The 288,358-nt window shown below is 33.5% G+C and overlaps 1 protein-coding gene across 1 annotated transcript; it reads left to right on the top strand.

The window, feature by feature from the left end:
• Positions 1-64,737: 64,737 nt before the first annotated feature.
• On the top strand, positions 64,738-260,264 carry LOC129218594 (tolloid-like protein 1). Its single transcript, XM_054852912.1, has 9 exons — positions 64,738-64,780; positions 95,059-95,125; positions 148,524-148,701; positions 177,010-177,200; positions 208,917-209,114; positions 212,415-212,568; positions 214,366-214,463; positions 218,080-218,235; positions 259,311-260,264. The coding sequence occupies exons 2-9, from the start codon at positions 95,059-95,061 to the stop codon at positions 259,583-259,585; spliced, it is 1,317 nt and encodes a 438-aa protein (XP_054708887.1). The 5' UTR covers positions 64,738-64,780; the 3' UTR covers positions 259,586-260,264.
• Positions 260,265-288,358: the final 28,094 nt, after the last annotated feature.

Genomic DNA, 288,358 nt, shown 5'->3' with positions numbered 1-288,358 from the left:
TTAAGAACGTATAAAAACCCGAAGTATCCATTTTGATGTTCCCCGAGTTAATTAGAACGACTTTTCTCGTGACGTCCGTATGTACGTATGTATATGCGTATGCATGTCGCATAACTCAAGAACGGTATGTCCTAGAAAGTTGAAATTTGGTACGTAGACTCCTAGTGGAGTCTAGTTGTGCGCCTCCCCTTTTGGTTGCATTCGGGTGTTTTTAAAGGGGTCTTTTGCCCCTTTTTGGGGGGAAATCATTGTTAAATTCGATGTAAAAAGTGGTGTTACAATTTGGCGGACACTTGGCGATACATTGCCAGTCGCCAAGTCGCCCATCGCCAGTCGCCGGTCGCCAAGTTTTGTGGCCAACTTGTCGACAAATTTGACGATTTTTTTTAAAAATCTGGTGTTAGTTTGGCCACTGTTGGTAATATTTAGAGAGTAAACTATTGAATCACATTAAAATTGCCAATAATGGGAAAATGACATTAAAATTGGAGTAAAAGGAAGTCATGTGATGCACACATCAGCTCGTTTTCTTTTTATATTCAAGGTCGAAAAGACTAGACATTCTAATTCAAATAGACCAGCAAAAGCAGAATGAAAATCTCGGACGTTTTCTTCCAGTCCACTGCTTATCATTTTGCGTGGTTAACATTTTAAAGAGTAAAAGTTTTGAATAGCAAAATTTGAAATATTTTATGTCATAACCTCCTCTAGAAAAACTACTTCTGACAATAGCGATATACCAGTTTTCTGTTGTGCCTGTAATGTCCTCTTCTAATTAATTTTAGTGAATTTTGTGCTTAATTAGCTTAAGAATTTGCTCATTCTCTTCCTAAATGTGAAAACATTAGTTACGTTTGTTCTTGATATTGTTAAGTTCTCTTATTTTTGTGTTGTTATATTTTTTTACATTTGCTCAAAAAATATTTCTAGGGAAATACCTTAGAAAAAGTACATAATTCACCGCTCATGCTGTTACTTTAACGCGCAGAGTTGAATAGAAAAAAAAATCAGCACTTTTGCAGATCATTTTCAATGACATTAACTGTGTTCCAGAACAATTTACACTTTCAACAACTTTGCACACTTGGAGAACAAAAAACACTTGAAAGTAAATATATGTTATAACAATAAATTTTAAATTGAAAAAGTATAAAAATGGGATGTTTTTAGCAATTCTAAGAAGTATAGTTTTTAAGAGGCAAAATTATAGATGTATGAGAATTACTTTAGCTTACTTATATTTTAGCTTATTTTGCCAAAAAAGAATTAATAAAAATATAGAGAATTTCTTTAAAAAAAATACGGAGAACATTGAGAAAATGAAACAAGATTAATAATTCGTAAAAACATCTTTCAATGAAAGCGAAAATAAATTAATCAGTTCTTTGAGTACTAAACAGTAAAGATAATTAGGGAAGGTGTTCTGCTTCTTCCTTTAAAAAAACTTTCTAGTGAATAGTCAAGTTCCTACAAAACTAATTTCTTCGAAATAACTTCGGTTAAAAACCTATTTCTAAAATAACATTTTGGTATTTAGACAATATTTTCGTTCAATTTTAAGCGTATAAAAAATTAATATTAGAACCTATGGGGAATATGCGAATATTTTACCAGTCCTAATATGAAAGATGGGCAGGTTTGATTCATAGAATTTAACTAAAGAGAATTTCTGACATAGCACATGTCCAAAAAAAAACAAAAAAAAAAGTTAACTTTATTGTTTGATAGCTAGTTTTTTTTTTGAAGAAATCAAATATTTTAAACAATGGAGCCCGTGAAGAAATTCAAAGATTAATGTTTAAAACAACAATAGGCCAAAAATTCCACAATTTTGCACTGTGGTCAAGAATCAAAATTAAGTTCTCCATGGTTTGAACGGTGGCAGACACGAGAATCAACGAGCATAGTAGATTTAAAGCACTTCCATTTACAAGGAAGCAGATATGAAAACGATTTTATTTTGCGTGCAAATTACTTATGAATTTAAATATGTTATTCGTATTCTTACTTTTTAAAATTAACTTATTTGGCAATTATTTGTGGTTACCGGTAACCATAACAGGTAATAGAGCAAAACTATTGCAACATCCATCCCTTCATTATATTTACAATAAGTTGCAATTCGCAAAAAAAAGTGTAAAAATTGATTTAAAATTTTTTATTCATTTATTTTACTAATTCAGGTTTTGCATTTTGCATTTGTGTTACAATTTAAATCTGTTTATATTTTCAGTTTAAAAAATGAAATGCATATCATCATCTTAAAAGTAATAAATTTGTTTTAGCACGAAATACATTTATCGTGTCTACAACTGATTATTTCATGCCTTACAAAAGAACCTCTTCATAATTTTTCGCCAAAGTAAAACGAGAGTAAAAGAGTGAAAATCTAACATTTTCTAAAATGGTATACGAAGAAGTAGGTTCGTTTAATTTTTATAGAAGTAGGTTTGTTTAATTTTGGTAGAAGTAATGATTCGCCTTATTACAATGAGAAGAATTTTCTAATGGGCTTTTCATTAAAATAATTGGGACCATGAGGAATGAATAATACTGCAAAAATATGTATTTCAAAGAGCTAGCCGGTATATTTCTAAAGATTTAATGCTGCACTATTTAATTACGAAAACCATTTCATGCTGTAAAATTACCGATTTTGCGAAATCTTATATTCGGATGCATGGGCCATTTTCATAAAGAGCAACTAATTCACCATACGTGCTTTGACTAAATTAACAATTCAAGCTGCTATTTTAATTTCAGAGCGGAAATTTTAATAGGAACTTCTCTTTAGACAAACAAAGAGAGCAAATATTCTAGATTGCAATCAACAACAGAATGGGGTTATCATAAATAGTTCATTTTCAAAATGGATTTTAAATTCAAGTACATTGTCTGCTATAGTAATTATTAATACCATACGACCCATTTAACTGGAAAATAATTGAATAATTCCATTTCGAGTTTTCTAATAATCAAGAAGTAGTAATATACGGCGATCATATGGTTATAGTTTGCGAAAACGAAAGAACGAAATGGTTATTCTTCTGCACACAAAATCAGCTAATCTCTGTTGTGCGAGTATATATATATATATATATATATATATATATATATCGATAGGGGCTCTCCCCAAATGATGTATGTTGCCACGCTTTAAAGGGGAAAGGGGGTTCGTCAAATTGTAACTAGAAGGAGGGATGTTAGAGTGGTTCAAAATTTTTTTTTCGAGCTGAAGTCCAGGACAGCCTTTATTTTTTTTAGACTTACTAATAGTATTACTAGTCGACCCGTGCGTAACTCCGCACTGAGCTTCGAATCGTTTCATGTAGCATTTCGCTCATTAAAAATTTCAAAAAAAAAAAAAGGGGGGATCATTATGAAGAAGAATCGGGGGGGAAAAAAACGATTTATAGTAAACGCAAAAAAAGAAGGCATGTAATTTGAAGACATCAGCAACAAAACCTCGTTAAATCCAACGTTGTGATAATGTGAACCTCGCTCACCTTTTGGCTGTACGTATTTTCAATGCAAACAAAAATATCATTAAAAGTGTGACTGAGTGACTCGTGAAAAAGAAGAACTGTGCCTGTGAAAAAACGGGTTTTGACAAATACAAGTCCGTCTATATGTGAGCAACTGATGGAAAAAAAGAAACATTAAAGACATATTTATTGGCACGGATTTGAACTGGCAACCAACCAAGCAGTTGTGCCTTCGTTTTCGAATGCTATTCATTAAAAAAATGTGTAATAAAAAAACAGCAAAAAAAGTTTTTTTGCCAAAAAAAAAAAAAAAAAAGACCATGCGTTTATGTTCTGTCATTAGCCAGCATGATACGGTTTTAAATTATTCGTAAAACATGGAATTTGATTAAGGAATCGGGAAGACCTCGCGTAGCAATTGAAACAAACATTCTAGAGAAATAATAAATTAGATTGAAAATAAGTGTTTTTATTTTTGAAAATTGATACGATTTCACATAGCAGACTGCTTTAACCATTACGGCTTGAATTCCAGCACATGTCTTTCTTTTAATCGAACATTTAAAATTCAAAACCAAAACCAGTTGAACTGGGTCCATTTTTTAAGTGTAATTTTTCGAACGTATACAAAATGCATCCCCCCCCCGCACTCGAAAGCAAAGGAGTAGAAAATGATTTCTTGCTAATGAAGTTGATAATAATTTTAATGTTTTACATCGTATTAGAATACATAGTTAAAAGTTTACTGGGTAAAACTCGTCATTTCAATTTGACGTAGTATTTTTTCATTTACGTTACATTACGCTACCTTAAAGGCCGGGTTTCAGGGCTTTGTGAAACGTAATACGATCTTTAATATTTTTGAAATAGTTTGATACTTGCTTTTATTTTTACTGCTCACGAGATATGATAGCTATTTTCGCGGTAAAAATACTTGGCGTTGTTTATCTCACGAAGCTCATAAATATAAGAAAAAAAAACTAAACACTAGTTTTTTCTACTTTAAAAAAGATTTTCCAAACGTAACCTGTTTCTTGTGTATTTATTTTTTTAATTTTTTCTTGTTTTTTAACTTAATAAACCATTTTATTTATGAGCTTTAATTCTTGAATGAAATAGTCGTTAAGTTACATAATACATACACTTAAGTAATTTATTTAGTCTCTAAGTTACATAAGTACCCATACTAATCATAATAAGTAATTACCATAACATATTATTGGTTCAGAAGACATGCCGAAAACGTATATACACTGGTGGACAATTGCTAGGGACGGATCACAATCGGCTATGTAGTGCTCCAAAAAGTAAGTGTAATTCGATGCCAAGTGCAATAAACTAATTCCAGAATACTAGAATATTAAAATGGCCATACTTTATTGTGCTCTGAAATCCAGAAAGAGCTGAAAAGTGTTCAAAGGACGAAACGGTCATTTTGTGCTGCATACGTAAAAATGAAAACATGTAACCGTCCCCGTATGGAAACGCCTCCAGGCGTTCCGTCGTAAGATATCAATATTGTAACGGATTCGGTGCGACTTCCACTTTCTTGAAATGAAGACACAGTTCTTGATAAAAACACAGGAAATTTATTTACACTATGTACAGGAAAGATCTTCAACAACTGCTAAATTATTCATCAGCAATTAAGCAATTATCACACAACACCGTAAACTCAACGTTTACACACGTATTTACTTCCAAATACGAAAACAACACAGCGAAATGCCTCGCTATCAACAGAGCAAAAATCTCCTCTGTTCGAAATATCAATCGAAACTAAACTGTTTATCCATCGCTAACGGCTTAAATACACCGAAAAGAATTTTCCACAACATTCTTACCTCTTCGCGAAATGCGTAGACCGTTATCAATGAAAAGAAAGAAAATAGGGGTCGTATACTTTAGCCGAATGAAAAAAGGGGTTGTATATTCATTACGGGAAACTATTTACAGTTTACCTTCCTACAATAATTACTATTTACAGAATTTGTAACATTGCCCCCTTCCTAAGGACTGCACGTCCCGGGCAGTACAATCCCCAGAAAGGGTGCCAAACTTCTATCACAAGTTTACAAATATACACATTAATTAATAACTAACAGATACAGAAAACACAATAATAACAAGAAATATTACTAAACATTAAAAGCAAAAATTATCTACAACTTTTATGTTATCAACCATGGTTGTTTACGTAATACTCATGAACTATGGCCATAGTATGGGGCTAACCGATCATAATGTACAACCCTAGGTTTTGCATTAGGTGATTTTTGGATCCTCACTACGACGTCATTCAGTCGGTTAACGACTTTGTAGGGTCCATCCCAATGCGACTGCAATTTGGGTGAAAGACCTTTCCGTCGGATGGGATTCCATAACCAAACCTTGTCGCCTTCGTTGAATTCATGTCCAGTAGACCTTGTGTCGTATCGGGTCTTCATCTTCTCCGCCGCGATGTTGATTCGCTCTCGTGCGAAGTTATGAACGTCTTCCAACCGGGCCTGGAGATCCTGGATGTACTCCTCAGGCGATGAAGGCGCATCCGGAGGACGACCGAAGACGAGATCACAAGGTAGCCGAAGCTCTCGTCCGAAGAGCATCTGAGATGGGGCATATCCGGTAGTCTCGTGGACAGCACTGCGGTAGGCCAGCAGGAACAAAGGTAGCTTCTTGTCCCAATCCTGTTGATTTCTGGATACCATAAGTGAGAGATTATTCAGGATTGTGCGGTTAAATCTCTCCACCATGCCGTCCGATTGTGGGTGTAGTGGTGTTGTCCTAGTTTTCTCAATTCCGAAAATTTGACATAGGCCCTTAAACACAGCAGAGATGAAATTCCTCCCTTGATCGGAATGAATCTGCAAAGGTGTTCCATATCTCGAGATCCAATGTTGGACTAGAGTCTCTGCTACGGTGGTAGCCTCTTGATCTGGAATGGGATATGCTTCCGGCCATTTGGTGAAGTAGTCGATGGAAACAAGAATGTATTTGTTCCCATCAGCAGTTCTTGGTAGAGGACCCAGGATGTCGATCCCAATTCGTTCGAAAGGAGCTCCAACGTTGTACAGATGTAGCTTCCCTCTGCTTCTCTTCTTCGGTCCTTTACGAGCAGCACAGGCGTCACAAGAATGGCACCACTTCTCCACGTCATCCTTCGCCTTGCTCCAGAAGAAGCGCTCCCGAACTTTATTGAGGGTTTTCAAGACACCAAAATGTCCTCCAGTCGCACTACTATGTATTTCTTTCAGAACATCTGGAATCCTTGATCGGGGAAGTAGTAACTGCCACCTAGATGTTTTGCCGTCGTCAGATTCCCATTTCCGGTGTAGCACGCCGTTCCGTAAATGGAGTGAGTTCCATAAAGCCCAATATCTTTTTGTTGCAGGACTGAAGATGGAAACGTCCTGCCAGCTAGGTCGCCGACTGTCACTTTCCATGAACTCCAAAATGGGTTTTATGTCGGGGTCTTCAAGTTGATCGTTTCGAACTTGGTCGTCACTCCATGGATCAGGTTCTGATGATATTGGAGTCACTGTCACCTGATAGGCGGTAGGGCTAGTCGTTCCATACTGTTTCTCGATTCGGGAACAATAGTGGCAGTTCTCAGGACAGGGTCTCCTTGATAAAGCGTCAGCATTACCGTGAGATAACCCTTTTCGATGCTTGATCTCCATGTCATATTCCTGGAGCCGCTGTATCCATCTGGCTATCTGGCCTTCCGGATTTTTGAAGTTCAAAAGCCAAGTTAATGAAGCATGATCTGTCCGAAGCAGAAATTTTCGGCCGTAGAGGTAATGATGGAAGTGTTCTACAGCTTTCACTATGGCCAATAACTCCTTTCTGGTGACGCAGTAATTTCGCTCCGACTTTGATAAGCATTTGCTCCAGTAAGCGATGACATGTTCATTTCCGTCAATTTCTTGGGATAAAACAGCTCCGATGCCCTCGTTGCTCGCATCAGTGTCTAGGATGAAGGATTTCTCAGGCTGAGGATAGGCGAGGATAGGCGTTGATGTTAAAGCCTCCTTCAGTCGTAGAAATGCATCTTCGCATTCTTTGGACCATTCAAACTTTTGCTTGCTCTCCGTCAGCTTATGCAAAGGTCGTGCAATGCTGGAAAAACCCTTCACAAACTTCCTGTAGTACGTGCAGAGCCCCAGGAAACTTCGCAACTGATGGATGTTTTCGGGACGACTCCAACTCCTGACCGCAGATACCTTCTCTGGATCGGTTTGTACACCCTCAGAAGAGATGATGTGACCAAGGTAGTTCACTTCCCGGCGGAACAAATTACATTTGGACGGGCTTAACTTCAGATTGGCTTCCTTAAGCTTTTGCAGTACCTTCCTAAGATTTGCCAGATGTTCTTCGAAGCTGCCTCCCACGATGATGATATCGTCTAAGTAGACCAGACAGGATTCGTAAGAAAGTCCTCTTAACACGGTCTCCATAAGACGCTCGAACGTAGCTGGTGCATTGCAAAGGCCGAAGGGCATCACTTTAAACTGCCATAAGCCTTGTCCAGTTGTAAACGCTGTCTTCTCCCGGTCATCAGGGTGTATCTCAACCTGCCAGTAGCCGCTCTTCAAGTCCAGGGTCGAAAACCACTTGTGTCCGGACAGAGTGTCCAAGGTGTCGTCTATCCGTGGAAGAGGGTAGCTGTCTTTCTTGGTGATTTCATTCAGCCGTCGGTAATCGACACAAAATCTGGTGGAGCCATCTTTCTTTCGGACCAAGACGATGGGAGAGGCCCAAGGACTGGATGACGGTTCAATTACATCATTCTCCTTCATCTCTTTCAGGAGGGTCTCAACCTCTTCCTTCTTGGCGAACGGTAGTCGTCTTGGATGCTGTTTAATAGGTGGGTGTTCTCCAGTGTAGATCCTATGCTGCGTTAGATTCGTACGGCCAACATCCTCCGATGTAGATGAAAACAGATTCTTAAAGTCATCCACCAATTGTTCCGCAGCAGTTCTTTGATCTTTCGATAAGGGTGCACTCCCAATTAACTTCGATGTCAAGGACTCAGAAGACACAGTTTCGGGGGAATTGATTCTTCTAATGATGCAGTTTACTGGAGTACAAGTTGCCAACACTTCACCTTTCCGGATATTCCTTGGCCTTTCACTCACGTTGGCGACTCTCACAGGAATTACATCCTTGGAAAGGTCCACAAGCGTAGATGCTACCAGCACTCCTTTTAGGTTATTGCTTAGGTTAGGGTATTCAATGAGTCCAAATCGAAAACTGTTGCTTTCTTCAAGGGAGCCAGGTATTAATGATTCTGACCTTGAGGGAATCGATAAATCTGTTTGGGCTATTATTTGATGAGCGGATTTGACATCACTTTCTGCAGGGAAAACGGCTATGTCTTCTCTCATCGAGTGCAGCTCATTAGTCTTGAAGTCGAGAGTGAAGTCATATTTCTTCAAAAAGTCCAATCCGAGAATGAAGGGGTCCGTGATATTAGCGACGAATGCCGTATGATGGTAGGTGGCATTCCCAAACACTATTTCCAAGTCCACTTTACCGTCAATCTCAATTTTGTCACCTGTCACAGTCTGGAGACTTACGCGTGGCGATGTCCACAGCAGTTTCAATCCAAATTCACGAGCCACATCTGTCCTAATGATTGTCACATTGGCTCCAGTGTCAACAATCAATCTGCAGGGGTTCCCATTTACATGTGCGTAAATGAAAAGTCCATCACTGCCACTACTAGAAGAGGAAATCTGCAGAGCTTTAGTGGTGGTGATTTCCTTCCCTCGCGTAGCTTGGCTAGCCGGACAACTCCTTCGCAGGTGTCCTTCACTACCGCATTTCCAGCACTTCTGCTCTTGTTTCTTTTGGGCTGTTATGCTGCTCAAATGTCTTGTCAAGTCACCGAGTTGTCTCTCAAGTTCAGCGAGGTGGGACGACCTGGAATCAGACTCATCAGCTTCCTGAGTCCGGATTAGATGGCGATCCACACGGGTTGCTTCTTGGGCGGCCTCGTATCTCATCGCATACACAACGGCAGAATTCAGGTCTTTGACATCCGCCATCCGTAGAGCTTTCTGGGTTTCCGGATCTCGAACCCCGTCGATGTAGTAGTTGAGTGCCAGGTTGTCTCGAACATCCGCAGGGCAGTCGTAAAAAGCAAGATGAGACAGTCTCTCGATGTCCGCCGCAAGCTCTTGCAGGGTTTCCCCAGTTTTCTGGAAACGGGACTTCAACTGGAGTCGGCTGAAATCTTTCTGGCACTTCTTACCGAAGCGAAGCTCTAACGCAGATGTGAGGGCGGCGAAATCCAGGCGCTGGCTGTCCGGAAGGGTCTGGAGAATGTCCGCTGCGTCACCTCTCAGGGATGCTGCAAGATGACAGGCCTTGGTAGCAGAGTCCCATCCGTTCGCTTCCGCCACTATCATGAATTGAGTTTTGTAAACCTGCCACGAAGTTTTCCCATCAAATGTGGCAAGTTTAATGGACGGTCGAGCAACCGATGTGGGAGCGCCAAACTGTACAGAGCTGCTTTCCGCGGTCGCCAATCTCCTTTCCACGCCCTTAAAGATCTCTTCTTTTAGTAGATGAAATCTTCTATCTTCATCTTCAAATTTATTTTCTACAGCATTGAATCGGCTTTCAACGGTATTAAATTTTTATTCAATAGCATCAACTCGATGCTCTATGTCATTAAATTTATTTTCCATCACAGTCTTTACCGAAATAAGGTCGTTTTTAATTTCTTCTTGGTTAGACGTTACGTCCTTTTTCAGCACCGTTAAATCGCTTTTTAACTGGTCTTGATTTGCCAACATACTTGCAGTCAGATCATTTTTTAATTGTTCTTGATTAGCCGCCATATCATTTTTTAATTGTTCTTGATTTGCAGTAAAACTTGCAGTCAAATCACTTTTTAATTGGTCTTGATTAGCCGCCAATTCATTTTTAACAGAGTTGATTGCATCAAGCAGTTGTTTTAATTGTTCATCCATTGCGCGAGTAATCACCATAAAATTAAAGTCCAAATTCAAAAAGTTTTTATGAAAAAATGTCCAAAGTCACACTTACTGCAAGAAAGTCCTGAAGTAGCCCCACGTTGGGCGCCAAATTGTAACGGATTCGGTGCGACTTCCACTTTCTTGAAATGAAGACACAGTTCTTGATAAAAACACAGGAAATTTATTTACACTATGTACAGGAAAGATCTTCAACAACTGCTAAATTATTCATCAGCAATTAAGCAATTATCACACAACACCGTAAACTCAACGTTTACACACGTATTTACTTCCAAATACGAAAACAACACAGCGAAATGCCTCGCTATCAACAGAGCAAAAATCTCCTCTGTTCGAAATATCAATCGAAACTAAACTGTTTATCCATCGCTAACGGCTTAAATACACCGAAAAGAATTTTCCACAACATTCTTACCTCTTCGCGAAATGCGTAGACCGTTATCAATGAAAAGAAAGAAAATAGGGGTCGTATACTTTAGCCGAATGAAAAAAGGGGTTGTATATTCATTACGGGAAACTATTTACAGGTTACGTTCCTACAATAATTACTATTTACAGAATTTGTAACAATATTGATTATCGCCAACAAGGAGAGCAATGCAAGCTTCTACACGTGGTTTACTGATTTGTACAATATCCAGCGGCTGTTGGGGAAATTTTTCCAATTTCTCTGTCAATCACGGATGAGAGTGAACTTTTTCATTTTAGGGTGTTGTCGACCAGCAGGACTGCTCTCCAACGCATTCCAAACATTTTCAATCGAAATCAGACCACGAGAATGTGCTGGCCATCTGATGGGTAGAATATTCTCGCTCTCTAGACACTTCTGGACAGCGGCTGTTCGATGACATGTTGCGCTGTCATCCATGAAAACGAATTTATCACCCACAAAACCACGAAACATGTAAACATGAGGTAGCAGAACAACTTCAATGTATTGCTGTCCAGCCGTAGTCTTTTTTGCAGCACATGAGTGACGTACGGCCATTGATTGTGACAGTCCACACCATGACATCACTAGTAGGATATTTGTCCTTTTCTTTTATGTTTTCGAGCCTGTATTCAGTACCACTCTCATTCCAGATCAGTTGTCGCTCACAATTAGACGACAGACTGAACCTGCTGTCATCTGAGAATAATATACAAGCTCAGTCGACTTCTCTCCAATTGTGATGCTGACGAAATTATTACAAACGGGCGAAACGCTGACTTGTAGACAATGGTGTGTACAAAACAAGCTGTCGGGTATGTAGGTCTTCTGCTTGCAAACGTCTGGCTACAGTTTTTCGGGATATTTGTCTTACTAGTAGTAGCAGGATACTGCTTTGCTACCTCAGTAGCTGTGTTGCGCCGATTCTTTTTTGTTTCTAGCACTATATACCAATCTTCTGCTGACGTTGTACTGCATGCACGACCTCCCCCGTGACATTTTTTACCCATTCCATTTGTTTGAAATGATTTCCAAATGTTCGAAACAACCCTGTGGATAATGTCGAAACCCCTGGTAACAACTGATACTTTTTGCCATTCTTCAATCTTGCCAACAACACGGCCACCCGCAAAATCATCTAAGGGATGTCGGGAAGACATGCCGAAAAATTCAAGTTCGTCAATTGATTCTTTCCCTTCAAACTCTGCCTTTGAACAACAATGGTCGTCATGCGCCATATCCTTTATATCGCTCATCAGCGCTATCACGTGACGAGCAGCGTCGTGAATATAAAATTTGCATGCGCACAACGCGTCTTACCGTATCCCATACTTATGCTAATTTCCATATTTCCTTGAATTCCATTTTGTGGTTCCTAACGCTGCTATTGCCATCCGTCCTTAGCAATTGTGCACCCGAGTATTAATAGGTTATACACAAGGGGAAAATGTTGGTGTAATTCTTGAAACAATGTAAGTTATAAGAATTCTATTGAGTAAATGCAGAATTATCTATTCTATCAAATTTTCTTTTCTTGTTTCCTTTTAAAAGCATTTTTGCAGCTAAATCAGAACAGTAAAAAAGTAAATGAATAAGAAATAAAAGACAAACATTGGTTAAACGCAAGAAATAAATTTCTGTTGCAAACAATGGCATCCATTTAGCATGTTTAATAATAATATTGGTAACAGTGGTTTTTCACTGATGTACTTTAAATTGAACTGTAAAAGTAAAAACAAAAAAAGGTGAGAAATAAATAACCCGTTGTGCAGAAAAGTAAAGTTAAAAAATAACTCTTTTTTGCACAAAACTTGCAGATTGCTGCATACACGCCGAAAAATATGTATGCAGTAATCTACAAGCTTTGTGCAATAAAAAGTTATTTTTAAGTTTTGTAAAAAAGGTATTTGGTAATGATAAACCATGACTTCCAGTATGGAAATGATGTTCTGTCGTTTTTGAATTATTTATTGTGCCACATTGTTAATAACAGAGCCCAAATGTTTATTTTTTTTAACTTTCAAAAATGTCCGATACTTTTTTGAGCAATGAAGTATTTTTTAAATTAAAAAAATAACAAATTAAATTAAGGTGTTTTATTTTTTAGGAAAGACCTTTGAATAGTATCAATTACCTTAAAATATTGCCGCTTATTCAGAAAGATTTATAAAAGTATGACAACAAAAGAAAGTATTATGATTAGTTTATTTAAAGTAAATATAAGTTTCATGCATTCTTACTTTTTCCGACTTAAATCATTTTATTTTTTAATAAATTTTCTAATAGTTTCAACCATGTTCAGTTTCAATATGTTTTGTTAGTTCTAATTAAAATTTACTGAATTTTATTAACAACGCAAATTAAGTCAAATTTAAAATACCTTCTTTATAAAAACTTGTTTTCTTACTGACTAGTGTGATCGTATTTTTCCGTTACAAATGAGGGTGACCCTTAAACTTATAAAATAATTTTGACAGACTTTGTCATCTGAATGAAAAGCTAAAATACTTTCATCTTGTGCAGTTTTTACTGGCTTCAAAAAGTATAAAAGTGAAAACACGCAGCTCTTAATTAATTAGCGCATTAGTAAATTTATAAAATTTTTGCCTTAAATCAACTTAAAAAATATTAGTACAATTCATAAGAACATAAAAATAACTATTTCCATGTTCTTCTTCTTTACTTTACTTAGAAGCATATCTCAGATGTGGACAATTCGCCATAAACACCCAACCATGTATACTTCAGATTTTACTATCATACATATCATTTCTCAAAGGTGTTTTTTGTGACAACGCCACAACTTCATCAATTATTCATCCAACTTCACATGCAAATCATCATTTTAACGATTTTTTCACTGTTTTCGGCAAAAAATAAACAAACAACCCACACTAGGTTAGTTTTTCGATAAAATGAGTTTGTCTTCGTTTTTATTAAGCATTGATTTATTGTATAACGCCCCACGAGAAAGACCGTATAGCTCTGTCACTTGGTTAGAGCGTCGCACAGTGGAGCGAAAACGACAAAAAGCGCTTATAAATGTTTTTTTTTCTTACATTAAACCAATTGAGGATTAAAATAAATTTGCACAGGCCTACCTCTTAGGCTATCAGAAGTGAAATTTTGAGCCCTTTGTCCACTACAAAGCTGAAGGGAGCCTTTAGAAAGTTGAAGAACCATGAAGGCGGGAATTCACAAAAATTGCTTTTAAGCAGTCTATAATTTTTTTTTTCTTATTAAAGGAGGATATATTTAATTTCTTTCGTGTCCAACGATATTAATAGGACGAAAAAAATGAGTAATCGGATTCCCAAACTGAAAATCGGTTTTGATCAGCACCGAAAACTTGGGAATTCAAGGTTTTTTTTTTTTTACACTCTACAAAAGTCTTCTTATGTCCTCTTAGAAATTAATATTAATTAGTCATAAATGGTCTGTAGAAAGACCCTGAAAAGGAATTAGCTGCGTAAACCAGCGAACTTTGGACCCTGAGCCCAAACAAATCGAACAACTCCATAATAACATACCTGTGTAAACAAACAAGTGAGAGAGATTTAAAAACATTTTAAAGCGCTTTTTGGCGTTTTCGCCCCACAGTGCGTCGTGTCAAAGCGTGAGGACCGTGGAATCGATCCTACCAGGGTTTGGTCGTTTTTGAATGGCTTTTTCTCTGGTTAATTTTGATCCAAATGTCCAAGAATATATTATCTAAACTCATTGCGTGATTCTGAACCATAGTTGTACTTCTGCATTGAAATCAGAAAGGAAAATATTTATTTTTACGTTTTTTTTTTTTTTTTTTTTTTTTTTTTTTGTACTTTCTTAATACTTTATGAAACTACAAAATAAGGCATCATTTCATTTTCCTGTGCATCACTATTGGTGAAAAATAAACAAACAATTCACATTGCAGCTGTTTTCTCTGAAAAAATCCAATTTGGGAATTACCACTGTCAAGTGTGAATGCTTCGCGTGGGTCAGCTAGTTACCGAAAAATAAAGGTGCACTTCTTTATTATGTTCGTCAGCATAAATACCAACAAGCTTGACGTTTTCAAGCCTACCATGAGCAATTCAAGGGTATAAGTTGCTCTTTATAAATAAGGACCTGAAAGTAAATTGGATATTCCAGGTATGAGGCTCTCGGAAGCAATGAGGTGCAAGTAACAAAACGAAAATTTGGAGAAAAATAGAGCAAATTATAGGCGAAACAATGATCTGTTTTGTGGCAAAGAAATGTTGGTGGCAACCCTGACAGTTGCTGTCATTTTGGATAATTTAGAAAGCTAAATGAACTACCAATAAAAGCTCCTAGAACGCTCAAATTATTAAAAACTAGGAAATCGCACTTCAAGGTATGACGGGTGAAAATTGCTTCTACATTTGAATGAAGCAATTGCTATTTTGATAGTATAAATTTTAACCTTAACTCCAGTGGATTGACCTTAAACTCCAGTAGATAGCGTTCGTTATTAATCACTTTTTCGTTTCTTCATTCTCCTAAAATGAGTCTTACCAGTAAAACAGTTAAGTTACCCAATCCGTTTCAGCCTTGTCAAAGTAAAGTATTTCCCTGCATGTCAAACATTTCTAAAAAATAGTATCAAACTATCATGTCGTGGTGCGAGTTTCATTGTTGGGGACGTCAGAAGCGTTACTCGGTCAGTGAATTCGCTATTATATATATATATATATATATATATATATATATATATATATATGTTTTGCATTTGACGGAGTGCGTCAATAGCGAGGAATGTGACATCCCAACAAAAAATAAAGGGTTTTTCATACTTCAAGTCAGTACTATTCGTTCTAAAGAGTTTACATAGTTATTTGAAAATAGACATATATGGCGGTTTTTATGCATTAAGTAAACTTGCAGTTTTTTTTTTGGAAAACAAGCAACAATGAACATTTTCGTTGAGCTTCAGCTTGAGACAAAAATTAGTAAAACAAAGAAACGAGTTAAAAATTATTGTGAAAGCATACGCTGTAGCGAGAGATATGAGCCCTATTAACTTCAACGAAAATGCAGCAAAAGGCAAAATGAGGATTTCAAGTGCGGTTCGATTAAAAAAATATCCGAACAGTGAAATGCTAAATGCGGCTATGAGAGGTTTATTTGCGTTAAATGGACACGTTTGCAACAAAAATCAAGTCTCCAAGTCAAATGGTTCTCGAGATATGAGCCCTATTACCTTCAACGAAAATGCAGCAAAAGGCAAAATGAGGATTTCAAGTGCGGTTCGATTAAAAAAATATCCGAACAGCGAAATGCTAAATGCGGCTATGAGAGGTTTATTTGCGTTAAATGGACACGTTTGCAACAAAAATCAAGTCTCCAAGTCAAATGGTTCTCGAGATATGAGCCCTATTACCTTCAACGAAAATGCAGCAAAAGGCAAAATAAGGATTTCAAGTGCGGTTCGATTAAAAAAATATCCGAATGGCGAAATACTAAATGCGGCTATGAGAGGTTTATTTGCGTTTAATGGACACGTTTGCAACAAAAATCAAGTCTCCAAGTCAAATGGTTCTCGAGATATGAGCCCTATTACCTTCAACGAAAATGCAGCAAAAGGCAAAATGAGGATTTCAAGTGCGGTTCGATTAAAAAAATATCCGAATGGCGAAATACTAAATGCGGCTATGAGAGGTTTATTTGCGTTAAATGGACACGTTTGCAACAAAAATCAAGTCTCCAAGTCAAATGGTTCTCGAGATATGAGCCCTATTACCTTCAACGAAAATGCAGCAAAAGGCAAAATGAGGTTTTCAAGTGCGGTTCGATTAAAAAAATATCCGAACGGCGAAATGCTAAATGCGGCTATGAGAGGTTTATTTGCGTTAAATGGACACGTTTGCAACAAAAATCAAGTCTCCAAGTCAAATGGTTCTCGAGATATGAGCCCTATTAACTTCAACGAAAATGCAGCAAAAGGCAAAATGAGGATTTCAAGTGCGGTTCGATTAAAAAAATATCCGAACGGCGAAATGCTAAATGCGGCTATGAGAGGTTTATTTGCGTTAAATGGACACGTTTGCAACAAAAATCAAGTCTCCAAGTCAAATGGTTCTCGAGATATGAGCCCTATTAACTTCAACGAAAATGCAGCAAAAGGCAAAATGAGGATTTCAAGTGCGGTTCGATTAAAAAAATATCCGAACGGCGAAATGCTAAATGCGGCTATGAGAGGTTTATTTGCGTTAAATGGACACGTTTGCAACAAAAATCAAGTCTCCAAGTCAAATGGTTCTCGAGATATGAGCCCTATTACCTTCAACGAAAATGCAGCAAAAGGCAAAATGAGGATTTCAAGTGCGGTTCGATTAAAAAAATATCCGAACGGCGAAATACTAAATGCGGCTATGAGAGGTTTATTTGCGTTAAATGGACACGTTTGCAACAAAAATCAAGTCTCCAAGTCAAATGGTTCTCGAGATATGAGCCCTATTAACTTCAACGAAAATGCAGCAAAAGGCAAAATGAGGATTTCAAGTGCGGTTCGATTAAAAAAATATCCGAACGGCGAAATGCTAAATGCGGCTATGAGAGGTTTATTTGCGTTAAATGGACACGTTTGCAACAAAAATCAAGTCTCCAAGTCAAATGGTTCTCGAGATATGAGCCCTATTAACTTCAACGAAAATGCAGCAAAAGGCAAAATGAGGATTTCAAGTGCGGTTCGATTAAAAAAATATCCGAACGGCGAAATGCTAAATGCGGCTATGAGAGGTTTATTTGCGTTAAATGGACACGTTTGCAACAAAAATCAAGTCTCCAAGTCAAATGGTTCTCGAGATATGAGCCCTATTACCTTCAACGAAAATGCAGCAAAAGGCAAAATGAGGATTTCAAGTGCGGTTCGATTAAAAAAATATCCGAACGGCGAAATGCTAAATGCGGCTATGAGAGGTTTATTTGCGTTAAATGGACACGTTTGCAACAAAAATCAAGTCTCCAAGTCAAATGGTTCTCGAGATATGAGCCCTATTAACTTCAACGAAAATGCAGCAAAAGGCAAAATGAGGATTTCAAGTGCGGTTCGATTAAAAAAATATCCGAACGGCGAAATGCTAAATGCGGCTATGAGAGGTTTATTTGCGTTAAATGGACACGTTTGCAACAAAAATCAAGTCTCCAAGTCAAATGGTTCTCGAGATATGAGCCCTATTACCTTCAACGAAAATGCAGCAAAAGGCAAAATGAGGATTTCAAGTGCGGTTCGATTAAAAAAATATCCGAACGGCGAAATACTAAATGCGGCTATGAGAGGTTTATTTGCGTTAAATGGACACGTTTGCAACAAAAATCAAGTCTCCAAGTCAAATGGTTCTCGAGATATGAGCCCTATTACCTTCAACGAAAATGCAGCAAAAGGCAAAATGAGGATTTCAAGTGCGGTTCGATTAAAAAAATATCCGAACGGCGAAATACTAAATGCGGCTATGAGAGGTTTATTTGCGTTAAATGGACACGTTTGCAACAAAAATCAAGTCTCCAAGTCAAATGGTTCTCGAGATATGAGCCCTATTACCTTCAACGAAAATGCAGCAAAAGGCAAAATGAGGATTTCAAGTGCGGTTCGATTAAAAAAATATCCGAACGGCGAAATGCTAAATGCGGCTATGAGAGGTTTATTTGCGTTAAATGGACACGTTTGCAACAAAAATCAAGTCTCCAAGTCAAATGGTTCTCGAGATATGAGCCCTATTAACTTCAACGAAAATGCAGCAAAAGGCAAAATGAGGATTTCAAGTGCGGTTCGATTAAAAAAATATCCGAACGGCGAAATGCTAAATGCGGCTATGAGAGGTTTATTTGCGTTAAATGGACACGTTTGCAACAAAAATCAAGTCTCCAAGTCAAATGGTTCTCGAGATATGAGCCCTATTAACTTCAACGAAAATGCAGCAAAAGGCAAAATGAGGATTTCAAGTGCGGTTCGATTAAAAAAATATCCGAACGGCGAAATGCTAAATGCGGCTATGAGAGGTTTATTTGCGTTAAATGGACACGTTTGCAACAAAAATCAAGTCTCCAAGTCAAATGGTTCTCGAGATATGAGCCCTATTACCTTCAACGAAAATGCAGCAAAAGGCAAAATGAGGATTTCAAGTGCGGTTCGATTAAAAAAATATCCGAACGGCGAAATACTAAATGCGGCTATGAGAGGTTTATTTGCGTTAAATGGACACGTTTGCAACAAAAATCAAGTCTCCAAGTCAAATGGTTCTCGAGATATGAGCCCTATTAACTTCAACGAAAATGCAGCAAAAGGCAAAATGAGGATTTCAAGTGCGGTTCGATTAAAAAAATATCCGAACGGCGAAATGCTAAATGCGGCTATGAGAGGTTTATTTGCGTTAAATGGACACGTTTGCAACAAAAATCAAGTCTCCAAGTCAAATGGTTCTCGAGATATGAGCCCTATTAACTTCAACGAAAATGCAGCAAAAGGCAAAATGAGGATTTCAAGTGCGGTTCGATTAAAAAAATATCCGAACGGCGAAATGCTAAATGCGGCTATGAGAGGTTTATTTGCGTTAAATGGACACGTTTGCAACAAAAATCAAGTCTCCAAGTCAAATGGTTCTCGAGATATGAGCCCTATTAACTTCAACGAAAATGCAGCAAAAGGCAAAATGAGGATTTCAAGTGCGGTTCGATTAAAAAAATATCCGAACAAGTGCGGCGAAATCCGAACAGCGCTAAATGCGGCTATGAGAGGTTTATTTGCGTTAAATGGACACGTTTGCAACAAAAATCAAGTCTCCAAGTCAAATGGTTCTCGAGATATGAGCCCTATTACCTTCAACGAAAATGCAGCAAAAGGCAAAATGAGGATTTCAAGTGCGGTTCGATTAAAAAAATATCCGAACGGCGAAATGCTAAATGCGGCTATGAGAGGTTTATTTGCGTTAAATGGACACGTTTGCAACAAAAATCAAGTCTCCAAGTCAAATGGTTCTCGAGATATGAGCCCTATTAACTTCAACGAAAATGCAGCAAAAGGCAAAATGAGGATTTCAAGTGCGGTTCGATTAAAAAAATATCCGAACGGCGAAATGCTAAATGCGGCTATGAGAGGTTTATTTGCGTTAAATGGACACGTTTGCAACAAAAATCAAGTCTCCAAGTCAAATGGTTCTCGAGATATGAGCCCTATTAAGGCTTCAACGAAAATGCAGCAAAAGGCAAAATGAGGATTTCAAGTGCGGTTCGATTAAAAAAATATCCGAACGGCGAAATGCTAAATGCGGCTATGAGAGGTTTATTTGCGTTAAATGGACACGTTTGCAACAAAAATCAAGTCTCCAAGTCAAATGGTTCTCGAGATATGAGCCCTATTACCTTCAACGAAAATGCAGCAAAAGGCAAAATGAGGATTTCAAGTGCGGTTCGATTAAAAAAATATCCGAACGGCGAAATACTAAATGCGGCTATGAGAGGTTTATTTGCGTTAAATGGACACGTTTGCAACAAAAATCAAGTCTCCAAGTCAAATGGTTCTCGAGATATGAGCCCTATTAACTTCAACGAAAATGCAGCAAAAGGCAAAATGAGGATTTCAAGTGCGGTTCGATTAAAAAAATATCCGAACGGCGAAATGCTAAATGCGGCTATGAGAGGTTTATTTGCGTTAAATGGACACGTTTGCAACAAAAATCAAGTCTCCAAGTCAAATGGTTCTCGAGATATGAGCCCTATTAACTTCAACGAAAATGCAGCAAAAGGCAAAATGAGGATTTCAAGTGCGGTTCGATTAAAAAAATATCCGAACGGCGAAATACTAAATGCGGCTATGAGAGGTTTATTTGCGTTAAATGGACACGTTTGCAACAAAAATCAAGTCTCCAAGTCAAATGGTTCTCGAGATATGAGCCCTATTAACTTCAACGAAAATGCAGCAAAAGGCAAAATGAGGATTTCAAGTGCGGTTCGATTAAAAAAATATCCGAACGGCGAAATGCTAAATGCGGCTATGAGAGGTTTATTTGCGTTAAATGGACACGTTTGCAACAAAAATCAAGTCTCCAAGTCAAATGGTTCTCGAGATATGAGCCCTATTACCTTCAACGAAAATGCAGCAAAAGGCAAAATGAGGATTTCAAGTGCGGTTCGATTAAAAAAATATCCGAACGGCGAAATACTAAATGCGGCTATGAGAGGTTTATTTGCGTTAAATGGACACGTTTGCAACAAAAATCAAGTCTCCAAGTCAAATGGTTCTCGAGATATGAGCCCTATTAACTTCAACGAAAATGCAGCAAAAGGCAAAATGAGGATTTCAAGTGCGGTTCGATTAAAAAAATATCCGAACGGCGAAATGCTAAATGCGGCTATGAGAGGTTTATTTGCGTTAAATGGACACGTTTGCAACAAAAATCAAGTCTCCAAGTCAAATGGTTCTCGAGATATGAGCCCTATTAACTTCAACGAAAATGCAGCAAAAGGCAAAATGAGGATTTCAAGTGCGGTTCGATTAAAAAAATATCCGAACGGCGAAATGCTAAATGCGGCTATGAGAGGTTTATTTGCGTTAAATGGACACGTTTGCAACAAAAATCAAGTCTCCAAGTCAAATGGTTCTCGAGATATGAGCCCTATTACCTTCAACGAAAATGCAGCAAAAGGCAAAATGAGGATTTCAAGTGCGGTTCGATTAAAAAAATATCCGAACGGCGAAATGCTAAATGCGGCTATGAGAGGTTTATTTGCGTTAAATGGACACGTTTGCAACAAAAATCAAGTCTCCAAGTCAAATGGTTCTCGAGATATGAGCCCTATTAACTTCAACGAAAATGCAGCAAAAGGCAAAATGAGGATTTCAAGTGCGGTTCGATTAAAAAAATATCCGAACGGCGAAATGCTAAATGCGGCTATGAGAGGTTTATTTGCGTTAAATGGACACGTTTGCAACAAAAATCAAGTCTCCAAGTCAAATGGTTCTCGAGATATGAGCCCTATTAACTTCAACGAAAATGCAGCAAAAGGCAAAATGAGGATTTCAAGTGCGGTTCGATTAAAAAAATATCCGAACGGCGAAATACTAAATGCGGCTATGAGAGGTTTATTTGCGTTAAATGGACACGTTTGCAACAAAAATCAAGTCTCCAAGTCAAATGGTTCTCGAGATATGAGCCCTATTAACTTCAACGAAAATGCAGCAAAAGGCAAAATGAGGATTTCAAGTGCGGTTCGATTAAAAAAATATCCGAACGGCGAAATGCTAAATGCGGCTATGAGAGGTTTATTTGCGTTAAATGGACACGTTTGCAACAAAAATCAAGTCTCCAAGTCAAATGGTTCTCGAGATATGAGCCCTATTAACTTCAACGAAAATGCAGCAAAAGGCAAAATGAGGATTTCAAGTGCGGTTCGATTAAAAAAATATCCGAACGGCGAAATGCTAAATGCGGCTATGAGAGGTTTATTTGCGTTAAATGGACACGTTTGCAACAAAAATCAAGTCTCCAAGTCAAATGGTTCTCGAGATATGAGCCCTATTAACCTTCAACGAAAATGCAGCAAAAGGCAAAATGAGGATTTCAAGTGCGGTTCGATTAAAAAAATATCCGAACGGCGAAATGCTAAATGCGGCTATGAGAGGTTTATTTGCGTTAAATGGACACGTTTGCAACAAAAATCAAGTCTCCAAGTCAAATGGTTCTCGAGATATGAGCCCTATTAACTTCAACGAAAATGCAGCAAAAGGCAAAATGAGGATTTCAAGTGCGGTTCGATTAAAAAAATATCCGAACGGCGAAATCGCGGCTATGAGAGGTTTATTTGCGTTAAATGGACACGTTTGCAACAAAAATCAAGTCTCCAAGTCAAATGGTTCTCGAGATATGAGCCCTATTAACTTCAACGAAAATGCAGCAAAAGGCAAAATGAGGATTTCAAGTGCGGTTCGATTAAAAAAATATCCGAACGGCGAAATGCTAAATGCGGCTATGAGAGGTTTATTTGCGTTAAATGGACACGTTTGCAACAAAAATCAAGTCTCCAAGTCAAATGGTTCTCGAGATATGAGCCCTATTAACTTCAACGAAAATGCAGCAAAAGGCAAAATGAGGATTTCAAGTGCGGTTCGATTAAAAAAATATCCGAACGGCGAAATGCTAAATGCGGCTATGAGAGGTTTATTTGCGTTAAATGGACACGTTTGCAACAAAAATCAAGTCTCCAAGTCAAATGGTTCTCGAGATATGAGCCCTATTACCTTCAACGAAAATGCAGCAAAAGGCAAAATGAGGATTTCAAGTGCGGTTCGATTAAAAAAATATCCGAACGGCGAAATGCTAAATGCGGCTATGAGAGGTTTATTTGCGTTAAATGGACACGTTTGCAACAAAAATCAAGTCTCCAAGTCAAATGGTTCTCGAGATATGAGCCCTATTAACTTCAACGAAAATGCAGCAAAAGGCAAAATGAGGATTTCAAGTGCGGTTCGATTAAAAAAATATCCGAACGGCGAAATGCTAAATGCGGCTATGAGAGGTTTATTTGCGTTAAATGGACACGTTTGCAACAAAAATCAAGTCTCCAAGTCAAATGGTTCTCGAGATATGAGCCCTATTAACTTCAACGAAAATGCAGCAAAAGGCAAAATGAGGATTTCAAGTGCGGTTCGATTAAAAAAATATCCGAATCCGAAGCGAAATGCTAAATGCGGCTATGAGAGGTTTATTTGCGTTAAATGGACACGTTTGCAACAAAAATCAAGTCTCCAAGTCAAATGGTTCTCGAGATATGAGCCCTATTAACTTCAACGAAAATGCAGCAAAAGGCAAAATGAGGATTTCAAGTGCGGTTCGATTAAAAAAATATCCGAACGGCGAAATGCTAAATGCGGCTATGAGAGGTTTATTTGCGTTAAATGGACACGTTTGCAACAAAAATCAAGTCTCCAAGTCAAATGGTTCTCGAGATATGAGCCCTATTACCTTCAACGAAAATGCAGCAAAAGGCAAAATGAGGATTTCAAGTGCGGTTCGATTAAAAAAATATCCGAACAAGTCTCCAAGTCAAATGGTTCTCGAAATCCGAACGGCGCTAAATGCGGCTATGAGAGGTTTATTTGCGTTAAATGGACACGTTTGCAACAAAAATCAAGTCTCCAAGTCAAATGGTTCTCGAGATATGAGCCCTATTAACTTCAACGAAAATGCAGCAAAAGGCAAAATGAGGATTTCAAGTGCGGTTCGATTAAAAAAATATCCGAACGGCGAAATGCTAAATGCGGCTATGAGAGGTTTATTTGCGTTAAATGGACACGTTTGCAACAAAAATCAAGTCTCCAAGTCAAATGGTTCTCGAGATATGAGCCCTATTAACTTCAACGAAAATGCAGCAAAAGGCAAAATGAGGATTTCAAGTGCGGTTCGATTAAAAAAATATCCGAACGGCGAAATACTAAATGCGGCTATGAGAGGTTTATTTGCGTTAAATGGACACGTTTGCAACAAAAATCAAGTCTCCAAGTCAAATGGTTCTCGAGATATGAGCCCTATTAACTTCAACGAAAATGCAGCAAAAGGCAAAATGAGGATTTCAAGTGCGGTTCGATTAAAAAAATATCCGAACGGCGAAATGCTAAATGCGGCTATGAGAGGTTTATTTGCGTTAAATGGACACGTTTGCAACAAAAATCAAGTCTCCAAGTCAAATGGTTCTCGAGATATGAGCCCTATTAACTTCAACGAAAATGCAGCAAAAGGCAAAATGAGGATTTCAAGTGCGGTTCGATTAAAAAAATATCCGAACGGCGAAATGCTAAATGCGGCTATGAGAGGTTTATTTGCGTTAAATGGACACGTTTGCAACAAAAATCAAGTCTCCAAGTCAAATGGTTCTCGAGATATGAGCCCTATTAACTTCAACGAAAATGCAGCAAAAGGCAAAATGAGGATTTCAAGTGCGGTTCGATTAAAAAAATATCCGAACGGCGAAATGCTAAATGCGGCTATGAGAGGTTTATTTGCGTTAAATGGACACGTTTGCAACAAAAATCAAGTCTCCAAGTCAAATGGTTCTCGAGATATGAGCCCTATTAACTTCAACGAAAATGCAGCAAAAGGCAAAATGAGGATTTCAAGTGCGGTTCGATTAAAAAAATATCCGAACGGCGAAATGCTAAATGCGGCTATGAGAGGTTTATTTGCGTTAAATGGACACGTTTGCAACAAAAATCAAGTCTCCAAGTCAAATGGTTCTCGAGATATGAGCCCTATTACCTTCAACGAAAATGCAGCAAAAGGCAAAATGAGGATTTCAAGTGCGGTTCGATTAAAAAAATATCCGAACGGCGAAATGCTAAATGCGGCTATGAGAGGTTTATTTGCGTTAAATGGACACGTTTGCAACAAAAATCAAGTCTCCAAGTCAAATGGTTCTCGAGATATGAGCCCTATTAACTTCAACGAAAATGCAGCAAAAGGCAAAATGAGGATTTCAAGTGCGGTTCGATTAAAAAAATATCCGAACGGCGAAATGCTAAATGCGGCTATGAGAGGTTTATTTGCGTTAAATGGACACGTTTGCAACAAAAATCAAGTCTCCAAGTCAAATGGTTCTCGAGATATGAGCCCTATTAACTTCAACGAAAATGCAGCAAAAGGCAAAATGAGGATTTCAAGTGCGGTTCGATTAAAAAAATATCCGAACGGCGAAATGCTAAATGCGGCTATGAGAGGTTTATTTGCGTTAAATGGACACGTTTGCAACAAAAATCAAGTTAAATCGATTTCAAGTTTCCAAGTCAAATGGTTCTCGAGATATGAGCCCTATTACCTTCAACGAAAATGCAGCAAAAGGCAAAATGAGGATTTCAAGTGCGGTTCGATTAAAAAAATATCCGAACAGCGAAATGCTAAATGCGGCTATGAGAGGTTTATTTGCGTTAAATGGACACGTTTGCAACAAAAATCAAGTCTCCAAGTCAAATGGTTCTCGAGATATGAGCCCTATTAACTTCAACGAAAATGCAGCAAAAGGCAAAATGAGGATTTCAAGTGCGGTTCGATTAAAAAAATATCCGAACAGCGAAATGCTAAATGCGGCTATGAGAGGTTTATTTGCGTTAAATGGACACGTTTGCAACAAAAATCAAGTCTCCAAGTCAAATGGTTCTCGAGATATGAGCCCTATTAACTTCAACGAAAATGCAGCAAAAGGCAAAATGAGGATTTCAAGTGCGGTTCGATTAAAAAAATATCCGAACGGCGAAATACTAATTTGCGTTAAATGCGGCTATGAGAGGTTTATTTGCGTTAAATGGACACGTTTGCAACAAAAATCAAGTCTCCAAGTCAAATGGTTCTCGAGATATGAGCCCTATTAACTTCAACGAAAATGCAGCAAAAGGCAAAATGAGGATTTCAAGTGCGGTTCGATTAAAAAAATATCCGAAACGGCGAAATGCTAAATGCGGCTATGAGAGGTTTATTTGCGTTAAATGGACACGTTTGCAACAAAAATCAAGTCTCCAAGTCAAATGGTTCTCGAGATATGAGCCCTATTAACTTCAACGAAAATGCAGCAAAAGGCAAAATGAGGATTTCAAGTGCGGTTCGATTAAAAAAATATCCGAACGGCGAAATGCTAAATGCGGCTATGAGAGGTTTATTTGCGTTAAATGGACACGTTTGCAACAAAAATCAAGTCTCCAAGTCAAATGGTTCTCGAGATATGAGCCCTATTACCTTCAACGAAAATGCAGCAAAAGGCAAAATGAGGATTTCAAGTGCGGTTCGATTAAAAAAATATCCGAACAGCGAAATGCTAAATGCGGCTATGAGAGGTTTATTTGCGTTAAATGGACACGTTTGCAACAAAAATCAAGTCTCCAAGTCAAATGGTTCTCGAGATATGAGCCCTATTACCTTCAACGAAAATGCAGCAAAAGGCAAAATGAGGATTTCAAGTGCGGTTCGATTAAAAAAATATCCGAACGGCGAAATGCTAAATGCGGCTATGAGAGGTTTATTTGCGTTAAATGGACACGTTTGCAACAAAAATCAAGTCTCCAAGTCAAATGGTTCTCGAGATATGAGCCCTATTAACTTCAACGAAAATGCAGCAAAAGGCAAAATGAGGATTTCAAGTGCGGTTCGATTAAAAAAATATCCGAACGGCGAAATGCTAAATGCGGCTATGAGAGGTTTATTTGCGTTAAATGGACACGTTTGCAACAAAAATCAAGTCTCCAAGTCAAATGGTTCTCGAGATATGAGCCCTATTATCTTCAACGAAAATGCAGCAAAAGGCAAAATGAGGATTTCAAGTGCGGTTCGATTAAAAAAATATCCGAACGGCGAAATGCTAAATGCGGCTATGAGAGGTTTATTTGCGTTAAATGGACACGTTTGCAACAAAAATCAAGTCTCCAAGTCAAATGGTTCTCGAGATATGAGCCCTATTAACTTCAACGAAAATGCAGCAAAAGGCAAAATGAGGATTTCAAGTGCGGTTCGATTAAAAAAATATCCGAACGTTAAATGGCGAAATCAAGCTAAATGCGGCTATGAGAGGTTTATTTGCGTTAAATGTTAAATGGACACGTTTGCAACAAAAATCAAGTCTCCAAGTCAAATGGTTCTCGAGATATGAGCCCTATTAACTTCAACGAAAATGCAGCAAAAGGCAAAATGAGGATTTCAAGTGCGGTTCGATTAAAAAAATATCCGAACGGCGAAATGCTAAATGCGGCTATGAGAGGTTTATTTGCGTTAAATGGACACGTTTGCAACAAAAATCAAGTCTCCAAGTCAAATGGTTCTCGAGATATGAGCCCTATTACCTTCAACGAAAATGCAGCAAAAGGCAAAATGAGGATTTCAAGTGCGGTTCGATTAAAAAAATATCCGAATAGCGAAATGCTAAATGCGGCTATGAGAGGTTTATTTGCGTTAAATGGACACGTTTGCAACAAAAATCAAGTCTCCAAGTCAAATGGTTCTCGAGATATGAGCCCTATTAACTTCAACGAAAATGCAGCAAAAGGCAAAATGAGGATTTCAAGTGCGGTTCGATTAAAAAAATATCCGAACAGCGAAATGCTAAATGCGGCTATGAGAGGTTTATTTGCGTTAAATGGACACGTTTGCAACAAAAATCAAGTCTCCAAGTCAAATGGTTCTCGAGATATGAGCCCTATTATCTTCAACGAAAATGCAGCAAAAGGCAAAATGAGGATTTCAAGTGCGGTTCGATTAAAAAAATATCCGAATGGCGAAATACTAATTGCGGCTATGAGAGGTTTATTTGCGTTAAATGGACACGTTTGCAACAAAAATCAAGTCTCCAAGTCAAATGGTTCTCGAGATATGAGCCCTATTACCTTCAACGAAAATGCAGCAAAAGGCAAAATGAGGATTTCAAGTGCGGTTCGATTAAAAAAATATCCGAATAGCGAAATGCTAAATGCGGCTATGAGAGGTTTATTTGCGTTAAATGGACACGTTTGCAACAAAAATCAAGTCTCCAAGTCAAATGGTTCTCGAGATATGAGCCCTATTAACTTCAACGAAAATGCAGCAAAAGGCAAAATGAGGATTTCAAGTGCGGTTCGATTAAAAAAATATCCGAACGGCGAAATGCTAAATGCGGCTATGAGAGGTTTATTTGCGTTAAATGGACACGTTTGCAACAAAAATCAAGTCTCCAAGTCAAATGGTTCTCGAGATATGAGCCCTATTATCTTCAACGAAAATGCAGCAAAAGGCAAAATAAGGATTTCAAGTGCGGTTCGATTAAAAAAATATCCGAACAGTGAAATGCTAAATGCGGCTATGAGAGGTTTATTTGCGTTAAATGGACACGTTTGCAACAAAAATCAAGTCTCCAAGTCAAATGGTTCTCGAGATATGAGCCCTATTAACTTCAACGAAAATGCAGCAAAAGGCAAAATGAGGATTTCAAGTGCGGTTCGATTAAAAAAATATCCGAACAGCGAAATGCTAAATGCGGCTATGAGAGGTTTATTTGCGTTAAATGAACACGTTTGCAACAAAAATCAAGTCTCCAAGTTAAATGGTTCTCGAGATATGAGCCCTATTAACTTCAACGAAAATGCAGCAAAAGGCAAAATGAGGATTTCAAGTGCGGTTCGATTAAAAAAATATCCGAACAGTGAAATGCTAAATGCAGCTATGAGAGGTTTATTTGCGTTAAATGGACACGTTTGCAACAAAAATCAAGTCTCCAAGTCAAATGGTTCTCGAGATATGAGCCCTATTATCTTCAACGAAAATGCAGCAAAAGGCAAAATAAGGATTTCAAGTGCGGTTCGATTAAAAAAATATCCGAACAGAGAAATGCTAAATGCGGCTATGAGAGGTTTATTTGCGTTAAATGAACACGTTTGCAGTAGTAAAAAAGCGTTAATTCTTTGTATTAGATTTGTTTCTTCTATAGCATTTGACAAACTAGGGTCTTGATTTTCGGTGATGAATAACAAAAATATGTCAATCAATGTTTTAAATACAATTTTCGAAATGTCCCTTATAACTTCAGAATTTAATTTTTATTTTTATAAGCACATTGCCATTTTGATTCCTTTTTTGTAGTATTTTCTTTATGTAGAGCTAGTTTCATGGTGCCTTATTATTTTTTAAATAAATCTGCACAAGTCTTAAAATAAAAAGCTGTCAGAATAGAGTATAATTTATATACTATTTTTTTATTGTACAATATATTTGCATTATTTAAACAAATTTTGTTCTTGAAAATCATTTTCAAATTAAATGTCATTTGCTGCATACATTGTTTTACCCTGCATTCTTTTCAAACGTTAATAAAAATACTTTTTCTTCCTTTATTATCGCATTGAGAACGATATTTGTATTTATGGGTACCTAAAAATTTTTAACAAGTACTTAGTCACTTTATAAGTCGGAGGGATTTAAGAAAAAAACCCCTCCTCTTATTAGGAGGGCACCAGGGAGCACCAGGATTAGCACTAACAACAACGAGTGCAGTATTTTTAAAGTGGCGGCAAAACAAAAAAACGTTTTTGTGTGTGTGTGTGTTGCAATGCGCGCGATGTTCATCTGTTCTTTCACTTTTTTGGAGGCACATTAATGAATTTATTTGTGTACTCGACTATCCCTCTACAAAGAGCATTAGAAGATCTCAAGAATAGCATCCAGCTACCAGACTAGCCGTAGTGATGATGGCCCAGGACATTACCAGAAATAAAGCGCACACACACACAAAAAATAAAACTTTTTTTGTTTTGTCGTCATTATAAAAACGCTGCTCGTGTTTACCACCTCATTAACACAACTCCAAATCTTGATGAGTTTGTGGTTATTCTTAGGCGAATCGCATATTCATGCGACAATCTGTTGCTTTTCTGTGATTTTTTAAAATGTCAAGGTTTTTTGGACACTCTATTATAATGTTTGCTGATTAATTAGAGAGACTACGTAACAAAATTTTTCATTTATCTGTCGTCAGAAAAAAAAGAAAGAAGGAAAAACAAAATAAAAAATTGGCGAAAATAAATATGAGTTGTAAGTAGTAAAAGTAAGAAAACAAAGCTAAATGAAAATAGCTAATTATCCAAAATATTATAAAACATAACAAATGGTTTATAAACATTTAATTTGATACATTCATGATACATTCAAAATATTCTAAATTGATAGTTCATTATAGTTAAAAAAAAATTTAAAAATAAAAAATTCATCCCATCAATTTCAATAGTACGTTCAAATATAAGTGTGTACATTACAATATTGGGAGAAAAATAATTTTTCACAAAACAATAAATAACTGCAGTCCTCGGCTGGAAATGACTGAGCTGGCGGTGTATTTCATGAATAAATAATTTGTTTTCTTAGAGCAAAAATACTATTTAAAAGATAATGAATTTTCTTATAAATATTTAAAAAAATAATCGTAATAGATTTTCTTCATTTACTACATAAAAAGTTAAATAATGTTAATAATACTACTTTACAAGTTTAATTTATGCATTGACTTATTGCCCAGAATCTCTACAGTCAATTACGCAACAAAGCTTAAAAAAACCAGACACCTTTTCACTCATTTACTGCAAGAAATGTGAATTGAGTGTTCTCTGAGAAATTTAAATTCCTTCTCATCGAGAATGGATTCAATCAATACCTTTACAAAACTTTTGCAACGAATTTTTCCATTAATACTAATGACACTCGCGTGATCTTATTGAAGAAATACTACTTTCTTTTGAGTTGTTTACTTGAAACAAATTCGGAAATTACTTGATTATCACGCAGCTTTGTCGTTAACGTTCTTTTGAGAGTGCCTCCATTTTCTTCTCGACGAAGAGTAATTCGGTTATGGAAAGCTATGGTAATGTTAACAGCTTTTCTTGAATTGAAGCTATTCGCTTTCGAAATCACTTCACGTTTTTAAAGCAAACGTGTTCTTTTCATTAAATTAATGAATAAGTATTTATTACAGTGTCCTTTCACGAAGACTATGGTTACGTTCAATGGGAATTTCGAGACTGCATTTTTATGTGAATTGATTGCAGGAAAAGGGCACCTTTTAGGGTTTGAATTTTTTATTTACTTATCTCACTTTGATTCGAGATCGAAGTTTTCTTCCGTTCAATTGAAATTTTAATCGCATTGTGATTTTACTTCCATTGATGGGTTTGTATTGTACATTGCCTGCAAAAAAATCTTTTGATGTGGTTCGCAATTAAAGATCTGACATGCATGCTTCTTGTCATGATTTTACTTGGCATGCTCACTAGTGATTTTTGCCGAATACCAAATATTCAACCACAACCTAGGCTGAATATTCGGTATCCTGCATACAAAGTAAAATCATGACAAGAAGTTTGCATGTCAAATTTTTAATTGCCAACCACGCGTAAAATTTTTTTTTTTTTTTTTTGCCGGCACTGTATTAACAACAATTTGTGTACGAGCAAAGGCAAGTTTTGTGGCAAGTGTAAAAATAAATCAAGAAATAATCCCTTTAAATTCTAAATTTATTGTTTCGTAATTTTAATTTCAATATTCTTAACGTATCTTTGTAACGTCTTTGTTTTCATTTTGCAGTATGTTTTTCGAAATCTAAACAATATTTTTTTTCAGAAATGCAAATTTTATTTACGAAAGATTTTTTTTTTTCTCACAAAAACCGCATTTTTATAATATAATTTTTTAAATATTGCTACACGAGAAAAATAATTGACGAAAAAATTAATAGCTAGTAAAATTAATTTAAATTTTAAATAAAAAGATACAGGAAGAACATTCTATAAAGAAAGCAAGAATAAAAGTGGGAAACAGATGATCCATAGAAACTTCAACACATTAGGCAAAATAGTAAATACGCATTTTATGACTTTTCTCAAGGGTGGGTGAAATGAGGTTTTGGAAGACATTGTATCTTATACAAATTAATTTAATGAAACTATAGAAATAAGTGAAGCAGAAGTTTAGTTGTTCTTTTTCTTGACAATATTTATCAGAAATTGAAGGGTCAATGTCCTTCCCTAATCTTCGTCAGACGTCTTGTTTGGTGGAAGGCAATAAAAAATGAATAAAATATAAGAAAATAATATAAATAACATATGTAATGTCTTTTAGTCGCAATTTTTCCTTATTTTTGCGAAAAGAAAAAGAATGAAATATATGAAAACAAACATTTATTTTACTTCATTCGCATTATTTTTTCCTTGCAAATTTTTGAATTTGTGTTTAATTAATTCTTGGGTGACGGGAAAAAGGGAATGTCATTTCTAGTTTCAGCGTTACAAATACAAAAATACCAGTGATTAAAACCCTAAAAATACAGCAATCGCAGCCATTATAATTAAAACGGTTACCCTCCCTCTCCCCTCCCCTTTTTTTTTTTTCAACAATCATTGAATAACCTATGATATTCAGCGCTAACCGGAAATAGTTTATTGTAAATCTCTGATGCAAAGTTGATATATTTCCCTCAAAGTTAGTTTGTATAGCAATAGTACAAATTTTACATTTTGATTTTATGCAACACTTTCATTTTACATGACAGTAAAATTTCTCTCAAGACAAAACATGCAAGGGACACTTGATTGTTAGGCACGGAGCCGATGTCTGACCATCAGCTTTATCTTAGGACAAGAAGCGTAATCCAATTTCGTCTGATTTCATGGCTTCCGTTTTATTCCTGAAGACGGAATGAGTGTCGTGGAAGCAAACGTGTCTTCTGAATTATAATCAAGTTTATTGGTTTTCTCGACTCGATGCCATTCCAAAGCCATTTATTCCTATATACAACATTTAGTTCCTTATTTTGATAGTTTTCTCTCGTAGCGAATCTAAGTACTTCCACTCATGAACTGTTTCATCAATATTTTCTAGCTTATCTCTCTCAGGTTTCTTCAGATTGCGATAAAGCTTTGATCGTGTCTTCAAACAGGTACAGGTTATATTGAATGTTTTGTTATTGTTAGAGGTACAGAAGACTTCAGTTGGCAGCATTCCAGTAAATGTGCTTAAATAGTTTAACTCAAAGTGAAAGTAAACTCAAAGACTCGTCAACAAAATAATGTATTTTAGTTAGACTTATTTCTCTCAAAGGCTTGTTATTTATTTTATCTAAGGTTATAAAAATTTGCAAAACGCTTTTGGTTGAATTTCTGCCTCATTAGCAGCAGAAGGATCGTTTTTTTTTTGATGAAATGAATTAAAATAATGCTTTCGCTTTACTTAATTTAACTAGCTTTAATTATGCAGTTATAGCATTGTGTTTATCAAGTGATATGTTGTGTTTTTTTACTGACAATTCAAATTAAAAAAGGTGTAGATTTTAAAAGCTTTTCCCTTGTCAGTGAATATAGGTTATATTTTTTGCTCTTAAACGAGAAATTATCAAAAAACGTCCTGAGATTTCTATTCATGAGTCACCATGGCAACATGCAAATAAATATTATTTTCCATGACACTGGGCTATTTTTTAAAAATGTATGTTATTAAAAATGTATGTGGTATACATTTGATGAATTTTAAAGCTTGGTAAGGGGTTAATGGCTATCAAATATAATTTTTCCTATTGAAGTTGTCTTTATTTGAAGATTGTAAAACCGAATACGAAGTCAGGGACACTTTTAAAATAGTTAATTGATAAATATTAAAAAGCCATGCATGGGAAGATTTTGCTTCAGAAATCAATGCGATAACAACCGCAAATTGTTAATCTCTGAAATTGTCAAAGAAGCAATGATTTGGTGTTAGTCTTGAGGTATGTTTTTGTCGGAATCTAGTTCTAATTTATTCCACATACATAAAACTATTAAATGATGGCGTAAATAGTTATGCATGATAAGATTTATGAAAAGTAGTTGAGTAGATTCTGAGTAATTTGATGGGACATAATTGAACAATATGGTCATTCAGAGATGCAAAGTTACAACACATTCCCGAATATCAACTAGTTTATAATATAATTCAACACGCATATATTTGACTAATTAATGACAGTACCTTTAATAAATTACCAATTAAAAAGCAATCTTGTTTAATACAGAAGCATGACAGAAAAACACAAATGTGAAGATGTGTTGAAAACGTTTGCAATGTTTTCAAAATAAAATTTGTGTATTATTTAAACAAAAGTTTTTTTTGCTGCTTTTTTTTTTTTTTTGAGCAATCACGAATTGCTTATCTTCTTCACTTGATTGTTGAATGACGTCCTTGTCCTTTGATTTTTGCCCCTTTGTGAGCACCACCGTTTCCATCTGCTAATCCTCTTTTCCTGGGTGGTCTCCCCCAGCAGCACTGTTCACCGGAATCTGCTCCTCCTGGGCTGTTGCGTCCATGGTCTACACACAAGCATGATTACACACGAACACACTCCTACACACACCTACACCACATGCCTACACCCAAACACACATGCCCTTACTAACACACGGGTCTGCACACACATACACACAAGCCTACACACACACCCTCGTAATTGCGAAAAGCATAATCTAAATTCAAAATGTCAAAAATTTTAATTTTCTTTTTTTTTTTGCTATGGCCAAGATTCTTATGTCTTAAAAACATGTAAAAAATTATTCTTATTTGGCAACTTTTCAATAATTTTGGAACTTCATCCATAAAGGGCTAAATCCGAATATTGCTAGGGTTTTAAAGTGACAATATTTATTATTTTTTCTTCCTTTCTAAACTTCATCCATGAATCACTTCATGGAAAACTGCTGTTTCTTATGATTCATACAATGGTGAGTATTTCTTACAGTATGTCTAATTTAATAATTACATGTTTATTTTTCTGCGGGTTTTCCTGCCAAGTAACGTAAAAACAAAAGGGTGGAAACAATATTAAGTTCCAAGATTGAAAATAATTGAATTATCGTATGAACATAACGTTGTGCATTTAATTTAAAGCTTTGACCTTTTCAGATTTCTAAACTCTTTTTAATTTGTTTCTAATTACTAAAAGAACTCATGATGGAAATTTTAAAGTTGATGAAAAAAGCTGAAGTAAAATCATTTTGTTTGATTTGCTTAAAAATATCTTGTTTTTGTTTAAATTAAAAACAAAAAAATAATATCTTTTCAGTCTAAAAAAGAAATACTTTATTTACACGATCTATTTTTTTTAAATCCCAGCATACATTCTTTTCTCTCTATGCAAGCAAGAAGGGAAAAGTGTAGGTTCAATTTAAAATTTTAGAAAAAGAAAAAAAAAAAAAAAAAAACTCATACATTTTACGGCTTCAAAAAGCACCACTTTTTTCTTCATGTATTGTAGCGCTATGAACTAATTTAGAATTATTTACTAATGTAAATGGCGTGGTTATTTTATAAATTATTTTCATTTTATATTTGTAAAAATTTCTCTTTGAGCTATGCACTGGCATATGCAGTATTTAAATTTAGGTTTTGATTGTTGAAGAATTTCTTGTTTTTACAATTAGTTTGCTTCTTATTTAAAAAGGATAGTGGAAAAAACTCAATAATTCTTTCATTCAAAATTTTTTTGCTTTTCATTCCAATGTATGCCTTTTATTTTTCTAAACAGGTGAAGTCAAGACATCAGTGAGTCATATTCATTATTTTACTAATTAATATTACTAACTTAATTGTTTCTTGTGTAAACATTTATTTATAATGTTTCTTGTTTTGAGAAAAGAAGGGTTTTTTCTCTGTATTAATATACTTTAAGCAGGACGGAACCTTGTGCAAAAGTAAAATTTAAAGCTTAAATAAGTTTGAAAAACAAGATTAACTGTGCTTTAAATACTAGTATATTTTAAAACACTAATAGTACAACCATATCTACTTTTATATGCCTCATAAAATAGTTTTCCTACCGGTTTTTAAGAACTACTAATTTTTTCCAAGAAAATCTTTTCGTAGCTATGCCCCGATGATAGTGTTCTCACGAAAATATAAGTGAAATAATGCATGTTTGTCACAAAAGAATGATTAGGTTTTTTTTTTTTAATTGAGACAGTGAGAAGCAAAGGGATACAAGTAGACATTTTCAAGTTTTGAGTAAAACGCGTTTAAATATAACTTCCTAGGTAAGCTTTCATTGGTTTTTTTTCTTCTAAATCATGCTGTACAGCAGCACCAACCAGGGCAACTAGAACATCTCTTGCATCAAGACAGAGGAAAGGTTCTCCTACTATTTGCACTGGTTATCTCGATTTTTTTTAATTTTACCACTTACATCCCTTTGCTTCTCACTGCCTCAATTTATATTTTCAAAATTATTAAACAAAAAGTGCGTGAAATAAAAGAAGAGTATACCAAGTATTTTTTTCCGGTTAAAACCGTTTAACTCCTGAGTCTTTTTTTCACGGCTAACATCTAATCTGTAATCTAGTAATCTCCACACGTTTTGTTGCCACCACTGTTAATGGTTCGCAATGCGGATTCGTAATGCTTCTCAAATGCATTTTGAAAAATCGTGTTATGTTTCTGGTGCCAGTGGCTGACTAACAAACACTGTCTTTAATGCAGAACGAACAGGATCACTGGTTAGATGTTTGTAGCTTGACGAAAGGTTCACACATTGAACACATGTTTGTTGTAACTGAAAAAAAAAATTGGTATGTTTTCCCTTAATTTCGTGCGACAATTATTTTGATATTGTGTATTAATTTCGAAAGTTAAAATTTCAAAAACCCGTTCATTATTTTGTCCTAACCTTGTATTCGAGTGTTACACTGCACATTTGACGGTGAATGGTTTATAACAAACAGCGTTATTCCTACTGAAATGTAAAATTTCATCAGTAGAAGATTATAGTCTTTGCATAAGGCCATCGGTTTTAAGTTTTTTTAAAATTAACGTCATTAGTTATTTTATGTATGTTTATTAGGGTGTCCCCTCCCCTAAAAAAAACAAGCAAAGGCTATTTATCCTTTCACGTCAAAACAATTGTGGAAGTCACAAGCAAAGGGATGTAAGTGGAAATTTTCAAGTTTTGAGTAAAACGCGTTTAAATATAACATCCTAGGTAGGCTTTCAGTAATTCTTTTTCTAAATCATGCTGTACAGCAGCGCCTACCAGGGCTATTAGCACTATCTCTTGCTCCAAGACAGAGGAGAGGTTCACCTACCATTTGTACTGGTTATCACCAAATTTTTAATTTTACCACTTACATCCCTTTGCTTCTCACTACCTCAATTGTAAAAAAAAAGTTTCAGATAAATTGAACAACGACAACCGGTTTCAGACTTGCGTTTGAAAGTCATGCACTATACTGAATCAAAAAAAAAAAAAAAAGGAAGTTCGAAATTTTGTGTTGATAAAACGTTGCCCCTACAGCCCATCATGTACCCCAAAAATATTTATCAAAATTCAAAAATAGTTGGGTGTCCAGCAGGAGGTTTAAAAATTTTAATTTTCTTCAAAAAAATATTTTTTTTCTACATATTTTTTTAATGTAAGATAAATTTTAAGATATTATCAAGCTGAAAAATATAAACAGTAAAGTAGGTAATTTGCGTTAAATATAAATTTTTGCTCTCCTGCAATATTCAAGTCTCTTACATAGCATTCAAACATGTGAATTTTTTCAAGTTTATGTTATTTTTTTCACTTTAGATATATTAGTCTTGTATTATTCATTTGCAAATGTTGATTCGAAAATATGTTCGCGAATAATTTTTTGACTTGATATTTTATTTAAATTTGCGTAATTTTTATAAGATAAATAGAAAAAATCAATTTTTTGAAAACAAAAACAGGCCTTTTACTGCTCACCTTATTATTATTATTATTATTTTTAATTTGATAAATATTTTTGTGGTAAATGTGGGGCTACAGAGCAACGTTTTATCAACATGAAATTTCGAACCACCAAATGATTATTTTTTTTTCGATTCGGTAAAGTACACAGTGCTGGTTCACATTTTCAGGCGCAAATTGGAATGAATTGCCGCTGTTCAATTTATATTAAAGTTCTTTTAAAATTGTTTAGAAAAAAAAACTTCACCCCAGTGAAAAGAATTCGTAGTTGGAAAAATGAGCCAGTCTTTGATCTTCCAATCCCTATTGATTGTGTTGTCTCGTTCCCAAAAAAGAAAAATTCTTTCACTGATAATAATAATTAAAAAAAAGAGCGTAAAGAGTCAACTACAAAAATAAATCAAGTAATTTAATCAATTATTAAATGATTAGGAGCGTTTTAAAGTTCATGTCCAGTGTACCGGACGCCAGGTCAGAAGGAATAATCATGGAAAATAAAGAAAATTCTTAGCTCTTCTGTACTTCTCTTCCTTGAAGTATAATGCATAGCAAAATTTAAGATACATATTTTATCCAATGTTATACAACACATAAAATTTGCATTAATTCTCATTAAATATGTTCTGTATAAATCTTGCTACAAAATCTCTGATATGCTGAATTTATAAAGCGTTCTCAATGAGAGAATTATCTCTAGAATAATAAGCTTCTTCCGTCCTTGCATTTAATAACTGAATTAAAGCGTGCACTTTCGGTTTGGTAACCTAAGATTAAGTGAAACGATACTTCTGTATCTAAAAGTTTAATAATAACTATACTAATGGCAGTGCCAGACATGATGTGTTAGTAGTCTCTTGGCTAGGAAATGCTGCAATATTTAATGAATAGAGAGTGAAATCCAACTTTTCAAAGTCTTCTAATTAAACGAGCTTCATGTATTCTTATGTTCTTTAACGATAATGACAGCTAGGACGAACTTAATCATCCTGATATCTACCTGCTTTTTTGTTTTGCATATTTCGTATATGCAAAAGTATATGCATGAGGGAGGGGGGCACGTGAAGAAATATTTTCGTTTCCTTGTTTTTCAAAAATATTATCAATTTTTGAGAACAAAAGTGTCTTCATTATTGAATGCTCTTTTCGTTTTGTCTTGAGATTTTTGACAAAAATTTTTCTTCCCCAACAAATTTTAAAAATGTCTCAAATTGTTGTTTACTTGTGACTTTACAGAGGGGCAAATGTGAACAAGCCGCGACCACATATGGTCGAGATTAAACACTGGAATATCATCGTATTTCAAAGAAATACTCTTTAATACGAAATAAATAAGCCTATACCAATTATATTGAACGCTTTGCAATTTATACTGGGCCCATTTAAATTGTACCGTCAAGTATCGATCAGAAAAAATATATTTTTTAAAAAACATAACACTGTTCGTTATCAAATTTAAAGTTCTGTAGCATGTTCTGATCTCTGGATAGACAAAAAACTGACTTATAAGAGTACTTAGCCCAAATAATATGCTATTATATAAAGATTATTCTTAGTATATAATGCTTTTAAGCTTCATACAGGGTATGATAATGTATTTGAAATGCTTTTAAACTTTTTTTTTAATCAAGTTAAAATATTTTGTATCTTTTTATTTCCTGTAGCTGTTCTAAAGCACTTAGATCTTGACTAACAATTTCATAGTAAAAAATAAAAAAAGTAAATAAAATAAATAAATAAGCTATAAATAAATAGTTAAAGAAATAGCAATAAACTCAGGAATTGACTACAGAAAAATAACAATTATAAATTTTTATATACTTTCTAAAACGGAAAGTATCCTACAATAAGTAATAAGGAAGCTTACGGTATCACAGTTTTTTACGCTAATCTCAAAATTTCGATGACACTTATTTTTTCTAATGGGGGCTGCACTTTAACGCTATTTAGCTTTTAGCAGACCTAGTGCGATCCCCCGATACGACATCCAGTCTTTCTTGTACCACCATTAAGGCTCAGGATGTCAATGGCATGGATAATTTGAACGCCCAGTTTCCACCAGATAGATGCACCTAGGCTCTTTTGATGGGAAATTGCTCTTGGCATTTAATTTAGCCGAGAGATATTCGAATTTAAACGAATACCCAAGGGATCTTTTACATGCCGCATAATCATACGATATGGGCGCTGATGATTTTCTGCATCTCGAAAATAAACCGACTGACCCCCCCCCCCCCTCCCCCAAATCAGAACCTGGGTTCACAGGCGTCGAAAGCCAGCGCCTAACCATCACGTCACCTGCCGGGCCATTTATATGTTTAAATATGGTTATTTCTTCTTCGCTATATTATAGCAACGTAAAGACGCTTTGGATTAGCGCTAGAGACCTGCCAGCTGAATTTTTTATACTAAATGTATGGAAACAAAATTGTGCAAAATACAAAGGTAATTCTGTGCGAGGTGGAACACATTTCTTCTGCGTGCTCTAAAACACATTCACGTTTATTTTTCTCCTACCGTTTCCGAGAAATCAGTAAAAATGTGAATTTTTAAGTGTCCCAATACTTTTGGATATATATATATATATATATATATATATATATATATTGGGGGAGGGTTGGAGAAAGAGTAATGGCAACTTTTTTGGAGCAATCACGATTGCTTATTGTTCTCATTTGAACGTTTTTGAGGTCCATGCCTTTTTCAGCTTGGACCAGAAGCCTCTGCAGCACCACCGCCCACCGTCCTCTATAGGCGGCGCGCCTACGAGCATACACACAGGTTTACGCACACACACAAGCCTACACACTTACACACACAACTATGCACACGTAACCGCCTAGGAGGATAGGCAGGCTTTGGGGGGGGGGGGGCAGGAGCTGTTTCTAGAAACAATAACTCCAATGAGTAGGGTCCTGTCTCAGTTCGTGATTGAGAAAAACATAATTTGATTTCAAAATTCAAATTATTATTATTATTATTTTTTTTTTGAAGCTACCAATCCAGTTAGAAAAAGTGACATAAACAGACGAAAGGATAAGGTGTTAACTACGAGTCTGGACAATGAATAGCACTGAAATATTGTAAAACACTAATTTATTAGGTAGTACACAGGGCAATATGTCCTTCATGGTGCAAAAGAATTACAACACAGTACACATAAAGTTGACGTCACCACCTTGGGCCTAAAGACCCTCAATGTGGGCCTAAGACCCCCTACTACTGTCATCACACGCTGCCAACGATGTGGGATGCACTGAATACCATCAGCCTCAGCATTTGACGCACCATGTGTGAATCTGGTCACCTGTTGGTGCACAGTATTAGCAGTGTCCTCTCGTGTTGCATACCGCCTTTCAAGCAATGTCCTCTCGTGCTGCAAACCGCCTTCCCAGTATTGGTTCCTTAATCTTAGGAATGAGATCAAAGTCACAGGGTGAAAGGTCGGGAGAGTACGATGGGTGAACTAATTCTTCACGTCTCCAGCGTCGAAGTATCTGCTGTACACACTCTGCTTTATGTGATCTTGCACACGACTCACCAACTATCTGATTTCACTGACCTCGTTGCGCTATTACCAGCTATCACTGAGCCAACTTTTGTCCTGCATAAGCACTTAGCCTGCAGAACTTCCACACGACACATATACGTTTGGTATCCGTTCACATATCTACAAGAAAAAAAAAGTTGCCATTACTTATGCCCCAACCCTCGTATGTAACTAAAAGAAAATACAACTAAGAATAAAAACGCTTTTGAGAGTTAAATAATATTAAAGCGATGATTTCGCTACACCCTTTTTCTTTTTTTTTAATACTCGCGTGTTAAGAAAAGGAAATGGTGTACCATAAAAAAGAAAAAAAAAACCACTTTTTTTGCATGTATGCATTATTTAATTCTGTTGACCCTACATGTATCAGTGTATTTTATTAAAACAACTTCCTAACAAAAGATAAATAACTAAAAAGTAGAAGCTCCGCGGAAATTCCTGTCCATTAAAATGCCTAAATTTAAAGGGGAAAAAAAGTATAATTTACGAGATAATTGTCTAGTTTATTTAAGTACTAAAAAAAGAACCTGTCAAGATATCATTCTATTCTAATGGAGCAGTAGTAAAGAATGCAGAGTGTTTCCTTCATCCTGGTTAGAAAAAAAAATCAATAGTTTGAGATTTTTAGTTTTAGCTTTCTTCTAAATTCATTACCTGAAATTTCCTGTCATTATTAATGCCTCATAATTAAAATAACGTATAAAATTAGCATTGATTTCTTATCTTAACTCGATAACTTGCCGTCTTTAAAACTGAATTTTCTATACTTTGAAACATAAGAAGGAAAGTTTTGCTCTGTTGAAAAAGATTTGCCTGGCATTTTGTCGTTGAAAACGCAATTTTTAATTTTTAAAATGTGTTTCATAATTAACTCATTTTATTTGTACCCAAAAATTTATTAAATGTTATTTTAATCACTTGATAAGGAGGCATTTTCATGCAGAATATCTTTATCGAACTGAAATTGTTTGTGTTTCTTGAGGAAGGATTTATATTTTTAAAATGTTACCTAATTTTCAAGGTCATGTCATACTCCGTGAGCTGATTGTTTGTTTGTTTCTGTTTGCAAATAAATATGCTGCAAAGATCTGAACTTATTTCGATAACTTCAACAACTTTAGAGGGAATAAATAAGTGACACTTGAAAGAAAAAAAAAGTACTTTCAAAGGGCTACAATCAGTAACGGTGATTGGAAATAGTTGGTGAATTTTTTATGTTCAAATTTTTTTCGCGAAAAATGTGTCGAAATTTTCACTATTGAAATTATGATGACATGTACTGAAACGTAATTATATTAATCACATATTTTTTATTTGCTTTAGTCACGACGCACATAGGAGTATTTGTATCAAAAAAAAAAAGGACAAAATTATTTGGTGCGATATTTTGTCACTTAATGCATTGAAACGTGAAACTCGATTAAAATAAGGTGTTTATTGAAGAAGAAAATATATTTCTTTGAAAATTGTTATCGTTTTTCTCTTTTGTACACTTATTGCAGTTAAACGATTGCTCATCTAGCATTTATTACTGCGTGCTTGCGTCTTGAGATCATCATATTTACTGCTTCTAGGGTAAACGACTTTGTTTCTAAAACTGCTTGGGTTTTCCGCCACTTCTTCAGTAGGGGTTAGAATTTCATAAGTGTCTGTGCATTATGCATCTGCCTCATTTTCACAATCCATTCGTGAAAATTATCGTAAAAAATGTAATCGGTGATGCTGCGAGGGCTTACTGCGGGTTACAGCAGCCTCCTCTGAAAACTTGCTTGAAAGGTAAACTTCAGCACCCCGCATAATGATAACCATACTCGTATCGGTCGACAAAATCTAACAGAGGAAGGAAGAGTATTTTGCAATTTTGTTTCCTTTACCATCAATAATAACAACTAGTAATAAAGGAACAAGTGAACTCTGCTTGATTTTTGCAACGTTTTCGGCAATGTTTAAATTTTTGTTTATGCTGTGTCTGCTGGTATCCATCATAGCCCTTGTTTTATATCAGCACCAAATTTTGCTTTTTTCCTTCTAAAGACGTTTCTACACCCTGTACTATATACATTTATACAGTCGCAACCAATCGTAGTCGAGCAGTACATGAAATTGAACTTCAGAAAAGGTATCTGTTACTCGTACTGAGTCTTCATCCAGGTAACATTCCTACTTAACTTTTATTGCAATGGAGCATCAAGGTGTAATTGCTTTTGTTATCATTCTAACTACTTCCCACTGCCTTCTAGGGAAGTCTCTGTCTGCAAAGATTACGAGAGGCCTCATAAGGTGTCTGTTTCACAGCAAGAGTTAGATTATTATAGAAGAAATAATAGTTTTTTCGAAGTTTGGTTGATCCGGTGGGTAAATAATTTAGTTCTTTTATTATTTAGGATTTATTTCTGTTTTTTTAATGCACTGGTTTATACCAACTACACTTGTCATCTCTTCAACAGGTACCTGATTTTGTAGTTCTTTAGTTTTACAATTTAGCTCTTGAAAGGACTTTGATGGTCTCTGCTAATTGTGCGGATTTGTCGACCAGTAATGGAATATCTTAGCCATTGTTCTTTATTTTTCAAGGAATGATCATCAATATAGCATTCAGATGCCTCTTGACACTTGAACTCGGTTTGAAAATACTTAAAAACACGACTCAATACATATGATCTGTCTATTTCCCTAATTCCTCAAGTGTTTCTTCCGAGAATGTAAACTTTTTATCTAGTATCATGGCTTTGAATTCTTTCATGATATAATATAATCCCATTCTGGTAAAAGACTTGACACTTTCAGAAGAAATTTAAATAAAAAATATCAAATAAAAACAAAAACCCCGACTGCGTAAAAACCAAAAAAACTAAAATGAAAAATGTGTCAGCCCAGTAGTTTAGAATGTTATTAAGTACTACTGAGTAACTACACCATTGAAATAGCTTTATAATCGTACACAGATAAGACAAATCATAAATTCAAAAGCCGAATGGAAGAATCAACAGTCGGGGCCCATTCAAACTCCTTGATTTAGAAAGGAATGCATTTAAAATTGCAATGTAGGGGCTTACTTTCCCTTACATTAATTAGGCACAGCTCTTCTCGATAGGACTGACTCCTGCCTCATTAGGCGTTATGTCAGATCGGTACCGAACGATTATACGAGGAGCATTCTGAAGAGTGTACACCTGGAAGACCTTCCTTGCTGCAAAAAGAGCTGGACTACATGTTGTGTGAAAAACTAAACTCAGTGACGCCACAGTCTATATGTGCCAAGGCCAACTGTTCCCGTTTTAGTGACTGAAGGCTCTGGGGTGCAAAGGCACATGTTCCAGTTAGGTGGTCGGTCGAACGCGGAATTGCCTCTCTTTAGTTCCCAAGCACGCTTGATGCTCATTTTATCAACTCACTGAAGGGATGAAAGGCGGAACCGATGTTCCCAGCCCAGAAATCGAGCCCAGGTATGTGGTGTGCAAGTTTACCCTAACCCCTGGGTTTCCACATGTTGTATACCAACTGAATAAATCTCCATATTAGTTCTTCTATTCTAATTGAACATTTCTTTTAAACAATTGTTTTTTCATGCCATGAAATGAACCAGTTTGTTGATGTCTTAACCTCATTGTTGATTGTGAGATGAAAATGCGCTAATTAGTAATTGAACATTGAAACTGTTACCCTATTCCTTAAGAGACCCTGAAATTAGACACTTACTACGTATCTAAGAAAAACACGAGTAAAAACCAGTGAGCATAGAAACTTTAAAAAACAACTTCAAAAGTCTTTTTAAAATCGTTTGCGACGTTAGAAGACTTAGACGCCAGTGAAAAGGAAAGCAGAGGCAACTTAGTGTATGGAAATAGTATTAAAAACTATACTTGATACAATGTACCATAGGGAAAAGATTTGACTCTAAGCATGAAAAAGAAACTGTGACTATACAGGACCTAGATTTTTTTCCTAGTGCTAACACAAGTGAAAACGCAAACTACAAAAATATTTAAATTTTACAGGGAAAAAATTGAATAGATTTGATAAAAAATAAATTATAACTGCATAACGTTACCATCAAAGAGTGTGATTTTGAATTTTTATACACATACAAAAACTTACTAAAAATTGGAAGAATATAACTTTGCGTTCTTATTTAACCCAACTTTACCCTAATTGCATTTTAAACATTATTTTAATTTCATTTTCTTTTTTATGCATGCATTTATTTTAATTGTTAAAATTTATTCTTCTTTTCAAGTTAAAGGGTTATATTTTATACGTTAAAGAAACTCACTTCACAAGTTTCTTACAAAGAAGTAAAGATCTTAAATATGTCTTCTATGAAATTCACGCTTAACAGTTATATTCCATCTACGCGTTTAAAAAATTAACTTCTTTCTAATTTCGAAAATTCTAACAATAACCTTAATAACATTTAGATAAAACAGACATTTTTTTTTTCATTTTAGTAATGCATTCCTTTCGCAAAAATTGTATCTTTTTTCCCAAGATCGTAATTCTTGAAATAGTTTCCTTGAAAAGTTCTTTCAGATTTTAAATACTTTCGCGAAACCTTCAAATTTTGGTAAAACAAAAATAAGCATTTCACAATTTCAGAATATAGTCATAAAAATTCAGATTTCTTCTTGACTAAGCTCGATTTTAAAACAGTTTCGCTTAGAGGAGGCTTAAAATGCATAATTTATAGTCTTGCTACCTTTTTATAGTTTGCAATAAAAGTTCCGTCGTTTTTCCTTTTCATTTATTACCTTTTAAATGGGCACAAAACTATTTTATACGAAGGACTAAGTTTGAAAATAAAGCTTTTAGTTATTCCTTTCGATTCAAAGCAAAGACATTAACATTATTGCCTCAAAAATAGTGATACAACAATCTACAGAAGAGTTGTTTTTATTAGGATGGTTTTCAGTCTATGTCCATGTCTAGAGACAGTAAAGTAAACCTTACTGATGTTATCTAATGTATACTACTTGTCTCAAAAATATAAGTGTAAATCACTGTTCTAGTTCAGTACTAATGAATCTTTAAAAGTTTGATTTTGAAATTTCTGCATCAATATGTAGAGTAAGACATGGTCTATATAGTTATACTGCCTAGTGCAGGTAAACGGCAGTATCTGCAGAAATGAGTTTTCGAGATATTTGAATGCATAATGCTTGATCGAAGTAATCCTTTTTCTGATTAAAGCAGATAATTTTAAATATATTGGATTTAAGCAATCATTTCTTGAAAATACAGATTTTCTAAAGGTAAAAAACTCATTAGAAGTAAGTCACACACAGTAACATGAGTAAAAGCCATGATATATAAAATTTTCTGTTATAAAACTTGCTTATGGAACAATTTTTCTCTTGAAGTCTAAACCATGTCAGTAATTATGTGTTTTGCAATTAATAATCTATTGATTCATATTTATTTATGACTGCAAATCGTCAGGAGCGCCCAAAGCTCAAATTTTTAAGAAGATTGAAATGATCAGTTTACCGAATAAAACTTCAAAGTTTACTGAATAACAAAATACGAACATTGTACTACTAATCGTTTTCTAAAACATCTGTGACTAGCAATAATTTAGTAGTTAACTAAAATTGTGTTTACAATAAATAACATAAATAATCAGAAAAAAAATTACCCGATATTCCAGATGTTTACTGCCAAAGTTTTAGAATAGGCTGTAAAATTCTGAATTATTGTAAAATTTCTGAATTTGTGAAACATATAACATTTACGCAATTTTTAAAAATTTACCTTTGAAAATTCCCCGATTTCTGCATTTTATCGATGTTCAAAACGTCCGTAATTAATTCTTCAGACCAATTTTATTTTCTAAATTCTTCCTTAATTTAAGACACAGCTGAATATTAATGATATTTTTTATCTTGAATCCAACACGGATGACTTAAAATTTTCGCGTTGAATCAGATCGGCAAAATTAGAAGTTTAAAAGTACTCAACTACACAATTACACATATAAGGAGAGTTGAAACTAATGCTAAATACATAATTATAAATGTCCAAATGGTAAAATCACATAGAAAAGAAAAACTAGCGAGTATTAAAGAAGCGGATGCAATCGGATTTCGAAATGAGTGAAAAATTGGGATTGGCGCGCAATAGCGTAAGAAATGGCCAAGATGTGTATTTTAAATCTAATCTGTAGAATTCGATAAATATACATGTTCTTGAACTCAAATCCATGACCAGTTGTCAATTTCCGTGATTTTTGAGCATTTTTTGCGAAAATCATGACTTTCCATGACCATTTTCGATCATAGCCGAAATCCATTACTTTCCATGACTTTTCAGGTGCGCGGATACCCTGCCTTTAGTAGTATTGAAAACTTATGCTAGCAATTTTCTATTTCCATTGATGTGCCTTGGTAAATTGTAGGAAAAACAATGTCCTAGAATTACATTGAATGGTGTGCTTATCCTACCATTTTATCATGAATGATTTTGAAGTGATAGTAATTATTCAATTTATACTTACCCAAGTTTATATGTATAATACTTATATAAGTATATACATTTTTTTAACTTTATTTCTTTACATTAGCCTGCAAAAAATACAAATACAAATTTTCTATTGAAAACGTTTTATTTGAACGTAAGTATTTATTTACTTTGAAGAAAGAAATGTACAGTAAAAATGTGATTAATATATTGGTACTTAATGTAACTATCATCCTGAATCAATTTTATTCATCAGTTATTTGAATTTAAAATAAGTAATCTGAATTCTAGGGAAAGGATATCAGATGGCCACTACTGAAAATTTCAGATTTTGGCGTGGCCACTAATGGATCAAATTTGAAATTTGGGAAAAAACGGATAAAAAATTGAAAAAATTGAAATTCTGGCATTTTTAGAAAATGTGACGATTAAGGAAGAGCTGGGCTATAATACGCTCATTGAGTTTTAAAATTGGAATTAATATTGTAGACCCACAGTTTAAAAAAGACACAAAATATGCTTAACTGTGGCCACTACTAGTGCGTTTACCTTACTACTAATCTACTGAATTTCATACCGATCTGAATTTCCGAAACCGTAAGGTCCCCTTGTTAGTGTAAGGCAACGGATGAAAAAAATGAACGAGCTTCTCAATAAATTTTTGAAAACGTATGCTTGAAAGATTAGTACTGAGATACGTTCTTTCTCTTCATTTTGGCCAGCAATATCTTTAAGAAATAACTGCTGATTAAACTTATCCTCTTGGGATCCTTGTGCCATCCTAGTGTTAAGACATCTCTAAATTTCAGTTACTTTAATAAAGTAGCTTTTGGTTTAAACATACCTAAAGTGGGCACAAAATTTTGCACAACGAGTTTTTAGTTATCTTGAAGTAGACCTGAAAATGCGAATTTTTAATTAATCGCCTGTGACCGGTTGTCAGTTTTAGTTTAGCAGCCGTTTAACACTAAATCCAAGCTTATGATTTTACGAAAACAAAACGGCAACACATTAAATGGTACGCTGTGGTAGAAAATATTGGCATATGAAACCTCCGTGTATAAAACCTTGCTGCAATCTCATTCACTTGCACACCCCTCACTCCCCCCCCCCCCCTTGTGAAGGTGGATTTAAAACTTTTCTACATGCCGTAAGATAGCGCTCGCTAGTTCTTGAGGGTTTATGAAATACTATATGAGAAATTCGGATCATTTTCTCATCACAAACAAAATGTGACAAAGCAGAAATGAATTGTTACGAATAAAATCAAAAACCGGGTAATTATCTACAGTCGGTTAGCTTTTCCAAAAAAAAAAGTGGCCAGTTCAGTATTTTATTTAGTCTAAATAAAATACTGAAAATAAGACGTTTGGTTGCCAGGTGGTGATTGGTGAGGGATTATTTTAAGTTCTATCTTGGGAGACTCTCTAGAAACAAAATAAAAAAAATATCAAACAATGAAATACATGTTTATTTTAAAAAAAGCATAGCTGCTTGTGCCAGGAAATTGTAACTCGTATTGTCACGTATTTTCAAATGGCGTGATTCCAAACTTTGCTTTTAAGAGCGAGCTGCACTTATGCTACCATCAGATCCAAAGCTGCCGAAACCTTGCTTTATGCAATATTTTAAGCTAAAAATGTTGGCTACTTGAATTCAGAATCACATGAAATCTATGCAAATATATAGTCAAATTGGAAATGGTAGAGTTAGAAGTATCTTCAAGATGAAGCACTTGAAGTTAAACTAACCTATCTTCAAATTTCTTCAGTTAGATTTCAGCAATATATTTTTACTTGTTGATCTTATTTACTCATGTTATAGTGAAAAATGTACCTAACGTTAAAATTAATTTCTTAATAAGCGTTTATTTATTTTTATAGTTTGAAGAGTCAGGTTAAAAAGATATGAACCTTTTGTAACTTTCATTTTCTAAAGCCGAAACCATTGGTTTTATAATCACTCACTACCAATTGCGTTCCATTACATTTATTTCTCTCATGCGAAGCTAGTGTTCTCATTAATTTTGATTTTAGACGAATTTTCCAATATCTTTGAGTTGATATGTCCTACATTAATTAAGAATCTTATCGGAATACATAATATAGTTATTCATTGCGCACTGTAAGAATTCATTCACGAAAGATTTTTAACATGCAAGTCTAACTTTTGCGCATTGATTCGACAAAGTAACGTGTAGGAGGTATAGGAATCAAATTTCACATTTTAATTAATTTGAATTTGCATTTTCTTAAATACTGTACACTTTGACATTTCAGGAATTATTTCCTTTCTTAAACAATGTCTACCATTACTTTACACTTTCCGTCAGAACGATATTATGGCACTTTGGGAATAGGAGAAATTGAAAGAGAAACTTGAGCAAATCAACAAAACTTTGAGAGTGTCTTTATACTAATAATAAAGCTGGATGTCCGGATACTTGCAAAGTGCCTAGACCGTTCTGCCGATTTTCATGAAATTTGGCACAAAATTAGTTGACAGCATGGGAATGTGCACCTCGAAGCAATTTTTCGAAAATTCGATTTTGTTCTTTTTTAATTCCAATTTCAAGCGAACATTGTATTTAATTCCTCTGCAGCAATACCGAGCAAATTACCATAACATGGACGACTAAATAACCATAACATGGACAAGCAAATTTACATAGCATATTGGCGAGAAATTCATCATCCCTTATTTGTAAATATATAGGCGAATCAATTGACCTTTAAATTTTCTACTACGGGCAAAGCCGTGCGGGTACCACTAGTTAAAAATATTCAACCACAAAACGTAAGCTGTCATTACCGAAGTACCACCTGGAATAAAGATATTTTTCTCAAAAGAAAGTTTTCGATTCTTCCACATCATTTCAATTTGATTGAAAGAGGCATAAAAACACCACTGGTCGTGAGTACATTGAGTATTTATACTTGAAATGGTTCTAGATGTTAGGATTTTGAAGCTTTGAACCAATTGCTTGATTTTAGGCAAAAATATTTATGCATCACCAGCGCTGAATTTTCCTTCCACTTGACTCTTGTACAAAAGAGTTTTCCGCTCTTATTTAATCTTATAATGTCTAAAATGTTTTACATTTTTCTTTTCTTTACAATATTTATTAAATGAAAATAAAATATCCAAACAATAAAATTCAGTAAAGGTTCATATCAGGTTCATTCAAGGAAAATGTTTGATGTAAGAAAAAAAAAACCCAAAAAGAGAAACTCAGGTACTACTTTCCAATACGTAATTCCATTATTTTTGTGATGAAAATATAAAAATATCTTTCGCTGATGCACTTAAATTAGGCAGCTTTATTCCTCCATCGTTGAAGATGAAAATCCTACTGTTAGTTTTCTAAAAGAAATTTTTGTCTCACCCACGAACTACTTCTATTAACTTCTTAATTTTAGTTCACCGAGTCTTTACCTCTAAAATTAAATTGCATTCATCTTTATCAGCGAGGAGCTGCTAAAAACATTAATAATACCCTCACAAATCATTAGTTATTTTTTTCGGTTAGCTTATAAAAAAAAAGAAAAACTACACCAGCGTTAAATCCATTATAGCTAAGACTTCATAAAGAATTCATTAATTACGCGCAATTCATTAATGTTTTTTTATTATTATGGTCAACATATTTTTTGCGCATTAAGGTACGTACTGGGAATGGTTAATAATTTAATTCATTTGATACATGAAATGTGATGGATTTGGTTTAATGCAACAATACACGAGTGTTTTTAGAGTTTTTTTTTTTTTAATCTGAAATAATATACGATGTAAACACTTGTTTTCAGAATGGTTTAATAAATGACAAAAACATATATAATTAATAATGGATTCTTTGTAATTAAGATGTTTTAGACATAAACGTAACACACAATAAGTATGAAAGATTTTATTTTTTCTGTATTTTAAATTCAAACTTGCTTTCATATGAAACACCAACTGCATCCTCGTATTTCGTGACTGCGTACGATTCCTTCTAGCAAATATACACTGGTGTGCAAAAATTAAGGACGAAGTCGAAAAATTAGCATATCAGCTGAACGAAGAGGCAGAGCGGACAGAAAGACCAATCAGGTGATTAAGTAAGGTGATGTACCGTAGGACATGCGCAGATATGCAGGCAGACGTAATGAGGGAGTGTATGAGTAGTATAAAGCATGTTGTCAGTGTAAGATCAGTATTTCTGGCAAAGAGATTGCACGCCGTACAGCAGTTAAAATCACACCGAGTTGCTGCCTCAGCGAGAAATGGCGAATAATCAATCTGTTAGACGACATCTGGATGCTTTTACCCGTGGTCGAATCATTGGGATGTTGGAAGAAAGCCGCAGTGTGACAAGTGTGGCTGCAGAGTTCGGAATTGCTCACAGCATCGCTTCACGACTTTGGAGACAATTTCAAACTACAGGAACAGCTATCAGTAGTGGTCGTCCACGAGGAACCACACCCGCAGATGACCGGTATATTGTCTTACAGGCCAGAAGAAACAGGCGGCAGACAGCGGGAGAAATCGCTAGACACACGACACAGGCGACTGGACGACCGATATCGCGTTTTACCGTGGCCAGAAGACTGCACGGTGGTGGTCTGTTTGCACGACGCCCTATACGGTGTGTACCTCTAACGCCTGCCCATCGGAGAAGGCGTTCTCTGTGGTGCCGGGAACACCGGAATTGGAGAGAGAATGAATGGGGACGAGTACTCTTTACAGATGGCAGCAGATTCAGTCTGAGTAGCGATTCTCATCACATACTCATCTGGAGAGAGCGGGGAAGCCTCAATCATCCTTCGAACATCATTGAAAGGGACAGGTATGGAGGTCGCGGTGTTCTCGTTTGAGGAGGCATCATGCTTGGTAGTCGTACAGACCTTCACATCTTCGACCCAGGTTCAGTCAACGGGACCCGTTATTGTAACGAGATTCTTCTTCCATATGTGCGTCTTTTTAGAGGCGCTATGGGTCCGCAGTTCCTTTTCATGGACGACAATGCACTATGTCATCGCACAGTAGCTTCCGAACAGCTCTTAGAGAGTGAGGATATTGAACGTATGGATTGGCCGGCACGATCTCCGGATCTCAATCCCATCGAGCATGTATGGGATTTTCTAGGCAGACGCTTGGCAGCTCGTACCTTACCACCAGTAACGATTCGGGAGCTTCGATTGGCGCTGCAAGACGAATGGGCAGCAATGCCTCAACAACTCATTGACACCCTCATTCTCAGCATGGGCAGACGCTGTGAAACCTGCCTAGCAGTCGGGGGAGATCATATTCCCTACTAAAGACCGGATGTTTCTTGCTGGACACCCATCACAGGGATGTTTCGGCCTTCAGTCGCATTGCGCTATATGCTACTTTTTCAATAAAGCTTCTTTTTATCCCTCTGATTTCTCTTTCAGTAAGTGTTGCTTACATTACACATGTCCTTACGTATTGGGGATCTTACGGTATTAAATGTGTTGATTTGGAAAGCTTTTGTACAAAGTTATATTGAAAAAACCGTCTCGTCCTTAATTTTTGCGCACTAGTGTATATGGTTACACTTTAGACAATTTGGTATATCTCTTTTCTAAGTGCAACAGAACAATAATTAATCTATAACTCCGAACAGTTTACCCTTATAATTTAAAACAGAAGCATTTTTTTTTTTTTTTTGTCGCTTTGTTGAAACTAACATTTCAAGTATTTTTTTTAAAGTAGTATTATAACACATATAATGACGATATTTTAAAACCATTTTTTTTGTACATTTATTAAATTATGCATACACATTTTAATTACTAAAACAGTTCAATTGTAGTAATAATGGTAACTAATGTAATAACTAGCAACACCAAAAGATGTTTCGAGATGCGTTTTTTGAATTATATATATATTAATAATACGTTTATTAAAGTAATTAAATGTTAATGGGATGTCTGTAACGCTAACACCCCAAGAATGCGTGAAATATTCGCTTCCACTGTATATATATTCTGTTATGATAACATATGAAACACATATTAACACTGATAGTGTATACTTCTGAAAACAAGGTTGTATCATTTTATTTTTGAAATAAAACTTTTTATGGCTTTGAAATTCTGATTTGCCAGCTTTTTGTATAACGGGAGTAATGTGGTTGCTTCGTGTGACGAAAAGCCGCACGTGCACTCTTCTCGCTTTCTTTCTTTTCCGTTGTCCGTGGTTGATTATACTACGCTCAAGCAGCATGGCGACCACTGAGTACAGTAATTGGTTATCAACAGAGCATTCATTGAAATACGTGTGTATAATCAACGCATTTAAAGTGTTGTTTAGTGTTCTCATTGCTTATAATCTATATTCTTTATTGTTGTTGTCGCGTGCCAGCTACGCTGGCAATTTTGGGTACGCTGCTTCACACTTACAGCTGTACCGTAATTTGGTGTGAAGTCCGATTTCCTCAGTACACACATGTCATAAGACCCGTTTATAGGGTATGCAACCATTCACAGCATAACAACACATTCACACATAACATAACACTCCAGGGTCCCCCGTACCTACCACTATGTGTGGTTTAAACGGTTGGATGGGGCCCTGGAGACAGCTGTGTTAATCGGTGAGTTGATACATTGTATATGTCGTACATAATGCATGCAATACATAAAATCATATTCCGACAGACAGGAATTTTGCTTACACAATTTTAAACTCACATAAAGATTAATAATAATAATAATAATAATAATAATAATAATAATAATAAAACATACACACACATATACAAACATACATATAGATATAGATATATATATATACACACATTACACAGGGTACACAGCTATACACCATTGAATAGTGGTAGCAAATCAACAAAGTGACACAAACAGACAATACACTCAGCTACATTCAGCAAAAACAAAGCCAACAATCATTAGATTGTACAATGTAATAGGAGACATGCAGAAGGACAGAATGTCTAAAGAGGCAACCATTAGATACTAAAGCTGTGGGTAAATAAAAATGCATGGGTAAAAGAAATTAGATTGAGCTCTGGTACAGGTAACCCTCGGTTGATAAAGAATGGAAGATTGCGTTAAGACGCGCGGTGCTATGCCGCAGTTTAAGTGCCTGCTTCAGGCGTTGTTGATGGGATGTGCCCGGGGGACAGCGGAGATGGTGGGCTTCTGTCAGTGGGCAGTCAAAGATGTAATGGAGGCTGTCCCCTATTTCTCCGCAAGAGCAGAGAGGAGAGTCGATAATGTTAAATCTATTCAAATATGAAGGAAATGGGCCGTGACCTGTTGAGAAAATGGTGTGGCAACGGTGTGAGACGCGCGGGTAGAGCTTGATTGTTGGTAGCATATCGTGCAATCCTCTGCTCGTCTCCGCGTTGTCCCATCGGTATTGCCAATCCATACGAAGCTGAGTCGTTAATAGCCTCTTGAGGTGTGACGCGGGGTATGGGACACTCGCGTCTTCCTGAAGTCCGGTAGTGTCTGCCGCTAATTTGGCAAGACGATCAGCTTCGTCATTCCCTCTGTTGTTTGAATGGCCTTTAACCCAAAAGATGTTAAAATTTTTAGTAGAGCTGAGTACCTGTTTTTGAATTGTTTGGACTAATTGATTTTTGCTAAAAGAATTTTTGAGGGCCAATAGAGATGATAGGCTGTCAGAGAAAATTTGGAACGGGTATTGAGGAAGGCTTTGCGTATAAGCAATTGCATTTTTGATGGCCAAGAGTTCTGCTTTGAAGACAGAGTTTCCCTCCCGAAGTCTCACCGAAGAGGAACTTGTAATTGTGTTACCCGAAAAGGAAACAAACGCGGAGCCCACACCAGTCATGGTTTTTGAACCATCTGTGTAGATTCTGCGGGGTAAAAGTTGGTTTGGATGGATCTCTTCAGTATGGATGAAGCTAGTGTCTACGAGTTGTTCGTAGGAGCATTTGAACCATTTTGGAGCGTCAGTTTCAAAGAGCGTACTTTGGAATTCGATTCCGTCAAGATGAATTGGTTTTTGTTTGATTAGAATGTTGAAGGACCACATATGTTGCCTTATTAGTAGTTCCAAAGGGGGGATCCCAGATAGTATGTAAAGGGCTTGATGTGAGGTTGTGGAATATGCACCTGTAAGAACAAGAAGGAAACGGCGTTGGATAGAATGGATTTTATTTACGAGACGTACTCCTAGATAATTGCCCCATGGGCCAGCTGCATGCATGAGGGAGGATTCGACCACCGCCTTGTAAAGTAGACGTCTTTGATGAAAACTGATGCCCCAATTACCCCCTGCTAATCTTTGAAATTTGCTAAGGAGTGTTACTGATTTAGTTTTTAGGTAGTCGAGGTGAGCCGTCCATTTTAGGCGATTGTCGAGTACCACCCCCAAATATTTTAAGTTATTTTTTCTGATGATGTGGAAGTCTCCCATTAGAAGAGTGGGGGCTCTTTTGAGATTCCTTGGGACTTTAAGGTGCATATATGCTGATTTGGAATTGGAAGCAGTCAGGCCATGCTCGAGCAGCCAGGTGTTGACTAGTGAAAGAGTGTCGCGCGCAAAGGTTTGCAGATCATGCGTGCGCCTTGTTGAAACGAGAATTGCAATGTCGTCCGCAAAGGCCTGCACGTGGGTGTGATCTGGCCATGGAATTCGAAGTAGTGAAGCCACGACGAGATTCCACAGTTCCGGTCCGCTACAGGAACCTTGCGGACAACCTTTTTTCTGTTGGATAGAGCATGAGCCTGTGCTTGTTTGAATGAAAATTTTTCTGTGAGAGAGGAAACTGCGATATATATTTAAAATGCCCTCATCGCAGTGGGAATCGGCGAGGTAATACATGATCTTATCCCATGGAAGATTGTCAAAAGCTGAAACAATGTCCAGGGAGATGAGCACCATTTGATGCCCTCTTGCAATTCCTTCCTCTATTTTTGCAAATAGTGCGGCCAAGGCATGATTAACGGAACGCCGCGGGACGAAGCCAAATTGGTTTGGGTGGTGGAGGTTGTTAAGGGAAAGGTGGCTTTGGGAGACGGAAAAGTAAGATTCTTTCAAAGATTTTTGAAAGCACTGGCAGAAGAATTATTGGCCTAAAGGAGGTAAAGAGGGAAGGATCCTTACCTGCTTTCAGGAAAAGTATCAATACTCCCTCTTTGAGAGGTTTTGGAAAAGTTCCTAGTGCTTGGCAGGCGTTGAAGTAGTCTTTAAGGAAATTGGGGAAGGTGCGATGAATAGCAGTCCATATAATGTAGTCCAGGCCATCTTTACCTGGTGCTTTCTTGCGAGGGAGGAGCTGAACTGCATGTTCAACCTCCTCCCTCGTAAAAGGAGTGTAGGTTGAGGGTGGGACAGGGGGATCGACTGGAGGATCTGGTTGGTCTTCTGGGTAAAAATGGTTCAGGATCTTCTGACAAAAAGAATCTTCGGTATCAGTAGTGGCGGATGATTGATGCATATAAGTTGGGGAGAAAGCTTTGCCGAAGCAGATTTTGTAGGGTTTGCCAAACACATTTTTGCTGTGTGTGCAGAAGGTTTTCCAGGAAGAGGTTTTAGCTTGGCGTATTGCTCGTTTGTATTTGGCTAGTGCTTTTTTGTAAGTGACTTTGAACTGATTCTCCAGTGAGGAACCCCTGTTGCGCTGGAGACGGCGTCTCGCAGCAGTGACACACTTTTTTAGAACAGTCAAACCTGTATGCCACCATTTTGCCGGTGAAGGTGTGGCGAAATTTTTCTTCTTGAAAGTTAGCTCTGCACAGTCCTGTATAGTGAGTGTGAGAGCTGTTGTGAATCGATCAAGATCATCAAATGTGGTCAGGGTTGGAAGTAGGGCAATTATTGGTGGCAGTTTAACTTTGAGCAGTTTTTCAAATGGTATAGTAGTATATAAAGTTTTATAGCGGATGAACCGTGAGGTTGAAAAAGAGCTGTCGATATTAATAAAAATATAATTATGATCACTTGCTGATATGATATTGCTGACATCCCAGCTAATGTTGCTGCAAATATTTTTGGAAAAGGTTAGGTCTGGCCAACCATGACCATGTGCTGTTTGAAAGGTGGGAGGGGAGTGGGGAGAGTTCAACATGTTTAAATTCAAAGTAGCGGCAAAATCAAGGACGGCCTCTCCCCTTGCCCCGTCTCTGGAATAACCGAAAGTTCTAGAAGGGGCGTTGAAGTCCCCTCCGATGAGGATGGGGATGAGATTTATTGAGTGAATGAAACTCGAAAGCTCGAGAAGAAGTTCTTCGATTGGTTCGGCCGGGGACGAGTATGCTGAAAGCAAAATGAAGGGGGAGGTGTCCATTGAGACCTTTACTGCCACAAAGTCATATGACTGGAAGGCACTTATAGTTTTAAGTTTATCTGTGGGTAGGAAAATTGCCGCACGACCACTGGTTGACAAGACTCGGCCCCAGGAGGAAGGGATATTGCAAATTTGTTTCTTGACCAAGTATGGTTCCTGAGCCAAGAATGCATGAATTTCTTGTTCTGGTAATAATTGTTGAAGTAAGGATGTAGGTGCAGCCGCTTTTTGAAGGTTTATCTGAACAATCTTCAGAGAGGGAGCGGAGACTGAGGTGAATGAATTTGGGGAAACTGTTGAAAATTGTTTTAGATTTAAGTGGTTGAAAGATGAAGAATTTGCCAATCTAGTGGATGAAAGGGAAATCTCAGAGTTTGCATTTTGATATGTTTTATTCATATTTCGTTTGGGATCTAACTTTGTTAACAATATTCAAATAAAAAGGGCACTTAGAGTCGTTTGCTGCGTGATCGGTAAAGTAGTTTGTGTGTTTGCTTACATTGGAATTGATGCAATTCGTGCAAAATGGTCGGGTTGCATTGCAAGGTTCATTGCCATGGTCCTCAGAGCAATAGCAGCAACTGCGTTGCTTGTTGCAGTCCGAGGCGACATGGCCAAAGCCCTGGCAGGCATAACATCGTCGAATTCCGAGGAATTCTCGGATGCTGATGACCCGCCAGGAAAGGCTTAGTTTGGGGGAGGACATAATAAAGTGGTAGGCGCTTGGGGAACACTGGAAAACCCAGTTATTAGTGCCGTTTTTCCCTGAAAGTTTAAAACACGGGGAGACCTCCTCATGTTCGGGAATGTCAAAATCGTTGTAGAGAATATCTTGTAGGACTGGGCCGTCAAAGTCAGGTGTGACACCGTAGAGGATTATTCTCGGTAATCTGAGTCTCGGTGCTCGCACGCTAATTTTGTCCTTTAGGACTGGGACTTCTGCGAGGTTCTCCTGTAGAGAGGAAAGATCATTTTGTGTTGGCAGGTCAATAGCCACTCCCCCTTTAGCCACGTACCTGACCTTTGAGACTTTGATACCGTCCTTCAATGGATCGAAGTTATTCTCCAAGAGCTTCCTGAGGTTTTTAGATGATGTGCAATTGGGGTCGGTGGGGTACACTAACATGGTGTGTACATTTCTTTTGGCTGCCGAAGCATAGGACGGGGGGTCATTAAAGGGGGGAGAGGCAGGATTTTTAACGGGTTGGAGAGGAGAAGGCGAAAGGATGGTGGGGGAATCAACTATTAGCTCTGTCTGTGTGCGAACTGTTGTATACGTGATCTCTGGTTGGTAACACTGGGAATTACTCTCAGTCAAATTGAGCTCAGGTTGTAAGTTTATGACATTATTTGCATCGTTGGGCAAAATTCCAGTGGGGGAAGAAGTTAATTGGTTCTGTTGGCTATCCTTAAGCTTAAATCGTAGTAGCGCAAGGGCAGATTTGACTTGCTCTCGTAGTCCAATCTTCAAGAAGATGTGACGGTTTCGATCCTTGCCCGAGATAATGGTGTCAAAGAAATCCAATATATCGTCTACTGAGTTTTCGTATGTTATGAAATTTATTGGGGGTTGGGTGGTCTTATGAAAATGGTCTTCAAAAGGACCAATGTAAATCTCACTAAAATCTGTGGAATTTGAAGATTGCAAGGAGAGTGAGGGTGTTGGTGGTGTACTGTTGGTGGGGGGTGGGGAGGTTGGGTGAGGAAGTTTACCCAAGGAGGTCATCTTAGAGTCCAGTTTCTGTAACACCCAATGAGGGGGAGAATGCCTTTGTACGACCTCGTGTGTATTTTCCATCGTATTTAAACGATAAGTATTTAACGAATATTTCGGATGCTCATCAATAAAAAGAGGAGTGACTTCAAAAAAAAAAAAAAATGTTGTCTTGAAATCTGAGCTGAATGAATGTCTACTTGATAGGATTCAATAAGCTTCTAATTTTGTATACTAATTGGACAAGACTATTTAAGCTAATAATTCCTGAGATTATGATTTAGCCCAAGGAAAAAAAAAAAAAAGAGTACTGAAATCTCTCTTAATTCTGAGTAAAATGAATATTTACATGACATTTCAACAGTTTTTGAATTTTTAAGACGCATAAAAATATAGCATAAAAAATTAATTATAATAATTTAATTAACAATGGAAATCCAGGCATAATGCATTTAAAATTTTTTAGCGTCGCTCTGCTTGAGGCACCTTAAATAAAAAAAAATTAAAAAAAAAAGGGGTAATTATAAGGAGTAAATGTTAAAATATAGATATATATGTATAATAAAACACATTGGTGAAAAGTAACTGTGCAAAATAAGTAAGATGTACGGAGATATACTTTGCAGTATACAGCGAATGTTAATTAAAATATATATATAAAAAAAAATTATATATATATAAAAAAATAATAATAATAAATTCCAAAAGTGAAAAATAATTACGTAAAACCAGTAAAATGTACATAGATAGTTGATAAATCACTATTAAAATGTTTATACGTACAGTTCCTTGGATGAAGAGCAGTAATTAGCCCACATGTGAGCGACAGTTCAGGTGATGATAGCAGGAATGACGAATGTGTAGCGGGGCAACTAGAGCACGTTCCCTAGTCAGCCGGAGAGGGAAAGTCCATAAAAGTCTGATATGGTGACTCTGAAGTGTGAGATGGATTAACACTCTGGGCACATTAGAATACACAATGTTCACTGAAAGTAAATGATGCACTGTGAGGATGATCCCTTGGATACGCAATGCAGAAATACTCTGCGGGTGGTCCTCTGGAAGGTGTTGGGTTCGCTGAGGCGTGAGCGTTCACTGTGGATGCTGGATGTTTACATTAAATGTTCCCCCTGGCATTCATCTCCTACGCTGTTGAGGGATCCCGCAGGAGCGGGGGTGCTTGCACGGCGGGGTCGAAGGTCGCACGGGGTGTTTCTAGCGCTGCAAAAACCGGGTAGTCTCAACGATAATTTAAGGTGTCCTTCTGTTTAGGCCCCTGGCGCTAGGGCAAAATAACCAGTATCCTCTTGGAGCTTGCAAAATAAGCTTTCCATTGACAGGTCGTCCGTGGTGGTGCGATGACAGGAAGTGGATCAAGGTTGCCCGCGATGTTTTCCAATTCTTTATTCAGTCAGACAATGTGCTAAAACAGGGCGGGGACATGTTCAAAGATGAAATTAACGGATTGCAAATGAATGGATGGTTCAAAATCCGTGTGCAGCTACTCTACGGGAAGGGTTCAACAAGATCTTTGAATTGGTATAAAATATGACTCTCTAGCTGCTATATTTCTGTAGCTATGGCAAATGGAATGCGGAGCGTGTGGAAGCACGTCTGATTCGGAGGAGGCCCGAGGCTGACTCAACACATTCACACAAATAAAGAACAAAAGAGAGAAAGTACATACATCCCCGAGCTGGGATTCGAACCCGGGACCTCTCCATCGCAGTCGGACTCCTCTGACCACTAGACAAGGCGGCCGGCATATTCTTTATTAAAATATACAATTTGTCGTGAACATGCTTGAAACGCCTTGGCCGAGACTCTATTCAGGTTCCGAAAGAAAACTCGGCACACTGTCTAAGGAAATTTGACGTGTTCGTTCGTACTTAGCGCACATGCATAAAAATGGTTTTGACAGCTTTGATAAATACTTCATCACCAGTTAATCTTTATTAAGTTTTTTATTCAAAATAATATGTTTTACGTATAGAATGTATATCAAGGAAGTACTCTGTTTCGAAACATTATTATGTTTCACAGTTTAATAACATATGCAACTGAGTAACATAATTCATGATATTTTCCAATGAATTTAGGAGCAAATGCTTATTTCAATTAGCTTCATTTTATGTTCTAAAGTTTAACATTTAATACGTAAATCAAACATACGATGCGGTAATTTTCGAAATGCTTTACAAATGACCGCTTGATTATTTAAATACATACAATATGTTATGACATCGGTTCGTGATGCTAAATTTGAAAATTTAATGCAACAACCATTCCTGGAAAATTTATTACTGATGCAAAATATTCAGAAATCATCAAATACCTTCATTTTCCTCTTCACTCAGATGATTAAATCGGAACTCGCCAATTCTTGTACCTAAATAAATCTGCTAATTTGTTTAAGACTAAAAGTTCATAAAATACTATATTTATGATCAATACTCTTAACTGTGAATATTTTATAGGTCCTTCAATGCATCTATGTTACAAGGGTATTTCTGAAACGTGTTATAGTACGTAACCGAATACTACAAATATAATTAAAACTGTTATACATGTAACTTTTAAACATTTCGTAAATGTACCCAAATGATCCCCCCAATGACTTTTTTAAATATGTTTTCCGTTTTTTTTTTTTTTTTTTTTTTTTAACTTGTTGCTTAACTTGTTCGATATTTTAAAATATTTGCATAGCTTCGAAACGATGTACCGTACAACAAGGTAACTTTGGGACTGGGTGGTTAATTTTGGGGCAGTGGGTAATTTTTAGTTTACTAGGTTCTCTGTGGGACACACTGCTTTGGTTCCGCCTGAAATCATTTCCGCTGAGTAGACCTGAATTGTGCAGCTACCTAACGGCAGTTGTCAGAACCCTAATCTACTGCACTCGTCGTGAAAGCAAAGTTATTCTTGCCATTTGTTTTTGAAAATTCTTGTTTTGGTTGAACTTTTGCTTATTCCTCAAGAACTGCGCTTACTAAATTACATTCAGGTGTGCATAACATTGAAAAATACCTCCTGAAGTGATTAATATCGAAGTAGTCATGTTATTATAAATTCTATGTTTTATAACCTTTACATTGCAAATTTTCATCGCTCTCGTAGTAACTTTAGGACTGAGAAATTTTGAACGTTAAATAACTGCAAGTACACAGTGATCTATTGTTTTTTTTTTTGATAAAAACTAAACTATACAAAGTGTTTAAATAATATTTGTTTCATTATCTGTTTGTTAAGTAACGTTTAAAAGCACAGTTCGAAATAATATCTGTGATCTTGAGTTTTACCAGTTAAGTAGAATGTATTGTTCTTATGACCTGCTAAATATAATATTTTAGGATTGATATAAACTCATTTCCTTTGTTGTTTCTAATGTAGATAATATACCTCTGTAATAATATTAGGGTAACATTTGTACAAAATCAAGTTTCCTACTGTTTTTAATGGGGATAAAGCACTGCCCCAATGTTACCCCAGTCAATGGGGTAAAATAGGGACAAATGACTTTTTTTTTCAATGAAATGCCATAGCAACTAGAGTTATTCATTTGCCATATCTTGTAAGAGGAATACTCAAATGACATATTATTGATTTTTTAAGTTTTTTTTTTTTTTTTTGCTTTTGAAAATAAAAATATGAATGAAGTAAAACTTCGAAAACTGTCCCAAAGTTACCCCATCTTACGGTACATTTTCCATTTTTAAAGCTATTTTTTCAATTACCATTTGCGTATATAGCTCAGCCACTTCAAGTCTTGACAATATAGCAGAAAGTAAGCATTTTCTAACTCTTAAAGTGCTTCGATTATTTTTTCATTAAACGAAACTGAACGAAAAGTATATTAATGCGATGGTTTTCCAACGTATGTATAAGACCATTGCACGGAAAACTTTCATTTTGTTCCTCACGTGTCACCTCACATATTTTATTAAAAATAATACTTTAAAATATTAATTAACAATTTATTTCTGCTTCACAAATGACAAACTTATGTGCTATTTCTTAAGCAAAAAACTTCGTCATTACCCTTTAAAATTATTACTTTTTAACGAAGTATATGAACCGTCACGTGTGGGACAAAAGGTTGACTTTTTGTTTGAATGGCCCTATACGTTTTATTATTGCTATCATTATTATTTTTCTTGGTGAAACCGAATCTTCAATTTTCAAATTAAAAAAAAATCCTTAAAAATTCCAAATCAAAATTTTTTCTTGGTAAAAGTACAGATTTAGATCAGGATCGTATACAAGCCAAGCCATATTAATAATTGAAAAAATTAACAAAAAAGACTAAACATTTTTGAAGTATACATTATGTATTTAATATACCTGGCTATTTTTATTTCATAATAATAAAATTAAATATACTTCAATGTTGCAAAAAATAAAATAAATAAATAAATAAAAACAATGAAGGATTTAATTGATCAGCAACGCAGTTGAATGAAATCTACCATATAAACACCGGAAATAAGACGGAAGCGCTACAACTCGAGAAGAGAAAATAAAAATACTTAGAATTTCATAAAATACGATACGTATTAATAATTTGTAAATTTCATTTTTAGGATTAAAAATTGTCTGAGCAAGACGAAAATTCAAAGGCCAAAAAATCGTTTTCAATAAAGGTAAGTAAAATACGCAAATACTGAAGAGCGCACAAATTTCTCAAATGTTTACCTGCACTCAGAAAAAAAAAATCAGCGTCATGTATTTTTCCCTAGTGATTACAAAAAAAAAAAAAAAAAGACAATCAAATATGTTTTCATACAATCTTTTAATTTAGTTTGGTGTTCGTAAAACACTTTTATTAGGTGCCTTGGGATGGGCCTATATGTGATTTTGGGTGATAGAGAGTGCTTTTAGTCTTATTAAGTCAGTTTGGTATGTTTCAACGATTCTACATTAGCAACCTCAGTCTACGTCCTCTGAATAAAAAAATGAATAGCGCTATTGCGAAGATTTGAAAATATTTAGTTATTTATTAAAGCTCTAAAAAATTCCTGAATAACGATTATGTATTCTAAATGTAGTTATTATTTTTAAAACAAAACGAGCAAATAACAACTTCATTAAAGTGCACAAAGCTTTCAGAACCATGGAAAATGAAACCTTAAGCAGTATGAGGAATTATTTTCGCATTTAAAACATTTATTTCATTTTATACGAGGATCAGTCAAAAAGTTAGTTGCACTGCTCAAGAAAAAAAAAAGGATTGAAATTTTACAATTACTTTATTGGTATCTTGAAGTTCCATTCAAAATCTACTTTTCAACGTAACTAACTCCGTTATTCAAGCCTTTGTCGAGGCGTGGTGCACGTTTTTCGATACCTTCTGCAAAGAAATCTCGTCCAATGTCCGATAACCATTGTTGGGTTGCAGCTTTCACTTCGTTATCCGAATGGTATCGTCACTTTGAAAGTTCTTGTTTCATGGGACCAAAAACATGGAAGTCAGGAGATGAAAGGTCTAGACGGCTAAAGAGGCTCATACGCACATACATACGTACATACAGACGTCATGAGAAAACTCGTTGTAATTAACTCGGGGATCGTCAAAATGGATATTTCGGGTGTCTGTACGTTCCTAGGCATATATCCACGTGTGGTCGGGTTGAAAAATTAACTCAACATTCATTCGGGGGTGAGCAAAATGGAAATTAAGGCCGATTTTTGAGTGAAATTTTTTTCGCGAATACAATACTTCCTTTTTTGTAAAAGGAAGTAAAAAAGGATTACTCTTCATTGCACATAAGTACATTCACGGATTTTTACTTTTTGTAAAGGTAGATTTCTTTACATAACTGCTGTCTTAAACTAAATGTCAGTTATTGCATTCAACGATGCAGAAAAGAATTCCACTTTTTACTTCTTTTTACAAAAGTATTGTATTCGCAAAAAAAATTTCACTCAAAAATCGACCTTAATTTTCATTTTGCTCACCCCCGAATGAGTGTTAAGTTTGTTTTTTTTCCACTCTACCACACGTGGATAAGTTCCTAAGAACGTATAGACACGCGAAATAACTATTTTGACGATTCCCGAAAAAAAAAAAAAAAAACAACGAGTTTTCTCGTGACGTCTGTATGTACGTATGTATGTCGCATAACTCAAGAACGGAATGTCCTAGAAAGTTGAAATTTGGTACGTAGACTCCTAGTGGGGTCTAGTTGTGCACCTTCCTTTATGGTTGCATTCGGATGAGCCAAAGGGGGGCTTTTGCCCCTTGGGGGGGGGAATCATTGTTAATTTCGATGTAAACTCAAGTAGTGTTATAATTCCGCGGACACTTGACGATATATTGCCAGTCTTTTGGTCGCCAAGTTTTGTCGCCAACTTAGCGACAAATTTGGCGATTTTTATTGATTTATTTTTTTTTTAAATCTAGTTTCAATTTGGCCACTGTTTGTGATATTTAGAGAGTAAACTATTGAATCACATTAAAACTGCCAGTAATGAGAAAATGACATTAAATTGGTGTTAACTGAAGAAATGCCGAAAAGAGAATTTTAATTTATAGAAGGTTTATCAAGGGAATTTATTATTTGCTTTATTTCATCTGTTGCCAAAAACAAATAACCAACTTATATTTTTCTAATTTACTTACATACTGTTATCCTCTCTTACATTACAAATTACGCAATCTATCAGAATATCTTCTTATTAGCAGTTTAAAAATGCCTGAAACATATTTTTCGTGCTTTTATTTTCAATGTTATAACGGAACGAAATACGAGTAACGTTCTCAGTTGTTTATAGTGAGTCAAAATTTTTGTCCCGTTCCTAATTTGCCTCAATAAAATTGTACTGCCGTGGGCAGGTAAACGGCAATGTCTCCAGAAATGAGTTTTCGATATATTTGAAGAAATGTGTAGGGAAATGTTGGAATTAAGACTCTTTTTTGTGCCTTTTTTTCATCGGAAACCAAATAAGCGAGCTTATACAATAAGTACAATAATAACTTACGTACGTACATAATAACGTACAATAAATGACAAAAATGCAAAAAAATGAAAAACGAAAAATGTGCAGTTACTGCCCTTTACCTGCCCACGGCGGTGCAGATGTATGAACAATTACCGGCAGAAATTTTTAGCCTGTTGCTAAATTAATAAAGAATATACCAAGTTAACAAGATATAATACGGTTGAAGGAGAACTGCCGTTTCAAACTATTAGCTTCTTAATTTGTTGTGCTTGACTTCTGAACTTTAAATCGAAAAAAAGTTAGTAACAATGGCCGAAATTAGGGTAAAACCATCAGCAGCTGACACTGCAATAATAGTTGTCACTTATAGAGAAAAAATCAATTCACTAGAGGAATAAGTCAATTGTACAAAAATTATAAACTATAAAGTAGGGGAAGCTGCTCTACCCACGGACAAAATTTACTTTTCAACTTTTGCTGGTCTCTGGGAATGGATAATTGATCGGAAAAATTTTCTGGCAGAATCTACAGCTTATCATCTAATTTGGCAATTTTTGTCAGGTGAAAATCTCAAAGCTTTCAACCTCAAATTTTTTTCTTAAAAACCATCTTTTTTGTCCGTGGGTGCAACACCCCATTTACCCCGCGGACAAGTGTCTTTGTACCCTTGGACATACTAAAAAATAATATATAAATCGGTCTGAGGAACTCAATTATACTCAATACATTTTCATAGCCATTTTATATTGAAATACTTCAAACATACATTGAAAATAACATTAAATAAAATATCCAACAGAAATTAAACTTTGAAAATTAATCGAAGGATTTTCCCCCTTTTCTTTTGATTTTTCTTAATTTTTAACTTCTGTGAACTCTTTAAAAAGTTTAGAGAATTAATGACGTTATGAACAATTAATATGTTTTAAACAAAAAAATAACTAGATTCATGAGATCATGACTCTCTATGTACTGACATAATAACCTCAATTTATATGCAAAATGAAACCTTTAACCAAAATTAACCTATTACAAAAAATTCAGTTTAGATTAAACAAACAAAAATCTAGAAAAGTCGACTTCAAATGAAAACAGGTGGGATTGACGGTCTGAAGATCCTACAACAGGTGGGGGTTACTTCAACACTATCTTCAAGCCCTACTTCAAATTCATCATTATTGTTAAAAGCAAATTTCGAACGTTGATGACAAGGCACCACTTTGAGGTACTTCATATCGTAAGAAGACTCACGTGTGACTCAAGGAGCCACTAGTGACCCACTAAAAATTGCTGTCCGTGGGTACACATGGTTGTGTGTCCTTGGGTACAAAGGTATGCCATTTTGGTTTTGCAAGGCAGTCACATCGACAGGACCACAGTTTTGCAACATTAAAAATCAGAAACGAAAAATTCAAGATGTAGGGAATCATGATACCTACAACGAAAATTAATAATACAATCCACGACGGAGTAAAAAAAAAAAAAAAGAAATTGCTCATGTTATTTTTTACTTACATCCTACTAAAACCGAAAAAATGTAATAGAATCTTTAATGTTCGTTTGATGGGGTTGAAACTTTCTGGGGTATTGGAGAGGGTTGTGACATACACGTTGAACCCCAATTAGGATCCCTCTCGATGTTACCCGGAATTTCCCGACTAACGTCCGTAGGTACGACCGTCCGTGGGTACAGCAGCTTCCCTTACTGTTTAAATTTGCAGTGCTTACCTTTCAGCTTAATCGTAGATGATCTTTGGCGCCTGTGTTTCTCGTGTTTATTTATATTTTTCTTCAAAGTGTCAGCTACTGGGGTTTTTACCTTAGAAATAATTTTCCACTCTTTTCGCTTTAAGTTTCCTTCGCGGTACTTGTTTGCTATCGGTCTCACGGAAGAATCCGTATTCCAAAACATTTTCTAGCCGTTTTTTTTTTTTTTTTTTGGATAAACAGAAACATAGTAATAAAGGTGCAAAAAGTAGTGAATAAAATATTCATTGTTTGTTCACATGTTTGAACCAATACTAAACTAACTGCTGCTATTTTTCTTTACACTCATAACTCAATTATTTTTTAAATACTTTTTTAGGTATTACAGTTGCTGAAACTTTATTGTGCACTGTTTAATATGGTATTGTGTTATCTATATTGTTAATGTTATTGTGTACCGACAGCAAAATATGTCTTTTCATAGGAAGGTTTTGCATCAATTTGTTTTATACTTACAGCTGCTATATTTGAGTGTTACTTTACGTTAGTTCTATTTTAACAATAAATAAGTTGCTATGGTGACAGTAATTTATAATAAATGAAATTTGCAGATTCTTGCTTATATCATAAAGGATGAGGGATATTCCATGAAATAATTACTTTTACTCCACCGCTCACCGTTGTTGTTAATTTAAAAATCATTCTCTACCTTACGTAAAGAATTCTAAAGGTCTTCCTTTTAGCTTTCTGAATGCTTACAAAGCAACTACGTGGTTTTTTATTTTTTTTGTTGGGGGGGGGGGAGAATTAAAATCAAACTAAATTATTGAAATCAACTCAAAACGGCTAATATGAATCATTTACTGCATTAAACAGCACAACCACATCGCTCAAATTTTATTTTTGTGTAAATTTTGAAAGATTTAGTTACCATTTTGCATATTTAGCATATAATGAATTAGATATGTTATTGCAGGCTGATACGTTGAGGAAATGGCATAGTTTATGTGATCAGAAATGCTCTGAATACGATATTCTAGTCGCTTCTCTTATGCCCGAATAGAGATTCGATTTAAGACATATTCAACTACGATAAGGTTTATCGAAACATAATATAATCGTATTTTCTAAGATTTGCATACTCAGATGGGAAGAATGATGCATTTGAATTGCCATTTACTGACATCATGAAATAAGTAATATGAGTAAGCTAATTTTGCTTACGCAAATTATGATATACGCACTTTACTTATTGACACTTCTTGTTGCCCACTGTATTGTAGGGGAATGTGGGGCAAAGTGAAACAGTGGGGCAAAGTAAAAAGGTGAAATATCTACTTTGCGTTTAGCGCCACCTATCTAGTAATATTTTAACAATGTAGTTGCACATGTAGTCTATTCTAGTCAGGAAAAAAAATATACCGCCAAAGATTAAAGCATTTGACAAGCAATTTCTTAAAATTGATACTCTTATTGTAATATTTGTTGTAAGTCAAAAATTACTTTTAATATTATAAAAATAATACAATTCTTGTTATTAACACTTTAAATATTAATTGAGACCTTCTAATATGCGGTGCATTATTTATTTGGTTAATATTAAGCTTATTTGTATGTTAAATATTTTGCTCAAGTAGTCGAGTACATGCGGGGGAAAGTGGATGGGGCAAAGTGAAATAGCTTATTTTGTTTACTCACTCAATCATTTACTGAAACACTGGCGTATTCATTTGTTGATTAATTCATTTACATTCCCTCATTTAGTATTTCATTTATATTTGTTTATTCATTCACTTATTTTCTTATTTATTCATTCTTTTACTCACTCATTTATTTTTCTTCATATATTAACTAATCAATTAAATTTTTCGTTCTTTGCATCATTTTCTTTTCATTTATTCGTTCAAAATTTTATTTACAGATTCATTTGATCAAAAATAATTTTTATAATAAAAAAGAAAATATTACCTTTAAAAACATTTTATTTTTCACTCTGCTCCATGGCCAACAGTAAAAATAATGTTTCAATGAAAGTTTACAATGTTCTTTCTTTTTGTACTGTAAATTTCAAAAAATACTTCCAATTTGTTAATTTTGAAAAAGCTAAGTCATCTTATCCATTTAACTTTGCTCCATATTCCCCTATTATAAGCTATCACAGTCATATGCAAAGATGTAAAAACCTAATTTAGATTTCTACTAAATGTTTTTAAATGTTTTTACTTTTATGCATGTTTGATAAATAAAATGGAAAGCACTCAATACATTTTAATTGGTTAGCTGTGTTTCTCGTCGTTTTTTTTTTATTTTGGATATGAGAAAAGAGGGTACAGATCGGCTCACCCGTTGGTTTTCTCTGATTCAAATATATGTGGAGTGAAATATTAAGCTTCAATGGCCATGCTTAGTTTTGCAAATCTAGTCAGCTCACAGTAATGCTTTTGGCAGTTACACAAATTTAACTTACATACGTAATTTTGTGTCACAAAAAGGTTTTTTTTTTTAAATTCTGCTCATAAAAAATTCAACAATGCGACAAAAAGTATTAAATTTCCTATCCTGTACCGAACGGTTATTTAAAAAATGAAATAAAGATCCTATATTGAATTATTAATTGCTCTGGATTTTTTAATATAAGAAATGCTTAAACGTCACCTTTTTGATAATTTAGAATTAATGAGTCTTTAACGCATTAAACTTTGGATACAAGTTAACCCAGAACTAAACGAGCTTAACTTCTAGGTTGTAAACATCAATTTTCTAATATCAGCCGCGTAGCTCTTTCTCTCTCTCTCTCGTTCTCTCGATTGCTTAAAGATCCTAATTATCTCAAAAACATGTTTTATGAATTGAGGCAATTTAAAAACTAAATATAACTTGCGTGGAAATAAAGCAAGGATTTATTTGAACAATTGGGTCAGGTAGGTTTAAATGAACAAAAGAGTAAAATGAACCAGTCTACAAAACAAAAAAAACAAAAGTGAGTAAATTATCGAACTTACTGTTTTGTAGGGATGCTGATATTTTTCTAATTATTTATATCGTAAGAAATATTTTAAAACATTTTTGTTTGCTTCATAAGTATAAAGTTATAATATTTCCGTTTTTGTATTTGACTCTGCCTATACTGCCGTGTGCAGGTAAACGGCAGTATCTGCAGAAATGAGTTTTCGAGATATTTAAAGAAATGTGGGGTGGATTCAATACTAACAATAGGAAAATGTTGGAATTCGACGTTTTTTTTTTTCGCGCCTTTTTTTCATCGGAAACCAAATAAGCGAGCTCTTACAATAAAGATATCGTACAATAGATGACAAGAATACTAAAAAATGAAAAATGAAAAACGTGCAGTTACTGCCCTTTGCCTGCACACGGCAATATAAAACTATGAAATTTGCTTTTCGCATTAAAATATCAATTAATTCATTATACATGAATATTCTTATTCCGAAAGAATACATTTCTGTATCTAGATAGGTTGAATGTAATTTACTCTTCCGTTTTAGAATAGTCAAAGGAAAATTTTCATAGGGTTATGCTTAGCTATTTATGTATTCCAGACCAATGCTTAACATTATCGATCTTTCTTTCTTTATTTTTCCTTTTTAAATATTATTTTCATTTATTTTGGAGAAACTGCAGTTATGCATGCAAGTCATGCATTGCAGTGGTTAGATGTTGGTGTGTTTTTATCAACGAAGAGAATATGGAAAGAAATTTGAAAGTAAAATATACAAACCAGAATATTGAATTGCACCAAGGAGAAAAAATATGTTGATAAAAGAAGCTTCTATACGTTTCGTTATCTGAATAAAAATGATTACTAATTATGAAAGACGAAAAATATTTTGAATAATCAATATCGTCTTGCTCGTAGAAAAAAAATCCTGTGTCAGCTTTTAAAAGCTTCATTTATTGTTAAAAGGAAAGCATAAATTACGTTTTACATAAATTTCATCTTCGTTCTTTTATGAAAGCAATTACATGATGAAGAATGAAAAATATCAAAAACATCCGCAATAAATATGATTAACCTAAGAACACCATAGAAGTTAAACACAAATTGGATTTGCTTGGCGTATATTTTCGTCGCATAATGTTTTAATACACAAGAACTTTCATATTCTCAAAGAATACACATTTCGAGAAAAGGTTTTCTATGTAGCTGAACAGGTTCATATAAAACTCTTACTTTTCTCTGTATTGAAAATGCAAATTCCTGAAAATTTCGTTTCTTCTTTACCTTGTTTGTCGTCCGGTTGGAGCTGTTTGCAAACACAAGTAAGCAAAAGCGATGCTTTTGATGCCGTAATAAATACTTATCAGTGCAAACTGTGCAGCTCAAAATGAGTTACTCAAGAATAATACGTGAAATAAGAGCCTTAAAACGATTTTGATAAACTTCTGTGCTAACTTACGTACAATTAAAAATGATCAAATAAACTATGTGCTACAATATGAACGAAGTGAAAAACCAACGTAAATAAAGTATAGATTCTCAAGAAATAACTGCATATAGAAATTTCAGCTATATGTATATATAGTCATATATATGTATATATATCAGCAATTTCAGCTATATTCAGTAGCCAATAATGGCTACTGTGGAACCTATTTATCAGTGCAAAAAACTCACCACACAACAAAAAAGTCATGAGAGAACTGAATGTCACCACCTAAACACCGGTATCTATACCAAATGGATCAACCTACGGCTTGGTATCTGTATGGTTTGCTACGCTGCATATTTGTGCTTTATTTACGTAGGTTTTTTACTTCATTCATAATCTACGTTGAATCAACGTCCTTTTTTTTGTTTCACTAAATTTTAGTAATAAACCAGTACACTTTACATTATTATTAATTTAAAACAACAATTATTTCATCTTTCGTTAACAAATTTTTATTTATGTTAACAAATTTTTATTTTATTTATGTTAACAAATTTTTATTTTATTTATGTTTCAATTCGCAACAATGACTTATGTTTCTTATTAAAGGCTATCAGATTCTATGATTTTATGCACTAAACTATAATGAAAACTCCTATTCATATAAAATGCAAATATTTTAAGTAGTCCGCTTTTGAAAAAAAGGAAAAAAAAAGTCGAACGTAATGCTAGATTACACCCCATTTACAGGACACATAAAGCCTAATGTAAGGTTGTCCCAAATATTTTTATTATTTGAGATACCGATGGCAACCCGAAGAAAGACGATACATCTTTCATGATCTATATATTCAGCAACCTCATCTTTTACGTGTGTAACTTTATGACATTCTCTATTCATGAATTATTTACTGCCACTTGCTTTTTAAAAGATAAAATGTTTTTCCATTCTTGCAGTAGCATAGACTATATGTCATGTAAAATAAAACTACAAAATTTGAACCTTATTAGGCTCTGTTGAGGCATCTAAAATAAACAGTATACAGAATATTCGCGACGGAAATGATTTTCGAATTGAATATTTTGTGTACTATACCTATCTAATATTTTTATAAGGACGAAAGTTGGAACTAAAATCTCGAGATATTAAAAAATAAGCTTCTAGTATCTCCAAAATACGTGTGTTCAACACTCAATGTTGAAATGTATGCCATATTAACCCAGGTTTAAAGTTTACCATACCAGTATGTTACCAGGTCAAAGATAAACAAGTTTATCTTGTGATTTTTTTTCATTTGTTGCAAATGCAAACAAGTTAATGTTTATTGAACATATTCCTAATCCTCATATATATCATAGCACACACTATGATGATAATATGACACTAATGAGCACACACTATCTTTGTCGAAGTTAAATTAAAGCTAAATTTAATGATATTTTAAAGTATGTTCCTTTTTTTGGTTCCTCACCTAAACAAATTAAACAAGTACGACACAGTTTATGCGTTTAATGATAAATAGTATTCCTAGAATTTTATAAGAGATAATAGGTGATATCTTATAAATAACTTACTGAGTAGGAGCAATTTTTCCTATAAAATACTTATTGATGTATTATCACATTGTGAAAAAAGAAGATGGTTACTTTAAGTTACCTAACACCCTTATAACTATGATGTTCAAAAATGTATAAGAGGCATGCATTCTCATTGTAAAAGCCTCCCTAAAATATCTTTACAATACCACATGCTTTCTCGAGTACTAATATTGTAATAAATACAGTAAAAATAGCCCTTAAACTCCTTAACCCTCCTCAAAAATAAAATGTTTCTTATAATTTTGTTTCACTTATGGAAAAAAATGAAATGGTAAACGATTAAGATTGTAATAACATGCTAAATTAACACTCGCGTTTCCGCAGAAATCCAATGACAGCGAAAACATATCTCCTAAAATGAAGTCTAAAACGAGCATCTAAAAGTGTTTACCAAAGCTTAATTTCTCTGGTGAAATTATCATTATATAAAAACAAAGAGATCACGTTTTGATGAACTGAACCAAGAAGAGGAAAATTATGAAGCATTATGATTACACTTTAATGAACTGTTTCATAATAAACGAATCGAAAAAGATTATATTCGATTCCCGCTGTGCAAAAAGTATGGACATAAAGTTCTAGTGGTGCTAGTGAGTTTGATGAAATTTCTTGCGGTTAAAAAAATCAATTTTGATTTGGTATTTTTGTGCATTTTTAAAGGATTATTAATATATACACCCAAAACTGTTTTTATGCGGTGGAAAGGGGCCGCATAGAAATAGTCTCACGTAGGAAATAACCCGAAAACTTACAAAATAATCTTTAAACGAAATCAAAATAACCCAAGTGATGATAATTTTTGCCGAGTAGTAGGACAAAATTTCCCGAATAAGGAAATTTTTTGGAGGTCACAGTGACTTTCAATCGGGGCGCCTATGTCGTCGCTTGAAGGTACTACTTCGCCCTCGCTTTAAAAATAATTCTGTCAATTGAATCCAAATGTGATTGAAATTTTTATATACCGCACAAAAAAATTTCGCACAAAAAAAAAAAAAAAAAAAATCGCGCATAAAAAGTTCGCATAAAAGAAGGTTTGTGTGCATAGTGTTTAAGAAGTCAAATACTGTAAGTAGTTTTGCATTCAGAGGTTAAACAATATTATTTGTAAAACATGCAGCGTAAGACAAGGTTAATTTTAATTTTTCCATCAAGTTAATAGTTTAGAAAATTTGACTGTATAAACTTACAAAAAATCTCTACATTTTTCTACAAAATGCTTTGATAACAATACTTGACTTTAAAAAAAATCCAGAATAAGGAATTACCAGCAAATTAAGGACCATTTCATTGTTGTTCGAGTTTAACATATAAACTACGTTCTAACGCACATAAGCACCAAATAACTTATTTAATGTACGCTCTCTGTAAATTTCATGTATTTTTTACGTATAGGAATTTAACGTTTTGCCACTAATCATTTTATTTAACTTTATTTTTAGTTGAATAAAATCATTACTCTATGTCTTTAACTTTTAAATTTGAAGTTCAACTGATTTGTTCTTTAGAAGGGACTAGCTGTACCCGACGCGCGTTGCTACGCCAACAAAAAAATACATCATTATACTGATTTTCATGACAATCGGTTGAACGGGACAGAAGTTGCTACTCTGCAGTGCCACCTGGTGGCGAGCATATTATGCACCTTCTCCGTGGAAAAATACATATATATAGCAATTTTCATAATAATCGGTCCAGGTATCAAGTGAAGCCGTGACTATACTCAAATTTTGTACTCACGCAGTTTGCAAGATCAATCAATCTCTAAAAATATCAAATAGAAAAAGTTTTAAATCCCCCCGTTGCATGAAAAGCCATAAAACAGTAAAGAAAGAATTTATTTGTTCAAACTCAAGAAAAATGGCAACAGCTAACTTCTTATCAATGAGATCTTTCACGCGAATTAATTTCTGCAGCCGATAATTTTATTTGTATTTATCCAAAGGATTGTGACTTAAATTGGAATAAAAAAGGAACTAGCGATCGGATTTTTTTCGAACTGGTCTATAAACATTCCCAGTACCAAAAATAACAAACGGTGAAAGTTTCAGCCAAATCTGCCAGGTAGTTTTTGAGTTCATGGATGACATACAGACAAACATTCATTTTTATATATATAGATAAATAGCAGTTTTAAAAATAAATGCGTTCTTTTGAACAGTTTATTCATTGACCTATATAACTAAGCGGTATAAAAAACTATTAGTGGATCCAGAATATTATTGATTTTTTTCTCATTTTGCTTTACTTCTGTCAGAACTTTAAGGACAGCAGAAAATTGCCAAAAAAAAAAAAAAGTTTAATTAATTTGAATTCTGACACTTAGAATTCAAATTATGTTTTTCGCAATCACGAGTTGAGACAGGACCCTACTCATTGGAGTTATTGTTTCTAGAAACGGCTTCCGTCTCCCCAAGCCTGCCCCTCTTCCTGGGCGGTTACGTGTGTAGGCCAGTGGGCGGTGGTGGTGCTGCAGAGGCCCCTTGTCCATGTTGGAAAAGGAACCAAACATCAAAGATGGTCAAGTGAGAACAATAAGCAATCGTGATTGCTCAAAAAAAAAAAGATATTTCTGAAATAATTCAGTGAAATTTATACACAAAATGCCTTTTTAGGCTAGAAATCATTGTAGGATGCAGAACATTTGAAAATATGAACTATAAATGCTTTTCGTGATTAATAAAAAATTGTCATTGGTAAAACTGGAGAAAATTATAAGGGAACGAGCGCTTTGCCCAGAAAAACCCAAGAAAATTAATACTATCACTTTTTTTTTCAATCACTTATCAGTCTTAATGTCATGGAATAAACCAAAGAACGTTCTTGGAAATTTATATCCTGCTATTTTCGATGGTGAAAATGAGATCTTGCTTGTTTCAATATTGAGTACCATATTTTCATACTTCTGCTGCCAGAAGGCCTCACAAAGTTTCCATGAAACTCAGATAGTCTTTTTTCCCCGCCACTACAGTAGTTTCACGAAATAAGCATCAAGCAATAATTTTGAGGTTTGAGAAACATGCAATTAGGCATTAACCTAAAGGAACGTATTGTTTAAACTCGTAATTAGTGATGTTCTGCAGGGGGGGGGGGGAGTTTCTCAGTTCACATTAACATTGCTCTCAGAATTCATTCTGCCCTGTACAAAAAAATGTTTGTTTAGTTTCCGTTCGTTTCGAAACTTCCTCAGATCGCCTTTCTCTAAGCCGCTTAAAAATGTATGCGTTGAGATTTTTTTTTTCCTTCACAGAGATTGTACCAGAAGTAAACCATCTAGTCCATTCTAATTTAACTTTTTCCCATAAGAAAAGATTACATTATCCCATTTTTTACCCATAATAACGCATTTTTGGCACGCTCAACCCTTGGTCTTACTATATGTCCCTATTATATCCCCGTTGTTTCACACGTACAGAAACAGAATATTTCCTACCTGTTCGTCTTTATTTGTAGGTATTTTTAAGAAAGGCTCTAAATGGGAGGACCGATCTCTATCTACTCAGATTTGTTGCAATTTGAGGTACAGTAAGGCCTGAAGTTTTTTTTGCGGCATGACTGTAAAAAATAAAATGTGACGTCTCCAAGCGCTTTGTAAGCTTTTACATCGTTATGTAATGCAATGTGCAGAACAAAAAACAAGCAAATTTTGCTTTTTTAAACGCACAAATCGAGTTGTCCTTACAATTTTGTCCATGTAACAGGGATGACTAAATTCAAATTTCATTCTATGAACACAAAATTCCTATGTATTTCCAATAAAATGATGATAAAAGTTAATTTTACCATTATACTCCAGTGATAAAATTTGCACAACTTTCCGACCAAATGCAGCCTAGATTTGGGGATTTTTCTCTTCTCCTTACAATTTTGGCCACCACTGTATGACAACTGTAAAATACAAATTAATTTCAGTATTTTAGTTGAAAAATACAATTTTTTATGTGCCATGCAGAAGTATTTGAGTGACAAATTTCTTACAAATACAATCTTAACGTTAGATACACAAATATAGGAAAAAAGGGAAAAAATACAGAAAAATAATAGTAAAGTTACCGTTAAGCATGAACATATTTTTGATTCAAATATTTTATTTCACACATTCTCTAGGTTTTTCATGATTTTCTCTCGAAGGGAATCGTGCAATAAATTTTGGCTTTGAGTTCCATTTAGTCTTGTTTTCTTTTTGTTAATTGCTATTTTTATATTTAAGCTGTCTGCTGTCCATTTTCATTGCTTTTACTGGATGTCTTTACATCTAGAAGATCACACCTTTGAGTTGAAAAAGGGGCTCCTTGTTACCCCGAAACAATGGAATATGAACTGCAGCAAAGTAGCTAAATTATAGTGTTCCTCAAACAGCTCTTGAGCAGAAGGTGAACATCGGAAGTAGCTACTGCAAAAAGGCTGGAGAAGATATAAAACGACATTTTAGGAAGCCTAAGCGACGGAATATGTACTCAACTCATATGTCACACGTTACAATTCTATATCTGCTGAGCATTAAAAAGGCAAGGAAAGGAAAATGGAAGACCCTGTGACATAACCATGAGTAATGTTTGTTTTGTACTGACATGTACAAAAATTCATATACAAAGAAATGTGAACTCAGTGCTGCAGATGTCGAAGTTAAGCTCACGAATCCTGTTCAATTACAGAAGATAACAATTCATATGTGACTTTTACAATAAATTGCTTATTTTTATCCACCTCACCTTATTTACTTTCTTAAACTAACATGAGATCTGTTTGAAAAAGAACAATGTTTTTTTTTTTTCCTAAAAATATTTTGAAAACTCAAAATATACTATTGGTGATCCCGTTTTGGACGTACTCTCCACTGCATATCTTATATTACAACAAATCCTACGCGCATGTGCAGATTATAACCAGCTGATCAATACTGGGATTACATAAAAATGAATGAACAGGAAGAAAACTAAAAATGAAATTAATAATCATCAAAAAATAAGACTGAATTGAAGAAAATTGAAAAGTACTTATAAAAGCTGAAATTAATTTTTTATTATTATCTAGTTCTATGCTTTGGAAATAGGCAATAAAATGACGATGTTTTTTGTATACATGTTTGCCGAAAGAACTTGAATATATCGAGATGGGTAAACTGCTGAGGAATTGGTTAGATTTTTCCTACTTCTCAAAATCAGTTATAAATCAATCTCTATTTCATCCTTTGTTGATCATTTCTCAAAATATACAGATAAGTAAAATATCAAGAAAAAGTATTGATCAGTTAAATTATTGCTTATTCATATTTAACAAGAATTGTGAACACTCACTTCACTGCTTATAGGTATAGTAAATAATTCTTAAACTCAGCAATATGAAGTTTAGACAACGCTTGCTAACGTCTACTTTTCCTCTAAGTACACGTTAAAGACAGGTTTGGTTCTTTTTTATAAACACAAGAAATTATTCCTTATAATAATTTCCATTCAACTACAAAAAATGAGATGAAATGAATTTTGAGTTTGAATCTTTCTAAAGGAATTTAAATACACTCATGAAAACATCAAAGGAAATCTCATACTTGTTTAAGCTTCAAATTTCACTTTATACTTTGGCAAATATGTAACATCTATGCACCAAATAACATACCTCAGCTGTCCTTCAATGCTTCTCAAAGACAGCAAACGCAATGTTCTATCTATTGAAAATAGCTGACTTACAGGAAAGTCAAAATGCATCGCATACATATTGATTGGAACTCGATATCACGAAGCCAAACATATTCCCTTATGACTACGGGGTTTAGAGATGTAAAAGTTAAAAGTCACTTTTTTTTTTCATAATTCTATAAAGCACAAAAATACTATACATTATACTGGAGCAGGTAAACGGACAGGCACGTATACGTTTTTTTTTTTTTTTCTTTTTTTTAATAAACTTAATATCAGATGTTTTTCCAAGCATAACGAAATGAAATAAAAAAATTAAACTCTTCCTCGAATGGGTCAAAAAAGTTTGCTTAAATTACTACGAAATGTAGTAACGGCTTCAAAATACATTGATATTTATTAATGTAAGTATTTCTCATTGGAGTGTATTTGTTTATTCTTATTTTATTTTTTAATTTTTATTTATTTATTTATTTTGAAGTTGAATCGTTTTTTTATGCTCACGTAACCAAATAACTCGAACGAGCGTTTTTTAAAAGATTTTTTTGCGTTTTTCTGATTTGCATTATGCTCTTTTCATTTATGTTTTTTCATTCAACACGTGGACGTTCTATTCTGTCTAATATTAATCAAAATTTTAGTTCAGATATGATAATTTCTATCGGTACATTTTCACAGTTTAGGTATTTGCACCATAATCTTCCCAATTTCAACTAATAATAGCTACTTAACTTCTGATTTAAGCTCATATCACTTTTAAACGATAATTAGACAAAGATTAAGTGAATAAATCAGCTTTATTCAGCCCTTTCGTTTTCATACAGTTTATACTAATTGGATCACAATAGAGACTCATTTAGAATTCATTTCACGAAAGGTGAACCCAGAATCTTTAAGCATGTTTAAGCTCTGTACCTTCCTTAATTACTTCGGATAACTTTGCGACCTGAGCTTCAATAAAGGATTAGTGGAGATAAGGCTTGCAATCCGCAATTGAAACCTGATTAGTTATGAAAAGTAACTTTTAGTTTATGAAAGAGATAAAATCGAAAGGAAAAACAGTTTTTGAAAATCATTATGAGTTTAAAAATATCTTAGATGATTCAAAATTTTGAAGTACCGTAAAGGCAGGTGACTATGGTACAGTTTTAGTACATTTCTGACTTTAATTACTCAACATTCATTCGAAAAAAATAAAGTTGCGTTATTATTATAGTTTAAGACCTTGGCTTTTGATTCCGACCCTGAAATAATTTGAAACTTTACCCACACCCCTTCCAGAGCAGTTTTTCTTTGGATTATTCTCACCCTCTCATTGCGGGTGAGAATTGTACGGCACATGTTTCAACGTTTTCATATAAGTTTTGGTGGTTTGTACCATACTCTACATCTCTTTTGTTATAACGGGAGAGTTGAAGATGTAAGTTATGCTGAAAATTGAACTTTGGAGAATCAAGTACATCATGAAATCGAGATAAAACAAAGACTTTATTTTCTTCATAATTTTTGAAGATGGATTTGTATCCATCTTCAAATCCAAGTAATACCAAATCTTATCACTTTTTTCAGGGCACTGCCGAAACGTACGTCGCTTCAACGTTGTTGAAACTTCAAACTCACTTGCATCTACACCCGTAATTTTTCCTAGATACTTTTTCCCCTGATAACCCACCTCACCCTCCAAAATTTCCACTAATTACTGTACCACACTCACCCTCCAAATTGTAAACTTTACACATTTGTAACTGTAGTAACATCAAAATATTTTCTTTTTGAACGAAAGTTGGAGGTAATTTTATTTATGTAATATGGAAACGAAAGATACACACGAAATTGTGATTTCTTCTGCACTAAAAGTCCACCAACATGAATTTCCGAGCTAACTACAAACACGTATCACCAGTTGCTCACCACAAATAAATTCACAATCGCCAGGTTATTCGTCTGGCGGGCCGTTTGACAGTGATAACAACTCTCTTATAAACCAGAGAAGGTTGCACAATAGTTTCTATCGAAACTGGGCTAGCCCAGAGTGCATTACGAACGCTTATTACGTCAAGACTGGGGTTTGTATCATTTTCACCCTCCAAACCATTCCCACTCGCTTTTATGGTATGATGTAGTAGTTGCATAAAATTAAAATCTTGTGCTGAATTGTATAAACGGAAAGTTCAGTGTCAGTCACCGGTGACTGGTGTGGTAGCAATGGTAGCTAACGTGTTGTGACGTCTTGGGTCCACAGTAGTGATGGGCATAATCGAGTTCTCATAATCAAATCACTCGATTATTCAAGGTCATTCGAGAACTCTATTACCACGAGTTCTCGATTATCGTATCTCGAGTTCTCGATTACCACTTTTCGAGTTCTCGAGCGATGAACTTCTCGAGTTCTCGATTATCACTTTCCGAGTTCTCGAGCGATGGACTGCTCGAGTTCTCGAATATCAGGTTCCGAGTTCTCGAGCGATCAACTTCTCGAGTTCTCGATTGTCACTTTCCGAGTGCTCGAGCGATCAACTGCTCGAGTTCTCGCTTTGAACTTCTCGAGATCTTGAGTTCTCGAGATGTTGAGTTTTCGAGATAATGAGTTCCCGAGATGTCAATCAATCGAGCAATGTATTTTTTGACCGATTTGATAATCGAATGAACCTCTCAATATAGTTGACCTTCTGATAGGGAAGCCCACCGAGGAAAGGAGGGGGGGGGGGGTCTTAGCGCAGCCTGTGCCATTGACATTTTTAGGGGGTGTTTTAAAGGGTATTTTTTATTTTTTGGAGGACTCTGCGATATTGAGGGGGGTACCCCTGCTTCTGAAATGGTTCAGTTGCAGGGGCGGATCCGTCATTTAGGGGGTCAGAGGGCTGGCTTTGAAAAGTTAATGATTTTACTTATGAATGGGCATGGTTTTTGTTGTCTTCCGAAAAAATTTGATTGAACCTTTCCCCCAGAAAAATTTGGAGTGAGTGACGGGCTGCTCTGCGGTGCCCACAGGGGAGGTGGTCATAGCGCAGACTGCGCCATTGAAATTCTTAATAGACGTTAGTCTTTTTTAGGGAGTATCCTTCTTGAGGGTGGAGGGGGGGGGGAGATTTTAAAAGGTGTGCCAGCACACTTGAATAGATATCCTTGCGATCTAAATGGTGTTATTATCAAATAATTGCCTCTCGAATGTTTCATTCGAATAGTGTTATAATTGAATGTGTGCTGTCGAATGCTTGATTATCAAATGATTCTTCCTGGAAGTGAAGGTTGGGGGCGCTAATAAGGTTCTAACTTGAGAGGAATTAAAATTATATTTCAGGTAAAAAGGGGGAATACTTAAGTTGAAAACCTGAGGGGATGTCTTCCCCCTTACGTCCACCTTCGACTATACCATTGGATAATGATACAAGTGTAACAGGCATTAACAAACGTTTTAGAGCCCAAATATACAGATTACTGCAGACACGTGTTTTGGGGTTTCAAGGAACCCTTTTTTTCAACGTAAAATAGTGAGATTATGGATGTAGGGACATTACTGAATGTCTTTAGGAACCATTTATTAATTACGTAAGGGTCCCGAGAGGGAGGTGGGTTGGACAAATTTCTGCATACTTGGGGGGGGGGGGGGGTTCAAACCCATTCCTTTGCAATATTTTCCAAGTCGATGTTTTACATTCGAAATTGCGCAGTCAAGTGATTTGACAGGGATTATATATTTCATTTGCGTTTGGAAAGTAAATAACGTATTAGGATAAACTGTTTTTAATTTGTTTTACAAGAATGTATAATGTAAAACATAATAAAAGAATCGCACTATTGCATGCCATGTTTTATTTTTTATTAGTATCGCATCATATACAAAAAAATGTCGAAAAAACATTCAGTCTAGATTCCTACTTTCTAGTAAATATTTCTTTACACAAAAAGGTTTAATTTAATAATAGTGAATTTAATTTCGATTCCAGTGATGTTAGATTCGTTATTTTATTATTTTGAAAAACGAAATGGAATCTTACGTAAGAATAGGGGGGAGGGGTTTGAAAAATTTTACGTACCCTTACACCGGGGAGGCGGGTCGAAAATTGCCAAAATCATCCTTACGTAACTAATGAATGGTCCCTTACATGCAAAAGCTTACTATTTTGTTGAAAAAGAGCACCTTAAAACTCCAAAACACGTTTCTGCAGTATTCTGTATATTTGGGATACAAAACGTTTGTTATTTCATGTTACTTCTCTGAACAAAGGTATTTATTTATTTCTTAATAAAACAAGTGGTTTACTTCTCGTGTAATTCCTTCCTATGAGTGCAAATAAGTTTTGACACAAAATGTGGAATTGTAATGTTTAGGGGATTTTGTCTCTTTTGGGGGTAAAGAGCTTCATAGGTGTTGCGCCTTCGCTCTTGGGATGGATAGATTTGAAATGATTTTAAAATCGAATGATTGATTTTCGCTTGCTTTATTCGCATGGGGTTATAGTTGAATGTTTGGCGTCGAATTTTCGATAATTGAAAGATTTCATAATAATCGAACGATATTTTTCGAAAGAAAATTGTTAATTATCATATGAGCGGATTTATGGAGGGGCATGCGTTGTGTGAGTAGCGGATACAACTGGGGGGTCATGACCCCTCCCTCCCACTCTAAAACTACAGTATCCGTACACATTGTGTTCAAACACTTCATGCATAAAATGTAAACGATCACAGTGTCTTTTCATTTCATTAATTATTTTTCAAAGTAAATATTTGAACTACTGCTTCATTTCATTGCCTATGAAATTAATTTGCATTGCTTATCCCCAATTAGGTGCCTTATTCCTGACCAATTTGGTGCTTTTTATTGACTCCCAAACACGTTCAGACATTTTTCGTACCAAAAACGGGAATTTTGTTCGTGGGGGTGGGGGGGGCCTTTCCTGAACATGACCCCCCCCTAAAATGGTTTTCTGTATCTGCCCCTGGTGTGATTTGGCGGTGAAATCTTGAAACAAAGGATAGAGAAAGCTTTCCATACTGTTTTGAGCTTGACAGTTATTAAGATTAAATATGTACAATTTTTATTAAAAAGTGAGGGATAACGATAATATGGGCGGGTCTTTGGGCGACAGTAGCAGGTTTAAACTTGAGAGTTGTTAAACTTAAAAATATATTTAACCAGTATTGCACAAACCGTGTAATTGAAAATTTAAGGTGGTCTTAACTCTTTCTTGGGTATATTGTTTCTTAGGGGGAGGTGGAACTGTCATAAGAGGCGCGCCATTGCTCACAGGGACGGACGAACACCCCTGTCATTCTATAAGGTTTCAGAATCAAATAATTGCTTCTTAAGTGCTTTTTTTTCGAATGAGGTTACTCAGAGAGCACACTTCGTTGAGATAAAGGTTTTAAAACGATTGTTAACGCTGTGACAACCATGTTAAAACGTTTAAACGCAATGTGTTTATAAATCAGTGGTGCCCATCCCCTCCCCCTGGCGATGACAATCATCCCTCAAATGCGACGGAGACCCCCAGAACGAGAGCCCCCTAAAATAAGACTAAAAGCCCTCTTATAAGTTACCCTCTCCTCTTCAAAACTTCAATGGCGCGGTCTTCGCCATGGACCCCCCCCCCCCTCGCCCTCTCTCTCGTGGGGACCCTTGTATAATATATTGCCCGTTGTCGAATGTTCGGTTATCGAGGAGTGTCTCGGATGATTGGAAAATCCAATAAGTAACGCTTTTCAGAGAAACTTGGTAATCAATTTAAAGCTTTTTGAGGACCAGCACACGGAAAATGAAGCGCAGCTACGAAACCTTAAGTTCCGAAATGGACCGTCGCGAGCCAAAAAAAAAAAGAAATCGCATAAAATCAGCACATTAATTGACTCCAAATATTTAAGTTGAGTAAATAATATACTAATCAACATTTATGAAAATATAAGGAATATGACAAAAACAAAAGCGAGTAAAACAAGAAAAACATTTAAATTCAACTACGCAAGCAAAAATAAATGCTACGTACACGAGAAGTCACAAATATCTTGCGTATGGAATTAAAAAAAAAAAGCAATAATCTTTATAAAATGTAATTTTTATTTTAAAAAATGGGTCAAAAAGTGGAAGCTAAAACTAATCCCACACGACAGTCTTCAATATTTCCTTTTAATGCATTCAGAAACATTTCAACTTCACTCCCTACACTTTTACTGTTATTACATATTAAAGTCAACGAATGAAAAATAAAAAAGAGCGAATCAAGAAAGAAAAAAAATAATCATGAACTTCAATGCACTTCAAGCCACACTTGTAACTTTCAATGCGCCGGGAATTCCAATCTTCTGGAGAAAGCAGCCAGAAATATTTTGCCCTCCCACCTCATGTATCAGTCAGATTAATATAATTCTACTAACAAGAATACAAGAAAAAAAAAGCAAAGCAATAAACAAGAATAAATGAGTCCTTTTGCGCAGAGCAACGATTAACGATTCCCCTACTTGTTTACATTATTAACTTCATGTTTGAGAGATCGAAACCATTCGAAATAATCACGTGATATCTGAGAATCATTAGTTTAAATGCATAGCCGTTCGAATAAATCACTCAAAATGAATGTAAAAAAAATAAAAATCGAGAAATCAACCCGTTACACAAACTGAGATGGAAGGGAGAGGGGGTGATAGCGCATCACTTCAATCGCTACGGGGAATCCCCTGCGGGCCACAAGAGTCAAGGGCCCGTTGCCAGTTTTTTAGCCGCTACCCATAAATTTATAAAAGTTTATACTACTCCAAGCCGGGTCGTCCAAATACCGAGCTCCTAGTTTCTGAAAAGCTAACAGTGAAGTTGAAAAGCAATGAATACAATAACTTCTAAAAGCCAGGAGGGTTCGCCCCTTATTATACCCCTAAATGATAGGCTTAATGGCACATTCCTATTTCGAGCGCACCCCTGCCAAAACAACTCGGGAATTCAACTTCCAAAAGTCAAGGGTATCCCCCCATTCCCTTTCGCAGGGCGATATGGCGCACCCTCTCATATATTACGGAGCATCCGTCTAGAAATACCCCCCCCCCTCCCGAAATGAGATTTAAAAAAAAACTCTCAAAAAATAAGTTTTTCAGTTTTGTAGTGGGGGGTCGCCATGGACCCCCCACCCCTCCCGAAAATGAGATTTAAAGAACCCTATCAAAAAACTAGACCTAAAAATTTTAGTGGCACTGGCTGCGCCATGCCCCCACCCCTCCCGAAAATGAAATAAAAAACACTCTGAAAAAAACGGCCAATGGCGCAGGCTGCACTATGCCCCCTCCCCCCTTTTAGTGGGCACCCCTGTAGCAGTCAACTCAATTCTGGAAAAGCTCAGAAAATGAACTACTTGAGTGCTCGATTCAAACGTCTCGAGATCTCGATTTGAAACATCTCGAGAAGTCAATCGCTCGAGTACTCGATTATAAAGGTCTCGAGAAGTCAATCGCTCGAGTACTCGATTATAAAGATCACGAGAAGTCAATCGCTCGAGTACTCGATTCCAAAGATCTCGAGATGCCAATCGCTCGAGTACTCGATTCCAAAGATCTGGAGAAGTCAATCGCTCGAGTTCTCGATTTTAAAAGATCTCGATTGTCAATTACTCGAGTGATTGACTTGAAAAGATCTCGATTATCAATCACTCGATTATCAGAAGTACTCGATTCCGAGATCTCGATTATCAAAAGATCTCGATTATGCCCATCACTAGTCCACAGTAGTACCAGCTTAAACGTGCCGAGCGATTTCAAACAAAAACACAACTGAAAACATGGCTCAGTTGAAGCTCGGATTCGAAGATCAACTGGCGCCTCATTTGCATTTTAGTTCTCCTCCATGTCTGCGCTGGCGGTCAAGATCAAGGAGCGGGTAGTGAGCGGCTGTCAACAGGTACTCGACATGCCAATTTGGTAAAGTGTCAGCCCGGTGCTATCCCGTCTGCTCTTATTCATCAATTGTGTCTCCCAATTCAGCCGCACAAATCACGTTGTCGTTCAAAAGTCAAGGGCGTTGCCGTCGGTTCCATCATACCCCACTCCCACAAAGTGAACACAGAGACAAATCCAGACATTTGCGAGCCTACACCGTTCAGAAGATTTCACAGTGTTAACAACTTAAGTTAAAAATTTAGATAATGTTTTTATAATAATTAGATATTAACTTAAACATTTTCAATAGACGTGAATTCGCCAGTTAGAGCTCCTACAAAAAAATCCCAAGTCATATTTCTGAAACAAAAAAAAATCGTTTTTGGTTCTTCAGTTTTATGATGACTTAAGCCAAGTGATAAAATGCTGACTTGATTGATACTATATTGCTGTTTACTATTCTTACTAACTTTGTATTAAATAAACTTATTCGTAAATAGTGTCCTACATATATTTCCTAAGTAATCAAGATGAGTAAAAAATTAAATGAAATTTAATTACAATACAAAATACTGACAATACAACCATGGAAAATAAAGTACATTCAAAACAAGTCTGAAACACGTGTATGCATTATTTTTGGTCAATGTGAGGTACAAATTGTTTTTTTTATCAATACTGTTTCCTATTTTTCGATGGCTATACTAATAAGCTCATTTGCTTGTATATCTGTACACATATAATTTCTAATAATTTTTAATATCTTTATCTGCTCACACAAATTAGTGTTACCGACGGAATGTGCCAGAGCAAAAAACATAATATTCGTTAAATATTGTCCGGTCTTCAGCTTGCCGCATCCAAGTACACAAAACGCTTGGATAAGACAAACAAGTGTAATGAAAACGGGATAAGCGGTAATTTATTCTGAGTTACTGTCTAGTAAATATGGTTTCGGAATCGATTCAGCCTTCGACTGTATCGGTCATCATTTTCCTTCGGTATTTCCTATCGGACATAGACTTGACATTCAAGTTTGGTCACGGATTCGAATGACAGCAAGAATTTAATTAATTCCGGAAAAATTCCAGGGGTGATTAGAAGAGAGCTATATTGCTGTTAAAACTTAAAATTTTTCAGTGAGAATATGTTTGCATTTTTAAATAGGAGAGGACAAAATACGTATAGTATTTTTTAAACAAAAACTAGTTTTTTGACGCAAAATAAAAGTTGACTAAACGACAAAGATAAACAACAAATAATAAATGTTCGAAAATAAATTTTAAATAATTAACATTTTACACTTGAATTTAACACACTATGCCAGTCTGAGCAACATTTGAGTTTTTAAAGATTTAAAAGCTTTTAAAGATAGAAAAATTTTGCTTTTTTGCATTAAAATAATTTGTTTTCTAAGAATGTCAGAGAATAACAATGTAACTAGACAAAAGGCATTTATTTATGTAAAATTTATAAAAAGAAGCAAATTGTATTTACTTATATTTTGATTTACAGACAAAATAGTTGTAAAAGCATCTTATGTTCGTCTTTTTATTTTTAATCTTTAAAATATGTTTTTAAAAATACTAACTCGAAAATACATACAGTTAAAAAAGAATTGACTTCTTAATTATTTTAGGATTATCTTACAATCAGGAAATATAAAAAATCATTTAATGAAAAATAATCAGATAATATGCTGAATCAGTTCATCTTACTATTTGAAAAATTGGTTTACTGATTGTAGACTTTTGTCGATGCAAATGTTAGCACTGGGAATTTCTTTCTTTTAAGTAACCAATTATTTAAATCTTTCTTACCGCTCAAAAATGCCATGGTTTAATTAAGGTAACTAATGAAATTAGTAATTGAAAGTAGTAGAGAAAATATATATGTATGTATATATATATATATATATATATATATATATATATATATATATATATATATATATATATATATATATATATATATATATATATATATATATATATATACAGAGGGTGAGAACAAATGCTGCACCCGAAATCAAAAAATCATTTTTTCGAAACTACTGCACATAGTGTACAATAAGTGATAAATAAAATTTCAAGAGAAATGTGCAACAATATATGAATATAAGAATTTAAAGAGAAATATACAAAGTTTTTTCTTCCCCCTATAAGATTCATTTGCACAATTGTGCAATGTGCGAGCATATCGTACAAGATGTTCAATTGTAAACGTCAATGTTGGAATCTTTTGTTACGCAACGGTTTCTAACCTATAATCCAGTTCGTTCCACATATATTGGAGTATCAACGGTCGATGGTTTGTAACGCCGTACAAATGCGTTCTTAAAGTTTCTGTAATTTTTGCGGCATCGAGGGTTGTTAAACAGTGTCTTTGACCTTACCTTGTAACCTTATATAAAAAAACTTACATGAAGTGTGGAACGAACTTGCTTGCAGATTAGACTTTTGTCGGGTAAAAAGAGAATCACAAATTGACTTTTTACAACTGAAAAAAGTGATATATACAGTCGAGCCCGCTTAATCGAATATCGGATAATAGAATATCCCGCTTATTAGAACAATTTTTCCTGGCAAATTGGCTACTCCAATAAGCGGGCTCGACTATATATATATATATATATATATATATATATATATATATATATACTGGTTATCTCCAAATTTTTAATTTTGCCACTTGCATCCCTTTACTTTTCTCTTTTTTTTTCAGCTAAAGAAAGTCTAAAACCGAGTAAAAATTATAGTATTTTATGTTACTAGTCGACCCGTGCGGAACTCCGCACTCTGCTATGAATCGTTTGATGTGGCATTTCTCTCTTTAAAAATTTCAAAGAAGAAGATGATGAAGAAGAATCGAAAAAAGTAAACGGATTTAAGTAAACGGAAAAAAGTAAACGCACAAAAGAAGGCATGTAATTTGAAGACATCAGCGACAAAACCTCGTTAAATACAACGGTGTGATAATGTAATCATTGCTCATTTTTTGGTTGTACGTGTTTTCAATGCAAGCATAAATATCATTAAAAGTGTGACTGAGTGACTCGTGAAAAAGCAGAAATTGTGCATGTGAAAAAACGGATTGCGGCAAATACAATCCTGCCTATGTGAGCCTCTGACGAAAAAAAAAAAAAGAAACATAAAAGAGATATGTATTGACACGGATTCGAACTATGCTGCCATTCTGATTATCAGCACGACACTCCAACCAACTGAGCAACTTCACCTTCGTTTACGAATACTATTCATTGAAGCAATGTGTAATAAAAAACAGCAAAAGAGCTTTTTGCCAAAAAAAAAACGATGCGTCTTTGTTTTGTCATTAGCCAGCTGATACACTTTAAAATTATTCGTAAATCATGGAATTTGATTAACGAATGAGGAAGATCTCGCGTAGCGATTGAAACAAACATTCTAAAGAAATAATAAATTAGATTAAAAATCAGTGTTTTCACTCGTTTTTTGAGTGTAATTTTTCGAACGTTGACAAAATGCATTTTTTTTCCGCCGAAAGCACAGGAGTAGAAAAGGATTTCTTACTTTTGTGTGGGAAGTTGATAATAAATTTAATGTAGTACATCGTATTCGATTGAAAAAAAAGGTTTACTGGGTGAGATTCGTAATTTCAATTTGGTATACTAGTTTTTTGTATATACAAAAGTTCAAACACTGCTATAACAGCAAAATCTACATTTCAGTATACAATGAAAAGTTTTTCTGCGCTAAAAGGATTCCCTTGAGGTCTGAATTTTTAAATCTAATATTTTTTAATGCTTACATTATGTTTAATAATGAGTCAAAGCTTCAAAAAAAAAGAAAGAACACCCTTCGATTAATAGTCAATTTATCTGAATAATAACTGTAGCCTGCATAAAGGAGTCGAAACGCCAAGGAGCAAGGAGTTATGTTATTGCCTTACGTGTATTATCTGTTGTTTGTTATGAGTATTCTAGAGCTCTGAGAAGTTGAGCTCCGACTCTGACAATGTTTGCCTCTGTTTCGGTAATTAGGGAGGGGTAATTGGCACTAAATTGAGTTGAGAAACTTTCTTAGTAGTTTTTCAAAAATATTTCAACTAAAATCCGAGTCAATAACGCGTCTATTTTTCACTAAACTCCTCTAAAACTGGTAAACATAGTCAATGTCAAAGCTCAACTAACCAGGGCGGTCATTCCAAGCTCGTCAGCTTGCGAGATGGAGATTCTCGCTCACGTGATCGGTTGTGACGTATAAATGTCGCAAAGTCACATTCTAATCTACTCGAACCCAGCCGCAAGATAAGTTCGAGTAGATTAGAATGCTACTTTGCGAAATTTCTACGTCACAACCGATCACGTGAGCGAGAATGTCGATCTCGCAAGTTGACGAGCTTGGAATGACCGCCCAGAGCTGCACTATACATGTAATGCGAAATATTAATATGCAATGCGTAATATTAATCTAATTTAGCTATAATGGCGGGCCCGAAGTTCAGCTAATTTATAGCCATACGATCTACCAAAAAAACATCAATGAATCCAAACAACTAAGCCCAGAGCTTTTGAGCTTTATTTAAGAAAGCAGGTTTAATTGTGATTTTTTTTTTTCGCCGAAAGCGGTGAAAAAGATTGGAAAATTGTATTGGAATTTTAAAAAATCTGCGTAAGAACTACAGGCTGCATCAAGTTTATGCAAGAGCAAGGGGAAATTCCGAAAAATATATTTTTCGACCGTAGGGCTATTTTTTTCATCAACCAGCCCGATAAGCTTTAAGATGAGGGGGAATTTCTTCAAGAAATAAGAAAGATCTCGCAAACCGACAGAAAAATAATCCACAGAAATAATACATAAGATAATATGTTGGAGAAAAGTGTTTACAATTTGTTATCTCAGGCTGTTTGAACCGTTACGACTTAGATGGCAGCACGTGTTCGTCATTTAAATGAACGGTTAAAATATAAAATCAGTTGAACTATGTTCGTTTTTTAAGCGCAGCTTTTCGAATGTAGTAAAAATATGACTGGGCATTTGTTTTTTGCCGAAAGAAGAAAAAAACTATATTTTACCCATCAAGTTAGCAATTTTAATGTTTTACTTCGTATTATAATAAATATTCATAGATTAACTAAATGAAAAGTGTAATTTCAATTTGGGTAGTAATTTTTTTATTTGTCCAAAGGGTCAAAAATTGTCATTAAAAGATCTGCATTTCAGTAGACGATTTTTTTTCTGAACAGAGATTATTCCATTCTAGCCCGAAATCTTAAACCTGATACTTTTATTTTCGCTTACATCATGTTTTAGTTTTCTGACCGGAGCCAAAGCTTTAAAGACAAAAAAAAAAAAAAAAAAAACTTAAGACTCAATTGAACGACAGGTTGCATCAAATTTTCGTATAACAGCAAGGAGCGTTCCTATCTCGTTTACTTTATTTCCCCACTTGTGTTATTTATTGATTATAAGTGTCCATGTAATGCATGATATTCGTCAAATTTTTCGATGCAGACCATCCGGGCTGGACCCAAACACTCGTTCTTCTGGTTACCAGTCAAATTCTCTGCCAATCGAGCTATTCTACTCTGCGGATCACAGTGCAAATTAAACTTATAAATTTAACTGAAAACCTCAATCCGGTGCTTTAAAACAGGTTTTTTTTTGACAGAAAAAAACAATTTTTAGATTGTGGGTCTATTTTTCGTCTTTAGCCTGCACGATAAGCTTTAAAATGAGGGGTAAATCAAAGAAATCGATCAAGAATTGAAGAAGATCTCGCGTAGGAACAAAAAACAGGGTACAGAAATAATATATAAGGATAACGTAAAATGTTCATTTCTTGCTTACGTAACTACTCTTAGATTTGTGGAAACGATTTATTGGATGCATTATGATTCGGGATGTAACCGCAATTGCATTGAAATCATTAATTATTTGAAAATAACTTTTTTCAAAATAAATACTTTTTTTTAACAGCAATTTAAATCTGGGTAAATGAGAGAATCAGATTAATATATATAACTTTGCCTGCGTATAATTTGTCTGCCTAATAACCTTAAAATATTATTTCCAGGCTCTCAAGAAGCTCAATAACCTTCCAAAAAAGTTTGAAAAACTTTCGCATAGGGATCGGCTGTTCCAAAGTAACAAGTTCATCCCTTTATTTTGCGCATGCATCGTTAGTAGCTACACTTGCTTTTAAAGCCTCGTCAATATTTTCTCATGAAAATGAACTCATTTCTAAGCATCTCCGGGGTGCACTTTAAAGAAATAATATGCAAATAAGGTGAAAAAACTGGATAAAGATGTTAACAATAAAAAATAAATAAATAACTGACATAGTGTAAAATATTCCTGGTTTGATTTCTAAAACGCTCAAAATATTTACCAAGTCGTTGCTTAGAATACTTACGTAGTGAAATATTTCAATATGGTATCTTATTTAGTTAAATAAATATTTTAAATAAATAAATATTTTACTCTTTATAGAAGGCAATAGTTTTATTACGTTTATGATTGTGCTATTGCGTTTTCTCTGTTTTACCTCAGAGCAACCAGTATCACATAACCTATATAAACAGTACAAAACATTAAGCGTAACTTGGCTTGACCCGTAGTTACCTCTTAAGCAAATCCTTGGAAAAAAAAAAAAGATTGCAATTATTATGCCAATTGAACAATTACATAGTTTTCATTTCAATTAGCCATGAAACTAGAAATATTTCATTTCTTTTATGCCTATATTTTATTGAAATTCGTGTCAATGCAAAACAAATATCATTCTTTTTTTTTTTTTACTTCTTAGATGCGTGCGTCTGATAGAAAGCTGGTGCAGTATCCTGTTCTATTGCTTTTTTATGGAGAAACACTAGGTAAGCAATAACTCTGTTTTGCCACACTAATAATAGTTGGATCCATCAACTTTCTTTTTTGAAGGAGATATTGTAGGGGAAGCTGCTGTACCCACGGACGGTTGTACCTACGGACGTTGCTCGGGAAATTCCGGGTATCGTCGAGAGAGATCCTAATTGGGGTGTGTCAACGTGTGTGTCACAGCCCTCTTCATTACTCCACTGCCTTGCAAAACCAAAATGGCATACCTTTGTACCCAAGGACAAACAACCATGTGTGCCCACGGACAGCAATTTTTAGTCTCCTTGGGTCGCATCTGAGTCTTCTTACAATGTGAAGTACCTCAAAATGGTGCCTTGTCATCAACGTCCAAAATTTGCTTTTAACAATGATGATGAATTTGAAGTACGACTTGAAAATATAGTGTTTAAGTAACCTCCACACCTGTTGTAGGATCTACAGACCGTCAATCCCACCTGTTTTTATTTGAAGTCGACATTTCTAGATTTTTGTTGGTTTAATCTAAACTGAGTTTTTTTTTTTTTTTTGTAATGCCTTAATTCTGGTTAAAGGTTTCAATTTGCATATAAATTTGGGTTATTATGTAAGTACATAGAGAGCCATAATATCATGAATATAGTTATTTTTTTGTTTAAAAACATATTAATTTTATTCATAACATCATTAACTCTCTTAAGACTTGTAAATTTTTTAAAGAGTTCACTGATGTTAAAGATTAAGGAAAATTAAAAAAAGGAAAAAAAACCTTCAATTAATTTTGAAAGTTTAATTTCTGTTGGATATGTTATTTAATGTTATTTTCAATGGATGTTTGAAGTATTTCAATATAAAATGGCTTACGAAAATACATTGAGTACAAATTAGCTCCTCAGACCTATTTATATATTATTGTTTTATATGTCCATAAGTACAAAGGCACCAGTCCGCGGGGTGAACGGGTTGCTGTACCCAGGGACAAAAAAAATTGTTTTTAAGAATTTTTTTTTTTGAGGTTTAAAGCTTTGAAATTTTCACCTGACGAAAATTGCCAAATTAGATGATAAGTTATAGTATCTGCCAGAAAAGTTTTCCGATCGATTGTCCATTTCCAGAGACCAGAAAAAATTGACAAGTAAATTTTGTCCGTGGGTACAGCAGCTTCCCCCATATAAATGTGTAAAATGTGTGTTCAATAACTCTTACTTAAAAAAAAAAAAAAAAAAAAAAAAAAACTAATTCTAATGAGTTTAGATTTCAAATTTGAGCTTCAATTTTCATTTAGGTACTGGTAATTTTAATGATGCGATTTTTAAACTTCAGCTTAGTCGGAGCTTTAACTGATATTTTAAGCATATATAATCGTACAAAGAGCAAAATCTTTTTTTTTATTCCTTACAGCATTTTTCATCAAAAACCTTGCTTTATGAAATATTCCTTTAATGACCAACTTTTTTAGCTCACAGTGCTTTTTTTAACTTATTTTTTAATAACATGTGTGCAAAGTGTAAATGGTTGTCAAAACTTTGAAGCCTGTTTTATGATCTCAAACTCTAATTTTAGTTAAGGTACTCAGTCTGATATAAAAAAGTGTGTTTCAGAAGTCTATCGTAAGGTCTCTTCACAAGTTTTGTTCCCAAAAGATGAGAAATCGATTAACTGTCACAGTCAGCTGAGTAAAACAGGAAAAGACGTATAGTTGTGTACAAAGGTGTAAGCTCTGTTTCCCCCCCTTACTCTTGACAACCAGGAACAAGGCATTTCAGCTTAATAAAAAGTCAAAACCACTCACCACTCTTTACTTAGGAGTGTATTCATGCGTCAATGTTCGGCGTTTATAAAGAAGACAAACGTGTGAATATAAACTGAAAGAGGTTTTTTTGTAATGTTTTTTTCTCTCTCGTATTAGTTATTATAAGATCCTTTGTGTCGATATATTTAAGTTGATAAAAATTTTATCTTTTTTTTTTCTTTTTTTGTGCTAGATATCACCTGCTCATTGCTCGCGATTTTTCACTCACAAACTAAATATATTCATGATTTTTTTTTTTTTTTTTGATCTTTTTGCTCATATAATTCCATTAGTAAGAGACTGAAATTATTTACAGGTATTAGTACGGCACAGTCAAAAATATTCCATTAAAAACTAGTTAAATATGGATTTATTCAAAAAACAATATTTTGAGGATGTAAAATTACCTTCTCTGGTAAATAAAATGATAAATTAATAAAGGTGATTAAAAATTAATGTTTAATAACGTTCTAAATTTGCTGTTTACAAACCTTCAAAATTTTGAAACTTTGTTAGGTTGAATTGAAACGATTAACTTCACGCTATCCAGAAACCGTGACAAGTTCAACGTCGATTAACACGAAGTTTCAGTGAAAATCGCATACACGTACTTCGGTACTACACGGACTCCTTCTTTAAACGCAAGAAAGAAAGTTATGCGGGAAAAAATAGCTCGATGTAGAATAGTTGGTAAGTGTTAAGGCAAAGTCTAATCCAAAAGTAGATACATTAAACTTTAATTGAAAATTTGATATCAAGAATTTTCAATTTATTTGTGTTCTGAAGGACAGTAGTACCTCCTTTAAGGGACACCTCTGAATAAGGGACACCTCTGTTTAAGGGACATTTTTTCTGATCTCAATCCCTTTGAATAGGACCCTCCATGTATTTGCTTCTCATTAAGGGACACTTTCTTTAAGGGCCAGTCACTCAGAAAAATTACAAAAAAAAAACGTATAAATGGTGAGTTCTACCGGTTACGGAAGCACGGTTTTTACAAAATAATTAATGGATTTCTGTCTGTGAGCATATCAAAATATATATTTTTTTCAAAAACTGATACATAGACTTTTATACACATCATAGTAAGTTGCTAAAAAAGCCATAGAAAAGAAATTTTTCGTTAGTTACCTTTTATAAAAATCAAATTTAAAAAACGGTAACGGAAGGACATTTTTGCGACATGATTTTCACGCTATCATGTTCTCCCCAAAAGTTCAGCTGAACTATAAAAGAGAAAATTCTATGAAAATTAGAGCACATACGTGAGTGTTCAGTCATTAAAATTTCACCTCTAGATTAAAAAAAATAATTACTTTAAGCATATAAGTTATGCATTTGTTAAGGATACTGGAAGGACAAGAAGTCCAAAGCAACTAAACTTGGTAAATTTCAACTAAAAAACATTTATTCAGCTAATACAGCAGTCTGAATCAATGATATCTAATGCCTGAGCTATCTGTTACAGTTCTGAATTCTTTATAACATTCAATAATTTTATCAGAATCCATGTATACATCATTTATCTTCTTTCTCAGGAAATACAAAGATCATTTCCACATTATTATGCATTCTCAAAAAAGCTATTTCTATTCCTTTATCTTCTATATGAAGTACCTGTCCAATATTGCTCTTTGTTAGTTTCTTTCCCTTCAATCCAACTAACAAAACCTGTCGAAACGTTAAAAAACCATTTGGAATATTATGAAAGTGAAAAAACAACTTAAATAAAGCACAAATAATGGAGACGATACAGCATATAGCTATTTCAAGGCTACAATGGAACCTCTTCATCAGTGCAGAAAGATCACCAACACAACCAAAAGTTGCGAGAGAACTGACAAGAACCAAGTGGACGCCGGTATTTATACCAAAGAGGGCCAACCAATAAGAATACAGGAACAAGACATCAAACAATCAATCAGCGAACAGCATGTACGCTCCGTGCTCAAAGCAGGGGGAGAGACAACCAATCAGAAGCCAGGAGACAATAAGAGTGCGAGACAGCGATGAAACAGAAAAGGCAATTATAGAAATTGCTTCCAAATATCATGAAAAAATGAAGTGCTGGAAGAATCATTGACAAGAGAATGAGAATTTTTCCAAATATAGTAAGCTTCCCAAAAATCGAGATCACAAACCGAAGAACATTTACAAATAATCTTTGCAGATGAAAAATCAAAACAGTGACCAGAAGTCCAACAATGCTGAGCGATGGAAGAACGAGCAAGTTCTTTATGTTTAACATAGTTTTCGTGCTCTTTCAGACGGTGCTTGAGAGCACGTTTAGTCTGTCCAACGTAACCAAGTCCACACTTGCAGGAGATGCTATAAATACCCCAGTTGCTATGGCAATCAATGAGGTCCTTTAAGTTTGTAAGTTTTATCTTATTAACTGGAGAAAAAGCTGTATCGAAACCAAATTTCTTCAAAATCTTTGCAACTTGATGACTAACTTTCGGATAATAAGGCAAAACAATAGTATACGAAACATTGGAAGCAGAAACCTTTTCAGAATGAGAGGGCTTAATTTACTTATTATAAATTGAATCAATGATGCTAGGAGAATAACCACGATCGAAAGCCACTGCTTTAAGATAAGAAAGCTCAGCATTTAAAGAATTGGAGGAAGAACAAATGTTCAAAGCACGAAGCACAAAAGCCTTGAATGAGACCAACTTTTGGTTTGGAGGATGAGAAGAACATTTGTGAGGAGGAAGTGTAACAGCAAAAGGCTTACGAAACACCGAAGTCATAAATTCCTCATTACTTTTAGTAATATAGACGTCCAAAAATGAAAGAGAACTATCAGTCTCCGTTTCAAATTGGATGCAAGGATCGATAGAATTTAGAGTAGTAGTACCAAAATGATTTTCGCATGCTTAGGAATTTTTAAGTGTAGTTTTCATGATTTTCATCACATAAAATAGAAGAAATAAAATCACAAAACATTTTAAAAAAAAAAATAAATGAAAGTTTATTTTTAAATAAAAGCACTTATAATTTTTGTTCAAATACTATTTATATATGCTTAAATGTGACTACTAACTTTAAACAATAGTTTGTTTTCTACTAGCATTCTTAAATATTACCTTGTATCAGCTTATAGATAAATGTCGTTCCGTTACCTTTTTTTTTTCTTACGTTACCATAAAAAACAATACAAATTAAATATGTTAAAATTTTAACTATACCTCCTTGACAAGGGACAAAATTCTGCTTTGCCTAAAAAAACATTAGTTTCTATACCCCATAAAGTTTAACTAGACATTCCAAAGATAAAAGTTAACCTAAATATCATTCGCTGATAATAGGTTTGTTCAAATTACAGTATGTAACAAAACAGAGATTTTTTGCTCTGTAAAAACATAAAGAAAAAACTTGAATTTGCACTTGATTTTCTGAAATTTATCAAACTATTTGGGAAAAACAGGTTAAGATTCAAGAAATTCATTTATTTCTGTAGAGAATGGTATATGGCAAGGTGGCAGAATATTAATTTTAAAAATTCAAGTATCATGTCTCCTTTTTCCTGGATTTCACCAAATGCATTAGAAACATTCAATTTATTGGAATTCAAGGTTCACTTTTTGTTCCAAAATTAACTGATAAAAGTTTGTCTTGACATTAACACGAAAATAAACAAACATGTATTCTAAAATTTTTGCCGAAACCTACATTCATGCTTTTCTCTCTCATTAATTTCTTCATATGGGCTCAGCCCCGACAGATATTGTGAGTGTGCCGCCCCTGACAAGCTTTGTACAGAAAAAATTATATGCGTTGTAAATTACGTGACATCAAACAAATCCATGTAACATATTAATTCAAAATTGTAATTTATGAAAATCAGTTAGGGTCAGGTGGGGTGGAATGGGTATAAAAACAGGCATTTTTGACATTATTATTAAACTATTCAAATTTGATATCCAACAATTAAAAAACCTTAACTGAGTTTTTACATTTCAACAATGCACTTCACATATTCATAGTTATTATTAACTGGGTAGTATTGTTTTAAATTAAATTTAAAAGTGAAAATATGAATTTATTTATTATTTTTTCACAAAAATATATTAATATAAGGGTAAAAATCTATTAGTCTGTAATTTCACTGCAATTAAAGGTAGGTAGACCGGGGCACGCTTACGCATTGGGCACGTTTACGCAGTGCCTTTTTCGAAAACGAGTTATAACTGGAGGGTCAGCAGTCATAACAGATTGATGCTGCTCCGTAGCAAATATTCTCACAAGTTTTTGAGCATCAGTCGAGCTTTGGTTTAGCATGCGGATAGAAAAATCTGCTTTCTACCAAGTCGACTAAATTTTGTGCTGAACGTTTTGAAGCTCATTGTGAATAAATAATACTTATTTAAGAACAAATATATAAAATAAAAATGAGCAGAATTTTATCATTTTCTGAAAATTGTATTTGTGTGGACCGAAAAGTTATTAAATTTTGTTGCACATTAAAAATAAATCCAAACTTGCCGACGGGGCACGTTTACGCATTTTCATCGGGGCACATTTACGCACGTTCTTAATGTGTCTTAATACTCTGTCTTTACTTCTAAACGGGACTCGGACGCTTTTTGCGCTCTGTACTGTTTCAAACCTTTAGTATTTTCAGGTTATTTAATTTTAAAAATAACCATTCATTTTAAATTAAGTAAGAAATTCGTATCTTATAGCTTACAATCATAGAGTGATGTCTTCATGCTTGTTCAGCTTTAACTTTATACACTATTTGGCCTCTGATACATTTTTTTTTTATTTTAAAGATGGTAAGATATTATGTTCAAACACAACCACGTTAGATGTCGAAATACTGAAAAGGCTTATCAATAATCCAAGTATTTCTCCCTGTAAGCCTTCCACATCGTTACATATGGACTACCCCAACTGAGGCCATTTGAAAAAGTAGCACCAGGAAAGGAAAAAAAAAGAGGATGATCTCAATCCTAACTGATACTCCGATTAAAGAAGTCCTCAGAGAACAGCAGTAAGAAGGAACAGAATAGGCAGAACAAAACAAAAAGGAGAAATTACTTTAAAATTTACAAGTTTCTGTTAAATCAGAAATAGAAGATATCAAATCCTATCGAAAAAAGGACAAGACAGGGTTCAACGTCTTAGATGTCAAAACGCAGTCCCATGACAAGTATGCAAAAAGAAATTCTTTATTTTTGTTAGTAAAATCTAACAGTGATGAAGAAGATGACTAAACAGTTTCTGTTTTTAATTACCAATAAGTCCTATGATTTTAGTTTAGCCTATAAAATGATCTTTAATTAATTATTTGTGATTTTCTTATTTTTAAAGTGTTTTAAGAGAAATGAAATATTTAAATTTGGTTAAATATGTATTTCACTTACTATGTTGTATAATTTTTAATATGCGTGAACGTGCCCCACTCGATGCGTAAATTTTCCCTGTGTTCGGGGCAAGTTTACGCAACTAACTTAGACTTAAAAAACATTTTTTTTACGGTTAAAAACACAAATTGAGCAACAACTGAATATACAAATTTTTGACTTCATTAACTACTTCATAAAACCACAATGTCTCCTAGGTTCAAGCATAAAAATTAGAAAATTCATTGAAAAAAATCTTTGTAAATGTGCCCCGATCTACCCTATAATGTCCACGATTATTGAGGATTGGCTGACTTAGGTTTTGATGATCTGTTCTTCTTCAATCTCCATTTTCACTTTATTGGGGAAAGTAAAAATATTTCCCATCAAAGACTTCTTAAGAATTTTTACAACATAAGCAGAAGTATATAAAGGTTCTAGAATTCGATCAATAAAATACTTTTTAAATTTCTTAACACTGTATTCAACTAGCACCCGATCTCCTGAGATATTGCACTTTAACATAAGCTTAGTGGAATGGTTGTTTGATCAGACTGGTTTTCAATTTATTTAGTCAGCTCTAGCGTTGTCTAGTGGTTGCATGGTATGACTCGTATTAGGCGGTAGGCAAATGATAATTTCATTATCGATAGCATGTTTTACAGTTTCATAGGTCAGCTGACCTGCATGTCTTTTCAAATGCCTTGCGAAAAGTGTGAACCATTCTTTAATGAATGGTGTCTTCCATCCAAACAGATTTAGTGCAACTATAAGTATCTCCATAACATAAGGATTTCAGAATATAAAACTTTTGATAAAATGAACAACTTGCTTCAGAGAATAACTTTTAATGAGACAAAATGTTAATTCGACAGCCTATGTCATTAAGCCTAAAGAGAGCAAAGCCGGGGTCCTTGCCCCTGGCGGCAAACGCACCCCATTTCTGTCCTTTTTTATTTCATTGAAACTAAATATAAAGCATTGAAGGAAGATGAGTAGGGTGGCAGTTTAAAGTTTTTATCCAGTGAAAGTTCTAAAAACTTTTATTAACTTTCAAACCATGTTGAATCTTTACATTCAAATTATGTTAATCAACCAATAAGGCTCTTGCGTTGATAAAAAATGTACGTCTTTCATCTTTTTTAGTGAAAAACATCAACTTCATTTTGAAACGTTTAAAATAAAACATAAGTATAATAATTAATTTCTTTTTTACAGCTTTTTATTTTTTAAAGTGTAGATATTATGTCGTTTTATAAAATCAGCCGCTTTATAAAATCGAATGGCTTCAGAACGAATCTGATTTTAATAAGCGGCGGGTACTGTGCTTGATAACAAAAAAAAAATCAATCCAGTTAATTGTTGTTAGTGATTCGGAAGCCGTAAATGTGTAGCGATTACTTATTTGAGTTAAAATCCAGATTTTATCAATATATGTAACACCTGTGTCCTGTAACCCATGTTACTTACAAACAAAGTTACGGACAGAAGAAGCATACGCTCCTTGCACAGTTTCTTGGCCACTTCCAATTGAGTCTTTGAAGGGCCCTGCCGAGTAGGGCGATTCGATTTTAACTTTTTATTAAATATCGAAAATACCTGTGATGGGAATCGTTATGTATTGGTATCACAAACTTGTAAAAAAGATGTTTTGAAATCAGAATCATATATTTAATCTGCAAAAGAACTTTTGGAAAGATAAATAAAAAACAGTTTCTGACTTATAGCAGTTTCAAAATCCCTATTAGTCGGTTTAGACGGCATTCACTATTCTTTATACATTGTAGAACGAGATTTTCTCGCTAACGACAAACAGTATTAAAATCTGATTTTTTACACTTATCTGAAAGAACACCATCGTAAAGAAAAACTATTTTAATAGGAAAAAAATCTGTTCGTTTGAATGGTACTAACGAAAAGAAGATGCAAGGTGACAAACTTGAGCTACAGCGTTTAAAAAATAGGTTATTTTTCATGTGAACGATTTTGACAGCCACTTTGGATGGCAATATCTTTTATAAAATCAATATTTACGTTGTGCAACTATAACCCATTAAAAACATGTATATTGAGAATTACAAAGTACAAGCTTTTGAATCATTTTTTTTTTTTTTTTCAGAATTAATGACATTCTAAAATCCAGAAAAAAGTTTCTTCACTGCGTTTTTCTTGCGACTTTGCATGAGTGCTACACAAAAGTTAATGAACTCAAATTCATAAAAATACTAGAACGTGTTGATAACCAAAAGTTATTTAAACCCCTTAAGTTTCAGGCTTCCAGTATGAAAAAATTTTCCGCAATCTGCTCTTAAACATGGCAATTCGTTACGGCAGGCAGAATTTGGAGCTCTTTTTTTTTTATCTTTAAACGAAAAAACACCATCGAAAAAAAAACTTATTTTTAAAGGAAAAAATCTGTTCTTTCTAATGGTACCAACGAAGAGAAGATGCGAGGTGACAAATTTGAGCTATAGCGCTTTGAAAATAAGATATTTTTTTACCTGAACGATTTTGATACTTTGGATGGCAATATCTCTTAGAAAATTAATATTTAAGCTCTGAAACTGCAACTCGTTAAGAACAAGTATTTTTACAATGGAATCACGAAGCAAGAGCTATTGAAAAAATTTTGTTAAGATTTTATGACAACCTAAAATCCAAGAAAAATGTTCCCCATCGCGCTTTTTCATAAGCTCACGCTCATGCTACACAAAATCTATGGAGTTAAAATTCACAAAAATACTTGAATATATTAACGGTCAAACGTACTTTAAGCGCCTAAAATTTTAGGCTTCCAATGTGATAAAACTTTCTGTAAACTTATAGGCTTAACTCCTCAATTTTGCACAAAAAGCTGAATCGCCATTTTTGATCACATTTTTCGGAGATCCTACATCCTCAGGATTTAGATCTAGGAAGCTGAAAATTTGTATAGGTTAGTTTCAAAGACATCTCTATACCTCTATAAAATCTCATCGAAATCGGAGATGGTCGAGTGGGGACGATTTGAAAAATTAGGTCAGTTGACGTGGAATGACTCATATGCCGAAAAATTGTATTTACTCTGTCAAGCGATATGTTCTTAAAATTGTTTTGAAACGTTGCTCTTCAAATCACCAGAAAAGGTCTTTCGCGGCAGAATACTTACAACAAAAAATTTAGTGTTTTGCCTACATATTGTTAAAAGCTGTGGTGTTATTACAGAAAAAAAGTTTAAAACAACTTGAATCTTTTATACGTCATACAAAACTTCTGCTTCAAGGGCTTAAAAATTCAAAACCATGCCAGTAATACGAATTTCTCCCGCCCGGTGTAGGACTTAAACATCATAGGATATCAAAATATTTATTCTCATAAACAAAGAGCCAGGCTATGCAGCCATTTTCACTACAGGTGATTAAAAAAATTCTTACATAAAAGTTTTTTTAATAAAAATAAAATATTATATTTTATGTAATTTGGCAAAACTTCCAGGACCTACCGGAGGCCCTTGGTTTTCGTGAACAAAGAGCCTTATTAGGCAACTATTTTTCACTACTGGCGATTAAAAAAATTCAGATTAAGAATTTTATAAAAATTAAAATTAAAGTGCTATTTTTTACATATTTGGCGAAACTTCAAGGGCCTGGCAGGGAACCTAAAACTATTTTGGTTTTCAACAAACATTTGATCCCAATATACAACTTTCCCTGCCACAGACATTTTAAAATTAAAAACAAAAGTCATAATAGGTCCACCTTACTGCTGACTTCCAAAACACAGTGCGTTGTGGGAAGAGAAGAGAGGTTAAAATTAGTTTTATCGTTTTAATTATTATTGCTGCTTTTTGTTAAATTTTGCTCGCTTAACTAATCATTTGTTTTTAACTCCATATTTCATGCATCATTTCATTCAACAATGCATTTTCATGCCGAAGAAAGTTTTATGGTTCGAAAAGGAGCTTTTTGAAGGAAACGTATACTGAGTTCGTATTTTTAACTTAAAAAGCCTTCGGATTTGGAGGAAGGGATACATTCATTTTCACACCCAAACTCAAATTTACGTCAGATATAAAATTTTAAATTTCGTCTACGTTTCATGCGAGTTTTATTTTATAAAATATTTTTAGAAATAAGTGACAATGCAATTTTATAACTATGAAATTAAGCAGATTATTTCAGTGTCGCTACTGAGTACTGATCAGTTCGTGACTCACACTTTAGAAAACGCTGACATAGGTTGTTGAACTACTAAGCAGATAAGTAACTTCACATTTTTTTTTAAATTCCATTTCGACTAAAACTATCCTGACAACCGTTAAATCAATAACAGCTCCAAAAATTATTTATTTACATATATATATATATATATATATATAAATGGAAGTTGTATGTTGAATTTGTGTGTGTGTATATGTCGGTATGTGTTACTTATAAAAACCCGCTCTTTACGTCGGATTTTTTCCCAAATTTGGCAGAGATCCTTTGATGCTTAGGACTTCATATAGCGAAGTTTTCATAACTTTAGTGAATTCCTAAGCATCACGGTGGGGGGGGGGGATAGCCCCGGGGTTACACCCCCCCCCCCCCACACACAAACTCGAAGGTTTTAGCCAGAAAATCCTTCGTACGGAATATTTAGGCCTTTTAATTACAAGACAGAATTTTCGGAAAAAAAAAGGTCTAAAATTAAATTTGAGTAATAAAATTGCTCTTTTCGACGCGTTGACGGGTGATTTTGCACTTTTTTTTTTCCTTTACTTAAGCTTGATTGTTGAACGCGCGTCACAACTTCTATTTTCGATGAGAACTGTGCAACGCAGCTTGTAAATATTAAAAAAAAATGATTAATTTTTGCTTAAATTAATGCGTGATTCCCAGATAGTAAGATCTATTTTTATTATACATATGTTAGAGACTTTGGTTTTCAGCCTTTGTTATAAAAACCGATTTCTTCCCGAAATCTTTAAAAGTAATTTCAATTATTGCCGTTCGTGAAATGTGTAACTTAGTAAAAAGTATCAGTTCATAGAAAATGAACAATGTATTACAAAATGGTTACTGCTTTCGAAAGAGGATTTACTTGAAAAGAAATTTACCATCAAACTTTTACAGTCGAGCCCGCTTAATAGAATATTGGTTAAAAGAATATTCCGCTTAATGTAATACATTTTCAATGTACCAAGCCGTAGTAATTAGTTATTTTGATCCCGGATAATGGAATATCCCGCTTATTAGACTTTTTTTTTGGGGGGGGGGATGGATTGGCTACTTCATTAAGCGGGCTGGATTGTATTTTTATCATTTTTTTCTTTTTGTTACAAAATATTTTTCGAAGTAAATAACAATTGTTTATAACTAATGATACTGTTTAGCGACTTTAAAGTATAATAAAATTCACGTATTTCTGAAAAATCTTTGCACAGGTGAAAAGCATTATTTATCCTCATTTAGAAATCAAAGAAATGAATCTGAGAAAACACGAGTAGAAAGTTTAAATGCTAACGTTAACCGTTTTGTTTCTCGGTTTTGAAATGGTGACTTGAAACTTTTACAAGCTGCTGTCTTTAAGGTAAAGTATTTTTCACTGCAATAAAATTAGTTCATTAGGTTCCCTAATGGTATAATATTGTGCATGTTTTCCGTGTAGCAACGTATTAAATGTTATCTTTCAATACCTAAATTTTTGCCTCTAATTAGACTTATGAAAAAAGCTTGTGTTCAACTCTTCGTGATTTACATTATTATAGTGTTCGGCAAGGGGAGGATTTTAACATTTTCGGGATAATTTTAATTCTAATCGATGCATAAAATTATTTCACACACTTTAAATGATGCAAAATAATTAATAAAAATAATGGCAAATGAGGTATAGTGTGCTTCAAATGAACGAAAATATTGAAGTTTACAGCATAATTCAAAATTCATTTAAAACCCTGAAGTATCTTTTAAGCAAAGTAAAAAACTTACTATTCATTCTAATCCTCTTACCAATAATCCTATTGAGGCTTACTTGAGGGAAAGCCGTAACATGTTTGGGCTAAGTATTCGCAACAAGTATAGGAATTTTAAGCTTTGCGGACTTTTATCAATAATAATTGTCTCTTCAATTGTACTTTCAGTCTAATGTTTTTATTATTACTGATTATTGTTACTTCTAAATAATAGCGCATTTTGAATTCCTTATCCTTTTAATATTAGAAACATTAAAATGTTTCTGTTAAAGAAATGTTTTTACAGAAATAATATACGGCGGAAATTTAAATTTCTTGAAAGGAGCTTTTCATATTCCATTCGACGGTGCAAAACACTACATTTTTACTTATTAAAATAGAGCAAAAACGCTTATCAGAGGAAAACTTGTAGTAAAAATACACAAGCCTTCTATATATTTCACAAACTGAAGTATTTTTTAACATAATGTTTTAAATTTAGAATTTTTTTTATAAGACTTGTTTATATTTGGAGACGCTTGTTAAAATTTGGGGAGAAAAAAAATTCCTCTGCTAGTAAAAAATAATGAAAATTACTTTTTTGAGGTCTTGCGTAATTGTATCTATTGTAGCAACCTTTTAGGAAAAAATATAACGCGTCGGCTGGATAAAAAAGAAAAAATGGTCAAATCGCCTTCTTGTAACAAGTACCAATTGTAAATCCAACTCTTGGCAGGGCCAACGGGAGGCCATGTCAGCCTAGTTGAAAACTAGGGACACGGCCCTTGAGAGGGCCCGGCTCGAAGTTTACTTATGTATTTATTTTAAATAATGATACCTTCGTACCTGTCATTTCTAGCTTAACCGGCTCGGAATTGGAGTAGTATAATTTTTATATGTTTCATGGTGGGAGAAATGCCCGGCAAAAACACAGACAAGAAGTCCGTCTGCCCTGACTCCTGGTGCCTGCTTAAGACGGAAGCCATTAGCTGTAAGGGGCATTCCAAGGTATTTTTGACATTCATATAGAGTCCGTAACGTAACTTTTTTTGCCATAACTTTTTAGTTTACTGTTTGATTAGCATATTATTTTATTTTGATCTTTTCCTACCAACACACCAGCTCAAATTAAAATTATTTGCAAATCAAACGGTAAATTAAAAAGTTATGGCAAAAAAAGGTCACGTTACGGACTCTACATAATTTTAAAAATACCTTGGAATGCCCCGTAAGCGTTACATATTGTGCTAAGCGGCTAAGCGCCATTTCACTCCATACTATGCACTGTAATAACCAGGGGTTCCAGACGAGTGAAAATATTCCCTCTAAGGTGAAAGCATAGTGCCTGAAGGAGCAATGCAGGCCAGAAAATAGAGCAGAGGAGCCAAAACAGCATGCAATCGCAGAAAGACTCGCGCATGCGCTTTTTGCCTTAGACATACATTCAACCACCTCAATATGGCGGACAAATAATGATTGCGTTTGTGTGTCTCTCACATTGAATGAAGTACACTATTGGATTAAAACACAACTTTTCTAGGATTAATTATCCGAAATTACAAGTAAGTACAGCTATTGATCACTTTGTAGCTTTTAGGGCTTTCAAACATAGTTAAGTGTTTAAAAGTGCATTTATTGCTTTTCAGTAACCGTTAGTCTTCTAGTTCTCGTTTACCGTTACTATCGTGAAATTTCCATCATTCAAAACGCTACTAAAAATATCCGTCATTACTTTCTTGAATACTCGATAAGCAGCTTTTATTAATCACCAAAAGAACCTTAATAAAAATGTTTCTTGTGCTTCGTAATTATAACAGGAAGCTAGCGAGAAAAAAAAATCTCTCTCAGTCTAGCTCTTTTTTTTTTTTTTTTGCTTTCTCATTCAAGTGTTAGAATCATTTCCTGTTAGCGGTTGATGCTCGATAGCGTTAGAAATTCCTTTTGGTTTTTTATTTAACTGGTTGAAAAACTTTATGTGCATTTTATTTTGTTACTCTTGATTAACGTTTATGAAACGATTTTGTTCTTCCGTAATTGTAATATCCCTGAATATTTTTGGCTCATCATGTAAATAATCCATAAGTACAGATATGCTTCATTTTCGGAATACGTCATGTTTTAGTAAATGTATAATTTCTCACATGTTTTAAATAATTACTCGTTTTTAAATTATAACGTATTTGTGACAGATCTTTGATACCAAGTGGAGGGGTATAATATTTATTGTTTTATTAATTTTTAACATTACTTTTTGTCAAAAAAAAACCATCAGAACCCTGAATTTTTTCACATGTTTTTTAACGGCCCCAGAGTTATTATTCATATTATTTATTTTATGAATTTTTAAGTAAACGATAAAGATTTCACCGGTCCGCAAAGTTTTTCATTTGCTTTTACCGCTCCCGTGGGTCAAAAGAGGTTGAGAAACACTGAGTTAGAGCACGATCAGATGAATTAAAGCTATGAGCACTTCTTAACTATGTTGAAAGCTCTGAAATATGATCAAATGCTGTAATTACATGTTTTAATCATTCCCAATACCGAGTTCAATGTGAAAATGTCCAAAACGTAGAATATCATAAATCAAAACAAAACTTAAAACAAGAAAAAAAAATACACAACTGTATTCAAAAACGCACACAATACGGGGGAGGGGGGAGGAGGATCTATAGTAAGGGTGCCATTTCTCTCTCCGAAGGTTCCTTTTTTTCACTCCGGCTGTCTAGTTTTTAAAAGGTGCCTGTTTTTCACCCTATTTAGAGGTGCGATTTCGGCTCCGTATTGGGTGCCGCTGGTGAACAAGCGTTTCTCCCCTGAAAGGTCCCGAATGCATCCTGTAGTTTTAACAGTGTGGCGGTTTTAACAGTAACTCGGAGGCAGGGGGGGGGGGCATTGGGCGATACCGCGTAGTGTGTTTTAAGTTTTAGTTTTGAAAATAATCCAGGGGATCCTAAAACCCTGATGTCACCAAAGATAGCTCTAAATTGTAGTTTTAAGATTTCAATTTCGAAAAACTTCCGGAAACTGTCCTTCCCTTAATTTTAAAAATGATCCAAATTTTCCTTATTTAAGTCCAGTTTTTTAATTTTCTCTAGGATTAGAGCCCCACTTACTCTTACCCCCGTATAAAATTGCATTTCTAAGGCTCCAAGTCAAAACAAAATACATGGGTAATCCCTCGAAGTTTCCTCTAAAATCACCAACGGAAGTCTGAAATTGAGTCTTTAGTACTTTATTAGTTGCAAAAAAAAAAATACCGGGGAGAATCTTCGAAACCCTTTTTTCCTTAAATCACCCAAAGATAGCCTGAAATAACGTTGTCAAAGCCTCAACTTCGTATTTTTTTCGGGGGGGGGGGGGGAACTCTGAAGCCCTTGCCTTAAGTTTGCCAAAGATTGCCTAAATTCGCGTTTTTATGACTTCATTTTTTTTCGGGACAAATGCTAGTGGACATATTTTATTTCAACTCTATTTCTGCGTATTAAAAATGCGTTTAATGCTATAGATTATCATTAGGCTGCAAGCTACACTTTAAACTTTGACTTGAAATTATCATTCGGTACTTTTACAGTTGACACGATTTTACCGAGGTAAACTTTTGAAACCTGTAATTACAGGTTATGAAAATCTTAAGTTATTTTTATTATACAGGAGCATTTCTACATACTAAAATGGATTTGTACTAACCTTAAAACTGTTAAGCTTTTTTGGACCATTATGGGACATATACTCGCATGTTTCCTACGTTAAGGCTTATTTTATGAACTATCGAATAGAAATAATACAGATTAATGTTTTACATGTACAGACATCAGTATCTAAATATTAGAAAAAAAAAGCTGTTATTTGCAAGATAGACTGTAATGTTTCTGCGAAAACACCACAAACTTTAGTATTTTACTTCAAGGCTTATGGTCCTCAAAGAGTTGATGTGAAAATTACAAAAGTTAAACTGAAGAATGTTGTACATCTCAATCTCTTGAGCACTGATCGAGGTTTGTTAAATTTTTTTTTTGTTCCAAATTTACTTTTCATCTCAAATTCACTTTTTATTACAAATTGTAAATATTCAATACTTACTCTACTGTTTGATACTGAAATCTAAACGCAAAGAAAGCAAAAGTGGCTTTTTTATTGTCCATGATACTTACCTACAAGCATTGACAACAAAATAAAAACAAGCTTATGAATGCTAATATAACCATCTAAATTTGAAGGATATATTTGAAAGGTTAAAACATAACATTTCAGAAATTCTAATTTATCTCCTTTTGAAGAAAGAAAGCTTTTTCTAAATCCATTTCTTGATTGATTTATTTCTTTCCTTACTCAGCTCAATTTATTTAAAGAACAAATCAATTTACAGTTAAATTTTACTGCAAGGAATTTCTCGCTCTAAAACCTAGTTCACGAAATTCAAATCCTTTCTGAAAACTCAGCAGATAAAGTCGTTTGTAATCGATACTTTTTGACAGCGACATATGACTTTTCTCACTTTTTCGTTTAACGATTTCAGATAAACTTCGTTTAGGTGTTTCCTCAAAAGCAGGATTCTCTGAAAAGGCAACAGACAATTTTATTTTATGTAGAGAGAGAAAGTCAAATCTTTGTTTGTAAAAAGCATAAAATACAAGAAATGAAAATTGGCTTCGTCGCTAAACCAAATCTTATTCACATCAAAGTCCTGCTCGTCAATTTAGTAAACACTGGTGTTGGCGAAACACAACTGCTTTCCCATGGTACTAGGGCTTAATAGGTTTGAATTTTTGTGAGAAAAGATGCAAGTCTTCTATAACAATTTGTCGCAGTGTCTACCTGCTAATTCCCATCTGTTATGCAGTTCGTCTGATAGATTTCCTGAGGCTGGTTTGAAGCACAGTGCCGATCTACTCAATATTTTCAGGCGTTTTCACTTTTTTGACAGTCGACATTTCCAACTGTATTATTAGGCACACAACCGAAGTGAGTTCTTGATTGTTAGCTCACTTGAAACGGTTGCTTTCGGCTTAAACTTGGTTGCAAACCTCCCTTGAGCCGCAGTAAGGTGATTTTTGCTGGCATAGTGCCGTAAAATGGTCCAACTACGGGCCATTTTTTGATGTTTTCAATGAAAATTCCGTGTACATCTTTGATTTAGAAATTTGAGGATTTTAGCAATGGTAGCTATACATCTCATCTTTCAAATGAAATGTTTAAAAAAAATCTAAGTTGGAAAGAAGAGGAAGGGGAATTTTTTCCCCGTGGTCCATAGTTGTACCCCAAGGGGTACAACTATGGACCACCTCATTTAAGCCTAGAAAACACATTCAAAACTTGATCTGGCCTATTGTTGTCTGAGGATACAAGTTACCCTCTGCTGAAATTGCATAAAGAATTTTTTTAGTCCATCATTTACCCCCTTTTTTTTCAAACTTTTATGGTTTAATTATCATTTGTCGTCTCGAGTGATTAATAAAGTTATACGTGGTAAATGTAGGTAACGTTCTTTTTTATCTGCCTAGGTTTTGACATAGAAACATTTGAAAACTAGAAAAATCTCACCAACTAAAGACTAGGTACCTATACTTAGGACTTAGAAAATACGTAGGTTTGACAAGTTTTAAACGAGATCAACAAAAATTTTGAAATCTGAAATGTGAAATTACATTTCACATTCCAAATCTCATCAAAATAAATAATTTTTAAAAATTATCTCAGGTAATATTTGGTCCGGATTTCAGTCAGCACCTTCTGCAAAAACTCCCAAGAATACGGGTGATAGGCCGACCCCCAATCTTTCTTCTGTCTTTTCTTGGTGTTATTTACAATAAATAACACAAAATATGGAAAAAGCATCCCTACAGAGAATAAAATGAAGATCCAAGCCACTAAAAACCGTGAAAAATAGGTGGCCCATTGTTATACCCCAACATTCCCATTTTCGATAAATATTGAGAGCTTGTGAAAACTATGAAACATTTTAAGTCAACAAGCGGCTTAATTCATAACTGACAAAATAGTAAAGCAAATCTGAACTTACCAGATCTTGGAAAATAGTATAAGTGGTCTGCCCAAAGGAGACTTTTGACTCTTCCACGAGTGAGTCGAATCACGCACTAAGAACGACTAATTTATCTAAGGCGTACAACAACAATAGCAATCTCTGATAAAGAATATTTAACTACCTAAATTGTTACACTACCTGCTGAATTCTTTTGGAGCCAGTAAGTTCAAAAAAGAGGCCACTAGAGAGCAAAATCATCACCATCGCAACAGTGGCCCTTTGTTGCCCCCTTCGCACAAAGTTGTACCATTTTACAGTAGGCCTTCACATGCACCACACACATAGGCACGCTGCACCGTAACACTTTTACTTGCAAATGGCAGATGGAAACCAAGGTGCGGGCTCATGTTTATACTAATATCATCAAGTACTGCGGTTAACCATGTAGTTTGAACGTTCTAACGGCCGACTTTTTTTTTTTTTTTTCAATCCATATGTTTTATTAACTCTCCCCCTGTGTGCATGTATAGATTTGTATGTAGTAGGAGAAGCTGCTGTACCCACGGATGGTTGTACAGTCATAGAAAAAAAAAACGAAACACTCGATCGTATTCAAAGACTATTGACACTAGAGACACGTGTAAGGTGTTATTGTTTCAGGAATAAAAAGTTCTACATAATTATGTTAAAAAATTGTTTTTAAGGGGTCGTCTTCATATTGAAACGAGCATCAACTTCAAATTTTTCAATGAGAACCCCGCTTTTTTATCACATATTTGTGATCAGTATCCTTTTTTAACTTTGTATACAAAATTTTTTTGAATTCAATCCAGCCGTTACTTCAGAATCGAGTTTTGAAAAATTCCTTTCGTAATGTTAAAACGTATTTTGATATTTTTGCTCATAACAAAAAAACTAGATTAGGCACAGCAAAGATTGCTTTTTTATATCAAAATATGAATCGACCCAATTATAAAACCATCATTTACAACACCAAAAATGTAAATTTAATTTTTTTATGAATTATTGTAATATTTTTTGAAAAAAATATGATCTGAAACCAAATTGAATTTTAACAGAGAAACAATCTAGAAAGAGCTCTTATGAGGGAATCCAAAATTTGAGCTAAAAATATTCAGTAGTTTTTGCGCTATGCTTAAAAATTCATTTTTTCCCTTTTTAGGGGACCGTATACTTTTTTAAAACAGAAATTGTGAAAGTTAGTTTCTTCGTAAGAAAAGAAAAATAAATGTTCAACAAAATAAGCAAACCAATTATAACGTGGTTTTTTTACATTAGAGCTACGTCTATGAATTTTTAAATGTATAAATGTATTCGCTGTCTCTGCAGAAGAACAACACAATATTGCGACCGTCAGTTTTTTGTGGATATCGTTCAAACGTCAATGTGTAGACAATGCGAAACACTATTTAATTGTCTAATAAAAGAATATTTTATAGAACTTTTAAAATTAAAATCTACACTAAAAATACTTATGTTTTTTTTTTTTTTTTTTTTTCTGCGTTTAGCCATTGCCTTTTGTAAAACAATAACTCAGAAAATAAAATTAACATGCACAACTTTTTCATAGAAACATACAATAAAACCTCATTGTCTTGCTAGTCATGTTGCAGTAGGCAGTGTAGAATTAATGGCTCTTCCCGGTGATAATTTGCTAAAAGGAAAAACTATTGCCTTGTCCAAATCGGGAAAAAGCACTCGAAAAATAGCTGACAGCGTGAAATTTCCTCTTTAACAGTATCCAGATGGGTCAATTGGTAATATTTGCTCTTAGATAAGTTTGCTGGTTTTTAGGAATTATTATTATTATTATTACTATTTTTTTTTTTTTTTTTTTGTAAAGTGTTTGAATAATTTTCAATCTGTTAAGATCTAGGAGAGGAAATGTCAGTCGCAGTAATGAGCCGCGTGCTTTGAGCCCGTATTCTGCACGAAAGTAATAGTTGTGGATAATTGTGAACTTTTTTTTTTTTTGACTTCGTCAAAGATTTAACAAAACATTAATTTGGGTGTTAGATTAAGTTGAGTTTTGTCTATTCTTAATTATAATTTAAATACTATTTTTTTACTTACTTTCTGTGTCATTGTCCGTGATTTGACATTAAAATCAATCTCGCAAGACAAGGATAAAATTTCAAATTATTTTCTTCTTTTTCGAATAACATGGAAAAATATCGAAAAAGAGAATTAATAATAAATTATTGTTATCAACTACTGAATGCCTATCTTATGAAATGCATGTTTTTCAGAACCGAAAAATCTGAATATTTGCTCCAACTTTTTATGACACTGGAATTCTAATTCTGATCTTATACTTCTAGCAAACAACGTGCCATTGAGAGCAGCTTCGAATGTGGCCCGCGTCTTCACTGCGATAAAATTGCGGTTTGGTTATCCCATTCGAAGGCGGCTCTTTAGTCCGAATAATGAGCATAACAGTCCTGAACTAGGTTTAGCCGAGCAATGAAACAGATGTCATGTCATTGAAGCTGAGAGTGCCTACAAACTGGTGGATGAAGAAAATTTATCTCACCAGTAAGACGCCGTAAATATACAGCAGATAAATTTACTTTACCTCTCAGTTTGTTCGCGCTCTCAGCTTCAATGACGTGACTTCTGCATCCAACACGAGTTGGTTCCGATTCCAGTCTGCCAAATCTACAGCAAGGACGGAATTGTAACCTTAGGCTCGATAAAATCGCCTGACGGGTATGCCGTACTACAAAAACTGTTCGTTTGCAAGTATGTGGTTCGTAATACAAAATTAAATAATGCTGAGCTTTGTTTGCTAGTGCAAAGTTACAAAATCAGAGAAATGACAAGACGTCTGATTTTGGTTCACCTTGGTTTAAGCTAAAATAGCTTTGTCTCTTTAAATTACGGGTTGGACCATCTCGAATCTCGTTGCTAGAAACAGCATTGGGAAATTCTTTTCCTAAATTGCTTTTAAGAGCCCTTACATGTTTAACTAAAATCGCCAATTGTGTTATGTTTTTTTTTTTTTTTAATAATACCACGCATTATGATCTTCCGCATCAAATTTGGATTTGAAACAAATACTCGTTTTTTGATTACAAAAAAGCCGCTAGAACAATGACTGTGTTTGTCCACTGTGTAAATTCAAATAACCAAATTTTTCCCAAATGTAGTTGAACGGTTTGCTCACTAACGGGTATTTATATTCTCCTGTTTCTGTTTTATTTTTTGGATTATTACTTCGGTTCATTTTATGTATTTAGAGCAAATTTTCTCGGAATAAATGAACCTTGCTTTGCTCGAGTCTCCAGTCATTTAATGCTGCATCTTCCCACGTTGTGCGGTATATTTTTTATATTTTTGTAAACGATGACTCAAACTTCTTTCAATGTTTTGCGAAATTAAAAACGCGCAATTCCATTTTACATCAAAGACTTTCTATTCACTCGAAAATAAACCTGTAACATAGGTGCAATACATTTATTAAACATATTCACATCATGATTCTAGGTATAAGTTGGATATTTTCATTTCTATGAGGCTAATTTGCTGAATGATTATATAAGCAATCCAATAGGTTCATATTAGAAAAAGCAAAAAGTTTCATTACTTTCAATTTGTCATTACTCGATTTTTTAAGCAGCGATATATACGATGGACCAGCCAAACCCCATCCGTCTTTCTTAGGTTAATCCAGACAGACAAAAATCAGTAAATATTTTAACCTTTTTTCAAAAAAAAAAAAAAGTTTGCGACCGTAAATCGCTTTGTGGCGCAACATTATCGGCCAAATAGTATCGAATTACGGAAAAAAGAGAACTTAAAAAAAATCATGAATTGAGCTGGATAATCTCGATCTTTTTTTTGAGCAATCACGATTGCTTATTGTTCTCACTTGACTGTTTTTGGCGTCCTATCATTTTATTTTTCCACCAGCACCCTCTGCAGCATCACCGTGAACTGGCTCCTTACGATGCTGCTCCTATAGCGAAAACCGTCTCCAGGTTGCATCCATATGCTACACACACGCGCATACATACGCAACTACACACACACATACACACACACATACACGCATACATACAGTCACCTAAACATACACACACACAAACACATACACATACACACAACTACCCGCACATTGATGCCTGCACACAGACACAAACATATATGCCTACACACACATGCACATACCCCGCCTCCACGCACACAAATACTCACACACACAACTACCCACACACTCATGCCTGCACACAGACAAAAATACACATGCCTACACACATATACACATACCCCCTACACACAAACACACATACCTCCCCCACACAAACACACACGCCTACATACACACACACACACTCGTGATTGCGAAAAACTTAATTTGAATTCAAGATGACAAAATTAAAATTAATTTTTTTTGTGTCATTGTTTTTTTTTTTTTTGAGCAATCACGATTGCTTATTGCTTTCATTTGACTGTTTTTGGCGTCCTATCATTTTATTTTCCCACCGCTACCCTCCGTACCATCACCGTCGACCGACTCCTCACAATGCTGTTCCTATAGCGAAAGCCGTCTCCAGGTTGCATCCCTTTCCTACACACACGCGCATACATACACAACTACACACACATGCACACACACACAAACACATACACACAGACACATACACACATACACACACACACAACTACCCACACATTCATGCCTGCACACAGACACAAACACATATGCTACACACACATACACATACCCCCCCATACACAAACACACACGCCTACATACACACACTCGTAATTGCGAAAAGAATAATTTGTATTCATAATGTCAAAATTCAAATTAAATGAATGTATTCTTTTTTTTTTTTTTGTTTACATTCCGTTACTTGATAAGCCGTGACCTTGAAAGAAGCGTTTTCAATGTGGTGACGGTCCCTAAAACGTTTTTTGTTAATAACTCCTGTTCTACTGCACGGAATGCAGTGAAATTTCGTACCCTGGCTGAATTTTGCAGTCTAAACATAATTATGTAGCAAAAAAAGGAGGTTCCTATTTGAAAATCAAGAGTTGGTGTTCATTTTGCTTTGTATATGGTCCCTTATCAAAATTTAACCTACGTAGTTTTGAAGAAGACTTTAAAACAAGTTGGATGACACCTTTCTTTTCTTTCTAGCATGTATAATGGCTGAATAATTAAAAGTGTTTCGTTTTTTTTCTATTACTGTACCTATGGACGTTGTTCGGAAAATTCCGGGTATCGTCGAGAGAGATCCTAATTGGGGTTCAACGTGTGTGTCACAGACCTCTCCAGTACCCCAAGAGGTTTCAACACCATCAAACGAATATTTAGGATTTTATCACATTTTTTTCGGTTTTAGTAGGATCTAAGTAAAAAAAAAAAATAACATGAGCAATTTCTTTTTTTTTTACTCCGTCGTGGATTGTATTATTCATTTTCATTGTAAGTATCATGATTCCCTACATTTTGAATTTTTCGTTTCTGATTTTAATGTTGCAAAACTGTGGTCCTGTCGATGTGACTGCCTTGCAAAACCAAAATGGCATACCTTTGTACCCAAGGAGGACCATGTGTACCCACGGAGAGCAATTTCTAGTCTCCTTGGGTCACACTTGAGTCTTCTTACGATGTGAAGTACCTCAAAGTGGTGCCTTGTCATCAACGTTCGAAATTTGCTTTTAACAATAATGATGAATTTGAAGTACACTGTATTTTAAAATTCCCTCAAAAAACGGAAAATGTACTGGCAGCAGAGTTGGCGACAATTTTCCGTTTTTTTACAGAAGTGGTGTTTTCCGTTTTTATCACGGATGCTTTCCGTTTTTTCATACTGACCATTTCCGTTTTTATCACGGACGCTTTCCGTTTTAAAACTGCTATTTTCTGTTCTCAATCAGAATATTTTCCGTTCTATGAAGTGATGTTTTCAGTTTCTAATATAGATATGTTCCGTTTCATGAACTGAAGTTTTCAGTTTATAATATAAATATTTTCCGTTTTATGCACGTATATTTTCAGTTTAAAAAACTATTATTTTGAAAATATAGCTGGGCAATTAAAGCATAATGAATTAACATTTGCAGATTTTAAAAGCCCTTATATTTTTTCTTCTTTTTTTTTGAAAAACAGCAAAAAAAAAAAAAAAAAAACGAGCTGATGTGTGAATCACATGACTTCCTTTTACTCCAATTTAATGTCATTTCCCCATTATTCGCTATTTTAATGTGATTCAATATTTATTCTCTAAATATCACCAACAATGGCCAAATTGAAACCAAAAAAAAAAAAAAAAAAAACTCCGCCAAATTTGTCGCCAAGTTGGCGACAAAACTTGGCGACCAAAAGACTGGCGATATATCGCCAAGTGTCCGACAAATTATAACGCCACTTGAGTTTACATCGAAATTAACAATGATTTCCCCCCAAAAAGGTGCAAAAGACCCCCTTAGGAACACCCGAAAGCAACCAAAAGGGGAGGTGCACAACTAGACCCCACTACGAGTCTATGTACCAAATTTCAACTTTCTAGGACATACCATTTTTGAGTTATGCGAGATACATACGCACATACGCACATACGCACATACACACATACGCACATACATACAGACGTCACGAGAAAAGTCGTTGTAATTACCTCGGTGATGGTCAAAATGGATATTTCGCGTGTCTATACATTCTTAGGCACTTTTCCGCATGTGGTCGAATCGAAAAAAAAACTCAACATTCATTTGGGGGTGAGCAAAATGGAAATTAAGGGCGATTTTTGAGTGAAAATTTTTTCGCGAATACAATACTTCCTTTTTTGTAAAAGGAAGTAAAAAGAAGAAACAGTTTTATTAGAGCATTTGCACGAATTTCTTCATTAACTTCCAAAAACTTGTGAAACTTCCTAAATGTGAGGAAACACATTTTTACTATGCAGAAACTGTCTTTCTCTTTTGAAGGTATAGAGGGAAGATATAACAGCTATCTGGGAATGTATTTGCTTTGCTTTTTATTGTATTGAAATCTTTTATCAACAAACAATTGCAAAATATATGAAATAAACGCAAATCATAACAACTGTTTTTTTCTTTTTTAAATCAGTCTTCACAAAAATACCCTCCTCTCCCCATCCCCTCCCCCCCTGACAAAAAAGTTCCTGTAATAAACTGTGCGATGTTTTATTTAACAATAACTGCCATAAAATTTAACTTTATCAAAATTATTGAAACTTATTGTGCATAGTTAACATTATTTTCAATAAAACAGAATATTTATTACAAGTACAAAATCATTTATTGCAGATCTTGTGCTACAATTATTGCAGATCTTGTGCTACACAATTTTTAACATTATTTGCTTGTGCCAATGTCGAATTAATAGTTTGCTTTGCTGTCATCATCAGTACCATTGTTATTTCTGCACTCATATATAGAGATCAAAAAAGATTCATAGATACAACTGGGCCATCTTTCGACGATTCCAATTTTTCACAATTAATGTCACAAACCTAAATTACAAGAATAAAAGTATCAATGCATTATATCAAAAATATTTAACACATGGAATTTTTATTGAATAAATTATCAATTGTCATGTCATAAACATGCAGATGAAAACATCAATTACCTACGGTAAGATATTTGACTACAATTTTTCTTGACAACGAGGTAATACGCTGACGGCAAGCGAAAAAAGTAGTCAACAGCACTGTTGAAATTTGGAGAGAAATTAGCATCTTACTTCAGAAACAGTTAATTTGTAAAAACCCATGCATATATTTTTTTGCAACAATTTTTAAATTAATACTTTCAATTTTAAAAGTGGCAGTGTGAAGTAGTAGATATGTTAGAATTGAACGTGCCCAGCCCAATAGCTCAAAAACAATTCTCGATCTCTTCTAATTCTCGGCTAGGTATAGTTGGGGCGAACCTTACCTGGCAGCCAAGTAATACTGAGCTTCGGATATGCTTAGCTTTCACAATGCTTCCAGATTAGGTTTGCCCTAACTATAGTAAGTGTAACATTTTATTTGCTAACTCAATTTTCGTTCCGAACCTCATTACTTGACTCTCAAGAAACAAAACTTATCCATGAAAAAATAGTATTTTAGCAGGTTATAAGAATTGTTTCGAGCATATTATTCAATAACTTCAAAAGAACTGCCATGAAAGGAATCATGAATTTGTGAATCACAATAAATATCACGGAGTTATACCTGGATGTTTTTCTACTATATTCACTCCCCCCTCCACACATAAAAAATCATTATTTTTTTATGTTTATAATTTGTCCTTGTACTGTGCTTTCAATCTCCTATTGCATTTATGTGGAAGGATGCAATAATGCACAATTCCACAAAATCGTATAAAATTGCCGCTGGTGTGGAAATAATTTTAACTACGAGAAGACAATTTTTTCAATGTATATGTTATAGTTGAACTCAGGTCAACGAGAGCCAAGGTTAGTCCTTCTTAGTTTGGTCGCCTTAACCCCTCCCCACACAAAACTGTAAAAATTATATTATTCCGATTCCGACTGATTAATTATACACCTGAAAAACTTTTCATGGAAACTGTTTTTTTCATAAAAAATGTATTTTTAAAACAATAAATTAGTGTTAGGCTTTATTTCTCAGGGCCAATCGGGTTTTTAAACTTAAAGTATATCCTTCCGCAAGCGGAAAGACTTCTGTTTAACATCAGTTACTCTTTAAATTATCATTGAATTCGGTTTACAGACATTCTGCATTTTAGAACAAATTGTGAAGTGTGTTGGGTTAGGATAGGCTGTCTCCTTTATTAGTTTTATTTGCTAAAGCAGCTATGTCGTTAAAACTAGATTGCACTGCAATAATTAAAAATTACTTTTGTTAGACTTAAAGCAGAAAATTTTCATGTGTGTAAATTTTGTCGTCATAATGCATAGTAATCTAGTAACTGATAAACAGCCAGCCATTTGTGCTGAGTAGGGCAATGTGGGGCAAAGTAAAATAGTTAAGATGACTGAGCTTTTTCAAAATGAAAAAACTAGAAATTTATTTTGAAAATTATAGTACGTAAAGAAAGAACATTCTATTTAAAATAAAACTAACATTGAAACTGTATTTTTTAATTTTGGTAGTAAATTTGCAGTTTCAAAAAAAAAAAAAAAAAAAAAGTGGAAATTTTCAACTTTTTTTTTCATGGAGCTAAGTGAAAAATGAAATATTTTACAATTACTAGTGGTACTGGCACGGCTTTCCCCGTAGTAGAAAAATTAAAAGGTCTTTTGGTTCGCCTGTTATATTTACAAATAATGTATAGTGAATTTTCTTGCGAATTGGCTTGTACACTAGGGTGGAGTGAAAAAATTAAAATTGGAGAAAAGCTAAGTAATAGTGCGGAAAAGTTGTGTTTTGTACAAATATTTAGTCATGCAAAAGCATTTTTAAAACAAAAAATATCTTGAGGGTCCGCTTTTGCTTTGAAATTGACCATTATTGCATCAAAACTGACAAAAGTTATAAAAATTTCCTCAAAAATCAAAATGTTTTAAAAGCTAAGCAATAGCGCGGAAAAGTTGCTTTTTGTGTAGATATTTTGTCATGCAAAAACAGTTTTATGACAAATAAGATCTTGAGGGTCCGCTCGCGTCTTGAAATTGATCATTATTTCATCTAAACTGACAAAAGTTGTAATAGTTTCATAAAAAATCAAAATTTGATTAAAGCTAAGTAATAGTGCTGAAAAGTTTCCTCTTGTATAGATATTTTGTCATGCAAAAGCATTTTTATAACAAAAAATATTTTGTGGGTCAACTCGGACCTTGAAATTTACCATCATTGCATCAAAACTGATACAAATTCTAATGATTCCATTAAAGCCAAAATTTTTCCAATATGATGAAAAAGCACTTCAAAGTTGACCGTTTATGTAAATTACATACCAAACTCAAATATTTAAATAATAAAATATACTAAATATCATATACCTTAAAATCACTCAATATCGAGTTAAAATTAAGTAACATTACAATACTTAGCACACTGAGAAAAATGTATTAAAAGTTATGCCTTTAAAAAGATCCTAAATTTCTGAAGGTGGGCGTTTCTGAAGATTTTCTTTAAAAATTGAAGAAAATTTTATTTTGAAAAATACAGTAATTAAGAAAATCTTAGAGAACTCTTTCGGCTAAAACATAGTTCCAAATGGTTTGAAACTCCCTAAAAATTGCATAATGATAATGTATTTAATCTAGATTTGATTATGTGCATAGATCATCCAAATAAAAGCTTGAGAAGCATTTGAAATTTCAATCTACATACATGAGATGCTGTCATAACAAAAATTTCCTACCAGAAATAACTTTGAATGTAGTACTTAAAATTAGTTCAGAAGAATAAACCTAAAGAGTTTTTTTTTTTCATTGTGCTTGGCAAAAACAGATACCTTGAAATAAGATTTTTTAATTTAGACTAAAATGTGTTCACCGTACTGATGTAGGACAACGTATACAATGTGTTTTTAATTCATTGGTGTTATGAATAGGATACACTTTTTTTATTTCTTGTAGATGGTACTAATTTTTTTAGGCTGATGGTCATAAATCAAGTATTTCAAATATAAATTAACAACAGAAATCCCTTCTACTTCAAGAACAGTTAGTTATATTGTTGAAAATTTTTTTTTGAAAAGTATTTCATTGGCTATTTGAGAAGTGGTATGCACCTGAATATTTTTCCAATCAGAGTAGGAAGAATATAATTTAATGGGAAGATAGTAATAACCTTGAAGTATTTTTTTTTTTTACATTATAATATATATTTGCTCTACTCTGATTTTGAAAATATATATACTGTCGGAAGTGCTTAATTGAATACTGTCAGTTCCAAGAAATATTATTCGATTAAGCGGGGAAATACTCTTTATCATACTAAATTGACAACATTTGTCTTAAAACATAATAATAATGAATCAATAACTATATAATGGAAGTAATGTTTTTGGTAAAAATATATTGAAACAAGCTAAGTGAACAACAAAATAATAGGTATAATAATTTTAAATATATATTAGAAGGGCGTAAGGAAAAAAATGTAACTTACAACCTCATCTGTTGTGTGCGAAAAATATAATTTAATATTTTTACATGAATAATTGTTCATACGTAATTAATTTTTCAATTATTTAAAAAACTTCTTAGCAAAATATTTTGAACACTGATCAATATTGTTCGATTAAGCGAGGATCTTTGACAATTCCTCAGTGGGGAAGTATTCAGTTCCAAAAGGTTTTATTCATATTTGGGGTATTTGTTTATCTGTTACCCGTTTAAGCGGGGCTGGCAGTATATATGAGAATACACACACAATATAATTTTTTTGTTCTGATATGAGATATTTAGCATCAACTCTACACTTCTGTGACTTAATAGTGCTACAATTTCTTTATTCCCAAACACATTTAAATATATATTACTGTGAAAGCTTTAAATAAGAGAATGTTGACTTTCACCGTCTCATGGGGACAGTTGCCAGAGATTTCAAACTTTTAGTTTCATGTAGAGTGAAACTTTGGAAACTCGACTAACCTGGTGGCTCAACATTTATTTTCCTTATGGTTGGCTCATTGCTAATTTCAATGGGCTAAAATTTCTCTAACTTGAAGCACATTTGCAGGAATCCCTATAAGTCAACATCCATTTGCCATTCTAGTCCACCATTTTTTCTTTCAACATTCTTTCATACTGACCTTTTCTCAGAACCTTACGCTGTGATTTCTTGGTCAGTCAATCCTTTTTTGGGAAGCTCTTTTAGAGAATTCCATTTTTATCCAGGGAGTCAGCCACCACTCTGTGCTGTCAGTGCAATTCTAAAAGGCTAAGGTCATGGCTAATAAATGTCATCTAGAGAAAGGTGGCACCATGACAAGTTTTTCAAGCAAGGGTGAGCAGGACTTGATCTTAAGACGTGGCTGACAAGAATATGTTTTATCTCTTTAAAAAAAATAATGGCGATTTTATTATGTACTTTTTAAAATTAGAAAATTCATTTACTGGAATAAACTTTCATAATGTGAATGTTAAGTATTTGTAAGTGACAAGGCTTCAGAGTAGAGGGAAAAAATGACCGGCCCTGACTCTGGGAATTTTAGATCCTTAGACTCTGACGCCACTAGCAGTGGCAGAGTTGCAGGTTTTGGGAGAAAATGACCGACTCAGACTCTTGAAGTTTTAAAACTTTGACTCCTTTGCCCCAAAATATATCAGTCATCGACTCCGCAGCCCTGGTAAGTGATACAGAAACTGTTTGGGAATTACAATTATGGAACCTCAGTAAGTTGACTTCCGCTTCAGTCGACATGTTTTCATGTTCCCTGGGGGTGTGAATTCAGACCTGACTGACAAGAATCTTTATTATCTCTTTTCAAAAATTATGGATATATTATGTACTTTTCAAAATAAGAAAATTCATATACTGGAATTAGTTTCCATGATGTAAATGTTAAGCATTAGAAAGTGACAGGGCTGTGGTGTAGGGAGGGAAAATGACCAGCTCCGACTCTGGAAATTTCATACCCTTAGACTACGACTCCGCAAGCAGTGGCAGAGTTGCGGGCTTAGGGAGAAAATGACTGACGCTTAAAATTTTAAACCTTCGACTCCTAAATCTGACTCTTTTGTCCTAAAATCTGTCCGTCTCCGACTTTACAGCCTTGGTAAGTAAAAGTGATACAGAAACTCTTCAGGAATTAAAATTATGGAACCCCAGTAAGTTGACATCTACTTGAATCAACATGTTTTTAATTTCCCTTGGGGTGACGAGTTATGAAGCTCCACTGTATATATATTCAGTGATGTTCCCATTAATTTTTCTGAGGTTATACTTCCAGTAATCCATAACCCACAATTGGTGTACGTGATCATGTACATAGTATATTATAATATGAAAATTTATGGAATTTGAGGGTATATTCTATATGTCTAAAAAATGTTTGAGAGTATACGGCATATATGAAGTATACCCTATGGGAACACCACTGTATATATTTCAGTAGCGTCACTACAAAGAGCGATGTTTTATCATTCAAATTTTAGCAAAAATAGAGCACTATATTGCAGGCAGGGAGAGGTTATTTTGCATGTGTATATACTTCCTTTAATCGTAAACCTAAATTTTATCAAATTTTTAGATCAGACAAGATAAACAATAATAATGTAGGACAATCACATGTGTTTATGTATGCAGAGGCACTGAAAATCATGCAAGTGCAGGCTGCTACATTTAGAGTTTTGAAATCCATGACTTTAGTTGTAACTTTAAGTGACTCATGAGTTACATTTTCATAGAAAAACATGCATTTTTCACAAGAATACCGAAATTTAGTGTCTTGTGAAAAATAAAATTTCAACCACATGAACTACAGTTAGCACTTTAAATTAAAGCGAAATGTAATGAGCTGAACTACTATTGTAACTAAAAAACAGAAAGAATAAATCTCAAGAACATTTTCTGGTTTTCAACAAATTATACAAAAATTAGGTAGGAATTTTCATGAAGGCAAATTTATTATTTTTTCCTTGAAATATCTGATATGATACACAATAATCTCTCAATTACTAAAAATACTGATTTTTCAAAACAAAGGAACCTGCTAAACTGGTTTTATTTACTGCATTTTTTTTTCTTAAATTTACTTTTAAAAATATGTTATTTTAAGAACAGAGAAAGACGCTAAGATTTAATTCGTTTGAAAACTAGCAGTTTTCTTTTTTAAATGCGGGACTATCAATAATTTACTAATTACTAAAATTAAGTTCAGAATCAACCAAATAAAATAAATAATCAAAATAAACTAAACAATTAAATTAACTTACCAACTTGATCAACAAAATTTTAGGAAAACCTACAAATATTTGAAACATTCCCAATGTTGTGTAAACTACATTTCCACACTTATGAATAATTTTAGATAAGAATTACCCGAGCTTCCCATTTTTTATCAACAATTTTAAATGTTCCAAACAGGCAAGTGGTAATGGTGTATTTTCATTCTTGACCCTGTAATGAATATGCATAGATATTACGGAGGCACATGTTGTGCGCACATACATTTGCTGTAGATATGTGCATTGCCTGATAATTGTTAATTAATATCCATACTAAGCATTATCTTCCAAATAGGTAAATTAATGCAAACAATTCCCCTTTTGCTGATGGATATATGATTGGGAAAAAAGCTAATGGGATAGTCATTCATTTTCATTCCTGCAGAGATTTTTGAATTTTCAGCGTGATGCTTGATGTGAATAAGTTCTTTTCTTACTGTAGGAATAAGTTCTTGGCTAATGTGAAATTTTTGAAAATAACTCTTTTCGTTCATTGAAAAAGAGTGCATAAATAAGATATTATGAAAGTAGAATCAGAATTAAAATTTTAACATTTTTTAGCAATATATTTTTATCTTTTTAAGCATAAAGTAGAAGCATTCGTATGCAAAAGAGATACAGTAGAGTCTCAGAACTGGATAACTTGGCAAACTCTCAGAAACACATGGAGTAGGGTGAAAATACTGTTGTTAAACCCCATTCACGAATTCCTGGCATTTCCAAATTCGGCCACCGTTTAGTCAACATTAGGGTAAGTTTTTTGACTCTGCTGCACACGGTACTTGCCGCAATTGTGCAAAATCTAGGAATGTAGTGATTTCATAAGCACTGTGTGCATTTTAGGAGCACTAATATAAAATAATTATCCCCCTCACACAAGCTGATTAGAAAATCTTGTTTTTTTCTTATTTTAAATGCATTTTAACGCACTAGACAAAACAAAGCTTTCGTAGAACTTTCCGGATCTGTAACTTTTGGGCCCTCTAACTGTCCACCAGAATATGCTATGGCACTAATGGGCACTGCCGTTTTAGAGGCGTGCCCCCCCTCCCACATGGCAGGTACGTTAATTCGGGCCTGCCTTTGAAGACATTACGGTAAGGAACGGGGGGGGGGGGGAGTACACTATTACGTAAGTTTTGAGGAATGGAAGTTAAAAATTTATGTGAGACGATCTTCCATGATGTTACAAGACGGAGGTTTGCGAATTTATAAAAGGGTAAATATCTGAAATCAATCTATTCCTCCTTCTTAATTCGCATCTGCGGAGAATACAAATTAAAAAATTTGGGGCAGTCTCGAAAAGTTTCACAACTGTCACAGAGGAAGAAAATAGATGCTACCTCGGCAATGGGATCCAAGACAGAAAAAAAAATTGATTTTAAGTAGAGACGTACCGAGTAGAACTTTGGCCGAGTAGCCTAGTACCGAGTACTCGGCCTTTCACTACTCGGCCGAATACCCTATTCCAATTGTGTTTTAAGAAATACCACTGACACACACATAACGAATTATGAACTGATTGGAATAGTAGTATAGACCTCCATGTCCAAATAAGTTTTAAAACAAAATTCCAGCTGAAATTTAATTATGCATTTTTTAAAGTAAAAATAAAAAAATACATTAAAGGTAGGATTAATCAAGTTGGAATTAAAACAAAGCATATCAATCTATACTTCTAGTCCGGCAAACTTAAATAATTTTTAAAAGCAAATGTAACAGCGTTAAAAGCACAAATGTGCAAGAGCACTGCAGACACGTCAGTGGCGGCTCGTCACTATAGGCCGAGCCCACCCAGAAAAATTGTGCATAGTTAGATTATATAAAAATCTCTTTTTGTGTTTCAGTTTTAAATAAAATCAGGCATGAAACTGATTTTAAATTTCTAGCACTCTGCTAATCGCTAATATAAGAAAAAAGTGTTCCTTTTCTGTTGACTAGCGACAGCGCTTTAGAATGATCCTTCAAGCCATTTCAACAACGGCCCACAACTTAACCAACTGCGAGCATTACGAAAATGGCAAGCGACGTCACCCCGAACAATGTGTATGGGCCGACTCCCTTCCTGCCCCTTCGAAAAATATCTTCATCCAATAGCAATAGTAGAACCAGTGGGAGGAAAGTTTCTCGTCTCGCGTCCCTTATACAATGTTTCAGTGAGGCAAAGGGCAGAAATTTCGGAGCCCACCCCACGGGGAAAGGAAAAGTTCTATCATCGCTTTCTCTCCCTCACTCTCTCTCTTTTGATTTAATCCATTTTTTCCTTTTCTTTAATCTTAAACGGCTGTTACTATCAGGTATTGGGGTTTACAATACTTTGGATTCCAGCACATTTCATTGCATGGGATGCCTATTTTAATTTGTTTATTTATCTTTATGGAACTAAGAGCGCATTCTCGTAATTTCTGAATGAAGATTTTATTTTCGAAAAGGCGTTTGCCATTTTTTAAGTTTCAGTTTGAATTTAGGTTCAGTTGGTTTTCAGCGTCGGGATAGTATAATAAGAGTTAAGACTTTTTTTTTTTTTGCATTAAAAGCTGTTCCTAAAATAGTCTTCATTGAGTGTGATTTTTGCAATTTTCTTTCAAGCTAGATATTTGGTTAAAGTAATAAGTCTTAATCGTGTTGGGCTTATTGTCATGCCTCTACTACGCTAAAGTATTCTAACACTGAGCAAACCTAAATTATTACTCAATTAAAATTAAAAGTAATTTAATTTTTTTATAAAAATAACATATTGGTAATTAAGTAAACTGCGTGTTTCTAGAAAAATTAGTTACCAGTTTCGTAATTTGATATAAGCGAAGCATGTTAAAGTGAAAGTTAATGATGCCGCATGACCCCAGTCACAATCTAATTTTTGCTATCCTGCATGAGAAAAAGAGGGGGGCGGGGGTCTCATTGGTCTTCATTTCCGTATTATTTGGCATGCTCACCTTAGTTCTCTTCATTTTATCTGTTTTCCTTTTTTGTGAAAACTTTAAACAATTGTCAGAGGCAACCCGAACTAAAATTTTTAGGAGGAGAGTGGTTAAGTTGTCAATTCACAAAATGAAACTCCGAACTTTAAAATGATAAAAAAATGAGCATGCACACGTACTTAAATATAATTAGAAGATACTCTAGGCCTAAACAGCTATATGGACTCCAAATTTGCCAAATAAAGAATATTTTGGGAGGCCACAATGACTTCCATCGGGGTTCCCCTGATGACAGAGGGCCCACCCGCCAAATTATGTCACAAGCCGCCATTGAGACACGTGTTTCTGTATTACAAGGAACATCTTTTTCAGTGCATAAAATGCGAGATAATGAATGTAAAAAAAATCGGATATTTGTCGGATGTCTTTAAATCCGTAAGCTCACATTTTGTGCATTGAAAAGAGCATTCCTTGTTATGCCAAAACACGTGTTTGCAGTGTTCCTGCACATTTGTGCTTTTGACGTTGTTTTATTTTTTAAAAAAAGGTGTTTTTATACTTCTTATAAATAATTTTGGAAGTGGCAAAAATCCATTTAATAATATAAACATTTCATATTTTCTGTACTTACCTTTTTTGCCCCATTTTTAATACATAAGTTTTATCAATTTTGGGGCTTTAAAATATAAGATTTACTCCATTGAAGCATAACAAACTTCATTATTCTCAAAATTTGAATTTTACTTGTAAATTTGAATTGTAAATGATCGCGGTATATTATATGCTTGTACAATATTCAATTTTTCACAACTACTTGGTATTGTCCGAGTACCGAGTACTCGGCAAATTGTCCGAGTAAGCAGAGTACCGAGTAGTTACCGAGTACTCGGTACGTCTCTAATTTAAGCTATTTTTTAATACTTATTGACAAAAAATGAAAGACGTATACGGTAGGTTTCTGGTAAGGGGGACCGACCTGATAATGTGTCAGCTATGGTGTATACCTCTGCCTTGCTACGCTTTCACTCATTCTCCGTTTTGTTCTTAATTTCGGGTTACTTATTTAGAAGTTTTTTACTTACATTCAAGTTTTCATTTTAATTTTTCACTATATAGTCAAGTAACTCAATTTATTTTTTACTATAGATTTGATATTTGGGTCTTTTTATGTGAAATTCGTTTTTCTTTCTATGCATTAAGTTACTCACAGTCAACTGTAGTTTCAATTTTCGTGCAAATAACGCAATAAATAAAAATAATCATAATAAAAGTAAAAAGAAAAAACCCGAACATATCAAACAAAATGAACAATGTTTCAACTACCAAAACACGCAATAAAAGCTGCACATGAACAAAAGTGTGATTTTTTTTCTCACATTAATATGAAAATTAAAGCACAGTAGAAACATCAAAGACTCAATTTGCATTAAACAAAAACAAAGAAATAACGAAGCTGAAAATTAAAATATCTAAAGAATTAACTAGCAATTTAAGCACGTGTTTCACGTTAACAAGGCCAGCGATTTGGCGATATACGATAGTAAAGAAATCACATGAGAACAAAAACCCTGTAGAAAAAAAAAAACCCCGTAGCTCAATTAATATGAGCAAAAGCAGTTTAAAGACAAAATAAAGCTTAAAATTATAATAATAGCGAAAAAAATTGAATGAGCGAAAGCATGGAAGAGGCAGACAAACACGTAAACAAATCGCCAGTAAAGCTGGAAGCAAGTTTCTTCACTTCAACTCCGAAACTGATTAGTTTGGAGCAAAAAAAATATGAAAAATAGTGATTTATAAATCATTAAATTTAAAAAATCTACAATGAATTAAAAAAGAAAAAAATTAATTTGAATTCTGAAATTTTGAATCCAAATTATGTTTTTCGCAATCACGAACTGAGACAGGACCCTACTCATTGGAGTTATTGTTTCTAGAAACGGCTCCTGTCCCCCCCCCCCCCAAGCCTCCCTCTTCTCCTGGGCGGTTACGTGTGCATAGTTGTGTGTGTGCGTAGACCTGTGTGTATGCACGTAGGCGTGTGTGAGTGTATGTGTGTGAAGTCTTGTGTGTGTATGTGTGTGAAGTCTTGTGTGTGTATGTGTGTGAACGTGCGTGTGTGTAGGACATGGACGCCTCCGACCAGGAGAAGCGGATAGCTCAAAACCGGAGCAGCTGCGCCGCGCCGCCAGCAGAGGACGTTGGGCGGGGGTGCTGCAAAGGCTTCTATTCCAAGTTGAAAAGGCACGGACACCAAAAACGGTCAAATGAGAACAATAAGCAATCGTGATTGCTCAAAAAAAAGCAGCATTTTCGGACAAACTATCAGAATATGAACTAGTGTTGTATTAATTTTCATTGTCGTGAATTGCTTAGATTTTGCTGGACTCTAGATTTTGCAGTAGAACAGGAAAGTTATTGCGCAATCAAAAGTTAATTTCTTTTGTAGATTGTTTCTTTTATGTCAATCGTATCTTGTGTTTAAACAAATTTTCAGAGCACTGACCGCTAGCTACAGCTTTACAAACATCAAATAAGTACTGTTGATCTGTGCTCAACTCATTTCTGTTTATATTCGGAAGATTAACCTGAATCGGTTGAAACGTTACAACTGGCAACTGTTCACATCCATCCAATGCTTTACCAATGATTCCACAGAATGCGCGTGAACCCTCTGTTTTACCATCTAAGTGTTTCAAAAGATGTCGTAAGGGAAGTTCGTTAGAATGAAGTTGGTATACTAACCATTGCAACGGTTTCTTGAAATGAACTTCGAGAAGCCGTATTACACCTCCCTTTCTTCCAGTATTTACGTTGGTTCCATCACATCCAACAGCTACACAATTATCAACTAAAATGTTATTGCTTGTTATATAGTCAGTTATACTTCTGGTGATGTTTATCGCTGTGCCGCTGGCTGAAGTCACATGGCTAAGGTACTTAGATCCAGGTTCTTGAAGCAAAGTAACATGCTCTTCGACTACTGTTTTACGGTATTTTTTGCCATCTAAGCTTGCAAGTTGTAACGTTTTATCCTTTCTGCTATCGAAATACAAAGCACGAAGACTTCTCGAAAATTCTGTCTCTTGTACCAGTACCTTTCTCCTTTTCTTCTGTTTCTCTCGAATGATTTTGCTGCGATCAATCACGCATGAAGAATCTTGTTCTGTAATCAAACCCACATCTTGAAGCACAGCACTTGCTATTGATGCCGCAGCTCTATCTGAAACTTCGTATCGGTCACATTCCCTTGCCAATGTTGGTAAAGGAACTCGCATTTGTTGAGAGTTGGGTGGTAGCTTCGTGGAACATGGTGTCTCCTTCACTTTTGCTCTAAAATTTGAAGTAGAAGCCTGGAAAATTTCGTCATTTATGTCCATTTCTGATGAACTTGAAGTTGATTCTAAAATCATAGGTGTTTCATTTTCCGTTTGTTTTGCAACTTTAGAAAAGCGAGCATTGTCTTTTGATTATCTCTCTGCCTTCCGTCGAAGTCTTTTTGTTGCAGTTAAGTCAACAGAACTTATGATCATTTTTCTAACAGTTCTCTGGTCATGAAGAAACGCCTGTTCTTCCACAGGAACTTTGCGGGACTTTTCACAACTACAAGAGGAAAATTTACAATTTACAAGACGATATATCAAACAATTTTTGTTTCGCATCCTCAGCGAATGCTTTTATTTTGATCAGATGTCGTTCATTTTTTTGTTTTCGTATAGATTTTAATAATTCTTTGTACTTGGTATTGTATGAACGAATGAGTTGAAGAACACGAGTGTGAGTAACTATAGGTATTGAAGATTTCTTCCACAGTTCTTCTATTTGTAAAGCTACTGCCTCTGAGTCTTCAGTTACCGTTGGTTCTTTCATTATTTCATCTGTCTTTAAATGGTTCCTAACATGTAAATAGTATTTCATCATGTCTTCATACGTGGGCAAAACTAGCTTACTCAACTCTTTAGGTATTCCAAACACAGGGACACTTTAATTTAGTTCTCGTTTTAATTTTGCTACTAGTAGCCATTTTCCTTACAACCCGACTAACAAATCGACACTCAACTGCTCACATACTCAGACAATAAAAGAGAAATAACTTATAAAAACCGTAGTTGAAAAAGTAAGATTTTTCAAGGAAAAAAAGTAAAAGCAGATATTTAAAATGGAATCCAGGATATAAAATATATGAATTCTAAGTTTATAGTATCAAATAACAATTTTTTTAACTTATTAAATTAAGTACAGAAAAAATGAAGTTGCGATTAATTCACTACAAAACAAAAGCAAGTTTTTGAAATGCAAGGTCAAAGCAACCCACAGAACTAAAAAGTAAAAAAAAAATAATTTTTTCCTATTTTTTATGATACCCAGTCACAATTCTTTCCCTCCACCACCAAAAATTGAGCATCTAAAATAGAAATTACTTGCATTAAAAGTTTAATTTTAAGAAAAAAGTGTAAATTTTGTAAACTTTAAGGTCAAAGCGGACCCTCAAGATGGAAAGGTAGAGCAAAAATTTTTTAACCCTTTCTTTGTGGAACGAAACTACAACTTTTCCGCGCTATTAGAAGTTGAATTTCGAAAAAAAAAAATTTTTGCCTATACTTTCACTCCACCCTATTGTACACATGTTACGGTTCCACGTTATGATAATTTCGTATCTTGCCAAATGGCTTGTGCGCATGTTACGATTCCACGTTATGATAATTTCGTAATTTACTCGTCCATCTTATGATATTTTTGGTTCTTAAAAATGGAATAGAAAAAGAACCACATCGAATTTTCGAAAAATCGCTTTGAGGTGCACACCCCCCATTCTACAAAATAACTTTGTGCCAAATTTCATGAAAATCGGCCTGAACGGTCTAGGCACGTCACAGAGATCCAGACATCCTCCGGACAGAGAGACTTTCAGCTTTATTATTAGTAAAGATAGAAAATATTTTTGATCAATTGAATCAGTAAATAAAAGGTTTAATGAGTAAATGAAAAGATACTGAAACAATAAACTGAAAATTAAATTAGCACACATATGTGCACACACAGTTTGTAAGCATAATATTTCAAATTTTAATGCATGATTAAAATAAAAGAACATTTTTTTTCATAAATAATTTTTAAAATTGATTTATTGAGTAAATGCAACTTTTCTTCAACATTGAAAATTATTCACAATGAAGATAAAGGACACTCGTTTATTAGGAATATACTAAACAGCCTACAATAAATAGCTATTCCAAATTTACAGAATCATCAGAAAAAAATTGTCGACGTAGAACACTTTTGGTAGTTCACAGTGACCTCCCCATCAGGGTACCGCTTCCAGTGGCGTTTTGAAACAATAAAGATATTACAACGGCAATAATCGTAGACCAGTGTCCGTACATTGGCGCTTCGATTTGTGGTCAGTGCGGAACCAATGCATTGGTTAAGAGAAAAATTAGAAACCAATTTAACAATGCAGGATTTACACTGTTTTTTGGTGATGTATCAATCCAACGCCCAGCCCTAATGCATATGTAAAACAACATGTTTTATACTTACAATTTGCATATTCGCGGCGAAACTTCCCTTTTCTGTTCAAGGAGTTCTTTTCACTCAGTTGCACAGTTGAATCCGCATTCCATCAATAAATTCTCCGGCTCACTTTGGAAGGTTCCAGTGCTGAGAGGGGTTCAAAGTGGATAGCATCTGGAATGTTAAATAAAGTGCTTAGAATAATATGATTCAAAGTTCTCAAAATATTGGTTTTTTTTAATGATTGATACATTTTTTTATTCCTTTCCTTAAAAAAGTATGTATTATATTCATTAATGTAGATAATAAGCATTTAAAAGTTTGAAAGAGAGGGGGGGGGGGGAGAGAATATTTAAAATTGTTTTCTTGAAAACCCAAGTAGTTAACTAAAACTAGATGCTTCAACTTGTTAATTGAAATCTAATCAATTGCAAGAAGCAAGTTTATACAGACATAGTTGTTATTCATAGAAATTAAAATAAATTAATAAAAAAACAGTAGTATTTTAAGTAATAAAAGCAATATCTTTACATTAACCTTACATATAGGAAGAAAATATTCTTCATTAACAATAAAACAATCAAGACTCAGTGGTGTCCCCATCTAACAATTACTTAGTTATTCGAGACAATTTTGTAAAATATCCCCTTAGCAAGCAAAACTTTTTAATATTATTAGAAGCTTTTTAATTTTAAAAACTTGTCACGATGTTTTCAAGTTTAAACAAAGGTCTGCGGGAAATTAAATGTTCAAACTAGATAAAAACTTAATTTTAAGCAGCAATCATCGTTACAGAATTCAAAAAGTAATTTATTTGTAGTAAAAATGTAAACACTCACCAGCAATCAATCCCGGATGAGAAGATACCAAAAACTTCGTCTTCGGCGATAATGAATTTCTGACCGCTACGGCATCCGCCATTGCTGCAAGATAAACAAACCGTAGCCTACGAACAAACGCTCTAAGCGTTTCAGTTAATGCAGTAATCATTGCTTTTGTTCAAAAACAATTTGATGTTGATTGAGAAGAGGAAAAAGTTCGAAAAATGTTCAGTATAGAGCTATCTCCATGCACGAAATAAACAACGTGCTTCGCCGCCATTTTGTTGCCATTACTCAATACTAAAAAAATCTTCTACGCTGGAGATATTCCGTTTTTTCACGGATAAAGGCTCCCTCTAACGATCGCATACGGACATGTTCTGTTAGTGCGCTAAGGTAAAAGAACATTTCCAGTAATTCCACGAAAAGTTCCGTTTTCAATCCAGAACGGAACTTTTCTATTTATAAGGGGAAATTGTACAGTAAATTTACGGAAAAGCATTAGTAAATTAAATGAAGCAATTTTACAGTGTAGGGCTTGAAGATAGTGTTGAAGTACCCCCACCTGTTGTAGGATCTACAGACCGTCGTATCACACCTGTTTTCATTTGAAGTCGACTTTTCTAGATTTTTGTTTGTTTAATCTAAACTGAGTTTTTGTAATAAGTTAATTTTGGTTAAAGGTTTCAATTTGCATATAAATTGAGGTTATTATGTCAGTACATAGAGAGCCATAATATCATGAATCTAGTTATTTTTTTTTGTTTAAAAACATATTAATTATTCATAATGTTGATTACCTAAAAGAATTATCCAACTTTCCTCCCGATATTTGTGCAAAGCCTTTGCATTTATTTATTGTTTTTCTTATTACCGATTGGCAACGAACGGTAAGAACTTTTCCAGCATTGTATGCCATGTGTTTTGTCTTTCAACCATTATGTTGTGTAAAATGTAGCCGTGTCTTCTGTTTTCATGTTAACAGAGCTAATAGTTTTCTGCTTTAAGATAAAATAAAATATTTATTTAAAATTATACAGTCCACGCTTATTCCTTTGCGAGCCATCGAATTTACATGGACCTTCGCAGCCGGATACTTGCTCGTTTTCAAAATGGAACTGTACACACTCAATCGCAAACGAGGTGTACTTAGAACCAAAATCGGCAAAATTGCCTCATTTATTCAAAGCTTTGAGCCAACAGAAGACAAAAACCAAGACTTGGTTATTGTTGGAACTAAATTGGAAGCTGTGTATTCTGCAAAAACCGTCGCTACAGAATTAATCGACGGATATTGCAACCTTCCTGATTCCGTGGATATCAAAGATAACCTAACTTTAGCGGAGGCTATCGCTGAAGAACTTGAAGAACTGGAGGTAAAATATAAAATTTTACTTTCTAAATTGAATAATGAAGAAGTTAAAAATGGAAACATTAAAGCTAATATGAAAATTCCTGACCTTCCTTTACCAACATTTAATGGTAAATATGAAGATTGTCAGAACTTTAAAACTCAATTCACTACCGTTATAGGAGAAAATAACGCTTTAAACGATACTCAAAAATTGTGTTATTTGAGGGCTTCGTTAAAAGCCGATGCTAAGCTTATTGAAAGTCCCCAAGACACCTACGATTCGCTATTTAAAGCGCTAGATAGTCGTTATGAGAACAAACGTGCTATTGTTGATGCACATATAACTAGCTTAATTAATTTTGAAAAGGTTCATGAGAACTCCTACCAATTAAGATTGCTTGTTGACAATGTAAAAAGACATCTTCGCTCACTTCAAAATTTGGGTTTCGATAGAAATAATTTATCTGATGCGTTTCTATTGAATGTATTAAGTCAGAAATTAGATCGAGAATCCAAGAAAATATTTGAAATGTCAAACAAATCAACGGAAATTCCCACTTTTGATAAATTTCTAGAATTTTTAGAAGAACGAGCTAGAATTTTAGATGGGCTAAAAAATTGTTCTTCAACTAGTAAACAACCATTTCCCAACAAGCAAAAACCGAATTTCGATAGCAAATCCAAATCGCTTGTAACAAAAGGAAAAAATAATCCTTGCGAGTGTGCACAAATCCACAAATTATACCGCTGTCCTAAATTCAAGGCTAAGTCTTTATCGGAACGTATTGAATTTGTGAAAGCGCATAATATATGTCCTCGATGCTTGAATCATACCACTGATTCAAATTGCAGATCTGAATTTCGCTGCTCAAATTGTGTTTCGCAAAATAAAAACGCGTTACATTCGTCACTTCTTTGCTGGTTTTCGAATGAGAATCGAAAAATGTTTGCGCAAAGGGAAGACGAAAGAAATTCATTCAATGAATCTGCAGTTACGAACTCGTTTATTTCAGCTGTGGAAAAAAATTCCGTAAATGAACCTTCAGTTACGAACTCGCTTATTTCAACTACGAAAACAAAAAGTAGTGGTTTAATTAACTCGTGCGTAATATTTATTGCGGATAAACATGGCAAGAAAATTCCAGTTAGATGTACTTTAGATTCAGCTTCTGAAAACTCGATTATATCTAAAAAGATTGCCGACGGTCTAGGATTAGTCAAGAAAAAAATAAATATTCAAATTACTGGTATTAATAACTCATTTTCTAAAGTTTCACATTTCGTTACTGCTCAAGTCTCTAACCTCTTAGGCAGTTTCAAACAAAATGTTGATTTTTTAATTGCTTCAGAAATTATTAAATGTCATCCTTCGAAAAGAATTGACATTCGTTATTTAAATATACCTTCTAATATTACACTTGCTGATCCTAACTGGTGTAATTGCTCGGAAATTGATTGCTTGATAGATTGTGAATTTTTCTTTGATATTTTAATGCCTAATAAAGTTAAAATTCTGGGAAGTAATCTACTTTTGCAAGAAACGGTTTTTGTTCACATTGTTAGTGGTTCCACTCCAAATTCAAATGAAAACCCCAATCAAGGCAATCACTGTTTTCTAACTAAAGGTATGGTCTCTTTAGACAACACTTTAAAATCATTTTGGAATATAGAACATGTTCCAGATAGTGAAAAACCTATAAGAGATGAGCTTAAGTATTGTGAAGATTACTTCACGAAAACTCATTATAGAAAACCCGATGGTCGTTATGTGGTTTCGTTACCCTTCAAATCGGATATAAACGCAATAAATTTAGGCAACTCAAAACAAATCGCTTCCAAGAGACTCGATAAATTATGGCGAACTCTCGAATGCGATCCTAAATTAAAAGCCATGTATACTGAATTTCTAGACGAATATCAAACTTTGGGTCACATGGAAAAAATTGTCGATTCTCAGGATATCTACGATTCTGAATATTTTCTTACTCATCATGGGGTACTGCGTCCTGAAAGTGTTTCGACCAAACTTCGCGTAGTCTTCAATGCAAGTCAGAAAAGCAATTTAAATATCTCTTTGAACGATGTTCTTTATAAAGGAGGTGTTATTCAAGATGATCTCTTAGCTATAATGCTACGCTTTCGTAAGCACCGGTTTGCATTTACCGCTGATATTAGCAAAATGTTTCGTCAAATTGAAATCAACCCTGATCAAACTCACTTTCAAAAAATACTCTGGAAGCAAGATATTAGTGAACCTGTATCAGTTTTTAGTTTAAAAACTGTTACGTATGGAACTGCTCCTGCAAGCTTCTTAGCAACACGAGTGCTAAAGCAATTAGCATTAGACGAGCAAAAGGAATTTCCTCTTGCGTCTGACGTCCTTTTGCACGACTTTTACATGGACGACTGCTTGTCTGGCGCTTCCAACGAACAAGAGCTTAGGACACTTCAAAATGATTTAGTTGAGCTACTTCAACGGGGAGGCATGACGCTTCATAAGTGGTGCAGCTCCAACGTACCTTATGGCTTTGAAGTTTTCTCATTCGACAAGGAGTCTGAAGCCACAGTGAAAACTCTAAGAGTGTTATGGAACAATTCTAGTGATGCCTTTTGTTTCAAGGTTGCTATAGCAACAAATACAAAGCCTACAAAGCGTGATGTTCTTTCACAAATAGCTCGTCTTTTCGACCCACTTGGATTATTGGGACCCCTCATCAGCAAAGCCAAGTTTTTTATGCAAAAGCTTTGGCTCCTTCAGCTAGACTGGCAGGATCCTTTGCCAACTCCTGCTCTGCAAGAATGGCTCTCATTTATTGAACAGCTCCCTACTATTGAATTTTTGAAAATACCAAGATTCGTACTAACTTTAAATTATAAAATAATTGCCCTCAATGGTTTTTGTGACGCATCTGAAAAAGGATTTGGTGCAGTGATATACACACAAGTTTACTCAGAAACCGGTGAAAGTTCCAGCCGACTTCTTTGTAGCAAATCGAGAGTTGCTCCTATCAAAACTCTAACCATTCCTAGGTTAGAATTATCCGCCTGTCTGCTCTTAGTGAAACTTATGCGCAAAGTAATCCAGTCTCTCAAGATCCAAATAGCTGAAATAAATCTCTGGTCGGATTCAACGATCGCTCTAAACTGGATAAAGACATCACCGCACTTGCTCAAAACTTTTGTTGCAAATAGAGTAAGTAAAATTCAAGAGCTATCTGCAAACTGCAAGTGGAAATTCATTCGATCTGAACTTAATCCCGCTGATGTTTTGTCACGTGGTTTAGACGCATCATCTTTAATTGACTGTCAACTGTGGTTTAATGGTCCTGATGTTTCATCAATGCTCAAAAATGATGACATCAGTTTCGATGAAAATTTCGAAAAACCATTTAAACAAGAGTTTAAGGTTAACACTTCTCCTAGTTTAATTTCAAGTAATGAATGTGATTTCTTTGATTATATAGTAAATTTGTCCAATAATTTTGTAAAAATAATTCGTATTGTAGCATTTATTTTTAGGTTTGTAAATAATTATAGAAATGTAAGTAAGTTAAGTGGAGCTCTGTCTACTGAAGAATTTAAATATGCTAAATATGCTTTAATCAAACATTTTCAAGGTAAGAATTTTCCTGCAGAAATTAAAGCTTTAAAGAAATCACTTCCAGTACAGCCAAATTGTCCGTTAAGGTTTCTTAACCCTTTTCTAGACCAAAATGGTTTATTGAGAGTTGGAGGACGATTGTCCAATTCTGATCTTGCCTATGATCAGAAACACCCTCTCATTTTGCCTAAAAATGAAAATTTTACTAAGATCATATTTTTGCACTTTCATTTATGTAATTTACATGTTGGTCCGCAGGGTCTACTAAATGCCGTTAGACAACATTATTGGCCATTAAATGGACGTAACACTGCGCGAAAAATTGTACATGAATGTGTAAGATGTTTTAAAGTAAAACCCTCTAGTGTAAGTCAAATCATGGGAGATCTTCCAGGTGAAAGAATAAAGCCTAGTCCCCCATTTACGAATGTGGGTCTTGATTTTTGTGGCCCCTTTCAAATAAAGTTTAAAGGGCAAAGAAAGGGAACTTATCAAAAAATCTATGTTGCAATATTCATCTGTTTGGTAACTAAAGCGGTTCACTTTGAAATTGTAACCGACTTGACAGCTGGTGCTCTTATGGCTACTTTGAAGCGATTTTTCGCTTGCCGTGGAAAAAGCTCAGTCATTTTCAGTGACAATGCCACAAATTTCAAGGGTACATCTTCGGAAATTAAACATTTAATTAAACTTACAAAAAATAATCCATGCTTCACTAATTTTCTGACAAGTGAAGAAATTAGATGGGAATTCATTCCTCCACGATCTCCCTCATTAGGTGGATTGTGGGAAAGAGGAGTTCAGAGTTTTAAGTACCACTTGAAATGAACCATAGGTACATCTAGATTAACCTTTGAAGAATTTTTAACCGTTACTATACAAATTGAAGCCATCTTAAATTCTCGCCCACGATCACCTCTTTCTTCCGATCCTGAAAATTTTGAAATATTAACACCAGCCCATTTTTTAATCGGTAGGCCATTGACTGCCCTTCCTGAACCACAGCTTACTGATGTGAATGAAAATTTACTTAAAAAATGGGAAAAATTACAAAAAATGACGCAAAGTATCTGGAAAAATTGGTCAAATAATTTTCTAAGCCATATGCAACAACGATCTAAATGGTTATTCAATAAAAACAACATAACTGTCGGAATGATGGTACTTTTGAAAGATCCTGATTTGCCTCCATTGAAATGGTTTACAGGCCGGGTGACTGAAGCTATACCTGGGAAAGATGGTAAGGTAAGAGTGGTCATAGTGCGTACATGCAATGGTTTATTTAAAAGATCAATTTCCAATATTTGTATACTTCCAATTCAAGATAATGCTCAAATAACTCCTTCAAATTAAAATTTATATCTTTTGAAATTGAATATTTCAAGGCTGCCCGGGATGTTGATTACCTAAAAGAATTATCCAACTTTCCTCCCGATATTTGTGCAAAGCCTTTGCATTTATTTATTGTTTTTCTTATTACCGATTGGCAACGAACGGTAAGAACTTTTCCAGCATTGTATGCCATGTGTTTTGTCTTTCAACCATTATGTTGTGTAAAATGTAGCCGTGTCTTCTGTTTTCATGTTAACAGAGCTAATAGTTTTCTGCTTTAAGATAAAATAAAATAGTTATTTAAAATTATACAGTCCACGCTTATTCCTTTGCGAGCCATCGAATTTACACATAACATCATTAATTCTCTAAGCTTTTTAAAGAGTTCACTGATGTTAAAAATTAAGAAAAATCAAAAGAAAAAGGGAAAAATCTTTCGATTAATTTTCAAAGTTTAATTTCTGTTAGATATTTTATTTAATGTTGTTTTCAATGTATGCTTGAAGTATTTCAATATAAAATGGCTATGAAAATGTATTGAGTTCCTCAGACCGATTTTGTATTATTTTTTAGTATGTCCATGGGTACAAAGGCACCTATCCGCGGGGTATACGGGGTGTTGTACCCACGGACAAAAAAGATGGTTTTTAAGGAAAAAATTTTGAAGTTGAAAGCTTTGAGATTTTCACCTGACAAAAATTGCCAAATTAGATGATAAGTTGTAGATTCTGCCAGAAAATTTTTTCGATCGATTATCCATTCCCAGAGACCAACAAAAATTGAAAAATAGATTTTGTCCATGGGTACAGCAGCTTCCCCTACTATATAATGCGTGGGATATAAGAAAAGGAGTAAGGGCGGGTTTCGCAAGTCCAATTTCTCAATTATTTGGATTGCTCTGATTTATTAAACGTATGCGTACGAGAAATTAAACTCGAGTGAAAAAGAAACTCATTCATTGAGTTTTATTCCTTTTTATATTAATCATAGTCTATGAGTTGTTTTGTGTGTGTGTGTGTTTATGTGTTCGAGATAATTAATCATGATTACATTCTTATGACACATTTCTCGTTAAATTATTAGAATTCTTAACAAGCTAAAAGTTTCATTGCTCTCACACATTTGAATATTTCTACTCATACCTTAACATTTGTGTTAGCAAGGGGACATTCTGTTAGTATGGTAGTTTATTGGGTAATTCAAATTTATGATATTTCAAATTCATTTGAGAATCTGTCTTGAGTCCGAAAAGAAATAGTGCGGTCAGGTAGCTGAAAAACATTTCACAGCGGGCTACCAGTACGCTCTTTTGGATTCGGCTAGTACATGGGTAGACGAGTCCAAAAAGCCCAGAACACAATTTTTTTTGTCCCTCTAGCGGCGTTGATGACGTCATTAATATGGCCGCCAAGTTTTGCGATACTAGTCTACATTTCCCTCTGTAACTCGGATTGTATTTTGTTATTGACAAATATTATTAGTGATTCTTAATCAGGAGAAAACGTGCTTTCTAACGGTATGTTTTACATTATCATTTATGTTCAAAAAACTAGAAATATTCGAAAGTATTTTTAAAAATTTGATTTCAATTTTTATTTTTTTAGACATTCAGCAAGGTAACTTAGAATCTGGTACATGTATCTGAAAACGTGCATTTTACTTTGTGTTCATCAAAAAATTACCTTTCGAATGGTATATAGATCTTTTATTATATTACAAACAGTTGCCGATTGCAAAACGATATAGTATAGCACATTATGTCAATATGGCAAAAGTGAAATTATTGCTGGTTTCAAGAAGTAATAGAGTAACTTCAATAATGCTTAAGTAACAAATATAATTCTTGCAATTTTGATGTATATGTAAATTAATTTTAACTTATTTAGGAGTACTTTGTTGGATTGGTTTTAAACAATTGGTAGAAGAATAAGAAACAAAAGAATGTACACTATTATCCAGAATCAACAATACAATGTCAAAGACAGAAATGTAAGACATCCAAATAAAACAGCATCTTGCTGATATTATGCAACAATAAAAGAAGTTAAAACAACGTATAAAGCACAAATTAGCAGGAAAACTGTATACACGTGTTTCGGGGTTATAAGGAAAGCTTTTCAATGCTAAAGATGTAAGCTTATGGAAGAAAAGACATCCGACACAAGTTTTGTCAGGTGGTCCTTGCAACCCTGATACATCTGTATACGGTTTTCCTATTAATTCATGCATTTATACGCTATTTTCCATTATTTTATTTTTTAAGCAGAGAAGTATTTGTTAAATTTTTTATGCAATAATAACTAAATGATTCGTGAAAATTTAATTGTGATCACTCATCGCTCTTCATACATCGTATGCTCATTTAAATACATTTACAAGATGTGCATCGCTTGCGGCTGATACAGGAGGTAAGTTGTATGGAGTATATTGAGAGCTCTGGAATTGTCCACACAGGTTTGTATGATCATTCTGAAGTTATGGTCCATCCCCAGTTAATTGGCGAAGGTATTTTATAATGAGAATAGAGACTGTTGTTCCAAATTGTTGCTTGGAGGGCACCTCGTTTGATATGTTTCAAAACATCCGCAGTGGGAGGAATATTTTCAATGGCTCTATCGTTTCTTGTGAATAAAACTCGTCTGCAGACATTGATATTCTGAAGACTTGATGTTTGATCGTACAGATAGATATTCTTTTATTATTTACTAATCAACTTAAAAATAGTTTAAGAATCGATATCGTATTCGACAAATATGTTAGTAACAGTTTGAAGGCCAGTACCCGAGAAAGTAGAGGAAGTGAAATTAGTATTAAAGTCTCAAACTCAACTGCAATTCCCCCAAAATAAATAAATAAATAAATCCTATGTGTCAATGAAAATAAAACACAATTGCTCCAGTTGCTAGCTAAGAAAATGGTGGGAGACCAGTATCTGGGAAAACTTGTTTGTACTTATGATAAGCGAGTCTTGACGTCAACAACTTTGGATGTTTCAAGCATTTCTCCCGCCTCACAGAAGAAGCAGATGGCCGCCTACTTTTCCATATTCAGCATGCAGTAGAGTGTGGACATACTCGCATTCAAATACGAACTGTGGACTCAGATGTGGTAGTAATTTCAATATCGCTGTTCTCACAGATACAAGGTATTGGTGAACTATGGATAGAGTATAGTTTTGGAAAATACAGAAAACTCATTCCGATTCACGAGATTTGTGTCACATTCGCATCGGAGATTTGCAGAAATTTGTTGGCTTTTCTCTCTGTAACTGGTTGTGACAAATTCCATATTTTGTGGCATTGGAAAGAAGACTGCTTGAAAGGTCTGGATGTCATTTCGCGAAATTGATTGCGCATGGCATCGACTCTCTACAGACACTTCTGACATTGATGATGAATGTCATGATCTATGCAGCGTTTTGTTATTCTACTCTACGATCAAACATCAAATCTTCAGAATATCAATGACTGCAGACGAGTTTTATTTACAATAAATAATGGAGCAATTGAAAATATACCTCCTACTGCAGATGCTTTGGTACAACATATCAAAAGAGGCGCCCTCCAAGCAACAATTTTCAACGGCAGTCTCGATTTTCATTATAAAATACCTTCGCCAACCAATTGGGGATGGAGACTAACTTCAGAAGGTTCATACTAACCTGTGTGGACAACAATTCCAAAGCTCTCAAAACACTCTAACAACTTACCTCCCGCATTTGCCGCAAACGATGCACATCTTGTAAATGTATTAAAATGAGCATACTATGTACGAAACTTTGTCTATGTAATGGCCAGTGTTCCGGAAGCGATTGATGATTACAAGGAAATTTTCACGAATCATTTAGTTATTATTGCATAAAAAAATTGAACAAATACTTCTGTGCTTGAAAAATAAAAGAATGTAAAACAGCGTATAAAGACAGTAATCAGTAGAAAAACCATATGCAGATGTTTCAGGATTGCAAGGAACCCCCTTTTCACCCATCCGACAAAACTTTTGTCGGATGTCTTTTCTTCCATGAGCTCACATTTTTAGCATTGAAAAGCTTTCCTTGTAACCCCGCAACACGCGTAAACAGTTTTCCTGCTAATTTGTGCTTTGCACGTTGTTTTAACTTCTTTTATTATTGCATAAAATCATCAAGATGCTGTTTTATTTGGATGTCTTACATTTATGTCTTTGACATTGTATTGTTGATTCTGGATAATAGTGTACATTCTTTTGTTTCTTTTTCTTCTTACCAATTGTTTGAAATCAATCCAACAAATACCTCTAAATAAGCTAGAATTTATTTACATATACATCAAAATTACAATAATTAAATTTGTTACTTAAGCATTATTGAAATTACTCTATTACTTCTTGAAACCAGCATTAATTTCATTGTTGCCATATTGACTTTATGTGCTTTGCTATATCGTTTTGTAATCGGCAACTGTTGGATATATAATAAAAGTTATATATATCATTAGAAATGTAATTTTTTGATGAACAAAAAGTAAAATACACGTTTTCAGTTACATTTACCGAGTTCAAAGTTATCTTGCAAAATGTCTGAAAAAAAAATAATAAAAATCAAGTTTTTTTAAAACCTTTGAAATATTTCCGGTTTTTTGAACATGAATGATACTGTCAAATATACCGTTAGAAAGCACGTTTTCTCCTGATTAAGAGTCACTAATGTCAATATCAGAATACAAATCCGAGTTATAGAGGGAAATGTAGACTCACATCACAAAACTTGGCGGCCATATTGATGACGTCATCAACGCCGCTCGAGAGCCAGAAAAATATGTGTCCCGGGCTTTTTGGACTCGTCCACTCATGTACAATTTGAATACAAAAGGGCGTACTGGTAGCCAGCTGTGAAATATTTTGGCGCAACTTTCAGCTACTTCACCCCACTAAAACCATTTTATCTATAGTCAAGAGTATTATATTTATTAAATGTATATATTACATCCTCAGCTAGGTGCCTTTTCCAGTTTGATAGTAAAACAAGCAGAATTGGAAACTTCTCTTCTCCAGATTTTCCAGCAAAATATTCTGCCAATACCGAGTGCTTTTATAATTTCGCAGGCCATGATTTTGAAACTTTGAAGCTTACTTTCTTCTTTTTTGACTTGGAGCCACCATACGCAAAAGGGTAAGTTCTTCTGTTCTTTAACTTCCTTATGAATTTAGTAATATTTTATAAGGTAGGGCAAGAAGTATTGTATAAAACATTGATTTCACAACCTTGTACATTTTTATGTGACAGTTTTTGATTAACTTGTGCAATATCTAATATTTTTTACTTGTCACATAAACAGTTTTCAACTAAAAATAATTTAGCAATGATGTTAGAACAACTCTCTTTAAAATGATTTCATTTTCACTCGATATGCCGGTTGCATTTCTTGCTCTTATTCTCCGCAACAGCTGTCTCTAACATTTTAAAATTCTTATTTATCACATTCTTTGCAGGAAGAATTCAATGGTTATGGATCGTCGTAAGATTCTGACAACTAAAGAAATTTAAAGACTTTCGATATTCTTGAACAACTAACTAAAAATTGCGTCGAATATAATTACTGTATCTACTGTACAGTAAAATTGTAGTGTTGCATTTATTATTCTACATACTATACGTTGTTCTGTTTCATTTTATGCCTTTCTCAACCACTGACTTTGTGCGCCCTAAGTCCTATTTTTATTATATCACAGCTTTTTTTTAAATACAGTAAAATTTCTCTACTTTTAAATTCAAAAAAATGAAGTCAAGAAATGGGTAAAATTGTTTGAGGGGTAATAACAAATGTCTAAAATAATTGGTATGTTCATAAACAAAATCGTATAGATACTCTTTTTCTCAACGTGAAATTTCAACCTAGGCGAGGAGTCTCGGAACGCATCCCTCGCGTAAGTTGAGATTCAACTGTAAATGCGGATTGACATTCATACCTTTTTGCTTAACGGGTAAATTTTGCGTGAAACGGAAAACAGTTCCTCTATCATACATTTCTATGACACTGTAATATTTATTGTTTGTTAGCCGGGAAGTTCAGTGTTATCCTCTTCTAAAACATTTACAGTAGCTTCCATATTAGGTGGATATTGGCACAATAATCTCATTGACATCAAAATGTTCGTCCAGGGGACATCCTCTGCTGACAGAAAACACAAACGTGGTACTACTTGGCAATATCGCTTATTCTTTTCTTTCTAAGCCATGCTCTACTCAAGGCAAATATTGGGGAAATGTGAACATTTCGATGTCAAACAAACGAATGGCGTCTAACAGATAGAACGTATGGCCAGGGCCGCGCCAAGCCTGATCGGCGCCGTCGTGCAAATGTCTTTTGAGCACCTTTATGCTATGGCGTTCGAGGAAAATATAGTTAACACCTGGTGGGAGGTTTTGTATACAAATATAAAACGGAAAAAAAATACGTTTGGCATTTAGTTTATGCAAAAAAAAAAAAGTGTGAATATTTAATTTCGCAATATGGTGTACGTTTTTACTTCATATCTCGAAATTATTTTGAGTTAAGCAGCTCCTCTGATATGCTAATGCGTTTTGGAAGAAGAAAATAGCCACCACAAGTTAACGTCACTTTGAATATCTATCTAATCTCTTAGTTATGAATAATGAATAAAACTTTTATGCCTGTCAAAACACGACAACAGGAGCAGTGACGCAACTAAAAAATAGGTTTAGGAGGCACAAATTGAAAAAACAATCTCTTTTAATAAGAGGGGTCCGGGGATTCTCCCCGGAAAATTTTTGAAATTTGCAATTTGAAAAACGCAATTTTTGACTGTCTTTGGTGGTGTTATGGGGGAAAAGGGTACATTTATAGAAGTCCGTAAAACATATATAAAGCCTTATATAAAGCCTTAAAACAAGATTGTATCGTTCATATTTATAGACGTTAGAATAAGGAATGGAACTCTGAGATTCTACTCGATCGTTTTTTTCTTTGAAAAATTGATGGACATCAATTCTCCTTTTCTCCCCACCAATTTTTCGAAATTGAACAAAAACGCAATTAAATACAACTTTGAAGATTTTTACAAGAAGGGAATTCTGGAGCTCCCCCCTGAATTTTTTTTTCAAAATTAAAGTCGTAAAAACCTAAGCAGTATTCTATGATATTAGGAGAAGTTGTTCAAAATCTATTCTAACTTAGGTTTTTCAAAAGACTTATGAAAAATGTGATAATATTTAAGGAAGATTAAATTTGATGATATTTAAGGAAGGAGATTCGGAGGCCTTTGCCTGAATATTTTCTGAAAATGAAGTCTTAAAAACGTGATTTTAAGACCATATTTGGTAACATTAGGGCCGGCAATCTTTCGAAAATGAAGCTCTAAAAACGCAATTTAAGTGATTTTCGAACGGACTTTCAAGCGATGTTGTTTCGGATTCGGGAGCTTTTTCGAAATTTTGTGAAATTGAAAATCTGGAAACGAAATTTGAGATGCTCCGCAATGCTTTTAGCGGAAGGGGGGGGGGGAGCGATTCGACAGAGTAGCATTTTGAAAACTTTCTTATTTTCAGGCGAACTAGAAATAGGACGCAGGGGGAGTAGCTGACCAATTTGTCGATATTAAAGTTTTACCCCAACATCATTATTTTTTCCTTATTAAAATCACTTTATTGGACGCGTCCCCCCCCCCTCAGAAGTAAATATTTTTGAAAAACATTCAACTAAGCATTCTGGAGGGGAGGGGGCACGGGGCGGTGCAACCAAAGGGGTGTCCTCTGGACCCCCCCCCCCCCCCCTCTGGTTGCCCCACGAAACAGGAGGTGACTGATTATATTTCTGAATTAAAAAGGATAATATTGCAGAGGATATTCCGTCTTAAAATCTGAAACTTGCAGTTAAAACAAAAACTTCCAACTTCCGAAATCGTTAAAAAAGCATTGAATTTAATGTATAAAACAAACACATAGTCCAAAGCTCTTTCTTAAATTTAATACACAAATAGTTGAAAAAAAAGAGATGGAGGAATTGAGTAATTATGGTCAAGTCGTTACGTTTTGGAACTAAAAGTTAATCTAAATTATTATCTACAAAAAATGCATATTACGCACAAGTAAATAATATGCTAATGTGCTTACCGTATTTTTTAATGTATGATAACATGATGCAGTCGAATTACCACGGACGGTAGTTAAAAATCATGAAAAGACATATTGCACAAATTATAACATATTCGCCGCAAGAACAAAAATGGGGAATAGCAAATTTCTTGCGCTGCTTCGTATGCTCAACCTTGTGAAATTTTAGACATACCGAAATAACATCGTCATTCGCAACAGCGTAACATCAAAAATATCTGATATAAACTGTGAGTACACATTTAATTTATCTTGTTCTGAGTGAATTTGAATAAATATCAGTTTTTCAATTCGATGTAAAAAAGCGGACTTAATAACATTGACTGGACACTAGGGCCATGCTGAAAAATTACTCTTTTCCTTAACCTAATTCCACATAAATGATTTAAATAACCTTTGTTACTACAGCATCCAACTGAAATGGACAGTATGCAAATAAATTTTCTTGAAAATATTTATCGCAGAACAGATTGAAAAATCCAGAAAGAACTTTAAGAATTTGAACAATAAAAAATAAAAGTTTGGAATTTTTATCGCTAAAATATCGCGCCAAATTTACTTTATTGCTCTGCAAAAGCTGTCATTATCGGTGGAAGAGTTTCACCAAAAATCTGTTTATAGGGTTATGGTTTTAAAATTGTGTTAAAGAATAATGTATCTTGACAAGATTTCGCATCTCAGTTAAATCATTTCCATGACGAATGAATTAAATGCGTGATGATTTCTTTTGATATCCAATCATATAATAGTCATAGAAATAAATTATCTAGTGTTAAATGTTACTCTTGACAGTCTGTCACGCATGTGCACTATGTGACACAAATGTCAACAAATGCCGGAAATGTCACAAAAATGTCAACAAATGCCGGAAATGTCACGAAACTGGACATAATATGTACTAATGTACAGAAAAAACGGTACAAAATGAAAATGCTGTTCGAAGCGAACCAAAAATTTATGAATTCCGAATTCAGCATCGTGAAAATGGCTGCTTCAGAGCAACTTACTGTGTATTCTGCATTAATTTTTTACTTTCGTAATACTTTTTGATTTCTAATCTCTTTCTACATGGGTCAGAATAACCAAAAGACTTTGAAAAAACTCTTTTCAAATGAATAAAGAACAAAAAATCATACATGCCAACAAAAATTTATGTCATTTCCTAAGTTTAGAAGCAATTTATACGTTACAGCGTGCGTTTGTTTTAGTTTTTTCATCCGCCATTAGACAGTGACTGCAGCGCCCTCTATAGTTTGTTGAAGTTGGGAATTAGCATCACGTATCTTAAATCTTTAAACGAACAATTCTTGTGGGTATATATATTTATATTTCTTATCTCGGAAACGGATCTAACGATTTGGATGAAATTTTGGATTTAATTGTAGTTTTGCATTCCAAGTTCATCTACATCAGTGTTTTTTCTGTAAAAAAGCGATTTTTTTACAAAAAACAGTTTTTTAATATAAAGTCTAATTAAGTTAAGCCTTGAAAAAAAAACTGAATTGACACATCAGGCAGACGATTTGCAACCATAGCAATGAAAGTTTGTCTCTTCTCGCTTTAAAATTTTAAACTTGCCTAGGGTTGACAGGCTTGGCTGATATTAGCCACTTTGACTAATTTCAATCATACTTGGCTAAAAACAAATTCAAAGGCATTATGTAAGTCGATGTAAGGCTTTTTTTTTTTTTTTTCAACAAAACTATTGCTTGACCGTCTTATTTTATTTTATTTACTTATAAAACTGTTTGAAGTGCAAAAAAGAAAATATGTTTTTTTTTTTTAAATCAAGCATCCAAATTTTATTTCGGAAAAACATATGTCTTGAGACTTTATATTTTGTTGTTATAATTTGTTGGAGTGGTTTGTGGATCATCGGTTTTTATGGATAGCTTGCTGTATGTAGCATTTTCTGTTGTAAAGTGACCAACTACTCTAAACGTACTCATTCCAAATGAAAATCCCGATTGGGATAAAATACTGAATGGCAACTCTTTTGATAAATGACAGGAAAATTGTATAGTGGAAACAAAAATGTAACAGATAGTTTAAAGCAAAATGTTGATTTAATTGCATTCAGAATCTTTTTTGTTTGGTACTTTAATGATATAAGAAGGTCGCGGCGCATTTTCAATCCAATTTTTCACATTTATTGTCGCCATGTTTGGTCGTAGAAACTACTTTTTTGTCAATACCGTGCGTTAAATATTTATCCGCAACCATCTCAGAGATTCCCTTGGTGGATGTCTGTGGGAGAGAGGAGGCCTATATTTAGTAGTAGGCTTCTTATAGCTGAAATGATTATAATGCTGATGAAGTGTTTACATGTATATCTCTTGTTTCTCGGAAGCATATCGAACGACTGGCGAGAGCCTTAATATTTCGTTAACGTGATGCTTTTCAAGTATATTTGAAAAAGTATCGAACCTTAGAAAAAAAAACAGGCTGACAAAAAATAATTCTTTTAAAGCCGAGCGAGGCTCGGTCGTGCAGGTACTTTTCAGTGTAAAAGATTGCGCTTTTGAATAGCATATTCAGACACAAGGCATTTCCCCCCCCCCTTATAGATAGGCAGCAAGGAGGATTGTTTTTTTTAATGAGCATTATAATTTCACAGGTACTTTAACAGAATAATGAAAAGTTCAATTTTATTTTTTTGGTTGGAGATGTTTTCTCTCATTTGGAGCATTTTTGATTCGTAGAGCTCGGCGCCTTTTTGACTCTGGCGCCGTCGTGCGGCGCACGACCTTGCACATAGGGACGGCTTGGCCCTGCGTATGGCGTCAAAATATGTCTGATGTCAGCTCGTATTTTTCAGAGTCTTACGAATCTGATTGATGCAATTTTTCTCGCGTAAGACTTGCACCAGTCAGATTGCTTGAAACCTCGTTTTTTATTCAACTTTTTCTTAAGAGTAGTTTTTAGAAATTGCTACAAACTACTTTTTTTGTAGCGAACTATTCGCTACTCTACTTTTTTTCAAAAGTAGTGCGCTGCGCTACAAACTACTACAAAATGTAGCTACTACAGTAGCGTCGCTACTTCCAACCACTGATTGGTTGTGTGCTTTTACACAATAGATGCAAGCACAATTTTCTACTTCGTCATCAGAGTCATTCACTAATTTCCTTTTTACAGAGAGCACTAACTTTTCCCCTGTCGCAGGATTTGGTTTCATACTTTTTTCTTTCCTGACTTATTCTAGTTCTGCTTCAATAGAAACTAGTAAATTTTTAAGTAATTTCTCCTTTTTGTTTTGTGCTGCACATTATATTTTTTTTTCCTTTGTAGCTTTTAATTGCTCTTGTCTGAGTGCGTCTTTAATCGGAGTATCAGTTTGGATTGCGAGTATCCTCTTTTTTTCCTTTCCTGGATCTTTAAATTTGGTCCTACTTTTCCAAATGGTCTCAGTTGTGGTAGTCCATGTCTGACAAAGTGGAAGGCCTACTGCGAGAAATACTTGGATTATCGATAAACTTTTTCAATGTTTTGACATCTAACATGGTTCTGTTAGTGTTTTGAACGTAATGTCTTATCTTTAAAATAAAGAAAATTTAGTACAGGCTGAATAGTGTATAAAGTTAAAGCTGAACAGGCATGAAGACAACACTATATGATTGTAAGAAATAAGATACGAATATGTTACTCAAATAAAAATGAATGGTGATTTTCAAAACTAAATAACCTGAAAATACTAAAGGTTTGGGACAGTATGGAGCGAAAAAAGCGTCAGGGGCCCATTTAGAAGTAAGACAGAGTAGTAAGACCGTCCGTAAATGTGCCGCGATGGTAATGCGTAAACTAGCCCCATCACCAAGTTTGGATTTATTTTTAGCGTGCAACAAAATTTAATAGCATTTCTGTTCATACAACTACAAATCTCAAAAAATGATAAAATTCTGCAAATTTTTATATATTTGTTTATTCTTAACTAAGCATTATTTATTCACAATAAGCTTCAAAACGTCCAACACAAAATTTACTCAACTTGGTAAAAAACAGATTATCCTTTCCGCATGCTAGACCGAAGCTCGACTGAAGATCAGAAACGTGTGAGAATATTTGCTAGGGAGCAGCATCAATTTCTTATGACTGTTGGCTCTCCAGATATAACTCGTTTTGGAAAAAGGGCACTGCGTAAACGTGCCCCGGTCTACCCTACGAATACAGAAAAAAATCTGAAATCGAATCTGAAACATGAAATTAAAAAATATATATATATATTTTACGTTATTTGACTTCACCCATTTATATAAATGATCATACTGAAAATCAATGCCCTTCTCCAAAGTAAAGAAGAAACTTATCAAGCTTGCGAATCCTTGTTTCATTAACAGTGCAATTCGATTTTTTCCTAGAGTATTTTACAATAAAATACTTTTTGATAAAGCATAATTAGTTTGCCGAAAAACCACCCAAGACAAGAATGGATTGGTAAAACGCATTTAAAAAAATATTTTAAAATTCCAAAGCTGTTCCAAATACTGAGCTGCTGTTCATTATACTAAAAATAATTGAATGGAACAAATGCTTAATTACAGCAATAAAGTACTCTCGGAAATCTTTCGCAGAACCTATAGTTAAGTAATTAGATTTGTTCTAATGTAAAATAATGAACTTATCCTCTTAAATATTCCGGGTTGCATTAGATTTAGTTTTCAGTATCATTTTAAGTTTAAATTTTTCTGAGACGTTTTGAAACTTGTCATTTTCCATTAATAAAGAAACTCTTAGTTTCTAACTTTTTAATCTTTAACTAGTGATAATTAACTATTTACGTCTGTTAATTGGACTTAGTTGTTGTTTTCCTATAAAGACAGAATAATTTATTTATGATTCAAATTATTTTGAGAAATAATTATTTTTTAGTTCAATGTTAAAGAAAAATCTTACGGAACAGATTTATAAGTTTGGATTGGATCCGATACCTCCTTCCATTGTACGGTAAAGAAATGGGAAATGCTTCTGAATATATAGGAAAGCTATGATGCATGATATTTTCAAAAACGTTTCTGAGTATTTTGGGAACCTCTTTCTGTCAGCTCCTCAACTTTGAAAAAAAAAAAAAAACCCACTGATCAGAAAAATGGCATTATTAAGATAGCTCTGAGATTTTCGGAAGCATTTCCGTTAATTAAAAAAAGCATCTGAAATTTTTTACTGCTTAGCATCTCTCCAGGTGATACTTCACCGGCTACTTGTCAGCTTATCCAACTCTGTTACAAAATCTCTGCAGAAAACCTAATGTATTGTCTAATACAGAGTAATGGAGAAGGAACTTTTTTCATCAAGTTTGTCTCTTTCGCAAAAAATTCGGATAATTCTTTTCCGAGCAAAAAAAAAAATAAATAAATAAATAAAAAACTACGGAGGAAATTCAGTAATGTCACATTGAATTTTGTCTTCATCAGGCAACCGAGGCACCTAAAAAGCTGTAGACAAAATCAAGCTGAACTTGATGATTAAAACACATATAAAGCATAAATTGTTGCAAAATGTTTCAAAAAGAAAAAACATCTTAAGAGAAGCTTTACGGTCTGAAAGAAAACTTTGAAGACAATAAAAAAATTTGACATATTGGGAACTCTTAAACTGAGGATTAAAATATCATTTCAGTGGTTATTAGTAATTTTAAACGAAAGTTAAAAAAAGTAAGAAATTAAATTAATTTGAATTCTGACATTTTGAACTCAAATTATGTATTTCGCAATCACGAGTTGTGACAGGTCCCTACTCATATGAATTATTGTTTCTAGAAATGGCTCCTGTCCCCCCAAGCTTGCCCCTTCTCCTGGGCGGTTCCGTGAGTATAGTTGTGTGTGTGTGTATGTGTAGGCTTGTGTGTGTGCGTAGACCTATGTGTATGTACGTAGGCGTGTGTGTCTATGTGAATGTGTATGTGTGTGAGCATGTGTGTGTACAGGACATGGACGCACCAGGAAAAGCGGTTTCCAACGCGCCTGCAGAGGCCGGTGGGTGGTGGTGCTGCAGAAGCACCTGGTCCAGGCTGAAAAAGGAACCACAACGCCAAGGACGGTCAAGTGAGAACAATAAGCAATCGTGATTGCTCAAAAAAAAAGCAAAAACGATTAATTTGTAAATCTTTTACTATCTTAATACCAAAAAGAAAAAAAAAAAGAGTCCTGTGTAGGACCCATTTCTTATACTATATACCATTTTTCACAGATGAAAGTAGTTTTTGATAAAACACTGGGTCTGTTTCATACCATTAGTCTACGATTACAGCTTTTTGATTATGTAAAATGTCTATCATTTGCTTAAAATCTCTTGCTAAGTAACTTCATAAATTCCCGGTTGGGTTAAAATCTCGAGATTACTGGGCATTTCAAATTTTTAACATTGTTCACTTGGAACTAATTTTTTCACTGTTACTCGAATGGATTATCTTGCTTATAAGTTTCTCCACCAATAAATTCAGTATTTAGTAAAAGATGAAGACGTTTTGATGTGCTTTCGTATTCATTTTATGTGAATCGAACGCAATTGAGTCCAAACTATTTTAAAGGAAGAAAATATTTTTCCACCTGGGAAAAGAAAAACACTGATCCGTTCATCAGAGGATCGTTCATTCTTTTGATCCGTTCATTTACCTCGTACATTTGAACGACTTCGTTCATTTACATATAACGAAAAAAAAGAAACATCAAATACATCGGTAGCTCAGCCGGAGTACCGGATAACTTAATTAAAAAAAAAGACTCGCCTAAATACTAGGGAACTTCAGAATTATTTCACAGTACCGAAGAGAATAGAAAAAAAACCCGTAACACCTTTTTTAAGGGGGCAAACCAGTTTACGTGACAGAAATTTTAGTGTTTTTTGTGAATTCTTTCAATAGGGAAGGAATAACCAGAATTTGCTCAAACTTGAAGGATATTGTATTCAGATTTTGAAGTACACTTTTTAATTTTTTCAAGTCATTTCAGCCAGAAATAGAGGAGTTAGAAGCTGATGCACATCTAACTCCTCTATTAGAAACTACATGGACAGTCACCATCAAAGCTTGTTGCTAGTGTGCATTCCTGAAGTCACAATTTTTATCTGTAACACTAGTCAACACCAAAAATGCATCCAGCTCAAATAGCTTTTTTCGAAGTAATTTGCCTCGCTAAACACGAAAATCACCATAAAAATTTGAGATTAGCTCTAGTTTTCAAGAAACAGTGCCAACTAGAATAGTGAATTTTCAATAATGCTCTTTTTTCCTGGCAGATAGAAACACCCCCCATTCGAATCACTGTCCTCTAAACTTTGACACCAGGTTGGGATAGAAAATATCACTACATAAAAACCGAAATCGACTACAAGAATTTTAAATTCTGGGAACAGAAATGCCCAAAATCAGCCATTTTTGGAGTTCTATTTAGATCTACCCATTTCTGATTCCACCCACGCTGATTCTGCTGGGAATAACGAAGAACTCCATGAAAGCTGTAAGCAAAGACAATTTTCCAATACCTTATAGGGAAATTCCCAAGATATGTTGAACATAAGGTTAAGGAGAGAATTTTTGACGGCCCTTCAAATGCGCTCAATTATGAAAATCAGTGTTTATGGAGAAAAAAAAATTGCGAGGGGAGAAAAAAAAATCATGCAGCCTTTAATAGTATATTACAAGTAATTCTAAGCAGCAGACAAGACGTGAACTAAAACCAGTTGGTCAAACAATCCCTGCGGATGTTCTGTGACCATTCATGAATGATGTGTTTCTGAAACTCTATTTTGTTTACTTCTTCCAAGATATTTTGTTTAAAAACTAAAGTTATGAGCAGTGAGCATGATGACAGGTTTCACCAAGGTATATTTACAATGGAACGCAGATATCAGGGTCATATGGCAGAGTTAATGCTCACCAAATGCTGCTGAACTATTATAAGAGATGGTCCTTCTTTGACGTACAAAAAGTAGTCAAAAATTAAGCAATAATTACAGCCTTAAACTAAAAGCAACCACTTTTTCCAAAACATTAGCATTATTTAATAAAACAGGACCCATTCAAAAACATTTATTGCACAGGGGTTTTTTTTTTTCCTTCTTAACATTACCTTTAGATCTCTGTGTGGTTGCTGTGCATATTTCTCCAGTGGGCTTTTATGTATCTTGAAAACAAGAGCTAATAAATAAAATCCAATACCATATTTGTTTTTCTCGGCCCAAAACTAGTAAGAATTGACTATTTAAAACCAGGATGCAGACAAAAAGTTCTTTTTGGTTGACTAGTGTAACCGTTACAATTTTTTTTTATCGTTAACAACATATTTCCTCAGAATATTAACCAAATTCTGGTTTAAAAATAAAACATTTCATGTTTTGAGGTGTTAGATCACAAAATTCAGGTTTTTCTACCATTTTTGTTCACCATTTTCACATTAAGAAAATATTTTAAATAATATCATCCCAGAATCAGGTTCATATAGAGTCTAATTGAATAAAGAATATTCCCAAAAAAAATTCAGAACGATTGGCTTATAACGTTTTGTGCTAGGATGCACACCTGTTGAAAAAAAAAGTCGTTTCGAGAAAAATCCGATTGAAAAAAACTGCTATGAACATTTTCGAATCTTCACAGCTTTTTAAGTGCTTATAGCATTGGAACTAAATGGATTTTTTACTTGAAACGTTGGCAACATATTCTTGACGACCAACATTTTATGACATAAAAAAATAGATTTTTTGATCCAGCAATGTGATAAAAGGTATTTTCAGAAATAATTTTGGTGACAGAAAGCTTGAGAAGGATTTTTGCAGTTGCGAGGGACAGGGAGTGGAATCTCCAATGTTAATAGCCCAAACAAGTTATACAAAACATTACTAATGGATTCATTGGAAAATTGCAAATGAACTGCAACGGTCAAAGAAAACTCATGAATAAAAAGCTGAAAGTAAAAAGGTTCGAAATGAATATATTGTTCTGCACTGAGAAAAAGGAAATTTGAGATTGATTGAGAGTTAAAAATTTGAAGATGAATATATATTTTTTTTAATTCGATTTTTTCTTGTAAGTGCATCAATACAATGTTCCAAACTACTCACCGTTCAAAAAAACGGTCGTTCATTTTTTAAGTCAATGAACGGATCCGTTCATTTTAAGGATTCGTTCTTTTTGACCCGTTCGTTCATGAACGACACACCTCTAATTATTACACGGTGTCAGCATGACCCAAATAATGTTAATACGTTTACTCGAAAACGGTGAAAAAAAGCAACTTCGAGCATTAACAATTTCTATTAGGTAAAATCATGCATCCTATTCAAGGAGCACAGATCTAAGAAAATCTACGAAATTTTATTTTGCCCCTACACTGCACGCCTGATTGCTTTCTATTAATAATTATAGAAAATAAAAGGAGTTCGGCATCTATTACCGATGTAGCGGTTAACCCTGATTTAGCCTAATTACAAAAATGAATGCCATGACGTGTCTAAAACCAAAATACGTTCCCAACACTAAAAATCTCCGAGAACGAATTCATTCAGGATATACATTATTGTAGTGACAAAGGTAACGTTACTTTCGTAGAGCATTTTTACCTTCTAATTCGAAACAAAAAAGCACATCACGCAGAAGTTGTAGGCCTCTTATTGTTCTTTTTGCTACACTTTCTCAACTACAGTGACGGAAAACTATTTTTAAAAAATGCATCATTTTTTAAAGAGTGTAAAAGAGTGCAAATAATATTTTTCATTTGAATGTTTTATGCAATGAAGGTTTCCTTTCGATAAAATGCAGCTGTATAATTCTAGTCACATTTTATTCAGAGGCTATTAAAAGGCGATTTAATCAAATATCTCGAAAAATGAAAAACATTTTTATAAAATGCAATATTTAAGAAAATGTGCGATCAAGCTATACATACACATCCGGTAGTTAATGTGAAATCTAAGTAACTGTAATCCTATTGCATGACTGAGAAGTATATACAGGGTGTTCTGTTTTAACCTGCAAAAAACCTCTATTTTCGCTTTCGTTTGTCCTAGATGCATACATCCAATTGCAAAAATGCTCAAAATCATATACAGAGTTAAGATATTGTAGGTTTGATGAAAAATAAAAATGAGTCAAAAAGTACAAAATTTAACTTTTTATACGGGCTCTATGTCCCTTAACTTATATTCAGGCAAATGATCTCCACCGAAATATAATCTTATCTTAATATATATATAAAATGCTAATGTGCGTACGTAAAAACAGGGTTTTCTCTATCACCACCAATTCCAATCAACTTCTGCTTGGGGTTGTAAGCACCCCTTGGTCTCCTGGTGGGAATAAGGGAGTTTGGTCGCAGTGAGTGGAAGTGGGTAGTTGTGGGTGGCAAAAATGTGAAAAAGTATATGTCTGTCCTTTTCTAACTTATGAGAACTACGAGAAAGTTCATAAAAATTTAGGAATAGTCTAGAAAACTCCAGAATGTGTACAACTGTTACAGTCGATCTAGATTGTTCCAGAAGATTCTCAATATTTCTAGAATGATCTAGAAAGTTCCAAAACATGCCCAAACGCTACAATCGACTACGAATGTTCTAGAAGGTTCTAGAAATTTTCAGAATAATCTAGAAAGTTCTAAAAGGTTCTAGAATAATCTAGAAATTTCTAAAAAGTTCTAGAATGATCTAGAAAGTTCTAAAACGTCTGTGAACGTTATAATCGACTTAGAATGTTCTAGAAAGTTCTAGAAATATTCAGAATGATCCAGAACGTTCTAAAAAATTTTAGAATGATCTAGATACTTCTAAAACGTGGACAACTGCTAAGCTCTATTTATAATCTTCTAGACTGTTCTGGTACTAGAAATTTCGATATTCGATGGTATATAAACCGAAAGTCAGTAACTTTTCGTCAGTTGAATCGTGCTTACAGTCGCGCAAAGATTAATTGAGTCAAGAGTGAACAGGGATCATATAAATTCAAGTGATTTTGACAAGTGAGAAAGAACAGACTATTTGATTATTCCAGATTGTTCTGGTACTAGAAATTTTGCTATTCGATGGTATATAAACCAAAAGTCAGTGATTTTTCGTGCTACAAAATAACATCATCGAAGCCAGTATAATGACTGGTAAAGACAAAGGACAAATAGTATTTATACCACGGATACCTTTAATATCAAATGGATTGCCTTTTACTTTTAAACGCTTACAATTTCCGGTGAAGCTGGCTTACAGCATGACTATCAACAAAGCACAGGGTCAAACATTTCAAATTTGTGGTGTTGACTTAAAGGAACCATGCTTCGCACACGGCCAATTATACGTTGCATGCTCACGAGTAGGATCACCTCGAAATTTGTTCATTTACAGTCCGAACAATAAAACTATAAATGTAGTCTATAAACAGGTATTGTAAAAAAAACTAAAAAGTGAGAATGTATAATAGTATGTAATATATATATATATGTATTTGTCATATGTTGTACGTTCAATATAGTATGTAAATAATTATGAAAATGAAACATAACTTTTCAATTTACTAAGATGTTTCGTATTTTAACTTATAATTATTTCAATTTCAATTAATTAAGTAGTTAATTAATTTGCAATACTCTCTATACATCGCCTGTTTAATTGTCGACCAAGTTTCTCAATATTTAAAATAGAAATCTATATTATCTACGTTAAAAAGAGAATTCTTAAATATTTTATGTACCATTAAACATGCAATGTATTTTAACCCGAGCAACGCCGGGTTTTGCAGCTAGTTCTAACATAAAAAGTTTGACATTGGTGACGGTGAAAGCTGATATTCACCGAGATATGAAACGCAGCATTTTTTGACTTACACCACTTTACACTCGCCGTCAATATCAACTTTTGGGGGAAAATATAGCAGCTAACAAAGGCTTAAAATTATTTGTATGCATAAAGTGGTTTTTCAAATTAATTGAGGTTTTGCAGTTTGTTTTTGCGTATCATGGCATAACATTTGCATTTATTTTTGAATAGCACTGAAAAATATAAATAATATGATTTTTTACTTCGACAACCTGTCATTCTTCTGAAAGGGCGATAAGTTCCAATCTAATTTTCTATATGGTCCCTTAAAACTTTGAAATCGAATATCTCCTTGAATTTTGGTCGCACAAATGTCAAATTTTTTGTGCTAGTAACATCTTTCAATGGAGATTATTTCTTTAAATGTAAGTTAGGGGACCTAGGGCCCATATAAAAAGTACAATTTTGTATTTTTTGGCTTATTTTTATTTTTGCTTCAAACTTTCAGAAATAAATGAATTTCTTGAACCTTAACCTGTTTTTCCAAAATAGTTTGGTAAATTTCAGAAAATCAAGTGCAAATTCAAGTTATCTGTTAATGAGAGAGAAAAGCATGAATGTTGGTTTCGGCAAAAATTTTAGAATACATGTTTGTTTATTTTCGTGTTAATGTCAAGACAAACTTTTATCAGTTAATTTTGGAACAAAAAGTGAACCTTGAATTCCAATAAATTGAATGTTTCTAATGCATTTGGTGAAATCCAGGAAAAAGGAGACATGATACTTGAATTTTTAAAATTAATATTCTGCCACATTGCCATATACCATTCTCTACAGAAATGAATGAATTTCTTGAATCTTAACCTGTTTTTCCCAAATAGTTTGATAAATTTCAGAAAATCAAGTGCAAATTCAAGTTTTCTCTTTATGTTTTTACAGAGCAAAAAATCTCTGTTTTGTTACATACTGTAATTTGAATAAACTTATTATCAGCAAATAATATTTAGGTTAACTTTTATCTCTGGAATGTCTAGTTAAACGTTTTGGTAAGTAATTTCAAATTTCTTTTATTTCAACCATGAAATAGGTCCATTACTGAGGTGACAATTTGATGTTCTTCTGTTACCGAAATACTATATCTCAATTAGTTTACCAAGAACCTATGGGGTATAGAAACTAATGTTTTTTTAGGCAAAGCAGAATTTTGTCCCTTGTCAAGGAGGTATAGTTAAAATTTTAACAGATATTTAATTTGTATTGTTTTTTATGGTAACGTAAGAAAAAAAAATACGGTAACGGAACGACATTTATCTATAATCTGATACAGGGTAATATTTAAGAATGCTATTAGAAAACAAATTATTGTCTAAAGTTAATAGTCACATTTAAAGCATATATAAATAATATTTGAACAAAAATTATAAGTGCTTTTATTTAAAAATAAACTTTCATTTATTTTTTTAAAAAATGTTTTGTGATTTTATTTCTTCTATTTTATGTGATGAAAATCATGAAAACTACACTTAAAAAATCCTAAGCATGCGAAAATCATTTTGGTACGACATGTTTGTGATATGACAAGCCGATTTAAGCAGAAACAATTGTTTACAAACTTGAAATGTATATTGGAACGATAAAATATTGAAACTGCTTTCAGATTTGTTGCCACAAGTCACAGGAAAGGACTGTTGAGAGCACTGGTTTAACTGTTGAACGAGATCAGTAAATTCAAAGATCAACTTTCACTAAGATGGAATAATATCCATTCTCATCTTGACACACAAAAGTTGCACTATTTAAACCCTGTAACAAGTTATGTTATTGAATATAGTAAGTACTTCAACAAATCGAAGGAGATTTCACTTCAAAGTCAACAAACTGAGGACAGTTATAAATAATGTTAAAAATGAAGATACAGATTAATCAAAAACCCACCAAATTATAAAGAGTATACCAAATGGTTCATTAACGTTTGAACAAGTTTTGTTAGTTGGATGGAAGGGAAAGAAATTAACGAAGAGCAATGTTGGACAGATGCTTCATATAGAAGATAAAGGAATAGAAATAGTTTGTTTGAAAATGCATAATAATGTCGGAATGATCTTCGTATTTCCTGAGAAAGAAGATAAATAACCTATTGATTCTGATAAAATTATTGAGTATTTAAAGAATTCGGAATTGTACCAGATGGCTCAGGCATTAGATATCATTGTTTCAGACTGCTGTATTAAGTGAATAAATGTTTTTTAGTTGAAATTTAACAAGTTTAATTGCTTTGGGCTTCTTGTCCTTCCGTTACTTTCCTTCCGTTACCATTAGCAAATGCTTAAGTTATATGCTTAAAATAATTATTTTTTAAATCTAGAGGTGAAATTGTAATAATTGAAAACTCCCGTATGTGCTCTCATTTTTATACAATTTTTCCTTTTATAGTTCAGCTGAACTTTTGGGAAGAACAATATAGCGTGAAAATCATGTTGCAAAAATATCCTTCCGTTACCGTTTTTTAAATTTGATTAAAAAAAAAAGTTACTAACGAAAAATTCTTGGCTTTGGCTTTTTTAGCAACTTACTATGATGTGTATTAAAGTCTTCCTGTACTTTCCTGTAGTTTTATCTTGGTATCAGGCTTCTTAGCAGCAAATTTCGTACCCATTATATGCAAACAATTTTAAATCCAGCGCTAATCCCAATTTAATCCAAAACGTTAATGCTTGACTTTTTCATTAGGAACTGCTCACATTAAAGGGAGAATTTGCAGGAAACTTAGTTTTTCAGCAGCTGTATTGTTGTTTTGATAAAAAGTTATGTTAGACAACAGAATTATTAATAAATAAGTTGGATTGTATGTACCGATTTCGCTGTACAGGAGGGAAAACCCAGGAGATAGCTTCTATCAGGGGTTATGTTCAAAAATGTAGCTTCAGTGCCTTCCAACAGATTCTTAAAAGCTGGCACCAAACATTCCTATAGGATCTTGGTATGAACGGACGCATCAACTGTTTCAGTTGTAAATTCTAAGCTTCAAACCTCTGTTCTTTGGTCATTTTAGTGCAGGAAATTGCATTTTTCAATCGACATTTCTTTCTGTCATGCACGTGTACGACGAAGTTAGTACGTAGACTCCAACTTATTATATTCATAAATGATTTTGCCTAACTTACAAGTTTTAATCACCATAACATTGTCCTACATGAAAAGATCTGGGATTAAAGTTCTGGACTTGGTTCGGAATAGTCCTGAATTGAAACTTGCTGGTGTATAATAGGTGCGAAGTTTCTGCTAAAAAGATGCTAAGGCAAAATTTTAGGAAATCATTATTAGGTTCTAGTTTCATGAAAAGGAGCTTATTCAAAGATTGTTATCATGCGTGTATATGTGCTTCTTAGTATGTATAAAATGATTTCAGTTATGTAGAGTTCACATTGACGAAAAAATTTGCATATATTGCTTTTTTACATGTTTTTTCAAGGTTTTTTTTTTTTTTTTTTTGAAACAATGAAGGGTAAGTAATTTATTAATCCTGATACAATGGAATAGAGATTACTTTTACAACTGTATTTTATCCGAACAATACCGTCATTGCATATAGCATACACATGACAAACATTATTAGCATACTTTTCTCTTTTTTTTGCAAGGTTTTTTTTTTCTATTTTTCTTTTTTGTGCGCCACTATAAACGACGACTTTGATAATTATTCATTGCTTTAATGTATATTAATTCTAAGTATTTAAGAAATTTAAATTGGTATTAATTTTAGAGCAATATATTTCTCCAAATTGTTACCTAAATTTTAAGATAAACTTAAAAATATCATACGTTATGGAAAAATAAGAATTTATTTACAACGTTTAAAACATATAATGTATTCTTTATTTTAAAAGTCAGTAATTGCAATTTCTCCGCTGATAACGTGATACAAAAGCTTTACATAAATTTTATGCCTGTAATTAGAAGTAAATTTCTCGACGGAACAAAGCATTAATATTCATGAAAGCTTTTTGAAATTCATCTTTAAAAAAAAAATGTAATAAATTGGGCATTACAAATTCACATAAAATCTTCGAAATTTCTGTCGCGAAAAAAAATTGCGTTAGAGGCATTAGTTGTAAAAAATACTAAAAAATGATTAAAGAAATAAATAAAAAAGCATAGACTAAGAAGAATTTATAATCTTGTTTACGAACGATGGATGCATTTTAGTTTGACGTTACCAAATGCAAATTTCACTACCAAGAATATTTTCAGTTTCGATATCAGTTTCGATAGTACTGTTTAATATCAAATAATATTTGAGCACAAAATCATATTTTTTGCTGCTTATTTGCAATGGACTTTTTTTTAACAGTTATTTCTTTGAAAGAGTAAAATTGGTAGCCTTTTTTTCAAAGCGGCATTATGTGTTTTACTTGTTATTTCATGAAGTCAAGATAAAAGATCCTCAGGGAGCTTCATGACAAAACTTGTACAAAATTAACATGACAATTGAGACAGTGAGAAGCAAAGGGATTTAAGTGAAAAAATTAAAAATTTGGAAATTACTAGCACAAATGGTATGCGAACCTCTTTTCTGTTTTGGGGCAAGAGATAGGAACGAGTAGCCCTGGTAGATGCTGCTATACACCATGCTTTAGGAAGAAAAAAAAACTCAATGAAAGCCTACCTAGGTCGGAAGTTTAAAAGTGTGTTACTCAAAATTTGAAAATGTCTACTTACATCCCTTTGCTTCTCACTGTCTCAACTGTTGAAACATAAAACATAATAGGGGAAGCTGCTGTACCCACGGACAAAATTTACTTTTCAATTTTTGCTGTTCTTTGGTAATGGATAATCTATCGGAAAAAAATTCTGGCGGAATATACAACTTATCATCTAATTTGGCAATTTTTGTCAGGTGAAAATCTCAAAGCTTTCAACCTCAAAAAAATTTCTTAAAAACCATATTTTTTGTCCGTGGGTACAACAACCCGTTCACCCCGCGGACAGATGCTTTTGTACCCATGGACATGTAAAAAAGTAATATATAAGTAGGTCTGAGGAACTCAATTATACTCAATACATTTTCATAAGCCATTTTATATTGAAATACTTCAAACATTCATTGAAAATAACATTAAATAACATATCCAACAGAAATTAAACTTTGAAAATTAATCGAAGGATTTTTTTTTTTCAATTTTTTTTAATTTTGCTTAATTTTTAACGCCAATGAACTCTTTAAAAAATTTACAAGTCTTAAGAGAGTTAATGATGTTATGAATAATTAATATGTTTTTTAACAAAAAAATAACTAGATTCATGATAATATGGCTCTCTAAGTACCTACATAATAACTTCAATTTATATGCAAATTGAAACCTTTAATCAAAATTAACCTATTACAAAAAACTCAGTTTAGATTAAACAAACAAAAATCTAGAAAAGTCGACTTCAAATGAAAACAGGTATGATTGAAGGCCTGTAGATCCGATAACAGGTGGGGGTTACTTCAACACTATATCTTCAAGCTCTACTTCAAATTTATCATCATTGCTAAAAGCAGATTTCGGACGTTGGTGACACGGTATCATTTTGAGGTACTTCACATTGTAAGAAGACCCAGGTGTGACCCAAGGAGACTAAAAATTGCTGTCCGTGGGTACTCATGGTTGTGGTTAACTTGGGTACAAATGTATGCCATTTTGGTTTTGCAAGGCAGTCACGTCAACAAGACCACAGTTTTACAACATTAAAAATCAGAAATAAAGACTTGAAAATATAGGTAATCAAGGATACCTACAACAAGAATGAATAACATAATCTACGACGGACGAAAAAAAAAAAGAAATTGCTCTTTTTTTTTTAGACTTAGCTCCTACTAAAACCGAAAAAAATTTGATAGAATCTTAAATGTTTGTTAGATGGCGTTGAAACTTTCTAGGGTAATGGAGAGGGCTGTGACACACACGTTGAACTCCAATTAGGATCTCTCTCGACGATACCCGGAATTTCCCGACCAACGTCCGTAGGTACAACCGTCCGTGGGTACAGCAGATTCCCAACAATTATACAGAGTCTGAAAAACTTGGGCTCCAGATCTTATACGTTTTTGTCGCCTGGGCATCCCAGGTGACTAAAAAGTATCTTGGTGGTTAGCCCTTTTAAAGAAGGGCTCTAACTCCTTCGAAGTTAACTAAGTCTTTCTACACTTAGATATTCTATTGATTCCTTTAAGCACAACCTATAGTTAGATACATAATACTCGTATCATACATATTATTTCGCAAATGTGTTTTTAATTTATTTATTTTTCTGGGGGGGGGGGGGACTATAGCTCCTTCAATACTTTTTCAAACTTCAAAATTTTTCATCATTATCTAAAGAGTTTCTGAGACGCTTTCGGAGAAAAATAAAGAGACATTACACAAGTTAGCTATTTCCTCTGAAAAACCGATATATTCTGTTTTTTATTACGCATTTCTTCAATGCATAGCATTTCGAAATGGAGACACATTGACTCAGTTGGTTCGAGAGTCATGCTAACATGCGACGGTTGTGAGTGCCCAACGGTCGAAAAATATTGTTTTAATGAATTCTAATCCAAATTTCCATGAGGATATAATCTAAACTTATTGCGAGGGTGAGTTAAAAAAGTGAATTTCGCCTGACGACTGTGGAGAGAGGTGTGCATGAAAGCAAAACAGTATAAGAAGACATGAAAGATACGATATAACTTAACTTGTCAACATAAGAACCAAGCACGTTGAGACATCTGTCACACCGTTTGATAAGCTTCAGAAAGCTCTCCAGGAAAACATTGGGGTTTTGCATACGGACGATGCTATGCGGTACTGTGACACCCAGTTGAAATAGAAAGAGGCGATTCTGAAAAAGTGGCCTGACCTTCTCAAGATCTAGTGCTCTGATGTTCGAGGACAATGCGAGACCACACTGGCTGACGGCAGCCATATTGAAACACTTTGTTGTGAGCACCTAGAGAATCCGCCAATTAGTCCTGATCTTGAACCTAGTGACTTCCGTTTATTTCTGGCTTTGAAGTAAAATCTCGGTATTGAAATGATGTTGAAGTCAAACAAGCTGTTAAACGCTTCTTCCGTGTGCGAAGCCCTGTGTTTTTCCTGAAGGGTTTTTTGAATCTTATCAAACGGTATCACAAATGATTTATTGTCCATGGTTATTATGTAGAAAAGTTAATTATATCTCATATTTAATGTGTTTTTTTTTTTTTTTTTTTTTTTTGTTTTTTTTGACTTTCATTCACAACTGAGACCACAGTCAACAGGGGGAACTTATTTTCCTCCTCCTCGTACATTATTTCTCATTTTTTTTTTTTTCGGGGGTTAGCCATACTTTCCTACTACTTCGTCAAACTTCAAAAGTAAGGCATCATGTTAAAGACTTTTGTACCGCTTATAATCAGAAAATAAACAAGTCTCACTTTTGCTGCTATTCAAAAAAAAAAACGAGTTTTTGAATATTTTCTGCAGAGCACGAATGTTTCGGCCTCGTCTGGTAGTATTTTTAAATTAGCCACATACGATAAAAATTAGCTTGGAACAACATGCAATTATAGTCACATTATGACAGTTTTAAAATCAGTGTAGTGGCAAGCTAGGCTGAAATCAGAACAATATTAATCCATTCTGTTGATTCACATGCATCAAAAATGATTTTTATTAACAGTGTTATTCTATGGTACTTGGTTGAGAAATGTCCCGCAAGTTATGCTAAATCTCGAAATATTTTTAATTTTTTTACTGTAAGAATACAGGTAACGAAGTTTTCTATTATTTTGAACTAGTGTATTTGTTTTTTTTACAGTGCAATAAACACAAAAGTAAATTATGTTAAAAGATTGGATTCTATTTTAAATGTCTAGCAATTTTATGTGATTTTGTCTTTTGGTGTTGGGTGTATATGTGTTAGAGTTTTGCTAATTAACAAGTCATCATCATAAATTTAAATTTAAGGTGAAACGCTCTTTGCTATTGTGAAAATCCAATAAATGCATGCGCTTTTTACCCTCTAGGCTAAAGCCAAGAAATTACTTTCGTGAAGGGTTTTTTCATTCCGTTTTCCCAGAATATTTTTCAAGAAGTTCTACATCATGTTTTTTATTGCATGTGCTTCTAAATTCACGAGAATAGCTTTGTATGTATAATCTTTATGACTAAACAACGATAGACGATATCTATTTTAGATTAAATGAACAAATTGTGTGATTGCTATACAAAAATGGGCTGAGCACTCAAGAATAATCTGTATTTTAATTCATTAAAATGCATGAAAATTAAGAATTTCGGAGGTTGTTACGAACGCGCATACAAAGCAGCTTTTAAAGGCAAAGGTTCGTTTTCAATTGTATAATAACAGCTCACCATGTCCCTACCGTGGTAGAAAATATGTATCTTAGATATAGAAGATAGAATTTGCAATAGAAGTAAACAATATATCGTCGCCTCAAAGCAACACTAAGACATCTAATCCTAGGAATAACACTAATATATCTTACTGTTGCTCTGAGGCGACGATATATCAATGTGGAGGGTTATTGATGTGGATACTAAAAATAACTATGTAATATCTGACTGGTATCGTAATTTAGTTGGTTTAACAGGTATGTCAGTAGTTTGCCTCCCAAAAGGATAGGCTCTTGGAGCTTTATTTACCTTAATAAAGCATAACATTTGTGGGCATTTTAAGTAAAAACGGGATTTTTTTCTTTAATTACTTTGAGTTATCTTACTTTGCTCTGTTGGGAAAAAAAAGTAATTAATGATTTTCACATCACAAGTTTTATGATACAAACCTATAATCACTTAGTAAAGATTGCCATCGGGCTACTTCAACCATTGATTTTTTTCACACCTTCTCAGTTCTTATTTCTTACTAAATTTGCCTTAAGAATTAATAATAAAACCACGTACTTTCTGTTGAACACGTTGTTTGAGAATTCCAGTGCAGTTTAAAACTGAGAAAAAAAAGGTTTTTTTATTTTAATTATACTATGGGGATTCCTATTTTTAAATTCTTCAATTTAAAGACAAAAAATACAGTAAACCGCATGCCTGATTCTCCTCACTAAATTGTTAATCACCGAAAACCAAGTTTCCTAATATTACTCAAGAACGTGATTTGAAAAGTAATTGTACAAAAATCGATGCGGACACGCTATAAAAGAGTTTTCTTTCCTCCATAGCTCTATTTTATGGGATTTGCATCCGTTCATTCCTTTAAAGAAAATAATTCTTGTTTCTTGAAAGTTTTTTTTTCACCGCTTGTGGTTATAAAGCTGTTAGTTAAATCATTAAGTTGAAGTTGTTATGCATTTCTTATCATATCCGACAAATTCCTTTGTTTGATAAATTTGTTTTTTTATCATTAACCGTAATAAATGCCGACATTTCCCCTCCCCTTCGCACATACACAAAAAAAAACACACACACACATACACCAGTAGTGGCCAGTGCTTAGTAGTGGCCAGTTCAAGGTTTATATTTGAAAAAATAGGATTCCAGGTTTCCCAATGGATTCAAACTGGCGGGAGATAATACCCCCTACACGTTTCATGCACTTTTGAATCCATTGGAAGACCTGGAATCCTATTTTTTCAAATATAAACCTCGAAGTGGCCACTACCAAAACACTGGCCACTACTGGTGTGTTTACCTTATTTATATATTTTGAATTTCTACACATTTTCGTGCTCATTTTCCCACCACAATTGATAAAATGCAAACAAATGAATGGAAAAACAAGGTGATTTATCGTATATTATATTTTTCGCTTGAAAAAGAATTGATGTATGTTTATAGCTACATGCAACGGTGAAGCAATTTTCTATTTTTATTTCTTGCTACAAAATCCTATGAAGAAGTTACGCGTCCGAGGAACAAAATGATGCTTCTAGAATAACATCTTAATTAAATATTTTACTCTCGAAAAAATTACATATATTAGTACTATTCTTAATTCAGATTGAGAGCAAGAGTAATAAAAAATCCGCATCTAAATCTGTGACACATCTATATGCACCTTATTTAGAGTCCGAACATAGATCTGAGAACCGGCTCATTTACAAACCTTATTCACAAATCGCTTAATATTTTTAACATTATAGGCAGAATTTTCAAAGTACCCTTCACTAGGTGGAAAGCCGGATAGTTCAAAGGAGGTTTGATTGCAGGATACTCTGTATACGAGTGATATCGTATATCCCTGATCCCGGCTTTAAGCAGGTCATTGAATTTTGTCATTATGGTAAATTTATTGCTAATCATGCAGTTTTAATAAGTACCCTACAGTTAATTATATTTTTTGTAGATTTTTACATTCATTTGTGTATAACTAAGTACGAATTGTTTGTGCAAGTAGTTTATGAAGGGTTAAAAAATATTTTTCTTTAGAATAAGATGGAAAAGTTTAAGTGTCCTAGCTTCCAATCAATAGCAGTTAACAGTTAATTCAACATTGTACTGAAATGCAATTACAATGAAAAATCACAGTAATATCCCGTAAAAATAACTTTTGCGATACAACTTGTAAAAATAAAATAAGCTTCCTTCCACTATGCTTTATTTATTTTCATGATTTAAAAAAAAATGTGTTTTTTCCTGAAATTTCCAAGAAAGTAATAGTTTTAGGATTATCGTTTTATTTTAAGGTGTTTCAAAATTATTTACCTATCATTAAAGTCAGCGCTTTTTTAAGGCGAAGTTGTACACTCTGTTACACTTAATTTGTAACAGAGTAGTCAAAACAATTTTACATCCTTCATGAATTACTTACGATGCTATTGTGTACAAACCATTGATGCTTGATTGTACGCAAATGAATGGAGACGCAATTAAAAAAAATAATGGCGGAAATTATTTAAAGTGATAAACAAAATTCAACTGTTTCGGACATGGTTGTACTATTTTTGTGACAAAGACCCATAATCCTTTCCGAGCATATTTGATTATATACATGAATTTTGAGTTGAAAAGGGAGAAAGAAAAGAATGGGATACATAACAGTAATTGTATTTGGACTTTTATAGTACACTTACTGGCCAATTAATTTGAAACGCCAAGATCAATATTTTATTCTACCATCTTTTGCACATATAAATTCTTTGATTCGTTTGGGCATCGATTCTACATGCTTTTGGAGTGCATTTATATCCAGAGAACAAATACCATGCATTAGCTATGCAGCTTTTTAGATCTTGTAAATTAGATGGAAGAGGAGAGTGCTTTTGGATGCGTCTTACCACCATATCCCACACATTTTCTATGTGGCTAAGACCCGGGTTATGTGGTGGCCACGGAAGGAATTGGAAGTCAGATTGATGCTCAGCGAACCAATTTTCAACACTTCTGGCACCATGTATTGTTTCATTATCGTTCATGAAGTATCCGTCGCTATCAGGATAAAAATGCATTGCAGGGTGTACTTAATCTGCCAGTACATCTTAAATATCGCTTGGCTGTTTTTTTACCTTCGAGGAACACCAGGGCACCACTTCCATGCCAGCAGAACATGCTCCCTATCATTATCTCCCTCCAGACCCTTGCACAGTGCGAGTAAGGCAAGAAGTTTCTCTCAAAGATTTAGAATCATTGACCAGCGAGTGTATTTTATTGCATAATGTGTAAAAACCTAGCTATCATATTTCATAAGATAATGAACCTTCTGTTTCTAAAAATAGTTGGCAATTAGTAAAACTGACTTTAAAAATACATCAAAGGCATAAGGCATGTTTAGTATATTTTCATGAGAATGACCCATTTCACTTTTAAACGCGTCATTCAAGTTTAAACACAGTGCACATGTGCGAAACCTGAGCTTCAGACTTTTTTTTGTAACTACTTCTGATATGAAGACAACAGTCCACGGGATAGTTATTAATGTTTATATCTCTTGCGCATAATGGAGCATAATTAAACTACCAGCTTTTGAACGGTAACTTTTTGAAAAAAAAAATCCACAATAGGAATTTTTCGTCGATAGTGGTATATTTTCATGATTTTAGTTTTTGTAGTTTTATTAAGTATTAAAGAAGTACCTACAAAAAGCAGTTTTCTTTTCCGAATTTAAAGCAACAATGCAACTAACTGGTTCAGAATCCTTCAATGAGTTTAGATTATACGAGTATATTCATGGAAATTTGCATCAGAACTCAGAGGAGGAAAAGTCATTGGGAAACGATATATATATATATATATATATATATATATATATATATATATATATATATATATATATATATATATATATATATATATATATATATATATATATTTGCATATTAACATAATGCTTGATAAAACAACAAAATAAACTAAATAGATGCTTCTATTTCTTTAATATTTTTTAAAGTTAAATTGCAGTTTACAATATTGAATAAACGTTATTTTCCAATTTTAATGCTACAACATAATTGTGGTTCAGAATCTTGAAAAAGGTTTAAATTATATATTCATGAAAATTTGGATTATAATTCTGCCGAGGAAAATAAGTTATTTTAAAAGCGACATTTTCTGGTCCATGGGGGACAGTACTCATTACTTTACCGTTACTAGCACGACGCTCTAACCAACTGAGCTAATAAGACGCCCCTTGCATTATGCTATACATTAAAGTAATAAGTAATTTAAAAAAAAAACAATATTTTTTTCTTTTAAAGAACCGCTACAGCGTGAATTGCTTGTTATTTTTTCACAGAAATCGATAGAAAACATCTTTAAATGAATGCTTTACCAATGAAATTTGATGCGTTATTGAGGAAATTATGTCGTTCCTAGAGAAAAGAAATACTTTTGAGAAATAATATGCATGATGAGATGTATGTAATCCTGTTTTATAGTAAAATCTTGCAAAGACATATTGCAATGTGAAAAAAAAAAAAACAATCGGTTTTAATTAGCATTATAAACCGTTTAAGGAAGACACAATAAATAACATTTGTGGTCTGTCTACTTTTCTACTAATGCCATATAGCAAAATCTGAATGAAACGTGAAATTATATTTTTGAAAAATGTAAAAAAAATGAAGGGTCCACATTAAAAACGGCCGTTTTTAAGGTTTTTTTTTTCTTTACATTTTATTCATTCGTTTTATAAAATAAATGTCTAAAAAGTTAAATTTTGTATTTTTTGACTCATTTTTATTTTTGCGTCAAACTTTCAATATCTTAACCCTGCATCTGATTTTGAACATTTTTTCAATTGGAAGAATGCATCTAGGACTAACGGTTGCGAAAAAAAAGGTATCACTGGTTAAACCGGAACACTCTGTATAATATAAACGCGTCAGCATATCTCGCATATTTTTTTTTTTTAAACAGTCTGGTACGAGTAAGAGAACAAACATAAAAATCACATTGGCTGTTAAAAAAGCAATTACTTAGTGAAGACAGGGAAAGTGACTGACATTTTTGAGTGCACGATAAAATAAAAGGTAACTGGATATAAATTCTATTACTGGAATGGAAGCTGTTTTGTTGTCCTCGCACAAATTAGAATATATTGCCTGATCGTAAAGATTCGAAGGAAGAATGGTCATTCACGTAAAATATGAACTCATTTGTCTATTTCTAACGGATAAATAACAGTTATTTGTTCTCACAGGTGCTTAACAGATTACGTGGATATATCGACGATCACAGCAGCTAATGTAAAGGAGTTGGTGGGCCGTTACTGTGGTTCTAAAATTGACACTCCATTGTTATCCATGCATCCGAAGGCTGAAATAATATTCCGTTCCAACCACATTATTCACCACAAAGGCTTCTTCGGTCAATATGAATTTAAAGATGAAAGTAAGTATCAAGACATTTTTTAATAAAGAATTTTTAACTGTGACAAATTATTATAACATAATAACTTTGCACTATATTACAATTCAAAACTGTATTCACCTTTAATTCCTGTATAAATAGTAGGGCAATTCCACTCTAATGATGCATCAGTTATTGTACAAAACAAATAATCCATAATTGTTAGATCCTTGTTTTGGTGCATGAACTTTATGAAAAAAAACATAGATTATACTTTTATATAATGCACTGAAATTTTAAAGATTTCCAGAAACAATTTTCAACTAATACCTTCTTGTTTAGTAACGCACGTATCACGTAAAATACGCCTGTTACTGAGGGAAAAATATTATTTATATATTGTTTCTGAAAATCTTCAAAATTGGTTTGCATTTTATAGAAGTTGAGTTCATGTCCTTCAGAAAGTTCAGGCAATGAAACAAGGATCTAACACGTTTGGAGTCTTTGTGGGATGTTTAGTAAAATAACTGATGCATCTATTAAAGTGGAGTTGCCCAGCATTTTAAATAGGAATTAATGGTGATTATGAGTTATAATATAGTGTAAAATCTTGAAGCTTTCAATAAAACTCAAAGTCAAGTAGCAAGTAACTGGGCAATTCTGTGGTAATTAGATGTATCAATTGTAGCACAAAATACACCACAAGGACTCCAAAGATTTTATATCCTTGTTTCAAAGCATGAACTTAAAGAAAAACGTGTTCTTCTATATAATGCAATGAAATTTTAAAGATTTCCAAAAACAATATTAAAATAATACATTTTTGTCCGGTAACGGGCATATCACGTAAGCTACGACCGTTACTGAAAGAAAAATATTACTTAGTTATATATGAAAATCTTCAAAATTTAACTACCTTTTACAGAAGTTGAGTTTATGTTATTTACAAAGTTCATGCAATGAAACAAGGATCTAACATATTTGAAGTCTTCGTTTTGTACAATAACTGATACTGATACATTAGAGTAGAATTGTCCTACTATATTTAAGTAGGAAATAATGGTGAATACAGTTATGAGTTATAACATAGCGCAAAATCTTGAAAAATTAAATAAAACTCAATATTTCATGACCTGTCATCTGCTCTTGACACATCTGTCTACTTTTAGGTTAATTCTGACGGGTTTTAGTTATTTTCTAACTTCATATGTACATCAAAATACTTTTTCTTCTTTCAGTTGAATATCAGGCCATTGTAATAAATGAAGTATGAAAAAAGTATTTTTAAGCAAGATTGGAAGGCGATTCATCAAAATCAAAACAAAAAGTTGCAATTCGTCAGCCAGAAAAGAGTCATAATCATTGGAGCACCCTGAAATTATATGAACACTCGAAATGAAAATTAGTTTAGAAATGAGAGAAAATTAGTTATTAATTTATGTTTTTACTTTACTGTTGACTTTAAAGTACATTGGTGTAAGAAATTAAGAGAATTTTCAGATTTGGTCCATTATCTCCAGAACTACTGGACCAATTTTAATGAAATTTGGTATGTACATACATTAAAGCAATACAAAACAAATAACCATCCAAAATTTGAAATACGCACTCATGATCATAAAAAACACTCGTTAGAGTCGGATGGTATGAAACAGCGGTTGCAAAATTTAACAAAAAGAATGGGTTAGTAGGGGGTATGGTCCCCTCTAACAGACGTATAGGCCTTGCAGTGTGACTTCATACTTAAAATGAAGCAGTTATGGGATCCTGGGGCAATCGTTTCGACTCGTTCAACAACGCTGTACTCAGGCTAGGGATAGTCCCCGTAGGGGGTGTTGCGAGTTGCTATTGCCTTCCCGAGAGCGTCCCAGACATGCTCTATAGGATTGAAGTCAACATATATGCTTGGCCAATCCATACAGTGAATATCCTCCCTTTCCCGAAATTCGTCGATCAGAAGAGTAGGGTCTGGTGGGGAAAAGTGGTCATAAAATCGTGCGTTTTCAACTTAGGTGGATAATAAATGCAACAAATTGTTTGAACACTTCAACTTTTTTTATTGTTATTTTACATTGCATTACGAGGCATGTTTTTAAAGTAAGTACCGTTTTGAAATAAAAAAAGAACAGGTACAGATAGAGCAAAGAAATTTATTGCATAAAAATCTACCACCCTTACGCTATTTTTCGACATTGCTCAAATGATTTTCCAAGCATTTGTCATAGCATGGTACAGGTTTTTGTATACCTATTCGTAGAAAATTGCCGCCTGTATAGTCGACCATGGGGTAACATGTTCTCTGAGCTCATTATTGCTCTTGTTCCACAGACCACCTAGGAAGGACTTTAGATGCCGAAACAAATGAAAGTTGCCGCGAGCGAGGTGGGGGCAGACCAGAGGATGTTCAAAAACGTCCCAGCCAAAGCCCTGTAAGAGTTATCATGGTCGTCTACACGGGCGGCAAATTTGTACGAAAAGGTATACAAAAACCTGTACCACACTATGACAAATGCTTGGAAAATCACGGGAGCAATGTCAAAAAATAGCGTAAGGTTGGTAGATTTTTGTGCAATAAATTTCTTTGCTCTATCTGTACCTGTTCTTTTTTTATTTCAAAACGGTACTTACTTTAAAAACATGCCTCGTATTAAAGAACACGGTACATTGAATTTTAGTAAGAAAAATATTGATTTTAGTACTTTTATACAACTTTCTTTTCCTTATGTTTTTATGACCACTTTACCCCATGGGGTGGGGGAAAGTGGTCATAGCATAGGGTAAAGTGGTCATAGTTAAAAATAGATGCAATTCCATTATAAAGAACCTCAATACTTGTATATTTCAGTTGTTTTTATAGTTACAAGTATATTCACGAGTACATGCGTGTATACACTAATATATACGTGTCGTGTTACACGAGTAAACACGTTCCTATATGAGCAGATACATGTACACATCAGATACATGCATGCACGTGCCTACGCAAGCATATACGTGTATATACGAGTATATAAGCATGTATACGATACACGTGATTACCTACAGGAGTGTATACGTGTCTACATGAGTACATACGTGTCACATGTATATACGTGTCACGTATATGTACGTGTCACGTGTATATACGAGTATATACGCGTATAAACGAACATCATATGCGCGTGTGCACTTGTATCTCTTGAAAATACGCGCATACTTGAGTATATCTGTGTATAGTAGACGTATATACGCATATATAAGTGTACATATACATACATATACGAGTATACACGAGTTAATTAGTGGATCCATCCAGTGCGTCTTTGTACGTGTCTACTCACGTATATATAATATGGAAGCACGAGTATATACGCATGTGTACGTGCAAACACGATTATATACCTGTATAGACATGTATACGTACATTTACGTGTATACACCAGTACATGTATGTATACACGAGTATATATGCTTATATACATGTCGGCTTACAGAGTGAATCTAAGCTCTTGGCCAAAAATCAAAGGGGTGTGAGAGGGGAGGATAAGAAGCAAAGAATCATAAGGAAGTTATAATCACTGACATGCTACATGCACACAAAGCCAGAAACTGATGGATGCAAAGCAGAGCACAAATTTTTTGCACAAAGATGATTTTGCCTAACATTTGAGTTTTTAAGAAATATTTAGAGCAGTTGTTGAAAGTTACGGTCTGTAGTAGCTCTAATACACGCATCGCAACAAAGGCGCAGCGGCTGATGAAAGTTTTTCAAAAGTCTCGTTATTGCAACAGGGAAAGATCTGTGAATGCGACGCATGTATTACAGCTAAAGGCCGCAAATTTCATAAATCGCTTCAAAACTTTCTTAAGTCCTAAAATGTTGTGTAATATATATATATATATATATATATATATATATATATATATATATATATATATCAGTGGTTGGAAGTAGCGCGCTACAAGTAGCGACGCTACTGTAGTAGCTACATTTTTTAGTAGTTTGTAGTGTAGCGCACTACTTTTTTAAAAAAGTAGTGTAGTGAGTAGTTAACTACAAAAAATAGTAGTTTGTAGCGATTTCTGGAAACTACTTTTAAATAAACTGAAAAAAAAATCAAGGTTCAAACGAATTTAACTGGCGTAAATTTTACACAAGGTACATCATCAGATGCAATGAGAAATAAGACTCATAAAAATACCAGTTGACCTCAGGCATTTCATTTTGACGCCATACGTTCTATCTGTTTGACGCCATTAGTTTGTCATCGTAATTTTCATATTTCAACAATATTTATATGGAAAAAAGCACTTATTTTCGCAAAAATGAAGATAGCGGTGATTTCGCAAGTTGAAAATTTTGTGAATTTTATATGAACAGACCGAAGATTGTAAAATAAAAATATTTTAGCGAGGCTTAAATTTTCGACAGTATTCACCTAATAAAAAGAAGCTACTAAAAATGTTATAGAAAAGGAAAAAAATGAACTGTTCTGGAGGACTTACAATAAATACCAGCATTACAGTATATGAGAGTATGATAACGGGCATTTTTCATAGTGTCTTCTGATGAGTTAATTTATCAATCGTTTTTTGTTCAAACCTCTTACGGTGTGTGTGTATAAGGGTTCCCCCCCCCCCAAAAAAAATCGAAAGTTGGTTTTTCAAGTCGCATATTTTATCCTTTTACGTCAAAAAAAAAAAAAAAAAATCGTAATTTGAACAACGGCAACAAGTGCCGATTATGTCTGAAAGTGAGAACCAGCACTTGTAATGCTAGGCAAAATTAAAATAAAATGTTTTTTTAGAAACTAAAAATTTACGTTGATAAAACATTGCTCCTATACCCCACATATGCACCTCAAAAACATGTATTTAAATTAAAAGCCATTTAGATATCCCACACGTGGCCTAACATTTATAATTTTCATCAAAAAATTAAGTTTTTGATACACATTTTCAGAAAAGTAAGATTTTACGAAATTATCAAGCTGAAAAAAAAAAAGAAAAAATACAGTAAAATAGAAAAGTGGGTAATTAGCGTTAAATAGAAATTTTTGTTTTCCTGCAATTTTTAAGTCTCCCACATAGTACTCAAAGATATGGATTTTTTCCAGGTTGAGTTAAAATTTTCATTTAAAATACTATATTATGTATTTATTATTCGTTTGTAATTGTTGATTTGTAAATGTGTTCGCCAGTAATTTTTGAACTTGATATTCTATTTAAATTTATATGCAATTTTTTAAAAGATAACTGACAAAAAAAATCATTTTTTTAAATAAAATTATAAATTTTAGGTCAAGTGTGGCATATCTAAATGTTTTTTAATTTGAATAAATGTTCTTTTGGTACATGTGGGGTGTTGGGTACAGGGGAAACGTTTTATCAACAGAAATTTCGAGTTTCTAAAAAAAATTTTTTTTTTCTTTTTTTTCGATTTGGCATAGCATACAAGTACTGTTTTACACTTTCAGGTGCAAGTCGGCACGGATTGCCGTTGTGCAAATTATATTAAACTTTTTTTCACAATTGTTTTGACACAAGAGGAAAAATACAAGAGGGTATACGACTTGAAATATTGACTTTAATTTTTTGAGGGACAACCTAATGTGTATGCTTTTTATTTACTTATTTTTTTAGAAAGTAGCGAAGTAGCGACTACATTTCAAAAGTAGTTTGTAGTTGCTACATTTTGAAAAAAGTAGTTGTAGTTCGCTACAAAAAAAATGTAGTTTTTCCAACCACTTATATATATATATATATATATATATATATATATATATATATATATATATATATATATATATATATATATATATATATAATTTGTGACATTTTTTGCATCCATCAATTTCTCACTTTGCGTGCATGTAGCGCGTCAGCATTGTGTTTGTGACCATATGTTTCTTATTGATTCTTGCTTCTTATCCTCTCCTGTCACCTTTTAATAATTTGCTCAAGAATGTAAACTCACCCTGTATACTTTTATATCATATGTTTGTGTGTAAGTGTCTACTCGAGTACGTACGCGAATATACGTGTCTACCTGAGTATATAAGTGTTCTTAGATATACGAGTATAAGCGAGCACATACGTGTATAGTAGAATGTATAGCTGTATGAATAAAAAATACTTGCAGATACCCATATACGTATTTATTGACGCAATTATGTGAATACGTCTATGTACATGTCTACACGAGTATATATGCGCATATTTACGCATATACTCGTATATTTAACCCCGTTTACTGTAAAAACAATACATATTCAGTAAAATTAATATTTAACTTGTATATGCCTTATACCTAAAGATTAAGTGACATTAGAAGAACAATATTCGTTAAGCCTAATGACCACTTTACCCCATCTTACTTAAATTGTTCCAAAAAATTATCTAAAATAGATTCAGCTAACTGCTAATGAGTAAGAGTTCTTGAGACATGTAGGAAGCTTCCTGTACATTCAATCTGTTCCTAATTCTAACAAACAAAATTTCCCAAGGATGTTAAAATAGGTGTTTAGATTTTAAAATTTTTCATGTTCATGCAAAATAATTTATTTTCACCGAATAAAATTTTGCCAGTTGTAAACTTTTGTATTCAAAATGTAGTTTCTAACTGCCCTACTATAAAATAAAATTTTCACATTCATTCGAACATTTATTTCTAAGCTATAGCCATTTATTTGACGTATGACCACTTTACCCCATTGACCACTTTCCCCCACCAGACCCTACCATGTGGCTTTGTGTTAACATATATTAAAATTAATTCAGGGATAACAGCGCCCCTCAAGAGGTGAGCATAGGGCTCCAAGACCACATCCGTATACCTCGCAACTGTCCCAGATCCTCTGTCAAAGACATGGAGGGGTGTGCAGCCATCCAAATTGATGCCTGCCAAGACCGTCAAACCACCAATGCAATTTTGTTCGATTTCGCAGATATTGGAGGGTAGATAGCGGGTTCCTGCTTCTATCCATATGAACGTAGGATAATAATAGTCGGTTAAGCTGAACCGATACCCACTATTTGCCCTCCAATCGACCATTATGGAGGAGGAGGTTTGACTGGACAGGCATCATGTTGGATGGCTCACCCCTCCATGCATTTCACCGAGGCTCTGTGACAATTGCGAAGTATAGGGATGTGGTGTTGGAGCAATATGCTCACCTCTTGAGGGGCGCTGTTAGCCCTGAGTTAATTTTAATGAATGTTAACACAAGGCTAAATAGAGCTGTTCGGGTCAACAAATTTTCTGAAGGGGAGGATATTCAGTGAATGGATTGACCAATCAGCTCTCTAGACTCCAATCCAATAGAACATGTCTGGGACGCTCTCGGGAGGGCAATAGCAACTCGCGACACCCCTACGGGGACCATCCATAGCTTGAGAACAGCGTTGTTGAACAAGTGGAAACGATTGCCCCAGGATTCCATAAACTGCTTTATTTTAAGTATGAAGTCACACTGCAAGGCCTATATGTCTGTTAGAGGGGACCATAACCCAAACTAACACATTTTTTGCTCACTTTTGCAAACACTGTTTCATACCATCCAGCTCTGACGAGTGTTATTTATAACCATGTTTGTGTATTTTAAGTTTTGGATGGTTATTTGTTTTGTATTGTTTCAATGTATGTACATACCAAATTTCATTAAAATCGATCCAGTAGTTCTGGAGATAATTGACCAAATCTGAAAATTCTCTTAATTTCTTACACCAGTTTAGTTTTTTAATAATAAATGCTACACTAATATTTATTTATTGCTACTATTATAATAAAAAAACAATTTCATCACCTATTATATTACAGAAAGAGCCATTCTGAAATATTTCATGTCGTTACGACTGACAAAAGTGTTGGAGAGAAGGGGGAAATTAGTAATTAGTGCTTCAGTCCAACACATTCATTGTCCGTATGATTTTCTCCAGTTTTTCGCTATGACATTTTTTAATTAATTGTGAAAGCTCCTCATATTTTTAATTTTCAAATGTTACGCCTTCCCCAATGAGTTTCAGCATAAACAAAGTAATTTATGTGCACATTTCATTCAATTACTTTAAAAATAAATTTTCCTTACAGAATATTCAACTGCCCTTAAAATTCCGACCACTATAGGTCTGCCATAAGCAACAGACAATTCTTACAATTATATTTTGCTTGTTTACAAAAGATATTTTTATCAAAGTCGGATCAGTTACATAAAGAAAATACAATGAAAATGAAAATTGGTTTATTTGAAATATTTCGACATAGTATCCAGCTTCTTTTGTCGTATGGTGGCACCAAATTACCCAACCCTTTACAGGATAGAAACGTTTCTGATTGTAAATCGAAAGAAAACCTTTTTCCTCTTTAATACTTGCTTCCACCGACAAAGTGATTTAGCATTCTTGAGCCTTTCTTTCAATTTTTGTAATCTTTTTACATTAAAATCATTTTACACCCAGATTCTGTAACATCTGAAGTAGTCAAACCAAAACATGAAAAAGGAGCTGGAATAGAATGTAGATAAACAACTTGAAGTAAAATGTTTTTCCGCGATGGAGAATTCTTCCATTTATTGTCGTTTATTTGTATCGATCTTCTTAGTAGGTCTATTCTTTTACAAGAAACTAGAAATCAAGTTCTCTGTATCAAAACTTTAGGGAGCAATTGCCTTAATCGTGATCGATGCAGAAGCATGTTTCACGGATAAAATGATAAGATTAAGGATAAAAGGATTTCGAATCTTCTATTAGGAATAGTAGCAGATAAGAACTTCTGTTTGATCACGCACATCTGAGTTCTTGATTTAGAAAACAATGTTATGTTCTTTTCTGTTATAATTTGCAATTTCAGAATAGCAACAAACGCACTGATAAATGTTTTTACAGCTAAGAAATACACAAGTGGATTCTACTTTTTCATTTTAACCTTATTGTGCAGTGTTGATAAACTGCGGTTAAAGAAATAAACATATTAAAAATTAAAAGCCTAAACGATTTAAACAGAAATGAAGTTGAATGCTCGCGTTGTGACCCGGAGTGTTCCCACGGGGTATACTCCATACACGCCGTATACTCTCAAAGGTTTTTAGACGTATACGTGTACCCTCAAGCTAGAAAAATATCTTTGTATCATGACTAGAGATGAAAACAGTCGAAAAAAACCGGAAAATTAACGAAAAAAACGGAAGAAGTAAATTTCCACTTCGGAAAAATTGAAAAAAAAATGAATTTTTTCAACTTTTCAGGGTTTCAGTTGAAATTTTCAGCAAAAAGTGATTAGAAATTTTTCCCACTTAAATTTTGATGCCATTTCCTCCCCCACCCCCATTTTATGTTAAAATACTGTCTAACCTTAATGCAAGTGTTTGTATGATAATATAATTTTTATATAGATAAAAAAAATAATACTTTTTGCAAAAAAGCTTAAACCAATAACCTTAGTGAAGAATTTATTTTCCTTCTTCATGAAACAAACAAGCATAACATCAACCACAAAACTATGTTTCTGCTGACTGTGCAAATCAAATGTACAGGGTGCAGCAAAAAAACCGGGCAAGCAATTTTCCATGAAACTTTATTAAAAATGAATAAATTAACAAAACACAAAAATAATAATATGAGTAGACCTTTAGCAATCAATAAATTTAATTGGTTTCAAACTAGCAGCCTTTTGCAGTAATGCAGCAATGCAATTGCTTATTGAATTTTTCATTCAAGGGCCACAAGTCCTTTAATCAATCCTATCTATATATATATAAATGGATGTATGTTTGTGGGTGTGTGGGTATGTGTGTATGTTTCTTATACAAATCCACAGTTTTCGTCGGATTTCTTCCAAATTTGGCACAAAGGTAAATTGTTGCTGAGGAATTCATATAGGCGGGTTTTTGGAATTTTAAAAACACCCAAAGAGGTCTAATTTCATATTTTGAGTCATAAAATTGCTCTTTTCTGCACGAACTAATTTTTGTATAGTTATGAATTTAGTCTAAACGAAAAGCCCGTAAAAAACTGCCCTAGATGAAGTTTCTTCAAAGATTGACTTTAATCGTTAAATTTGTGAACCTTGGTTCAAAGCAAATGAAAACGGTTATCCACATATAACCACTAGGAGCTATTTTAAATGCAATCAACACAAAACGTTTCCTAAACGATGGCCGTCAATGCCGTTTAGCGATAAGTGTTGAAGCATGTTTGGCGAGAAAGCAGTAGATATAATAAATGATGCTATAACATCGTTTCTTAAACTGCGACCTACGAGGCTCCAGGGGTCCATTGATGCTACTCATGGTGCTAATTAATTTAAATGCTACCGTTTATTTATAATTTTTAAATATTGTTTGATTATAAAATCCACAACAGTAAGGCTTCGTGTAATTTTTGATCAGTGTTTATCCCGTTAATAGCAGGAAAATACAAACATGAGTAAGGTAATAGTATTGCATTCAATATTGACGTACAATCTTCGACTGTTTCAACATTAGACTACTTTTGTTAAAACCACATCTATTTCATCCTTGCAACAGAAATTTTATTTAATGTTCTATGATCCTTATCAAACCAATTTTCAATTTTTAAATTTTCTTTATACTATTACTTGATTTACGTCGAATCTTTAAGTTATTCGGTTCAACTTCGGTATTTGTGAACCTTGGTTCAAAGCAAATGAAAATGGTTAACAACATATAACCACCAGGAGATATTTTAAACGCAATCAACACAAAAAGTATCCTCAACAATGGCTGTTAATGTCGATTAGCAACAAACGTATAGCATGTTTGTCAAGAAAGTCGAACGAAAAAGAAATGCTGTCTTTCAGTAGTTCTTAAATTGCACCCTGCAAAGACACAGGGATGCATTGAAATCACCATCGGTGGTGGTTCTTCAATTTGCTTGCGAATTTCGCTAATAAGTTTTCAAGTAATAATACCGTAACTGTAAACGAAATTTTGATCTGTATTTTCTATACAAAACAGAGAGAGAGCACAGGAAATACCAAAATGAGATAGGTATTATCGAAGTACAGTCTTCAACAGTTTTACAATTAGAATACTAAATTTATATTAAAACGACATCATTGCATCGGAAATATAATTTAGTATTGTATTATCCTTAAACAAATCAATATGTATATGCTATTTATACTATTCCATGATTTACCTAATTCAGTTCACCTAAATTTCACAGAAACCGCTCCAGGTTATCAGAGACCAGGGGTAAAAATACTAATATGGCTAATGAATTGCAAAATAATCATTTTTGTGCATAGTAGCGTAGATTGAATTTATCTTTCAAGGGGGAGGGGGATAGTCATGGGGTTCATTACATGTACATAAACTATCATACTAGGATTGCTAATGTGTGGTAGAGTAAAATGCTGTGCATCTTTAGACTCGAAACCACACGAAAATTTAATACGGCGGAAGTCATAGTTTTAGAAGGGTAAAAATTTGAAAAATTTAAAGAAATATTAATTTATATTTAAACTTTTAAAATGCATAAAATGTCTCCATTTTTTACGTGAACAAATTTCTTAATCGTTTAAAATTTTATATTACTTTAACGCTCGAAGCAATAGTACACCCGAAGGAGCATCTTCGCTGACTAGCAATAATTTTAAACCAGTTAGCGGGCATGAGACAACTTTTGACACGAAGAGATTGCTACTGAAATGGGCATGATGAAATATTACGCCACATCATAAAGCTTTTTCGCTTTAGTCTTCATCGTGAAATTAGTTGAACAAAGCTGCATTTCCAGTTACAACACTCTCAGTTCGATAACTTTTATAGTAAACAATCGAAAAATATTACTGTTTGTAACTACCACTAAGTAATTCAACCGTCATTGAAAAATTGCTGTAAGATAAAAATGGATACGTATCAGTGTTATAGAAGCAACTCTGTTCACAGTGGAGGGATAAGGTGAAACAATTTGTATCTCACGTATATCCGCTAATCGCAATACATCATTCTTTAAACTTCAAGAAATTAAAATCTCCAGTGAGACTTTAGTTCTGTATCACGATAAGTCAGAAGGGCAGGCGATTAAGTACTTTAAATGCATGTGAAATTTACCTATTTCCCATATAGATAATTTTATGTTGCATGCTTAAGGTTGGGTTCATTCAAAAATGTATTTTATTTTGCTGCTGGAAGGGGGATTAAAAATTGTATTTAGGAGCAAGATTTGAGTTAAATTTAAGAATTAGAAAATTTTAAATAATTTAACTTTTTAGTTCTTGGATTATGTTTCTAAAAGTGGAAATACATTTCCTTCGTTTTGAAGCTGCGGATATGGGGAACAGAATGTGCAACAAGCTTTTGTAAAACATAAACAAAAGAATTGTCCATTATACAGTTGTAAGTAGAAACAAGACGGTTTTTTTCTTTCTTTTAATTTATTGGCCTGCAAATAATTTAAAAAAAAAAAAAAAAAACGATGCGGATAGTGACCAAAATGTGCACGCCTATTTCTTTTTCTATAAGGCAGTTCAATTGACGGGTTTTATATAGTTTGTTCCATAAGCTCGCGTCCACGTACTCCATTTTTAATGCTTTATGTATCTTAAAATAATAACTGTTTCTATGGCAACCATTATTCAGTGGAACCATTCCTACCCCTAATGACGACTGTGTCTCTGCAAATTAAAATTTCGATATTCTCAAAGGAATACTTTAGAACAGCAAACTTAAATAAGTGATCTTACTACCTGCATCAGTTTGAGTTATCATGTACAATATTTACGGCAAGTGTGAGGTTTTAAAAATTTGAAATAAAATTTTTATCTAGACAAATTTTGAATCCGTTGCAAGATACCAATATTAATATCTAACTGTCATTTTTACCTACGAAAATAGAAATTTGACATAATATAGGAAATAAAATGTAGTTGACGTACGTCTTTTTATGCAATTTACACTTATCTAATATTCTCCACGGCATGCTACTAAATCGCCACGGAAAGGGCAAACAGACACATTTTGTGAAGTTATTTATACTAAGCGAACGTTTTCTACGGAATGTGCTTACATTCCTGAGCACTTACAAAAAATTATAAAATGAGTCTAACTAACTAACACGTGAAACCTTGAAAGTAAAAACCCCGCCAATTATCCGTAAAACGAAATGTTAACGGCTATTAATAACAAAGACCGAATTCCTTATTTTCTGAACAGTAGACTATCTGTTTAGCTTTTGGGCCATTGAGGATGATTTTCATATCTGAAAATATTGTAACGGTGGCATATTTTGCATATATTTGTAACTGATAAAAGCCATTGAATTTATTCACGACTCTTTCTAGGAAAACACCCCAAGATTTTTTTTCCTAGAATAAAATGTATGTGAAGAGTACTATAGCATGCTTTAATGTCTTGAGGTATACAAAACCGTCAAAGGCAGCACAACGGTTTTCGTATTCGAAGCATCACGCAAAAGGTTGTCCCACAAGATATGCAAGACAATCATTTGTCTCTACATTAAGACATTGGATGTACCGCTCGTCTGATTCAACCACAGACAACGTGCCAGTGGACACGGCAGAACTAAAGAATATCGTTGACAGAACCCCGATAACATGTCTCATGCTTTTTCATTTTTACTTGATGCTATTTTTCCTGCAAATGCTCAACTTTGTGTGCTATTTACAGTCTTTTGAAAATTTGAGCCTAGAGTGGTGTGAATGCAGTTTTTTACTCTCATTTAGATAGAATTCATCCATTTAATTATCTAAATGATATGTTGCATTGAGAAGCACCCGGGAAACGCCAGGTAATAAGCTAGTTCCCTATAAAGCAATTGGTTTAGAGAGTTCAAACTTACGTGTAGTTTAGGGTAGACCTTTGACTCCTAAATAGGCCATACAGTGTAATAAATGTGATTGAAGTCTAGCGAGTTGAGCGTCCACTCAAAAGATAATACCATGTCAAAAAAAAAAAAAAAAAAAAAAATGCGCCTTGCACCACTCGCCTTTTTGCTTATATGAATCGGTGTGGATCAAGGAAAATGTCCAGTTTACATTGTTGAAGTGCTCTTAGGCCCACAGAAGTACAATAACTTCTAAAATGTCCATCTGGTTCACTTCTTGATTCATTTTATGACCCTCATCCACAAAAAACTAGAGATTTTTTTTTTTGCTTGTGCTGATTCCATCACAGACAAGCCTGACTTCGGATTTTGGCGATATTTAACATTTTTTAAGGTGCTTGGCTACAGACCAATTCTTATTGTTCTGGGGGATATGAGCTGGTTGAATACTTTCTCTTCCCGTCTCAAACGTTTTTGGCATCTTTGGAGTCATAAAAATGCCTGACCTTTTAGGAACTCGTAAAACTTCTGTTTGAGATGTTTTTTTCCTTAGTTGCACTTATCGGTTACAAATTCCCATCTTACGAACGACTGCTCTCGTGGAAACCCAAGGATTTCATTGAACTCACTTTCGGATGACCTGACGATTAACTCGAATGTTCATTGTTCATTTTGTCAACTTTCCGGACATCGACTATCATTTCCAAGCCACTCGAAACGACATACCGTTTCAAAAACTGTTTGCCGGGGTACGACAAGCAAACGAAATGTGGTTATACTTGGTTAAACAACTTAAAATAGCAGGCATTTTATTTAAAATTGTAAGAAAACCGAAAAACAGTACATAAACTAGGAAATATAAACTATTTTCTAATCAAGTGAGAGACAAAAATAAACTAGGCACTTATTAAAATGAAATTACTTTACTTTCATTCGATGATGCAATTTTCGTTCGATATATTCTTTTTTTTTTTTTTTTTTTTTTTTTTTTTTTTTTTTTGCGCCGCACCCTGTATACTACCGTGCTAAGCAAAAAAGTGGAATTTGAAGTTGGGCTCAAGCTGAGATATTGTGTTTTAAAGTTTTGCTCTTCCATATATTTGATTCAGATTTCTTTTTTTTTTTTTTTTCCTTTTTTTAAATTCTTGATCAAATGACCTTAAAACATTTTATTTATTATGTAAAATACGAAACAGAAAACAACTTGGTTCTAATAACTCAGTTTTGTTCAAAAGTGCTGGTATGACTACTTTTACTACTGTGCTTAGCACGGCCATATGAATAAACTGAAACTCCAGTTTAAGTTTTGGTTCAGCTTAAGAAAAACCAATTTAGTTTTGATTTGGACTTAGGGTTGGAAAAAATAAAAACTCAATAGCTTTTATTTTCAGACAGTAACAGTGTATTATTTTTCTTTCAAAAAAAAATCATGTTTGAAAGTCGAAAATTTCAATTAATATTTCAAGTTTCAAAGGCAACCTAAAATATACCTGTATCATGAATGTCTGAACTAAATTGGCTTCTTTCCCCTGTCTTAATTTTTTCTCAGTTGCGAAAGTGTTCTTCTCGTTGTGTAATATGCCCCTAGTCGACCCTAGAAAGACTCATTGCTCTTGAACCTCATAAGAAAAAATGCTGTGAATGCAGAAGAAAAATGAACGACTTCAGCCCCGACTCCGACCCAACAAATTTTAGAGCCTTCGACTCTGACTGCTTTACCCCAAAATCAGTCCCACCCGACTGACTCCGTAGCCATGGCAGATTGTGGACTCGGAGGGAAAAGGACCGACTCCGTCAGCCTTCGATTCTCGAGTCAAACTCCTTTACCCCAAAATCAGTTAGACTCTGACTCCAATAAAATTACGCAGCAATTCAAACACAAATGCTTAAATTAATATCCAGACATATTCTCTAGTAGTTAGAATAGTTAGTCTGTACTCAGTCAAAAGCGGATGCTCCTCTTTTTAAACTGCAAATATCAGTTTATATATTTTTTTTTAGTTTTTACATCATTTCCTTTGAATAATTTGACCAAAAGAAGTCAAGTCTGGAGCAAATGTATCACTTGCTTTTCAAAAATATATCTTAAAAGCATATTTGTTAGCTACAATTTAAAAGTTCATAAAATAAAGCATTTAAAGCACTGTTATTTCGTAACAAATAATTAAGCATTTACGTCGAATTATAACACGCTAACAATACATAAAATTAATCAACGAAAATCATCCACTTCTGGTATCTTACAGCCATCTATTCAGGAAAGGATAATCTTCTTTCAATTCATTCAAGTGGGATACAATCTAGAGTACAGCTTGCACATGAATAAATACAAATTCTATTGTATTCAGTCACGTGCAAGCAATTCTTCTTACACCAAAAGGAGAAAGAAAAACTAATACCGAGATTGGAGAACAAGAAAAATAAATTATCTTTTTCGAACGCAGTAAATGTGTTTTTTCTTGTACAGCAATTTGGTAAAAAGTTAAGGAAATAAGGTTTTTTCCCCTCTCTTAAGTAAATACAATTCTCAAATCAATACTTGAGCAAAGGTAACAATTTAGGTAAAAATAGAGCTAAGTTAACATATATTCTTTTTCCTTGAATTGTTTCCTTAATTTTCAATAATCTGCTCAAGATTTGATTATATCTTCAAAGTTATATATATATATATATATATATATATATATATATATATATATATATATATATATATATATATATATATATAAACATGAGATACATTTCAAATATAAATTGAAAGACATTGCAAGAAAAATGAAAAAATAAATACTAAAGTGTACTGTAATGCCAGCGCAAAGCTGCTAGAAACAAAATCAGTATCAACATATTCATGAAAAAACAATCAAAATAAATTGGAAAATTCAAAAAGCAAGAACACGGAAACAACACCAAAATGAAAAAAGGGAACCAGGGACCGATACTTTCTTAAGGGGAGAACCGGTCCCTAAGTTCACAAGGCCCTTTCTGTTTAGCAAGAGGGGAGGTCCCAATAATTTGCTACCTTGCTACCCTCCCCTAAGCAAGTTATTGGGACCTTCCCTCTTGCTAAACAGAAAGGGCCTTCTGAACTTAGGGACCGGTCCACCCCTTGAGAAAGTATCGGTTCCTGTTTCACCTTTTTTCATTTTGGTGTTGTTTCCATGTTCTTGATTTTTGCATTTTCCAATTTACTTTGTTTTTTCATGAATACATACATACATATCGTTCACACATGTTGAAATAGTTGACATACTTTTATAATTGCATTAATGCTTTTATTCAACCCATAAAGAAATAGAAAAGTACATATTTTATTTTAAAATACAGATATAGAACCTTGATGGATTTTGTTTAACAAAAGCATCATCAATTTTTTACGCAATCGTACTCTTTTTCTAATCGTGCTTCTTTTTTTTCTGTGGCTGTGGTTTAAGTGCAATGAAGTACAGAATTGCATACAAACTTGAATTTTAATTTCCGAATTCGTTGAAATTTTTCGAATCACATATGACGGTTTGAATTTGAATAAAAAGAGCAAATGAAGAACCTATTGCAAAAAATCGAGTTATCTGTGTGGTTTATTAATTCTTAAACATGCTTTAAATATTTTACACATTACTCCTAAACCCGAGTATAGAATTACATATTGAAGTAAACAAATCAAAATAAATATCAAATGACACATCACACTTGCAGATTAACAAACTTTTTTTTAATACTCAACTAGAAATGTAACGAGCATTTTTTATTTAATGACAGAGTTCATGATTTATGAATGAATACAATCTAAATGCTTTACCATGTCCTATTAGGTTGCGCAGTTGAGACTACTTTTAATCATATTTTAAAAGAAAAATTGTAGTTATGCACCCGAAGTTTTTCATAAATGAAGAGAAGGAAAAAAAAATCAGGAAAAACTGAAAATGATTGCCGGAGGACATTTTAATAATTGAAATTGTATCTGGAAATCAGATTTCTTCAGTTCAAATACCTGAGAGTATTGCAACGAAATTTGCCCGAAATGAATGTAGTACCCGTATTTACAAGTAACTGACTTACTGAACCCAACGGGAGGTTACGAGAGATCACAGTGACCTTCCAAAAGCTTCCTTATTCGACATATTTTTTCGGACAATTTGACAAATTTGGATACAGCATTTTGAAAAGAAAAATTGCATTTTTAATGCTTTTAATTACAAAAATCGCAATTTTTTTCAAAAAAAAAAAAATAATGCTTTAATGTCTCCTCTCTGTTGATGCAGGTATTCACCTGTGTATACGCATATTGCAGCATTCACTGATATTAGATGTTTCATTCGGCGAAATTGAAAATTTCCTTCACCTTAAAATTGAGGCTCGGAGCGCCCCTGACAACGCACTCCATAGCCAAAACAACAATGTCCTTTTACAAACAAAAGAAAAAAAATCAAAGTTACTCGACAAACTTAATTAGACATATCTTAATGTAAGTCGTGCAACTTGGATACAAGAAAAAATAATTTTTAAACGTTTGAGCATTTCCCTTTTAATTTCATTCCGTCACAGAATATGTAAACTTTCCCATACTGCATCGAGTATTGCAATGTAGGACGATGGATATCAACAACTTCAAATTAGTATTCAAGAGCAGCTTCCAAACAGTGACTTTAGAATTGTTGTATTCTTTAATAACTGCGTATATTGATACGAGCTAAAAGTTACCTCATAGCTGTAAAATAGGATGAACTACAAGTAAATATCTAACAGCTCGTTACGTAATCCTACCGTGTTACCCTTGTTAGGGATCATCAGTCCGGAATCTTCGTAACAGATGTGAAGTAGTAAACTCCCCCAGCCTACAGTTTCTGGATGCCGCAACGAGTTGTTTGGTATTGCTTGTGTACTTTATTGGCAACTTATTTTGTAAAAATAAAAGCATAAAACTGATGCTGTTACCTTGTCAGCATAGTGCATTATTGAACCTTCTGCAGTTTCTTTTGAAGTCAAATGCAGTAAAATCCTGCTTACAACGAGTTTCAAAGGACTGCAAGTTTTGCTCGTTCTAGCGAGAGTTTCGTCCTGACGTAATTCAAGTAGAGTAATGGAAATTAAAATGAGACTACTTATTTCCTTGAAATAGATATTTCGTTATATTGGTGTTCGCTGCAATGAGATTTTAAAGTATACTAGAAAATATGAAGTGATGCAAAGTAAACCCATAGTTCAAAGCTACCATAAATAACTGTACTCGTGTTTAACATGCGTCTCTAATTCACTGAACGCAACACAAATGAATCACAAAAGTACAATTCCATTTTAAAGGCGAGAAATTAGTGTTGAACCAACTTTCACGCAAATGTTAAAACTACAGTTATGCCATCTCGCTCGCTATATTAACAACATTTAATATCGTAATATCATTTTAATGTGTGTGTGTGTGTGTGTATGTGTGTTCCCGATACAAATCCACAGTGTACGTCGGATCTCGACCAAAGTTGGCAGGGAGGTACTTGGGCACTCGAGAAGAAACGTAAGGTGGAAGGGGGGGGGGATTCAAACGCCCAAAAAAGAACCAAACCGTTCGAATTTTAATTTTAGGACCAGAAAATAGCATTAAATGACTTTCTTAACTCGAAATAATTATCCGATTTTCTTGATTTAGGTCCCATTCGAAAGGCCGCGAAAAATACGCATGAAGTTTATTTTTTTTCCTTCGATTTAAAAAAAAAAAAAAAAAAAAAAAAAAAAAAAAAACAAGGCTGTAAAATCAGCAGGAAAAAAGTTATAAGCATTTTTAAGCCATATGGAACATCAAAATCAAATCAGAAATTTATCGTTTGACAACGAACTCATTTAAATTAGCGCGAATAAAACCATTGAAAAGACAGATCTGTTGCCATTTTTTTCTCGACTGTGAACAAATAAAATTCTTGCTTCTGCTTTGCGGTAAAATTTTCGCCTTCTGATAATTATTGCCCCATACAATTTTTTTTTCTGTATTGCCAGCAGATGATAATGAAGGATTTTAGTTGCATTAATGGAGGGTTGCGTTTAATTTGTTCGGGACTTTTAGATTTGCCGTTAATGAAATTTAAGAATCATTTTTTTAAACGAAAATGTTACAGTGTTTTTATTTTTCTTTCTCTAACTGAAGCATAGTTGTTGAACACTCGTCACTTGACAAAACTTTTATTTTCGAGGTAGACTGTGCAAAGCCCGGCAACGCAGCTAGTCTAAAATAAGAATTACTATAAAGGAAGAGTTTCTAAAAAGGTTGCCTAGCAACTGTCATTCCTTGGTTCAACTTTAAACAAAGAAAAATTTATTAAAACCAGGTGTGAAAGATTAAATCACCTAAAATCATTCTCTCTGTAAAACGACTACAAAAAATCACCACATTCATTTTATTCCGTTCTACTACAATATCCACTTCAAAAGTGGTTTTAATGAAACGCGGAACTTTATTAACTGAAATTAAACTCTTGCTGGAGATAAAAGTGCACTAAGCTTGTTATCGCCTTTTAGCATTCATTTTTCCGAGAAGGTTTAAAAATTAAATAAACCTGGGGATGAATCCTTCCTAAGTGCCCTATAATCTGTAAGTAATTTTACGCATAAAATAAGAAAGTTTCTAAGTGCGTAAATTATCTGAAGTTTAAATGCTGGAAATTCTGGAGAGCAAAACTAGTTTTTCGTATAATGTTTACATGCCTACCTGCTTTGATCGTTTCATGTTGCACCTAAAATTTATCTTGATATAGTTAAAATGGCTTTAGATAAATAATTGACAGCGACTTAAAATGCTGACATTTCTGAGAATGTATTATATATTTGTATTACAATCGTTAAAAGTAATTTTGAGCCTTGCTGGCAATTTTTTTTTTCTTTTACTGCATTTGAAGATCTTGTAGCGTTAAGATAAGCCATATAGCGTTAAGTCTTTTTTTTTTATTCTTAAATAACCACGACTTCTTTATGCAAGATTTATTATTGAATTTAAAGAAAAGGTAATTATTTCCAGAAACCAGAGGATGATAATAACATTGAATTATATGGGTAAAAATTCTGACAGTCTAGTTATTTAGAAACAAAAAAAAGGAAGTGACTTAACCCTTTCGGAACAAAACTATGACCTACACCCTTTTGGCTCAAATGCGTAACAACAAATACGAAATGAAGCGACTTATTTTACTTACTTAAGAACACAAAGTAGTGCAGCAAACGGAAAAGAATAGAGTTAGTAGATTATATTTTCTTGTGCTAAACAAATTAACAGTAGGAGTAAGATAAAAACAAGCAACAACAAAAGAATCTCCAAAGTACTGAATTTGTGATTAAATAATAATTAGCAAGATATGAAACATAAGAGTCACAAACTTTATCTGAAACAAATGTTGAGAACCATAATTTTTCACCTTTTGATGCAGCAGGTAGATTGTAGCAAGAAGCAGAATTTGGCACATTTGCCCCCCCCCCCTTCGAAATAGTTAGAAATTTGAATATTCAAGTTTTCAACTACGTTTTCCTAATTTTCTAGGTTTTTAAGTACTTGAAAATGGAATTTATATTTTCAAGTATTATTCACTTTGAGGATCGAGTCATTCAATTTTTTGGGAGTTGGGGGCTCCCAACAAAGCGAGGGCTCTAAGCTGTAGCTTGTTTAGATAATTGGTAAATCCACATCTGGATACATAACAGATAGTTTTAACATTCTCCAAATTGTTTACAGATAAAATCTCAGCAGTTACAATTTCGATGCTTATTTGCAGTCGTTTTTCCCCGTTTTTATTGTAATAATGTCTCTCATCTTAAGAATAATGCTTTTTTTTTAATTCACATTTTAGAAACGTCAAAAAAAGAAAACTTCTGCAACTCAGTTGTTTTACTGCAGTTTTCAAAACGCATTCCAATGTGTAAAACTTCACTGAAATAAAAATACATCAGCTGCATATTCTTTACATTCAATAAAAATATTGCCTAGTCTTTACCGCAACATTTTCTTTTAACCCCGTGTCTCTAACAAAAACGCAATTTTTTTTCTTCTTTTTTTTTTGCCGGCTGCGATAGAGTAGAATAATCTCTTGGTTTTACTGATACGTAAGTCTATAGTTCCGCGAATATTTTTCAAAGACCTTAAAAGACATTCCACTGAAAAATGACATTTTTTTTTCTTTTGAGAGAGGGGTAATGATTTACCTAGGCTCATAAAGTCTTGTGAAATATAACACAAGGAGAACATTTTACATTAAAATGGCATCTTTCTAAAGAAATTGCTCCTTACTACGTTTTAAAGAAAGATGAGTGAAATGTAAGGTTTTTTCCTACAGGGTAGAGGGTCAAGAATGCGGATCGAGCTGTGTATGAGTGTATGCACTCATGTCCACAATTAAAGTCACAAACATTTTTTCAACGTAATTCTAGATTACTGAGGCCGAGCCTCTGTTCCAGGGGCCTGTCATTATAGCATATTTAAAGTATGCGTTTTGCCTATAATATCTTAGGTGTTGAAATTAATGCAGCGGGAATGCTTTTCGCTTTTTTGACTTTTTGATGCTGCTTTCATTATGCAGACTGAACTATGACGGATTATGCACTTTTAAGTCACTATCGCAATTGTAGTTCATGAGTTATTGAGTCCAATAATTTTCTACCTATCGAATACGTGAATTTTTACATAGAGGTGAATTTTTGCATGATATTTTTACAAAAGGGCTATACATTTCAATCACGAATGCTTTTCACGAGACAGCTCCTTTTTTTAAATACAAGAAGGATAAAAAATAAAGAAAAAAAAAGTTTCATGCCCTGCTTAAATTTTTCACTCATTTTTTTTAAGCAATTTTTGTTTCAATAAAATTTGGTACAGGGTAGACCGACCAGTGAATGAACAGTTAAGCACAATTTCATTTTTAAAAACTCCTAGTAATTTTAAATTCTATACTATACAGTTCGCAATAGTTAAAACATTTTAATTGATCTATGTAAATATCTCTAAAAAATCGCGGGAACGCTTCCGACTTTTTTATGTGTTTAAAGAAAAAATGGCACGACGACCCAGTGAATGAACACCTCGAACCAGTAAATGAACATAAATTGGTACAGTGAATGAACATGATAAATTTTGATTCAAAAAGAAACTAAATTTCTTTGAGATCTGTCTATCTATCTTGACAGTATTCGAACTGAAAGTGCAACAATATGTAAATTACCTAGGTGGCGTAGTCGTATTTCTACGTATATAAGCATGAACTCTAGAGTTGGAAAGGTGCTCAATTGATTTAATGGTTTGTTGGTCAAATTTGACGCATGGTCAAAATGTATAAGTTTGATTTATTTATCAGCTCAGTGAGCATATTCTTATTTTTGAATGTAACATAAACCAATAAATGGTTTTTTAACTTAATGTCTCTTGCTTTGCTACTCTGTTATCTACCAATGGTTATGGGGCCATTGCAACGCAATAATAGTTATCTTCAAGCAGAGACAAAAGTAGTAGATTGACGAGAGTAAAAACATCTACTTGGAACTTTTTATTGCCGTTTTGTCAAAAAAGGAAAATGGCTGACTTCGCTGGAGACACGGAAGACATCCGGATAAAGGTTGAGAAATTCAACGGATGTGAATACAGACGTTTTGGGCAGCTAAAATGAGGGCGGCGCTTATGGGAGTTGGAAGCTGGCAAATTGTTACAGGAGATTCAGTGAAACCTGATGGAAAGGATCCGAAGGAAATGGCCAAGTTTCAGCGACTAGACGAGAAAGCGTATTCTCTGATCTACAGTTGTTTGGAAGAAAGATACCAAGAACTTATTGATGACGCAGAAAGCTCACACGAAGCGTGGAAAGTTCTGAAGGACAATTTCGACATGCAGTCCCGAGCAAGATTGGTGAGAAATTTAGACGAATTTTTTCGTATTAAGTTTAATTCCGAAAATGAAAATATTGGAATGTTTATTAGGAGGGTTAAACAATCTGCTACTCGTTGTAATGAAAGTAATCATAAAATAGATGATTTATACATATGCTTTCAATTAATAAGAGACTTGCCTGATGAATTTAATGGAATTGTTCAGAAATTGTATACTGTAGATGATAAAGATTTTACTGTTGAAAAAATCTCCGAAGCTTTGCTGCTAGAAAATAGTAGGTTAAATTTAATCGATTATGACAAGGGTAAAAATGAAAATTCTGTTTTTGTAACAAAATATGAGAACCGTAAAAATAGCGCACAAAAGTTAACTTTTGAGAAAAATAATTTAAAACGAGGTAATGTTTTAAAAATAGGCCCATGTCATGAATGTGGTCTTTATGGACATTTAAAGCGAAATTGTTTTAAATTTAAATCTAAAAACAAATCGAACAAAAGTCTGAAACCGAATTTTAAAGGTTGCATTACTGAATCTAACGTAAATCTGAGTGTAATATCAAATGTTAACAAATGTTCAGATTCTGATTGTAATGTAGGATTTGTAAAAGACTTGAAAACAGGTTTTGTCCTGGATTCTGGAGCCACAAATCACTTCGTAAACGATAAAACTCATTTAAATGACTTTCGTGAAATTAAAGAACAAAATATGTCTGTTGCAACTAGAAATTCTCATGCGCCGATTAAAGGCGTTGGTACGTTAAAATTTCATGTGAAATGTGATGGGGAATTTGTAGAAGTTAATTTGAGAGACGTGTTATATGCTCCAGATCTGAGGCGAAATTTATTTTCAGGACTTATGCTAGATAAGTATGGTTATAAAACTGTTTGTGGAAATGGTAAAGCTACCGTTTATTCTGCGGATCGTAGCAAGTGGTTTGAATTTAAATTAGGGGATCAATTCTATTAAATTGAACCAATTTGGCAAGAAAATAGTCTGAGAAACCCTACAGCAAACGTAACTTCTAGTGAGAAAATTGAACTTTGGCACAGACGTTTTGCACACTGTAATTATCATAAACTGAACCAGATCTCAAAGAGTGGGGCCGTGAGGGATTTACCAGAGATACCAATTTATAAGAGTATCTGTGATGTATGTCAGGAAGCAAAATCTAAACGTTCATCTTTTAAAAAATCAAACACAGTGAAGGCTCAAAAGGTGTTAGAAAGAATTCACACTGATGTATGGGGAAAGTCGCCTGTTAAAACAGAAAATGGGTATGTGTACTATCTTTCGATAATTGATGAATATTCAGGTCGTGTGTGGATCTATCCTTTAAAAGCAAAATCAGAGGTGTTTTCTAAGTTTAAGTTATTTATTTCATTAGCGGAAAAACAATCTGACTGTAAATTAAAATGCGTTCGTAGTGATAACGGACTTGAATTCTGTCATATTGAATTTGGGAAATTTCTTGAAGAAAGAGGGATTAGACATGAAAGAACTGTTATCATGACGCCAGAAATGAATCCATTTGCCGAAAGCTTTAATGGTTACGCAATGGATGCCGTTCGGGCAATGTTAATCGAATCTAAGTTACCAAAGAAATTTTGGCTTGAAGCGCTTTTTCATTACGTTCATGTAAGAAATCGAATTCCTGTAGGAAAAAGAGTCAAAAGTCCTATTGAATTATGGTATGAAAATGTACCTTCAGTCAAACATTTTAGAGTATTTGGTAGTTTGGCTTACGCTCACATTCCTAAGCAAAAAAGGGATAAATTATCACCTAAGGGAAAACCGGGTGTTATGGTTGGTTATGCCGTAAACACAAGGAATATCGAATTTATTTTCCTTCTAATGGTAAAGTTATCGAGACAATTCATGTTAACTTTGATGAGACTAAAATAGCAATGGACGCGATACTGGGCATAAAAAACTCTGTACCTTTAAAGAATGTTACTAATGTAAAAATAAAACTTAACGATTATGAATCGGATTGTTCAAGTGATAGTGAGAGTGAAAAAATTGAATTAAAACATTCACAATCACAATTTAAGTCAGAAGATTTATCTAGTCGGGAACAAACTTCTGAAGAATCGGAAAGTGAAAGTACAGGTGATTCAGAAAATCGAAAAAGATCGAAATTGAAAAATCCAGTAAAGGGGAAATGGATCCGTTTCGAACAGCCTAGAAAAGATAATTCGCGAATAGATGTGTTTTACAAACTTGAAAATGATAATCATAAGTTCAATTGTATCAAAAATGTGAGGAAATTTTGTAAAACAAATAACATATTATTTGATAAAGAATTTTTTAATTTTAAGCCAACTGGAAATTTAGACGAAGTAGAGGTCAATTTAGTTTTTATTCCTAAAAATGTAATTGAAGCGAGAAACTGTCTAGAATCTGCAGATTGGGAACGTTCAATGCAGCATGAACTTGAAATTATGGAAAAACGTAAAGTTTACGACTTAGTACCACCACCAGATAAAAATGTAAAAATAATTGGTTGTAGGTGGGTGTACACTAAAAAGTTTAATTGTAAAGGTGAAACAAAGTCTTTCAAAAGTAGGTTGGTCGCACTTGGGTACTCACAGGGGTCTGAAACGTACGAAGAAGTATTCTCCCCAGTACTGGACATATCCCTTATACGTTTATTTTTCACAATATTTGTAGTAATTTTAAAATGGAAAGATGTCCAGCTAGATGTCAAAAGTGCGTACTTATATGCGGACTTAAAGCATGAAATTTATATGAAACAGCCCCCAGGCTTTGTAAATTCAAAACGACCAGATTGGGTTTGCAAACTTAATAAAGCTATTTATGGGTTACATCAATCTGGAAGGGCATGGTTTCAAACATTTGATGCAGTTATACTTTCCTTTGGATTTGTTAAATTAAATTGGTGTAATTGTGTTTACATGCTGAAGAGTAAAAATATATTGTTACTTGTTTATGTAGACGATATAATTATATTTGGTGAATGCAAATCAAATATTATCAATGTTGTAAATGTATTGAAACAAAAATTTGATTTAAATTACTTAGGTAAAACTTCTAAATTGTTAGGAATTGAATTCGAGCGGAATGATAAGTTAATCTTACACCAAAGAAGTTATATTAAAATTTTAAAAGAACGATTTAGTTGGATTAATAGAAGTTTTGTAAGTTTACCTATCGTAAAGGAATTTTTGTCGAAGGATCATCAGAATTTGGATGAACAAGTTGCATTAAATTTGCCTTATCGTAATTTGTTAGGGTGTTTGGCTTTTTTAGCGACTCGCACAAGGCCGGACATAATGTATGCTGTGAATGTACTTTCTCAATATCAACAGAATCCTTTAATGGATCATTGGAAAAGTTTAGTTAAGTTATTTAATTATGTCTTAGACACAGAATCGTTAGGATTAGATTTGGCTAGAGCTAGAAAATTTCGTTTAAGTTGTTATTCTGACGCAGCACATGCACAATGTTTAAATGATAGAAAATCAATCAGTGGTAACATAATATTTTTGGATAATGTACCAGTTAATTGGCGAACTGCTAAACAAAAATGTGTGGCTACTAGCTCGATGGAGTCGGAATACATTGCTCTAGTAGAAGCAGCTAAAGAAATATTGTGGTTTACGAGAATTTGCAGGGAACTTTCGAATTTGGACATTCAATTTGATGAATCGCTTTTATTTTGTGATAATACTGCTGCGATTGATTTTGCAAACTCTCCAATCGAAAACAAACGAACTCGTCATATTGACATTAAGTATCATTTCTTTAGAGATTTATTAAAGGAAAAATATTTTCAGTTGAAATTTGTATCAACAGATAAAAATTGTGCAGATTATTTTACGAAGCCGTTTACAAATCAAAGGCGTAAAAAATTCTTGACCATGTTGTATGGTGAACAGTTATAATTTGTGTTATGTTCTGTTATTTATTTTTTTAGTTTTCAGTCCGATGGGGCCGAATGACAGTATTCGAACTGAAAGTGCAACAATATGTAAATTACCTAGGTGGCGTAGTCGTATTTCTACGTATATAAGCATGAACTCTAGAGTTGGAAAGGTGCTCAATTGATTTAATGGTTTGTTGGTCAAATTTGACGCATGGTCAAAATGTATAAGTTTGATTTATTTATCAGCTCAGTGAGCATATTCTTATTTTTGAATGTAACATAAACCAATAAATGGTTTTTTAACTTAATGTCTCTTGCTTTGCTACTCTGTTATCTACCATATCTATATAACTATCTATATCTATTTAACTATCTATCTATTTATATAACTATCTATATCTATCTATCTATCCATGTATCATTTTATACCTCTATCCATTTATCAATATACATTTCTATCTACACATCTATCGGTCTATCTCTGTCTATTTACCTATTTATCAATGTACTTATCTATTTTTCTATCTATGTATCTACTTATCTATCTATCTATCTATTTATATATCTTATCTATCTATCTATCTATCTACTTAATTTTTCTATCTATCTATCTATCAGTTTATGTGCTTATCTATCTTTATATCTATCTACTTATCTATCCACTAGTGTATAAACTTATCTACTTATCTATATATATATATATCTACCTATCTATCTACTTATCTATATATATATATCTCCTTATCTATCTATGTACTTATCTACCTATATATCTACTTATCTACTTATCTATATACTTATCTATTTATCTATCTGTCTATCTACCTAACTATCTGCCTAATTATTTGTCTGTACATCTAAATATCTACCAATCTATTATCCTATCAATCTACCTGCTTTTTTACCTGTCTATCTATCTTCCTATCTATCAAACTATCTCCTTATCAATATACCTACCTATCTATATCTATTGATCTATCTACCTGTCTATATATCTACTATCCATCTCTATATTAGTCTCTTTACCTAGCTATCTATATCTATATTAGTCTCTCTATCTACCTATATAACTATTTACCTCTTATTTTTTATATACCTATCTCTATATCTACCTCTATCTATTTATCTAACTATCTATATACAAACAATACATACATATCTACCTATCTATTCTCTCTCTTTGTATATATATATTTCTATTTCTCTGTCTCTCTATCTACCTGTCTATCTATCAAAAGAGATAAATATATAGAAAGACAGATGTAGGTAGGTAGGATAGAGATATATAGATAGATAAAAGATAAAACTCAGTAAAAAGTGCATTGTTTGCAAAGACAAAAATAAAGAAATGATAAAATATATAATGAAATACATAAATAAATAAGCATATAAAACTATCTGCATTACAAAAAAGTACGAAAATGAAAATATCTCAAAGAAACTTCAAATTTCTTTTTAAATCAAAAGAAATTTTGCCATTGTTCATTCACTGGGTTTTCGCAATTTTTATCCCTCTACCTGAAAATCTACGCATTCTGCATTGACTGAAACAATTTAAATGAATAGCCTAAATATGTATGCTTAATTTTTCTTTCGTAGAGTTAAAAAATAAAATTTATCGTTAAAAATAATGTGTATCAAAATAATTGCTAGCAGCAAACCAGCCTTATTTTTTTGAAAGAGAGAAAGGACGATTCACATCAGTAAAAATTTCAAATTTTTTCCAGGAAAAAAATACGTATCCAAAGTAACCAATCAGGTATCAGATAGCTTAGAATATCAATAAAGAACGCTTTTGTAGTAAATTTATTCAGAAAAAAATATTTGGAAGCTTATTTTTTTTAAAAAAATGACGCGCTGTTCATTCACTGGGTGGTGTTCACTGACTGGTCGGTCTACCCTACGCTTTCATTTTTGTTTTCTTTTTAATATTAGCAGAATTGTTGAATAATTTACAGATAAAAATAATTTAAATTGAGGCGTTTTTGAAAAAAAAATCGGCCTTTTTTTCCCTTTTTCTCTCTCTTTCTTGTTCTTCAATTTGCATTCTAATTCAATTCATGTGGCATCTCAATTTGATGTCCTCTACTAGCCTGTCCAATCGAAGATGTGAGTAGACTAAGCAATTTATTAAATAGAAATGTTGTTGATGTTACCCGTACATTTTATTAGTGGCCATTTAGTAGAAGTGTGGATTGATCTGATTTCGAAATAAAGTGGCGTTTTGGCAACGTTTTTGGTATGATTACAAGCCAATCAAATAAAACAGCCTTGTGCCTTGATAGTATAGACCAGCGGTTCCCAACCTTTTCCCCCTTGCGAACCCCTTCCAAACTCCGAAAGAAGTTGGCGAACCCCTTGGGTACTAGGTAATAAATAACAAACGAGGGGGGGGGGGGACGCGCGCGCGCGCGCACACACACACACGCATTGACAATAATATTGAGAGATTTTTTTTAGTTTGATGCTGCTCCGTAGTTCATAACAAGAACGAAAACACAATTGCAAAATATAGAATTACAAATATTGCTACGAACTAAAATGATTGCTAAAAAATGAATACAAAACAAATTCACCGAAAAATAAACACAGTGATTATTCTGTGTTGAGCTTCCATCGACTATGAAAAAATTTTGAAAATGGGATATTTGTGGAACAAAGAGGCTCAAAAATAAAGTTTGGCTGACATTTTTCTGACCTAGGATACATTTATCTCCAACAACTAAATCAGAAATCAATTAAAGAATGATCTTTAAAATACCTTTCAGGGAACTCTCAGATTAACTAAATGAACTTTTTTTCTTGAAATAAAATGAGACAGATCTCTAGGTCTAAGTCTTCTTGAAAAGGACTACGAGCCTAACTGTTTCATAAAGATATACTGCGTGAATAAACGGCGTATATTAAAAAATAATAGAAGCGTCTATTTCCAATATACGCATTTACTCCAATTCTTACATAATTTTTACCAAGACAAATAGTTTTAAGCTCACTTACTACAAAAGAAATTTTCTACACAAATTTTATAAATACCTTATTTACATATAGCGCAAATTAAGTTGCATGGTTAAATTCCGTTGATTTTTTTACTGGGTAAACCTCACACTGCCAAATTTCAACCACGAAAATTTTCTATAGTAATTAATTTTTCATACTTCCCGTGGTATTCTTGGATTGCTAGCCATTCTTTCCCTTTTTCGACAAGAAAGCTCGAAGTAAATTCTAGTCGATGTAGTGTGAAAATAATAGCAACTAACAACAGCGTAATCTCACTTCTATGCATTTTTGACTCAACACAAAAGAAGAGCCATAGCTCTTCATCGGACTCAAATGGTAAAGAAACCAAACAACAAAATATTTTAGACACTCGTATGTGCTCCATGTAATGTTTTTATCAAGTTTAATCAAACTTTTCTGTCAAAAGCTTGTGAGGAGACGAAAGCTTTCAAATTCTTTCATCTGAGGACACTGTATTCACAAAAAGAGTTTTTTCAGCATGGCTTCAGGGCTATCATTGTCAATGGAAGCGCTAAAACTGGCACTTTGCAGTGACAGAGTAAACCATTTAAATGTAAAATGTGTCAGGAAGTATGCAAATATTTTCATTTTAAGAGTATCGAATGTTCGAGAGACAAATGAATAAAAAAGGAACAAAATTTGCCTGAAACCACTTGAACATCCGAAACAGGCATGTTAAAACTCTGCCATTACAATATTTTTTTCGCGAACCCCCTGAAAACCTCTCGCGAACCCCCAGGGGTTCGCGAAAAACCGGTTGGGAACCGCTGGAATAGACAAAGAAGTGTTAAATTATGAAATATAAGCACTTTTTGAAAATCATGGGTTGATGCTGCGGTTTAAACTAAACCCCTCAAACATAAACTTCAAATGATTCAAAATTTGAACTGAGCTGGTTTTGATTTTTTTTTTCAAATGATACTGCAATTAAATTCATGTAGTACCTCATTTAAATACATGCAATTTACATAAGAGATAAATTTAATTCATCCAATGGCTTTGTTCAATCTGTAATAAATTTCAAAAAATTACACTAAAAGCTCGATAACATTAGAGATAATTTTAAAGAGATGTTCTTAATATAATGAAGAATTATTTAATGGCTTAAAATACTGCATTTAGTTAAATAGATAAAAATTTCAGTCTTGTTAAACAATTCAAAATGAATACCTTTGCTAGATGCTTGATGTGATATTTTATTCTCTTGTTGGTTTGTTGTCAGTGTCAATTCCCCCACCAAAAAGCACAGATCTGATACAGGGATGCGGAGGCACTCAAACAGGTGTCGGAGGAACCATAGTATCACCGGGGTATCCAGATTCGTTTCCAAAAGATGTAGAATGTGTTTGGTTGGTAAGAGTAGACACGAGTAAACATATCTACGTTCGAATTTTGGATCTCCAACTGTATGGCAGCATAGGTAAGATTCTTAATATTATGTTTAGAGAGAAGTTCATTTAGAGGAAAGTATTTCTACAATTCTTAATCGTCCAGCGGGCGCCGCCTTTATGCCAGGTTTGATAGGTGAAAGTTTCTGAAAAGAGCTAAACCACTGAGTAAAAATAGGTGGGTCATTCGATGTGACAGAACGGTACATTTGGAGTAGTTTTGCCACAACATTTTGTTTCATAAAGAAAAATAATACAAGGTAGAAATTTAGTTTTTGATAGCTACAGTAACGATTTGTCATAAGAACTATGTAGAACACCGAAAGTTAGTCAGTTTGAATAAAATAATTGAACGGCATGCAATAGAGAGAATGCCTATGACGGAACGGGACACATACGAGTTCCGTTCCGTCCCAAATATTTTAATGCACATTCTTCAATCATTATATTTGAAAACGATAACTGTTAATGTTCCACGTAGTTCTTATGACAAATCCCTACAGTTGCTATCAAAAACAAAATTTCTAGCTTGTTTTATTTGTATTTATAAAACAAAATGTACTATCAAAACTACTCCAAATGTCCCATTCCGTCACATGGAATAGCCCAGCTAAAAATAGCCAACTATTTCGAAAACTGCCTCTCCTTTCGGATGTTTCGGAAATCGTTAAATTGTAACCATAGTTAGAATTAGCAAGTTATGAGTTAGTGAGAAGCAAAGGAATGCAAGTCGCCAAAATTAAAAAATTGGAGATAAGCAGTGCAAATGGTAGATGAACCGCTCCTCTGTTTTGGGGTAAGAGATAGTACTGGTAGCCCTAGCAGGTGCTGCTATACAGCAAGATTTAGAAAAACTTTCTGGTGAAAGCCTACCTAGGACTACATCTTTAAACGCGTTTTACTCAAAGCTTGAAAATGTCCTCTCACATGTCTTTGCTTCTCATTGCCTCATGTATATGAAGGCGGAAAACAAAGAGAGAAATGTAAAGCGTGGCTTACGGTAAGTAGACTTTCGTGCAAGTTTTTTGGCAAGGCAAAAGAAAATTTGATGAAAATATATTGAGAATAATTAGCATGGAATTAAAGACAAAGGGGTTGGGACTTGATAAAAACTTCGAGTTATGATAATATTCGAGTTATAGGGCTTCGAGTTATTGCGAATTGACTGAAAATGTATATATATACACAGGGTGTTCCGTTTGAACTTGCAAAACCTCTATTTTCGCAACCATTAGTCTTAGATGCATACTTCCAATTGCAAAAATGTTCAAAATCAGATGCAGAGTTAAGATATTACTTAGTCTCAGGACATGAGTTTTTTCAACGTAACGAACATGAAAGATCTTAGATACAAAATTCCATGCATATTAATTTTTCACCTATCTAGAATTGAAATAGTGTGTCTGAGAGATACGCACGACTGTTTGAGTAAGTTCTTATTGCATTCGATTTTTTATGTTGTCATAGGAAAATTTTATCACAGTGGACTACCGTTCAAACCTTAGAGCAGGAATTAGTAAACGGAGGGAGCAAGTCCAATCATTGGCTTATCAAAAGCTAAGGCTAAGGCTAAGACTTCAAGTCACGTGACTCAACAACGACGAATGGTGGAGGAAACTAGGGAAGGAAACTTGATTTCTTCCAATGATTTTCTTTAAAATCACGTGACTCGGGGTCTTAGGTTCAAGAAAAGAAGACCTCTCTCCATTTTATCTCTTCTCAATGGTTTAAACGTATTTCTAGGGGTCGTTCCTAAAAAATGTGCGATTTTTCAGCCTAAAAAAGTAAAATAAATAAAATTGAATGCAACAATAAATTTATTTAAACAGTCACTTGTATCTCTCAGATACAAAAAGCAGATGTACAGACTGCTCTTAAGGCTAGAAAAACTCTTATGATTTCTAATAGTACATATATAGGAAGGGGAAGAATAGCTAAACGTTCATAGTGCTATCTTGACGTAAAACTATAAAACGATATTATCTCTTTCTGTATCTCTCACATACGCGCTCCAGCTGGAAGGTTAAAAGAATTGCAGAAATACCGAATTCGTCATCTCATCCTCCTTTACCCTGCATTTCACACTTTTAAAATACTTTCTTTTATTTGAATTCTACCTCAAACTAAATTTAATTCTTTCATTATTTTTTTCTCCGCTATTAAATTAGGTTGTTGTTGCATGCCCCCATTGGACAGCAGTGCTAGACCAGGTGCATGAAAATTTAGACCCTCAAAGAATCCAACACTGTTAAAGGATCGTCAGTTAAATCATGTTTCGAAAGCCCCAAGCACGCGAGAATGTGTTCTGGTGAAGCTGCTCAGAACAGTTGGAACACATTTCAAAGTTCTTGAATCCCTCGGAAAATTTCATTGATTTAAGGTGATCACTTTAAAGGCGGGCAAGAATAATTTGATCCTGTCCTGTTAAAATCCAGAGCCAGGGATTCTCCAGGTCATGGATGGGGAAGGGGGGAATACAGCCTCTGTGTTGGTCACAAGGAAGGACCTGAGTACCCACCTTAATCACATTAAATTATTTATTTATGAGCTACATAATTATTATAAAGATATATCCTTACTTAGCAGTGCTAGTGGTTTAAGTATTGGGCAATTAAAATTAAAATTAGGACCTGTTACTGATTATGTACTACAAAATTTTAAAATGCAAATCCAAAACTGGGTGCGAAATATCAATACTGATGTGATTTAAAATTTGATGTGGGAACTTATCTGACTTTTTTTTTTTTTTTTTTAAATTCAGTCACTTATAAGTGGAATGTGGTACGTCATTCTCAAAATAAGGTAATCTTTTTCTATTTTTTACACCCAATTCAATGTAAAGAAAAGAAGAATATTTACACCAGGGTAGGTTTCAGAAAATGAATTTCTGTATATTACTAAATCCAAATTCCTAACGGAAGAGGTTTTTTTGTTTGAAACTAGTTTATTAGCTTCGCTGTGTACGCCTCAAAAACTCAATAGCTTGTCTACCCTGCTAACTCCTTTTAATATTTTCCCCCACATAAATATGTAATAAATTAAACCCATTTAAGAGTTGGGCTTATTAAGACACAGCTACGTGCAACGGAAGCCAAGCTAAAAGAAACTTCGAATATTCGGAACAAAGATAAACAGCAGAATTACTGAAATATATCTTAATATGTGTTGGGGAAATGTATAAATGCTTTATTTAAAAAAAATGAAATACCTTTAGCATCTCTCATAATTATACTGACAAAATATTATTTCTTTATTAACTTCATATAACTGAAAAACCATTTTATTAATTTTCTGTACTATTTAATTATTTCAGTTATTGAAATTTCTTTCAGCAAATTGTGCAGATGCAGAATTATCCATTTACGATGGCTATTCCAGTTTTTCTTTTAATCCTGAAATTATGAAAAAATTTTGTGGTGACCTTAAGTATTACAAGAATGTGGAAGAACGCACACAAATGTCAAAAAGAAACAGACTTCTGATAAGGTAATTGGTTCTTAGAATACTTACGCAATAACGTAAAAGGTCCTTCCTTGTTTAGGAAATTCTTAGAAAATTTGTTGTGAAGTAAATGTGAGTTTCGAGATGATTTGTGTAAGGTAAATGTGACTTTATATTATTTATGTAAATTATTACAATTTATGTAAATTGAATGTGATAGTCAATGCGTACTGTGTAGAAGGTATTTTAAACGTTTTCAAAACTGGTAATTATTATCAAATTTGAACTGAAATTATTCTTTCGTTAGTAGAATCGTTTTAGCAATGCATAACTGAGGCCAGATAAATGGGTTGTAAGAAAATAGTGATGCTAGGGCTAGGAGCTGTTCACATTCCATTAACAACAGAATACTCAACAGATAAATATTCGAGAAAACTTCGGTTATGGAAACATTTCCTGACAAGAAAGGAATAGCTGATTCTGATAATTTACGCAGTATAAAGGAGAGGGGGTACAATATGGCAATGGGCTGCAATGAGAAAAATTTAATATTTCCTGTAATTCAATTACTGGCAATTTAAAATGTATGCCACATTTTAGTTAACTTATATGGCAACATCATAGAGACCAGCCACTCACACGTTTCATAATGTAGGGAAGCTGTAACTCTTTTTATTTTGGCTATCACTGTAGAAAATTCATAAAAGTTTTACTTTTTTGAAATTGAATTCAGTTACACAGCAGCCAATGGCCTACTGTGCAATCTCAGCTTTTGGAGAACTAGAGCTATCTGGTGCAAAAGCAAATAGTCCGGTTAGGTGGTCAGTCTACGATGGAACCCCCAGTGTTTAACTTCCAAACACGCTTGGTACTTATTTCATCGACCCACTAGCCGCGTTTATAACGCACTTTTCGACCCGGTAAATCCCCGCTCTGGCTCCGCAAAAATCCGATTGAAAAATTCCCCGTTTCCATGTAAAAAGAGGCTCTCCCATTGTACCAGAGAAAGCGGTTTTTACCCAGCATCCTTAGCGGCTAGTAGACGAACTTGTTTTCGCGTAATGCATTCTGGGTAAAAACACCGCTTTCACTCCAGAAGCTAGCAGGAGGAGGAAAAATCCACATTTTCCCCGCAAATAACCGGAATGCGGTGAAAAGCAGGTTTTTTCCGGGGTCGAAAGTGTCCATGGAAACGGCCCTACTGAAAGAGTGAAAGGCTAAGTCCCCCGTGCCCAACCCGGGAATTGAACCAAGGTCTACGATGTGGAAGCGCGAAACGCTACCACGAATCCTTTAAATAAGAAGTAAAAGAAGATTTAAAAAAAAAAAAAAGAAGCCTTTATGGAAGTCGTCGTTTTTCCGCAATTTTTCTATTTTAATATTGTTTAAAAAATATATCTATTTGGGGAAATCACATCTAAGCTCAAATCAAAAGAAAAAATCGTATTCCTATATGGTCAACCAATTCCTTTTATATTATGCATTTCATCCCAAACTGGATATTAAATGCATTATTACATACAATCAATTTCTATATAAAACCTGAAAATGTGTTCTTTAGATAATTCCTTAGCAAGAATTTCTGTAAGTAAAATAAAAAACAAAAGAGTTGTAGCTGGTACGTCTGTAAGCAATTTTCTCGGATTAATACGCATGACAACATCAAACAAGTGAACAGATCTACTATGTATTCCTAATTCCTAGGAAAGCAAATTTGTGTTTTATCTCATAATATACTAAAACAGTACAAATAACATGCACAGAAAAATGTTGTAATGTTATCATTCACTTAAGTGTGTGAATATTTACTAATGTATCATAAATGTTTCAACTTTCTTAAAGATTTAAAACGAAGGTAACGTCTGAAAAAAAAGGAGAAAACGAAGACAAAGTAATTGGTTTCAAATTAGTATGGACCGCAGTTGCGTTTGAATATCATGGTAAGTAATAGTGCGCAAGTTGTGCAATAATTGAATCGATTATTTTAGAAAAAGCGTAAGTCCACTAGATTACCGCCTTTTCTGAATGGACTTACTCCCTTTCTGAAATAATCGATTCAATTATTCAATTAAAACAAGTCTTTAATCGCATATAAATTATGATAACATGAAATATAAATAAGTTGCAAGTGAACACAGTAGATCCTTAAGAACTCAATACTCAATAACCCGGTCGATTTCAGAAAAGTCGATCACATTCTAGCAGGATTTTAAAAAAAATCGGAAGAAAAACCTGACTTAGATTTTCAAACTCGGCCACTTTTAAGTCCACATTAAGTCGAGTTTTCGAGGTTCTGTATTCGTTTAACTTTTTTATTTAATGATCGAGTATTTATTGAAACTAAAAAATAATCGTCATATTGAAAAAAAACGGGAATCTAAATATAGTATTTGTATGTTCATAGAGCATTAAGGAATAAAGCATTGTGATTAAGCAATACAAGATAACTGTTGGAGAAGTGCTTTTAACCATGAAATTTACAAAAGGTTTGGTGAGCCTAACATCTTAAAAATTATAAAGGCATCTCGCATTAGGTGGCTGGGCCACATATTTCAATATGCAGATGCGTTTCCCATAAAAAGAGTCACCTTCTCCAATATTAAAGGAAAACGCCGAAGAGGGAGACCATCTATCAGGTGGCTGGATGGGGTAGAAAAGGACTTAAAAGTAGTAGGAGTGAACCGATGAAAGGGGCATTGCACGGGATAGGGTTAGGTGGGAAAGACTTCAGGTCTTGGCCTGCAACAGGCTGTAGCACCAGCGAAGAAGTAGATTAAGCAGTGCATTTTTTGTAACCAGTTAAAACGAACCCAAAAGTATCTGCCTTTTTTCTTTGGGTAACATCAGAATTATTCACAACTAACTAAACTCGCACGGTTGTGCTCTTGCTATAAGGTAAAAAAAAATCTTTTATCATATGTAAATTTTCCTTCCCACTCCGCAATAGAAAAAAAACGATTCTAATTCGTTTATTAAAATGTGCACACTAAATTTCACCTAAGGTCCAAGCGTATTCCATGAAGTAATAAAAAATCATCATATAATGACGTCTACTTCTTGTAAAAACTCTCTCTTTCACAGCATAAAAGCATTTAGTTTAAGTACTCTTTAAAATCATTCAAAACCACCGTAGCTAAGAGTTTAAAGTTCAATAATAACATAATAAATTGCAATTATCCAATCCCAACGAAATTGTCGGCGAAAAAGAGGCAAATAAATAACAAATATCACTAAGTTTTAATTTATCGTGAAGAAATACGAAGAACTAAGACAAAAAAAATCAATAGAAATAAAAACTACATGAATGCATGAAAAAAAATAAAAAAGTAGACGATGAAATTTAATTCGAATGAATAAATTTCATTGGTCACGCAACGAAGAGTCAAAATCAAGGAAAAGTACTCCTACCCAAAGGGAAAAAAATTAATTAAAATACTTTGAACAATTAAAAAAAAATAATAAAAATCCGTGTTTTCAATGAAAGAAAAAGAATTTAATTGAGTTATGTAATATAGTTACAATAGTGAAAATCACTCACATCCCCTAAGAAGAAGAAATACTTTCATTGAAATACATATTTCAATTGAATATCGATCAGCTAAAAACCGCACATATATTTCTATCAAAAAGAATCTCGGCTTTTATTTAAGAAAATAATTTTCTTCACTAATTTTACTGGCATAATTTTATAAACTACTATCAGCTTCGTCGTCCGGTGTTTTATGGTCTGTATGAAAAATAAAAGCGATGCCCAGTGACGCATGTTAATACCCTCAGGCGTGAATAAAAGAGGAGAAATTTCAAGTAACACTTCCTTTTACAAAAACTTCAACAGATACTCAAAAACATAGTGGCGATTAGGCCATTAGTCCCTCAAAATTGCCCGTTGAGTAAGGATAATAATCTCTAAAAGAAGGACAACAGTTCTAATAAAGCCCGCGCTGTCTTTAAAAACCCCAATTCCTTTTAAAATGCGCAATACTGCGTGAGTTATCTAAATTAATTCACCGTTCCTTGCCGAAGAAAGGAACTAAGGTCGCGTGACGCATGCCTAAAACTTTTTTTCTGAATAAATAAGGAGAAATATTACCAAAAGTTGTAACATTACAATAAGGACAAGTCCTAAAACATCGTCAGCATAACCTATGAATCTACACTGGAAACAAGGATAACAGTAACCAATAAGGAGAACTCCCAAAAAACCTTTCCTAAACTGACATCAGTCTGAAAAAAATCCGAGGTTTCGGGAGTTTTTAATTGATGTATCCGCTAATTAAAGTCGTACAATTATGCAACCTTGTCAAATACGTAGCAGGAAAGATTACGAATCTTTTTAGATTCGTAAAGAAGACAATCTTTTTAGATTGTCTATTCTCTGGTGTTCGCGTTAAGTTCGAATGACATACAAACATACAATCATGCATAGGTACATACACTCGATTTTTAATAGTAATTCGTTGATTATGAAGGGTTTTTTTTTTTTTTTTTTTTTTTTTCAATCACCTGCAATCATCATACGCTTGATGAAACTATGTTTTAAGTCTAAAAAATGCGTATACTTTTTTTTCAGTAAGTTCCGTTTCTAAACTATTTAACAACACGGAATATTTAGTCACCTTACCGAAAACAATCATTAAACATCGGCTGAATTCAGATTGTGTGAGTAAACAATTATAATTAATTATAATGCCTCTCACTAAAAAGATAATGGAAGTTGAAATACACAGCATTCATGCTTTATAGAATAACGCGAATACTATTTTTCTGCAAAAAAGTTGAAGTTAATTTTTGAAAGCTTAAACAATTATCCACTTTTCTCCAGTACTAAATAAAAAACCTTACTAAATCATTATTATTTCGTTAAAAACGAATTCAGTTTCTTTTTTGTGATTGTGCTCTTCAGTTTGCTTTCAACTAAAAATGCTTTCTTAAACTCCTAATTACCTCTATTTGAAGATTCAAACATTTAACTTATTTTATCATTTGTAAGAACATTACGTGATTAAAACATGATTTAAAACGAGAAATGAAATTGAACTTTTTCACTTACTAAAAATAGCAATATTGTAAGGGTTCTAGTTTCCAAGTCGTTCTTTAAATGTTTTAAATAATGCTAGACTGAATAATTAGTTTAGATGATTTTATTAATTCAATAATTAATGTATAGTAATGAACTTTAAATAAATTTTTAATTTATTGAGTACTTGCGTTACTTTAGTTTTTCAAATTGATTAGTATGTTTACAACAATAATTTTGGCAAAAACGTACTGAGTAATCATCAGGAAAATGAAACAAATTATTTAAGTCTAAAAGTTTACTAGCTTTACTCTGGTTTCAAGCAGAAAAAAAAAAAAAAAGAAGGGAATATGACGCTTTTTTTTCCTCCCGCTTTATTTCGCTAATATTCCTCTTACGCTACTTAGGAATGTTTTCCTAATAAACAGTGTTCGGCTAACCCCTTTAATTGTCAAGTTGAAGCATCTCATTCATTTCTATAGTTTTTTTTTTTTTTTTTTTGACTAATTTTGCAGTTACAGTTTATGTATACTTACCAGGTAAATGTGATCAACATGTCTGCAGAGATAGCCATTATTGCCTGAATACCGCCTCATCAGTCTGCAATATAATGCCGCAATATTGTGTTCACAAATCACTTGTCTGTGATGGTATGCCAAACTGCAGCGAAGATGACTACAGTGATGAAGAAAAATGTAAGATAATTAATTAATTAACACTTACATACATACATACACTATATATATATACAGGTAGTTATCAAAATAATGGAAACACTTGAGATTTATAAAGAATTCCTTATTAGTATGGTGTTGTACCACCTTTGGCATTTAATACAGCTTGGATTCGTCGAGGAATTGATTCATACAAGTGTTGAATAGTGTTCAGCGGAATTTTGTACCATTCTTCATGGAGACATTGTGAAAGCTCTGGGAGAGATGCTGGGGGAGAATGTTGATTCCGTATCGATTGCTCTAAAATAGACCATAACGATTCAATTAATTATATTGAGGTCAGGTGACTGTGCTGACCAAGGCAGATGTTTAACTTCGTCTTCGAGTTCATCAAACCATGATTGGACAAGTCCTGCTGCATCGATAGGTGCATTATCATCTTGGAAAATTCCATCTCCCCCCGGAAACAAAAATTGCATTATAGGATGAACTTGGTCAGCTAAAATGTCTCTATACTTCTCGGCAGTGATCCTTCTTTTTAGGGTTACGACAAGTCCAGTGGAAAATCAAGACATAGCTACCCAGATCATGACAGATCCTCCTCCATGCTTGACAGTTGGAAGGAGAGCATCACGTTTCCATTATTTTGATAACTACCTGTATATATATTGTATATATATATATATAGTGTATGTACATATGTACATATCATACGCTTATGCTGGTGTCCTCCAAACGTATACCCGTCCTGTAATAGGGAAAAGTGTGAAAGACGATTCGTCAGACAATATTACTTTCTTCCAGTCATCAATCAACCAGGATTTGTGAGTATGGCACCACTGTAGACGACGTTTAGCGTTAACATCTGTGACATGTGGCTTGGGAATCGCTACTCTGCCGTAAATATTTTGTTTATGAAGGTGCCTTCTAACTGTAATCACTGACACTGGTGAATTCAGATGGTGATTGAACTCTGCGGTCACTTTTGCTGTGGCTGTTCGCTTTTTATACATTACAATCCTTTTTTATACCCGTTGGTCTCTTTCACTGAGCTTCTCCTTCCGCCCACTATTTTGCTTTGCCGAGCTTGTCTTACTGCTCTGTGTGTATGCTGTCATAATTTTAGACACTGTACCTCTAGATACGCGAAAAAATTTAGATGTTTTAGTCACACTTGCTCCAGTTAGACGCGCTCCAACAATTTGACCTCTTTGAAAACTTGAGAGGTCCAACATCTCACGTGATTAAAAAGAAATCCAAGACTTCCAGAACATGTACATTGCCAGTTATGAAAAAACCTGGTAGCTGTTTTTACTCTTTTATGCTTACGAAGTTATTCAAAAACGTCAATTTTATTCACAGGTGTTTCCATTATTTTGATAACTACCTGTATATATATATATATATATATATATATATATATATATATATATATATATATATATATATATATATATATATATATATATATTATACAGTCAATTCGCGATAACTCAAATGTAAAAAGACCGACGACAAACTTCGACTTATCTGAAGTTCTACTTACTGCTAGTTTCGGTTTTCGACATTTTAATATTAAAAACCATCGAATATTTTCATAATATGCACATTTTACAGACAGAATTACCGAACTTAAAAGCTTTAAGCACAAGATGCACAGTTTAATCAAAAATATTGAGAGAAAAAAATCAAAAGCATGGTTTTAATTTCGATACTGCTGGAACCACTTGAATAGAGCTGATTCTACTTCAGGAAAGGTGCACATCTTCATTCGTTTCAAATTTGGTTTTATGGATTCCACCTCTTTAGAAGTTTCTCTTTTTCTTTTAATATCATCGACAGAGTACTTGGTTAGACATCTTTAATAGTAAAGAAAACTCACTCTGTCTCTCAGGAGCTTATCAGCAAATAATCGAACTAAAGAATGAAAGGGAACGCATCTTAATTTAGGTCAGCCTTTGAATAAAGGTATAATCAGTTGACTCGACAACTTGAGAGCTTAAAAGCAAGTTCGTAGTCCAGCAACATGTCAAAGTATATACAGTACAGTACAACAAAAGAAAACAAACTAACTCATTTTTGTACGTGTAACTCCTTTATCGCACATTGGCTCAAGAGGTGCTCTTCTTGCTTTAGAGGTCTATTGTGCGGGAATTGCAAGTGAAGGTGAATTAATTTTTCTCTCACAGTCACTTATTTCTTTCTTTTTTTTTTCGGTCTTTCAAAAAATAATTTTGAGTCATCTTGGAAAAAACTTCGAGTTAAAGGAAGTTAACTTTGAGATATTGAGAACAATTAGTATGGAATTAAAGACAAAGGGGTCGGGACTTGATTAAAACTTCGAGTTATAGTAATATTAGAGTTATCGGACTTCGAGTTGTCGAGAATTGACTATAAATATATATATACACAGGGTGTTCTGTTTCTACCTGCAAAACTTCTATTTTCGCAAGCGTTAGTCTCTGATGCATACTTCCAATTGCAAAAATGTTCAAAATCAGATGCAGAGTTAAGATATTGAAAGTTTGTAATGAAAATAAAAATGAGTCAAAAAATACAAAATTTAACTTTTTATACGGACCCGAGGTCCCCTAACTTATATTTAGAAAAATAATATCCATTAAAAAACAATTCCAACACAAAAAATTCGAAATTAGTACGACCAATATTTACCGAGATATGAAACGCATCGTTTTTGTGACTTACATCACTTTACTCTCGCCGTCAATAACACCTTTGGGGGAAAATATAGAGTTAACAAGGGTTTAAATTCATATATGTGCATAAAGTGTGGTTTCTCAAACTGTGAGATTTTGTCGTGTGTTTTTGCGTATCAGGGCATAGCATTGGCAAAAATTTTGAATAGCAATGAAAAATATAAATACTTTGCCTTTTTACACTTCGACAATTTATCATTCTTCTAAAATGGCGATAAGTTCCAATCTCATCTTCTGTATGGTCTCTAAAAACTTTGAACTCGAATATCTCATTGAGTTTTGGTAGCACAAATGTCAAGTTTTTTTGTGATAGTAATATTTTTCAATAGAGATTATTTCTCTAAATATAAGTTAGGGGACTTAGGACCCGTATAAAAAGTTAAATTTTGTATTTTTACCCCACTGCGCGTGCGCGACGCAAAGGAGGGTAATGTGTTTATAAGTCTATGTATGTATTTTTGTTCCTATGTGTTGTTATAGAGGCTATACGCCTTGGCCAATTTTTATAATTCTTACGTCAATCGATTTTTCTTAACCTAGGGAATGTCACTAAATACATGACAGTAATCAAAACGCACCATATCAACAACCAGTTAAAATTTTGTCAGTTCGAGATCGTGTCGCACGCTACCTGCGTGCGACACGATCAGTGCAGGTAGCTTTCACTACCTGAATGTTTTGATTACTAAGTCTACTAGTTGGGGCCTCAGTAACCGAGTGATCTAAGCGATTGCTTCTCACACTTGAAGCAGTAGGTTCGAATCCCACCCTCGCTCCGGATGTACTTTTCCCTCTTTCTGATGTAAATATTTTCGTGTGTTGTTTATATGTATTCTGTACTGTAAAAAAAGTATATCATCCGTAAGGGAGGCAAGACACTCAGATTGTAGTCCTCATAAAAAAAACCCCGTACAATAAGCACCAAAAGAAAGAAAGTCTACTAATTCGATTTTCATCTCTAACATGTTGCATTTGTTTTTGTCGTGATTCAGAAGACTGAGTTTCGCGACCTGTATTTTCTTGCAACCTTTTTTAGCTTTGCGAGAAAGATTTGACTGACGGACGTTTCCGACTTCGCGTCATCATGATTTATACAGGATGTTTATATAGCTGTGCTGTGGTTGACTTAGATTCGCACATGTAGCTTTAAGCCACGTTAGGTCACTAGAGGGACTAAATATCAGTAGTTTAGATAACCCCAAGTTACTTAATAAACCTCACGACATACTCTCTAAATAAAATGACAAGATTACAAAATGTACCGTCTTATTATCATAATAACTAAGTCTATGAAAATTAACTAAAGAGTGTAAAATAAAAAAATATTAAATAAAAACAAAAACCCGACTGCGTAAAAACCAAAAAAACTAAAAAGAAAACTGTATAAGGCCAGTAGTTTAGAATGTTATTAAGTACTACTGAATAACTACACCAATGAAATAGTTTTATAACCGTACACAAATAAGACAAATCATAAGTTCAATAGCAGAATCGAATGATCAACAGTCGGGCCCCATTCAAATTTTACGGGGTTCCTTGATTCAGAAAGGAATGGGACTGCTTTTCCTTCTAAACTGCTTTTAAATTTATGATTTGTCTTATCTGTGTACGATTATAAAACTATTTCAATGGTGTAGTTATTCAGTAGTACTTAATAACATCCTAAACTACTGGCCTTATACATTTTTCTTTTTAGTTTTTTTTTTTTTTTTTTTTTTTTGGTTTCTACGCAGTTGGGTTTTTTGTTTTTATTTAATAATCTTTTATTTGACTCATTTTTATTTTCGCTTCAAACTTTCAATATCTCAACTCTGCATTTGATTTTGAACATTTTTGTAATTGGAAATATACATCTAAGACTAACGGTTGCGAAAATAGAGTTCTTGCATATTAAAACGGAACACTCTGTGTGTATGTATATATATATATATATATACAGTAGAACCTCTCAATAAGGGACACTAATCAGACATTATGTCCCTTAAATAGAGGTGTCCCTTTTTCGGAGGTATTTTAGTTTATGCATGCGATGCGTTAACTCAGTATAATTATTTTATGAACTTGAACTATTAACATTTAAGATAAAATACTATACATTTTTCATATATACTAAATAAAATGCACACTTAGTGATTTTTAAAGTTTTCATTATTTGATTAATTGTAATTAAGTCAAAAATTTGCTAAGCTCAAAGTTTGCAGCACAAAGCAATTATTTTGAAGAAATTCATTGCGTGAATTAGCTTCATGTCATGTAATTTACTATGCTAGGCATTGTGAATTACAATTATTGTTAACATTTCAATTTTTATATAAAAAGCTAGTCAGTTTCTGTGCCCTCTCCTTTGGCCCTGAGCCTACTTGAACAAATATCTGGGTGGGCAAATCATGCATGATGCATGTAACTTTCAGAAAGGCTTTTACAATATATACTTGTTACTTTAATATATGTTAATGTTTAACTCTCCTCAATTATTTTTTAAAGGAAAAGTAAAACTTGAATTTCAGTAAATTCACTCTTTCTTATGCACTTGTATATAATTGTCTGTATTTTTTTCTATGTGACTGTCCCTTAAATAGAGGTGTCTCTTATTCGGAGGTGTCCCTTAAGGGAGATTCTATTGTATATCAGGGGTTGAAAAGATAATAAGATCACTTTACTATTCGTTTTTGAAATGCGGGATAGCTAAAATGCTATTAAGAGAATGCTTTTAGACTTTGACTATAGAAAAATATACAACAACTTTTTAAAAAAAATATTTCCTGAAAATTTCGTGCATTTTAAAGAACAATTTTTGATATTATAAGCAAGGAACATATGAAAACCTGAAAGTTTTTAATAATTGTTAATTTATAATAATATTGCAAAGATCAAGTGCGGATTTTATAGGTGCATATGATTCGGATAATCTCTAGAAACACTGCACCTATTTGAAAACTTTTTTATTTTGAAGGTACATAATTAGAGAGAGATAAAGGCTATGAACTATGCATATCTCAATCCATATATTTTTTAAATTAATAATTTGTCTTTACTACTAGTTTATGCTTAGCAGTGTTCTGTTCGTATATACAACGTAAAGCCCAAAACGATTGCTCTACATTTGTAACGAGAAAATCTGATAAAACCCCCTTCAAGCTGTATGATGAGGGCTGGAAACATACGAAAAATAAAGAATTGTCGTCAGCGTAAGAACAGCCAATCGTTAACTTACATGAGTTTGAGGTCACATAGATGATAAGGCATATAGCATCCATAAGCCTTGGACATTGCAAAACATTCAGATCCAGAGAATATCGAAGTCTCGATATTTATTTGAATAAAACATAATTGAGATTCGTTTCGGGTAAATTAAAGCTTTTGCATTTAAATACAGACATCCATCGCGACTTCGCGCTTCTACTTTCACGATCTTTCATTTTTTTTTTAAATGTATATATCTATACACACACACTCGTAATAAATTTCTCCTTCAAAATGTATCACCTATAATCAAAAACACCAAACATGACTTCCATTTTTGGAGCTCAGAAACATATTTAAATTGATATAGACTGCCTTAAACTCCCAATCGCGTTTAACCAATTTTCGTTTCATTAAATCATTCCATTCGTAGAAAAATGTATGTTTTTGTTTTGCGTAGACTCACTAATTTCAAAGTAAAATAATAAAAGAACTTTACTTCCTTCTGCTCTTTAAGTTAGAACCTCCGCCTCCCAACAGAAACTTGCTTGTGAATTTGAATTCAAAGTGTATCGCGGAAGTAGGTACCGTAAACCGGGGATCAGAAGGAGGAAAACAACTCAACAGTCTTGAGGGGGCGTGGTCGTCCGCCATCTTGGATTTTTCTTGTAGTCTTTTACGAGGGTATTTTCAGGATGACGTCACTGATTTCTTGTCGTCTTTTACGAGGGTATTTTTAGGATGACGTCACTGATTTCTTGTAGTCTTTTACGAGGGTATTTTTAGGATGACGTCACTGATTTCTTGTCTTTCACGAGGGTATTTTAGGATGACGTCACACAATTTCTTGTAATCTTGCACGGGGGGTATGATTACGTCATCTATGACGCCATCTTGGATCGACCGCCATCTTGTTCTACGACATAGAAAGTGTTCATTCATGTCTGAGCTTGAATGGCTTAATTTAATTAATTTTTTTAATTAATTTATTTATTGAATTTTTTCTGAATTATTTACGAGGGTCGCATTCTAAAATGCGACCCTGGGATTTGAACCCGGGACCTTTCGCTCCGAACGAGAATGCGCTAACCAATTGACCGGATTAAGCAGTTGGTAGGAAAGGATAATAAAGCTTTAAATGGATAACTTTCAGTAGTGGCGCCATCTGTTGCAGGTTGTGATCAATAAAGAAATGTTATTTTTTGAGATGAGCAGAACGCTGCATGATAGGAAGAAAAATATGTGGAAATATTTTGAAGTTATGAAATTTTTTTTAAATAAAGATGATTGAACGATGGTGGTGCCATCTATCGGAATTTTTATGACTTTTTTGTAACTTATGTTTCATTTTATTTATTCATATATATTTATTTTTGTTGAAATAAAGAAAAAAGAGTTTTTTTTGTTGCGATTCGACCCTGGGACCTTGGGGTTACATAAAGGATCCATAGATGATTGGCGCGCGTTTACCAATCCTGGCGACTTCGTGCTATGTATGTTATTTATGAAAGACTTGAATGTTTTTTCTGTCAAACAAAGTTTAATGACGTCAGTGTGTAGAGTGTGCGGTTGAAAAAAAAAATATTCATGACTAGACGTGTATTTTTTAAGTAACAAAGTATTGTGTTTTGACAAATTATTTTATGCTTGAGTTTAATTTGAAAAATCGTAATAAAGTAGAATGTACGGTACTCTAATTTTGGAACACAAATGTATTTAATTCCGTTATTTATATGCTTTTCCCCACTTCTATTAAAAAAGACTTTACGAATCCCAAAGTTTGATCTGCTGATCTTTGAGCATTCGCTTTTATTAGTAGCAATTATACAATTTAGACCAAGAAGCTTTTATCTCGTTTCATGTTCTTACTGTAGATCTTTGGAATCATTTTTTTAAAGAAAAAGTTAAACTTATATTATCTGAGGAGAAATTCGAATTTTGTATTCTTATAAAAATTTCATTTTAACATTAAATCAGTATAAAGAGGTAAGCAAATGTCTAAAATTATTAGTAGCAGTCGACTTTTCAGTAAGAAGAAAACATACTTTTTTAACTGGGAGAAAAATGATTCGGTAATTTAGCTGTGAGCATACAACTTTAAGAAATTAAGGGACATTTTCCCCCGAATGATACTATTGATGAAATAGCTTTTAAGGTATTTACACCCTAGAGTTTAGGTTTTATTTTGGGGGAATATATTAAATTGATAGTATATGGATGGTAACAAAACAAAAAAATCATGTAAATTTTTAGGTGTTTTTATTGGTCTACTCCTTTTTTATTATTGCGTTGGACATTCACAGAAAAAAAATGAAAAAAATTTAATGTACAAAATTTTAACAGGTGATCTATTTCGATTTTTTTAATATAATATGTATAACTGTATAATGTATTTTATTACTAGCAAGAAGGCATATTGTTGTACTAAAACTCAACACATGAAAACTTCGATGTATTTCAAGACTGGGTATCTTGCAACATTTATAAGCATAATAGTTAAAACTGATTCTTCCCTTTCACCATACTCGGGGTTTGCAATTGTGTTCTCAATCTTGAACCAATAATAACTTTCAATCCATTAGTAAAAATATATCCATCATAAAATATAAATTTCTCATAATTTGTACTTACACACACGCACACACAAAACACAATGGAACATACAAACACACTGGAGCAAGCACACACACTGGCACTCATTCGCACACACAAACCCACACTAAGATACTGGCATAAATTGCTTCATTTTTTGAAAAAGTAATCTAACCAATTTTGATTGTACACATTAAAGATAATTTATTTTCATAATTTTTGTTAAAATAAGCACATTATGTCACTTATTATTTCCGAACTTAACATTTTTAAGTGTAAGTATTTTCTATTCATTTCACTGAACTTATACGTAGTCAAAGTCTCAATTTTTCCCCCACTAATATTCAAATTACACACATTTTTATTTTTAAATGCTTTCTACGATTATGTTTTATGCCTTACACTCACGATTTTAAATGAACTCTGTTGTTATCTCAAGCATTTAGGCATTTTCATCGAATAATAGAAAATATTCAATACAATTTATTTACAGAATTTTGTTCCTCGAATTTAACGTTTGTTTTTTTCTCATTCACACGTATTTAAACTTACGAATATCTCATTTAATATTTTGAAAGCAATTATTTCAACATTTGACGTTTTCCAGAACATTTCACAGTTCATTTTCTTATACATCATTATGAAACAAAGATTTAAAAATAAATAAAAGTACAACAGAACATTATTGGACAAGTTATTCAAGAAGCTAGTTCATATACAAATCATTAGTCAAACATCCCTACATAGTACCTTTTCCCTTAAAAACTTTTCGTTACATATACTAGCGAATTTATTTCTCTTAAGCATCATTGTAAATGTTGATATAATGAAATATACATATTTATACTCTTAATCTTTTAAAATTCAGAAAAAAAAAATGCAACATATGTTTTTACATATTATAGATACATCAAATCTTTTAACGGTACTTTTAATCATTAAAAAACTTTATACTTTTTCAGGAACTTAGGGTTGCAACGAATGCAATCTCCGTCTCTTTGATACTTAACGTATTATTAAAACAAAATAAATAGTAATTCGCATTGGAACGTTAATTTTAATGCATAGAAAATATTCAACAAATAGATTTGTTAAAAAATACAAACATTGGTAAACATTTGTTTACCCATTTGCTTGCTTTGCACTGAGAATGGAGGCTATTGCCTCTGAAACATGTTTGCATTTTAAACTTTCCAATCTTTTTATTTGTGCTTTTAAACGTTTTTTCATTACTTTTATCTCAGCAGATTTGTACTTGTATATTGGAACCATAAATACGAGTTTTCGCAGATTACCGCATAAGGTACAACTTTTATTTGTTTTATTATCCTGGCTATTGTAATTGCTTACTATATTGACTATCTATACACTATGGAAAAGTAGAGAACATTCAGGAATATTTCAAACTGATCCACTAAATTAAAACAGTCACTAATTTTGTCATTAAAATGTACGAATGCTGAAGAGGTTTAAGTAATAATTTGCAAAAAAATAGAAACAATTAATTTACGGAAAACATTAAGAATTTTTTTTTTAATCTTAAAATGTTAAAAAGGAACGTTTATTGATTAGTTCTCGGTTTCGCGCAAGGGAAATCATGCGAAAGTTTTCTAAATTGAGAAAAATAACATCATTCAAATGATAAAGTAATGAATTCGTAGAGATTTTATAATTTCTATCCTTCCATAATACGCTAGAAAATACAAACATACGTACACTATTACACCATCACGTACCTAAAGTTGTAGAAAATTAAATCAGAAAAAATCATAAACTTGTAAACTTCCAAGTGGAAAAAAAACTTGGAAACTTCGAAACAAAATAAACTAGTAAGCTTACTAGCATAAAATCTTAAAAATCTGGCATATCTTCACTTGCTAAAAATTCTTTATTTAATACATTCTTGAAACTTATAAATTTTTAACTTTCAGTTACAAATGTACAAATTTTATAACTTTGTAAATTTAAAAAACATATACAAATAAATAAAAATAACTTGCAAACTTCGAAACAGAAAAACCTACAAGCACGAAAATTTTGAAAACAGTATAGTGAATTGTTTTTGAAAAAAGCTAACAAGTTAACTGTAAAATAAAATATATTAAGAACAAAGAAAAAAAATTTTTTTGAAAACTTTAAAGAAGGAAAACTTTTGAATTTTGAAACACAAAACTTGAGAACTAAAAAACCTTTAAAATTTTAAAACGATAGAAACTTTGAAACAGAAAACTTAGTGGGGGAAAAAAATGTTTTGAAAAACTTAACAGGGAAATACTAAAAATGTTTAATACGCAAAAGCTTGCGAACTTAAAAAAATTGGAAGAATTATCTCCCTTCAAGAATTTTTTGGTATGTTATATATTGCACAAAAGAAATATGTATGCATATTTTTTCATGTTCCCTTTCTTTACTTGAGTAAAATGCTTGTTTTCAACACAAGGCTTTTTTTCTTCAATCATATATTTACACTTAGTCATTTCGGAGGGGTCTGGATCCCCATGGATCCCCCCTTGGCTACACCACTGTGTGCGGACAACGCAACTAGTAAATTATAAAGCTGTCTTGTACAGGACAAAACGTCCGATTTCCTGTGGTTTCGTTTTGAAACGAGCACTTAAATGATTAGTAAGAAAGCAACACATATTTTTAAAAAGTTACAGCAGTGGATTCTAGGATATTTTACTAAATTAAGAAGTCTAAAACTGATGTTCAAAAGTGTGTCTAGACAGATAAACACATTTTTGGACTTACGCTCTAAAAGTAACAATTAAAAAAGATAGTGGGGGGAAAAATACTTAACAAGTCATACACAAGTTCAAGCACTTCCACCTGTTCAACAATTTTTTATTTTTTAGCTCCAAATACTTTGTTTTCATACATTGAAATCCCGGTTTTACGTCCCCCCGAAGCTGCTTTATCCCGAATTTAACATTTTCATTGGATCTCATAATTAGTTTTTTGCTATGTATTTCCCGCGTTTTACGTTTCTTATAACAGTCCCTTGAGAAAGGCAAAACCTGGGTTTCACTGTATATATAAATGCAGTACTGTCACTAGGGGAGACGTAGGGGGTGGCCCACCCCTTGTTACACCCAAAATGGATCCAAGATATTATGAAAAACATAAATATATTCAATTTTTTAAATTGTCTGCTTCGTATTTTAAATTATTTTTAATACATGAAATTTCAAGGAAAATAATGCAGAATGTTACGGGGAGGGTATGGTTAAATATGTGTCTAGGTAAAATTTTGCGTAATATAAATTAGGGTAAACGGAAAAAAAAAAAATTTTTTTCATTTAGATGATGGGTAGTGTGGAAAAGGTGCCATTGGTGAAGCAAAGTGCACATAAAAAAGTTGACAATTTCTTGACCTGCCGCAATTGGGTTGAAGTTTCGAAAAAATGCTGTTTTTTCGCGGTTTTTGCCAAAATTAGTAAAAATAGTATGTTTTTATTTTCGATGATGAGTTGCGTGGAAAAGGTGCCATTGGTGGTACTAAACTCCCATAAAAATTTTGATGTGTGTTATAATTCTTTCCTTTGCCATAAATGAGTAGAAGTTTTGGCAATTTTCAGTTTTTTAACATTTTTAATAAATTTTCTCAAATAGTAAAAATTTTGTTTTCGCTACATTTCTCTGCCATAATTATACAGTTTTATCACACGTGATGCATTTTTAGATGCGTGGTGTGTCATAAATTAACTACTTATTGCGTACAAAATTTTAAATTTGAAATGTGCTATTCGAAAACTTTGTGCAGCTGCGTTCAAAATTGAGGTTAAACAGCACGATCCTCAACAAAGAACTAAAGATGGTGTGGATGTACAGAAAATTTCTGTTTGTTCTTTTAACAGAGGGTTTTTATCTACACTGTTTTAGGTTATAAAAGCTTTTTTCTACAAAAAAAAAAAAGAAAAAAAAAGCTACTCATTTGTGACAAAGGAAAGAATTATACCACACACCTCAAAATTCTTATGGGAGTTTAGTACCACCAATGGCACCTTTTACACGCAACTCATCATCGAAAATAAAAACATACTATTATTACTAATTTTGGCAAAAAACATGAAAAAAAACAGCATTTTTTCGAAACTTCAACCCAATTGCGGCAGATCAAGAAATTGTCAGAAAAAATTCAAATTTTTTATGTGCACATTGCTCCACCAATGGCATCTTTTCCGCACTACCCATCATCGAAATTTAAAAAAAGTTGTTTTTCGGCCCACCCTAATATGCATTCGTAATGAATTGGATTTCAATGTAAACTTGGATTTTTATGTAAACCTTTCTAACACCACAAAAATAAAAATTAGCTGTTTCTGTAATTTTTACGAGCTCCATGTTAACATTAAACATTAAAAGATTTTTTTTTTTTTTTTTTTTTGGTCGGAGGGAAGGGGAGTGTTAAGACTAGAAATTTACCGCCCCGCGTGACACCCGTACTAGTAGGAACGCCACTAATAAAAGTTTAAGAAAATACTGTGAAATTTGTCCCAAATGTGACGGAGAACCCTTATTGCTATTTCGTGGCTGGAAGTATTTGAAGTTTTAGAGTTTGCTCAAAAAAAAAAAAAAAAAACCGCAATGTTTCACTGTTTTTATATTTTTTGGCTCGTTTAGTTCGAGACGGATACTTGACCCCCTGAGGATACATGATCCCACAGCTAAACATGTACTAAAATCATTAGGAAGAGGTTTGAAACCTGACAATAATGTTAAAGTTATACTTGTATACAAAACTGACAACACTATGTTTTTTACAGCCATTTTGTTTAACTCAAGAAAATGATTGTCTGAATGTGTCAAAGGAAACTTTTTTTTTGGAAAGCTTTCCGAAGTTTACATTATCCGTTATACACATTTTAAAAAATATATCCAAGTGTAATGTTAAAGTATGGACAGTCTTTAAAAATTGAGGCATATTTTTAGTAAATTGCCTCTGATTGTTAATAATAGAACAAGTATCTTTGTAAAAATCGCATATTAGGGATACTTGATTCCCTCGTTTAGAGGGATACGTAATCCCATGGATCAAGTATCCATATCACAATATAAACACAATGAAAAAAATATAAATCTTGTTTACTTAGTTGACATTAACTTTTAACATTCAAAACCATGATCACATAATAAAATTTATCATACTATGAGTTATTGATTTAAACAATCACGGCAGTAAATATGCTAAGCAATGGAAATATCAGTTCGCACTTGTAACCCACATAACACCTCAAATACCAAAACATAAACTAACTATACTGATGAATTATGTTCTGATCATTTTCTGTTCATGATATTTTTTTTACCTACTTGTTATTCAGCTACACGAATTGGTGTGAGGTGAAGTTGTAAGTATCAGATTATAAGGTCTTGGTATATTTTTTGATTTCTTAGTGGGTAGGTCATAACATTTAATTGAGCTGAAAAGTTGGTAATTCCATCAATCCTTAAATAATACAAATGAGGTAATGAGTATATTGATAAAAAGGGTCTATAATTGTTTATTTTTAAAATTCCATAAGAAACTTTACGTACTTATGCTGAGAACGATATGCATTATTAGAACTTTAATAAAAAACAGAGAAATATTCAAAATTATTTAATTTGTTTAATTGATTCAAAAGTGTTTATAAAAATTGCGAAATAGATTTTTGGACTTGATGTTTTTTTTTTTATAAATCGTTTTAAATAATTCCTGCAGTGCAACGAACAATTAATCATACATCACTTACTTAAACCAATATTAAATGTGCCGTTTTGTTTACGTATGGGATGACTTATTGTGTAAATGAATACGTATATGAAAAAAGACTTAGGTTGGTTCAAATTTTTATTATCCGAATTTTATAAGGCTCGGATGTTTGGTATCAACGTTAGCTAGTATGCATGAAGGAAAGTAGCAGGATGTTAAAATTTTTGAACTGAAATTTCAAGTTTACAAGAATTCATACTTCTTGTTTGAATGGTAATTTTGTTTCCCAGTCTTAAATATTTTATGTTTTTAAGTTTTCATGCTTTTTTCCCCATGCTTTTTAATTTTTATAATACTTCTATATGCATAGTTTTTTGAATTTTTCTACTTTCAAGTTTTTTCAAGGCTTTCTTTTTTGATTATATCTTTTTTTCAAATTTTTTCCTCCTAAGAGGTTTGAGAGTTTTTTCTGTTTTTAAGTTTCTAATTATTTTCAGCGTTTTGTGTCTCAAAATTTTAGACTGTGCAAGATTTTCTGTTTCGTTGCAACGTTTTTTTTTTTTTTTTCTCTCTCTCTAATTTTGTGAAGGAATATGTCTTTAAGTATCTGAGAAGTCTTTAAAGCTATTACGGTTTTTTTTTTTTTAGTTTAAATATTATTATTATTCTTCTTAGGTTTTTGTTGTTTTTTCCTGTTTTTTCTGTTTCAAATTTTTTTTAAGTTCCAAGATTATTTTCTGTTTGCAAATTTGTACGTTTTTCTCTTTTAATTTCCTATGTTCATGTACTTTTTCCAGTTTATAAAGTTTTTCTGCTTCGGTGTTTGCAAGTTTATATAGTCTCGAATATTTTCCGTTTCAAATCTGAAGTTTATTCTGTTTCGAAGCTAAGGTTTTTTTCGAAGCTTATTCAGAGCTTCAAATTTTGTCAGGAAATACGTTTTTAAGTTAATGAGGAGTTTCAAATTTTTTTTGGAATAAATTTTTAAGTTCTTTTCCCTGTATTTTTGTTTTTTAAGTTTTTCTGCTTCCAATTTTTTTAAGTTCGCAAGCTTTTGCGTATTAAACATTTTTAGTATTTCCCTGTTAAGTTTTTCAAAACATTTTATTCCCCCACTAAGTTTTCTGTTTCAAAGTTTCTATCGTTTTAAAATTTTAAAGGTTTTTTTTAGTTCTCAAGTTTTGTGTTTCAAAATTCAAAAGTTTTCCTTCTTTAAAAATTTCAAAAAAAATTTTTTTCTTTGTTCTTAATATTTTTTATTTCACAGTTAACTTGTTAGCTTTTTTCAAAAACAATTCACTATACTGTTTTCAAAATTTTCGTGCTTGTAAGTTTTTCTGTTTCGAAGTTTGCAAGTTATTTTTATTTATTTTGTATATATTTTTTAAGTTTACAAAGTTATAAAATTTGTACATTTGTAACTGAAAGTAAAAAATTTATAAGTTTCAAGAATGTATTAAAAAAAGAATTTTTAGCAAGTGAAGATATGCCAGATTTTTAAGATTTTATGCTAGTAAGCTTACTAGTTTATTTTGTTTCGAAGTTTCCAAGTTTTTTTTCCACTTGGAAGTTTACAAGTTTATGATTTTTTCTGATTTAATTTTCTACAACTTTAGGTACGTGATGGTGTAATAGTGTACGTATGATTGTATTTTCTAGCGTATTATGGAAGGATAGAAATTATAAAATCTCTACGAATTCATTACTTTATCATTTGAATGATGTTATTTTTCTCAATTTAGAAAACTTTCGCATGATTTCCCTTGCGCGAAACCGAGAACTAATCAATAAACGTTCCTTTTTAACATTTTAAGATTTAAAAAAAAAATTCTTAATGTTTTCCGTAAATTAATTGTTTCTATTTTTTTGCAAATTATTACTTAAACCTCTTCAGCATTCGTACATTTTAATGACAAAATTAGTGACTGTTTTAATTTAGTGAGTCAGTTTGAAATATTCCTGAATGTTCTCTACTTTTCCATAGTGTATAGATAGTCAATATAGTAAGCAGTTACAATAGCCAGGATAATAAAACAAATAAAAGTTGTACCTATGCGGTAATCTGCGAAAACTCGTATTTATGGTTCCAAAATACAAGTACAAATCTACTGAGATAAAAGTAATGAAAAAACGTTTAAAAGCACAAATAAAAAGATTGGAAAGTTTAAAATGCAAACATGTTTTAGAGGCAATAGCCTCCATCCTCAGTGCAAAGCAAGCAAATGGGTAAACAAATGTTTCCCAATGTTTGTATTTTTTAACAAATCTATTTGTTGAATATTTTCTATGCATTAAAATTAACGTCCCAATGCGAATTACTATTTATTTTGTTTTAATAATACGTTAAGTATCAAAGAGACGGAGATTGCATTCGTTGCAACCCTAAGTTCCTGAAAAAGTATAAAGTTTTTTAATGATTAAAAGTACCGTTAAAAGATTTGATGTATCTATAATATGTAAAAACATATGTTGCATTTTTTTTCTGAATTTTAAAAGATTAAGAGTATAAATATGTATATTTCATTATATCAACATTTACAATTATGCTTAAGAGAAATAAATTCGCTAGTATATGTAACGAAAAGTTCTAAGGGAAAAGGTACTATGCAGGGATGTTTGACTAATGATTTGTATATGAACTAGCTTCTTGAATAACTTGTCCAATAATGTTCTGTTGTACTTTTATTTATTTTTAAATCTTTGTTTCATAATGATGTATAAGAAAATGAACTGTGAAATGTTCTGGAAAACGTCAAATGTTGAAATAATTGCTTTCAAAATATTAAATGAGATATTCGTAAGTTTAAATACGTGTGAATGAGAAAAAAACAAACGTTAAATTCGAGGAACAAAATTCTGTAAATAAATTGTATTGAATATTTTCTATTATTCGATGAAAATGCCTAAATGCTTGAGATAACAACAGAGTTCATTTAAAATCGTGAGTGTAAGGCATAAAACATAATCGTAGAAAGCATTTAAAAATAAAAATTGTGTGTAATTTGAATATTAGTGGGGGAAAAATTGAGACTTTGACTACGTATAAGTTCAGTGAAATGAATAGAAAATACTTACACTTAAAAATGTTAAGTTCGGAAATAATAAGTGACATAATGTGCTTATTTTAACGAAAATTATGAAAATAAATTATCTTTAATGTGTACAATCAAAATTGGTTAGATTACTTTTTCAAAAAATCAAGCAATTTATGCCAGTATCTGAGTGTGGGTTTGTGTGTGCGAATGAGTGCCAGTGTGTGTGCTTGCTCCAGTGTGTTTGTATGCTCCATTGCGTTTTGTGTGTGCGTGTGTGTAAGTACAAATTATGAAAAAATTTATATTTTATGATGGATATATTTTTACTAATGGATTGAAACTTATTATTGGGTCAGGATTGAGAACACAATTGCAAACCCCGAGTATGGTGAAAGGGAAGAATCAGTTTTAACTATTATGCTTACAAATGTTGCAAGATACCCAGTCTTGAAATACATCGAAGTTTTCATGTGTTGAGTTTTAGTACAACAATATGCCTTCTTGCTAGTAGTATAATACATTTTACAGTTATATATATTATATTAAAAAAATTGAAATAGATCACCTGTTAAAATTTTGTACATTATTTTTTTTTCATTTTTTTCTGTGAATGTCCAACGCAATAATAAAAAAGGAGCAGAACAATAAAAACACCTAAAAATTTACATAATTTTTTTGTCTTGTTACCGTCCATATACTATCAATTTAATATATTCCCCCAAAATAAAACCTAAAATTTAGGCTGTAAATACCTTAAAAGCTATTTCATCAATAGTATCATTCGGGGGAAAATGACCCTTAATTTCTTAAAGTTGTATGCTCATAGCTAAATTACCGAATCATTTTTCTCCCAGTTAAAAAAGTATGTTTTCTTTTTCGACTGCTACTAATAATTTTAGACATTTACTTACCTCTTTATACTGATTTAATGTTAAAATGAAATTTTTATAAGAATACAAAATTTTAATTTCTCCTCAGATAATATAAGTTTAACTTTTTCTTTAAAAAAAATGATTCCAAAGATCTACAGTAAGAACATGAAACGAGATAAAAGCTTCTTGGTCTAAATTGTATAATTGCTACTAATAAAAGCGAATGCTCAAAGATCAGCAGATCAAACTTTCGGATTCGTAAAGTCTTTTTTAATATAAGTGGAGAAAAGCATATAAATAATGGAATTAAATACATTTGTGTTCCAAAATTAGAGTACCGTACATTCTACTTTATTACGATTTTTCAAATTAAACTCAAGCATAAAATAGTTTGTCAAAACACAATACTTTGTTACTTAAAAAATACACGTCTAGTCATGAATATTTTTTTTCAACCGCACACTCTACACACTGACGTCATTAAACTTTGTTTGACAGAAAAAACATTCAAGTCTTTCATAAATAACATACATAGCACGAAGTCGCCAGGATTGGTAAACGCGCGCCAATCATCTATGGATCCTTTATGTAACCCCAAGGTCCCAGGGTCGAATTGCAACGAAAAAACTCTTTTTTCTTTATTTCAACAAAAATAAATATATATGAATAAATAAAATGAAACATAAGTTACAAAAACGTCATAAAAATTCCGATAGATGGCACCACCATCGTTCAACCATCTTTATTTAAAAAAAATTTCATAACTTCAAAATATTTCCACATATTTTTCTTCCTATTTTTCCCCTACCAACTGCATAATCCGATTTAGTGGTTAGCGCATTCTCGTTCGGAGCGAAAGGTCCCGGGTTCAAATCCCAGGGTATAGCATTTTAGAATACGACCCTCGTAAATAATTCAGAAAAAATTCAATAAATAAATTAATTTAAAAAATTAATTAAATTAAGCCATTTATGCTCAGACATGAATGAACACGTTCTATGCCGTAGAACAAGATGGCGGTCGATCCAAGATGGCGTCATAGACGACGTAATCATACCCCCGTGCAATATTACAAGAAATTGTGTGACTTGATCCTAAAATACCTTCGTGAAAGACAAGAAATCAGTGACGTCAACCTAAAAATACCCTCGTAAAAGACTACGAGAAATCAGTGACGTCATCCTAAAAATACCCTCGTAAAAGACGACAAGAAATCAGTGACGTCATCCTAAAAATACCCTCGTACAGGGAGTAAAAGGAAGGAGACGAATCTCCATGTTAGCAGTTTGGCAACAAAATTCCACTTCCGCCAGAGGCCGCTAGAGTATCATCTCTCGCACTACTTATATCTTTTCGCTCGTAGCGAAGCATTGTAAACAAGTGTGTTTTAAAAACTATCACCTGTATATTTGGAAGTATTAAACTACTTTCGCCATGAAAGCTGTTCAAAGAAGCATAGAATACTTTACTCCACCCTAGGTTTTTGGCATATTTTGCATTCGATGTGTTTAATTTGTATTTCTGCTACGACTTTAGCGAGCATTCATTCTTGTTATGTGTTGTGCAATTTTGTGTTCTATTTTGTATATTGTTTTTGATATGGCTGTTCTGCTCATTTACCATGAAACTAAAAATGATTTTAGCTGGCTTTTGAAAACATTTTCTCCCAATAAAACCCGTAAATTACGATCCGGTTTTCATAATTTTTCTGAGTACTATGCATTTAATTTTAAGAGTAAGCGAGAAGACTTGATTTTAAAGTTATTCATTTAAAAAAATAGAAAGAGAGTAGCAATGAACAACTAAAGTTTTGGAATTTAAATCACTAATTTTGTTTCCTTCTAGTTATATTGTCCTTTTTCTTCTTATTTATTAAATTTCACATATGCTTAACTTGAATAATAGAAACTCCACTGTAGTAGAAAAACTCAATAACGCACTCATGTAGAGAATTCAATTGAAATTAAGATTGAACTGTTTAACTTATAATTTTCATCAAAATATTTATGTTTTGCTTTTTTTTTTCTTCAAATTTCACTTAAATCCAGAGCAGAGCAACAATTTCAAACTAAACGTAATACATAAAGTTTTATGTAAGCTTATATCACACGAAATTTATGTATGGGAGGAGGAGAAAGAAAGTAACTATGGTAAGTGAAAACGAAACACAATGTGATAAATATAAGCTATAAACTAGATCAACGCTTGTAATAAATAGCACTTTCTTGTAACATTATTTGTAATTGTTCACTAATAACTAACGATAAACAATTTTTTTTTCTCAATATACAGAGTGTTAATATTTTTTCTAATCGTTTTTAAAGATAAATCCAACGAAATAAAAAGAAAAAAAAGGTTATTTCAGCAAAAGTAATTAATTAAACAAAAACGAAACTAAATATTGGTGCACATAATACAGTGAACTATATTAAGTTATATGAGCTAATATCGCACGAAATTTGTGTGTGTGGGGGGTGGTGCAGGATAAAGAAACTCGGTGTAACAGAACCAAATATTGGAATAAAAGAACCAAGTAATTATGGTAAGTGAAAACGAAACTTAGCTTGATAAATATAAGCAATAAACTAGATTAACGCTTGAATTAAATAGCACTTTCTTGTAAGATTCTTTTTTAATTGTTCACAATTAACTAACGAAAAAGCAGTTTTTTTTCAATGTTCAAAGTATTAATTATTTTTTTTCTTATCGTTTTTAAAGATTAATCCACCAGAAAAAAAGGGGGGAAAAACGGCTTTTTCAGCAGAAGTAAACAAAAAAAGAAACTAAATATTATTGCACATATTACTGTGAAATATTTAATTTTAAATGAGCTTATATCATGCAAAATTTATGGGGGAGGGGGGGGGAGAGGGTTGATCGAAGTTACTGCATAAATTAATTGGAGTAAAAGAACTAAGTAGAAAGAAGATAGAGGACACACAGAATTAATGTCTAAATTCTAGAACAAATATAAGAAAGAAAGTAATTTTAGGTCCATCGTGCTGACCGCGCGATATTATTGAGTTCCAACAAATTTTTCGTATCAATGGCCCCAAACTAGCTAACTGCCGGCATCCACCCAGTCGAATACTCGGGGTCGGTTAAATCAGGCGAGCGAACTGCGAGAGATGGACCACTAGCGCCACCATTGGCGATGGAATAATCCGGTCACTTTTTCGCCCCGCTGCCAAAGGAGATGAGGCTCCTTCTTTTAGCCTCCCTGCCCTCGTAAAAGACTACAAGAAAAATCCAAGATGGCGGACGACCACGCCCCCTCAAGACTGTTGAGTTGTTTTCCTCCTTCTGCTCCCCGGTTTACGGTACCTGCTACTCGCGGGGAGACAGAAATTATCAAGTTAACCCTCAACTGCTCAAATTATTATTTCCTGTAAAACAAAAATATTTATATATGAAAAAACTTTTAGTATATATATCTATATATATAAAAATCTCGTGTCACGATGTTTGTTCGGGGTAAACTCCGAAACTACTCCACCGATTTTTCTCAAATTTCATACCTATGTGTCATTTGGTCCAACTTAAAAGATAGGATAGTTTTTATAATTTTTATTGCAAATTTCATATTAAATATGCATTAATAGTGTGAATTAAATGTTTAGTTCTAAAAATTCTTAATAGATGGCGGTGTAAGTTAATTAATCGATATAACTCTAACATCGTATGACTTACTGCTAAAAACACCATGATAAAAAAACTCAGAAATGCTGCTTAGAATTTCCATATAACGTTTCGGGATATTACAGGTTATTATTTACTTCCTGAGAAAATCAACTATATTTTTTCAAAACGTTTCCTTGAATTGCTACAAATTTCAGATTTCACACCGTTGTAAAAAGTATTTTAGTCATTCTGCGATTACCTGCTGTTTTGGCACCTTTGCTCTATTTCCTGGCCAGCATGGCACCCTTGGGCACCATGCTTTCACCTTAGGGGGAATATATTCACTCGTATGGAACACCTGGTTATAACAGTGTATCCGGGATTGAAAATTTGCATACTAGATGGTAAAATGCACAAGGGTAAGTACACCGATGATAAAAAATAAAACCTTTAAAAAATTATTTGTTTGAATTAAACGACATTTTTTTCCGGACCCCTTACATTTACCAATTTGATAAAATTATGTGTCCAAAAATTTTACTTTAAATAGAAGCACAATATTCAATTTTCCAGGAAGTTCCAAAAGTTCATTTACACAATGTTAGTGTAATTTCCTAACAACTTCTAATTTTAAAAACGTCACCAATGTCCAACGTAAAAAGCATCAACTCGTTATTTTGTTTGAGGAATAAATAATCTTTCTCAGCATTAATAGATGAAGAAAATTCATTCTTATTCTCTTGTGGAAGGGGAAAAAACAGAAACTAGTATGAGTTTAAATGTCATTTAATCCGAATATACTCTGATTGTTTCCTCAAAATTTTGACATCAATTTCCCATTTATTATGTCACACATTCATCATTTTTATTTCCTTTTTCAAAAAAGGAAATATTGTATTCGCGAAAAAATTTTCACTCAAAAATCGGCCTTAATTTTGCTCACCTCCGAATGAATATCGGGTTTTTTTTTTTCGACTCGACCACACGTGGATGTATGCCTAGGAACGTACAGACATCCGAAATATCCAGTTTGACGATCGCCGAGTTAATTACAACGATTTTTCTCGTGACGTCTGAAAGATATGTGCGTATGTGTGTATGTATCTCGCATAACTCAAGAACGGTATGTCCTAGAAAGTTGAAATTTGGCACATAGACTCCAAGTGGGGTCTAGTTGTGCATCTTCTCTTTTGGTTGCGTTCGGATGTTCCTAAGAGGGTCTTTTTCCCCTTTTTGGAGGAAAATCATTGTTAGTTTCGATTGTAAACTCAAGTAGTGTTATAATTTGGAGGACACTTGGCGATATATCGCCAGTCCTTTTGGCTGCCAAGTTTTGTCGCCAACTTGGCGACAAATTTGGGGATTTTTTTTTTAATCTGATTTGGCCACTGTTGGTGATATTTAGAGAGTAAACTATTGAATCACATTAAAATTGCCAATAATGAGAAAATGACATTAAATTGGAATAAAAGGAAGTCATGTGATGCCCACATCAGCTCGTTTGTACCAGTGTGTATACATATACTCAACGTATTTGTTTTTAACTCTGTTCTGGCTATTCTAGACTGAAGAGCACAGACAGGGACTAAACTGCAGTCTCTGAATGCTGCTAGTTGTTTGGTATTTGCTTGCAGTTTTACCTTTTGTCTAGCCTGGCGACTGTAATTTGTAGCATTAGACGAATTCATGTTAAATGTAAAAATAAAAGTTTTAAAATTCCAAGCTTTTTCGCAGCTCACTAAAAATTCAAACATGTGTTCGGCTTAGTTTTCTTTCATAAAGCTTGTGCTCCTTTCCAGCCCACGTTAAAAGCGTCCGAGAAGAGGCTGTAGTTATGTTTTTGAATATATTATTTAATTAGTGTGCAAAAAACAATGGATTTCCTACTGAAAAATTAAAGCTTTCACATTTCAGGATTTCAGGGAGAATTTTAAACAGTTTCTCTACTCCCTTGAAAAGTTCTTTTTCTCTTTTCCAATTTCTATACTCTATAGTTGATTTCTCTATATGTTTCTAAAAGCTATTCTTAAATTAGCCCAGGAAAAAATGTCAGCATAAAACCTGCATTGAACTACAGGTTTTAGGAAGGTTAATGCAGGTTTTTCAAAGGGAAATCTTGGATACAGGTTTAATGCAGGGACAATGCAGGTAATAAACAGTTTTTAGGAGGGTAATTTAACTTTGCATAAAACAACACAGGGATTTGACAGGTAGATGCAGTCACTGGAGAATAATTTGAACTTAGAAAATTTCCTACTGACATCAGTACAGGTTTTTCGAAGGAGAATTAAAAGCAGGTTTTATGCAGGGAAAGTTCTAGTAATGTACAGCTTTTTACATGGGCGCCCATATGCAAAATTTGAAGAAGGGGGAGGGGGGGCTCAGATATTTTCGTTGTGGTTTTGCAAGATATTTTCCACATGGGAACCGCGTTTTCAGATGATTAGAGTAATTAAAATTTGACATTTTTAATAACTTATTCATTAACGGCTGGAGAAGAAATGTTTTCACATTTTTGTAAAGAAAAGAGTACTAAAAGCAAAAAAAGTTCTAATTTCTAAAAGAGAAGGGGGGCTTGAGCCCTCCATTCCCCCTCATATGGGCGCCCATGGTTTTTTTAAATCTATGATGATTGCAATTCAACGTTCTAAAAAATAGTACAGGTATTTGAGGAGTGAATTCAACCATTTTCGAAAGATTTTATAGTTTTCTACTGACAAACAAAACAGCAGGCCCGTCATAAGCCCCCCCCCCCCACCTGACTTTCGAAAACGAATGTGAGAGTGATTTTTGCTGTTTTCTTTCCTTCTAGTATAACTTACATTGTTCTCGTCAGCCTATAAAACTCGAAAAGGAGAGCCTGCAATGCAGGTGTTACGCATCAGTTTTTCGGACAATTTTCTTTAATATAGTTATACTTTTAGATTGGGTTTCCATTTCAAATGAGCTATTTTTGAATTGTTATCATCTGATTTTTTTTTTCCCTTTTAAATAAATATATTTATTCAAAACCGTAGTTTCAAAAAATGCCCCCCCCCCCCCCCACCGCTTCTCTCCACGAAGAGCGTGCGGTACTCAGAACATTCAAGTGAAAAAAAAATCAGTTTTCTATCCTGCCGGTAAAACAATATATTTTTTGTAAAAAATGCTTTTTTTAAGCAAGGGATCCTCCCCCAGAGCACAAGAACACTCCCTTGTAAAACTACTGAACTTCCGAAGAAGCGAGATCCCCCAAAGAAGCGAAAAATGGGGCAATGATCCCCCCCCCCCCCCGGATACACCTAGCTCAAAGAAAATCAATATTAAAAGAGACTTGAACGACTTTTTGCTGACAAACTTCTGTGGATCCTCACAGAATTTTTGAAAAACGAAAAACATTCATCATTTGAGCACAAAAGGCATAATATAAATTTTTCATGCTTTTTAAAAATAGATACTTTGTTCACCATGCAATCAGATACTGCGCGTGCGCACAATGTAAAAGGCGGGAGGTTTCGACGATGCTTGTTCACGAAAAAGTGGCAACAGCCAAAAGCCACGCCAGGCCATCGCCATGTTGATTGTTTGTTTACGGAAGTGTATTTTCAGTTCTTTGCTCTTGTTAGTTAAATAAGTATTATGTGTATTAATCTTTCATCTTCCCCGCAAATATCAGTTTATTATTTAGTTCCGGAAGTCAGTAGCGCTTCACTAAACTTATATTCAAAAACAGTTGACCATTAAAAATTTTCTTTAGTACTATATCTCTTAGTGATTCGTACAGTACTATGCGATTTTGATCTTACTCAGCAGGCTGGGTCTCACAAGGATTCGTACAAAATGCATTGCCAGAATGTATTCGATGCAACTTCTTTTTTTTTCTTGCGTTTATCTTTATAAAATTTTTTTTGAGATTATGATTAATCTTTCTGTAGCTAAATTATAAAAGCTCCCATTTTGTCATGACAAAATAGAAGCTTATTGTCGTATTAAATTGACAAAAGGAATTGTTTGAATTCCTTTTATTATTGATTATCATCCAAAAATCAGCTTAACATAAAGTTTAATAAAAGACCTGCTTAAAACTTTCAAGCCGAAGACTTTTTTGATAACTTTTTATTAAAATACGTGTGAAAAAGTATTAATCTAGGTAAAATTTAGTTAAATTTATCAATTTTTAATTAATGAATTGTTGATTGTATATTAATTATTAATTAATTTTGTTTTATTATGATTATTTCTTGTGTGTACAATATTGTTGATTGCCTATCAAATTTATCAATATACCTGTCTAATTATCAAAAGAGCTGAAAAACGACTTCCGTATACACACAATCGGTTATTTCTAATATTCCACGGTAAGAAAAAGTTGTATTCAGTTTTAGCTTTTTAGTGATTCTTCCCTCTCAATTTATATATGTCTCAAACAGAAAAAAAAAGTGAATTAAATTTTATTATTTAAAAAAAAAATCGAATAAAAGTTGATTAAAGGTTTAAGGGAGTGGCCGCTAGGGCTGGGCCATGTATCGCAAAAACCAGTGTACATCCTATATCGTTTAACCGGTTTAGAACTTTCCTGTAAACCTACGCATCAATACCTCACCGACTACGAATCCAAGCACCAATGTACAGACACAGGGCTTCAATTATTGCCATTTTAATCTTAATTGTTTCAAAACACTTGTTGAAGCTGTGGCATCCCAATGGGAGGTCCAGGTCACTGTGACAAACCTACCAAAAATGTTCATTGTCGACAATTTTCTTGTGATTCGATAAATTTAGAGACTGCACATTAAAATTATCATTATTATGATTTTTTTTAAATTAATAATGATGTTTAGATACATGTTTGTGCTCATGCTCGTATTTTATCATTCTGTAAAATTCAGAACATCATTCGACAAATTAAGATTTTTTTTTGAGCAACTTAAAATTTTCTTTTTTTTTTTTTTTTTTTTTTTTTGAATGACACAAATAAAACTAGAGACGTACCGAGTAGCAGTTTGACCGAGTACTCGGCCGAGTACCGAGTTCCAATTTTGTTTTAAGAAGAACCATCGACTCACATGTGACGAATTTTGAAATCATTGCAATAGTAGTATAGACTTCCATGTCTAAATAATTTTTTACAACTACTTGGTATTCGCCGAGTGCCTGATCAAAATTTGGCCGAGTACCGAGTACTCGGTACGTGTCTAAATAAGACAAAACAAGCTTTAAAAGCAAAATTGAAGTCAGGCGGAAAAAAGTCTCTCTCTCTCTCTTTTTTTTTCAAAGAAGCAGCTTGTTGAAGTAAAAACTATTATATATATATAGCACATCATCTAAAAGTATAAAACAGTTCAGAAATTTTCTTCAGAGTCTGAATTCAAAATTTATAGAATGAAGGACTACTTGTTAAGGTAATTTTGTGTGTCAATAATTTCAGATATGTTTTGGACATGAATTAAAGTTTTTGACAATTATGTCAAAAAGAGGTTTTTGACACGACAGTAAAACCCGCGGTCACACACACAAAACCGGATAAAACCATCACCTGTCAAAAACTTGCCAACCCTGTGGATTGTGATAGAAAATTTTCATGAAAAATCATACGTTGTTTTGAAATCTTTTTTTCCCAGCGTCTCTTAAGTGTGCAACAATAATAAAAATATTGTTTCCAATGTTTCAAATTGATTAAAAGGTAAGTGAAGTAGTTTTTTATGTTTCATTTGGTTTTATTTCAGAAAGTATAAATTATATTATTTGCAATACTCTCAACCACTTTGATGTCAAAAACTGATTTTAACTTGAAAACTAAAAACTGCTAAGTTGATGCTGAGAAAATTGGGCAAACTTTATGTGTAAAGTAATTTTTCAGCACGTTTACATTTAATTATATTTAATATATAACATTAATTGCATGAAATATATATGCTTCAATAATAACTTTAATCAATTATTGCTAATAACTTTAATAAAAGAAGTTCAAGTCATCATAGACCACATCAACATTTTATGATTGCTTGATCCAACCTAAGTTGAAATGACATGACATCTTTAGTAATAATACATCTGAAAGTCGCTCTGTCTGGATCTCTGTAACGTGCATAGCACCTAGACCGTTCGGCCGATTTTCATAAAATTTGAAACAAAGTTAGTTTGTAGCATGGGAGTGTGCACCTCAAAGCGATTTTTCGAAAATTTGATTTTGTTCTTTTTCTATTCCAATTTTAAGAACCTTTTCCCGAGTAAAATTATCATAAGATGGATGAATAAATTACCAAGTTATCATAACGAGGAACATGGGCCAGCCAATTGGGGAGAGATTCACCATACATTTTTTGTAAATATACAGGCGAGCCAAAAGACCTTTTAATTTTCTACTAAGGGCAAAGCCGTGTGGGTACCACTAATTTAAAATAAAATAGGTAGCAATTGAAGGGTAATGAGGTGTCATATCAAATCATTACAGAAAAATAGAATATTTTGCCTCTCTCACATTTTTTGAGGAGATAATTTTTCTTTCCTTCTTAACTTCAGTAAAAACTGATCATTACAAATAATGTAATCTTGATGGAAATATGCAACTTAGTTTTCTTACATCTTATGAGACATACAACATCAACCTTACTACAACGCTCTATATAACGACCTTCTATTACTGCGACCTTTCCATTATAGCGACCGATGCATGAAGTCCCATTTCCAATTCCGTAGATGCAATGTTATTTTACTGTCCATTAGAGCGTCCGAACTGAACCGTTCATTCCAATATAACGTCCAAAACTAAGTTTAAATTTTTGTTCTAATCTCAGGGATAACTATCCGAAAACTAATGTTTTAACACTATACGTTTCTAAAGGTAAAATATGTTCATTTAAGTGAATTATTTTTTAGTATAAGGTAAAAGAAATAATGAAAATAGCGCACAAATGATAGACATCACAAATGGAAAAAGTCTAAAATAGCGGAAAGCTTCTACAATTGCAGTATAAAACTTTAAAAAAGAAAAAAAAAACTCACGCAATTTTTAAAAAATTATTTTGTTAGTTTCTTGATTATCTTCTAAAATGAAGCATAACTATGAGAAATTATTCCTGCATTTCCAAAAACGACTTAACAACTTGCAATACGTTATTACGACCTCTCGTTATAGCGACAGATTTCGTTTGAACGACTTTATAACGAACGTCAACTGTATAACAAAACATTTGATTATTGTAACAGAAAAAAAAAACTTCTAATGCTAAGTGTTCATAAATATGTAAAGTCAATAAACAGCGATTTGTTAAAAAAATTATGCTTGTGATAAAAAAATAATATTCAGTCAACTCATATTAATTTAAAGTCCCAAAAGACCAGCTAAAACGTATGAGTTATTGGTAGTTTGAGCTATGGGGAAGTTTCCACAACAGTCTCAAGAGTTTGGGAAACGATGAAAATTCGAGATAAAGGAATATTCAAGTTATCAAGATTTGACTCTATTTAATAAGTTAACGATGATTAATAATAATACAGTAGCCCCTCGTTATATCGCTCTTGTCGAGAGAATATAAAAAAACGCCATATAACCAAGACCATTAAAAACAGTGATCTCTTTAACCTTCAAGTAACTCATATGTGCATGTAAAATTTTTCTGGCCTGTTCCTATATTAAGCTGATTTTCCGAATAAAAGATAGTTGTCTTACCAAATACTTAGAAAACAAATTAAAAATATCTAAAGTTTTTTTAATTGTTTTTTTTTTCTGGTGAAATAAGAAATCAAATTAATATTTCAATTTAATTATAATTAAGAATCCTAATTGATATCTTGAATATTTTACATGCCCTGCCGGTCATGTTTGTCTGAAAAATAGATGCCCAAATAAAAATTTTACATGTTCGGTTTTTTATTGAAAATAACAAAAATATTTAAATTTGTCATATAGCATTAATCAGACAAAAAATTTAACAGCATTATATCTGAAACAAGAATTATTTCAATATTAAACAGAAATGGAAGTTTAAATAAATAGTACTTAATAAGTTGCCAGTAAAATTACCAATAATCAATAAAAAAAAATTATAATAATTATATGCCAAGCCGGGCATATAAGGGTTAATTGTCCAATTAGAATTTTTACAAGCCCCAGGTATGTTGGGCAATATAATTTTTGAGCCCTGCTAGATACATTTAAGGATTTTAAATTGAAATGAATTTACTTTACACCTAAGACACAAATACATGAACTGCTTTAAATTGACCTGAAATAAAGATACAAATAATATGGTTAAAAATTTTCACCACAGTTATTTGGTATTCAGCCTGATATTCAGTTAGAATTTTGACCAAATATTCGGTTTTTAGCAAAATTTGGTACTCAATGCATCTTCAAATTTAATTGGTATTATATCTTAAATTGTATAAATCTTATTTACTGCTGTGAGTCATGTCACAGTTGTTAGGCAGGGACCTCAAGTTAGTAAATCCCTGACCGCTTTGGGTTTATTCTGCCTTGGAGGTCGTAGCTAAATAATATAGATGCAAGCATGCTCTCCATATGCAGATTTATTATTCGAATAATAATCATTTAAGTTCTCGACAGGGATGCCAAAATATTTTGTGTTAACCGAATTTCGTGTTAACAGATTTCCACGTTTACCGGATTTTGTGTACGCACACATTTTTTTTTTTTTTGTTCTTGTGTCTCAGAAAATATAAGAACCAAGTACCTTTGTACAAAAATGTACACCCAAGCATTTATGTTTATAATTTCTAAGTAAGAAACAAGTAATTCGAAACAGAGGCAATGGCTATTCGAAGTAGTTCTCTGCGATAGTGCATTTTCAAACATCTGATTTTTCCTTGATCTCAAGACTGGAATTTCACTGCTGTGTTGATGGGTAAAAAAAAAAAAAAAACACTTGATCGGTTTTAGACCTTAAACCTCTACTTGGGCAAAACAAGTGTCCAGAATTAGACTTTTTTTTTCACAATGAAATTTTAAATCTAGCTTTGTCAGCCATTTGTCGAAGATTTCACTGTTCATCCCAGTTTTTTTACTGTAAGTAGTCTACAACTAAATTTAGTACTTTCTTGAACAATGTGGTTTTCCCGATTTTCCTACACAAGGAAAGGAATTTTCTCGCTGCCAGCCATGTCGCTTGCATTCAAATGCAGATCTTCCAACTTTCGAAAGTAATTTTATGTTAAAGTATGGAGATTTTCTTTTTTCAAGAGAAATACCTATGCTGCTGCTACTTTTCTTCTAGAGAAGGGAGGGGGATGCAGTTAGCAAAAGCAAATGCTCAATATAAAACTGTTTTATCTATACTTTCTAAATCTTGCAGTCATTCCTCTTCTACAAAAAGCTGTACAACAAAATAAGAACCCAAATGTAAGCACTTGGTTCAAAAAGCATATTTAGAACAAAGGTTAAATGGTTTGTCCCCAGGTGGGAAGTAATATTTATTTTTATAATACTTATCTTGCGTTGTTGTCTGAGCATTACTTGCTCTTCCAATACAAAGACTCAATTTGCTTTTATTTGTGCTTCTGTTCAGGGAAGTTGGATTATTTCTTGCACATATAATTTTTAAATTTAGTCACTAACTTTTTGTTTTAAAAATGTGAATAATAGTTTGTTTTATTTAAATGCCATGGGAAACGAAATTCTCTTCCTTGCGGTTGAAAAAGTAGAGAGAAATAGATGCAAAATTAGCACATGGTGCCATCAGGGATGAATTTAAAGCATTTTATTTTCACAGGTATTGTCTCATGCTGATGCGGCGAGACAACGAGGTTGACAAGTATCTTGAAAAATCAAGCTGTATTTTAAATTCCATGTTCTTTATCTTCTACTGGAAACATATTGGTTATAATGAAGCAATCCAAAGCTTTTGTTTCAAATTCACTCCAAGATAAAATTTCGTAAGCGGAGGTTTTCTTATAGTTTTAGTTGTGCCATAAAAAACAATTCTTTATTTGCATCTTTAAATGATTTATCTGGAATTTACAGGGATATTTTTGATGATTCTGAGATACCAAAAAGTATCAGATTATCTGATAAAAAGAAAAATGCAATAAATTTTGGACTTGCACCTTGCACTCTGCTTTTAATCCCTCCTTCTTAAGGACATTTTTTCAACAACAACAAAGCAAGTTGACAGACGCAATTGGAAATATGTACATTTATTTTTACTTCATACTGATCACTGTGTTAAAGAATAAAAGATTGAATGCCTTGTATTGTAATTTTCAAGATTGAATTTCAAACGTTTTGCCATCCATGCGAAAATCAAACTTATACATTACGTTTAAGTTCAAAAAAAAAAAAAAAACTTGTTATCTGTTGTCCTAAAATTTTTGAAATCATCACTCCGACCCCTGTAAATGCCAGAAAGCGGGGCTTGGAGGATCTCTCCCCCTGTACTGACTAAATTACGAACAAATATAGGAGGCAAAATTTTTCACTGTAATGTTTTTTTTTTTTTTTTGGTCAGAAATGTCGTTTTTTCCCTTTTAAATAATAATGTAACTGTCCTCCCCCCCCCCAATGCTTGTTCGTTTATTCAAAAAAATTAAAAAGTTATGATTTCCAGCATTGTTAATATTAGTAAGACTCTATCGTTTTTGTTGTGAGGGCCTCAGGATCAGGCTGCGCCTGGGGCCTCATAATCACATGATCCGCCACTGGTCCGCCCCTGCCTTTAAACGTTCTGTGAATAATAGCTCACCCGTTAAACGTGTCCTTATGGCATGTGTGTGTACAGCGGAAATCAGACTTTACTCCAAATTACTGTACAGTTGGAAAAGTGAAGCAACCTACCCCAAAAGTTGCCAACCCAGCTGGTACAAGATAACAACAACTACATGTGTTTGACTTTTTGTAGACATAGAACCTGTACAGAGTCTGAATGTAAATCGAAAGCTTGTCAACGCCGGTTATAATGGATTAAAAAGCCTGTACAGAGCCTGCCGGTAAATCAAAGGTGCAGGCTATTAACAGTTAATTCGGACAAAAAAACCTGAACAGAGCCTGCAGGAAAATCGAAGGTACAGGTTATTAGCAGTTATTTCGGACTAAAAAACCTGAACAGAGCCTGCAGGTAAATCAAAGCCGCAGGTTATTAGCAGTTATTTCGGACTAAAAAACCTGAATAGAACCTTCAGGTATCTCGAAGGCGCAGGTTATTAGCAGTTATTTCGGACTAAAAAACCTGAACAGAGCCTGCAGGTTTTGATCAGGTTTTACGTAAGGAAATCAGTCCGAAATAACTGCTAGTTTTACGAGGGTTTTTTTTTTTTTTTTTTTTTTTGAAGGTTTTACGCTGACATTTTTTCCTGGGAGTGCACAATTAATATATTATTTAATAAGTGTTCAAAAAACAATGAATTTCCTCCGGACAAATTAAGGCTTTCACAATTCATCATTTTAGCCAGGATTGAAAACAGTTTTTCTATTCCCTTGAAAAGATCTTTTTCTCTTTTCCAATTTCTATACTAGGGTTTCCAATCCCGCACTAATCTCAGTCCTATGGGATTTCGGGATTATAAGAAAATGATGCCGCTTTATTTCGTGATCCCGCGGGATTGACTTTTAATTCTTCAAAGAGTTAAATTTTTATGCCAAAAAAAAAGTTTTGCTTTTTAGGAAGGACTGCTATTGTTACATCACTTAAGTCTTCTTCTCGAATTTCGTACACCAATTGTAGAGTACTACGAAGTCATTATCTCAATTAGCGACTATCCTAAGACGTATGCAAAAGTGTACTTTAAAAAAGTTTAATGCGTCTTACTAAAGCATCGCTCGTATGGAATGGGAAAAGATTTTTGCTCAAAAATAATGAGCTTGATGAAAACAAGTGATGTGGCTCCACTAAAGTTTATTTTACTGAGATTAAACATTTAGCAAAAGATCCCCATAAACGTCACCACCTTTTAAAATAGATTTCATTTTTTCTTATGGGGGTCATGTTAACGGTTCTTGCTCATGAACTTCAAATTTCGGACAAAACGATGTCTGTTTGATTGTGTATTACTCCATCCAATTTATCTTGCCTTGTTGCCTCATTAACGTTGGTTATTATATCAGTGCATTTAATTCGTTTCGGCAGGGGCTAACTTTGACTGGGTCACAGTCTCAATAGGTTTTTGAACACTTTCGCTAATTTTACCTCTCACTTTAAAGAGACAATCAAAAACTTCGGCAGCTTCGCAGCTTAACGTACTGCACTGTCATGCGAATCATCTAGTGTTTCATCCAAGTTTCTGTTACCTCTTTTAGAGTCGTGCCGAGTATTGACGATTTCTCAGATAATTCATCCAACATAATTTTCAAGGTATCATCCACATTTATATTATTAGATTCACGGTGGCAGAGACATCGACAGGCTCTTCCTACTGATTAGAAAGCTTAAACAAAAAATGTCAGTTTTTTCAGTTTTCTTCTTCGGAAAAAAATATGGCGCACGTTTGGTAAGTTAAAATTTTCGGCGCATTCCTTAAGTTTACCAGAAGCGTTCCAACATTGCATTTAGACTACTCCAGCGGATTTTGCACCCTGAAATACACTTTCTCAATTTCATCTAAAAATCAACTTTTATCATTTTTACACCATTTTCGCAATTGCTGAACGCATGAACACTGAAACTTCCGAATCCGAGTACCAAAATTAATTCTCAGAGAAATATACTCTATTTTTATTGTTTTTTTGAATGGTAACTACCATTCATCATATGAGACTAAGTTTTTCTTGCTCTTCTTGTAGATAGATAGAAATGAGATTAAAACTTCAGATGATACATGTAAAAATATTCGTTTCATGGACGGCAAAAATTGTGAAACGTTTACATACAAAATCATTACGAAACAAAAATCCCGCGGGATTTTGCTCTCAATCGATTAATCCCGCTAAATATAATGCGGGATTCGGAATCGAGATTGCGGGATTGGAATCCCTATTCTGGATTATATAGTTGATTGATCTATATATGTTTCTAAAAGATATTCTTTAATTAGTGCACATATAGCATTTTATATATATATTAAGATAAATTTTACGATAGATGGCACCACAATGCACTTATTTTGTTTGGAACTAGTTGCTACTTCACGCAACTGGCATCTTTCGCCCGCTTCCACCATATGTATCCACCTGTTCATTTTGTCTTCCACGTTCGCCGTTTCAGTTATTTCAGGGGGATGTTTTTTATGTGTCATGCGATTGCACATGCTCATTAAAATACTTATCGCATTCAGCTGTGCGAAGAACGAAATTCAAGTTAGAACAACGTCGAAATTACTTACTAATATAGCTGTAATAAAACAGTCATATTGTGCGGAATGTGAATTAATTTACATTGCTGCACTAAAACGAAGTTTCTCTTCCAAATAATTAATGTTGCTTTTTTTTCAATGCGTCATTCCTCACATTTTTCTTCTACTTGTTTTAATGTGAAACTAACAGTTTCATTCCATTAATATTTTCTTTTTTTTTCATCAAAGAAACTAGTTCCTGAAAAAGAGTATTTTAAACATTAGAAGTTTAAACCTCTCCATAACCATATTCTGTTTCGAGTTTACGTATTTCTTAAACTTCCAAAACAGTTGAATTAACACATTTTTGCTCACTAAAAAAATATTAAAAAGCAAAAAAAAAAAAGTATCGCTCAAATGCATTGAACTTCAACATCTATTTCGTTAAAATAGTATCACCAGTCTGCTTTCGATTATTACCTTTGTGAAATATTTATTTGGAAACTTAACAGCTTTTAGTAAAGGTTATCATTTTTTTCCGACAATTTATTTGCTATTCATATTTATATTTACCATTAATATTAAAATCAGAATAAGAAAAACGTTTTTAATGCAATCGCTGTTTTGCTTGAAACAAAAGTATGAGATATGCATGATAAAATCAATTCTACTTAAAAGAAGTTTGACGTTTTGAAAAAGTTTCAAAGCGAAACCGGTAGTGGGCCATTCCACGAAAAAGCAGACATTTTTCTCCACACGTGACAACTCTATATTTCATTCGAAACGAGAGAAAAAGATGTTTGTCCAAGAAATCATACGGTTGTGTGATTTTTTAGGTAAAAAATTTTGTTTCATGCATTTTTCAAACAGTACTTTTGAAATCTATATAATCTTTACTCACAAATTAAAAAAAAAAAGTGCCGTCATCGCTTCTTCTCAGAAATTATGATTTATCATTAACTTTTGGTTGAATTTGGAAAGTTAAAGAAATATTATGAAAAAAAGAATAAGCTTAGTTGGAAATAAATAGAAATTTCGTGAATCACAATATATTGCTCGCTTTACGCGGGGATTTCTCGTGAAAAGCGAGTTGTGCTCCAGTCGACTTTAACATTGAACCAACCAAGTATTTCTTATTTCCTCGCTAAATCCGGATATTCGTTCTATCAGGGCCTTATAAGCGAGTTCGACTGTTTATAAAAGTAGATGTATCAAGATATGGGTGTATGTTTTGTGCACGAATCCACAATTTAAGTCGATTCTTCGCCAAATTTGGCACCCTTTGATGCTCGGAAATTCACATAGGATGGTTTTAGGAATTAAAAAAAAAGCAACGAGGTCTAAATTTAAATTTTTAGTTATAAAATTTCTACACGTCGACGAGAAATGTTACTTTTTTTCTTTCATTTAGGCCAGATTGATGAACATGCGTCACTTGACGCAACTTTTATTTTCGAGGTAGACCGTGCGGACAGTGGCGTAGCCAAGATTTCATTTCGGAGGGGGTCCAATCAGTGGCGTAGCCAGAAAGTTATTTCGGAGGGGGAGGGCGACTAAAAAAATTGGACAAATTGATATGAAGATCTTAAGATAAGCAAAATAGCTTTGGAGATGAAAATTTTATTTAACTGTTATTAATGACAAGTAATAGTTTTGAATGCATTTAAATTGAAAACAAGCAGCAAAATTTAATGGAAAATAGATTCTTCACATCCCCCAGAATGCCCACGCAGGGGCAAAATTCCAAGAAATTTGGAGGGAAAGAAACAAAGGAGAAGTCACTTTTATTAGATTCTAAACAGGTATATTCTCAGAATTTGCATCTACTTCAATGATACAAGGGGAACCAATGTTTTGGTGACTGCAGAGAGGAGTATTTTCGCACACTAGGAAAAAATTGAGAATCATTGCAATAAAGCTGTACGCCTTAGAGCGTCCCCTCATTTCGCCCCCCCCTTCCCCCGCCGTATATAGTTTATTTTACATTATCAATTCTCCCTTCAAGAATTTTTTGGTATGTTATATATTGCACAAAAAAAATATATATACATATTTTTTCTTGTTCCCTTTCTTTACTTGAGTAAAATGCTTGTTTTCAACACAAGGCTTTTTTTCTTCAATCATATATTTACACTTAGTCATTTCGGAGCGGTCCGGATCCCCATGGATCCCCCCTTGGCTACACCACTGTGTGCGGACAACGCAACTAGTAAATTATAAAGCTGTCTTGTACAGGACAAAACGTCCGATTTCCTGTGGTTTCGTTTTGAAACGAACACTTAAATGATTAGTAAGAAAGCAACACATATTTTTAAAAAGTTACAGCAGTAGATTCTAGGATATTTTACTAAATTAAGAAGTCTAAAACTGATGTTCAAAAGTGTGTCTTGACAGATAAACACATTTTTGGACTTACGCTCTAAAAGTAACAATTAAAAAAGATAGTGGGGGGAAAAACACTTAACAAGTCATACACAAGTTCAAGCACTTCCACCTGTTCAACAATTTTTTTTTTAGCTCCAAATACTTTGTTTTCATACATTGAAATCCCGGTTTTACGTCCCCCCGAAGCTACCTTATCCCGAATTTAACATTTTCATTGGATCTCATAATTAGTTTTTTGCTATGTATTTCCCGCATTTTACGTTTCTTATAACAGTCCCTTGAGAAAGGCAAAACCTGGGTTTCACTGTATATATAAATGCAGTACTGTCACTGGGGGAAACGTAGGGGGTGGCCCACCCCTTGTTACACCCAAAAGAGATCAAAGATATTATGAAAAACATAAATATGTTCAATTTTTTAAATTGTCTGCTTCGTATTTTAAATTATTTTTAATACATGAAATTTCAAGGAAAATAATGCAGAATGTTACGGGGAGGGTATGGTTAAATATGTGTCTAGGTAAAATTTTACGTAATATAAATTAGGGTGAACGGAAAAAAAAGAACTTTTTTTTCATTTAGATGATGGGTAGTGTGGAAAAGGTGCCATTGGTGAAGCAAAGTGCACATAAAAAAGTTGACAATTTCTTGACCTGCCGCAATTGGGTTGAAGTTTCGAAAAAATGCTGTTTTTTCGCGGTTTTTGCCAAAATTAGTAAAAATAGTATGTTTTTATTTTCGATGATGAGTTGCGTGGAAAAGGTGCCGTTGGTGGTACTAAACTCCCATAAAAATTTTGAGGTGTGTTATAATTCTTTCCTTTGCCATAAATGAGTAGAAGTTTTGGCAATTTTCAGTTTTTTAACATTTTTAATAAATTTTCTCAAATAGTAAAAATTTTGTTTTCGCTACATTTCTCTGCCATAATTATACAGTTTTATCACATGTGATGCATTTTTAGATGCGTGGTGTGTCATGAATTAACTACTTATTGCGTACAAAATTTTTAATTTGAAATGTGCTATTCGAAAACTTTGTGCAGCTGCGTTCAAAATTGAGGTTAAACAGCACGAACCTCAACAAAGAACTAAAGATGGTTTGGATGTACAGAAAATTTCTGCTTGTTCTTTTAACAGAGGGTTTTTATCTACACTGTTTTAGGTTATAAAAGCTTTTTTCTGCAAAAAAAAAAGCTACTCATTTGTGACAAAGGAAAGAACTATACCGCACACCTCAAAATTCTTATGGGAGTTTAGTACCACCAATGGCACCTTTTACACGCAACTCATCATCGAAAATAAAAACATACTATTATTACTAATTTTGGCAAAAAACATGAAAAAAAACAGCATTTTTTCGAAACTTCAACCCAATTGCGGCAGATCAAGAAATTGTCAGAAAAAATTCAAATTTTTTATGTGCACATTGCTTCACCAATGGCATCTTTTCCGCACTACCCATCATCGAAATTTAAAAAAAGTTGTTTTTCGGCCCACCCTAATATGAATTCGTAATGAATTGGATTTCAATGTAAACTTGGATTTTTATGTAAACCTTTCTAACACTACAAAAATAAAAATTAGCTGTTTCTGTAATTTTTACAAGCTCCATGTTAACATTAAACATTAAAAGATTTTTTTTATATTGGTCGGAGGGAAGGGGAGTGTTAAGACTAGAAATTTACCGCCCCGCGTGACACCCGTACTAGTAGGAACGCCACTAATAAAAGTTTAAGTAAATACTGTGAAATTTGTCCCAAATGTGACGGAGAACCCTTATTGCTATTTCGTGACTGGAAGTATTTGAAGTTTTAGAGTGTTCTCAAAAAAAAAAAAAAAAAAAACCCGCAATGTTTCACTGTTTTTATATTTTTTAGCTCGTTTAGTTCGAGACGAACTTCTTGTTTTGTTTACTCTTCTGTTTATCTTTTCGCGAAAAGAATCCTAAGAAATATTTCCCCAATGCATCATTGATTAAGGTTAGCATCATCATGGTGTAATCACGTGTCGATAAAATGCAGCAAACTAGATAGGATCTTTTTCGCTTAACTTTCTTTATCAGTTACCTCACTTATTGTACTAAAAAAGTCTTTTACATTTTTTTTAGTATGCATCTGTATATAGAACGTTATTTTTATGGTAAAAACCATTAAAAATGCCCATTTCCTGCAAAAGAGCTAAAAAAATGCTTCTATTTAAACATTTAAGAAAACTAAAACTTCCAGGAATGTAAAATCACACATGAAAGGAATCAGACTGACATTTTCTACATAGTCACAACAAAAATATATATTAAATCAACACAAAATCATGTTACTTAAGACTCGTGTTACTTATAGAAAAACAGCTGAAAATGTAATCCAGAACGCACGACTTCTGAAAGGGGAAAATTATTTTCATTCATTTTAAATTATTTGAGTATATTGCAACAACATGTAGTTATGAGTGGCGTATAGTTGATAGTGATAGTATATAGATGGCGAGGGGGGGGGACTGTACATCCCAGGACCCGTTTTGTCATAGACCTCGAAATTTGACATATTTTTCACCAACCCTTGCACATGTCACAGTTTAGATGAACGAACAGTTGTCTATATGAATAATAAATTTCGTTAAGAATGAATTTTTTTTTAAACTGAACACCTGTTGAGCAAAGGAGGAGGACTCATCGTCGGCACCATGCTTAATTTACAAAAGTGAAAAATTACGTTTTTCAAATTCGATGTTTGCCGTAGTACTCAAAAAAGGCTACTGGTTATAACTACTTCAAACAATAGTTTTTTTACTCTTAAAGGTTTATATAAAAATTAAAACATTGAAAATAACTAAACGCGTCAGGTGGGGAAAAAAATCGTGTTCAGTGTTTTTGCTCTCCTGAACAGTGCCAATTTTCACAATCGTTAGTTTAGCATAGTGCCGACGACATGATGGTCTAAAGATTGTGTTTAATAGAGGCTCCAAATTGAGACAAAAATTTTTAAAAAGCAATGTACGAGAAATGTTTAGACAAAATTAAAAATAATTGATGTTATTTTTTGAACTTGTAAGTTCCAGAGCATTAGAGAAAAAGCGCGTTCTTTAGCGCTCTATAAATCCAGGTCTCATATTTTTCTTTGTATTATTATAGCATGAGCGAATTGTACCGATTGTTGCAAGCTGTAAGTGCTGTAATTTTGTCTGGATATCGCGCGCTCACACACATATTTACATTTTCATAAGTAGAGATTATTTATGGGGAAAAAATGATGATTTAGACTAATTTTTCACTGTAAAAAGTATGCATTTGAAATCATTAAAATGGACGAAAACTAGAGCAAAGATAGTGCTGGGGTGTTGTACTGTTCTAACCATTGATCTGTAATCAGCGTTGCCCCGAATTTACATTTTTGGGAGGGCAGAAATTCTCAATGTGCAGAATAGCACTCCAAAAATTGCCGATTTGGGAATCGTTTGGAAGGTCACAGTGACCTCTCGTGACCTCCCATCGGGAGCCCTTGTCTGTAATGCTCATACACTGCAGCTTGTAATTCGTGATTTGAACGAAAAACGCCCATTTCCTTTCGAAAAGAATGTTTAGTGTCAATCTCAAATTGTCATTACCTTATACTTCCTTAACTTAGCTTTAACACTTTGCCATTCTTTTTTACATCTTCCCTCTCATATGATGTCTTACATTTTTCAGAGTTATAACATTTGAGTTTGTAGCTACATCTAAGAAATATTATTGAATTTCAAATTATTGACCAAATTAGTGTCCATAATTAAATTTTAATGATTTGTCTTTTTCTGTATTAACAGGCCATCTTCCTTTGGTAGCTGGCTGCGGAGGGGCTGTTATTATATTACTAATATCAGCTTGCAGCATTTACTACATATACCGAAACAAACGTAAAAAGTACGACCGAGAAGCATTGGCAATTCAACTTCGGCAACTAGAACACAGTCCAAGCTCTATGGTTCGAGGACCTCGCTACTTTACTCAGTCCAGTGACTGCAGCATCCATGGCCATCTTGCTGAATTCTCGGATGATTCCTTTGATACGAGCTACAAAAGTTACCCAACTGTGGTTTGACGCCATACATGTCGTCCTTGAATGGGTCCAATCTAGATTAACCATCTCCTAGGTAAAGAACAGTTCCTGACTTAAGAAAGAACACAAGGTCAAAGGCTTGAACGGTGTTCTACTGTGACTTCAACCAGCAAATGGTTTATTGTTCCAGGTGTTTTATATCTGGTATAAAAAAAATACAAGACAAGAAAAAAAAAAAAAAACCTCGTATCAGTTCTTTACAGAGCTTGATATTTTACAGTCCACATCTCTTAAGAGAATTATTTTGTATTAATATGTCTTTTTCAAATACAGAATGCACTGCCAACTTCCGCGAATCCTTTTTTAAGTGTTATAACAAAATGCTCAATTGGGCTATGAGAGCTCTTAAGGCATCCTTATACATAGGACAAATATGAGTACGTAAAATCAATTAAAACCCTTGCCATGATGTTGGTTCATTCAATAATTGATTTAAATGATATGCTTTATTAGATTGTAAAATTTGTTTGTGCATTGATGGCAAGGAGGGCACACTACTAAAAGACGTCATAATATATTTTTCAAGGCACTAAACTCATTTGATTTCACAGCTTTGTATTTACTGATTTAAAATATTAAAATGTATGTTCTCTTTCTAAATTTTGTTTCTAAGTCATTTTTATAAATATTTATGCGGTTATAGTATGGCTCTGATAACATGACATTTGACCTAGGACGAGTTCCTTTATAACTGGGTTGAAAGAAACAAAAATTTTTGTATTTATACAATGCTTATAACCGTTATCAGTAAAGCAAACCGCGTTTCTCACTCCATTTTTTACAAATATAGTAGTTTAAAATTTGGCACATCTGAAGTCATCTTATCAGAGTCAAACTACAAACACGTAACAGAAAAAAAAAAAAAAAACAGTGACCCCTTGTTACATCGCTCATTCGGATATATCGCGCTTTTCCTTTGTCCCCCAAAAAATTTAGTTTTAAAAAATGTTGCTTTACATTTCACGTCACACTGTTAAAAATGGGTATTCAAAAATAATGAAAATTTACTCATTTTTGAATACTTTCATTACTCAATATAGCTCCGAATCAATAAGGTTCAATTTTGAGAAACACATGTACTCATTTTTTTGAGTACATTCTGGTAATCAAATATGAGTACACATTTGTTTCAATTATAAACACATTCATTAATTAATAATGAGTTTTTAGCTCAGTTATATGTACTCATTTTTGAGTACATTTTTGAATCAAATATGAACACATTCATTAATTAATAATTAGTTTTTAGCTCAGTTATATGTATTCATTTTTGAGTACATTTTAAAATCAAATATAAATACATTAATTAATTAATAATGAGTTTTTAGCTCAGTTATATGTACTCATTTTTGAGTACATTTAGAAATCAAATATAAACTCATTCATTAATCAATAATGAGTTTTTAGCTCAGTTATATGTACTCATTTTTGAATACATTTAGAAATCAAGTATAATGGCTTATTTCAAATATATGAATTGGGTCAGCTCACTTTTGAAAACATTTTGAATTCACATTCTAAGTATTGCCATGCACTTTAGTGCAATTATCATTTCAGTCATTTAAAAGTCCATAAAAATTTTTGAGTAAAGTAGTGTGAAAATAAGTGAATTTTGTGTTCCATTTTTTTAAATGCATAATGTAAAAAAAATTCCGTAAAAATTACGGTTTTTTACCGGCAGCTGGGTTGGTTGTGCAAAACTGTAAAATTTGCGGAGAATACCCCTCAATAGAATGGTGTTTTACTATACAAGGCCAAATTTTTCCCATAAAATTTACAGAGGGGCCGTGGTAGCCCGATCGGTAAGTGTCGGATTCGGAGCCGGAGGGCCTCGGGTTCGAACAACGCCCCCTATATCTGGAAGGCCTGCTCACGGGCGAGTCACGTGGTCAAAATGAGGCCAGTTTCTCTCGCGCCGTGACTTGACGGAAATCGGTCGGGAAAGCGCCGTGCGTACAATGTAACACGAATTTAAATATTAAATAAAAAAAAGGTGACGCATATCTTTTTTCAATTAAATCACCAATCTAATAGAATAGACAGCTTATTTCTACTTCACCTCACAAAATCACTTATTTTACTAATTTTATAAGTGAAACTTGTGCGTTTTCCAGGGCAGAAAATTAATCTTCAAATTTTACTTTCACACGTTTTCAAAATTTCAAATAGACATCGGGGGGGGGGGGGGGGTTGGGGAAACTTGTACCGTAAATAATTATAAAATTATTTAGAGCGTACATTTTTTTCATGTAGGGTTATTAATAAATGAGAAATATTTTATTGAGTCTTGTTTAATTTGAAGTTTCCAAGTTTCTTTTTTCTTTTTTTTGAAGAAATAATTATCTCAGATTTTTCAACTTAATCTGCTTTGGTAAAATGTTCTTTTGCTATAAATATCAAAATAGGCAATTAGTTGAAGACTTTTGGGTGGAACTATACAGCTTTGGCAAATTAGTATAACTACTTCAAAAGGAAAATAAATAAGTTGAGCCTACACATAAGTAAATAAATATTCCTAATATATTTTAAACAAAATATCTGTGAACAAATAAATGACTTAATTGTTTAAAGAGATTTTGCTTTTGTTCATATTGATGTAATTTTGTACGTTCACACAAGTAATCCTTTTTTGTAGAAAAAGTTCTGAAAAAAATTGAAAAAAAAAAAAAATAAGGAATGCTTAGCATATGTTATGCTTTCAACTACCTTATGAATGTGATACTCAAATAAAGACAATATTTTAAGCACAGTAACTTTTATTTGCACATAACACATACATCACATAAAAAACACCTATTACCATTTATGTTACACATGAGGTCAAACAAGAGCTAACACTCAAATTATTTATTGGGTTGTTCGGAAAGTCATTTCGTTTTTTTTGGGGTACATGAAAGACAGTTTTCGTATAATGAATAAATATTTTATTAAATTATATATTGGTCATTCTGGTCCAACACCTTTTGCCATCTTTCTGGCAGTAACATAATTCCCCTCTCATAAAAATTTTGGTCCTTGCTGGCAAAAAACTGGTTCAGGTGGTTTTTGACATCTTCATTTGAGGTAAAGGTTTTGCCATCCAAAAAATTTTGCAGGGACCGGAACAAATAGTAGTCGGGAGGCGCCAGATCTGGAGAATATGGTGGATGTTGCAGTACGTCCCATTCAAGCTGTAAAAGTTTTTGGCGAGTGACCAAACTTGTGTGAGGCTCCGTAAGGACATGGGGCACCCACACATCGAGCTTCGAGGTTAAGCCCATGCCTTTCAAATGGCCATAAACAGTCGAATTCGACAAATTTAATCTCTCACCGATCTCTCGTGTGGTTATTCGCCGATTTGCATCAACTAATGCCTTTATCGCATCTTTGTCAGCTTCGACCGGCCTTCCAGACCGTGGTGCATCTTCGACATCAAAATTGCCGGATCGAAATTTTGCAAACCAGTTCTGGCACTGGCGTACTGTTAACACGCCTTCTCCATACACATCCGTCAATTTTTTCTCGCTTGGACAGCATTTTTACCTTTTCTGAAATAAAAAAGTAAAATATGACGAAAATGCTGCTTATTGCTCTCCATATTTAAAAGGGCACCAACCAAAAACTACTGCATAGAACTAATAGAACTTTTTCACACACAAGCCTTGCAATATCAGCTCTCAAGACATATAATGGTTATGCGGCTTAAGTGTGAAGTTGGTTTCGAAATAACGTATTTAAGTCCTCTGACGGGAAAAAACGAAATTACTTTCCGAACAACCCAATAGCTATTAGGAACTCACAATCAAAAACATGAAAAATTAAGAATCAAGTACTAACAGTTCACACTACATATGCAGAGGTGGTGGTCTACTATTTTACACTCATAAATTCTCATAAAGCACGGTTTAATTTAATTGACTCTTTTCTTTTTTATATACAGCATCAATAATGATTAATAATAATTAAATTTTAATTGATAAAACTTAAAATTATTAAATAAAATAGAAAAATTCATTTTTTTAAGGGTTTAAGAAGATGTTCATTTCTCTTTGTACAATACATTAAGAAACTTCATTGTCCATAACTAATTAGAAATTAAAATTCTGCACACTTTCACAATCAGGGTTGCTAATCAATTTTGCAAGAAAAATTCCCTATGATTTCCCTGCATGAAAATGAAACATTATAAACGAGCGGACACTGATATTTGAAAAAGAACATAAATATCTTGATAATTTCACCACGGGTTTTTAAAAAAAAATCTAAATAAGGGAAAATAAATAAAAATTCATAATAACTGAAATAATAGCATGGTGATTGAATATATTCAACTTTTTACTCAAAAAAAAAAAACTTCTTTTGACCATTCATTACATGGACCTAAAAGTGTGTAAGTGATCCAGAATAATGATTATTGACGACTAATTTCATACACTCAAAATTATCATGAAATTCAAGAATCTATTTTTATGATGAATATTTTAATATTTAACTTGAAAATAAAAACTTAAGCAAAATTGCCATTTTTTATTTTACTTTATTAATATTATCATTATAATTATTACTAGTAATTTATTTGTTTTTTGGTGGTTTATATATTAGGAAATTGATTTTCGCAACTTCAATTTAAGAAGAAAAAAATTCCCTGTATTTTCCAGGTTTTTGAGGAAATTTTTGAAATTCGCTGGATGATCAGTTCTTTTTATATATATATACATATATTTGAATTCCCTATGTTTTCCCTGTTTCTTCAGGTTTCCCTGTGGCGTGGCAACCCTGACAATAATCTGCAATGTACATCACAGTGTTTCCACCTATTCCCTAGGTTGTAATTTAAAAATAGTTTAGGATAATTCAGTCAAACTTTTACATTTCAAAAGATAACTCATAGAAACAATATAAAATTGCTTATTTATTTAGTGTGGACAATTTACGTGCATCTTTCTTAAATTTTTTCAGTGTATTTTTTTCTTTTTGATCTTTTTTCATTTTTTGAAGAGAATCATTTTGTTTTTTGCAAAAGTTGTTCAAAAATATATTAATGAAAACCCATACAATAGGGAAGTTTTCGATTTTTCAATTTTATTTTTATATGATAGAGTAACATGTATGAACATCATAGGTGAAAAAATTTTTGCGATACGATAAGTAGTTTCTTTTAAATTAATTTTTAAAGTTCAAGCGCCTGTGACGTCAGATGGCATAGGAAGTGACGTCCGATAGGAGAGAAACGCTAGCGAACCGGTTCCCATGTCATGGGAGAAACCGAAGAACGTGCATTCGACTTCGAAGATGAAACGTAAAAGGCTTATCTCCTCGCATTAAACTCCTCGCGTTTCTGGAACATTAAACCTCTCATCCTCTGGGAAATATTCGAATATCATCATTGATGAGGAAGATTATTTAGATTGTGCTTTAACGAATCCGGCCTCCATAGTGTGTTCAAAAGGATTATTGAATTTCTAAAAAATAAAAATATCAGCGCGCTCAAAATGTCCCTAGCGAAAACAAGGGATCTTCGGCGGAAGGCTGCCCATTCGCGCCCTGTGACGTAGGCTCGTGACGTTTCAGAAGCGCGCACTTTTGCGCGTGGATTTTTAAAAATTCATTAAAAACCAACCACGGTGTTTTAAAATTCGGCGATGGTGAATTTTTTAGTTTTGAGGGTCAATTAACAATATCCGATAGCCAAAATATGAACATTTAATAGGTTGCAACTTCCCTATTTGTTTTACAAGAAACAGAGAATCATGACTCTCACATTCATCGATACCAAGAGAAATATCATTTTCATCCAGTACATCGAGAGTTAAATATTTTACAACTTTTCTGTGATTTTGACAACTGATAAAATTTGATTCAAAATGTGTTGACAACAATTTGTTTACAACTGCATATGTGAATTGAGAAACACAAACAACTTCGGGATGTGGGTATTTCAACCCCCCTCTGTCTAATTTTGATATCCAATCAGTGGTTGGAAAAACTACATTTTTTTTGTAGCGAATTACAACTACAACTACTTTCTTACAAATGTAGTTAACTACAGCTACAACTACTTTTTTCAAAATGTAGTAACTACAAACTACTTTTGAAATGTAGTCGCTACTTCGCTACTTTCCAAAAAATAAGCAAATAAAAAGCATACACAATAGGTTGTCCCTCAAAAAATGAAAGTCAATTTTTCAAGTCGCATACACTCTTGTATTTTTCCTCTTGTGTCAAAACAATCGTGAAAAAAAGTTTCATATAATTTGCACAAGGGCAACCCGTGCCAACTTGTACCTGTAAGTGTAAAACAGTACTTGTATGCTAGACCAAATGGCAAAAAAAAAAAAAAAAAAAAAAAATTTTTGAATTTTGTCATCTTGAATTCAAATTATATTTTTCGCAATCACGAGTGTGTGTTTGTATGTGTGTGTGGGGGGGGGGTACGTGTATGTGTGTAGGCATGTGTGTTTGTGTCTGTGTGCAGTCATGAGTGTGTGGGTAGTTGTGTGTATGAGTGTTTGTGTGCGTGGGGGCGGGGTATGTGTATGTGTGTGTAAGCATATGTGTTTATGTCTGTGTGCAGGCATGAATGTGTGGGCAGTTGTGTGTATGTGTAGGTATCTGTATGCATGCGTGTGTGTATGTGTTTGTGTGTGTGTGTTTGAGTATGTGTTTGTATATATGTGTGTATGGTGGTGTTTGTGTATGTGTGTGTATGTGTTTGTGTGTGCGTGTGTGTTGGTGCGTGTATGTATGCGTGTGTGTGTGTAGGGTATGGACGCAACCTGGAGACGGTTTTCGCAGGAGGAGCAGCATCGTGAGGCCGGCCGCCGCGACGTGTGGTGCTGGCAGAGGGTGGCGCCACGCCGGTGGGAAAAATGATAGCACGCCAAAAACAGTCAAATAAAAGCAATAAGCAATCGTGATTGCTCAAAAAAAAAAAAAAAAAAACGTTTTTTAGAAACTCGAAATTTTTGTTGGGAAACGTTGCCCCTGTACCCAACACCCCACATGTACCACAAAAACATTTATTCAAATTTAAAAACATTTAGATATGCCACACTTGACCTAAAATTTATAATTTTATTTTAAAAATTGATTTTTTTTTTCAGTTATCTTTTAAAAAATTACATATAAATTTAAATAGAATATCAAGTTCAAAAATTAATAACGAACACATTTAAAGATCAACAATTGCAAACGAATAATAAAAAAATAATACATTTTAAATGAAAAATTTAACTCAACCTGGAAAAAAAAGATCTTTGAGTACTATGTGGGAGACTTAAAAATTGCAGGAAAACAAACATTTCTATTTAACGCTAATTACCTACTTTTCTACTTCACTGTTTATATTTTTCAGCTTGATAATTTCGTAAAATCTTACATTTCTGAAAATATGTATCACAAACTTAATTTTTTGAAGAAAATTATAAATGTTAGGCACGTGTTGGATATCTAAATGGTTTTCAATTTGAATAAATGTTTTTGTGGTGCATATGTGGGTATAGGAGCAACGTTTTATCAACAGAAATTTTGAGTTTCTAAAAAAACATTTTATTTCAATTTGGCCTAGCATTACACAAGTGCTGATTCACACTTTCAGACATAATTGGCACTTGCTGCCGTTGTCCAAATTATATGATTATTTTTGGATGTAAAAGGATAAAATATAAGAGAGTGTGCGACTTGAAAAATCAATTTTCGATTTTTTTTGGGGGGGGGGATCCTGATACACACACACACCGTAAGAGAATTGAACAAAAATATTGATAAATTAGCTCATCAGTAGACATTAAGAAAAATGTCCGTTATCATACTCTCACACACTGTAATGCTCGTACTTATTGTAAGTCCTCCAGAACAGTTCAATTTCATCCTTTTCTATAACATCTTAAGTAGCTTCTTTTTATTTGGTGAATACTGTCAAAAATTTACGACTCGATAAAATATTTTTGTTTTTTAATCTTCGGTCAGTTCATATAAAATTCACCAAATTTTCAACTCGCGAAATCACCGATATCTTTATTTTCGCGAAAATAAGTGCTTTTTGCAATATGAATATTGGTGAAATATCAAAATTACAACGGTAAAAAAACTAATGGCGTCAAACAGATAGAATGTATGGCGTCAAAATGAAATGCCTGAGGTCAGCTCGTATTTTTACGAGTCTTATTTCTCATTGCATCCGCTGATGTACTTGTGTAAAATTTGAGCCAATCAAATTCGTTTGAACCTTTGTTTTTGTTTTCAGTTTATTTAAAAGTAGTTTCCAGAAATCGCTACAAACTACTATTTTTTTGTAGTTAACTACTCACTACACTACTTTTTTAAAAAAGTAGTGCGCTACACTACAAACTAATAAAAAATGTAGTTACTACAGTAGCGTCGCTACTTGTAGCGCGCTACTTCCAACCACTGTATCCAATCATTGTTTACATCTGTGTCAAGGGGCTTATCAATGCATAAAGTTGATCGACATTGTTCACACTTTAGTTTCAATAGAACTTTATGAGCTGCATATCCACTAATGTATGTTAAAATTGGCAAACTCGATTGAGTACTTACCATTTCTTCCGGAGTGATTAGAAAACCATTAAAAAAAGGATATGAATCTGAGCTATCTTCATCTTCATCCCAATGTTTGTCCTGAAAAAAACTTAGTAACAATTCTCCACAACTTTTCGATTTTAACACAAGGGGTAAAATTGTTTGCATTCTCAATTTTGTTTCAGTGTCATAAATTTGACGTATACTGACATTGTAATTTGACCCTGCCAATGTACGGTAAGACCCAAATCTGTCTTCTAATGAGTCTGTTTGTATTTTCCCTGGTAAAAAATAATCGAAATTTAAAGTTTTAAAACAGTACTCGGCAAGAGCAAGCATAGCTTTTGTAGTATGGCTTATGGCTAGATGGGTTTGCTTTGTTAATCCACCAGTTGTACAATTCATTTCCTCCCATTTGCCTAACCAATTAATAAAGTTAGTTAAGAACTTATACTGAGCTGTGTCAGTATTTGGTGTGAGAGGCGTTTGGAACTCATCCCTTTTATGCTCACCCTTATACAAAGTTTTCACATTCATTATTGACCACCACTTGCAAAGAATCTGAATGTAGTCTGTAAAAATATGAACGGAATCAAATGAACGGAATCAAAAGAAAAATAGAAATATTTTCCTGGACTTCCAGGATAATCATACCTAACCCGCGACTCAAGGGGAGAGGCAAACATACTAACGGCCTTTTTATTAATAGCATTATTGTCAGTGGCTACTGATATGACATTAAACCCTATGGCAGCTAAACCAATCAAGATTTTTTTTATATATGAATGGAAATCGTCAGCATCTATGCTACGGACTGGCAAAATATGTGCCACATCTTTGTACGGAGACAATAAACTTTGGATCATAAATGTGAAAGCACTGGATGCAGCATTTGAGTCATTGTGGGACATACCAAATATTTCACTCTTTAGAAGTCTCATCGACTTTTCATCGAAGAATTCTGCTTCATGAAGAATGTCTTCTTTGCGAAAATGTAATTCACATACCTAAGGAATAGAAAACTCATCAATAAAAAAACATATGCAAAAAAAAATATTGAATATTAAGAAAAGCGTTTAACTGAAAATTATAAAACTCAACGATATTGAACTGTATTTTTCTACTTAAAATCGGGCAGATAGGTGCAGAAAAAGATTTTAAAAAATCTTTCTGCAATAATTATCTGTCATCTTATAGATATGCGACAGGCGTCTCAGCATTGCATTGTTTACCTGATATCGGATGTTGCATAATTTTTAAAATTGCAACATTGTTTAACAAAATTATTACTTAGCGAAAAATAATTATGTTTCACTTTCAAATATATTTTGTTGATATGATCAACTATATTTGTTAGAACACCAGTGACATAGCCACGGGGGTCCAGACCTTTCTCCTAAAATGAGTAAGAAAATTCAAAAATAAAAGTGTCCACTCTTTTAATATTTTCCTATCGCATGCATAAGATATGGAAATCAAATCTGAGCGCATACATTCCCCAACTCTTAAATTTTGTTATAAAAAACAAGTTTCACAAAAAAAAAAAAGAAGAAGACGTAATTGGGTTGTGCTTTTCCTATGAAAAAATGCCAAATGTCTTCGAAGAAGAGCATCGATTTGGATTAAAGATGCATCAAGTTTAAAATAGAAAATTTTTGAACTATTTTATGAAGTGTAAATGCATTTCCATTTAACATAGTAAATTTATCTATATATTAAGTATAATTATCAATTTAATTTAAAATAAATAAACCATTTCAAAAAAAGCAAAAAAATAAATAAATAAAATAATATAGTAAATGGGTAATTTGCTTTATGTTTGTCTGCAAGTAAAAACTGATGTTTATTATTATTAGTTGCATTCTGTTATTTACTTTATTACTTTTCATTCTTTCATATTTTATTTTCATATTGATATGTAGGTTATATAGACCGCTGAGCAAACTCTTGTATTTAGATATCATAGCTACTTTATCATTATTAGCTGCATTCTGTTCATTACTTTATTATTTTTCATTCTTTCATATTTTATTTTCATATTGGTCCCCCGACACGACGACGCTTAGATATATTACTGCTATTATTTATAAGGCAATTTATCAGAAACCTCAAAAGCCGATAAATATATTATTTTAAACATTTTTTAGTCGGGTATTTTTAGTTCTTTATTTTAGTTTTATTTAAGGTTTTTTTTAGTCGGGGGTTTTTTAAATTTTTAATTTTAGTTTCATTTAAAGTTTTTTTCAGTAGGCGATTTTTAAAATTTTTAATTTAATTTTTATTTCATGCTTTTTAAAGGCCAGAATTCAAACTTTCCCGGACGTGAAATTGTAACACGAGATTCTGTGCCACTGAATCTGCGTATTCTGACAATAGTTGCAATTCAAGTTATTGCTAACCGTAGTATGCAAGTTATTGCTCACCGTGATATGTAACTTATTGCTCACCGTATGCAACATAGTGTTGGAAAAAGGTTTTGTTCACCGTGCAATTCGTAATTATGTTGCACAATGTTATTGTAAATACGCGAACGTAATATACAGTCGGACCTCCATATATCGAAGTAGCAAATTGCCGGGGAAAAATTCGATATATAGAAACGATCTTATTTTAACATAAAAAACTTCTAAATCATTAAAACGTGCATGAAACCCAATTTATAATTTAAACGAGCATTAAATGAAAGATAACAATAAAAATATTAATTTTGCAGAAATTACATTTTTGCGCCTTCATACATCTTCATTCTTCGGCAAATCAACTTGATCTGTAACATTAGGGGATTTTCGTTTTGACAATGGAATCGAGTGAAAAGCAAAAAATCAATCTACTTAACTTGAATGATTTTTACTGAAGCTAAAGAGACTAGGAATGATACTCAACAGACAAAAGGGATAGCTTGAAACTGATTTTACAGTGATACTGGTTACAACTAAGATTTGAAATAAACTTGAGGGAATGTAAGAACTCCAGAACGGAACAACGACCGAACTACACACTCCTAAACCCCATATTCCTCAAGTTTTGTAGCAACCTTTAGTGAACATAATTTTCTCCGCTAAGCTTCATTTTTCATGATACGAACAGTCTAAAGCAGAGAAAAACCTACGAGTATCTCGAAAAACATTTCGATATATAGAGATTTTTTCGATATATAGAAACAACTTTTCTATGTAATGAACATAGAAATTTGCTGGGATTTCGATACATAGAAAATTTCGATATGTGGAAGTTCGATATATGGAGGTCCGACTGTAGTTATTGCTCACCGTATGTAATATAGAATTGAAAAAATGTTTTTCCCGTACATTTTGTAATTAGAGTTGTAATATTCTGTTGTAAAAAAGTTTTTGCTCACTGTGCACTTCAAAATTATGAAACACAAAGATAATATAAATATGTGATTGTAAAATAGTTATTGCTTACCGTAGAATGACGGTTATGGCTCACCGTATGTGATGCAGTACTTTTTATAAATTATTGCTTACTGTGCATTTCATAACTTATAGACGCAGTGAAAGGTTTTTTTGTAAATTGCATAATGCATCATTCAAAAAATGAAGATCTTTTTCACAAGAGGTGAAAAACATCTCGGCTCTTTTATGTAAATGCAACTTCTATCCAAAACCAATGTATGTATGACGTTTTTTATATCTCACCATGCATTTATCAATTCTTTAGAAGTATTTAACAGTTTATTTGTAAATTGCACAATGCAGCATTGATGTCTCAAGTTTCTGTAAAAATGTAAAATTTTCTTTAAAAACAAAGTTCTATTTTCACAAAGAGTATGAAGCTTCTCAATGGCGGGAATCACCATGGTCTTACATGTAAATACTAACATTATCCCTAAGTAATCCTTCTATATTGTTTATTATTGTTCACCATACATTTCATAATTTATACAAGTAACTCATGATGTATCTGTTAATGATACAATGCATGATTAATAATCAAAAATTATTGTAAAAATGTGAAGTTTACTTTAAAACTGTTAGAGAAAAGCATTTATCTCTCTCTCAGCTCTTACATGTAAATGCAATTCCTATCCATAATAATTGAGTATATAATGTTTTTAATTGTTAACTATGTATTGATTAATTTATAGGAGTAACTTAATAGTTTGCTTGTCAATTTAACATTACGGTATTAATTTTTCATATTGTAAGCAAATATAGTCTCGTTATGGAGAACTTATTATCAAGTGGAATGAATAAATATCCTACTGCTGTTATAGTTGTAGTTATTTTTGCCCCTAATTCCTTCGTTTTGTATTTAAACTGAACTTTTAAATATTTTTTAAGAGGGTTATTTGATATTTAAATTGTTTAGTTTAATATTTTTTTAGAGTTTGTTTTCCATTTTGATACATTTTGTATTCTTGTTACACAGAATGTTTTGAATAAAAATTAAGAATTAAATTTTAAATTTCATCACTAATTTCAGCAAAATTTGACAAGCAGATACGCGTTTTATTTATTTACGCGAGGGAGCAAAGCTTAGGATTGCGGGGGGGGGGGGGGGGGCATTCCCTCGACCCGATTGAACATTACTAAAATCTAGCAAGCCTGTGCATGGCCGAGTGAATCATACTAAAGATTTGGAAATCTTATCAATAGTTATGTAACGATAAATGATTAATATGTTCACTGAAATATGTTGAATTCAAATCCGTATTTCTTGTTACTTTTCGGCAAAAAGGTTTTTATATTAGTGGTATTTCGAAAGAAAAAATATTTTTGCAGTGAAACACACAAGTGTTCCAAAAATGTATTCATGCAACGATTTATGCTTGATGAGAACCTAATTTCTTCCATAGCTGTTTGTGCAAGATGTTGCTTTCGCTTTTTTTTTTTTTTCTTTTCAAATTTGAAGAGTAAAATATAAATAATAAAATTTACGAAACTCGTTATGAACTTTCCTTTCACAGTTTGAAAACATATCCACATAAAATATAACGTTTAAAAAATGTTCCGAGAACAGTCGGATGTTGAATGTTCTATCGAGCAATTTAGGCAAGTAATTTTTGGGTAATTTAGATACAACCCTTCAATTATTATCCTTACTACGATAATAAAGGTTACGAAGCTCGTTATGAACTTTCTTTCACAGTTTGAAAACATATATATCCACATAAAATATAATGTTTAAAAATATGTTCCGAGCACAGTCGGATGTTGAATGTGCTATCGAGCAATTTAGGCAAGTAATTTTTGGGTAATTTAGATACAACCCTTCATTTATTATCCTTACTATGATAATAAAAGTAAAACTTACTTTCAAAGTTCGATGAAAACTCTTCCAATTTCCAATCTTCTAGTTTTTTCTTGACGAACAGATCGCCATCTCGATCGCTCCGCAAGACAGCACGAAAAAACGCGCCGAAAGCGTATGAACATTGTCGACACTTGTTCACGCTCTTGAGCGACGCGTAGCATGCGCAATAAGAAAAGAGTTCGAAGCTCGCGAGTTTTATTCTTGGAAGTCACGCTTATTATATTTCCTATTTATACATGAATATTTATTAAACCATGTTCTTGAAACGTTAGCTGCAGTATTAAATGATTGTATGCATCTTTATTCATGAATTAGTGTTTGATAATGTGTTGTATTCTTATATGATGACTTGGGTATGTTCGTATATGATGACTCGTATTTCTCGTATGTTTGTATTTGATGCCACATTTACTCATTTTTGAATCAATTGTATTCAAAAAAAATGAATACATTCAGAGTTTCATTTTTGAAGACATTTTTTTAACAGTGCACAGAAACATTTTTTCTCAGTTTTTTTTTTTTTTTTTTTCCTTTTCAACCAATGAACAAAATCAGATATGCTTTGCATACATCTAAATTCGTTGTAGTAGCAGCTTTCGATGTGTATTCCACCGCAGAAAAATGGAAAGATTTTTAATTATTTTCAATTTTATTTTAAAAGAAATTTTATAATTTGTAAGCTAATTCTCTATAAGCCTTTAAATCGTCCCAATATGAGAAATACGATTATTTTTGTTGGCACGCAGGTCATTTGTATGTTAATTGAATAGTTACTTTTCATAACCTCGGATATATCCCTTTTTCGGATCTATCGCGCTCTTTTGTTATCACGACAAAGTGCTGTATCTAATGATACCAGCGATAAAGGACGGAAAATATATTCAGTTTTTATAAATTCAGCATTAGTTGGTAGTTTTAAAATTTTAAATCCTCATTAACCACAAAGACATATGGATATATTGTAATAAAGCTTGTTTCTAAAAAAAAAAAACAGATGAGTTGGTGGGAAAGAGCTATATAAATGAGTATTGTACGTAATTAAGAAGTTTATCCAGGACTAAACGAGCCTCTTTTTCCTTCTACCGACTACGATTTGCGTTCAACAATAGCAAATTTTTTCTCTAAATATACTTGTATGGTATTTAATTTTTAACCTCTAGAACTTGCTTCTAAAACGATAATACGTCAATTTCATGCAAAAAGAAAACCTATCGATGTAAATACGGTATCAAATTCATTTTCTCACTATTAGGAACTACCAGGGTTAACCATCTCTTCAAGAGATATGGCACATCCCCACAAATACTACAGAGCATCCCCATAAGAACGAATCCCCCCAAAAAAGAGACTATACACTCCCTTAAAAGGCTTCTTTAAACATTTCAATCACGCTGTCCACGCCATGCTACGAGGGCTGTTTTAAAGTAAGTACCGTTTTGAAATAAAAAAAGAAAAATTACAGATAGAGCAAAGAAATTTATTGCACAAAAATGTACCAGCCTTAAGCTATTTTTTGACATTGCTCCCGTGATTTTCCAAGAATTTGTCACAGCGTGGTACAGGTTTTTGTATACCTGTTTGTAGAAAGTTATCGCCTGTGTAATCAACAATGGAGCAACATGTTCTCTGAGCTCATCATTGACGTTGTGCCGTCGACCGCTAAGGAAAGACTTTAGATGCTAAAACAAATGAAAGTTGCTGCGAGCAGGGTGGGACAGTCCGGAGAATGCTCAAAAACGTCCTATAGACTACGGGACGAAACCCTGTATCGTGTCAAGTCGTTTACCATGTCTTGCAACCACGTGAATTTTTGTATTTGCCATCGTTTAAGTGTCCTTAACAAGAAAATGCAATGTTCCCACCCTCAAACTTGCACATTTTTTTTTTGCAAACTGAGAGCGAATATCGTCAAAATCCATCGATTTGGTTGGACTCATAACAACGAATTCTCTCAACGGATGGCGCTGCGCGTATGTTTCATTATTGGAAAAAAAAAAGTAGTTTATTTGGAATTTAAATAAATAGCAAGGATATCTTATTTCTTTTTACTCAAAAATAAAAAAGAAATTCATTCAAATCTGACTAAAAAATGTGTTTTATCTTGTTAATTTTTGATCAATGGAGTATTTTTTTTAACAACATGGCGGCGCCTAAGGAGCAATGTATTTGCAATTGAGAATAGAAACGGGAAACTTCATTTTACTTTCAGCAAAAATTTTTGCTACAGGAATATAAAGATCGGTGGCTTGAATTAGAACAGTGGTTCTCAACCTGTGGGTCGCGATTTTTTTAAATATTTTGTAGTGCATCGCACAACTTTAAAAAAATAGTTTGTATTGATTTCTGGAAACAACTCTTAAATTAATTTTAAAAGAAAAACATTTTATCAGCAGATCAAGAAAAGGGATGGTGTACATATCCAATGCCCCTAAAGTTCAAAATTAATTAATTATATCTTACAAAATATAAGTTCCTATGAAATTAGTTCCAATATAGAAAATTAATGCTTTTCTCCTCTGTTTAAAAGATGTTTTCCTCATCTAATCAATTTTATGTATATGTATGGCAATGTAAAATTTAAATCAAATTATTCCTGCTTCTATTTATATTTTTAAAGCAGCCGAATCGTAAAATTTTAAATATTTCAACTATTTAATCCTTTTTTTACAGCGAATATTCGTAACGATGTTTTTTTTTTAAAGAAAGGCAGAAATGATAATTCTATACAATATTCCGTGTTCAAATGAGCTAATTTATTAATTGAGCAAATTTTCGTTCAATCTTCAAACGGTGTGTGTGTATGGTTTTCATTTATTTATTTTTGAAGAAGCAACTACATTTCAAAAGTAGCTTGTAGTTGCTTCATTAAAAAAAATAGTTGTGGTTCCAGTTAATTACATCTGTAATAAATTAGTTGTAGTTATACTTCGCTACAAAAAATGTAGTTTTTTCAACGACAGGTTGTGACATTATTTCTATTTTAAAATTTGGACTCAGTTCTTAGCCTATTAAATATAAAAAAAAAAAAAAAACTATTCTCCTTTGTAGCAATCACAGGTCCAAGACTAGGATTTCTCATAAAATTCTAAGGAATTAGTTCTAAAGAATTGTCCATCCTTGGTGACAATACCAAAAACTAAATATTGTAATTGAAAAAATTAATAAACATAGATTAATAAATGAAACGAAAATAAATTTTTAAAAATGTTTGATAAAACTTATTAAGTAATTTATTGACGACGAAAACGTGCTCTATTTTTTTTAGACTTCTTCCTTAACAAAGCTCTTTATTTTCCATACAATTTTACATTTTAGGAAAAGTAAACCAATATCATTTCGTACCATGTATTAATGTTTATTCAATAAAAATTACAGCCCATGAACTAAACAGGAATTTCTTAAAAATGAAATCGTATACCAAAGGAATAATGTCAGGCTTGTTATTTCCAATTTTCCAGGGGGTGTCAAAGAATAAGTACATAACACAAATTTATCGAGAAGTCGCAAAAATCATTCCCACTTAAATGTGAATACGTCATTTTTTTTTAAAGCAGAGGTGGCGAGCTATTGTCCTCTCCTGACCCCTTTAAATGACGAGCCTAAATACTTTTCTTTTTTTTTCTTGCTACATTTTACACAAGACAAAATTCATCCAAAATCTCCTTTCACAAGAAGTAAAAGTATTAAGACATTTAGCTTTACAGATCAATCTGATCTTCAACAAGTTTTTCATCATTCAACTTCTCCAGTTTAATTCTTTTTAACTGAGAAGGGATAAGATATAATGCAGAAATGTACGCTCTAACTTCAAATTTAATTACTTTTAATTTTAGGTATTATTATTTTACACAAGAAATGCAAAAATTACCCTAGATTCTTAGCTTTGCCAGATTGATTCAACAGTTCTTTCATCATTTTCTACAGCACAATTTTATTTAGCTGCGAAGGGGTAAGATATATAGCTGAAACTTACGTAGTATTTCTAGTTTTAACCTAAGTTAAAAGTAAAGCTATTTGTTTATTTAATCATTGCTCCAATGGAATGGGTTTAAGCCCTAAAAACCTCCATTCGGCACGGCCTTGGTAGCAATGTCAATTGCGGTTATTTTTATTAATTAACGTACGTACATTGTTTAAAATTTTGTTTAAACAGTTGTCATTGAGTTCTATTTTCTAAAGTTCGTCGTATTTTCATGTGTTAGGGTCTGGTGGGGGAAAGTGGTCAATGGGGTAAAGTGGTCATACGTCAAATAAATGGCTATAGCTTGGAAATAAATGTTCGAATGAATGTGAAAATTTTATTTTAGAGTAAGGCAGTTAGAAAGTACATTTTGAATATAAAATTTTACTGCTGGCAAAATTTTATTCGCTAAAAAAAAAAATATTTCGCGTGAACATGAAAAATTTGAAAATTTAAACACCTATTTTAACATTCTTTGGAAATTTTGTTTGTTAGAATTAGGAACAGATTGACTGTACAGAAAGATTCCTACATGTCTCAAGAACTCTTACTCATTAGCAGTTAGCTGAATCTATTTTAGATAATTTTTTAGAACAATTTAAGTTAGATGGGGTAAAGTGGTCATAATATTAGGCTTAACGAATATTGTTCCTCTAATGTCACTTAATCTTTAGGTATAAGGCAGATACAAATTAAATATTAATTTTACTTAATATGTATTGTTTTTACAGTAAACGGGGTTAAATATACGAGTATATGCGTATATATACGCATATATGCTCGTGTAGACATGTCCATAGTCGTATTCACATAAATGCACCAATAAATACGTATATCGGTATCTGCAAGTATTTTTTATCTATACAGCTATACATTCTACTATACACGCATATGCTCGCTTATACTTGTATATATAAAAACACTTATATATACGCGTACGTACTCGAGTAAACACTTACATACAAGCATATGATATAAAAGTATACAGGGTGAGTTTACATTCCTGAGCAAATTATTAAAAGGTATTAAAGGAGAGAATAAGAAGTAAGAATCAACAAGGAACATATGGTCACAAACACAATGCTGACGCGCTACATGCACGCAAAGTGAGAAATTGATGGATGCAAAAAAAGTCACAAATTTATATATATATATATATATATATATATATATATATATATATATATATATATATATATATATATATATATATATATATATATATATATATGTATGTATATATTACACAAATACACTTTTACACATTTTAGGACTTAAGAAAGTTTTAAAGCGATTGATGAAATTTGCGGCCTTCAGCTGTAATACATGCGTTGCATTCACAGATCCCTCTCTGTTGCAATAACGAGACTTTTGAAACACTTTCATCAGCCGCTGCGCCTTTGTTGCGATGCGTGTATTAGAGCTGTTACAGACCGTAACTTTCAACAACTGCTCTAAATATTTCTTAAAAACTAAAACGTTAGGTAAAATCATCTTTGTGCAACAAATTTTTGCCTTGCTTTGCATCCATTAGTTTCTGTCTTTGTGTGAATATAGCGCGTCAGTGATTATAATTTTCTTATGATTCTTTGCTTCTTATCCTCCCCTTTCACACCCCTTTGATTTTTGCCCAAGAGCTTAGATTCATTCTGTAGGCCGACATGTATAGTAGCGTATATTATCGTGTATACATAGATGTACTGGTGTATACATGTAAATGCACGTATATACGTCTATACAGGTATATAATCGTGTTTACACGCATACATGCCTATATACTCGTGCTTCCATATTATATATATACGTGAGTAAACATGTACAAAGACGCACTGGATGTATCCACGAATTAACTCGTGTATACTCGTATATGTACGTATATACACTTATATATGCGTATATACGTCTACTATACACATATATACTCAAGTATGCACGTATTTTCTCGAGATACAAGTGTATACGCGTATATACTCGTATATACACGTGACACGTACATATACGAGACACGTATATACATGTGACACGTATGTACTCATGTAGACACGTATACACTCCTGTAGGTAATCACGTATACATGCTTATATACTCGTATATACACGTATATACTTGAGTAGGCACGTGCATGCATGTATCTGATGTATAGGGTAGGTGGGGGTAAAACCCCGTGATTTACAGTTCTATAACATCATGGTCAAGGAAGGATAGCTTTTAGCACTTTTTAAAATTAGGGGCGTAGAACGGTTTGTTAACTATAACTCCACCGAATTCAAACTCTGTCTGATTTGTAATTATCCAGAAATAAACAATTTAGTTGAAAATCGAAATTGCGGGGTTTTACCCCATAAAATGGGGTAAAGCCCCGCAATGCGGGGCTTTTCACCATTAAAGATGAATGTGAATAATAAGAGTGACTGCTTGATGAAAACATTTGACAACCCCTATAGTGTCATTGGTTTATTATTATTCATCAGTATTGAACTCGAATATCTCATAAATTTAAACAAGATTTTTTAAAACCTAGTATAAAAATGATTCCGTCTCCACAAGAGAAGGTTTCAGTTACGTGGGAAAATGACAGCCGCATTATGAAAAATAACTTAATTGGCTGAAGCTAAGCTATGTATAGTTGGGACGAACCTAACCTGGCTGCATAATTGAAGGCTCTCTTGATTCTTATCATAGCATTACGACGCGACGCTGCCAGGTTAGTTTTACTACTGCCACTATAGGTACCTACGTAGCATATAGTTCACCCAGTTTAGTCTCTTAAAACAGTTATTGTGTTGTGAAACCATGCTGTCCTGTGAGGTTACGACAATTTTTTAATTTATGTCTTCATTTACTATGAATGACTTTGTGTCTCAGCAAATTTGCTGTGGCTAATGTAATATTTTTTTATACAACAAAACCCTTTTACATAGCCTTCTCCTTCTTGGCATATTGGAGTTATCTTAGCCACTTTGCGCAAGGATAAGTTTCGGTTTTTCCCAGCACTGTTACTCAAAGTGAAGAGAAATCTTTCTTTTTTGAAATCCCACACTTTTCTTCCATTTTTCAGAGATTTCTTCATTCCATCTATTTGAACCGATTTTTAATGTCTACATACAAAACGCAGAAACGGTGGCATTTAAGTGCTTCAATTAAGCTTGACATTTCTCATGGTTTCAAATTGTTTTCTTTTATAAGTACTGGGACAGAAAATCACACTGTCAAAAATGAAACGCTCAATTTTGACGATTTGGCAATCCTCGAGCACTATTTCGTTATTTTCGACGATCCTTTCGTCACCAAATCACGTGATATTTGACAAAACCAGAAATCTCAACTTTTTGACGAAATTATTTCGTCCCGATTTCGTCATATTGCAGTGCATTCTGGGAGTTTTCGTTTCAGTCTTGTACTTGCTCGTTAAATTATCCTAAAGGATTCATAAAAAAAGGTTAGTATTTATTCACATTTGTATGTGCAATGTGCTTTTTCTTTTATTTATTGTTACATTTTTGTTTAGTGTTGTGTTTATAGTTGTGTTTAAAACACATTAAAATTGAAAACGAACCATTCGATTAGGTTTAGAACTCTGTGTGTTTTTTGAACTAACTTTGAGTCACCTCCACGTTAGGCTTAACTAGCGTTGTTTTTTTATTTGCAAAAGGAAATGTTGGTTTATTGACATTGGTTTCCAAAAACGTACTTCCTTTATTTCGTTAAAAAATGTCAAACATGACCACAGAATTTGTACAAATTTAAACTTACAAAAATAAATCCATCGTAGCTAAACTAACGCAGATGATAAATACAGCGCTTTTATAAAAGACATAGAACTTTGAAGCTTTTAATTTCAACGTTGAATATATTGCATGGTTATGTGTTTTCATTCTACACCATGAATTTTACAAAAATAATTCTGTAAAACAAAGTGTATTTTTTAGTTTAATAGTTCAAATTTTTTTCACTGTGCATTTTTATTTTCTTAAACAAGTATGTACCCATCTCCCAATAAGTATTGATATTTTTTCTTCTTCCACTCTACATGTAATGTTTTATTCAATGTTAGAACTTATACAGTAGCTCCTAAAAGTGTTCGTACACTTATCATTTTCAATGAAATATTGCTCTACCCATTAGTAAAAATTAATATTTTGGAATTGTTAAACAATATTACAAAACTACATGAAATAAAAATAGCAAAATAAAATATGATTTTGAAGAAATTAATAATCAAAAAGTATCAAGAACTTTATAACACAAAAGCGTTCGTAGAAAATATTTTAAAATAATTGTTTAGCAATCTTTGAATAAAACCGATGAAACTCGAGGAAAAAAAGCGCTTGATGCAATAAAAAATAAATGCAAATCGCTTATACTATCAGCTTTTGGATCCGAAATGATACCCTCTTTTTTTTTATGCTCGTAGACAGGACTTATAAATGCTTACCCCATGATGTTTATATAATCTCTTCCCCTGCAGCAGATGTTTCTAGTAATAAGTGCTTATATTCATTATTTGTGGAGCCTTTTTTTTACTTGGAGAAAACATGAAGTAAAGTAAATATCAATTTAATACAAATCATTTTAAGTTAGAGAAGATATTAATTTCCGTAAAGAACTCGATCTTTGTGCTTGATATTTCAGCAGAATATTTTCAATATTTTTTTTTCAATTTTTCCGCAAATTAAATAAATTAATGAAAATAGAGTTTTAATGTTTAACCTCGATTTTAAAAAAAAAATACATAAATAGTAGCATGTTTTGAAAATAATAATGATAAGCATTTCTTGTTCTTTATTTCCACACTTAATACACTAAATTTATAAGTTTTTCTATGTCAATTTGTATTACATGATTTGTGATAATTATGAGTTTTTCTATTATACATAGCTTCTACGGCTAAAATTAATGCAGCATTAATTTTGTTGCCATATTTCACGTTTCAAGGTATTGTCAACAAAAAATGAGAATACCGGGTCTACATGAAACTAGACTAAGAAGCATTTTATAGATGAACTACGAATCAATCCAAATGTAAATTACAGTTGTGATTTTTGCTGGATGCAAAGTAAAGTATCTGAAATTTTAACCGAACAGCTATACTTTAATTGAAAAATTGAAAGGATAATCAAAAAAAAGAAAATCCATCGATATCTGTCAATTAGTTCTCAAGACAGAAACAAAGAAAAGCACTATGTTATTGGGTTTCCCCTGTCTTTGGCAACTCTTCTCCCTTGGCGTGTTTTTTATTTACTGCGTGAAAATTACATATTTTAGAAATCAAATATGCTTGGGGAAAAGATAATACTTCCTTGGTAACACTCCCTCCGTCTCAAACTAGTACAGCGACGTTTGAATATTTTTGTACCAGTGATTAATTCTGACGTACATTTTTATGATTTTGTTTGAATATTTTTTAAAGATTTCAAGGTACTATACTACCAATTAATCGAGTGTCGGACCCCTTGGTTTTTGACTCTAATTTGGTAGTGGTTTAAGGAGGTAAGGCTCGGTAAGTAAATGTTGCTTATTGATAACATAACACAATAAAATTTCTAAAAAAAGTAAAAATAAATTATAATTACATCAGTTTCAGTACTACTTAATTTGTTAGCATCTTAATAGAACTAATTTGTGGTGGAGGGAGTACTTCAGAAAACATTCGTCAAGAAAACTGCAAATCTGAAAACGAAAGTCGGGAGAAAACGGTGTATTTTGGCTGTCGGCTGAAATAAAAAATAAATTTAAAAAAAAATCACAGATCAACAATTGTCGCACCCTTGATTTTTTTTATAGCTCGAAAAAAAATGAAAATTCACTACATGATATGCAAAAGAATTAACTAGTTTAATGGCTAAGTAATGCTGATTGTCGATAAATTGAAGAAACTCTAATTCCAGAACGCTATTCAGAAATTAATTTCAGATGTCTGCCTGAATAAAAATTTTGCCCATCCGCTGTAAAAATTATTCACTCTTGCAATCTGCTTGGAAAAATAGCTGTCACCGTCGAAATAATCATATTTTGAAAAATATGAAAATGAAATCAGATGCTCCTTAAAGTCACAAGAGAATCGTAGCTTTTTAACTAAAGGGGAACAATTTTGAAAGAAATTGTGGAAAAATGCTTTATTTCAGAAATAAGCTGCTGCATTTAATCGTAAAACTTGCCTCGAAATAGAAAAAAGATCAATGTGCATGAGGGCATACACCCATGGACTTACACATTTGCTTATTATACATATATTTTCTTTTTAAAACTCTTTTAGGATGGATCCAACATCATGGAGATAATCAGAACCAAGACAGACGAAGATTTTTTCCATAATTATAACAATATTCAGAGTGTTCGTATATTATACATTAATTTCATGTTACACATGTTTGGAAATAATAATAAAAACTTAGGGGTAAAAAGCAAAGGTATATTTTATAATTATTTAACAAACATTACACTAAATTAATTTTACCAAAAGATTTATTTCACATCTGCATTTTTTATTCATATTTTCAAATACCTTTTGCAATTTCGGCAGAGAATTGTTTTCAAAGTATGAAGTATGAAATGCATGCAATAATAAAGTTCCTGTATTAAACATAAATTTGGCCAAATAAACATTCTACATACAAGCAAAATTAATAAAACAAATAATTGATTGGAAAAAGAAAAAGGTAAACTTTTTCTTAAGATAATTTAATTTTACTTTCTGTATCTAATTTTAGAACAAAGATATACTAACTTAAAGTTGTCCATTTTATTGTACTTTTTTTTGAAATTTGTGGTATAAGTTGGATAATTTTTTTTTTCTGGAATTTTTTCATGCAATGCAATGAAGAAGAAAATCCCCAGCAAATTTCTCATGAGCATATATCGATGTAACTGTGCATAAAAGTGGCACATGATTTATTTTTCCAGAACCCAATGTCTGCTAAGGAAGTAGCACTTTTATATTCCCAGTAGGACAGGGCGATGTAGCAATTTTTACATCGTGATGCATCGCCATCCTTACATCGCGATGTAGCGATGCATCGCGATGTAGTCCAAACAGTTTGAAATATTCTTCCCGCTTTAGGGGCACCCCCCCCCCCCACCCTCATTAGGGGAGTTTTCCTTACAAAATCCAGGCTTTTGTGAAATCTTTTTCTAATTTGGCACATAGGTCCTTTAATCACATGGGGTAGGGGTAGTACCCCATATGAATACTACCCCATGGGAAACTATCCTATGTGGATTTCCAGCATCAAAGGACATCTGGGCCGAATCTGGAAAAGATTCGAATAAACTGGATTTTTATAAGGAAAACTCCTGTGGAGTTTGGCACACATAGCGGGACGAAAACTACAATATGGGAATTCCCAAGCATAAAAAGACAAATGTACCAAATTTGGAACAGATCAGACGAAAACTGGGTTCTTATAAGACCCCCCCCCCTCGACACATACATGGTTTCCCACTCCATAGCGGGACGAAAACGGGAATTTCCGAGCGTCAAAGGTCATCTGTGACAATTTTGGAAAAGTCCTGATAAAACTGGTTTTTTATAAGAAAACCCCCCATTTGGTGGTTGTCTCCCATAGCGGCGCGAAAACTACTTTATGAGAATTCCTGAGCATCAATAAACGATCCTCTATGCCAAATTTTGGAAAGATCCGACAAAAAATGAATTTTTTTCAAAGAAAACCCACATCGGAGTTGCCCCCCCCCCCCATAGAGTGACGGAAGCTAACCTCCGTGAATTCCTGAGCATCAAAGAACCTCTATGGCAAATTTAGAAAAGATCGGACAAAAACTTTTTTTTTATATAAGGAGAACTGCCAATGCGGGGTTGCTCCCCCCCCCCCCCCCCCCCGCCATCATGGAGCGTTGAAAACTACCATGTGTGAATTTCCGAGCATCAGAGGACTTCTGTTCGAAATTTGGAAAAGATATGATAAAAACTGTTTTTTCATAAGAACCCCCCCGTATGGGGGTTGCCCCCATAGTGGAACGAAAACCACCCTATGAGAATTCCTGAGCATCAAATAACGAAACTCTGTGCCAAATTCGGAAAGATCCAACAAAAACTGGATTTTTTGTAGGAAAACTACCATAGGGGTTGCCCCCCCCCCCAAAGAGGGACGAAAACTACCCTGCATGAATCCCCAGGCATCAAAGAACCTCTGTGCCAAATTTTGGAAAAATTCGACAAAAACTAGATTTTTTCAAGGACCCCCCCCCCCTCCTTATAAAGTGATGAAAACTACCCCGCGATTCTAGAGCATCTAAAAACCTCTATGGCAAATTTAAAAAAAATCGCTCAAAAACTTTTTTTAATACGGAGAACCCTCAATGCGGGATTGTCGGTCCCCCCCCCCCCCACACACACACAGAGAGAGACATAAACGACCTTGTGTGAATTCCCGAGCCTCCAATCACGAACCTCTGTGCCAAATTTGGAAAATATCCGACAAAAATTAGATTTTTTGAAGGAAAACCCCCATTATGGGGGTTTAATTAGATACCATGGGGAGTTTAATCTGCAATGATTTGTTTTACCTTTTTTAAGAAGTTGTTTGTTTGCATTTTTACATAAATAAAAATTTGCTTGACATATTTTATGTGCCTCTTTTTTCAACAATTACTTGTCTTTTTTTTCTTGATGGAGGGGGGGGGGGGGCTGCAGGCCCGTTATTTCAATTTTTTCCCAAATACGGCAAAGAGTCTGTACTCAATAAAAATTTTACGGAAAACCAAGTAAAACGACGGCCAGTCATGTGTAAAAACATGAATGTTCAAAAATAAAGACGGGAGGGGGGGGGGGCGTCAATTGACCCCCTGACCCCATAAATGACGGACCTGTGAAAGTGACCATACGCATTAAAATGGGAAACTACAGTGATAAGCTTCTGAAGTTACGATTTGATCACCCGCACACGAATCTTATAAAATACAGTCGAACCTCGTTATAACGAACTTAAAGGAACCATTAAAATTGATTAAAAACGTGGTTCGCTTTATCCGAAAAACAATAAACAATAAGACAAGAATTGCAAAAAAGTTCATTTCAGCAGTTATTTGTTTTAAGCGTGTTCGAATTAACGAGGTTCGACTGTATTCTGAAAAAAAAAAAAAAAGAAAAAGAAAACTAATGTGCTCCAAGATAAAAGAAAAAAAAAGGAAATAAATTTTCTTAAAAATTTACGAAATTAACGTTCTCATATATGACGAAATTAATTTGACGAAACTAATGCTCTCAAAATTACGAAAATGATTGTTAATTTGACGAAACTAGAATGAAGAAATTTGACGAAATTCGCATCCTCAAACCACTAACAAAAGCAGTTTCTTCAATTTGACGAAATGTTCGCTCGGAGCATATCCCTGGAAGTGGTTTCGTCAAAAACGAAAAAAATTTCGTCAAATTTGAAAGTCCATTTTTGAGAGTGCATACGTACGTACATGAACAAAAAAAGGAAATTATATTATTGGAAACATATTTGAGTTTAAATAGACGTAAGGATCCTATTCAAATTAAATCTTTATGAATAAATGTCCAGCGACAATTTATTTTTAAAGTAGAATAAACTGCCCAAAACGCATACTAAACAAAAATGTCAATAAAACTTCAAAAATGACAATTTTAAGCGCAATGGAGCAAATCTCCACACTTCTGGAGATGCGGGGATTTGCCTCAAAACATCTGCGGGGATTTTCCCCATTTTGCCACTTTATGAAAAACGCTCCCTGTTGTTTACAAACAGACATTAGAATAACTATTTTTACTCAAAGGTGAAGCTTGAACGCAACAGTATCAACATGTTACTCCTTGATTGTTCTTTTCAAATCCTATATTTTCCAATGTTCAAATAATACTTTAGAAAAGTTAGATCAAAGTAGTAAAAAACAGATTTACCCCTTTTTCTCGTGTCTGGATTGCCTGGTAAGGACAAATTTTCATGACATAATAGATTTTAATAGGACAAATCAACCACCTAAAAGTAAACTTCTCACTCCAAGGCGGTCAGGTCAAAAAGTCGGTGCGGGTTTTTACCCCTCGCGGGGCTTTACCCCAACCTACCCTACATGTATCTACTCATATAGGAACGTGTTTACTCGTGTATAACACGACACGTGAATATACTTGTAGCTATAAAAACAATTGAAATATACAAGTATTAAGGTTCTTTATAATGGTTTTGCATCTATTTTTAACTATGACCACTTTACCCCATGCCATGACCACTTTCCCCCACCCCATAGGGCAAAGTGGTCATAAAAACATACGGAAAAAAAGTTCTATAAAACTACTAAAATCAATATTTTTCTTCCTAAAATTCAATGTACCGTGTTCTTTAATAATGCAATGTAAATTAACAACAAAAAAAGTTGAAGTGTTTAAAGAATTTGTTGCATTTATTATCCACCTAAGTTGAAAACCTACGATTTTATGACCACTTTACCCCACCAGACCCTACTTTTTGTAACTTAATATATATATATATATATATATATATATATATATATATATATATATATATATATATATATATATATATATATATATATATATATATATATATATATATATATATATCATCAAAAACAACCCTGTTGTAAAAATTTCCCCGCCAAGAAAACCTTTAACTTTTCCTCACAAAAAAGAAAACCTGCATCCTAAACCCAAAAACCCTCAGCCATAAAAAGTTATGATATCTAGTTTGCCCGCCAAGTATCTGCCAAACTATCATCTTCCCTCTTCTCCTTTTTCATCACAGCTACTTCCATTAGAACCTCCTCCCACCTTCAACTCCTCAGAAATGTGGATAGATCTTTTAAATTGTTTATTTTGTTTGGCGGGAAGCTTTTTGCTCACCAAGCAACCACTTCACTTTGAAAAGCTTCCCGCCAAACAAAATAAACAATTTAAAAGATCTATCCATATTTCTGAGGAGTTGAAGGTGGGAGGAGGTTCTAATGAAAGTAGCTGTGATGAAAAAGGAGAAGAGGGAGGATGATAGTTTGGCAGATAC

Source organism: Uloborus diversus, chromosome 3 (genome assembly GCF_026930045.1).
Source record: "Uloborus diversus isolate 005 chromosome 3, Udiv.v.3.1, whole genome shotgun sequence".
Taxonomy (NCBI): Eukaryota; Metazoa; Arthropoda; class Arachnida; order Araneae; family Uloboridae; genus Uloborus; species Uloborus diversus.
The sequence above is the reverse complement of the archived record's forward strand: the minus strand, read 5'-3'. Positions and strand labels throughout refer to the sequence as shown.

What these genes read in the sequence shown, in the direction of transcription:
- LOC129218594 (XM_054852912.1), top strand. Translation starts at nt 95,059, where the DNA reads ATGCGTGCGTCTGATAGAAAGCTGGTGCAGTATCCTGTTCTATTGCTT. An exon ending in TTTTTATGGAGAAACACTAG is followed by an intron (nt 95,126 to 148,523) that starts GTAAGCAATAAC and finishes TTACATCCTCAG; the next exon opens with CTAGGTGCCTTTTCCAGTTT. An exon ending in CCAACTGTATGGCAGCATAG is followed by an intron (nt 209,115 to 212,414) that starts GTAAGATTCTTA and finishes AATTTCTTTCAG; the next exon opens with CAAATTGTGCAGATGCAGAA.